General features: G+C 46.2%; 4 protein-coding genes across 6 annotated transcripts; 3 read left to right on the top strand and 1 right to left on the bottom strand.

Moving 5' to 3' along the window:
- The first annotated feature begins 24,187 nt into the window (after positions 1 to 24,187).
- GPR173 (G protein-coupled receptor 173) lies at positions 24,188 to 25,306 on the top strand. The gene has a single exon (XM_040405803.1). It carries the CDS (start codon positions 24,188 to 24,190, stop codon positions 25,304 to 25,306), a length of 1,119 nt encoding a protein of 372 aa, XP_040261737.1.
- A 29,093-nt stretch (positions 25,307 to 54,399) lies between these two features.
- On the top strand, positions 54,400 to 87,126 carry LOC120978226 (putative testis-specific Y-encoded-like protein 3). Its single transcript, XM_040406452.1, has 8 exons — positions 54,400 to 54,587; positions 71,884 to 72,670; positions 73,476 to 73,553; positions 74,854 to 74,965; positions 78,977 to 79,116; positions 81,797 to 81,882; positions 81,965 to 82,116; positions 83,944 to 87,126. Exons 2-8 carry the CDS (start codon positions 71,942 to 71,944, stop codon positions 84,102 to 84,104), a joined length of 1,458 nt encoding a protein of 485 aa, XP_040262386.1. The 5' UTR covers positions 54,400 to 54,587; positions 71,884 to 71,941; the 3' UTR covers positions 84,105 to 87,126.
- A 17,943-nt stretch (positions 87,127 to 105,069) lies between these two features.
- On the top strand, positions 105,070 to 196,484 carry LOC120978001 (semaphorin-3F-like). Its single transcript, XM_040406219.1, has 18 exons — positions 105,070 to 105,678; positions 109,699 to 109,810; positions 172,620 to 172,780; positions 175,245 to 175,307; positions 175,985 to 176,104; positions 177,139 to 177,232; positions 177,326 to 177,445; positions 177,717 to 177,856; positions 177,932 to 178,046; positions 181,693 to 181,762; positions 182,023 to 182,167; positions 183,773 to 183,995; positions 184,093 to 184,181; positions 185,219 to 185,260; positions 185,423 to 185,586; positions 192,810 to 192,877; positions 193,261 to 193,394; positions 194,590 to 196,484. The coding sequence occupies exons 2-18, from the start codon at positions 109,711 to 109,713 to the stop codon at positions 194,833 to 194,835; spliced, it is 2,094 nt and encodes a 697-aa protein (XP_040262153.1). The 5' UTR covers positions 105,070 to 105,678; positions 109,699 to 109,710; the 3' UTR covers positions 194,836 to 196,484.
- Positions 196,485 to 204,491: 8,007 nt separating this feature from the next.
- Positions 204,492 to 242,608, bottom strand: KDM5C (lysine demethylase 5C). 3 transcript variants are annotated; one of them, XM_040442078.1, is made up of 28 exons: positions 242,322 to 242,608; positions 241,223 to 241,572; positions 233,562 to 233,639; positions 230,671 to 230,793; positions 230,338 to 230,508; positions 230,113 to 230,250; positions 229,812 to 229,877; positions 229,403 to 229,526; positions 229,056 to 229,231; positions 226,608 to 226,766; positions 226,352 to 226,471; positions 225,269 to 225,427; positions 225,005 to 225,186; positions 224,150 to 224,312; positions 223,954 to 224,073; positions 223,337 to 223,713; positions 222,982 to 223,106; positions 222,740 to 222,890; positions 222,490 to 222,586; positions 220,238 to 220,593; positions 220,018 to 220,156; positions 218,149 to 218,328; positions 212,423 to 212,563; positions 211,827 to 212,348; positions 207,339 to 207,393; positions 207,049 to 207,251; positions 205,737 to 205,955; positions 204,492 to 205,395 (listed from the first exon to the last, which is right to left on the bottom strand). In XM_040442078.1, the coding sequence occupies exons 2-28, from the start codon at positions 241,364 to 241,366 to the stop codon at positions 205,384 to 205,386; spliced, it is 4,500 nt and encodes a 1,499-aa protein (XP_040298012.1). In that variant the 5' UTR covers positions 241,367 to 241,572; positions 242,322 to 242,608; the 3' UTR covers positions 204,492 to 205,383. The 3 variants fall into 3 exon arrangements, with proteins under 3 accessions (XP_040298012.1, XP_040298011.1, XP_040298013.1); XM_040442077.1 differs by having other exon boundaries at positions 226,608 to 226,784; XM_040442079.1 differs by lacking the exon at positions 229,812 to 229,877.
- Between the last annotated feature and the right edge of the window lie 26,041 nt (positions 242,609 to 268,649).

Consider the following 268,649-nt stretch of genomic DNA (forward strand, 5'->3'; position numbering starts at 1 on the left):
CGCACGGCTGGCAGAGGAGAAGGCACTTGGCGGTATTATTAAGAAGACCCAAGACATTAGATGACTATTAGCTGAATGTATCAGCTATCAGTCCTGATTTCCCCATGTTCAGCTTGCGTGAACATTCATTTTTGTCTTTCGGTAAAGTGGGGGTAGAAGGAGAATTGCCAAACATGGCCTGGGGAGAAAGGGAACAAAGCAAAAGTGCCATGTAAAGTGTCCAAGTCTGCAACGTAAAAACCCTGCCCATTAGAAACATGCCCATTCTTGAATTCAAGTCTCTACAAAAGTCCCACCTCAGTGCCATGAAAAAAGGAACACTTTTTTTTGCTGATCCCTCAGTGATCGTCTGTAAAGAGTGGAAGAACCCAGCAGTAGGTGCTTCACTTCCCTGCAGCGCCACCACAGGGGAAATGAAGTATTGCACCCAGTTGATATACAATAATTGTGACTTTGTACCATATATTTACTGTCATCATTGTGTCAAACCTATATTTTAGATGTGACTCCCATAAGATGGCATGTAACATAAACATGCTTTGAAATATAAAAACCCCTTTGGGTGGGGTTAAGTTCTCTGTCTCTAGGGTGAATATCTCTGTGTCTCCGTTCTGTGGGAGGCCTGTGCAGGAGCCTGGATTGACCAGTCCAAAATCCATCATAGTAAGATATCCCCCAGAGTCCAAGCAAAGAGAAGCCTGCTCAGATATCTCCTACAGCTGTTCACAGCAATGACTGTAGATGTCCTGCAGACGAACAGCTAAAGAGGTGTCATTCCCATCAAATATTCTGTGGCGATGCTCTGCAGGGATTTAGTGCTGTAGGTTTTCATGCAGTGATGCATGATGCTCTGCAGGTATCTGGCATGAAAGTCTCTTGAAGGAAAGTGGGCAGCAGGGATGGTGGATTCCTGGAGGATCCTTGCACATAACCTACACCTCCTCCTACAGTCTTCCAGAGACAGATTAATGGAGTCTCCTGTATGCTGGGACCAAGGAGTAGCCTTTCTGTGCTTTAATGATGTCAGAACAGTGCAGGGGAGGGATGGAGCTGTATCCCTGCGAACATCCGGAGCCGACAAGTCATCCGGCTCCTGTATCCATGGCAACTAGAGGCGGATACCTCCCCCCCTCTCCAATCAGCCCCCCCTTTCCTTCTTCATCTCCATCCTTCGCTCCCTGCCTCCCCCTCCCCACCATGTAGAAGATGGCTGGTTCCCTTTCGCTGGAGTGGCCTGGAAGGAAAAATCAGACGGGCACCCCTAATCTACAGCTTCCTGGTGCCCCTCCATCTACGGTCTCTGGCTGGGGTACCATTGGGACCCAGCAACCAAACAGGTAAGGTTAGGAATGGCCCCTGTCTTGTCCTGCCATACCAAAAAGGGGTCAGGAGGGACAGGCTGTTCCCGTCCCTGTGTCTGTCACCCATCAATCTATACGTCTCGCCGCATGATATAAGGTCTAGGTGGCATCTCCTTCAGCTTCCATCTCTTGTATTGACATTGATTGCTCCTATCCCAGCACTGCTCCGTATTCCTGTGCACCCCTCCCCCACCGGTGTCTCTCCATCCTTTTCTCTCCCCTGCTTTATCTATTCTATACTCTTTGTATCTCCGAGGGTCTCGTCTTCCTTCACGTCCTATGAGGATCACGTTGATATTAGAATAGAGACCCGACCATTACCACCTAAATCAAATCCTTCCGATTGTATCTGGAAGTCTGGATACTGCACTAGACTTCACCCTTTCTATGCCAGGAGGCCTGAGACACGTAGCAGATTTGCTGGCGAACATGTGTGTGGCATCCGGACGCATGGTATACGGGCCCAGTGAGGGCTAATAAACCCAGCAGAGGGCTGAGGCCTCCATTGTGATGCCAACCTGAATGATATCACGCATAGGAACCTGCTCTTCGCCTCCGTTTGCAGCATCCCTGCAAATAGGCACGCAGCAATATGCCACGGGGGTGAGCGATTAACCCTCTAGGCTGCAGAATTGTGGCTGCCGGGGTTGTCTCTTTCAGCCACCTCCAAAAATGCTCTTTGTTCCTCGCGAGTGCTAATAAAACTTATGCCAAAGCTAGAGGGCATCTGACAGGCTTCTCCCCGCTCTATATTACGGAGAGGACATAGCACTGACAGCTGGGCCGGGTATATGCCAGGGATGCTGCAGGGGACAGTAGGTATGGCTACTTATTCCTGTGGCCGGTTATCGTCATCCATAGAATATGTTTTCCTGTTTCTTGTATTTTCCCAACCACCATAAACACCCTCTTAAAGGGGCGCTAAATTACACACTTGAATAGAAACTAGTGTTCCCTGTTATCAGCCGTTGGGGTTCGTTTTAGGGATCGGGGACAGAAATTATATTTTTTTTTTGGCTTGACAAAGGCTCCATGGAGTGAGCTGAAACGTTGCTGTTACCACATGGGTGAATAAAATACCCTTTTTTTCACGTATATTTGAGTGCTGCCTTGGCCTTTTTTACATATATATATATATATAATAAAAATACAAAAAATTCTTAAAAAGAATATAAACTAAATCTACAAAAAATATAATAATATATAATAAATAATCTTAATATACATTATTCCAGCATATACAATAATAGAGATAATATTAATCAAAATAACAGTGATAATGTAGTGGGGGCGGCCATATTGTGGGCTGAACCATTACTTTACAATAACAATACAGCCCATCAGTACTACTGGAACCAATGACACATTATTTTGTGGGCATTTATTACCAATCTATTACCCATTTTGCTATATTATAATCCCATTGCCCTAGTTAATGATAATTTGATGACATCACATGCAGACTTTATCTTGATGACATCATAGTTGGTACATGCACCATAATAAAATTAGATACTACGGCAGGGATTGTTTTGGCCATAGGGCACAAACTTTTTAAGCACGTCGATCGGCACTTGTTTAGCTCCATTTACATGGAGCAATCATCGACCATGCACGTGCCGATCCTTTTTTGTCGGCGGCGCATCCCTGTCTACATGGGGCAATGTGCTGCCGGCAACCAATGATATTTTTGCCAACGTGATCACAAACAAAAAAATGTTGCTAATCTGTTCGCCATGTTTGTATGATGGTTCATTCATAATCATCAGCCTTTTATTGTAGAAGCGGGTCCCCCTACATACAGGCCCCGGTCCAACTGCCCATAAGGTATGTCCACCATTGTGCACGTGGTAGGTGTGGGACCCTGGTACATGTTTGGCATTGGAGGACAGGAGTTTCGAGCTACACCCCCCATTGTCCAATAATTTGCATTATATAAACTGAATGAAAATACAAGGTAATACCAAAAGAGGATCGGGGACTGGGAGGTATAGACTTTAACTGGTCATTTGCTTTACTTCACATTGACAAAGGCTTATGTGTATGACCGATTCTCATAACAGGATGGTCAATGGCATAATTCAGTCTCTGGACCACTGGGCACAACCTCCTCTCTGGCATTTCTCCATGAGCATTCCTCTCTGTGGTGGACTACCAAGAGAAACCCAACTTGATGCCCATAGCTATGGTCAACAAGGCGTGTGTCTCAGACATATTTGGCAAATTAGGCCATTTTTGGATCCCCGTAGAGATGGGGTCTGTAGCCAAGATTAGAATGGGTCCCAATATGGTGCCAGGTCTTACACGGGTTCCCACCACCTTCTTAAAACAGCCCCACACCTATTCACAGGGTATATCAGCTATGGAGCTGAACTGTAATACCAGGACAAGTGTGGTGCTGTATCTGGAAGAAATCTGCTATGTTTTTGTAATCCTGGATAAAAAAAAGGCCATCTATTCAATTCTGGTCTCCCAGCAGTAGTAATGGATATGGGGATACAAGCAACTTTGGCAGCCATGATGGAATCTATAGGGATGCCATAGTTATCACAGTCCCAAATTTTCATGGACTGTCTCTAATTTTCAGAGAAAGCCCTGGCAAATTTGGTCTGTCCAGGATGCCTTAAAGGGCATCTGTCAGCAGTTTTGTAGCCATGAAACTGGCTGACCTGTTACATGTGCGCTTGGCAGCTGAAGACATCTGTGTTGGTCCCATGTTCACATGTGCCCCATTGCTGAGGAAAATTATGTTTTAATATATGCAAATGAGCCTCTAGGAGCAACAGGGGTGTTGCCGTTACACTTAGGGTACTAGCAGCAGGGGACTCCGGCAGGCTGTTCCGGCAGGTAAACAGCCTGTCGTATCCGTCCTGCAGCTAGTTCACGTGTGCCCCCGGACTGCCGCTGCGTCCCCATTGACTATAATGGGGACAGGGGGCGGAGTTCCGGCAGCAGCATGGCAGTGCACGCCCAGCGGCAGTCCGGGGGCACACGTGAACTAGCGGCAGGACTGATCCGACAGGCTGTTCACCTGCTGGAACAGCCTGCCGGAGTCCCCTGCTGCTAGTGTGAAAATAGCCTTAGAGGCTCTGCTTTCTCTGCAACTGCCGCGCCCTCTGCACTTTGATTGACAGGGTCAGGCGTGATGGTGTTTTTACTACTTGGCCCAATCAAAGTGCAGAGGATGCTGCAGTTGCAGAGAGGGCAGAGCCTCTAGGTGTAATGGTAACGCCCCCGTTGCTCCTAGAGGCTCATTTGCATATATTAAAACATCATTTTTCTCAGCAATGCTGGCACATATGAACATGGGACCAACACCGATGCCTCCAGCTGCCAAGCTTATAGGTACAAAACTGCTGACAGATGCCCTTTAAAGGGGTTTTCTGGGTTTTAACACTGGTGTCCTATCCTCAGGATTGCTCATCAATATCAGATTGGTGGGGGTCCGACACCCGGCACCCTCGCTGATCAACTGGTTGAAGAGAAGGCCACGCAGCTGTGAGCAGGTGTAATTACAAGCCGTTCCCTTCACTTCTATGGGATGGCTCTGTAGTATACACTTGACTAGGAACAAGCCGTCCCGTAGAAGTGTATGGGACGACTTGTAATTACACCTGTCCACCGTTGCGATGTCGAGGGCGAGACGGTAAACAATGAAGGACGCGAGCGCGCCCTCCTCTTCATCCAGCTGATTGGCGGGGGTGCCAGGTGTCGGATCCCCGCCGATCTGATATTGACGACCTCTCCTGAGGATAGGTCATTGATATTAAAATCCCGGAAAACCCCTTTAAAACAGGGCCCGGGACCTCCGTTATACGGGATTATCCGTAAACACTTATGGCGACAAGTCTTAAATAGGTCAACCCTACTCACTTCCCATACATCACGCTGAGCTCGACCCCCACAATCATACTGTAAGTACATTTTCCTTCCATAATACCCTGATGTATGAAACCAAGCAAAGGGATCAGCCTGACCCCATTAATAAAGAGTGGGGCGCAAAACTTAAAATTCTAGGCATTTGATAATTCAGAATCGTAAATATAAAATAGATTATCACAAGACTATGGGTCACAGAGGTGGGATAGGTAGAAGCTGTAGGTAGGTGTTCACATCTATGGCGCAATAGCAGTTATCTGTTCTGGCATAGGACAGATGGCGCCTGACGCATCAAATTAATTATAATGGGGTCTATGTGGTTTACCAAGTTAGTGTCATGGCAACCAATCAGATTCCACCTTTTATTTTCCAAAGGAGCTCTGAAAAATGAAAGGTGGAATCTGATTGGTTGCCAGGGGCAACTAAACCAATTCTACTTTACACCAGGTTTGATAAATCTCCCTATACATAAAAAAAAAACTATGGTGATGAGGCCACTCTTTGGCTCATTCTCTTAGGATGCCACTGAATGCAGTGGGCACCTAGCGCATTTCGAGACGACTAAATGCAGACACATCACGCGTGAAGGGTCGCGGTTTGTTTACATAGAAAGTGGAAAGGCGCAGCAGCCCAGAGCAGTCAATCAGCCATGAGCCGCGATCAATACTGCACGAATGACACATTGGAAGTAAATGACTGCTTACTGTGAAATACTGCTCCGGAGGGTTGGGATAGCAAGCAAAAAATCTGCATACTACTCTAGGTTTAAAGGGGATGACTCTAGGTTTAAAGGGGATGACCAATCCTCTGGATAGGACATCAGTATCTGATCGATGGGAGTCCGACACCCAGGACCACTGCCGATCAGCTGTTGGTACCCATGGCCTTTTTAAGATGTTAAAAGAGCTGGTAATGGCTCAAAATTTATAAACTTTTCTAACTAACTATCTATCTATCTGACTATCTACCTTTCTATTATTCTATCTATCTAATATCTATCAATTTATCTCATATCTATCTATGTATCTAGAGAAAAAAGAAATATTCCACGGCACTCCAGACTAAGGAAAAATGAATGTGACTTTAATTCACCAAGGAACGTTTCGGTCCACACACTGGAACCTTCCTCAAACAGTCACTACTTGAGGAAGGGCAGTCACTACTTGAGGAAGGGCAGTCACTACTTGAGGAAGGGCAGTCACTACTTGAGGAAGGGCAGTCACTACTTGAGGAAGGGCAGTTACTGCTTGAGGAAGGGCAGTCACTACTTGAGGAAGGGCAGTCACTACTTGAGGAAGGGCAGTCACTACTTGAGGAAGGGCAGTCACTGCTTACGGAAGGGCAGTCACTGCTTGAGGAAGGGCAGTCATTGCTTGAGGAAGGGCAGTCACTGCTTGAGGAAGGGCAGTCACTGCTTGAGGAAGGGCAGTCACTACTTGAGGAAGGGCAGTCACTACTTGAGGAAGGGCAGTCACTGCTTGAGGAAGGGCAGTCACTACTTGAGGAAGAGCAGTCACTGCTTGAGGAAGGGCAGTCACTTCTTGAGGAAGGGCAGTCACTGCTTGAGGAAGGGCAGTCACTACTTGAGGAAGGGCAGTCACTGCTTACGGAAGGGCAGTCACTGCTTGCGGAAGGGCAGTCACTGCTTGAGGAAGGGCAGTCACTTCTTGAGGAAGGGCAGTCACTGCTTGAGGAAGGGCAGCCACTGCTTGAGGAAGGGCAGTCACTGCTTGAGGAAGGGCAGTCACTACTTGAGGAAGGGCAGTCACTGCTTACGGAAGGGCAGTCACTGCTTGCGGAAGGGCAGTCACTGCTTGAGGAAGGGCAGTCACTTCTTGAGGAAGGGCAGTCACTGCTTGAGGAAGGGCAGCCACTGCTTGAGGAAGGGCAGTCACTGCTTGAGGAAGGGCAGTCACTATTTGAGGAAGGGCAGTCACTGCTTGAGGAAGGGCAGTCACTGCTTGAGGAAGGGCAGTCACTGCTTGAGGAAGGGCAGTCACTTCTTGAGGAAGGGCAGTCACTGCTTGAGGAAGGGCAGTCACTACTTGAGGAAGGGCAGTCACTGCTTACGGAAGGGCAGTCACTGCTTGCGGAAGGGCAGTCACTGCTTGCGGAAGGGCAGTCACTGCTTGAGGAAGGGCAGTCACTTCTTGAGGAAGGGCAGTCACTGCTTGAGGAAGGGCAGTCACTACTTGAGGAAGGGCAGTCACTGCTTACGGAAGGGCAGTCACTGCTTGAGGAAGGGCAGTCACTACTTGAGGAAGGGCAGTCACTGCTTACGGAAGGGCAGTCACTGCTTGCGGAAGGGCAGTCACTGCTTGAGGAAGGGCAGTCACTTCTTGAGGAAGGGCAGTCACTGCTTGAGGAAGGGCAGCCACTGCTTGAGGAAGGGCAGTCACTGCTTGAGGAAGGGCAGTCACTATTTGAGGAAGGGCAGTCACTGCTTGAGGAAGGGCAGTCACTGCTTGAGGAAGGGCAGTCACTGCTTGAGGAAGGGCAGTCACTTCTTGAGGAAGGGCAGTCACTGCTTGAGGAAGGGCAGTCACTACTTGAGGAAGGGCAGTCACTGCTTACGGAAGGGCAGTCACTGCTTGCGGAAGGGCAGTCACTGCTTGAGGAAGGGCAGTCACTTCTTGAGGAAGGGCAGTCACTGCTTGAGGAAGGGCAGCCACTGCTTGAGGAAGGGCAGTCACTGCTTGAGGAAGGGCAGTCACTATTTGAGGAAGGGCAGTCACTGCTTGAGGAAGGGCAGTCACTGCTTGAGGAAGGGCAGTCACTGCTTGAGGAAGGGCAGTCACTACTTGAGGAAGGGCAGTCACTACTTAAGGAAGGGCAGTCACTGCTTGAGGAAGGTTCCAGTGTGTGGACCGAAACATTGCGTTGGTGAATTAAAGTCACATTCATTTTTACTTCGTCTGGAGTGCCGTGGAATATTTATCTTTTATCTACAATTTTTGGGAGATTGGATCGCTCCAACATCTGCTAGCACCCTATTCTACTTTGGCTCTGCAGTGCTGCTTATGTTATTATTTATCTATCTATCTGACTATTTACAGTATCTATCTTTCTATTATTCTATCTAATATCTATCAATCTCTCATTATCTATCTATCTATCTATCTATCTATCTATCTCATATCTATCAATTTATCTTATATATATCTGTCTGTCTACCGTAACTATCTATCTCATATCTCTCTCTCTCATATCTATCTCTTCTATCTATCTATCTATCTATCTATCTATCTAATCTACAGTATATATTTTAGCTATTTCAGCTTTAAAGGGCATCTGTCAGCAGATTTGTACCTATGAAACTGGCTGACCCAAACTGCTGAGAAAAATGTTTTAATATATGCAAATGAGCCTCTAGGAGCAAAGGGGGCGTTGCCGTTACACCGAGAGGCTCTGCTATCTGCAACTGCACTTTAATTGACAGGACCAGGTAGTAAAAACATCATAACGCCTGGACCTGTCAAAGTGCAGAGGATGCGGCAGCTGCATAGAGAGCACAGTCTCTAGGTGTAACGGCAACGCCCCCATTGCTCCTAGAAGCTCGTTTGCATATATAAAAAAATAATTTTTCTCAGCAATGCGGGCACATATGAACATAGGACCAACACAGATGCCTTCAGCTAACAAGGGCAGATGTAACAGGTCATCCAGTGTCATAGGTACAAAACTGCTGACAGATGCCATGTAAAATGTCAAATATTATTTAGGCAACAACCAAACCTTTCTTGCCGGAACCCCAGCGATCAGCTGTAATCTGTGGGAACACCAGGCCGGGTTCACATCACCATTTAGCTTTCAAGTTATGATCAGTTTGCATTCGTTTGTGTCAGTTCCGTCAGAGATCAGTTATTTTTGACGGAAGAAAAATTCCTGCAAAAGGTACTTTTTCGGGGAAGTTCACATCACAGTTATTTTTCGTTCTTCAGATCTGTAAGAAGAACAGAAAAATAAAAATGAATCCTGGGCGTCAGTTATGACATTTGGCATCCTTTTAGCCATTTCCACCTGAGATACATTTTTTTAGACGAAAAAAAAAGTACTTAACGCAGGATTATTATTTTTTCCATCTAAAAAAAAAAGGATCTCTGACGGAATGGCTAAAACGATAGTTTTTTTTCTGTTCTTCTGATGCATCAGAAGAACGAAAAGCTAAACGATGATGTGAACCCGCTGCTCAATTTCCTCGCAGCGCCACCATTATACATACACGGTGGTCAATCAAGTCAGCCTTCTGTGTGATATAGGACAGGTTCCCCAGAGCCTGGGACGCTGTTTGTAACAGCTCTGGCCAAGAGATAAGGATCCTGAAGAAGACACCCTTCTGCTAAATCAGAATTCCTTAAAGGGGCATTCCCATCTCAGACAATGGGGGCATATTGCAAGGATATGCCCCCATTGTCTGATGGGTGTGGGTCCCACCGAGAACGGAGCGGGGGAAGTTGGTGGCCGGAGGACCCCAGGTTTTCCTTGGTCCAGCCACCAAGTCCTCTCCCCGTAGAAGTGAATAGGAGCACACCGCCATTTCAAATTTCCTGCAGCTTTCCTACCATTTGGTAGAAAGATGGTACTGTGTAGCTGGCACTCCCAGGGTTATACAGTTGCTGCCCTCATGTTACCCACTTGCTCTTTCCCCTCCCAGCTCAATCACTGGATTTTATAGCAATTATCCAATAAGAACCAAGCAGGGGTGCACCTTTCTGCTGCCTGAGGTGAAAACTGAAATGATGCCCCCCATGGCAAATTCTCAACCTAACCCCTTCCCTCCACCCCTACTGTTGAAGACACACTTGGAAAACATTACATACAGCGCTACAAAACCTGCAGGGTAATACAGCACCACATACCTCTTACATCTCCTCTGATTGTAGACGTTCTCTTTCCTCATGTTCTCCATTCGGACCAGACCGCCATGATGATTTCTTTCAGCCATTTCTTATGTGGCAAGAGAGGGAGAGGCGCTCTCAGGGTAGTCGTTTTTTAGTGAATTTGTTTCAAAAGAGGTAATGATTATGCTCACCTTTTTGTGTTGTGCAAGCATAGGCACAACACTAGTGTAGGCGTATGTTTAAATCGTGGTCGGTGCGGCCGGAATCGTTCGCTCCTCACTTGTGGAGTTGCCAGTCCTCCTGGAGGAGTGATAAGAGACAATAGAGAGGTGTGGAGTATTGGTGGTCCACCGTTTTTGATACCTCCTGGCGCAATAACACGACCTTAAGTGGTTGGAGACAGTGCCCCCGCGTTTTGGAGTAGATAAACACTCCTTTAGACTTGAAAAACGAGTGTTTATCTGCTCCGAAACGCGTTGTCACATATACATAAATAAACAGAATTGTCTCCAACCACTTGAGGTCTTGTTTTTTCGCCAGGAGGTATCAAAAACGGTGGACCACCAGTACTCCACACCTCTCTATTGTCTTTCAGCCATTTCTTGTCTCTGCAGAGTTTGGCGCACACACACATACACATCTTAGGCTACTTTCACATCTGCGCTTTGGTTTTTGGTTTTGAGATCCAGCAAAGGATCTGAAAACCGGACCAAAACGGTTCTGTTTGATTTAACACATCAGGATGCATCCGTTCCGGTAGGATGCGGTTGTGTTAAATCAAAATGGAACAAACCGGATCCATCACTAAAAACAATGTAAGTCAATGGGTGACAGATCCGATTGTTTTAGGATCTTTAAAAAAAACAGATCCGGCACCATTGACTTACATTGTTTTCAGTGAAAGATCCAGTTTGTTCCATTTCGATGATCGGACACAAAACCGCAGCTTGCAGTGGTTTTGTGTCTGGTCACTAACCAAATGCTATGCTATACTGATGATTCCTGCACAGAGCATACCCCATTCACAATACATTGGCCCTAAACTGAACCGTTTTGGCCCGGTTTTGAGATCCTCTGCCGGATCACAAAACCGGACTGCCAAAACACTGATGTGAAAGTAGACTTAGTTTCCTACTTTTCCATCATCCTCCCCACCTTCTGAACACCCCATCCTGCCACCCCCAATAATGTGCCCGCTGTGTTTCCCAGTACTATACTGCAGAAACCGTCCCCCTGAAAATACTATTACCACACAGATAGTACACCCTTCAGTAATTATTGCCACACAGTGCCCTAAAAAATTACTGTACCAACAAACAGTGTCCCCCATTGTGTCCCCTACAGTAACAGTGCTCCCAAAAGTCCCACTAATAGAAATAATTCTCTGCCAGAGTGCACTTAGTGTTAACAGTGCCCCTAATGGTAAGAATGCCCCCCACTGTGCCCCAGAAGTAATACTGCCTTCATAGTGCCCATACTAGTAATCATGTGCCCCATAGTCCACTGGAAGTAATAAAGCCCACCAGAAGTAAAAACTCCCCATATAATGTGTGCCAGTAGAAAAAAACATGCCACCTTATAGTGTGTGCCAGTACAAAAAACCCACCTTATAATGTGTGCCAGTAAAAATATATCTCCTTATAATATGTGCCAGTACAAAAATACCCCTTCTAATCAGTGACAGTACAAAAAATACCCTTATAATGTGTGCCAGTATAAAAATACCACCTTATTATGTATGCCAGATCAACAATGCCCCCCTATAATGTGTGCTAGTACAAAAATACCCCCTTATAATGTGTTCCAGTACAAAAAATGTCCCCTTATAATGTGTGTCAGTACAAAAAGTGCCTCTTATAATGTGTGCAAGTACAATAAATACCCCCTTATAATGTGTGCCAGTACAAAAATGCCCCCTTATAGTGTGTGCCAGTACAAAAAATACCCCCTTATAATGTGTCAGTTAAAATTTTTTCCCTTATAACGTGTGCCAGTACAAAAAATGTCCCCTCAAAATGTGTGCCAGTACAAGAAATGTCCAGTTATAATGTATGCCATTTCAAAAAATGTCCTTTATAACATGTGCCAGTACAAAAATGTCCCCTTACAATGTGTGCCAGTACAAATAATGCCCCTTATATGTGCCAGTATGAAAATGCCTCTGTTTTAGTGACTACTTGCATTCCCCCCTGTAATAACAATTCTGGAGCATCTATTCTTATGACTCTGTGTTGTGCCATTCCTTTATTATTCCTGCTAGAAGATATATATGAATTGCCAGCAGTCTGCAATGAAGGTCCAACTGGGTGTTACTGACACTGGCAGCACTGATTGGATAGTATTAGACTGTGCAGGGACAACAGGTAACACCCATCTTGCTGGCAAGTTATTCATAAACTTCTAGTAGGAATAATAGAGGAATTGAGCAACAGAGTCATAAGAATAGATGCTCCACAATTGTTACTGCAAGATGCTAATTTGGAGCCTATCATTTGCTGATAAGAACATTAATTTTGATTTTATTCACAAATAACCTACCGTATCTGGCATATACATTAAATAAATGTCTGCTGATACTGCCAGCATGAATCTAAGGCTACTTTCACACTGCCGTTTCTGGGTCCGCTTGTGAGATCCGTTTCAAGGCTCTCACAAGCGGCCCAAAACGGATCAGTTCAGCCCCAATGCATTCTGAATGGATAAGGATCCGCTCGGAATGCATCAGTTTGGCTCCGTTCAGCCTCCATTCCGCTCTGGAGGCTGGTTGCAGCGTTTTGGTGTCCGCCTGACGATAAGGCTGACGATCTGAGTTTGAAAGAGATAGCTGCAGGCAAAGGAGTGTCCAGCCAACACCTAGTACGCACGGCCGGCCTTAGCATTCATTACTGATATAACCCATGTTACCACATACAGTAGTTTAGGATGCAACTAATGGTAGATTTACATGCCTATTGAACACGGCTCCCACCTTATGACAATACCTGTATATAAAACAGCGTCTTTCTATATGCCCTCCAGAGGCTGAGTTAAAGCCTATGGACAACTTCTGGAGCATTATTTTTACAATTTCTTTTCACTCATTTTGGGTTAAAACAGTTTTTTTTTTCAATTGGCCTTTATTAAAAATGTTCAGCCATTTCTGATCTACAAGGGTTAACAATCAGTCTGTCATTATAGCAAAATTTTTATCAAAGTGATAAGGGATTCTGTCACCACATTTTACCCCCTACAGAAAAACATAGCTACTTGTAAGTCTCCCTGAGCTGTATTAAATGATGCCCTTATTAACTAATAGTCTTGATTTATTTTTAATAAAATCGATTTTAGTGATATGCTAATGACTTACATAAGGTGCCCAAGGGAATGTCCTTTCCTAACTTGGTGCCCAGCCGCATCCCTCGGTACGGTGCCCAGCGCCACCGTCCTGAGTCCAGCGCCGCCTCTAATATAATATATTCAAGAGCCGGCGCGCTGACGTAATCCCTGAGCCTGTTTGAAATCCTGCGCGTGTGCACTACACACTGTAGTCTGCGCCCGTGCGGACTACAGGTAATGGCATTGTCGAGCGAAGTGCGCATGCGTTAAAAAAAACAAAAACATAAAAATTCAAATCACCCCCCTTATCCCAAAATAAAAATAAAAGAACAAATTTTTTTTTTTTTTAAATACACATCATGGGTGTCGCGATGTGCGAAAACGGCCATAGTATAAAAATATTAAAATATATTCCCCATATGGCAAACAGCAAAACTGAAAAATTCGTCCAAATGGCTGATTCGCTGTTTTTGGTCGCTTCATTTTCTACAAAAAAATTTAATAAAAAGTGATCAAAAAGTCATACACACCCCAGAATGAAGAGTTCAGATCGCCCCGCAAAAAATGATCCCCCATACAGCTCCGTACACATAATTACCAAAAAGTTATAGGGGTCAAAATATGGCAACCAAAAAATAAAAAACAGATTTTTTCCCACTTTTTTATTTTTTTATCACTATCAAAACGCAATAAAAACTATGCATATAAGATAGCGCCCGAATTTGTACTAACCTGTAGAATAAAAGTAACCGATCAGTTTTATCGTACATCGAACGTCGTAAATAAAAAACCCGTAAGACTGTGGTGGAATTGCTTTTTTTTTTTTGCAATTTCACCCCATTTGGAATTTTTTTTCAGGATTCCCACTACATCATATGCAATATTAAATGGTGGGGTTGGAAAGTACAACTTGTCCCGCAGAAATCAAGCCCTCATATGGCTATGTGAACAGAAAAAATAAAAAAAGTTATGGTTCTGGGAAGGCAGGGAGCGCAAAACGAAAATGACAAAAAAATAACCCCTTCGGGCCTGAAATGGTTAAAGGGTTTCTGTCAGCAGGGAAATGGTTATTAACCTGGCTGACATTAGTGATGTACTAATGTCAGCAGAACATAACTATATTAGTGCCATCTCACTGCGTGCCGCCGTTATTGAGAAAAAATAACTTTTATAATATGCAAATGAGCCTCTAGGAGCGGGGGGGGTGTTGCTTCTGCTCCTAGAGGCTCCGTTCTCCCACCTCTGGCCACGCCCTGCTACACTTGATTGACAGGGTCAGGCAGCGCTGGTCCTCCAGCCCTGTCTGCCGTGGATATCTCGTGCCTGAGCCATCCCGTTCAGTATTCGGCGCAGGCGCAGTGAGTGAAGGACGCTCGCTCGACTGACAGCTTCACTCACTCCTGCGCGGAATACTAAACTGGACGGCACAGGCGCGAGATTTCCACGGCAGACAGGGCTGGCAAGAGGAGACCAGCGCTGCCTGGACCTGTCAATCAAGTGTAGCAGGGCGTGGCCAGAGGTGGGAAAACGAAGCCTCTAGGAGCAGGAACAACGCCCCCCCCCCCCTGCTCTTAGAGGCTCATTTGCATAATATAAAATGTATTTTTTCTCAATAACGGCGGCATGCCGTGAGATGGCACTAATATAGTTATGTTCTGCTGACATTAGTACATCACTAATGTCAGCCAGGTTAATAACTAATTCCCTGCTGACAGAAACCCTTTAAGGCATACTGTGATACAGTTGAATATAGAGAGATATTCCCACAGCCCTGCCACCGCCCCCACTTGTCTCTGGGTCTTGCCGCCTGAGGCAATCGCCTCACCTGGCCTCATTGGTGGTGCACCCCTGATTCTAGCTCCTGCAGTCATTGCAGGTGAATGCTTATTTATTCTGGAAGACATCACATGCAGCAGACCCGCAGTACACATAAAAGCAACGTACATGAATTTCAAAAGAGACAAAAGCAAGCTGTTTTAATCCACTTATAGTCAGCAGGAGAAATAATTGCATAATGAGGAAACCAAAGCCCCTTGGCTTTCATGGGCTGGTAAGGTACATGCTCTGATTTTGGACGCAATCCGATTGGCGTCTTCATAATTATCGAGATGTGCGTCTGATTTGGCTATTTCTACACAGAATATTTTACTAGGTTATGGACAGGAAAATTGTTTCCAATCTGCTGACCTAAATTCCCATTATTTCCCCCAAATGGGATTGTCCTTCTAATCACTGTATATGAATTATGCTAGGCAACGATCACAGCCTTTGATTATTTCTAGAGCTGGCCACACATTAGATGTATGTTGGCCGAACCCGATGTGATATGTGAACCTCCCAACTCTGCCCAGATGGAATTCAAATTGACGGCCTCAAAGTTTGCAGGAGGGCTGGAGCGCGCCCACTGCCATCATGCATAGTGCGGAGACATAGGGGTGTGGCATGCCAGCCCACAGAGGGACGGTGGAGAGGATGGGAGTGGTGTCAGTGAGGGTGGTTGTAGTCATTAACGTGACTGTTGCCCGTTTCATTGAAACCCCCAGGCCACACGTGCAATGATGAGAAATGCGTAACCCTTCTTCCTATAAGGGCTCTTGTAACAGTGGGTGCTGTGCGCTGCTGTTCCCCTGCTTACTGCCGTGGTCCCGGGCGACGTGTTTCATGCAGCATTTCCTTAAGGGCCGGAGTGAGTCACTTCCTGTGTTTTTTGGGTTGGATCATGTGACCTCTCCAACCATACCTAGCCCTCCTTCCGAGATGCCTCAGAGTCAAGGTCCTTGTGTCCTGCTAAGGTTCCTTATACCTGCTTGTGTTCCTGACTCGTACTTGTGTTCCTGGACTCTGCTGCCTGTTTGATCCCTTCCTGCTTGCATGGAATCTCCTGTTGTCGACCAGGATTGCCTGACCTGTACCTGTGCTGCCTGCCCTGACCTATTGCCTGTCTGACTTTGCCTCTGCCTGATCCTTCGGTCCTGCACTGTTGCTCCTGGTAACGACTCAGCCTGTTGGCGACGCCAGTACCTCTGGTCCGGCTGGACCAGCTGCTTTGTGTGCCTATCCTCCTGAAGAGGTAGTGACCTGGTGTTCCCTTTAGGAAAGTCTATCCCCACGATCAGGGGTTCACTTAGGCAACGCCCTTAGAGGAGGTAGGACATGTGGTACAGTGGGTTCACACCCGCTGGTTCGTGACAGGTTTCCTGCCTGGTGGTGGATGGGGTGCCCTTGGTGTTGGATGAGCAGAAGGGTTCAGGGCAGGAAAACAGAACAGATATGGAGTCAAATGACCAGGCTTGGTCTCTGCGCAAATGATGGGTAGCACAGTACAGATACAAGTATCCTCAGATATATCACATGGAAGGATTTTCCCAAAGCCTGTGTATAAGGGTGGCTATCCCTGGGTCTCTTTCTGTAGATACAAGCAATATCCCCAATTGATCAAAGATGTGCAATTTCTCCTAATATTTCAATGCCCATCTGCGGGGTCCAGTTCTAGATCGGGTGGATGGTCCATCTCAGTGGTGTGGTGGGCACCTGAAGTAATATAACCCACACCACGGGCAGTGAAGTCTATAGCCATAAACGTATGTTACTTTTCACTGACTTTTTTGTCCAAGCACTGTCCCTTTTAAATGGTCCTCAACCTTGTATTAAAAAAGCCTGTTTTTCTCTACCGCAGAGGTTGGTTCTTAGCACAGTTACTTTTCTGCCACCTCTATACTCACAGGGATGGCATCTCCCTGCACAGCTTATGCTTCAGCTACTTCAGCTTTTCTGGCTTACATACCAGCAGCTACCTGTATCTTTTACAACTGCTTTCTTGACTAACTTACCAGAAACACACTATACAGGGGGGCGGGACCAGCCCACCACCCAGCAACTAATGCTAAAGACTGCCAGTTAACTAGTTCATACCCATATACAGAGCTTCTAAGTGGCAGACAAGATATGTCAAACCCCTCCACCTCAATTCAAGCTTGGTTTCTTCAACTGGAGCAACCATTGGAGAAACCAAGCTTGAATAAAGGTGGAGGAGTGCCACATCTGTTCCCTGCCACTTACAATGCTGTTTTAACACCTCTTTCGAGGCAGTTAAATGACCTGGATGAATAAGAACCTTCACAGACATATAGCTATAGCTAATTGTAAAATTATATCTCTGGCAGCCCCATACAGCTGAATGGAGTGACAGCCTGCATGTGTAACTAAATAGGGGAGCATAGGCACTCATTCTCATGATTGTCGAGCAGGCATAACCCTGCCGATCACACAATTATCTCCTATCCTGTGAATAGAGGATAAGTTATCATAATAGGATGACTCTTTAATTCAAAAAGCCTTAAAAGGGTTGTTGCCAGTGATGTCACAGGCACTAATGGGCGGGCTTTAGTGCTGCCCTAGCCTATTTTACAGGCTAGGGCAGCGCTAAAGCCAGCCCATTGGTGCTGGTGATGTCACCGGGCTCACTGCCAGGTGGAGGCCTCCCCATAGCAGAGACCCGGTACGTCGCCAGATCTTATGAAAAAGCCCTTTCCCTGCGCGATTCAGTGCAGGACAAGGGAGAGCAGCGGCTCATTAAATGCCCCGATGCTCATATCAGGGGCTCCCTGAGTAAAAAAGGGGATATGTCCGGGTTCAGGTCCCCTTTAGGGCTCATGCACACGAACGTATTTCCTTTCTGTGTCCGTTCCGTTTTTTTTGCGGACCGTATGCGGAACCATTCATTTCAATGAGTCCGCAAAAAAAAAACGTAAAAAAAAAAAATTACTCCGTGTGCATTCTGATTCCGTATGTCCGTATTTGCATTCTGCAAAAATATAAAACATGTCCTATTATGGACAAAGATAGTACTATTCTATTAGGGGCCAGTTGTTCCGTTCTGCAAAATACAGAATGCACACGGACGTCATCCGTATTTTTTGCGTATCTTTTTTTTGCGGCTAGCATGTGCATGAGCCCTTAGGTGGAAGTACAGTATATCTTCCTGTAATACATGCTGGATCTTTGTGTCCAGGATACTGAGCCTTCCCTCTACAAACTGCCTTGGGTGCTTCCCTCCCTGTGAGCTGCAGTCCTTGGATGCTTTCTGCCCTCTACAAACATCTAAGGGCTCATTCAGACGGCCGTATGCTGTCCGCAAAAATACTGAATGCTATCCGTTTTTTTGCGGATCCGCAAAAAAAATGAAACATGTCCTATACTTGTCCGTGAAAATCAGGACATGGCCCCATTGAAGTCTATGGGTCCGCAAAAATACTGAATGCTATCCGTTTTTTTGCAGATCCGTTTTTTTGCGGATCCGCAAAAAAACGGATAGCATTCAGTATTTTTGCGGACAGCATACGGCCGTCTGAATGAGCCCTAACAGTGAGAGAAGGGAGGGGGAGAGCAGAGAGAGCCGTCAGAAACACAAGCAGCGCTCTAATGGATATATGTCAGAATCAGCAGCTAGGTGAAGGATTTACACACACACTGCAGAAACAAAGTAGTTGGAGTTTTTTTTTAAAATAAAGACTATTTAGATAGTTGCTTCATTTTACATATAGAAAGCAATGAACAATATAATGGAATTCATCAGACAAGATGCACTCAATCCCATCTCATCTATCATACATTTATATGGGCAGATTCAGTGCAAAACCGAAGATCTATCCTGCTTTCCATAAGAAAATATATCCAACTGATAGAAAAATAACTTTAAAGAAATCAGCCGAGGAATTTGAATTCCACTTGACCTCTTTTACAACCTAAAAACTATTCCAAAAATAATACCTCCATAAGACTTGCACAGAAGGAAAAGGTCAAGTGATTATTTTCTGGACCAATGTTGTCAGCGACACAATAAAGGATGTGATAATTCTCAGCACCTGCAGGAAAATGGACCGTAATATAGACACAGACTGATGCCCATGTACAGTGCTGCCCATAATTATTCATACCCCTGGCAAATTTTGACTTAAAGTTACTTTTATTCAACCAGCAAGTAATATTTTGACGGCAAATGACATAGGTGTCTCCCAAAAGATAATAAAGATGATGTACAAGAGGCATTATTGTGGGGAAAAAACATTTCTCAGCTTTTATTTACATTTGAGCAAAAAGTGTCCAGTCCAAAATTATTCATACCCTTCACAAACGCTCACAGTCTGTGGGAAAATCAAAAGTTTTATACCATTCCAAATAGTCCAAGCCGTTCTAAAGCATCCTAATTACCCTGATTAATTGGGAACAGCTGTTTTAATCAACTCAACAGGTGAAAAACAGCAGCTCTCTGCAGTTGGTTTGTGGACAGTCATGGCTAAGACAAAGGAGCTCAGTGAGGACCTGCGGCTGCGCATTGTGGCTGCTCACAAGTCAGGAAAGGGCTACAAGGCCATTTCTAAAGTTCCAGTGGCTACAGTGCAAAGTATTATTAAAAAATACAAGATGTTCCGCACTGTGGAAAATCTCAGAGGACGTGGTCGGAAGCCAAAAGTGACACCTGTGCTGGCCACGAGGATAGTTAGAGAGGTGAAAAAGAATCCAAGGATCACCACCAAGGCCACCCTGGTGAATCTGGGCTCTGCTGGTGGCAATGTCTCAAGGCAGACAATCCAACGGACACTGCACACTGCTGGGTTCCACGGATGCAGACCAAAGAGGTCGCCACTTCTCCAGATAAGGCACACAAAAGCTCGCTTGGCCTTTGCAAAAGCTCATCTGGGCAAAGAAGAAGACTTCTGGTCTTCTGTGTTATGGTCAGATGAAACAAAAATTGAATTGTTTGGTCACAATGATGTTTCCTTCATTTGGCGTAAAAAAGGAGAAGCCTTTTAACCCAAAGAATACCATCCCCACTGTCAAACATGGTGGTGGGAACCTAATGTTTTGGGGGTGTTTTTCAGCCAATGGACGAGGGAACCTAATCACAGTAAACGGCACCATGAAAAAAGAGCAATACATGAGGATTCTCAACGACAACATCAGGCAGTCTGCAGAGAAACTTGGCCTTGGGCACCAGTGGACATTTCAGCATGACAATGACCCAAAACACACAGCAAAAGTGGTGGAGAAATGGTTAGCAGACAACAACATTAACGTTTTGGAGAGGCCCAGCCAGAGTCCAGACTTGGATCCAATTGAGAATCTGTGGAGGGAGCTAAAGATCAGGGTGATGGCAAGAAGACCCTCCAACCTGAAAGATTTGGAGCTCATTGCTAAAGATGAATGGGCAAAAATACCTGTGGAGACCTGCAAGAAGCTGGTCTGCGATTATAGGAAGCGTCTGATCGCTGTAATAGCCAATAAAGGCTTTTCTATTGATTATTGAGAAGGGTATGAATAATTTTGGACTGGGCACTTTTTTCTCAAATGTAAAAAGAAGCTGAGAAATGTTTTTTTTCCACAATAATGCCTCTTGTACATCGTCATATGATCTTTTGGGAGACACCTATGTAATTTCCCGTCAAAAAATTACTTGCTGGTTGAATAAAAGTAACTTTAAGTCAAAATTTGCCAGGGGTATGAATAATTATGGGTTAATTTTAAATCAGATAGGGCCCTGACCAGAACTAATAATGAGGCCCCTACATGTCTAGTAAACCTTTTGAAGGCACAGCTACACCATTAAAGGGGTTTTCTAAGACATAATAACTGATGACCTATTAAACCCCATTAAAGGGGTTGTCTTATCACAGACGATGGGGGCATATCGCTAGGATATGCCCCCATTGTCTTAGGGACCCGCACCTATATCAAGAATGGAGCCCCGCAAAGTGGTGGTCAGAAGACTCCGGTCCGGCCACCACCAAGCGCGGTCCCCATAGAATTGAATGGAAGCGCACCACGCATGGTCGGCCACCGCTCACATTCACGTCTATGGGCTCGACGGAAATAGCCGAGCCAGCACTTGGCTATTTTCGGTGGACCCATAGAAAATGAACAGAGGGCAGCTGCGCATGCACAGTGCGCCCTCCACCACCTTTGGGGATCCGTTCTTGATATAGGTACGGGTCCCAGCGGTGGGACCCGCACCTATAAAACAATGGGGGCAAATCCTAGAGATATGCCCCCATTGTCTATGATAAGACAAACCCTTTAACAAGGAGAATGCACTCATACATTTACAGGAGGCACAAAGGAGGGACAGGTTAATGCAGAATTCTAAGAAAAGATGCTTTAGGATTGCTATTTTACAGGGGATGCAAGTAATTATTAAACCAGACATCCCAGCACAGTACTACCTGTAATGCATAGTGAAATCATCAAGTTGACAAGAATCGGGGGCCCGTGCCTCCGTGTGGATGGAGTGGCAGGTTGAGCATGCGCATTGCCGCCCTATTCCAGCTCTATAGGTCTGCGCTGTACTTGGTGGAGCAGTGCACATGTGCGACCTGCCGTTCCTTTCATACTGGGACACAAGATCCCTGTTCTCCTTCTAACAGTTATCCACTCTTCTAACTGGAACACCCCTTTAATTAATGGCACGCTGATTCTGATGCAGCCTGTTTCAAACAGATCCCAACTAGTCCTGATGGATCCCGCTGACTGTTGTTGAATCTAATGCGCATGCGCATGTATAACTGTAATCTGTGAGTCAGTTCATACCTACAGACTTCATAATGGTTTAAGCTGAACTTGAGACCCTTTGCACTCCTGCATGTCAATGTCCGCTGCCCTGTATTGTACTTGGGAACACTGCATGCTGTGCTTTGTCTATGACCGTGACTCCCACCCACTCAACTTATTAAGAAAGAAAAGGCTTTTTGAGTATTAATGCATTATCTGAACAGAAACGTACATTACGAGCAGAGTCTTATAGTACAGACATCTGCAATAATGATCTGAGCCTAAGTGCTGTGAAGGTGAAAGGAATTAAAGAAAAGCTGATTATCAGGCGCTAAGAATAAAGTGGCGAGGATATCCCGGGAGTTGCTCCTTTTATTCCGTTCAGTCAGCCCCGTAGAGATCAAAAGATTAATTCACAGGGGTTGTTCCACAGGCAACACAGAGCACTGATAGGTCAGTTCCTTAAAGTTTTCTCCCCTTTCCTGACATGTCTGTTTTAGTAACTTCCTACACCCGCTGTAATAACAATTCTGGAACATCTATTCTTATGATGTGCCATTCCTTTATTATTTCTGCTAGAAGTTATGAATAAATTGCAATAAAGATCCAGAGGGGTGTTACCAATTGGGGGTTTGTCCCTGCACAGTCTGACTCTATCCAATCAGTGCTGCTAGTATCAGACTTTGCAGGAGCCCACCCCCAACTGGTAGCTCATTGCAAACTGCTAGTAATTCATTCCTTACCTTAAAGGGGTTGTCCAGGCTTTTTATATTGATGACCTATCCTCAGGATAGGTAATTAATATCAGATCGGCGGGGGTCCGACAGCCAGCATCTCCGCCGATCAGCTGTTTGAGGATACAGAGCGCAGTGCGCATGTGCAGTTTCCCTTCTCTCTTCCTGTCTGCTGCTGCTGTCCCATAGACATACAGCGGAGAGCAGGAAGAGAGAATGGAGACTGCACGCGACGTCTCCTCAAACAGCTGGTCGAACCCCGCTGATCTGATATTAATGACCTATCCTGAAGAATAGGTCATTCATTTCCATAGAAATGAATGGGTCTATGCGCGAGCCACAAAAAATGGGAATCAGACATGGACCAAAAATACAGTCGTGTGCGTGAGGCCTTAATTTGACTTTTTTTGCAATTACTGTAAAAGGAATTTCTGGTCTCACAGGATGGAATCTGAAGTCGTCTTTAGCGCTCAAAATATGGCTCATACACAAAAAAGCATGTCCGAAACCACCAGTTGTGCAATTTTGCTAGCAAAAGTAATAGAATTAATTAATAAAATTAATATTTATGATGCCCATGATAAATGTGTCAGAAAGTGGATGGGATTCAGAGCAATTTATCCGCCACTTTCCTGATAAGCCAGTTCCAACCTTGCATGGGTTACACCCCCTGCACCATATACATTAAAAGGGACTGCGTCCTGTGGATGAATATGAATGCGGGGGTTGTTCCCACAAAAAATATTCTACAGTTTTCAAACCGGAACCTGGATCGGAATATTTTTGTAAATGCATGTAATTAAAAATTTTATACGGCCACTGAGCTATTCAATAAAATGTATCCGTATATCGCCACCTGCTGTTTGTTCTTTTCCTTATTTCTCCGTCCATCTCGCTGAGATGGCCGCACATGCTCAGTTCCATCCTTCAACTGCTTCCTGAGATACAGTAGAAATGACATGGCCCCTGAGAAAGGACACGCCTTACTGAGGTGCCAGCTTAAAATAAATCTAACAGACCAATTTGAACAATGAATGTGGAGATCTCTGGATCCATGTGAGGTCCAGGGCTGGTTCTAGCTTTGTTAGAAAGGTATTGTCATGTACTATATGATGTCTGATTTTCATTTTTAATATTAATCTTGGGAAACCCCTTTAATACTTTTGACTCATGTCTCATGTTTTTAACCAATGTAATTAACCAATGTTTTTCTCTGTTTTTAAATGTTGTGATCTTTTAATAACCATTATTTTTTCCTCTCTTGCCCCCGTTCCTAATTGTGTTTTTCCATCATTATCACTAAATAATCATACGTTACAGTCATATCCACGTTTCGGTCTCCCCATACAACCCTCACCCCTTTCCCTACTTCTCCCACCCATTTTTGTTTCCCACCCTGCCACTTAAACACCCATCAAGCCTGGCCCCCCTAAAAGTCACTGTTACTGGAAATGGAGCAGCACAGAAGGAGAAGGAGGCGCTGACCAAAGGCTAGTTGGAGCCGGCCTCCAACATGGCTAATGGCAGTGAGTCTGAGGAGCTGTCTGGCTCTCTTTCCCAGTCAACAGCCATCTCAACCCATCTGAAACTAGTGTTACTGGGTTTCATTATATGTGCCAGTCTAGCGGGCAACCTACTGGTTTCACTTCTAGTGCTAAAAGACCGCTCCTTGCACAAGGCTCCTTACTACTTCTTGTTGGATCTCTGTCTTGCCGATGCCGTCAGATCATCTGCCTGTTTTCCATTTGTCCTACTCTCCATCCGTAATGGTTCAGCCTGGGCCTACAGCTTACTGAGCTGCAAGGTCGTGGCGTTCATGGCCGTCCTTTTTTGCTTTCACGCCTCATTCATGCTTTTCTGCATCAGTGTGACCCGCTACATGGCCATTGCCCATCACCGGTTCTACTCCAAGAGAATGACGCTTTGGACGTGCATTGCAGTTATCTGCATGGTCTGGACACTGTCAGTTGCTATGGCCTTTCCACCGGTCTTTGACGTGGGTACCTACAAATTCATCCGTGAAGAGGACCAGTGCATATTTGAGCATCGATACTTCAAAGCCAACGATACCCTTGGATTTATGCTCATGCTGGCGGTGCTCATCGTCGCGACTCATATCGTCTATGCCAAACTACTCCTCTTCGAGTACCGCCATCGCAAGATGAAGCCTGTGCAGATGGTGCCAGCCATCAGCCAAAACTGGACATTCCATGGGCCAGGAGCTACAGGGCAGGCGGCGGCCAACTGGATTGCTGGATTTGGAAGGGGGCCAATGCCACCTACCTTGCTGGGTATACGTCAAAACACCCACACTGCCAACAGGCGCCTACTGGGGATGGACGAATTTAAGAGTGAGAAGAGGTTGGGTCGGATGTTTTATGGAATAACCCTGAGCTTTTTGGTGCTTTGGTCACCCTATATTGTGGCCTGTTACTGGAGGGTCTTCGTCAAAACCTGTAGCATCCCTCATCGCTACTTGTCCACTGCAGTGTGGATGACTTTCACTCAGGCAGGGGTTAACCCTATCATGTGTTTCCTACTCAATAAAGACCTGAAAAGCTGTCTTCAGCTCCACATCCCCTGCTGGAGGACGAAAGCCTTGTTACCCAGGGAGCCTTACTGTGTTATGTAAAAGGGAAACCGTTGCGCTCCCAACCTCACATTAACCTCAGTGATTGGGAGATATGGATTTAAGAGGCCGGATCGGCATGATGATGAGGGGGTTGGACCATCTCTTGGACCATGTTAACAGCGAAAACACAAAAAACATCAAGTTGAAAGACTATAGCTTTCTTTTTTTTAAAACAAAACACAAACCAAGAAATGTTCCTTTTATAGAGATGTCATTGACAAAAGGACTTGGCTGGTGGGTGGGCTGGGGGTGCGTGAGAATTTTTGGGATGTCTCCTTTTTTTTATTCAAGCTAAGGGCATAAAAGGGGGCGAAGGCTGGGTAGGGGTGGCAATGGAGGGTATGCAAAGTGTGTTTGGTGGGAGGGAAGGGGGCTGCTGATGGGAATTTATGTATTTGTTTATGGACATATTTATTGACATGGTTATAACGCCATCACTTGTATTAATGTCTTTTGATTGATACAAAACACAAGGGAATTTGTTTTTCTTTCTACTACTTCGACGAAGGCAGGTAATGAAACGTTTTTAAAGGGGTTTTCCAAGTGTTTTATATTGATGACCTATCCTAAAGATCAGTCATCGGTACATGATTGGTGGAGGTCTGACTCTGGCATCCCCTGCCGATCAACTGTTCGAAGAGGCATAGAGCACCACAGCCTCCTACCAGCTTCATTGTGGCTGTGTCATCGTATTACAGCTCGGCCCCATTCATTAGAAAGGGGATAGAGGTGCTATCTAGATCATGTGACTGATGAATGTGACATTACCGCCCTAGGAGGAGGCTGCGGGCACTCAGCTGGGAGCACCATGGCTTTTCTAACAATTGATCGGCAGGGGTTTGGGAGTCGGAACCTCACCGATCCAATTCTGATGACTTATCCTGAAGATAGGTCATCAGTATAAAACGCTCAGAAAACCCCTATAAGGTCTTACATGTTTGGGCCACAATTTTTGACAGAATTATTGTTAATCACATGCTAAACATGATCAAAGAGGGTCACCACTCCATGTCCATGGCCTGTGTTTAGTATTCCGGCTCAGATCATCCCCTTGAAGTCCCACAGTATTGGCCAATTAAATGATCAGACGTACAGGATCATATTTATTGATATATTTGTACTATAATTGGTTGTACTGTGTGAGACAATATTGTACTTTCTCTGTGGTTGCCACGATAGCATCAACAGGCCACTCTGCATGGACATCCTGTCATGTGACCTGCACTGACAAGAACACAGTCATAGGATTAAAGGTCACATGACAGGATGTCCAAGCACAGAACAGTTGGTCCTTTGATGCTACCATGGCTACCCCAGAGCAAGCAATAAGGTAAACAATATTTACATTACTGTAATACTAAGGATATCCAGAGAAGACAATCAAGGTCACTATCGGAAATCGTCATCATTTTACATTTAAATAGGGTTTTCTGGAAGTTCAAAATTCACGGTGAGGGTCCGACTACTGGCACCCTCACCGATCAGCTGTTTGAAGAGGCTGTGGTGCTTCTCACAGCTTACCAAGCACAGCGCCGTACATTGTATAGTGGCTGTGCTTGCTACTGCAGTCCAGGCCCGTTCACTTGAATGGGACTTAGCTGCGCCTAGGTTATGTGACCGATGAATGTGACATCACTGGTCTAGGAAGAGGCTGTGGTGCTCACTGGAGTGTCATGGCCTCTTCAAACAGCTGATCGGTGGGGGTGCCAATAGTTGATCCAGAGGACAGACCATCAATGTTGAACTCTCCAAAAACTATTTTAAAATCTAACACTTTTGTTATAGTACAAACCAAACCCCCTTTAAGCTACTTTATTTACATCATACCGGACGACTGCATTTTAAATGGCTTTTCCAGTCCAGTTATATTGATCGCCTATCCTGAGGATCAATACCTGATCGGGGCAGGTCTGACTCCCAGCACCTCTGACGATTCACCAAAGTGAATGGGAGCAGTACTGCCGTAACTGACTCCGTCCACTACGCACAATGGACATAGTTGTAGTTCGGGTGTTGACTTCCAGCGCCACATCTACTGATTGTCAGGAGTACATGGTGTCAGACAACCGCCGATCAAATCCTGAGGATAGGCCATCAATATGAAAGGACCAGAAAACCCCACTAATATGGGTCTCTAACTTGTACATTTGCTGTTACAGCATGGTTTCCATATCGTAGCAACTAGTGGCTTGAACTTTATGTAACTCTCCCTATACAGATGTTAGACGGCAGATGTCTACAAGCATCATGATAGCAAACACTAGGAAACTGAAAATGAAAATGATGCAACAAGGAACACAACCAAAAATGGAAGAATATTCATGCATCTGGACTGTATGATTTACAGGAACTGGACAGAGCGGTCACCAGTGTCCAAAAATACTAAGAGGGTCCACGTACAAACAACAAGAGGAGTCAGGGCCGTGCTCGCAAGAGCTTATAATCTTTGAGGAAACAGGGGTGACCCAGAAGGTAAAAAGTACTCAACTAGGGACAGTGCCGGACCTTGGGGCCACCAGAGGAACTTATTCTTGAGGTCCAACCCTTACAGTATATTATAAACTAAATCTAATAAAGTTTTGAATAAGATGAATAGACCCTGGTGGAAAGAGATTGGATGCAAAGGCCAATATGTTCTTTTCACCTAGACATTTGGGGCCCACTATGTAATGAGATCCTGGGCCCACCGGAGGATCTTCTGGTATCCTGGTGGGCCAATCCGACTCTGACTGGGGATATACAGGGGTACATTTCGGATGGTTTTTACTTTGCTACTCTAGTGGGGTAAAATTTAGGTAAAAAGTAGTGAGTCTGGTCTACCAGACATTCACGCTGCTCTACGGATGATAAAACCTCATGATGCCCTGAGGCTTCCACACAATCTCACTTACTTAGAGGCACTCAGCATCTTTGGGCTTGGATTCCTTAGGCCCACCAACGGAAAGGGTCAACTCTCAAAACATACAATTATTTGTCCAATTGCACTGTTTTAATTGTACACATCAGAATTCAGCAAGTCATCTGAATGTTGGGTTGTCATCTGCTGAACCTCATGGACTCTGTCAATCTGTCGGAATCTAGGTGGGGAAACATCTGGTGGTCCAGTCCAGGCCTGGCAGTCAAGAATATCGTCCAGCCATGTAAGTAAAACAGAAAATTACCTGCCTTCAGACAGGACCATCACCACATTTATGAGGTTCATCTGTTTAGCTTAAGTTGACTTGGCTTACCCAGATCACCATGCTTACATCCTCCAAGCCCAATGGGCCCTGGCATCTTGATAAGTTTACGGGTTGCTGGTCCTGACCCGAAAAATACAGCATTTAATAACATAGGTGGCAACAAGAACAATACATTGCTGGTAAGCTTACCGAAACATACCGGTGACTACTCCTATCATATGTAAGACCAGTACGGAAAAAGCCACATTTTGATCATTCTCCAAATTAGACCATTAGATGCATCAAGGGATCTTTTCCTATGGACTGAGCAGCTTTCCAACAAGCAACATGGTGGGTCTTACATGGTGCCTTCCATGGTGAAATATTTTTTCACAACAGAGATGTGATCCTTCCTTATGAAAACCTGGAGACTGGCCATAGATTATGACCACATTGATGATAGGTATCCGAGAGTCTGATTGACTTTTCTAGGGGATGTATCAAATTTAAAAGTTATCCCCTATCCACAGGATAGAGAATATCTTATCGGTGAGGTCTGACCCATTCATTCTATATGGGACTGCTGGAGATTGCCTACTATGTCCACAGCAGTTCCATAAAGAATGAATGGAGCGGCAGTGCTTATGCTTGACCTGCCTCTCCATTCAGACGGGGGAACAGGACCTCCATTCTCGGAATCGTTGTGGGGTCCCACTGCTCGGACTGTAATCAGATAGTTATCCCCTCTCCAGACATGTTTGTTTTAGTAACTACTTGCATCCCCCATGTAATAACAATTCTGGATCATCTAATTTTATGACTCTACGTTGTGCCATTCCTTTATTATTCCTGCTAGAAGTTCTGAATTAATCACTAGCAGTTGCCTACACCATCAGCCTGCAGGATTTTCTGCACACCTCTGAAACAAATCATCTTGTAGAAAGCTTACCCCTGATTACTTCCACTTTCTTCTGACTGATGGATAAGCTGGTGCTGTCTTGGTCCACATATAGTACAATTTTCCATTATTGATTTCTATAAGAGAGAGCATAGGATAAAAAGAGCATTAAATAATTTTTTTTCAATCTTTATTTTAGCTAAGATTTTTTTTGTATCCCTTTGTCCATTTTTTTTACATTCACTAAGTTTCCATCATGTAGGTATTGTTCTGCTCCACATACGAGGCTTTGATTGGCCACAAAGCAGCCGATCAATTGTCCGTGGGAGTGTCCATATGAATGATCCCACCAGTGAGATGATAGACTAAACTGGTTGATCAGGGAGTGACCAGGGAAAAAAATTACATTTTATTAATTAACAAAATGCAAAGTGAATGAACAAAGAGAAATCCAAATCCGATCAATTTTGGGGTGACCACCCTTTACCTTTAGAACATCATCAGTTCTTCTAGGTACTTGTACAGTTTTTGATGAACTCGGCAAGGAGGCTGTTCCAAACATTATGGAGGATTAACCACAGATCTTGTGTGGATGTAGGCTTGCTCAAATCCTTCTGTCTCTTCATGTAATCCCAGACAGACTTGAAGATGTTGAGACCAGGGCTCTGTGGAGGCCATATCATCACCACCAGGACTACTTGTTCTTCTTTATGCTGAAGATAGTTCTTGATGACATTGGCTGGACGTTTGGAGTCATTGTCCTGCTGCAGAATATATTTGAAGCCAATCAGATGCCTCCCTGATGCTGGATGAGGATGGAAAAGTATCTGACTGTATTTCTCAGCATGAGGACACCAATAATCCTGACCAAATCCCCAACTTCATTCGCTGAAATGCAACCCTAAACTTGCAAAGAACCTCCTCCCTGCTTCACTGCTGCCTGCAGACGCTCTCCAGTCAACAAACTGCCTTCTGTTACAGCCAAATATTTCACATTTTGACTCCTCGGTCCGCCATTTTTATGCAGCCCAGTTCCTATGTTTTCGGGCATAGTTGAGAGGAAGCAAGGCCAAGCGAATTACGTATGCACAAAACCATCAGAACTGGGGTGCAGAAGAATGGCAGCAGGTGCTCAGGGCTGGTGGGTGAAAAGTCGACAGTGGTGCATGGAGGAGGTTCCTTGCAAATTTGGGGATGGCATTTAGCAAATACAGTTGGGTATATGGTCAGGATTAATGGTGTTCCCAATGCTGAGAAGTAGAGGCAGATACTTATCCATCATGCAGGCGTCTGATTGGCTCCAAACTTATTCTGCAGCAGGATAATGACCCCAAACATACACCCTATGTCATAAAACTATCTTCAGCGTAAAGAAAAACCAGGGGTCCTGGAAGTAATTATATGTCCCCCATAGCATAGGATAGGCCAACAATAATAAAATTGTGGAATATCCCTTTAAAAGGGCTTTCAAAGCTATTTTTTACTGAAGACCTATCTTCAGGAGAGGTCATCAGTATCTGATCTGTGGGGGTCCGACACTCGGGATCCGTGGCGATCAGCTGTTTGAGAAGGCACCGCTGCATTTTCTCTTCTCATCAAGCACAGCACTGTACATTGTATAGTGGCCATGCTAGGTATCACAGCTCAGCTACATTCACTTCAATGGGGCTGAGCTGTGACCAATGAAGGTGACGTCACATGGCCTAGGGAAAGCTGCGAGAAGGCTGATCGTTGGGATCCGGGTGTCTAAGACCCGCCGATCAGATACTGATGCTTTTGGTCGGACAGGACGACCATCTAAGGCCTCTTGCACACGACCGTATATGTATTTTGCGGTCCGCAAAAAACACGGATGACATCCGTGTGCTTTCCGTATTTTGAGGAACGGAACAGCTGGCCCCTAATAAAACAGTACTACTGCGGACAATAATAGGACATTTTTTTTTTTTTTTGCAGAACGGAAATACAGAAATACGGAAACGGAATGCACACGACGTACCTTTCGTTTTTTTTTGCAGACCCATTGAATTTAATGGTTCCATATACGGTCCGCAAAAAAAAAGGAACGAACACGGAATGAAAATACATTTGTGTGCAAGAGGCAGATCCGCAAAACACAGATGCTGCTGGTGTGCCTTCCGCAATTTGTGGAACGGAACAGACGGCCCATTATAGAAATGCTTATTCTTGTCCGCAAAATGGACAAGAATAGGACATGATCTATAATTTTTGCGGGGCCAGGGAATGGAGCAACGGATGCGGCCCCATGGAATGGAGCAACGGATGCGGCCCCATTAAAGTGAATAGGCCCTCACCCGAGCAGCAAAAAATGCGGCCAATGAACCAAACCACGGTTGTGTGCAAGAGACCTAAGGCCTCTTTCACACGGCCGTTGTGCTCCCGTGGCCAAATTGCGGGCCGCATACGGCGGTTCCACAATACACGGGGCACCGGCCGTGTGCATTCCGCATCACGGATGCGGATCCATTCACTTGATTGGGTCCGCAAATCCAGAGATGCGGTGCGGAACGGAAGCACGGAATGGAACCCAACGGAAGCGCTACGTGTTCTATCTTTTTGCGGAACGGACGGATCACGGACTCATTCAAGTTAAATGGGTCTGGATCTGTCCCGGCTGCAAATTGCGGTCCCCAATGCACGGAATGGACCCACAACGGCCATGTGCAAGAGCCCTAAGGCTGAGTTCAAATGTTTAGCTTTCTGTTCTTCTGAAGAAGAGAGAGAGAGAGAAAAAAAAACGGATCCTGTTGAGATCCGTCTGAGATACGTTTTTTTAGATGAAAAAAAAAAATACTGCATGCAGGACTTTTTTTCATTCTAAAAAAACGGATCCCAGACAGATATGGCTCAAACAGATGACAACTGATGCAATAGGATCCGTTATTTTAATCCTGTTTTTTTTTTCTCTCTCTTCTTCTTACGGATCAGAAGAACGGAATGCTAAATGATGATGTGAACCTAGCCTAAGGCCTCATGCACACGAACGTTGTGTTCCGTTCCGCAAAATGGGGTTCTGTTGTTCCGTGATCCGTTTCCATTTCCGTGTGTCTTCCTTTATTTTTGGAGGTCCACCAGACATAAAGGAATGTAAAAAAAAGTCTAAGACAGGTTTGCCATGCAAATGATAGGAAAAAAACGCGGATGCGGATGACAATCTTGTGTGCCTCCGCGTTTTTTAGCGGTCCCATTGACTTGAATGGGTCCGCGAACCATTTTCCGCGAAAATAATAGGACAGGTTATATTTTTTTTGACGGACTGGAACCACGGATCACGGACGCGGATGGCAAACGGCGCATTAGCCGAGTTTTCAACGGACCCATTGAAAATCAATGGGTCCGCAGAAAATCACGAAAAACGGCGCAACGGACACGGAATAAAACAACGGTCGTGTGCATGAGGCCTTATGTGTATGGAGACCACCCAACTCTCTCCCGGTGAGTGATGTGGTGGAGAGTAGAGTCAGACATGTTGAATTCCAACATGCCCAATCCTTTTGTTCTCGGAGAGATGAGCCTTTGCTAGAAGTTCTCCCCTCAGGCTTCATATATGTGAATGAGGCAGGCGATCCCCTCCTAAATAAAAAAAATTCAATTCAATTCTGAGCTGTTCCTCCCCCCTCCCCCTAATATTAACCTTGATTAAATGTCATATTATATTCATGAACCAAGAAGATCAGGATGAACACCCCATAGACTACAAAGTGCTTTCTAGATTACAGTGAAAGAGGGTCCCCCATTACAGCCTTCTGCTCACCAATTTTAGCAGTAATCGTAAAATCCCCAGATTACTAAGTAATGGTAAAATTGGTTTGGGTTTGGGGTAAAATCCGAAAAACAGTGACATGAGCCCGGCGAAGGCATTTCAGCTGAAAAATGATGTGTTGCAAGTAACGAGCGAGATGATTAATGGGAGGCCACTCTCCCACCCCCAACTCTAGGCACAACACCTAGACTCACTGACTAGGAAAATTAATCCCTGAGGGGTATTCAAGGTTAATTGAAATTAAATGAAGATCTTTTTTTTTTTGGCTGAAAAAAAACTGTTTCCGTTCCACTATGGTAATTACCAGGCATGCAAGAAGAGGAGGAGGAGGACATGGAGGGTCTTACTCGTCGTAAATTATATATAGGGGGAACGTGCTGTCTACATAATGGTAACAGAACGTGCGATAACAAAGCATGACTTAAATTTACACAGGTCCGGGTCGCACACAGCGCTGTAACTGGATCCAACAGGGCGACGAAGTACAAAGATTTTCTGCAAGTGGAGGCCCAAATTTATGTCGACCAATCATCGTCACAGTGTGCGATCACCGATCGTTAATGCGATGGTTCCTTCACTGACAGTTTCCTTAGGCCTCGTTTACATTTCCGTGTCAGTGTCACATCCGTGAAAAAAAGCGCACTTATCATGAAGGAGCCGTAGTTGGTCCCTGTGTCAATTTTTACCATCCGCGTGTCGTCCATAATTTACTGACGTTGCTCAGCTGAAAATTAATTTCCAGAGAATCTCTTATTAGTCTTCATTGAAAAACAGACCAAACACGGACGCAACACGGATGTGTGTCAGTGATTTTCACGGACCCATAAACTTCAATGGACGTGCTTGATCCGCATCACGGATCAAAATAGTACATGTCCCTGACCCACGGTCAGTAAAAAAATACTGAAATGTGAACAGACTCATTTAAAATCAAGGGCTACGGAAATGTGAATGAGGCCTTATTGTCTGCAGCACATTCCTTAGATGGGGCCCCTCTGACAAACTTTAATGGGGCCCCTACTGACAAACTTTAAAGGCTATGGACACCTCATTTTGGGCTAAAAATAATTATTTCCATTGGACTGTATCAAAAGTTTTTTACAGTTTCTGTTCTACAGCCAGCGACAGATCACTCTGTCTAATAGCGATCTGCCACTGGCACACCGCGGTACTGCATAGGGATGAGCGATGGCATAGCGATCTATTCTCCCCATGTTGCTGAGGACATCGCTGCATGTAATAGCAGCGTTGCCCTCTGCTACCTATCTTCCCTACCGAAAATCGCTAGCTGAATCAGGGTGTCTAATACATCCTTTATGCCTCGTACACATCTCCCTTAGGCCTCATGCACACTAACGTATTTTCTTTCCATGTCTGTTCCGTTTTGCTTTGCGGACCGTATGCGGAACCATTCATTCCAATGGGTCTGCAAAAAAGTTACTCCGTGTGTATTCGGTGTCCCTCCGGAAAAAAAAAAAATAGAACATGTCCTATTATAGTCCGCATTACGGACAAGGATAGGAGCCAGCCGTTCCATTCCCCAAAATACGGAATGCACGTGGACGCCATCCATATTTTTTACTGATCCGTTTTTTGCGGGAACGCAAAATACATACGGTTGTGTGCATGAGCCCTTAGGAGATACGGCAGGCTGTTTGGCACAAAGCAGCCTCCTGATCTTCCTTACAGGATCGGGCGCTGCCAGATCCTCTACTTCACCGCCGGATCCCCATTGACTGCAGTGAGGTCCGAAAGTGATACAGCCGCTTTAAGGCATAAATGCTGGGTTTTGGCTGAAAAAAAAAAAAACGTTGCATGGAACGTTTTTTATCCTGTCGACAGTGCAGCGGAGATGTGAATGAGGCCTTAAAGGGTCACTGAGTTTTCAGAAACCTTTTGATATTTCATAGAGACGTATCAAAACCTTTGATCGGTGGGGGTCTTAGTGTTGAGAACGAGGAGAGAGGAGAGGTCACCTATCGCGCTCTCTCTCCTCGCTGCATGAAGCAGGTATTGGCTATCACGCTCGATTTTGAGACCATCCCAAACCCCCCTTCCCCGGGCCCTGTTCCAGAAATAATGACGCTGACACCAGGTTGGATTAAATCGGCCACAGCAGCTGTTTTTATTATAAATATTTAAATTTATCAAAAACTGTTCAACTAACTCACATGCAACTGCATATAAAAACACACCCACCAAACATATGAACAACAACTGCTTGGTTAAACCCGCCTCCGCGGGGTACTCTATCTTGCCCACAGCCGATGAACACCAGCTCAGAGGCACCACTGATGGACCTAAAATCTGTCCCGAAAAATGCCAACCATGGGAGTCCAGCCCCAACCATGGAGCCCTCCCATCCACCAGTACCTATTATTCCACCAACTTCGAGGACCTCCCACCGCCTTGACTGCCGTGATGAAAACTTCGCCCTTGCGCTGGCTGTGACCTGAAGAACAAAAACATCCTTCACCGCAAATGATCCATAATGGCGACTAACAATCAAAATAGGTGAGGGTGGGTGGGAGCTTTCCTGCGCTTTCCCTTGCTCCCTATCTGGTTGTCCTTCTAAAATGGCCCCTTTCCCGCCTCTGGCAACCTATTTGAGACCCCCCCTCTGAACTCCTCCCCATCATTTAAACCCCCCAATCCTGTTTCCAACCTTCCTCGCTCACGCCTCCCCTGGTTCTAGGGGTAGGGGGTGGGGGATCTCAGCACTCAGATGTCTCTATGACATATCAAAGGTTTTCTGAAAACTCAGTGACCATTTCAATGAACATTTAAAAGCTGCAGATCAGAGTTCAGAGATAAGAGCTGCAGATCGAGCCCTCAGAGCAGCTCCCTGACGGAGTCAGTGAAATGAAAGAAAAGAGCTGCGGATGCACTGAAAGGGAAGGCTGTGGAAGAAAAACTGTAGAGAATTTTTAATAATTTTAAAAAAAAAAGGGGGTCATTTATCAAACTGATGTAAAGTAGAACTGGCTTAGTTGCCCATAGCAACCAATCAGATTCCACCTTTCATTTTGGACAGCTCCTTTGGAAAATGAAAGGAGGAAATGCAATGATGATAAAAAAAGGTGTCCATAGCCTTTAATGTCTGTATAATGCAATCACCGGCAAAAGAGTGTCCGACACCATATTGGTACCCTAAGATAAGTTAATAGGGACTGTGGGCACAGATCCGGCACTGTGTCATGGAGGGCAAAAAGCAGCGTAGCGCAAAGTTTTTCTCTTTATGTGGCCCCCTCCCCCATTTAGACAGGAAACAATCCCAACCGATTTGAATCAAAAAGAATCCCATTCAGCAGAACAGAACCTAAAATCGATTCAGACCACAATCCAGACCTTCTAAATAAAGTTTAGATATTGGGGTAGATTTATCAAAACTGGTGTAAAGGAAAACGGGCTTAGTTGCCCATAGCAACCAATCAGATTCCACCTTTCATTTTCCAAAGGAGCTCTGAAGAATGAAAGGTGGAATCTGATTGGTTGCTATGGGCAACTAGGCCTAAGCCAGTTTTCCTTTACACCAGTTTTAATAAATCTCCCCCAATGTGTTTGTTCATACATCAGTGATTTTCCATGACTGTGAGTCACGGGAGTGTGCACTACTTTGGTTAGTGATGCCGACCGAACGCCCTTTGAAGTCTTTGGGGGACATTTACTAAGACGGCTTTTTTCACTGGTCTCAGTTATCCATCCTGCTCTGCCGTAGTATCATAGTTGCCAACTGTCCCGAATTTGAAGGGACTGTCCCTGATTTTTGTAGAAAGTCCTGCAAATTTGCGTTGTTTCGGGCTGAAAATGGGCGGGGTTAGCATAAACCCCATACATAAGTGGGTATTCCTGGTTGGGGGTGTTCGCAGGGCGAGGCTTATATGCCCTGATTTTACCAAAACATTGTATACAGGTAATTTATGACGAGATTAGTGCCTCATTGTACATTAGGCGCATATAGGGCAGTCCGTGCGCCTGTCTCAAAAACTATGCCAGGCTAGTGTTGTTTTTTGTTTACTTTATTGCCAAGTACGAAATATGCAGCAGCCTGAACTCCACAGCCTGTGGAAAAACCCCCATCACTCCTATCTGTCGTACTCAGGGGTGCACCATCAATGAGGCCAGGTGAGGCGATCACCTACGGCAACACTAGGTAGGGACAAGAGGGGGGAAGCGGAAGGGCAATGGGTGATGAGCGCTTTCATTGTGGCAAAGAGGTTAGGTTAGGAAATTGGTGTGGGGGGGGGGGGCGCCATTTTAGTTTTCGCCTCAGGCAGCAGAAAGGCTAGGTGCATCCCTGGTTGTACTTGGCGTAAAAACACCAGTGCGACAAAATATTGACACATGGGCATTAAAGGGGTTATTACATGACTAATGTAAAAACTGAAAATCAGACATCATATAGGACATGACAGTCTCTTTCTAACAAAGCTACAACCAGCCTTGTACCTCACATGGATCCAGAGATCTCCCCATTTATATCAAGCTGGCAACTCAAGGGGAATGTCCTTTCTGCTGCAGCTCAGGAGGCGTGTCCATTCTGCTGCAGCAGCTCTCTCCCTATCACAGCTCAGGAGGCAGTTGAAGGATGGAACTGAGCATGTGCGGCCATCTCAGTGAGAAGGACAAAGAAATAAGAGAAAAAACAAACAGCAGGTGGCGCTGTACAGATAGACTCAATTTTTTATTACAAGTGTAAGAAGGTACAAGGAATCATGTACCATCATCACTTAGTATGACTGTATAGTTGATCCGGGACGGCTCTTACTGGGAGTAGTCAAAGTGCTGGGTGGGTGACTACTCCCCATGTTCCAGGCCGGGTATTGCCAGGCCTAAAAACCAGCCAGCACTGCCAGGTGAGGAGGATTACCTCAGTCTGAGGCCTCTTTCACACTGACGTGTGTGATCCGTGGCCGTATTGCGGCCCGCAAATCGCGGGCCGCAATACACGGCCACAGTTTCGTGTGCATTCCGCATCACGGATGCGGACCCATTCACTTCAATGGGTCCGCAAATCCGGAATCGCGGAACGGCCGCACGGGACGGGACCCCTCGGAAGCACTACGGAGTGCTTCCGTGGGGTTACGTCCCGTACTTCCGTTCCGCAAAAAGATAGAACATGTCCTATCTTTTAGCGGAACGGGCGGATCGCGGACCCATTAAAGTGAATGGGTCCGCGATCTGATGCGGCTGACCTACGGCTGGCGATCGTGCATTGCGGCCCGCTATTTGCGGGCCGCAGCACAGGCACGAGTCACACACGTCAGTGTGAAAGAGGCCTGACAGTGGAGCTCAGGAGATGTATGTGCTGGGATCTGAGACTTGTGCTGGAGGGCTGAGACCCGTCTGTAAGGGAAACGGGCCCCCTAAAAGTCTGCTATAGACTGCTGGTGGCAGAACTGCCAACAAAGTGATTTTTGGCTATGTGGACTTTCCATTGTGTGTGAACTAACACTAAGACTGCAAAGTGACGTTTTGTTTCTGCTTTATGTGTGAATAAACACGGAAGTTTGATTTAAGAACTGGTAATTTGCCTCTGTACTGCGTCCGCACACCCTGTCTACCAGAGCGAATCTCCACAATTGGTGGAGGATGCGGGCAAGAGCAGTGAGGCTGGCGTGAACGCCGATATTTTTGGGTTCTGCATTTTTCCAGGCACGGTTGTATGTAGTACATTAAACCAGCAGTATTACAACCAGTGCCCCACGACAAAATGGAGGCTGTTGTGAAGGTCCTCATGGAGGCTAATCTGCAGCAGTGAGAGACAAACCTGCACCAACCCGAGGCTAATAAGCAGCAGCAGGAGACCAACCAGTTGCTGCTACAACATGTAATGGCTTTGCAGACAGCAGGAGCAACCCCAAACGTCCACGATGCCCGGAAAGCAGTTTGTGCCGTGATTCCTAAGATGACCCCCGCAGACGACATCGAAACCTACCTGGCGATGTACAAGAAAGTGGCCATCAGGGAGAAGCTACCCCGAGACCAGTGGGCTGAGGTCGTCGCTCCGTTTCTGGCTTCCGATTCCCAGCAAGTGTATTTCAACTTGACGGACGATCAATCGGCCGACTACCAAAAAGTAAAGGTAAAGATTTGGGCAAGACTCGGAGAGAATGTGTTGGTCCGGGCCCAGCGGATACATCAGTGGGGGTTTAAGCTGGCAGAGCCTGCGACACCCCAGTATTATAACTTATCTCACCTCACTTGAGTCCCACGGCTATGCTGGATAGACTATTGGCTAATATGTTCTGCAGGGATCTGCCACCCCCTCTCCAGCAGTGGATCGGCCAGGTGTCTCCTGGCAATGCCCTAAAAATCGTGGACCTGGTGGAGCGCTATGAGGCTACTAAGAATATTACGGGGGGTTCTTTTGGGAGGGGGGCAGGCAAACCCAGTAAATCTCCATCCCAGACCCGGCCACTTGTACCAACCAAACCCACCCGGGATGTACCCCCTACGAACCTGGCTCTGATAGTCTGCTGGCGGTGTCAGGAGCCTGGCCATGTAAGAGCTGACTGTCCACGTCAGGTGGAACCAAGCAGGTACCCCAGAAACTCTAAACCATTTGTGTCGGGTGGAAGTGGGAGACACTCCAGCGGAGGCTCTGCTGGACCCGGAGAGTCTGGTGTCCCTAGTAAGGGCTCCCCTGGTACGGTCCATGGAGTATACTGGCCTGATAGTCGGGGTCGTGTGCATCCATGGAGACTTAAAAGACTATCCCACCGCCCTGGTGTCTCTAACCACAGGGGCTGGCAGGTGGACTCACGAAGAGGCAGTTGCCACAAATTTACAGTATGAACTTATAATAGGGAGAGACTTCCTGGCACTGTGGCCTGCTACGAAAGTGACTGATACCTATGAGACAGGGGTAACCCCAGCAGAGTGGCCTGGCTCCAGGGGGAGGCCAGAACCCTGGGAACCCGAGTCCGAAGGGCCAGCGGTAGGGGTGACCGCCACTTCGGTGGAAGAGGGGGGGACAACCCCACTGAATGTAATGGTGGGAGATTCAGAGGAATTGCCGCTGAGGCCTGAGCTGGCCGACCTTAATGTCTCTGGGATAATTTTGGTACTGCACAACACCAAGACCCAACCCTATCTCAAGCTTGGGGAAATGTATTAATAGTAGATGGTGAACCACAACAATCAGGGGCAGAGTCTGTGTTTCCCCGTTTTGTGGTTCATCAGGATATGTTGTATCGGGTAAACCAACTGCGGGGTGAACATATTGAACAGTTAGTGGTGCCCCAGGCTTATCGCAAACTTGTGTTTGAGTTAGCCCACCAACATGTTCTTGGGGGGCATCTGGGAATGCAGAAAACACAGGACCGGATAATACAACGGTTTTACTGGCCCAGTGTGTTTAGAGAGGTGGATGAATTCTGTAAGTCTTGCCCGACCTACCAGGCAACTAGCCCCCAGCACCTTTTCTGCAGTCCCTTGGTACCTCTCCAGATCATCGAAGTACCGTTTGAGCGAATCGCGATGGATCTTGTAGGCCCAGTACCGAAGTCCGCTAGAGGACACTAACACATCCTGGTCATCCTAGATTACGCCACTCAGTACCTGGAGGCGGTGCCAATGCGACATACATCGCCTAAACTGATAGATAAGGAGCTAATGGAAATGTTCTCCCGAGTGGGGCTACCTAAAGAGGTTCTGACTGACCAGGGAACCCCTTTTATGTCTAAGGTTATGAGGGAGCTCTGTAAGTTGCTGCATATCAAACAGTTACGGACGTCCGTTTACCATCTGCAAACGGACGATCTGGTTGAAAGGTTTAATAAAACATTAAAAACCATGTTAAAAAGGGTAATGTCTAAAGATGGGAAGAACTGGGACCTTCTTCTGCCCTATCTCATGTTCGCTGTGCGAGAGGTGCCCCAGGCCTCTACTGGGTTCTCGCCCTTCGAATTGCTATATGGCAGACATACTCGCGGTTTGTTGGACGTAGCCAAAGAGGCGTGGGAACAGCAACCTACTCCACATAAAAGTGTCCTTGAGTATGTTAACAAGATGCAACAGTGGATAGAGACCGTTTTGCCTCTTGTCAGGGAGCATATGGAGGCCGCTCAGCGAGCCCAGAGTCAGATCTATAATCGGCAGGCTCAGGTTTGGATCTTTAACCCGGGTGATCAGGTTTTGGTTCTGGTGCCAACCGTGGACAGTAAGTTCATGGCCAGGTGGCAGGGGCCCTACAAGGTACTTGAAAAAATTGGAGAGGTAAATTACAAGGTACACCAGCCAGGGAGGCGAAAGCCAGAGCAGGTGTATCATGTGAATCTACTCAAACCATGGAGAGATAGGGAAACCTGTACAGAAGACAGCCCGCGGCCAGGTTTTCTAGGGTAAGCGGTTTCGGCCCCTCTGTCTGAAGCAAGGGAAGTGGCTGCCACAGTAAGAATTGCTGACAGCCTCCCCCTCTAAGCAGTGCTCAGGAGGCCAGGGGAGTTTATTAGCCCGGAACACAGATGTGTTTTCGGACCTCCCTGGATGCACTTCCGCAATCCAGCATGACATTGTCACTGAGCCTCAGGCAAAAGTCCGGCTAAAACCATACCGGTACCCGAGGCTCGGCAACAAGCCATCTCAGAGGAACTGCAGATGATGCTGAGGCTAGACTAAAAGTGAGTGGCTAGTCCTATAGTGCTAATACGAAGCTGGACGGGACACTCCAGTTCGATATCCATGTTCAGCAAGGTAACAGGATAGAATGTCCTTAAAGGGAAACCTGTCACCCGGGATTTTGGGTATAGAGCTGAGGACATGGGCAGCTAGATGGCCGCTAGCACATCGCTAAATATCCAGTCCCCATAGCCTGTGTGCTTTTATTGTGTATAAAAAACCGATTTGACACATATGCAAATTACCCTGAGATGAATTCAGAGCTTGAAATATGACTCTTCTCTGGTCACACAAGTAAGATATGACTCATATGTATAATTGCATATGTACCAAATCGTTTTTTTTTACACAATAAAAGCACACAGAGCTATGGGGACTGGATATTGCGGATGTGCTAGCGGCCTTTAGCAACCCATGTCCTCAGCTCTATACCCAAAATCCCGGTGACAGGTTCCCTTTAAGCATATACAGTCAGGTCAATAAATATTGGGACATCGACACAATTCTAACATTTTTGGCTCTATACACCACCACAATGGAAGAAACGAACAAGATGTGCTTTACCTGCAGACTGTCAGCTTTAATTTGAGGGTATTTACATCCAAATCAGATGAACGGTGTAGGAATTACAACAGTTTGCATATGTGCCTCCCACTTGTTAAGGAACCAAAAGTAATGGGACAATTGTCTTCTCAGCTGTTCCATGGCCAGGTGTGTGTTATTCCCTCATTATCCCAATTACAATGAGCAGATGAAAGGTTCAGAGTTCATTTCCAGTGTGCTATTTGCATTTGGAATCTGTTGCTGTCAACTCTCAAGATGAGATCCAAAGAGCTGTCACTATCAGTGAAGCAAGCCATCATTAGGCTGAAAAAACAAAACAAACCCATCAGAGTGATAGAAAAAACATTAGGCGTGGCCAAAACAACTGTTTGGAACATTCTTAAAAAGAAGGAACGCACCGGTGAGCTCAGCAATACCAAAAGACCCGGAAGACCACGGAAAACAACTGTGGTGGATGACCGAAGAATTCTTTCCCTGGTGAAGAAAACACCCTTCACAACAGTTGGCCAGATCAAGAACACTCTCCAGGAGGTAGGTGTATGTGGGTCAAAGTCAACAATCAGGAGAAGACTTCACCAGAGTGAATACAGAGGGTTCACCACAAGATGTAAACCATTGGTGAGCCTCAAAAACAGGAAGGCCAGATTAGATTTGCCAAACGACATCTAAAAAAGCCCTTCACAGTTCTGGAACAACATCCTATGGACAGATGAGACCAAGATCAACTTGTACTAGAGTGATGGGAAGAAAAGAGTATGGAGAATGGAGAAGGAAAGGAACTGCTCATGATCCTAAGCATACCACATCAGTGAAGCATGGTGGTGGTAGTGTCATGGCGTGGGCATGTATGGCTGCCAATGGAACTGGTTCTCTTGTATTTATTGATGATGTGACTGCTGACAAAAGCAGCAGGATGAATTCTGAAGTGTTTCGGGGAATATCTTCTGCTCATATTCAGCCAAATGCTTCAGAACAGCGCTTCACAGTGCAGATGGACAATGACCCAAAGCATACTGCAAAAGCAACCAAAGAGTTTTTTAAGGGAAAGAAGTGGAATATAATGCAATGGCCAAGTCAATCACCTGACCTGAATCCGATTGAGCATGCATTTCACTTGCTGAAGACAAAACTGAAGGGAAAATGCCCCAAGAACAAGCAGGAACTGAAGACAGTTGCAGTAGAGGCCTGGCAGAGCATCACCAGGGATGAAACCCAGCGTCTGGTGATGTCTATGCGTTCCAGACTTCAGGCTGTAATTGACTGCAAAGGATTTGCAACCAAGTATTAAAAAGTGCAAGTTTTATTTATGATTATTATTCTGTCCCATTACTTTTGGTCCATTAACAAGTGGGAGGCACATATGCAAACTGTTGTAATTCCTGCACCGTTCACCTGATTTGGATGTAAATACCCTTAAAATTAAAGCTGACAGTCTGCAGGTAAAGCACATCTTGTTAATTTCATTTCAAATCCATTGTGGTGGTGTATAGAGCCAAAAATGTTAGAATTGTGTTGATGTCCCAATATTTATGGACCTGACTGTATCATATAACATACAGTATATCATAGAACACATATCATATAACATATATCATCCATCAGAGTGCATAACATAGAGGCAGAATACCAAGGAGATGATACAGCAAGTGCGTGTGCTAGTTGGCGCTGGTGCAACTTGAAAGAATCTAAACTAATCTCATTGGATACAAAGAAATACACGGTACAGGTTACATGAGACAGTCAGCAGAGCATAGCGAGGTGGCTGGATAACCAGGGAACCCACTGATTATGGGCACGAATTCTGGAGCGTAAAGTGGGTGCAAAGATCATTTCACAGTGCATATAGTGTGTTATATGATTGCATGACCGCAATTAACAAAGGAGATTGTGGCCAGCTTCCACTGAAGGGCAATAATGGTTACGAGCAGGCAACCGACAAATACGAAATTCAGAAGGGGACTTCTGATAGTCCTTAACCAGAATTGAGAGCTCAGGGAGAGAGGGAAAGATTGACTGCTGTGACTTCTTTAATAGTATCCCCTATATCAGACCAAAAGGCTCTAACCAATGGGCAGGCCAACCACATATGGAGTGGGGTCCCAATTTCCCCTCATCCTCTCCAGCAAAGAGGGGAATAACCGGGAACCAAATGTGCCAATCTATTAGGGGTTAGGTGCCATCTTAACTGGATCTTTCTTGCCTGTTCCACGTGATTAATACATTTGGAGCTTTTGAAGGACCAATAAAGAGCCTACCCAACTCTTGTTCCATCTCAGCATGAATGGCTGTTTACTCTCATTTACACAGGGGTAAAATACTAGCATAAAGGGGAAGATAGTTTAGGTCTAGGGTTTTGCAGTCGGCAAAGAAGGGCAAGGATGGTTTTCCTGACAGTGCTGCCGCGGCGGTAGGGACCCCAACAGTGCCGTTATCTGAAGAAACTGGTCAAACAGATTATTTGGGAGTAGGTACTTGTTGTAGCAAAAAAGCAAAGTCGACTGGCGAAGATCTATCGTATAGCACCCAAGACGCTGAATGCCACCGGGCCCACCCAGACTTGCCAGGGAAACGTTTGGGAAATGATATTCCGTGAAACAATAGGAAGGCTATTCATTGGAAACGCGGAAGAGTTTTATGAAATCTATAAGGTGAGCCCAGAAAACATTGTGGCGTGCAGGTTAACAGAGGGCAAATTGTTTGAAAACGCTTCAGACTGTAAGCTGCGAGTATAGCTGGCAGGGACCGACGTCTGACATAGGTCTCCTAAATTTGAAGCCATCGTTGCGGAGAGGACAGGGACCACCATTCAAGCGCCTGTTCTGCCAAGTTAGCTAGATAATATTTATAAAGATCAGGACACCTAGTCCCTTCACATCTTATTGGGGGGTGCAACACCGACTTGGATATTCTGGGGGCGTTTATTGCCACATATGAAGTTCATTAAATCTTGTTGAAACCGCGCAATCAGAACCTTAGGTATGTGAAGGGGAAGGCATCTAAGACAATAGAGAATTTTAGAGAGAGATAGCATTTTAGAGAGAGATAGCATTTTAGCAGCATTAATGCGAGCAATCCAAGACAGATGAACTTGTGACATTTTGGCGTAATCCCTTTTTAGTTCTGCTCTTAGATTATCCAAATTAATGGACATGGTCTCCACTACAGAGCGAGCTAGTTCCACACCTAGGTAAGTAATGGACTGATCAACCCATTGGAAAGAGTACATCTGCTGAAGACTCCCTCTAATGTCTCCCCGGGACATAAAAAAATCTAAGACCTTGGTTTTCTTTTCATTTCATTTGTAATAGAACATTGTGAGTAGGAGGTAAGTATGCGGGACAGGGGCAGCTAAAGAGTTTTCAGGTTTTGTCAGAGTGAGGATTACATCATTGTCGTAGAGACCGATTACATGAGAAAAGTCTCCCAACCTGGATTCCCATAATCTGGGACAGGTCCTTATGATCATCGCCAATAGGTTCTGGTGTGTATGGCCCTGCATGGGTGTCGTTTGCGATTTGAAAGGGGTCAGTTAGACAACCAGATGCCAACACCCTAGCAGATGGCTTGAGAGTATGGGAACCATGAAACCCAAACTTCCGCAGGACCTGTTCCAGAACCCCAAATGTACCCAGTCATACGCTTTTTCAGCGTCGAGAGATTCAAACATCGTGGGGCTCCTGGACCCCCCCCCCCCGCCAACTGAATAAGGTTGACCATGCGTCTAGTGCCATCCCTACACTGTCTCCCAGGGACAAATCCTACCTGATCAGGATCAACTAAGGAGGGAAGGAAAGTATTAATAAGAGAAGCCAACATTTTTGCGTACAGCTTTAGATCCACATTCAACAGGGATATGTGGAGGGAAATTTGCGGGATCATCTGGGGGCTTTCCCGTTTTGGAGTGTGGTCTACTGTGGCCACCAGCATATCCGAGGGTATTACACTGTGGAGAGGAAACCACTGGACAGTGTGGCCAAATAGGGAGCCAATTGCGCTTGGAAGGATTTATAGTATTCGGAAATAAAGCCATCTGGCCTGGGGCTTGCCTAGAGGTGTGGCTTCAAGTGTTATAAGGATCTCTTCAACAGATATCGGCTTATTAAGTGACAGAAGTTGTTCAGCCTAGAGGGAAGGAAGGTTTAGTGGGTCTAAGAAAGAGCCTATACCCTCCTCAGTAGGTTGGGAGGTGGAAGTATCATCCCTGAGATTATACAGACGTGCATAATATGATGCAAACGCATTGGTTATCTCTTGCGGATGTGTTATCATGGACCCACCATAATACTGTCACGGTGGGGAGTGGGGGAAACTCCCCACCGTATAGGGGGAACTGTTACTAGGCCAGACAACCATGAAGGGAGCAGGCCACAACCTACAGCCGCCCTAATCCTGATCCTGATCTTCTGACCGCATGAGCAAACCCTGAAGGTGGGAGGGCTCAAGCACTGGAACCTGGCATAGGGGTCAGGAATAGGAGACAACCGGTTCCTCAGGAACTCAGATGAACCGGAGTATCCAGCTGCCTAGTAACAGGTGGAAGGGAAATGACCATATGCAGCATCTGGATCGGCAGGTAAGAACACCGGAAAACTCACTTACCTGCCGCTGCCACCACGACTGAAACCCGAGCATAAGTACAGGTGCCCACACACCAAACAGGACACCGTACAGACAACACACACAGGTATCCAGCACTCCTGATACTGCACGGACCCCATGGAGCAAGGAGCACGGCAGCCCCAGGAAGCACTGCATACAGACTAATGGTTAACCCCTCCGGGAAACCAGCCCCCTCACGGAGGTATCAACATACAGGGTAACGTATAGCATACATGCAGGGACCAACCAAAACGCTAAACACACCCAGAACATAAACCCACACCACACATACAAGTGAGGGTAAAGGTACAAGGAGGGTACAAAAGGGAGGACAATTTATGTTCCATAAGGTGGCCCTCAAGGACTGGGCTGGAACACCCAGGCAAGGAGCAAAGTTCCAACACCAAGCAAGGTTGTAGTACAACAGCACCCAGCCAGCAAGTCACAGGTTTATATCAGGGAACACCTTAATCCCCACTAGCCAGAAGATTAACCCCTTGCTCACAAAACAGCAGGGAGGCACACCTAAAAGGGGAAGTGCACGTGCAAACCACAAACTACACGTTGCCCCTGGCAACTAGTCTGCACGGCAACCGCGTCATGGTCAAACACCAATATGACCGTGATAAATGTATTTTCTCTATCCTAGAGTTTGCAGCTCTGCGTTTGAACCTGTGTGCGAGTAGAGACCCTACCCTATCGCCCATGTGATAAAAAGAGGTTTTCAAACGACGCAACACTCTTTCATGATTATACAGGAGGAGGGATTTTAAATATAGCCGACTGTGTTGGAGATCTGCTAGGCGAGAGGGAGAAGGGTCGGACATATATAGTTGGTTTGCTTCTTCAAGCCTCAATAAAGCCTCCACTAATTGTCAGTCTCTATTTTGCTTGAGACGAGCAGCTGATTGTAAACGGATCCCTCTCATATACGCCTTTATGAGAAAGCCACAAGGTCGAAATAGATATTTCTGGTGATTCATTGAGGGGGGACGAATTCCTGTAGATGAGTGCGATATTCCTCCATTCTTTTATCATTTTTAAGCAGATACGGGTTAAGTCTCCATGATGGTGGAGGTGGGTATCTAGTACCAGCGTTATAGACGCATGGTCAGTCCATGTGGCGCACCCAATGCCTGACCCTACCGCCTTATGCAATAGATTTCTCGAGATTAGAAAATAGTCAATGCGAGACTGTGAGGAAGGGGATGACGAGATATGCGTGTAGTCACGCTTACCACCGTGATGGTACCTCCAAATGTCATGCAGCGAGGTAGTTTTAAGCGAGTTTTGTAATTCTTCTCGCCTCACGCCTGCTCCTGTGTGACAGTCTAAGTCCGCATTAATTGGGATAATAAACTCGCCACCTATTATCACAGCCCCTCCTGCTACCTTCTGGATTTTCTTAAAAAGCCTATGAAGGAAGGCTTTCTGTCGTACATTGGGTGCATACACAGACACAATGGTATACTGAGTTCCCTCTATTGAACATATTAGAATAATATATCGGCCTACAGAATCGGTAATACATTGGTGGAGTGTGAATGCCACTGAGGATTTAATGCAAATAAAAGTACCAGCTTTCCTCTTTTTAACATATGGGGAGTGAAAAATAAATGAAAAAGCAGCAGATCCGAATCCAATAAATGGGATTCCTGTATCAGGGCCACATCGCATCTGGACTGCATGATATCAGACCAAAGCTGAGAGCGCCTAAACGGAGAGTTCAGGCCTCACACATTATTGGAATAAAATATAAATAATGTAGAACAAAAACTTTAACCCCATGGTGAGATGATAGGTAATATATTATGCACCAGCACTTGCATGTCTGAAAAGCATCCCGGTGACATATATAGCAGCGAGTACAATAACGTTTTGGTAAATGGAATCCGAGGACACCTTCTAAAAGGGATAAACATAGAAAAAAGAAGACCGAAAAAAGAGAAGAAAAAAAAGTCCAGATCTAACATTTCAAACATATTAGGATGTCTGCTCAGAGGGAAAGAGATCACCTCCAGGTCAGAAAGAAGCAGACCGGATGGGGGGAGGTATAGCAGATGGAAGTCACTTACACATACTGTCCTCCAGACATCCAAACAAACTGTAGGGAAAGTTCAAGAGACTCACACAGTCTCCCAATCCGGAGTGAGCTTGTCAGGTTTAGGTCCAGCCGTCTTGCCCGGTTGGGGTAAATCAGGTAGTAGACCCCATTTTGCAAATTGAATGCCGCCTCCTGAGGGGAGCTGCAGACATATTGTTTTCCTTCATAAGCTTGACAGGAAATCCCCACCGGTAGCGAATATGTTGCTCTCAAAGTATTTTGGTGACTTGGATGTATTCCCTTCTCTTAGCCAAGGTGGCGGCAGACAGGTCAGGAAACACAGAGATGCCTTTGAAAGAAGCTGACGGGGCAGAGTTTTGCCTTAGGGCCCTCAGGAACCTGTCTTTTATGTGGTAGAAATGGACGTGCGCCACAATGTTGCGTGGTAACGAAGGGTCTAACCTTCTTAGGTTTAGGGATACGGTGAATGCGATCAATAGTTAAATCTATGTCTGACACTGACGGAATGGCGTCTTTTATTAAGCCTGTAAGAAGTGTCTCCAAAACCTCAGGCTCGACTGACTCAGGGACTCCACGGAGTCTCACGTTGTTCCGTCTGTGGCGGTCCTCTAGGTCTTGTAGCTTGTTCTTGAGCGCTGCTATGTCATCTTCAAGCATCTCATGGGCATCGATCAGAGCATTGTGAGACATGGCGAACTCTGCCATTTTCCCTTCCACATGCGTGGTATGATCATCTAGACTATGGAGTTCGCGCCAAAACTCTTTCAGCATGGCTGTAATGTCGTCTTTGAGGGAGGAGCGGAGCGATTCCAGCATGGCGCCTTCAGTTAGCAGGAGGGAAGGTGAGCCCATCTCGAGTCTTTGTAGCTCCACCGGATGTTCAAAATTCCCTTGGGTGTCTTATGTGAGCCGCTTAATGGATGTCAGGAGCAGACCTGGCAAGTTATGCGGCGGGCGCCATCAGCGTGCAGGCCATGCCCCCGACACTCCGGTTCTGTAACGATTTTCGTAAACTGAACGAGATTTCCAAATTCGATGCGTATCCCATGCCCTGGGTGGATGAGCTTATCGAGAGGTTAGGACAAGCCCAGTATTTTTCTGTTTTGGACCTCACAAAAGGGTACTGGCAGGTGCCCTTAACGGAGGCTGCAAAAGAGAAAACTGCCTTCATCACACCTAAAGGGCTGTATCAGTACAAGGTGCTACCCTTTGGTTTGCATGGCGCCCCCGCCCCTTTTCAACAGCTCATGGACATTGTGCTGCGTCCACATCGTCGGTACTCTTCGGCTTACCTGGACGATATTGTCATCCACAGTACCGACTGGGAAAGTCACCTACCCAAAGTGCAGGCTGTAGTGGACTCCCTTCAGAAGGCAGGACTAACTGCTAACTAAAAAAATGTGCCATAGGGTTAGAGGAGAGTAAACACCTGGGGTATGTCATTGGGTGCGGAGTCATCAAACCCCAAGTAAACAAAATAGAGGCGATAAGAAATTGGCCCCGACCTGTCACCACCTCCTAGGAATGATAGGCTATTACATGAGATTCATTCCCCACTTTGCTACATTGGCCGCGCCATTGACAGTTATTGAAGGGACGCAAGTCAGTGAGGGTTCACTGGAATGACCGGGCGGAAGAGGCTTTCTCTCCGCTTTTGAAGTTGGCCCTGTGCGGGTCCCCGGTTTTGGTGACGCCCGACTTCAAGCAAAAAATTCATAGTGCAGACAGACCCTCCGAAGTAGGCCTCGGTGCTGTACGTCTCAGGAAGTCAACGGGGAGGAGCATCCCGTTGTCTTCCTAAGCCACAAGCTCACCCCAGCTGAGACCAAGTACAGTATAGTGGAGAGAAAGTGCCTGGCTATCAAGTGGGCACTCGAGTCTCTCCGCTATTATTTGTTGGGGAGAACATTACGCCTGGTGACCGACCACTCCGCTCTCAAGTGGATGAGCCAGGCCAAAGAGAGAAATGCCCAAGTCACCAAGTGGTTCCTGTCCTTACAAACTTTAAGTTTCTGTAGAACACAGGGCAGGCTGTTTGCAGGGAAACGCGGATCCCCTGTCCCGAGTATACTGTATGCCATGTGTTCAACCCCTCAGGGTTGAACAAAGGGGGGAGGTATGTAAGGTACAAGGAATCATTGTGATGATAGGTACGTGTCATCAAGGTTCCTGGCCTCGGTGGAGTGGAGCAGTTGCTGTTTGACACCTTAATACTTAGTATGGCTGTATAGTTGATACGGCTCTTACTGGGAGTAGTCAAAGTGCTGGGTGGGTGACTACTCCCCATGTTCCAGGCCGGGTTTTGCCAGGCCTAAAAACCAGCCAGCACTGCCAGGTGAGGAGGATTACCTCAGTGTGACAGTGGAGCACAGGAGGTGTGTGTGCTGGGATCTGAGGTTTGTGCCGTGCTGAAGGGCTGAGAACCGTCTGTAAGGGAAACGGGCCCCCTAAAAGCCTGCTATGGACTGCTGGAGGCAGAACTGACAACAAGGTGATTTTTGCTATGTGGACTTTCCATTGTGTGTGAACTAACACCAAGACTGAAAAGTGACGTTTTGTTTCTGCTTTATGTGTGAATAAACACGGAAGTTTGATTTAAGAACTGGTAATTTGCCTCTGTACTGCGTCCGCACACCCTGTCTACCAGAGCGAGTCCAAACACAAGCAATTTCAAAAGTATTCAGATCCAGGTGCTGGTTTGCAAACTGTAGAATATTTTTAGTGGGAGGACTCCTTTAAAATATGCCCTGTGCAACTATTTTTACGCCAGACGAGCTTTAAAAATGACCCCCTATGGGTCAGTGAAAAACCACTGACATAACACAGATGGCATCAGTGATCTGTCAGTGGATTTTCATGGACGATTGGTAAGGGACACTCTGGAATTTACTTTTCAGCCTAGCAGTATCCGTGGAATACGAATCACACACAGAGGGCAAGAAATGAACACGCGGACCAAACACGGATTCTTCATGGATTTTCCACGGACATCAAACGGACACAGAAATGTGAACGACGCCTAACTATAGTGGCGCTTCTATGAGCCAAGGGGTACAATTCAGACTGTGCAGGGACGCACCCCCAATTAGTAACACACAGTTGGACCTTTATTGTAGTCTGCTGGCAATTCATTCAAAACTTCTAGCAGGAATAATAGAGGAATGGCACAACATAAGAAGTCATAAGAATAGATGCTCCAGAAATGTTATTACATGGGGGATGCAAGTAGTTACTAAAACAGACATGTCAGGAGAGGTCCTCTATCAGCTGCCCATATACATTAGATCAGGGGTCTGCAACCTCTGGCACACCGGCTGTTGTGAAACTACAACTCCCAGCATGCTCCATTCACTTCTAAGGGAGTTTTGAGACCAGCCAAGCAAGTGTTCATGCTGGGAGTCGTAGTTTCACCACACCTGGAGTGCCGAAAGTTGCTGACCCTTGCGTTAGATAAATGTCAGCCAGACTGGACAATTTTGGCAGACCACCTAATATGTACGGGAGCCTCGCGTGTCTCCCCCGAAGGCAGGTGCTGGGAAGATAAGAATTAGGCTGTTGGATTTCAACTCGATCTTTTTAATCTTGGGGAGATAAGACACCTCAAGCAGCGACTTTCTCTCCTCTCCCTGCTCAGGACACATGCATGCCGAGTCAAGCGTGCATGTGTATGGGACAGCAGGTTTGGAGAGATGGCTCGCCATCAGCTATTTGATGTGTATGCCCAGACTTAGACATCCTGATAATGTCTGACATTAACACATTAACACACAATTTACTTTTGGCAAAACATATGGCAGGAGCCAACTGCATAACACATTCCATGTTACAAGGCATACAGTGAGAAAGGAATCTGACCAATCATGACATGACAGGCCTGTCCCTGACCCCATACTGGGGGCAGTAAGGGGAATAACTACTGTGGTGACACAAAGGGTGCATAACTACTGTGTGGGAGTATTACAGGGGCATAACTACTGTGTGTGTGGGAGCACTAAGGGGGCATAACTACTGTGTGTGGGGGTACTACAGGGGCATACCTACTGTGTGTGGGGTACTAAGGTGGCACAACTACTGTGTGGTGTGACTAAGGGGGCATAACTACTGTGTGTGGGGGTGTTACTAAGGTAGCATAACTACTGTGTGTGGGAGCACTAAGGGGGAATAACTACTGTGTGGGAGCACCAAGGTGGCATAACTACTGAGTGTGGAAGCATTAAGGGTGCATAACTACTGAGTGTGGGGCATTAAGGGTGCATTTCTACTGAGTGTGGGAGCACTAAGGGGGCATAACTACTGAGTGTGGAAGCATTAAGGTAGCATAACTACTGTGTGTGGAAGCACTAAGGGGGCATTACTACTGTGTGGGAGCACCAAGGGGGCATAACCACTGAGTGTGGAAGCATTAAGGGTGCATAACTACTGAGTGTGGGGCATTAAGGGGGCATAACTGCTGAGTGTGGGAGCACTAAGAGGGCATAACTGCTGTGTGTGGGAGCAGTAAGGGTGCATACCTACTGTGTGTGAGAGCACTAAGGGGGCATAACTACTGTGTGTGGGAGCAGTAAGGGTGCATAACTACTGTGTGTGGGAGCAGTAAGGGTGCATACCTACTGTGTGTGAGAGCACTAAGGGGGCATAACTACTGTGTGTGGGAGCAGTAAGGGTGCATAACTACTGTGTGTGGGAGTACTACAGGGGCATAACTACTGTGTGTGGGAGCACTACAGGGGCATAACTACTGTGTGTGGGAGCAGTAAGGGTGCATAACTACTGTGTGTGGGAGCACTACAGGGGCATAACTACTGTGTGTGGGAGCAGTAAGGGGGCATAACTACTGTGTGTGGGAGCACTACAGGGGCATAACTACTGTGTGTGGGAGCAGTAAGGGGGCATAACTACTGAGTGTGGGGCATTAAGGGTGCATTTCTACTGAGTGTGGGAGCACTAAGGGGGGTATGCCTTTCGATCTCGGGGTCATAGTTAATTGCATATAGTATGAAGCCCCCTTTAAACCAATACTTTTAATAATGTAAATACATGCTTTGAACATATTGATCGGTTACACAACAAAAACTGGCCACAGATGTGTGCACCAGCTCTAGACTAAAGTGAGGGCGGCTGAGGACATGTCTATCCAATATGGACACAATGTGCAGCACAATCCCTGAAGGAACCATTACAGAGAAGGATTTAGTCCCGCCCATCCGACAGTTTGCGTTCCAAACCTCGCTCTCACTACTACAAGCGCCAAACGAGCTACTCGGATTTTCAAATTCCTATTGGTCAGCGCAGGCCCTGGGCGTGGCTAGCCTCGAGGCCCTTGCAAGGCGATTGGACGAGCCGGAATGATGGACGGCGGGGCGGAAAAGGAGGAAGCGGCTGCCGCTCACGTGACCGCCGCTTGTCTCGGGCGGGAGATACGGCAGGGCCCGAGCCGCCGGCGTGACGTCCTTCGGTCACGTGCCGCGTTGTTGACGTGACGTGTCGCCCGGCGACTGGCGCGGAGGTGACAGGGGGCGGTGACGTCACGCGGTGACAGTTCTCGTGGTGGCATCGGGGGGGACAAGTTTGGAGGGGGTCCCCGCGCGGTGAGTTTGTCCTGTCGGGGTCAACGGGGCGGGTGGCGCGAAGGACGTCGTCTGGGTGACGTAGCGCGTTTCCGCGGTCGCCCTGCGCTGCTGGTTGGGGGTCGCATTGGAGCAGTTGCTTGGTTTCATGGAGGGGGGCAGCGCGTAACGGCGCATATGTCGTGCAAGGTCCCTAAAAAATGTCGCACAGCAGTTATCTCCAGGGGTTTACTTCATGAGGGAGAAAGTTGGGTCTCGTGCCTGTAATATTTACCTCAGAGGTATGGGGCTGGTGCTGTATGGCCACTTGTAGCCTGCACCGTATGGCGGTAGACCGCTGAGCTGCTCCAGGTCCTTGGCGTAGCTCACCGCCTCTGGGGAACCCATGGTCAGGGGAGCGGGCACGGGGGCAAAAGTAAAAAGGAAAAAAAACGACTCATCGGTCGCAAGTGTTTCTGGTCACGTGCCGAGGCCATCAACGGTGGCGCTGGATCGGGAGTGCTTGTGACTAGTGTTGAGCGAACTTGTGTTTTAAGTTCGGCGTCTAAAGTTTGGGTTATGGATTCCGCTACCACGGACCGTAACGGAGTTTAGAATCCATAACGTGATTCTTCGATGACGCCGAACTTAAAACACAAGTTCGCTCAACACAAATTTTGGGCTAAAACTAAATTTTTTTCAATTGGTCTTTATTAAAAAAATATTCAGCCCTTTTTGAGCTACAGTTGTTAAAAATCAGTCTTTTTGCAGAGAATCTCTTCTCGGTGGCTTCTCCCTGATCTCCCAGCCTCACGACGGGTAAGGAGTCGTGTCGAGCCAACTTTGTGTTTTTTAAGTTCGGTGTACAAGGTTCGGGTTATCTAAGAATTCCGCTACCACGGGCCATAACTTACATGGTCCGTGATAGCGGAATCCATAATGGAATTCTTAGATAACCCGACCCTTGTACGCCGCACTTGAAACACAAAGTTCGCTCATCCCCAGTAAGGAGTAGCCCCGTCAGCTGACGGCTCATGTGATCTCCTGACTAGGGATGAGTGAACCCCACGTTTTCGGGTTCTGGTGGAATTCCATTACGGATTCCGCTAGAAGGGAATGTAAAATGGAAGCCTTTTAGAGGCATTCAGAGACCCTTTATATGAGGTCCGTCTCTGGTGGACTGAACACGACCATGTACTAAACCATGCAACTTTTTTGGGGGGGAGATAACAGAAGGGGTTGTGTTGATGGCACAGTGTCTTTAAGGGGTTCTGTCCTGGTCCTTTTATTTTTATATATATATACTTTGAAGCCGCCATTGCAGTCAGTTGAACGCCTGGGACTGGTTCTCAGCACTTCCAGTAAATTGTTGATTTTGCTGAAGTAATAAGCAGGGCTGTGGAGTCGGTAGATAAATGCTCCGACTCCTCAGTTTTTGGTACTTCCGACTCCTCTGTATTTAATCTGTGAATGTATTTTATACATTCCTTGAAGGAAAGAAAGGCAACATACATGTCATTACCACAGAACTACTGGCCAGGAAGCTGCTGCCTTTCTCCTTTGTGCTGATCTTCTGCTGAAGATCGGGCAGTGGGGGGATCCAGGACGGGGCATTTATTGTAAAACCTGATTTCCCCAGTAGAATCCCATAGTCATGTTTAAAGTTTAACCTAACAATCTGAGGTTACAAGTTTTTATAGCCTTAGGCCTCTTTCACACTTGCGTTGTCCGGATCCGTCGTGTACTCCATTTGCCGGAGGTGCCCGCCGGATCCGTAACACCGCAAGTGAACTGAAAGCATTTAAAGACGGATCCGTCTTCAAAATGCGTTCAGTGTTACTATGGCAGTCAGGACGCTATTAAAGTCCTGGTTGCCGTAGTAGTAGTGGGGAGCGGGGGAGCAGTATACTTACCGTCCGTGCGGCTCCCGGGGCGCTGCAGAATGACGTCAGAGCGCCCCATGCGCATGGATGACGTGATCTGAAGCGCCCCGGGAGCCGCACGGACGGTAAGTATACTGCTCCCCCGCTCCCCACTACACTTTACCATGGCAAACAGGACTTTAGCGTCCCGGCAGCCATGGTAACCATTCAAAAAAAGCTAAACGTCGGATCCGGCAATGCGCCGAAACGACGTTTAGCTTAAGGCCGGATCCGGATTAATGCCTTTCAATGGGCATTAATTCCGGATCCGGCCTTGCGGCAAGTGTTCAGGATTTTTGGCCGGAGCAAAAAGCGCAGCATGCTGCGGTATTTTCTGCGGCCAAAAAACGTTCTGGTCCTGAACTGAATACATCCTGATGCATCCTGAACGGATTTCTCTCCATTCAGAATGCATTAGGATAAAACTGATCAGGATTCTTCCGGCATAGAGCCCCGACGACGGAACTCTATGCCGGAACAGAACAACGCAAGTGTGAAAGAGCCCTAAGCTGAATTACAGCAGTTTTTCAAATGGTTTACAGCTTCAGTCTTGAACTATTGACTATCCTTTCCCTTCACTTATACAAGTGTTTCTAGTTCTGCAAAAAACATATTTAATTAATCAGTTATCAGTGAGAGGCGAGGTTAACCATGGGCGTTGCGTTCCCTGTAACAGCGGAACACAACGCAATGGAAAGTATAAGTATTGCCGCTCCTTGACTGTGCGTTGCGTGCCATATAGTGAAGCATATGAAAAGCTTCTTCATGGTCACTTAACGTGTTAGTTTTGCGGTAACGTGACGCACTGCATGCATTGGCCTTTATTCTTACAGTAGAGAAGTACCGTATTTTTCGCAAAAGTGGTGGAAAAATAGCAGTGCGTCTTATGGGGCGAATGCTGCGACCGTCCGGCGAATAGGCTGAGAGGGAGGAGGGGCTGGGGGCCGGCATCTGTTTCTGTAATGGTAGCGGGGCCCGGTGCAGTCACTGTATTCTACTACACCGGGCCCCGCTCACTGTAGTATACGGTAATCATATCTAACTTGTGGGTATTGTTAAAGTATTCCAATCATCTTAAATCTAGCGCTGTACTACTTACTACTAACTTCTTGGCAGTCAGGAGGCCGGGTGGGCGCTCGTAGCGTAGCTCACTACGTCACACGCCTGCTCCGTCCACTTTATGAATGAAGCAGGCACCGGGCCCCGCTGCCATTACAGAAACAGATGCCGGCCCCCATTCAGTACACAGGGACACTGTTATGGGGGGGGGGGGATCTGTGGATGACACATAAGATAAGATGCTATATATGTATCATCCACAGATGCCCCCATAACAGTGCAATCCACAGATGCCCCCACAATGATCCCCCATAACAGTGCCATCCACAGATGCCCCCACAATGATCCCCCATAACAGTGCCATCCACAGATGCCCCCATAACAGTGCCATCCACAGATGCCCCCATAACAGTGCCATCCACAGATGCCCCCATAACAGTGCCATCTACAGATGCCCCCATAACAGTGCCATCCACAGACCACCATTAGTCCAAAACCCACAAAAAGCACACCTTTTGGTTCAAATTTTTTTTTCTTCTTATTTTCCTCCTCAAAAACCTAGGTGCGTCTTATGGGCAGGTGCGTCTTATAGGGCTAAAAATACGGTAATTAATTATAACTTTTTGTGAATTGGGACATTTAAACTTGCTTTTTTTTTTACTTTGTTCCAATTTAAATCTAGTAGGAATCGGAGTCGGTTTATTTTTTGCAGACTCCGACTCCAGGTACCCCAAATTGCCTCCGACTCCTCGACTCCGACTGCACAGCCCTGGTAATAAGTGGCCAGGCATTTTTCCTGCAGAAGCACACTACCACGGCATGGGTAAGATAAAAATGACATGGATCGCTGACTCACGGACACTGCACTCCATGTAATTTTATCTTACCCGTGCCGAGGTAGTGCGCTTGCGCTGAGGCACACACCCCACGAAGTAAAGATTTTTGTTGGAACACCGAAAAGGAGGCCAACTCTCCTTTCTTGCTCTTAGAGAGGTGTCCCGAGTAGGAGACCCCCTCAGCGTGTCATCTGTATAACCTAATAGGGCAAATGGACAGGAGTTCAATAGTGGCCTCCAGTAGTGGAGCAGAGGCTGCGCCTGTAATATTAATGCTCTTCTAGACATCAGGAATAGGGCTTGCTGATATAATAGTGAGCTAGAAATCACTTGTAACATCAAAACCACTGAAAGGTGCAGTAAATAACATTGATGAGCTGGTGGAAACAGCATCTGTCAAGGAGCAAATAAGCAGTCGGTTCTCGAAGTTTATGAGTTGGAAGAGGGGGGAAAATGGGCGAGCCTAAGTATCTGAGCGAGGGTCAAATTGTGACAGCTAGACGACTGTGTCAGAGGATCTCCGAAATGTCTTGTAGTCCCGTAGGCAGTGGTTAGTACCTACCAAAAGTCATCCAAGAAGGGCAACCATTGAATTGGCCCCCCAAGACTCATCTATGCATGTGGGAGAAGAAAGCTACTACAGAAGAACTGCTGTAGGACAATTGGCCGAAAAAGGCACTGCTGGCTGTGATAGAAAAGTAGCTTGCTTTGGTTGGGGCCACCAACCGTTTGGGTGCCCATGCTGACCCCCTATCCACTACCAAAAGAGCGTCAGAGGTGGATCATGGAACGGAAAGTGCCCGGGCCCGATGAATCTACAGGAATTTACATCACGAGGACGGCCGGGTTTGTGTGTGCACGTGATTTGTGGCTTACCTGGGGGAAGAAATGGCACAAAGATGGGGAGAAGACCAGGGCTGTGGAGTCGGAGTCGAGGAGTCGGAGGCAATTTTGGGTACCTGGAGTCGGAGTCGGCAAAAAATGAACCGACTCCGACTCCTACTAGATTTAAATTGGAATAAAAAAAAAAGCATGTTTAAATGTTCCAATTCACAAAAAGTTATAATTAATTACCGTATTTTTCGCCCTATAAGACGCACCAAGGTTTTTGAGGAGGAAAATAAGAAAAAAAAATGTTTTCAACCAAAACGTGTGGTCTGTGGATGGCACTGTTATGGGGGCATCTGTGGATGGCACTGTTATGGGGGCATCTGTGGATGGCACTGTTATGGGGGCATTTGTGGATGGCACTGTTATGGGGGCATTTGTGGATGGCACTGTTATGGGGGCATCTGTGGATGGCACTGTTATGGGGGCATCTGTGGATGGCACTGTTATGGGGGCATCTGTGGATGGCACTGTTATGGGGGCATCTGTGGATGGCACATATATAGCATCTTATCTTATGTGTCAGCCACAGATCCCCCCCCATAACAGTGTCCCTGTGTAGTGAATGGGGGCCGGCATCTGTTTCTGTAATGGCAGCGGGGCCCGGTGCCTGCTTCATTCATAAAGTGGGGGGAGCAGGCGTGTGACGTAGTGAGCTACGCTACGAGCGCCCACCCGGCCTCCTGACTGCCAAGAAGTTAGTAGTGAGTAGTACAGCGCTAGATTTAAGATGATTGGAATACTTTAACAATACCCACAAGTTAGATATGATTACCGCATACTACAGTGAGCGGGGCCCGGTGTAGTAGAATACAGTGACTGCACCGGGCCCCGCTGCCATTACAGAAACAGATGCCGGCCCCCAGCCCCTCCTCCCTCTCAGCCTATTCACCGGACGGTCGCAGCATTCGCCCCATAAGACGCACTGCCATTTGTCCCCCACTTTTGCGAAAAATACGGTACTTCTCTACTGTAAGAATAAAGGCCAATGCATGCAGTGCGTCACGTTACCGCAAAACGTACACGTTAAGTGACCATGAAGAAGCTTTTCATATGCTTCACTATATGGCACGCAACGCACAGTTAAGGAGCGGCAATACTTATACTTTCCATTGTGTTGTGTTCCGCTGTTACAGGGAACGCAACGCCCATGGTTAACCTCGCCTCTCACTGATAACTGATTAAGTAAATATATTTTTTGCAGGACTAGAGACACTTGTATAAGTGAAGGGAATGGAGGGCCAATAGTTCAAGACTGAAGCTGTAAACCATTTGAAAAACTGCTGTCATTCAGCTAAGGCTATAAAAACGTGTAAACTCAGATTGTTAGCTTAAACTTTAAACATGACTATGGGATTCTACTAGGGAAATCATGTTTTACAATAAATGCCCCGTCCTGGATCCCCCCACTGCTCTATCTTCAGCAGAAGATCAGCACAAAGGAGAAGGCAGCGGCTTCCTGGCCAGTAGTTCGGTGGTAATGACATGTATGTTGCCTTTCTTTCCTTCAAGGAATGTATAAAATACATTCACATATTAAATACCATCGGAAGTAACAAAAACTGAGGAGTCGGAGTTTGAGTCGGATTATTTATCTACTGACTCCACAGCCCTGAAGAAGACAAGCCGGCTGAGGCACCGTGGTGCTCTGCTGGAAACCCTGGGTGCTGGCATCATGTGGATGTTATTCTGAAATGTACCACCTACCTAAACATTGTACAGACCAAGTACCCCCCTTCATGGCAGCCGTATTCCCTAATGGCAGTGGCCTCTTTCACCACAGTAATGCCCCAGGGCACACAGCAGAAGTTCAGGAATGCTCTGAGGAACATGACAAAGAGATCAAGGCGATAACTTCTCTCCGGACTCCTCAGATCTCAATCCAGTTGAGCATCTGGGCGATGTGCAGGAAAAACAAGTCTGATCCATGCGTCTCCCAGCTTACTGGTCTGACGGGTTTGTGTCCGATATTACAGGGCGCCTTCAGAGGTCTTATGAGTCCATGTCTAGAGGAGTCAAAAGTTTTTTTGGTGGCATAAGGGGGGGATCTACATAATATTAGGAAGGAGGTTCTCTGGCTGAGAGATTATAATGCCCTATTCTCAGATGGGTTGTTGTCCTGCACCCCTCCCCCACAATCAGATGTATGGACCTGGAGGTGAACATTGTAGTGGCCAAGCTGGGGTACTACAGCTCAGCTGCCATTCAACTAGGGCTGCAGCTATCGATTATTTTGTAATCAAGTATTCTATCGATTATTCCAACGATTAATCTAGTACTCTAATAAGAAATAATTAATTAATTAAAAGAAGGTTTTCCTTTATAAATGGTCATCAGACCCCCCCAGTGCCATCAGCTCTCCACAGTGTCATCAGTCCTCTGTGCCATCAGCTTCCCCCATGCCATCAGTCTTCTTGCCATCATCTCCCTTCAGTGCCATCAGTTCTGTGCCATCAGCTCCCCCCAGTGCTATCACCTCTGTGCCATCAGCTCCCCCCAGTGCTATCACCTCTGTGCCATCAGCCCCCCAATGCCATCAGCTCTGTGCCATCAGCTCCCCCGTGCCATCAGCTCTGTGCCATCAGCTCCCCCCAGTGCCATCAGCTCTGTGCCATCAGCTCCCCCCAGTGCCATCAGCTCTGTGCCATCAGCTCCCCCCAGTGCCATCAGCTCTGTGCCATCAGCTCCCCCCAGTGCCATCAGCTCTGTGCCATCAGCTCCCCTGTGCCGTCACCCCCCCCCCCCTTCATGCCAGCAGTCCTCCATGTCCTCAGCTCCCCCAGTGCCACCATCTATGCTCCTAGCCATCAGTCCTAGTTTGTCACTTACCTCTCCTGTAGTGGCGCCGCTCCACAGCTCCTCCGTCTTCTTCTCCCCGCGCTGCACTGTAGTCCTGATGTCACAGAGTGTCGGGTCATAGTGCGCGCTTACGTGTGCTACGACCTGACGATGTGTCAGGATACAGTGCAGCGCGGTGAGGGCCGGCGGGTGACCACGGAGCGTGAGCAACAGCAAGCGCTTCACTCCCGCTCCGTGGTCACATGACACAAACCATCAAGGATTTTTTTGTGTCGAATTACTCGATTCAATCGAGTAATCGTTGCAGCCCTACATTCAACTAAATGGGAGCGGAGCCTCAGTGCGCCGGAAGCTGCACAGAGCCTTGTGCTTCCACTCCAAATACTGTTAGGCCTCTTTCACACGAGCGTGTCCGGATGCGTCGTCCCGGTGCATTGCGGCAGACCCGCGCGAGTAGGTACGCAATTGCAGTCAGTTTTTAACTGCGATTGCGTTCCGTTCAGTTTTTATCGCGCGGGTGCTATGTGTTTTGCACGTGTGTGATAAAAAACCGACTGTGGTACCCAGACCCGAACTTCTTCACAGAAGTTCAGGTTTGGGTTCAAGGTTGTGTAGATTGTATTATTTTCCCTTATAACATGGTTATAAGGGAAAATAATAGCATTCCGAATACAGAATGCATAGTACAATAGGGCTGGAGGGGTTGAAAAAAAATAATATATATTTTAACTCCCCTTAATCCACTTGTTCGCGCAGCCGGCATCTCTTCTGTCTTCATCTGTGAGGAAAAGGACCTTTAATGACGTCACTACCCTCATCACATGGTCCATCACATGATCCATCACCATGTGATGAGCTTAGTAACGTCATCAAAGGTCCTTTTCCTCACAGATGAAGACAGAAGAGATGCCGGCTGCGCGAACAAGTGGATTAAGGGGAGTTAAAATATATGATTTTTTTTTAACCCCTCCAGCGCTAGTTTACTATGCATTCTGTATTCAGAATGCTATTATTTTCGCTTATAACCATGTTATAAGGGAAAATAATAATGATCGGGTCCCCATCCCGATCTTCTCCTAGCAACCGTGTGTGAAAATCGCACCGCATCCACACTTGCTTGCGGATGCTTGTGATTTTCACGCAACCCCATTCATTTCTATGGGGCCTGCGTTACGTGAAAAAAAAAAGAGGAGCATGCTGCGATTTTCACGTAACGCACAAGTGATGCGTGAAAATCACCGCTCATGTGAACAGCCCCATTGAAGTGAATGGGTCCGGATTCAGTGCGGGTGCAATGCGTTCACCTCACGCATTGCACCCGTGCGGAAATCTCGCCCGTGTGAAAGGGGCCTTAGTTTCCGGCGCTGTGGCAGCCCGAAGCAGCCGATCATTGGGGGTGCTGGGTGTTGGACCTCCGCCGATTTGATATCGATGACCTATTCTGTGGAGAGGCCATCAATATCTGTAGCCCGGAGGACCCCTTTAATGTTATGGCTGATCTCTGTCTATGGCAGAGACCATTTTATGTGAACCCTGCACATACTCGTACTGACAGTAGTACTGTGTCTGTATATGTGTGCCCTGTGTATACAGGGGTGTGTGGTCACATGACACATCAGGGGCGTGGCCTTAGAATCTGATGTCTGGATTCAGGGGTTTACAGACATTTCAGTACACAGGGAAAGCAAATATTTTATCACATGGCCTCCGTATGACATCGCTATGCAACGATCGCCGTGGAAATGATAAAAAAAACAACCACTCAAAAACAGGTGACGGGTTTGCGCTACGGATCTCTGCAATTATTTTTTCTAGCTTTCCAACACTTAAATAAAAAAAGTTGCAGATAATGGCGCACCCCATATTTGCCACTTTTCAAATGTGGCTTGGAGAGTGGGCGGAGCTTAGTGAGAGGGGGTGTGGCCTCCTGACACAAGACAGATTCACTATCATTTATGGCAGAAAGTGGAGCTCAGATTGACGGTAGCTCACCGGCGGTGTAGATTAGAATTTCTCACGCACAGACTGCCTGGAGATGCGCCAAACGTATTAACAGCCCGTGGCTCTTAAAGGGGTTCTCCGGGCTTTTAATATTGATGACCTATCCTCAGCTGCTCTCAAATAAGTGGGGCAGTTCCTTATAGCAGCTTGTCAGATTTCAGAAATAGTAACCTCATGGACAAAAAAATGTTTTCTCGCCCAGTTTCCTTGGGGGACACAGAAGACCTTGGGTATAGCTCATCTCCCTAGGAGGCGTGACACTAAGTGAAGACTGTTAAGCCCCTCCTCCACAGCTATACCCTCAGCCTGGAGAGAGAGACTGCCAGTTTTTTGCTTAGTGTCCAAGGAGGCAAGACACTCCCTGCTCTGCAGGGCTGGTTTCTCCTTGTTTAAATTTTAGATTTTTACTTTTTTCTTTTCTTTTTGTTCCAGATCATCAGGGACAACAGAGACGCACTAGACCTCTCTGTTTCTCCCGGGGTTGAGCTGCGCCAGTGCCGGTCACCCGCACGGCTGCCTCCCCCACAGAAGGCAAGGTGGATCAGGGCAGCCCAGCTCCCCTACATCCCGCCAGCGCAAGGGTCGCCCGCACGCCAAGTCCCCCTTCCAGCGTCCTGCCACTACGGTGCCAGTAGCTGAAGGGGCGACCCTGCTGGAACGGACCGAGGGTGAAGACGTCTATGGTGAGAGATTGGCTTCTCCAGCCCAACGTCCCCGTCCCCCCCCGGTCTCCTGCGTGCCTGACCCTATACTGGGCCTATGGACCCTTCTGTCCCTGCTAGACCTAGGCTGGCCCCTGGGCTGCCGCAGGGCGACATTCTGCTCCCTCTCTCCTGGCCTCCATAGGTCATTGGCACCCTTCTCCCTACAAGAAGAATGCCTGGGGAGCTGCAGAGGTCCGCAACTAGCTGCCCCTGACGGAGGGGTTATGCAGGCGTCCCACCCTCACAGGCACCCGGTCTCAGGGTCCCCCTCCCTCTTACCGGCTACTGCTTCAGGGCCAGAGCCTTGCTGCTCCTGACCCTCCTCTGCCCTCACGGGCACCGGCCCAAGGGCAAGGTGGTTGTGGCTGTTGGCCACATGGTGCGCTGTTATAAGCCAGGGCCCGCTCCATGGGTAAAATGGCTGCCGAGTGCAGGGTCCTCGCTTCTGGGCAGCGGGGTGGGCACCCGCGGCCTGCAATATGAGCGCTATGCTTCAACAGCCCCAGGCCGACCGTCGGAACATTCCGGTCGGCCGGGCACCGCAGGCTTTACGGCCGCGATCCCGGCGCTCTATCCGGGTCCCCGGCTCTTCCGGCCCGCGGGGTGGGCACCCGCGGCCGGCATGTGCATGCGCCGCTTCGTTCCCCGGCCGGTACTTGAATACTGTGCGGCCCCGGTCAGCCGGGCGCCGCTAATAATTTAGGCCCCGGCTTCACGGCCTACAATTACTAGGCCGCAAAATTCCGGCCTCTGTTGGAGGGGGCTGGAACTTCTCCAGGCGGGAATTCTTCCTGCCGGGAGGTTCCCCCGCCCCCAGGGGATCGCAGCGCCGCCCTCCAGGCCGGATCCCTGTTAACCCTTTGGGTACAGGCCGGCTTCAGATGGCCTGTATGGGTGCCCCCAGGGGATCGCAGCGCCGCGGTACAGGCCGGCTTCAGATGGGCCTGTATGGCTGCCCCCAGGGGATCGCAGCGCCGCCCTCCTGGCCGGATCCCTGTTTAACCCTTTGGGTACAGGCCGGCTTCAGATGGGCCTGTATGGCTGCCAACCCCCCAGTGCTCCTGTAGGTGGCTCCCCTTTCTGTTATATATATATATATATATAAATATATTTTTTTTTTTATATATTAACTTGTGGGCTGCGCAGGACGCTGCAGCCTCATGTCAGTACATGCCCCCCTTCCCTAGGCGGCATGTCGCACTCCCCGGCTGCGGCGCTGCCAGGGTCATTTTACCCTCCTAGCCCTCTCTCACGATACGGCGCTGGTCAAGTGCATGCGGCCCTTTCTGTAGGCGGTATTCGTCACCCTCTTCAGTTATGGTACTGCCATGTGCGGGACCCCCCTCCTGGGCGGGATACTGTACTCTCCCTGGCTACGGTTTGGCCTTGTGCATGATCCCCCTTTCATTGGCGGACTACTGCAGTTTCACCGGATACGGTGCTGGCCATGTGCACGACCTCCTTCCATAGGCGGAACGCTACACTCTCACTAGATTCGTTGCGATCTGTGCATGACCCCTTTTTCTTAGGCGGAATACTGCACTCTCACCAGATACGGTGCTGGCCATGTGCACGATCCCTTTCCATTGGTGGAACGCTGCACTCTCACTGGATTCGTTGCCGATCATGTGCGTGACCCCCTTCCATAGGCGGAATGCTGCACTCTCTGAATTCGCTGACGCCCATAGGCATGACTCCCTTCCGTGGACGGCATTCGGCACTCTCACTGGATTCACTGCCAGCCATGTGCATGACCACTTTCCATAGGTGGTATGATGCACTCTCATTGGATTTTCCCTGTGGCGGCATACATACACTCCCTCGGTCGGTGATGTTCTCTCGCCGGTACGTTGTTGGCCATGTGCATGAACCCCATACATGGCGGGGTGCTTGCACTCTCACTGGATCCGCTGCCAGCCATATGTATGACCCCTCTTCCGTGGGCGGTGTACGCACTCTCACTGGATTCGCTGCCGGCCATGGGCACGCCTCCTTCAGGTGACATGCACACATTCTCACCGACTGATCGCACTCTCCCTGGATGCGATGCTGACCGTGTGCATGCCCCCCCCCCCCCCCCCCTCTTTTCTGGGCGGCATACTACACTCTCACCGGATACGTTGCTGGCCTTGAGCATGGCCCTCTAACATGGGTGGAATGCTTGCGCTCCCATTGGATACCGTGCTGGCCTTGTGCGTGACCACCCCTCATTCCATGGGCGGAATTTTGCACGCTCACGAGATCCAAGGCTGTCCTTGTATGTGCCGTATTGGACTTGCACATGTTCCCCTTCATTGGGAGTAGTTACACTCTCACGAAGTTTCGGTGTTGGGTGAGTGGTTGCACACTCACTTAATGCTAGGATAGCCCTGTGCATGTCCCCCTTTCACTAGGTGGACCTCCTGCATTCCTGCTGGATACTGTGTGGCTATGTGCATGGCGCCCTTCGGGGCGAAGTATGGTATGCCCTACTTCTCTGACGTAGGTACGGCCTTGGGCATTCCCCCCTTTTTTTGGGGCGGGCTTTTGCACCCTTGCCGACTGCAATTTGCCAGGTACATTTCCCCCCTTTCGGGGCGGTCAGTTTTGCGTTCCATCGCATACCATACTAGTCTTGTGCATAACTCCTTTTCAGTTTGCACTTTGCACTTCCGTAGATACTGTGGCACTCTGGCTGGCCTTCGCTGAGTGATATTTTTGCAGTGAGTGGACGTTTTTGTGCGTTGTTTGGGCCGTGTATACCTTCTCGTCCCGTAGGTGGGTTGGCCTTCTCACTGCTTACGGGGCTACTCGTACGTATCCCTCCTTTCCTCCTGCGACATATTTTTTTCTCTTGGGAGACGGTGTTTGCAGCAAGCCTTGCACTATTCTCTAAAGAGATCATTCTGTCCACCTGTGTAAGCCTAAGGTGTTGTCCAACAAACAATAAATGAATGCCTTATATATAAGTAGACGGCCTCTACCTGCTCGCTACTGCTCCGAGCTGGGCGGTGCTCATTCATTTCGTTGGCCCTTCCGCCGGGGAGTGTTCGTGGTTCCTAGACACGTACCCATTCGTCTTCCCGCAGCATTGTTTCCCTGCGCTAGTGGTCACATGGTCGAGAGTGCTGTCTGCAGCGCCCTTCGCATTCTATGTTGGCTCTGGCGGGACTACGGTGCCCTCGCCTACTACTATTTCCTTCTACCAGGTTCGGGCCGCTCTTCTTGGGAAGGTCACCCAACTTCTCTTGGGTGCTCGCTTACCCAGGTCCGGAGGACATCCACCTTGAGTTCTTCAGGATATTCGCCTTCTGCGAAACGGTGAACCGGGCGTCTCAGTGTAGCGGGGTTCTGCTTTTGAGCTGTCCTATGGCTTCTCTATGCCCACTCCTCCTTTCTTTTGGAGGGTGTTATCCCGGCCTCTGTCTCGACTGCCTTTTCTCGCCGGTTCTGTTTGGCTCCCACTCGGTACGGATCTCTCCGATGTGGCTTCTGTTCCGGCCACGCTTCAGAGGATGTTCCTTCTCTGCCCTCCCCTCTGGGAAGAGCATGGTTGTTCAGGTGGATGGTTCTGGTGTCTTGTCCACACTGACTGTACTAGCTGTGTACCTATCTAACGGGTCTACCGCGTTCTGTCCTCCCGCTGGGTGCAGATTGCGTTTTTTCCATTCTAGGCAATGTTTCTGCTATGGATTTACCTTCTCGGTAACTTGGGAGGACTACCATTTAGTCCGTCTTCCTGTGGTGGCTACATCGGCTTGGGCTTTAGCCTGTCTTGTCCTGGCATCGGGCGGTTGCTGGGCGGACCCTTCGGTTCCTGTCCGTCTGCTCCCCCACTCCGGGTGGATACGGGACAACATTGTTCGGGGCCGACGGGACCAGTTCTACCGACCGTTCTGCCCGTGTTACTGATCATTGGGTTTTCGCCCGCTTGCCCAGGCGACTCTAGTGAGCTCGCTAGTGTTCGCTTCTAGCCGAGTTTTCGTCCAGGATCTGTGGTAGGACTTAGGGCTTTACCTGGGGTTCTGTGGGAAGCTGGGCGATCCCCCACTCTGCCTTTCTCTCTCCATGGTTCTGTCTTTCTCCAGCCCGGCCTGGACCTGGGGCTGGGACTCCGTTGCTTGAGGTATCAAGTGTCGTTCCTGTCCTTCCTCTTTCAGCGTTCCCCGACCCTCTGGGCCTGTCAGGAACTTCTTCCATGGAGCGGCTCTTGGGTTCCTTTGTACTGCCCTCCGTTACCGTCCTGGGAACTACATACTGGGCTCTTGGCGCTCCAATTTTTCCTTGGAGCCGTTACAGAAGTCCTCTCTACTCCTTCTGTCCTGTACGGTTGGGTTTCTGTAGCCATCGTGTCTCTGACTGGTGCCTGAGTGGCGGCCCTTCTTGTTCCGAGCCTTCTGTCTTCCCCCAGGACAGGGCTGTTCTCCATTCCGTCTCTTCCTTCCTTCTGAAGGTGGTGTTTGTCCTTCATTTCATTGAGGCAGTCGTCCTCCCCTTCCCACCCCCGGGAACGGACACTTCACCGATTTGGACGTTGTTTGGGCCTTGCAGTTTTTTACTTGGAGATCTCCGACTCTTGTCGACGTTCGGTCTCTTGTGTTCCCAGGAGGTCCGCGCAAAGGGTTGAGGGCCTCCAGGGTGGCTTTCCTCCGCTTTCTCAGTGTGGCTCTTGCTGTGGTTGTCGCACCAAGGGCAGGGTTCTGCTTTTGGTGTCACCATTCATTTTGCCAGAGCTGTCGGTTTTTCCTGGGCCGGAGGCATTAGGCTTCGGCCATGCATTTGTAAGGTGGTCACTGGTCTTCCTTGCACACCTTACCGAGTTCTACAGGGTGCATACTCGGCCTTCGGCGTATGCTGCCTTGGGCCGCCTGGTCTGCAGGCGGCGGTTTTTTTGTTGCCTTTGGGTGCTTCGCCTTGGTGCTGTGGTCCCTCCCCCTTTGGACTGCTTTTGAACGTCCCAAGGTCTTCTGTGTCCCCCAAGGAAACTGGGCGAGAAAACGAGATTTTTGTATAACTTACCAGTAAAATCTCTTTCTCGCTCTTTCCTTGGGGGACACAGCACCCACCCATTCTTTGTTCTTCTCTGACTGTTTCCGAGTTTGTTTTACCCTTTGGGTAGTTGGCTTGTTGGTTCCACTTTTTGGACTTTGCCTTTTCTCACTACTTGGACACGCAACTGGCAGTCTCTCTCTCCAGGCTGAGGGTATAGCTGTGGAGGAGGGGCTTAACAGCTTTCACTTAGTGTCACGCCTCCTAGGGAGATGAGCTATACCCAAGGTCTTCTGTGTCCCCCAAGGAAAGAGCGAGAAAGAGATTTTACTGGTAAGTTATACAAAAATCTCGTTTTTTTAGCTACTTTGCAGACAGGATCACAAGACGGGTTCCATGGCACCGTTTTTGCATATGATATCTGGCTGTTACATCCTGAGGCCCTGTGCAAACTCAACCTTAGATTGCACACACAGTATAATTCAGAGCTCTGAGGCATCCAGAGAGGCGCAGGAGCTTGTGCTATACCTCTCCGTGCTTCCGACAGAGCTGTCTATCCCATTTCTCAGTGTGCACAGTGTCTAATACAGCTGTACGGTGATGCGTAGCGGCTCGCAGGCTCCTAGCTATAGGCAGCCAACTATACCTTCTTGTGTCCAAAAACCGACTTCAATGCCTCATACACATGACCGTATCTGTCCGCAACCACAGATCTGTAAAATACGGACACCCTCCGTGTGCACTACGCCTTTTTCTCACACAATAGAAATAACTATTCTTGTTCACAATGTGGACCAGAACAGGACTTCTGTCATTTAGGCCTGATACACATGACCGTATCCGTTTTTGTGGATACCGGCTGTGTGCAAGTTGCATTTTCCCTTCTGCAGGTCGCACACTATGTTACAAATGTCTATTCATAAAATGGACAAGAATAGGACATGTTCTATTTATTTATTTATTTTTTGCGGGCCCGCGGAACGAACGTATGGATGGACATCTTTTTTGGCCCCATTGAAATGAATCGATGCGCATCTGATCTGCAAAAAAATGCGGATCGGATACGAACCGAATCCACGGTCATGTGCGTGAGGCCTTAAAAAAATAAATAAAAATACAGATGTGTGTACGGCACCATAGAAATGAATGGGTCATTGCGCTATCCGAAAATAAATACGGTTGGGTTCAGATGTAAGCAAATGATAGGATGCTTTTAAAGGGAATGGCCATGAAGCAGTTTGTCTGTCAGCAGTTCTGAGCCTTCAAAACTGCTGTCAGCATTATATAGGTGATGGGAGAGCAGTACAGACAAACCTGGTGACAAAGGGTGCAACAACACCTGTACAAGACACCTGCTCAGGCTATTTTACTCCCTAAAGAAAGACTTGTGTGTATTTTTTGACATGGTCTTTTTCTAGTCCGGTCCGCTGTATCAGCAGCCTTCCCTTCCGGGTCTAGCACACAAGAAGTACCGCCCATTTCCTGAGAAGCTCCGCCCCCTCATTGACATCTCCCTCACCAGGAGCAGCTGCAGACTAAACTGCACATTGTGGGTACAGGACCTGTGGTGATGTCGCAGTCATGTGATCAGCCATGTGTGCGGGAGGAGTTAAAGGGGTTGTCTCATCATAGACAATGGGACCCGCACCTATACCGAGAACGGAGCCCCACAAGTGAAGGAGGGCGCACTGCGCATGCGCTTCCGCCCTCCATTCATTTTCTAAGGGGCCGCTCCCCTTCACTTCTATGGGGAGCCGGCTTAGCGGTGGCCGGACCCGAGTCCTCCAGCCACCACCTTGCGGGGCTCCGTTCTGACTATATGAATATAGGTGCGGGTCCCAGCGGTGGGAACCACACCTATAAGACAATGGGAGCATATCCTAGCGATATGCCCCCATTGTCCATGATGAGACGACCCCTTTAAGACTGTGCTGAATATGAAGTTACCTTATGTGTGGCGCATGTGTTTTAAGCAGGGCTATGTGAGTGTATGGTGGAGTTTTCTATTTGTAATGGGCATATAGTAGAGCTGTGTGTGAGATGGGCATGTAACAGAGCAATGTTTGTGTGGGCATGTAGCTGTGTGGGCACTGGGTATGGCAGCGTTAGGTGGGCATAGTGTTAACTTATTAAGCACAATAATTATTGCCTTTTTTATCAGATGATGGGCCATGTGGAGCATTGGTGAAAAACTATCCCTGCTTTGAAGACCCTGCACAATGAGCTGCCCAGAGAAGAAAGACGAGTGCTCCCCTCCATCAGCGAAACAGAGGAGAGTTTTGGAGACTGATGAAAAGAACAATGGAGTTCTTGACCTGGCAGATAGCCAGGAGGCCGAGGCTGCACAGACTTTGTGGGAGATGACCAACTGGAGAGAGAACGCTGACGATAAAGAGCAGCCTGGCAATGTTATTCCGCACACTCCAGAAAATGGCACAGCAGAAGACTCTCATGCCAGACTACCTGTGTGCACACCGGAGAGGGGAGACACAGGGGAAAGTGCAACAGGAACCCCTCACATCCCTGAAGGTGGTGAAACTGGAGAGAAGAACACCACTCCGTCAAAGCAAGATCCCTTAAGAAGGGATGCGGCAGGGAATGGTGATCCAGACGATCAGCGGAAAAGATCTGCCCAGCCAAACTTAGAGATAGCGGACGCAGAAGAGCCTGCTGTCCTGTCGCCTCTTTCCTCAGATTCAGAAGCGGCTGAGCATCGATCGTGCAGCGAGGGCGACGAGTGCTGCATCGTTTCTGTTGGCACCCAACCTACTAGCAACGATCGCTCCCTGCAGGCTCTGGAGTCCGTGCAGCAGGAGCTGAGGTCAGTCAATGAACGGGCGGACCGCGCTCTGCTGCAACTGAAACGGAGATACGGACAGCTCCGAAAACCGCACATCCAGAAACGCAACTCCATCATACGTACCATCCCGGGTTTTTGGGTCACTGCTGTATCCTATATAACCAGTTTATTATGCTCTTTATAACATTTTATACTTTTCCTATTTTCCTTCTTTTAACCCAGTCTCCAGGCAATCATTACAAAGTAGTATTTGTGCAAATTACTTTTTCTCATATAGTGGGTTATATGCTTCATCCACATCTGCCTTGGAGGCTCTTTTAGACGTTTCATCACAGATTCCATCAAGATGCTGCGCAATTTTGATGGAATCTGCAGTGGAAGCTCCTCATGGAGCCTCCATGTGAATGAGCCCTAAAATCCACTGTCCGAATAAAATATTTTGTGTTGCAACAGACACCATGACAGAAACCCGACTGACTCCCAGTATAGTCATTGGGGACCCTCGGGCACCTTTGGTGTCCGTCATATGAGGGAGAACCGTAGGAAGTTGAGCTCTTGTGACTGTAATCACGAAGCGATAACACCCCATTGAGATAACGTGAGACAGATCTGCTTGCACCTCATAGATCACCTAAACTGGCTGGTGATTGACATCTGTAGATATTTGGTGGCACCTGCAGTTTGGCTGCATTTTGCAGTATCGGCTGTAGAGGTGTGATCAGCCTTAAACCAGGGATGCCCAACCTGTGGCTCTCCAGCTGTTGCAAAACTACAACTCCCAGCATGCCCTCATAGCTCCAGGCATGATGGAACTTGTAGTTTTGCAAAGCTGGAGGGCTGCAGGTTGGGCATTCCTGCCTTAAACCATCTTATTTTACTTCAACATAAATAAATTATGCCAGGTATATAATGCGAATTCTCCATGTATTTTCCTTAACTTCGCCCTATTTCAGTTTCTGAATCACCCCCAACTATCTGCAATGATTGATGACCGTGACGAAGATACATTAAGCTACATGAATAATTTACAGGTAGGTGGATGTGCCCATTTTAGAAATGTATTTACTTAAAGGGGTTGTCTAGGTTCTAGATATTGATGACCTATTCTTAGATTATCAATGTCAGATACCTCCCCCACCCCTCCACTGACGGAGCTGCTGAGCTTCATCCTCTGTGTGATTTCTGGTATCAGCACTGGGACCCGCAACTATCTCTAGAACTAAACACCCAAGATAGACGAGAGTGCACCGCGCATGGGCGACAGCCGTCCATTCATTTCTTTGTTACTTCGGAAAATAGCTGTGAATTCAGAGCACGCCACGCATGCACTCTTGTTCACTTTGGGGGCTCTATTTTAGAAATAGGTGGGACCTGCACATATCATGCGTTGGCGGTAGACTTGAGCGAATCGAGCTTCGGATCATAGAGCCGAAGTCCATTCGTTCTAACACTTTGTTTTAATGCTGTACGGAGAGCTGTCTCTGTACAGCATTAAATTCTATTGCCTCCGTGGAGGCAAAATTTGTTTCACCGGAAGTCGTGCGAGACTTCGGTGAATTAATTCTGTATTCATTTCTGCATCTTTAAAAACATCTAAAATTAGGAATCTGAAGTCTGATTTGGTACTGGCTGCTACCTCGGTACCAAATCCGACTTCAGATTGCTATTTTAAATGTTTTTAAAGATGAATACCGAATTAATTAGCGAAGTCTCACGCGACTTCGGGTAAAACAAATTTTGCCTTCACACAGAAAATACATTTTAATGCTCTACAGAGACAGATCTCCATACAGCATTAAAACGAAGTGTTTGAACGAATCGTCTTCTGATCTAGGATCCAAAGCTTGATTCGCTCAGTGTTAATTGGTCGCCTATCCTACGTTATGCCACAAGTGCGTGAGGTGACACAACCCTTTTAATACTGGAAACACAGTTTTCTGTATAATTTAGGCCTTGCAATACGATTACACCACAATTCCTGCTTTTATTAAAGGGTTTCTGCACTTTGTTTAAACTGATGATCTATCCTCTGGATAGATCATTAGCATCTGATCGGCGGGGGTCCGACACCCGGGACCCCCGCCGATCAGCTGTTTGAGAAGGCAGCGGCGCTGGCAGTAGCGCCGCGGACTTCTCGCTGTTTACCGCAGGCCCAGTGACATCACGACTAGTATCACTGGCCTGGGCGGGGCTAAGCTCCATTCAAGTGAACAGAGCTTAGCCGCTGCCGATCAGATGCTGATGATCTATCCAGAGGATAGATCATCAGTTTAAAAAACTGCAGAACCCCTTTAAGTCTTCTCTATGCTAGTAACCTGCTCTTTAATTTAGGTAGAGGACTTTACACACCTAAAGTCAAGCTGCAAGATAAAATTCTACTTCAACTCCAATCCTTACTTCAAGAATGATGTGATCATCAAGGAGTTTCAATATGGTTCCTCGGGTGAGTATTAGCTAGAGTGGGCAGGAATTTCCATGGGACCCTCTACTGTGTGCTATACTATGTGTATTGTGAAATACGTCCCTCATGTGTCCTGGTCATTTTCTTCTGCATACGTCAGCATTTCTCCCATGTCATTGATTGTAGCTACAGCAACGCTTACCGCACAAAAAATAATGCAGTGTCTCTTTTCTGACTGCATTGATCTATATCTCCTGTGTGATCACTGCACCATTTACACGTGGAACTGCCAGTTAGCCAAGTGAACTACCGCGCCATTCACACAGGGAACTCCCTTTCCCGTGATTGGCAGGGGACTCAGCCATTAGACCCCCAACGATCATTTATTTTTCACCTGTCCTGTGGATAGTTGATAAATGTTTATGGAAACCCCCTTTAAAGGGGTGGCGTCACTTTGGCAAATGGCATTTATCATGTAGAGAGAGTTAATACAAGGCAATTAATATATGGTGATTGTCCATATTGCCTCCTTTGGTGGCTTCATTCGTTTTTCCATCACATTATACACTGCTTGTTTCCATGGTTATGACCACCCTGCAATCCATCAGAAGTGGTCGTACTTGCACACTATAGGAAAAAGCACCAGCCTATGTGTGCTTCCACGGACCTGGACACCAGAGAGGCTTGCGCTTTTTCCTATAGTGTGCAACCCCGTCCACCTCTGCTGGATTGCAGGGTGGTCATAACCATGGAAACGAGCAGTGCATAATGTGATGGAAAAATAAATCCAGCCAGCAATATGGAGAATCACAATACATTAGTAAATGCCTTGTATTCATTTTCTCTACATGATAAATGACACTTGCTGAAGTGAGACAACCCCTTTAAGTCTGTGGAAGAGAAATGTGTAAACTATTTATTTAGGTTCTCCGGGGAGGCCATATTGGAAGCACACATTTCCTTCTCCATTTTCTGTATAGCTATAGAAGTACAGGCTGTTTACTCAGTTGATTGACAGGTAGATGTCATAGAGCATTAGGGTATGTTCACAGATGGCAGATTTGTTGCAGAAGTATATGTGTCTATCCCAGTCATCCGAAAGGGATTTGGCAGAAATCCATAGTTATGCTGCAGAAAAAACCCCATTCAGATGTATGCAACACGTTTGCAACAAATCTGCCATATGAGAACATAACCCTACAATCCCCACTAAGTGATTAAGTGCATCCCCCTCCCCAGTGACCGTACGGAGTGTTATCTATGGGTATAGTATTGGTCTCAAGAGCGGACTGGGAACTTAAAGTGGCCCTGGAAAAATAAATAAAATAAAAGTGGTCCAATATTGTAGGTGGGCACAAATTAACAGAAGGCGGCGCAAAATGCCATTGTGCGGAGGGTGGAGCGGGTCACTGCAGCGTTGCTCTTGTTCACTTCACTATGGACAGAGCTGTGTATGGGCTCATTCACACGACTATATGAAGGAGTGCGCATCCGTTCTGAAATTTTGTGGCCACTCAAAAAGATAGAGCATGTCCTATTCTTGTCCGCAATTGCATTTTCTATCACGGTGGCGGCCATTGTGGAACACACACGAGCCTGTAACCGTATTTTGCAGACCTCAAAAAACTATGGTCGTGGGAATGTAGCTTTTTTTTTGTGCCGGAGCTACTGCAGAACTGCTGATCGGCAGGGGTGTGGGCTGCCAGACTCCCGACAATTGTATATTGATAGGCCTATCCTGAGGATAGGCCATCAATTGTAGAATCCTGGACAACCCCTTTAAGGCCCCTTGCACACAGGCGGCACGTTTTTTGTCCGGATGCGTTGCGGCAAACCTGCGAGAGTAGGCACGCAATTTCAGTCAGTCAAGGACCTTTCTATTTTCATTCAGCAGGACCTGCGCTGACGTCATTGCGCTCACCACGTGGTGAGCGCGATGACGTCAGCGCAGGTCCTGCAGGAAGAAGACAGAAGACGATACCGGCTGCGCGATCAAGTGGATGAGGTGAGTTTATTTTAGTTAGACATTTTAGTTAGCAATCTGTATTTTCCTTTATAACCATGTCAGAAGGGAAAATAATACAGTGAATTGACTTTAATGGGGTCCGGGGTTTCTCATCCCTATTTACTAATATCTCCTTAGCAACCATGCGTGAAAATCGCATCTGCACTTGCCTGTGGATGCTTGAGATTTTCACACATTTTTATGGGGTCTGTGTTGTGTGAAAAACGCAGAATATAGAACATGCTGCGATTTTCGCATTTTTTGCGTGAAAAACAACGCTCATGTATACAGACCCATGGAAATGAATGGGTCAGGATTCAGTGCAGGTGCAATGCGTTCATGTCACGCATTGCACCCGCGCGGAATACTCTCCCGTGTGAAAGGGACCTAAGACTTTTTATTTTTATATGGATAGATACGATTGATGTTCATAATGAAATGTTCCGATACCTCAATTCATATCTTAGTGTAGATTCACGTTAGTACTTAGTAGAGGCACTTTTATACCAGCCTGTACATTCACTTGTCTATTGAGGTAAAATAAGGGTAAGAAAACACATTTTTGTGCCAGTCTTCACTTTATGCTGTGTGAGGACGGATTACATTGAAACATAGCCCCTATTACAGTCCCTGTAGCTGGAATGCAGATAAATACGGCATTTACTATTTAATGAGAAAATATGAAATATGTACAAATATTTTGGTAGTAGTTAATGACAGGGAGAGGTCCATTCTTGGGATGGGCAACCTTTTGTCCCTTTGCAGGGTTTAACGGCGTCATCTGTGGTGCCGGAGGTTATCTATCCATAAACCTTCCTCTGGTTTACCGAGAAAAATACTTCTAAATGATGTCTTGTATTTGATGCTTGTTTTGGCTAAATAGTTAGCTGTGCTTCTCCATGGAAGGATTTAGCATTTGCTTTGTCTAAATTCTTAGCAGTTCACCTAAAAATACACTGCGCTGTTAACCATCTCCAGGGCCGTTTTAACACATAGTTTCACTCCAATACAAAGCATGCCCACCACCGCCGCCTTCTTGATCATTTTCATACTTTCCCTTCCAATACACGCATTGCATGTTCACATACCACATGTATACAGTACACACACATAGGCAATCAGATTTATGGCTGCCCGCTAAAACGGGAGCTACTTATACACAGTGGCTCTCCATCTACCACATAATGTCTATAATATACATTTTCTTCATCCCATTTCCCTCAGCATATCCTTCATACGTCCTACAGTCTGGATAAATGGGCATTAAAGGGGTTGTGCCAGGTTTTTAAGTTATCGAATAGCTGGTTGATTGCCGGAGGTCCGACCATTGGGATCCCCACCGATCATGATATCCCCCATTCTGATGGAGCGGCAGGTCGTACATGCACACTGTCACTCCACTCTCTATGGGAGCGCCAGAGATAGCAAAGTACCGTGCTTGGCTATCTCTAGCACTTCCATTGAGAGTGAATGCATGACCTGCCACTCTATCATCTCATGATCAGTGGGGTCCCAACGGTCAGACCACCAGCAATCCTGTGGATAGGGGATAACGTAAACCACTTGGCACAACCCCTTTAAGAGTATCAAACTGGTGAGTGCTAAATATGTCCATCAGGGCTGTGGTCACACATGGTTTTAGCGTAGGACGCCACAACACTAATGCCTCATTCACACGGTCAGTGTTTGGTCAGTGATTTCCATCACCAGGTGCGGCTCTAAACACAGAACAGGTGCAGATCTTTCCCTTATACCTCATGTCTGTGGAGGCTCCAGTCCTGGTTTTGGCTCACAATCACTGACCAAAGCACTGATGTGTGAATGAGGCTTAATTCCTAGAAAAATGTAAAAAAACTATGCTATGTTTCCACAGTTTTTTTTCACTGTTGCAGTAAAAATTGCCATGCAAGCCATATCACATCCCTGTGTAGACAAGGCCCTAGCCACCCAACACTGTCTGCCGTATACTACTGTTAAAGTAAGACGGAAATGAAGCTGTCTTCTGTGTAACGCACTGCTCAACAATTTTCCATCTCATTTGGTTTCAGGCCGCCTCACATCTCATTCTACTCCCATTCAATGGTGGCGAGGGCAGAACCCATCTCATAGTGGCAAAAACAGTTCTACACCGAGCTTTTTCAGTTGGTTTTCTGATCACAGCTTCCCTGCTGCCGACCGCATCGCAACAGTAAGATATCACGTTTCTTCACTAAAGGATGGAACTAATGTATTCTGTCATCTTGTAGCATGATGGACATCTGTCGTTTAACAGAAATTATCAGCATTTTTACATCTTACCGCATACCTCCAGAGAGTGCTCTGTGTGTTAGAGCAATCCACTTGCAGGCAAAATAGGAGGAGAATTAATTCAGCCATTTAATTCCTCCCTGTTGATGTCAGCTGCAGACAGAGAATGCTAAATAGCTTGAATATCTTAGCCGAACTGGGATATACATGTGTTAGTAGGGGTACTAGCTAGTTAATAAAGTCCTGCAATTACAGCAGCCTCTGCACTGATGCAAGCTGTGTTTCTGTGTGTACTAAAAGGAGAGGGGAATTAGTGAGATGTGGAAAGTTTTAATTTGATAGAGCAGGCCAAAAGCAGCATAGACATGCAGTCTTCAAATTCGCTTATAATGGCCGCACAGTTTTAACTATCCATTAACTATCTCAATTTTAAAAGTGTAATGATTTGATGTTTTTGACTGCCTGGTGGATGTTGCTCATGGCTTCACCTATAGACAATCGTACTAGACAAATTATATTTCTTGTTAATGGCATTGGGGGACACAGCACCATGGGTATATGCCCAGCTACCACTAGGAGGCTGACACTAGATATGAAAAAGGTTGGCTCTGCCCAGTTGGGCTGTGCCCTCTCCATAGTCACTAGGCTAATCAGTTTTAGTCTAGTGTCCGTAGGAGGCAGACGTGACCTGCTCTGTTTTTTTGCAGGTCTTGCTGCTTTTGTTTCTAGGCCTTATGGAATTTACTTGCCCTCCAGGAAGTTGTTTTCCTTGGGTCAGGACTTCTGTCCTTTCCCGGGCATTTTTCCTCTGACAGGTTCCCTCGCTGGCTCTTTGGGACCACCATATCTTCTTGTTGGATCTGTCTTCTTCTAGATCCTTCTCCGAGGGCATATTTCTATATGTAGTTTGGCTAGGTCACTACCAACGGACGCTTTCCGGCGGTGATGCGCTCCTGTTTTATCAATGGGGAGCAGGGGATCTTCCAGTTCCTTCCTCTGGCTCCCCAGTGTGCATTTGTTAACCTCTGTTTCTACGCAGGACGTCTGCCCTGCTTCCTCTCCTCCAGACTTTTTCTTTTTCCCCAGCCTTGGGTCGAGCTGGGTGTTTCCCTTTGCCTTTTTCTTGCATTTAGGATTTTCTGCCAGGCACTCACTTGTCCTGGGATCCTGGCAGTCCCCCACTATTTTCTCTTGGGATTCTTCCTGGTCCTGGAGCCTCTCAGCCCATTCCTTTGTTTTCCTATCTCCTATTTTATGCTATGGCCTCTCATGGTCCTGTTGGGTCACATGGTTCTCCTGCACCTGTGCGCCCAATTTTTTGCATGAGATCTCCTCCTTCCCACCCTCGGGAACTGCTTTGGGACGTCCCATGGCGCTGTGTCCCCCAATGACATTAACGAGAAAATTGGATTTTTGTACCTACCGTAAAATCCCTTTCTCTTTCAATGCATTGTGGGACACAGATCCCTCACTCTGTTTTTACTTCACTTGTTGGTTCCTTGCTTCTGTTTCTCTCTCCTACTTCTATTGGTACAAACTGATTAGCCTAGTGTCTGTGGAGAGGGTACAGCCCCCCGTGGTGGAGCCAACACTTTTTTTTTTGCTAGTGTCGCCTCCTAGTGGCAGCTTGACATATACCCATGGTGCTGTGTCCCCCAATGCATTGAACGAGAAACTGATTTTATGGTAAGTACAAAAATCCAATTTTGCCAGAACTCAATCACTTTTTGCCTATCCTGTTGGTACACCCCAGAACTCTGCATGTATCAGCGCTGAGCCTGCTGTAATCTCAGGACTCTGTCGTGGCCTTACCTGTACTCGGGCTGCTTCGTCCTATCCGTAACATGGCAGATATTGATAGCTTCCTGTTTGTGAATTAGCACAAAGGGGTGAGCACTGAAGGGATAGGCACCAAAAGGAACTTTACAGGAAATTCAAAGAACCTTTAAGTTTTCATTTTTCACTGGAGGTATGCGTTCAAGAGGTTTGGTGCAGGTATATTTCTTGTTGTTATATTTAAAGTGTACTTAAACTTACAACTAAACTGTATTAAAACCTATTGTAAATGAGCTGAAAATAATATTTGTAACATACTTTTTAATTTTTTTTTGTTTTCCCAGTTAAATAGGCACCTGACGTTCAGTTGCTTATGGCGCTTTGCAATGTGTACTCTCGCACAGCGCTGTGTACTGGTGTACAAATTCCCCTGGGAATGCACTGGTCGCTGTACAGGATGGAGCATCACTGCTCCTGCCTGTACCAGTCTCACTTTCCTAAAGCCTGGCATAGATGTGCTATGTCAGGCTTTAGCAGAGTGGGCACAGGCATGGGGAGTGATGTGCTGTGTGAGCTCCTGCCCTACTCTTGGTCCGCTCTTCTAATATCCTGGATACCACATCGATACAGGCTGTTAGTGGAGCTGATCGGCGTGGGCCCCACCGATCAGATATTGATGACCTATCCTTAGGATAGGTCATCAATATCTAAATTTAAAAAACAAAACCAAAAATAAAAACTTTAACATGCACAAAAAAATCTTTCCTTCACTGTACATAAGTACACATTAATAAGTAGTGTTTGAGATCGCAGACTGATTTGTAACCGTTGCGTTTTTCTTTTAGATAATCAAAGAAGACCTGTGGCCCAATCCTTTGCAGTATTACCTTATTGGTGAGGGCGAAAGTGACGATCATCCGGCTGAGGACAGGTTGGTAGTAAGATATTAGTGGACTATTTCTGTACATCGCCTTCTGTTGTGAGCATCAAGGTTGTTTTTTGTGCTTTTATAGCGATCCAGACAACACAGACGATTGTGTTGTCATTGTTGACGACGATGATGATGATGACGACGAGGAAGATGGAGTAGAAGAGAATGAGGAAGATGATGATGATGAAAATGATGTGCATGAAATATCTGATAATACAGAAAAGCACACAGAAGGTAAGTCTTGAAACACGCTAGCTGAAGTTCTACATCATGTTCAACCTATGCTGCATCTGACAGTACTATACAGTACTTGTCAGTAACAAAGCATTGGGGATCCAGGAGTCCTGCTGCTCATTATTCACAGCTACCTCTCCCAATCTCTTCCATACACATGCATGCTTGGTTTTACCCAAGTATGCAAGTGTTCTGAGTAGGGAGAGGGGTGTAAGCTGCTGCCTGAACACCTTTTGGCAATTGCTTATCGCCATGAGTACTAAAGGATCTGACATGTTGAAAATACAACAACCATTTCTGTCCCCAGACAGAAAGACAGCCGGGGGACACCCCGGGCACATTAGTCTTTCTGTCCTGCTAAAATCAGCAGGTTCAGCCAATATTACTCTGATGTGTATCGTCAGCTCTAAAGGGGTTGTCCAGGATTGGGGTGCATTCACACAACCGTATGTATTTTGCAGTCCGCAAAACGTTGATCGTCCGTGTTGCAAACGTGTATTTTTTTGCAGATCCATTGTAACGATGCCTAATCTTGTCTGCAAAACGTTCAAGAATAGGACATGTTCTATCTTTTTTGTGGAACCAGGGAACGGCCATATACGGATGCGGACAGAATACATTGTGCTCTCCACATTTTTTGCTGCACCATTGAAATGATTGGGAGCAAAACTATGATGGTGTGAATGGAACCTTAGACAAAGATAGCTGCTTTATTCAACAAACAGCCCCACACCTGCCCATGGCTGGGTCTGGTATTGCAGCTCAGTTCCTTTGACTTGAATGGGGCTGGGCTGTCATACCACATACAACCTGGTGCTATGTTTACAAGAAAGCAGCCATCTTTTTCTAATCCTTGACAGCGCCTTTAATGGTACTATATGTAAATTACAAGGATTATATTAATAATCACATTATTCATAGTTGCCAAGGGGTGGAAGTTTAAAGGCTATGTACACCTTTTGGAGGCAATTATAATTTTGATATTGCATTTTATTTATTTTGAGCTAAAAATATATATTTGTAAAATTGGTCTTTATTAAAAATATGGCTTCCTTTTTTTTGTACAGAGCTGAGATGCTCTAGTACAGCGGAGCCCCCGGGTCTTTAACACGGTACTAATGAAGCTCTTCTATTATGGAAGTGCTTCATTAGTACAGGAGGACCAGGAAGCGGTGAAGGATCTGTACTCACCGCTTCCTGGTCCTCGACTCGGCTATCGGCTGTGCAGGGCTGCGCACAGCGTGAGGTCGCTCTGTGACCTCACACTGTGCGCCGCGATACACAGCAGAATGAAGAGGATCGCGATGGTGACCAGGAGCAGGAGAGGTAAGTGTTTTTTATTTTTTTTTTTTATTTTGCGCTGATGGCTGGCTAAAGGTTGGGCGGTTGATCTGAGGCATTGGGGGTCTGATCTGAGGTCTGATTAACATTGGGGGTCTGATTGCTGGTCTGACCTGAGGTGTAATGAATTTTTTTTTTTCTTCTTATTGTTCTACTCTAAAACCTAGGTGCATCTTATATAAATACAGTACAGTGCAGCAGAGACCCTAGTCAGTTTATATAGTCGTTATATAGTGTTATATATTTTAATATGCACCTTATGTTTTGTTATGCGCGTGAATCAGTCAGCGCCGACTAGCACCACCCAAAAAAATTATTTTATTAGCCAAAAATTTGTTAAATGAAATCATAAAAAAATTGCCTCCAAAGGTGTACATAGCCTTTAGTTTAAGTACTTGTGAAATTGACAATGATTTTGTTTCCTAGTATAGATTGGATGCATTGTGATACAGATGTCATTAAGTACTTTCCTTACCTGCTCTTTAGGTACTGATAACGACGACGACGACGATGATGAGGAAGATTTGGAGGAAGAATCTGTGCCGGAGGAGCTGGTGGAGTCCACCGTTGTTGATGAGACAGATAACATTGTGTTGGATGCAGATGACTCAGAAAACTCCTCAGAAGAAGGTGGCGACTCTGAATAGGATGCAAGGACGACTTTTGAGTAGCTAAATCATTAGTAGGCGCAGGGAATCCTTCACCCCACTAGAAGGCGAGTTGCACTACAGGGAGTAAGGTTTGTAGGAAACTTGTTAAATTCCACTGGCATGGGAAAAACATACAGCTACCTGGCGAGGCCTCTCTTGCCCAGCACCACAAGCATGTCTGATCAGGGGCAACCCATTTATACGCTTGTCTAGTTAACGTAGTGGGGAAGTGGACATCTGCTTCTACACCATTGCAGTATCCATAGCATTTGCACTGCAAAGTAGGCACACAGGAGCCATATAGGAATCTTAAAATACTGGATTTGTCGAGGTTGTACTCTTAATTTAAAAAAAAAAGAGCAAAGCTATTTTATCAGTAAATTTTAAGTGTGTTCTTTTTTTAGATAAATAGATATTTACATTTTTTTATAATTCAGGGGTTTTATTTTTCTCGTTTTTTTTTTTTAAGCTGCAAATATTACATTGGCACCAATACGTGCCAGCAAAAAAAAAGTAAGCGGAAGAAAAGATAACCGTAGAGCTCTGCAGGCTACTGCTGGCAACCTTTTATTTTTTTTCTTGCACTACTACACAGAGATTATTTTTGTAGTAATGCAGGGTTGGTCCTTTCATCGGTCAGTTATATTTATTGCGCCATTCCACGTCTGTGCCGTCTGCTGCGGACCTCAATTATACTTTTCCACGACAAGCTTCAAGTCTCTGTCTTTACCCGGCCCGACGTTGCCCTCACGTGGACCACGCCTTTGAAAACCTCAGTCCTGTCTTACTCCATTGACACTCAGCAAAGCTGTGTTTCTTCTAGCACAATAGTGTGTACACTGGCTTACTGTGTATGTGTGTATTTATAGAAAGAGAGGTGATTGCACAGGAACTTGGAAGACCATTCTGCTTGCGTGCTTAGTGGTGTGCGACGCAGCCAGCAGTTCAACGCTTTGGAAGTTGAACCTCTAAGCGCTGTAAGTAGTTGCAGCACGTCCGTACCAGAGCACAATCCTGCTTTTATGTTATCTCTCATACGCAATGGTATTTCTAACATTTTTTATTTTTGCTGCGACCTATCTCTCAGTGGTTCCATTTCTGTGCAGGCCACATTTTATCGAAATGCGACGATACTGCACCCTGGTGGCAGCTATGCGGTCTTACAGACACAAGTCGCTTTGGCACGAAAGCTGCATATCTGAGCAACGCGATATCTATTCTTTCACATACATAAGCGCTCGGTAGGATTTGCTTATCCCATCATTTAATCCCACTGGAAGGGGGCATCCGCATCTGCACATAACACTGGCCAGCACGGTTGATGGTGTTTCTATTTTCACCGTATGTGATGTCTTTTTTATTGTAATGCACTCCAAGGCAAATTCGGTTGTCAGGAGGCGTCAAAACAAATAAGGTTTGCATCATTGTGGGGGAGGGCGATGCTTCGGTGTCTTGAGGATTTAGCGATAGTCGTTCAGTTTAGAAACTGCAACTGAAATTTTGGGGTAGAAGTTGCAAAATGCTTCATTTTCTGCTGCTAGGCAGTGTAATGCTCAGGATTATAGTGCACTGATTACCTTTAGGACAGCCTATTCTTTCCATATTGTATCTTTCTTAGCAACCTGCACTGTAAAGGTTAACACCTGCATAGTCATAGTATAGAAATGAGAATAGATTTTACCCTGTTCTTGATAGATTTCTACTAGTCTTCTCTTCATTGTGAAATAGGCTACCTGTGTAGCTGCTGATTAGGTTTCCTTTCTCCTGCTGTTACTGGAAGACATTTGCTAGGAATTTGGAGGATACGACCTCTCTTCTTTACCGGTATGTCATTCTCCATCCTGGCTAGGATTATACTTATAGGGCAAATGGCTTTCCTCACTTGGTATTCACACCGGGAGGTGTATTCTGCTGTACCTTTCCAAGATAGGCCTGTGACCTCATCCAGAAGAATGACACAAAGAAGTCTCTAGGAATTTCTGTTATTAGGAAATAATTATGTAGTATGGCACATGTGAAGTTACCCAAAAACCGCAGCACCCTTAAAGGGCATCTGTCAGTAGGTTTGTCCCTATGACAGGGGCTGACCTGTTACATGTGCGCTTGTCAGCTGAAGGCATCTGTGTTGGTCCCATGTTCATATGTGCCTGCATTGCTGAGAAAAATGATGCTTTATTATATGCAAATGAGCCTCTAGGAGCAACGGGGGCGTTGTCGTTACACATAGAGGTTCTGCTCTCTCTGCAACTGCCGCGCCCTCTGCACTTTGACAGAGCCAGGAAGACGGGATGACGTTTACGCAGCTTGGCCCAGTCAGAGGGCGCAGCAGTTGCAGATTGCAGAGCCTCTAGGTGTAACGGCAACGCCCCCATTGCTCCTAGAGGCTCATTTGCATATACAGAAACATCATTTTTATCAGCAATGCGGGCACATGTGAACATGGGACCAACACAGATGCCTTCAGCTGCCAAGTGCACATGTAACAGGTCAGCCAGTGTCATAGGTACAAAACTGCTGACAGATGCCCTTTAAAGCATAGATTTGCCTTTGAACATGTTTTCACATATTTAAAATGATATATAGGAAGGCGAATAACTGGTGCAAAACTTAGCATTACTTATTCCCTACTGATTTTGAGTTACAGCTGGTGTTATAGCCCGTCATGATTGGTGCATTCACAGTTCTGCTGATCGCTGAGCTAAAGGCTACAAGTATCCCCTGCTGGTTCATTGTGTGCACGCAGCTTGTTTTGCTGATATTTAGACACGGTAGTACACTCTTTATATCAGAAACTGCACCGTTATCTGATCTAGAAGAAAAAACACCTCCACTGTCTTCAGTTACAGTGGGTGTCTAGCCTCACTTTCCGACCTGATCGGACATTGGTCGTGGAGAGACACTTCAGCCTCCCAGGCTTCACAGGTACAGAGGCAACTGTCCGCCGCCCTGCAGATATTGTGTACCTCATGTCCTCTTAGTCCTGTCCTAATAGGACATGTGCTCAATGCTTGCCTCGGTATCTCTCATGCCCAATATGTAGCGGCATCTCTCCATGCCCAATGTTAGATCAAGCGGTCGCTGTATTTTCAGTGTATATTGTTCCTTTAAAGGGAGTGTGTCACCTATAATTTTTTTTCTGCCAGTTAGAACCAGATCCTTTTATTCTAATCTGTAAAAATTTTTTTATATCCTGAACATGATTATGTGGGCAGCCATCTTGTCTGAGCTGTTAACAGCATTTAGAGATGTGCTTTACAGGAGCCACCATGACCCATAGGTACAATAAATGGGGGAGTTTTCTAGGCATGCTCTGTGACCTGTGCAGAGGTCAGGAAGGAGTCGATAAGCTGTGATATCGCCTATTGTGAACGGGGGATCTTGTGTTATCTATATATAGGTGATATCTGTCATTGTAACATCACGATGAAAAAAGGCTGTGTGGATGTTTTAAGAACAGCGGCAGTCTATGGGGTTATTCACACAGCCATTTATTGACCTGTGATTAAAAAAAAATATGACATGTCTTATTTTGTCTGTTTTCACGGCTGGATGTCCCCCCATACAATTGAAGAGGACTGTTTTTAATGGCCGTTTCTCAGAAAGGCATCAGTGAAAAAAAGGTTGTTAAAAGCAAACTGTTTTGCCGTTTATAATGGCCTTTTTTCACTGTCGTCTGAATGTAGGCAAATCCTCTCTATAATGATAATGAGATGACTGCTGAAAAGTGATCTGAGCAAACGAAGAATGGCTCCTATTATTAAGATTTAGTGGCCCGGTCGCTAACTGCAGGATTTAGCAGATAGTGACATGGGAAATTAAATTTAATTAAAAATAACATCGCCAAAACTTCTTTAAAAATATGTTTGATATAAATACATGGTTTGAAAAATAGGCCCTTTTCCGATGACACATTCCCTTTAAGCTGCTGATATACTTTTAGGCCAGTTTCACACACAATATTTTGTTGTGTTTTTTTTTTCATCTCTTTTTGCAGTGTTTTTTGCTGAGGCTGGATGTTACTGTGATGTAGTTTGTAGTGAAATATAAGAGTGGCTACATACATGCTTTAATTTTTTTGTCATTCTCAGGGTAATTTAGTGTTATATGAAAACGCACCATGCTTTGGAAATGGCGTTTCCTGGCAGTTTGCTCCATAGACTTTTCTCTAGAAAGGGGCAGATTTATCTCTGGCTCCAAAAAGTCGCTAAATAGGGCTTTTGCGACTTTTTGCACTCTCTTGCCTTTTTGCATTTTTACACCACTCAGCCCAGTTTTGCAATGTGGGTGGAAAAGTGGGTGAAAATAGCAAATTTATGATAGATACTTTTCTAAAAAGTCTTAATTTCCGTCCAGTAGGAGGGTGGAGTAGGAATGCTGAAGTAGCTTTCCTAGACAAAAGTGTTAGGTTTAAGGAGAAGACAAATTTATTAAGTAACATGAAACATTTGATAAATGTGGCATAAAGTACACAACGCAGACTGAAGAAAAACTGACTTCAGAATTCCCCTCTTGCTATATTCCCCCCCAATTGTCAATAATGTATAGGGATGAGAGATGGTGTTAGTGATCGCTTATCCCCATACTGTGGAGGAGATCACTGCATGTAAATGCAGCAGTCTCCTTCACTGACAAGCAGGCAATTACTGGGAAGGAAGGCTTCTTTCCTGGCAATCGTCTGCTCCGTTGAGTAGTGTAAATGGGCCTAAGATAATGGTGTAAACTGTCCATCTCGGCTGTCCAGAGTCCGCCGTGTGTGGCTAGTTTTAGCTGTTAGGGGAAAGGCGGTCAGCATTGACTGGATCCAGTGGTAACCAGCATTCATCTCTGGGCTATATCTCCGGCTTAGTACGAGAGAAGTAATTTATGTATAACGTTTCTGATCAATTTTATGTGCATAAAAAATGGTAAAAATTGTGTTCAAAGGTAAACATATGTTATAAAATGCAAGTTCTGTTATGCGAAGAACTTCCCATAGTAGTCACAAACGTGCGTAAACCTTTTCAGGAACATACATGACATTTAGGGGGTCATTAATGAACAAATATACGCCGCTTTTTGGCGCAGATTTTGTCGCCAAGGTGATTTGTGGCAAAATGCGCCTTTTTTTCCCCCCCCCGTGTATGCCACGCGTTCCGAGAAAAAAAGGACTTGACGTGGGCGGGTAGAGGGTGGGCCAGCAGGCCCTTCTCCTTCATCATTTTTTGCGCTTGTTTTTGGCTAGGGAGCTGGTGTTGAACGGCTGCCGGATGACGCGCCTATGTTATGTAGAGGCCGGCGCCTCTTCATAACGTAGGCGTACCAAGCTGCAGCGGACAGGGACTATGACTGGCGACAAAATCTAAATGTCCCCCTTAATCTTTAATTATAGAGGATTTTTTTCCTTCTTTCCTATGCACAGTAAACTTCTTGAACGCAGTCATCCTTTTTACTGGTATGATACCTCACAATGAGGTTTTTGTTTTCTTAAAGGGATTGTCTCATCTCGCGGTTAGTAAGTCGAGCTGGCACTCCGCTCTTTAATTGGCTCCCGTTGCAATTTATGGGAGCTAGGGAAATAGCGCGGCTACTTTCACATGTCCGCTACAGCCATCCAACAGGCTGTTCCGGCATAGAATCGGCGGGACAAAAACCACTGCGTGCAGCCAATTCTATGCCAGAGCTCTGCCAGACCCCATTATAATTAATAGGGCCGGCGGGCATTCCGGTAGCAGCCGGCAGTCCTGGGTCCTGCCGGAATTGGGGCAGCAGATGTGAAACTAGCCTACTATGCACTGCAATGGGAGCCACTAAAATGAGCTCAGCGACGGCCCGCTCCACTATTGGTCGGGGCTTAGTCCCATCTCATCTTAGTAACGGTGAGATGCGACAACCCCTTTAAGGTAAAATTATGTCATTATCTCCAGTTCATGCTATGGGTTCTTACATATTGTCTTTTGTGTTCTGTATATTTTGTTATCGGTGATGTAACAAAAATGTGTGGAAAACAAAAAAAAAAACTCCACGTCCCCAAATGCATAATCAATGTTAAAATGCCTTTTGTACCTGTTCTATTTCCTATGTAAGGCTGTGCTGTTCTCTGTACTTTTGTATATTGTTTCTTTGTGATGTATATTTTTTAATATCGATAACTTGCTTGAGCTGTGGAAATTATCTCAATAAATGCCCTAGGTAAGCAAATTTTAGCAAGACTGGCCATTTAGGTTGGATTCTTAAAGTCTCAGTTAGGGTTATTCCCTTAGCAGATCGCTTATGCTGCCCATACAAATTAAAGACAGAGGAGGGACTGGCCAACTTTTTGATGTGTATGAGGGCGTCCCGACTTTTCCCCGACAGATGATGTCAGGGGAAAGAAAGATCGGGCATGTTGAGTTTTCTCAGACATAAGCTGCCGCCAGAGATGTCTAGCATCGGCTCCCTCCCCTCTTCCCATACAGAACACATATACACTCGGCCAGGCGTCGGGAGGAATAGCTGTCGGCTGACAGCTATTGAGGGTTTTTGGCCATCTTAAGTTAGCCTCCTCCGCCTCTGTTCTGCACTGTTGGGACATTAAGAACGTTGATCAGAAGTGCTCGTCATCGATCACGGACGTTGTAGAAGTTCTGATCAAAGTTTGGATCCTTCTGGACCTGTTGATGTCTACCAATGATGTCCACCAGTGTATGGTCAGCTTTGTAGGTGCAGAGACACTTACCGTTCTGCCAATATTGGAAGTATAAGGTAGAGTTACATGTGTCCCATGGCATTGGTTCTATACATATAAGGGAGTCTATCCTCAGCAACGTCACCATGCAACCAAGCATCGTGCCATATAGGCTTAGCTCACCTGATTCCAATGCTGCCATTCTTAGGGTCAATTCACACGTCCGCAAAATGGGTCCGCATCCGTTCCGCAATTTTGTGGAACGGGTGCAGACCCATTAATTTTCAATATTGCCGGTGTCCATGTTTTGCGGATCCGCAAAACGCTTACGGACGTGTGAATGGACCCTTATAGCGATCTATGGCTCTCTTGCCGATAAGCTTGACCCTTTTTTTTCTTATATGCAGATGATGCCTCTAGTGCAATGCCTTGTTTTCATTGCACAGAAGCTCTGCCCATTTGCTGCCCAGCTCGTCCCGCAGACTGTTAATTGACAAGGCCATCCAGATGATGCCTCTAGTGCAATGACTTGCTCTCATTGAACAGAAGCTCTGCCCATTTGCTGCCCAGCTCGTCCCTCAGACTGTTAATTGACAAGGCCAGGCAGTAGGTACGTAATCTCGCCTGTCAATCAGCGGTCTAAGGTAGGAGCTGGGCAGTGAACGGTGCACTGAGAGCAACGGCACCTCCCTCGTTGTACTAAAGGCATCATTTGCTGATTACAAAAAAATGACTATTTTACCTGCCAGGCATCGCTATAAGCATGGTACAGGTGAGCTAAGCCTATCTGGCACTATGCTTGGCTTCGTAGCCATGTCGTTGAGGACACGCTCCCTGAATATTGATCTCAGGGGGGTCTATTACTGCATAGGTGGCATTGTTTGTGTTCTCTCCTTTCAGGGTTGTCCTTACTCAACGCTCTATGGAATGGGCCATCTTCCCACACACGGACTCGAACAATGCCTCCCTTGCAGCTGCAGGACTGAATAATATGGCAGTAAGGTGTAGCGTTTCTCTTATTCAGCCATTTACACATATGCAGTGGTATAGTTACATGACACATGCCTAACACCTTGGCCCCGCTGGCGTGATTCTGCAATAAAACCTTCTGTATCTGCCAGTGACATGGCAGGTTATGCTAGTTGCTTTTAAGCGCAGTGCAAGCAATTGTCTTCCCGATTTTCTGCAGTTGCCTCTTAAAATATAATTTTTTTTTTGTATACTTCTGAAGTTTTTGTGCATTATTCTTTCTTTTTTTGGCGGGGGAACTTGTAATACGTGGGCAATGGTTTAAAAATAAAAAAATGAAATTCGAGGTGAGGTAACTGCAATGGGTTTTAGTTAAAAAGAATGCACTTTTTATGTATATTCTGTTTAAAGAGATATTACCCCCAAATGTTGACCACTAAACCTGACATACAGATTGCCTTTGTAGAAGTAGCAGCAGAAGTCACAGATGTGAACCTAAAGGAGTATTCCAGTTACATTAAGTTAAGGAGGATAGGAGATAACTATTAGATGGATGTGGGTCCTACCGCTGGGACCCCTACGAGAATGGATGCCCCTGCAGCCCCCTTGAAATGAACGTAGCGGCCGGTCACACATGCATGTGGCCTCTCCATTCATTTCTATGAGAGTTCTGGAGATAGAAATTCCCGTAGAAATGAATGGAGCTGCCGCACGCATGCCCGACTGGTCTCTCCGTTCATTTCTGGCAGGGCTGCAGGGGGTATGATCGGTGGGGGTCCCAGTGGATAAGGAATAACATAATGTAATAGGAATACCCCTTTAAACAGTTTTCCGGGATTTAAATATTGATGACCCATCCTCAGGATAGTACGTTGGTATCTTATTCAGATCAGCTGTTTTGAGTGAGTGCCCCAGCCTCTTCCTAGGCGATGTCACATCGCTGGTTACATGGCTTACACGCACTTCAAGTGAATGGGACTGAGCTGCAATACCAAGCACAGCCACTATGCAATGTGCGGCGCTGTGCTTGATATAACATGAAGAGGTCGCAGCACTTGGATGAGTCCCTCGGCCACTCCAAACCTTTCGGGTATTGGTAGTTGGACCCCCCACGACTTAAGATTAGGCATCATCATTCAGTTCCCGGAAAACCCCTACGATATTATGTAATACCAATGAGTGACCCTATAGGACGGCTCTGTTTGCAGCCATAGTATATGGCCATTCATGTGAACAATATGAAAAGCTGAATTTACTGGTGCAGTGAAGATTTCTCTTTCTGAAGAATTTTGTGAAAGGGCGACCTGTATTGCAGGTATAGTGGCCATGTCCTAGATGCATTGATTATGTCTTACACTTACCATGATTTCTGTTTTTGGTTGCAAGATTTCCGAACTTGCTTTTAGTCATTTAGCCTAGCTTTGAATATATTGTCTAGTAGGAAGGCAGGCTCAGTCCAGTGCCCAGTCTACCAGATGTAGATGTCCTTGTATCTCGGTAGTCCAAAGACTGTAGCGTCCTACTACCCTGTTCTTTATGCGAGGATGATCACCAGGGCTACTCTAGCGGTGAGTGTGGGTTCATTTTATTACATGGCTTATAGTATATTGTATAATGTAGTCTAATTGTGTTTGATTGCCTTTTTTACCCAATGCTCTTTTATTTTTATTTTTTTGCTGTTTGCAATTTCCCTTTTTCATTGAAAAAAATAAATAAAAAATGTGTTCCTTTCCACAGAGGAGGTTGTTAATTTTTAATAAAATATTCTTCCTGTATTATTTGTTTGTGCTCTTTGATCTCATCACTGCTAATTTAGATTCATTCGGACACAATATCCACATTTAGCCATGAATGACACATTAACCAGGTGTAAGTTCACAGCTCGGTATCTGATAGACATGGCTTCCACATCATCTTAGTCAGTTATTTTTATGTAGGTTAAAGTGCAGCTCTGGCATAATTATACAGTTTACTTTTCAGGACAGAATTATGGGGGGGGGGGGGGGGGAGTTATTAATGGTCTTAAAGGGGTCTTACCAGATTTTTTTTTCTGTATAGGTCAAGGATTGCCAACCTGCGGCTCTCCAGCTGTTGTAAAACTACAACTCCGACCATGCCTAGCTGTAGTCACTCTGGGGACGCTGGTAGTTGTAGTTTTGCAACAGCTGGAGAGCTTCAGGTTGGCCATGCCTGGTATAGATCATCAGTAGCTGATCAGTGGGGGTCCGACCCTCGGGACCTCCGCTGTTTTGAGAAAAAAATCGGTGCTCGCAGTAGCACCGTGGCCTTCTCGTAGCTTACCAAGCACAGCGCTGTACATTGTATAGTGGCTGTGCTTGGTATTGCAGCTCAGACCCATTGATTTCAATGGGGCTGAGCTGCGCTTAGGCCGTGTGAACAGTCATACGGCCAAGGCAAACCGGTATAAAGGCTATGGCACTACTGTAAGCACTGGTGCCTTCTCAAGCAGCTGATCGTCAGGGGTCCCATGTGTCGGAACGCCACCGATCAGATACTGATAACCGATTCAGGTAAAAAAAATCGCATACAGCCAAGGTATTTACATGTCTCCCTTGCATCTCATACCCAAAAAGTGCACTACACCACAGAATAGTGCATGATGGGATGTCAAGTTAAATTTTGAGGCTGGCCGTATCCATCTTCCAATTCCCCCATGTATGTGCTTGGCTATGGTGAAGCGCAATTTTTAAAAAAAAAACTTTTCTATGCCGTATGGCCCCGTCATATACCTGGGCCGCTCTTATGTACAGGTGAAACTCTAAAAATTTGAATATCGTGCAAAAGTTAATTTTATTTCAGTAATGCAGCTTAAAATTAGAATATTGTGAAAAGGTTCAATATTCTAGGCTCCAAGTGTCAGACTCTAGTCCGCTAATTAATCCATACCCCCTGAGCAAAGGGGACCTGAGATTGTGACTTTGGGGTTTCATAAGCTGTAAGCCATAATCATCCAAATTATAACAAATGCTTGAAATATCTCGCTTGGCATGTAATGAGTCTATCTCCTATATTAGTTTCACCTTTTAAGTTGCATTACTGAAATAAATGAACTTTGCACGATATTCAAATTTTTCAAGTTTCACCTGTAGGGCAGCATTACCATAGAGCTCAATTTCCTTACACAATGATATACCAACGCTATATAATGGAACTGCACTTTGACTTATTTTTTTTAGAGTTATTTTTTAACTTTTATTTTGTAGAAAAATGGGTCATGAAACTAACGTACCAACAGTGAGAAGGTTGTCGCTGTGCTTTCACATCGTTAGTTAACTACGTGGCAAATAGAATATCTTTGCAAAGCTACGGTAGGAAATTTGGCTCTTCTTCCCGTTCTGCTAAAGTCATTGTACAGTGTGAGTAAAAATATGTATTGCTACAGATTATAGAGCGCCAGAGCCTTCTTCATTTAAACCATCCACATAGCCACTAATGCCCAGTCACCTATAAGCCGATGATACCGGTACAGATTACATATTTCACCGATCTAAACAAGCCCTGATGGGGCAAAGGACTCTTACAGGTAAGTGGTGGTGTTTTTTTTTATGTCACCTCCCCAACAAGCTCTTCATAAATCTGCAGAACACCCATTCAGGAGAACCTCCACCTATAGGGTGTATGCGCTGTGGATTTTCTACTGTGGAACTTCAGGGAGAAAATCCTTAGCGTTTACACTCTTGCACCCGGGCTGGAGGCCGTATCTCCTCTTGCACCCGGGCTGGAGGCCGTATCTCCTCTTGCACCCGGGCTGGAGGCCGTATCTCCTCTTGCACCCGGGCTGGAGGCCGTATCTCCTCTTGCACCCGGGCTGGAGGCCGTATCTCCTCTTGCACCCGGGCTGGAGGCCGTATCTCCTCTTGCACCCGGGCTGGAGGCCGTATCTCCTCTTGCACCCGGGCTGGAGGCCGTATCTCCTCTTGCACCCGGGCTGGAGGCCGTATCTCCTCTTGCACCCGGGCTGGAGGCCGTATCTCCTCTTGCACCCGGGCTGGAGGCCGTATCTCCTCTTGCACCCGGGCTGGAGGCCGTATCTCCTCTTGCACCCGGGCTGGAGGCCGTATCTCCTCTTGCACCCGGGCTGGAGGCCGTATCTCCTCTTGCACCCGGGCTGGAGGCCGTATCTCCTCTTGCACCCGGGCTGGAGGCCGTATCTCCTCTTGCACCCGGGCTGGAGGCCGTATCTCCTCTTGCACCCGGGCTGGAGGCCGTATCTCCTCTTGCACCCGGGCTGGAGGCCGTATCTCCTCTTGCACCCGGGCTGGAGGCCGTATCTCCTCTTGTATCCAGACTAGAGGTGCCCAACAGGGTCCTAGAGGCTCCTTTCTATTGTAGTTTCCCCAGTAACTTCTCCTTTCCTGTAATATTATAATCGCTCACATCTACCATCATTACCTCACACAGAGAAAGTTCCATTCCAACTCCTTCTTGGTGCGTTTTAATTATTATTATTTTTTTGGGTCGTATATTTGCCTATTGTCTTACTGGTAAAACGTAGCCACAGCCTGAAAAATAAAGTACGAAAAACAGCGTCGATTTTCTTTCCTAAGCACAATGGCATCTTTGGCCGGGCAAATAAATGCATGCTTGATACTTTACCTCTGTAGAGCTTTTAATTTACTGCTGCAGTGTTGCCATCACGTGTATCCTAGGGGGCTGTTCACACAGCGTGTCTTGTAGGCTCTGTGCAGCCGCACGGAATCTGCCTTCCATAGACTTTAATGGGATGGAATGGCTTATGGCCGCAACTACGCCAAGAAATGACATGTCGTCCCAATATACCGCAGCTGTATGAACTGCAGCACAGCCTGAAAACAATGGGAGGCAGTTTTCTGCGCCAAATTCAGCCTGCAGAAAAATAACCTTTTTTTTTTTCTTTCGAAAATTGATTATTGCAGCAACCAGCATAACATATGATCTGCCTAGCATAGGCAATCAATTTTTCTTGACAGATCCTGCCAGCTACTATGGGATCTGCTAACAATCTACTGGCTGTGGGATCTGTCTTGGAGTCGGAGATCAAACAAGGATTCGCTAGGTTGGATTTCAACCTCTCAAATCCTGTCGTTTCTCTGAGATAAGTGGCACCGGGCTTGTCTGTCCATTGTTTGGTTGTCAGCAGGTCTGTGTCCAGTTTAACGTCAGGGCAGGGTTTCCATGTGGGACTTGACCATGCACCCTGTCAACAGTCCTCACCCAACCGCATTGTACTTGCGTTACAGAAATAAGAGCCGTTCATGCCTTCACATTGGCAGGCTTGGCACGAAATTGAATACAAACAGTGGACACCGGTTGCTACAATAGATCATACGGTATGTGCAGCCTATGATGGTATAATATCATGCCCGAAGAGTTGTAAAATGCAACCACCCCACACAAAGGTTATCTGACGCTTTGCCTGAAAATATCTGACAACCCGAAAGTGAAAAACTGCACCGACTACTATGAAGTGGCTGCTTTATCTGCAACTCGCCCAACAGACCAGAGCAGTGACAGTGCATAGCCTGTGCTTTCCTGATATCAGCCGACCACTAGCAACAAGTGGGATTTAAGGATTAACACAAGATTTAACTGGTTGTCGGTGTATGAATGGAAACAAACCAGTGGATGGCGTGATGTCTGACACCACACGGCGGTCACAGATTTGAGGCTAGATGTGTATACATTTTTCATTTTCTATCTTTCAGATGATTTTAAAGTTGGAACTACAACTAATGGGCCTTTACAGTAAATATATCATGGTTTGGCAGGACCACCGTCATCTGCAATGACCAATCACCACGCGGCTGTACGGTGAAATTGTGCAGCCCACGGGTGGGTCTGGCTTGACCTCACCGTGTGGTATCACCCTGGCTAGTCATAAGCCGCCCATACACATTAGATGTATATTGACTAAACCCACCAATCTAATGTGTATGGCGGCCTCCTGACTGTTCCCAACAGCAGATGTCAGGGGAGATGAGGATCAGACACCTTCGATTCAGTTGCCTGATCCTTTTGTCCTCAGGAGAGAAGCCGCTGTCAGGCAGTGACTTTCTCCCCTTCCCCCAATGACTACATATGCGTGGTTAACCGAGCCGAACATGCATATGTATTGGGAAAGAGAGCTGTCGGCTGAACGATTAGGCCTTTCCCATACGAGCGAGTTTTCCGTCCGGATTCAATGTGTATAACGAACGTTTAGCATCCAGACTGAATCCTGACCCATTCCTTTCAATGGGTCTGTGCACACGAGCATTGTTTCTCACGCATCATCTCTGCGTTCACGAAAAATTGCAGCACGTTCTATATTGTGCGTTTCTTTTTTTTTTTTTACCCATCCCTGGCTCCATAGAAATGAATGGGGCATGTGTGAAAAACAGAAGGCATCTGGATGCAATACGTTTTTCACTGATGGTTGCTGGGAGGTGTAGATGGTTATTCTTCCGTTTTTCTTGACACGCGTGTGAAGTACACATGCAATGCTGCAAGCTCCGCGAGACAGGGAGATGCAGAGGCGGCCATTCGGGCTTCAGGAGGGACGCAGGGAGCTGGGTAAGTATAACCTACATGAGGGGCCTGGGCATCAGAGGGGACATTATAGGGCTTGGATAACCCCTTTAAGGGTGTCTGTACACGTAGTAGTATAGCGTGTGACTAAGCTGCGCATCCAATCCACTGTGGCTTTGCTATGCAGTGTTTGCGCACGTTCGTTGGGTGCGGGTAGACTTTTGCATGCGGATTTCTGTGTTTCTGCACCTAATCCGCATGTTACATGTGGGTTTTGTTGCAGATTTGATGCGATTTTGACGCAAATCTCACCTATTTGAGGTCATTTTACACCATAGTAGTGCTCGCCAAAAATGAGTTGACCTCAGAATGAAGCAGGAAAATCTTTGGAAACCCCCAAAGCTTTTTGAACTTTTCTCATTTTTATTTTACTTGTCTTTTTTTTTTTAGTCTTTTTGTTTGTTTCTATTTTCTTCCTCTGACAATTACGTTATTCCCCCCCCCCACCCTCCTTCCTCTAATTTCCTCTTTCCACCTCCTAATCATTTTCTTTCACTTCCCCTTCTCTGTCTATAGCATTTCATGAATGGAGGACCATTACATTGTCCCAGTGAAAGCCCATTGACACATTGTGGCGGTGTAGAGGAACACCTGTACTTTCCATTCCATCGCCAGGGCCCTCGTCCAGTCAGCCATGAAGAGAAAGGCTTGTGAGCGGCTGGCCGGAGATGCTGTACACCCCAATACCAAATATTTGAAGAAGAAAAGGAGGGGAAAAACAGCCTGAATTTCGTACAAAATAAACCCACAGTGAAACGTCCTGAACTTGGTGTTCTAAATACTTTTTGGAAGTTAATGAACTGGAGAAACTTTTATTTATTCGTAAAATCCCAAACTCAGTTTTTTTTCTAAAGTTTTAACAACCGGAGAGAAGTGAATGCAAAAAATGGCAGGGGGTTTTCCAAGGATTAGAAAAAAGCACCTGCCTCCCCCCCCCCCCCCCCTTCCCTCAGAAACGGCGCCCCTCTCGTCCATAGGCTGTGTCTGGTATTGCAGCGCAGAGCCATTCATGTGAATTAATGAATTAATGACATGAGTAGACCGCTGGCACAATACATTTTCAGAATGCCCAACACGTCTTATTTTTCACGAACAATTGATTCGCTCAATTACAAGGCTGATTATGGTTGCGCTTAACGCTCATTATGTTATTTTAGTTCACATTGCATGAAAAAAAGGCTCAGCGCAAATGAACCTTAACTTATAGCGTTTTATCAGGCTTGATGATGGGGAGAGTTAGCTCATACACAAGGAAAAACTGTGTTGCACATTTTCTTTTCTTTCTTTTTTTTTTTTCCTGGGGGAAAAGCAGGAACCCATTCCAGAAGACGTGGCAGACCACTTTTCTATATACTGGTTCTCCCCCTCTCCCCCCCCCCCCCCAAAAAAAAATAAAAAATAAAAAAAATATCAAATATGCAAACACAGTTTCTGATGCCAGCCTTGTCTAGTGCTATATTTGACAATTTTGAAGGGATATTCTAGGATTTTAACATTAACGGCCATCAATATCAGATCGCCAGGTGTCCGACACCTTGCTCCCCTACGGATCACCTGTTTCTGCCTAGCTCCAACACTGGTAGTCCGTGCTGGAAGTACACAGCTCGATCCATTGAAGTGAATAGGAGCAGCACCGCAGTAACCAGCTCTGTCCACTACACCAGGCATGCTCAACCTGCTGCCCTCCAGCTGTTGCAAAACTACAACTCCCAGCATCCCCGAACAGCCTACAGCTGGGCATGGTGGGAGTTGTAGTTTTACAACAGCAGGAGGGCCGCAGGTTGAGGATCCCTGCACTACACAATGCGTAGTTCCAGCAGCGCTAACATCAGTGGCTGTTTGAGGTGTCAGGTCAGATATTGATGGCCTATCCAGAGGATAAGCCATAATTTTTAAAATCCGGGAATACCCCTTTTGAAGTGTCCCTTCGGTCACACTCACCAGGTGGTACAATTGCCGAGATAAGATGCCCATGCACGGGTCTCGATGATTAGGATAGGACTTGCAGTACAATACTCGGCAACTGTATCGCCGAGCATGCACTTTCGTCTCCCCATGTCTGAAGTCAGAGTATGCTGGAAGGGACACTTTGAAGGGCGGTATTCCCAAATCCACATAAAATGCGATAAATGTCTGATGGGTGGGAGGAAATTCAGCCTTTGACAGGATGGAACGTGGTTCGTGGTCACATAAGTGAGGAAAACCCCACCTATCAAACATCTCTACTAGTACATGACGTGTGGTTTAGGCCTTTACCGTGTGGGTCTCCTGTTCTTACAAATTAAGGATATTATTATTATTATTATTCTCCGACAAGACCACATTCACATGGTCACATTTCTTGTAGATATGTGTCGTATTCTTATCCAGTGAACCTCTGTTTCAGATACACTGCCTTCTCGACCATTGTCCATAACAGAATCCCGCTCAGTATGCAGCTTTTATAGATGTCTGTATTTCGATCCATTCTTGTAGCATGGCACGGTGGCTCAGTGGTTAGCGCTGGGGTCCCGACCAAGGCCAACATCTACATGGAGTTTGTATGTTCTTCCTGTGTTTGCGTGGGTTTCCTCCGAGTACTTGAGTTTCCTCCCCCACTCCAAAGACGTACTGATAGGGACCTTAGCTTGTGAGCCCCATTGGGGACAGCTTGATGCTAATGTCTGTAAAGCGCTGCGGAATATGTCAGGGCTATGTAAGTGCATAAAATAATAGTAATAATAAGAATCATGGATACAGCTCAAAGCAACATAAACTAAAAAATGGAAGTATTTGTATGCCACGTCCATATTTCGGATGCCTGGCAATGCGAATGAGGTCTCAGTGGTTATATTGAATAGGTGATCTACCCATTTGCAATAAGCCTGCCCCATAAAAACAGAAAACCTTCTTTTCTGCCCAGTTGATTTTTACTGATTTTGTTTTAAGCACGTCAGAAATAATAAACCATTTCCAGCCAAAACACGAGATTAGATTAAATTACACATTAAACTATGTCTTACGTCAGCGCTTTTCCGCATCCCTCTCTTTAACTTTCGCCCGTGGTTTAAATATCATATGCAAATCTGAGCAAATAAATGAAAAATGTTTGATTTTCCGTGAGAAATGATCACAATACTCTCCGGCATCCTGGGTTTATCACTACACGTCCAGCATCCAGGCTTCTGTTGGGAGATAACTGTAGAGAGTCATTTCTTACAAGCGCAGCGCGGCATGCCAGCAGTCAGGATTGTCACCCCTTATCCATATGCTATCTAAGGATAAGGAAAGATGCAGCACGCACGCAGGCGCCCACATATTCCCTGTCAATGTCACCATCTGCTCGGAGGACGGTGGGATGCTGCCTTTCGAGATAAAACTGTTTTGAACTGGTTACTGATTTTTTTTTACGCTCCTTTTTCCACCATTCCACCCCTCCCCTCATCCTTCGCTCCCTGCCAGCTTGCTCTGCCTGTTTGTCTGATTCTTATCACTGGCTCCTAATGCAGGATTAAACAAGCCAACAGGAATGTTAACGTAAGGCCAGAAGCACCCTGAATTTTTTTTCTTAAAAAGTGTCTAATCAAGATGGTGCGTTAAGTTGGTCCATTCTCATCTAATTGCCACTGTACCCAAGTGACTCTCAGAGCATAAGAGCCCTGCCGCAAATGCTTATGCTGCCGTAAGAGGTTTCCTGCGCAATTCCCCAACATTCGTATCATCTGGCATGGTCCACCCTTGGCGTTCTGCGTGCCAGCAGTGCCTAATATTTGCCATCTCGTCGTGTCATTTAGAGGCAATTATTCCAAGACTCCCTTCTGCCTTCATCTTTGTTCTGGTTGCTTCTCATCCTCCAGTTTCTTAATTAGTGTAGGTGTCCTCTTGAAGAACACTGGGCAAGAGGGCAGCATCCTCTCCAGCGTTTCAATGGGACAGGCAAAATTGTAGGAGTGAGTGATTTAAGCTGGGCTCCCAGAGGGGGCCTTGATCACTTTATGAGACCCTCAGCACATTCCAGACTTTTGTGTCCCTTCTCTCCAGTATTTGCATTGTCCCGGGATAAAGAGAGCGAAAAAAGCGCAGCTCCCTCGCGGCATTTTATCTGGGCCCTGGTTCTCTCGTTGCTCCAGTCTAAAAGGTAATGAGGTACTGATGATACACTGCGTCTGTGTTTTGCATGCGATCATTTGTACTATTGCATTTCTTTCTAATATAATTGCTAAAGTTCATCCCTTTTTAACCGAGCGCCTAGCTGGAATGAATGCATTAAGCAGAACAAGGGGATTGCTGGATGTATGAGCGTGTTTGTGATCGCAATCTGTATTTAGTTCTGCTCATCGTACAGTTATTACTGAAATGTTTGGTTTTCTGGATGGCCTACGGCAGCCCAGTCACGAATGGGACTTACAAAGCTGTTCTGCCTGCAGACTGTAGGAAATGGAAATTTCAGGTAAATAAATGTTCATTTTCCTGGATGTCCTGCGGCGGCACAGCTTTGTAAGTCTCATTCATGATTGTGCTGTTGGGTAACTGTTCATTTTCCTGGAGGTCCTGTGGCAGCACAACTTTCACACCTGCGTTCGGTGCGGACCCGTCTTGTATCTGCACAGACGGATCCGTTTGCATTATTCTTTTAAAAAAAAAGTCTAAGTCTAAACGGATCCGTCCTGACTTAACATTGAAAGTCAATAGGGGACGGATCCGTTTTTTAATTGCACCATATTGTGTCATTGAAAATGGATCTGTCCCTATTGACTTACATTGTAAGTCAGGACGGATCAGTTTGGTGTCCGCCTCAAAAGCGGAACGGAGACCAAACGCCAAACTGATGCATTCTGAACGGATCCTTATCTATTTAGAATGCATTGGGGCTGAACTGATCCGTTTTGGGCCTCTTGTGAGAGCCTTGAAACGGATCTCACAAGCGGACCCAGAAACGCCAGTGTGAAAGTAGCCTTAGTCCCGTTCATGATTGTGCGGTCTACGGACTACAGGAAATGAAAATTTCAGGTAACTAAATTTTCATTATTTTTCTTTTTCCACTTATATGATATATTTTGGGTTCTTTCTGACTCTTCATTTGACTTTAATTCAAAGCAATATATTAAGAGGGCGCAGTGCCATCGTGGGCATTTACCCACAGCAAAATGGTGCGGTTGGTGCAACACCGACATTTCACTGCCATATTGTGGTAAGACAAACCAATGCAATGTGGCCAGACCATCTGAATGCACCCTAATTTTCTATTTGCCTTCATCTGCATCCTGTTTTCTCCCATCCCTGTCCTCACACCCCCCTCTGCCTTGTGCACTTGCCAGGTATGTCATCGACCGCACGGTTACAGTATCTATTGTTAGAGTCCGCCCGGTCTATTTTGTGCTGTGCAAGCCTCCACAAGGCTCTCTTGCTTAGGCTTTGTGATATTGTCACTCCGGTTTCTATGTTCTGGTCTCCATCCCATAGAGACGTCTGATAAGCCGTGTGTTTAGAATTCCTTTGGGAGGGGACAGATCTGTTAGGAGTTGTTTCTGTGCAATGCCGTACGCGCTGACCTGCCTTCTACATGTGTGACCTGGGGACCCCCGATCGCTTCCTGGTCCATTAATACCACAGCAATTAGATCATGCTAATCTATCTCATCAAACGACACTCTGTTTTGTCTGGATGACACTCATTCATCCATGGTCGTCGAGGCGCAGCCAAAGATTATTGTGAACCTTGTAAATGAAGGCGAATTAATAAGGTGATTTCTAGTTAATGGTTTTCGAGGTTTCATTGAACCCACTGCCATTAAGCGCATCTCGATCTCGGCCGGTTGCTATGCTCTGCGTCCAGTTATTTACCATGTCCTGGCGTCCCGCTGAGGCAGAGAATAGTCAACAGCTTCCAGCACAGAGCGTTCCCTTGTCTTGGCTAGGGGTAAGGGCTAGCAAGGCCTGCACTTCCATTGCCCTTGATATGTCTATATTATGGATGAAGCTATAGGATAGAAATCCACTGCGCTCAGTAGGGAGCTTAGGGGGGGGAGGCCTGCGCTGCCAGCTATGTACCTGCTCTGTATATAAATGGAGTGGTTGACAGAGGAGAGGATTGGCAAAACAAAGCAGAAGGGGCACGCCAAGGTCACGAGAACATGCGAAGTACAGAATATGTAATGAGGCTTTTCATGGGCATGCAAGGGGAACTCTTCAAAAAAAAAAAAAGTTGCAATGTTTTGGGGCACGGGGTTGCACGTACAAAAATAGTATAAAATTGAAAGGATCCTTTTTGAAATTGAGAAGACTGTGAACAGCACGTTAAACAAATTCCTTCCCCGGGGTTCCTTTGTGCTGATTAGTGATATGCTTCTACGGATGCCACATGGACTTGATCTTCCACCTAAGTGCCTGGTCAAAAGGGCCTCACGGCTAGAGGTACACGCATGGTGGTACGCTCTCCATTACATCGAGCTGCTCCTACGTTGTGGGCATGTCAGAGGTTAATTGCATGGTAATGGCAACCTGGAGAGTTCAGGGCTTCACACGGTTCCAGCTCTCCTCTTCTCTCCTCGTCTAGGCATTACTAGTATTACCAAATTGAGACCTCAGCCCCCTCCATAGTGCCGCTCATTTTGTCTCTCAGGTGTTTGGGTCTTGCTGCTCCTTATCTCATGACTAATCTTGTTCTCCTTCTGACTCCCCTTGTACTTGTGAATTGGAATCAGGTAGTTTGCTCCCAGTCTTATTCCTTCCCTTTAATCTTCTCCCCTCCCTCATACCTCTGGCTGGGTTGTCCCTCCCTCTATGCTTACTCTTATTCGCTCTCTTTTAACACCCCCCCTATATTCCCTCTTCTCTCTCTCCCCTTTCCTTCTCCCTCCTCCCTTCTCCACTGTTTCTCTCCCCCTTTCCTTTTTCACTCCAACAGAATGGAAAGTCGAGCTGTCAGGTTCTGTCAGTCTGGAGCCTCCCTCATACAGTCACACTTTGCTCTACCGACATAACTGCACGGACCTGGTGGCTAAGTACTAAACTGAAGCTGTGCACGTAACCCGCCCCGTCCTCAGGTTTATTGCTGATTGTAGGCTGCAAGAATTGCCGAAGCCTTTTTACCTTTTTTTGTTGGAACGCTTGGACTGGTGACCACCTGCAGACCATCCACACTTACCACCCATTCTCCTGCTCTTCTGACATATTCACCTTGCCTGTATGCAACTTGCCAACCAACCAACCGAAAAAGTAGTGACTTCTCTCTAGGTGGTATACACAACCGGATACACCTGCCTGTCAATCTGACAGCTCGCATGTTGCCTCCGACGATCACGCCGACTTCCCGTAATGCACGTTTCGAAATGGTACAAAGTCACATCAGCTGATTGGGGATATCTGCCTCCTACTCCCTTATCAAATCCTTCCTCGCAAGAACATATCTGAGGTATGTACCACTTAAATCTTCTCGTAAAACATTCTGCTCGGCCAAGTTCTAATCTTCTCTTAAAACATTCTGCTCGGCCAAGTCATTCCACCGACTGGTCAACACTTATTTAGGGCACTTTCACACTAGCGTTTTTCTTTTCCGGTATGGAGTTCCGTCACAGGGTCTCAATACCGGAAAAAAAAAACTGATCAGTTTTATCCTAATGCATTCTGAACGGAGAGCAATCCATTCAGGATGCATCCGTTCAGTCCCTCTTACGGTTTTTGGCCGGAGAAAATACTGCAGCATGCTGCAGTTTTCTCTCCGGCCAAAAATACTGATCACTTGCCGGATCCGGCATTAATTTACATTGAAGTGTATTGGTGCCGGATCCGGCATTAAAATTGCCTCATTGACGGATCCACATTTGCAGACCGCTAAATCTGTGGGAAAAAAATAATAATACTGGATCCGTTTTTCCGGATGACACCGGAGAGACGGATCCGGTATTTCAATGCATTTGTCAGACGGATCCGGCAGGCAGTTCCGGCGACGGAATCCTCTGACGCAAGTGTGAAAGTAGCGTTAGTATTTTGGAGTGTTTTATTTCAGATAATTCTTTTTTCCTTTTGCGTACCCGTTAAGTATCATCTTCAGGGTTTACCGCTGAAACAATTTGTACATGATGATGATGATGATGATGATGAGCTTTGAGTGGTGTAGGAAGTGTCTTGTCTCTTCCACCACTTACCTTAGGATCATTGTCCTAATCTGCTATGTGTCTTTTGTTTTATTCTGTATTGATTTTCCTGCGCTCGGTGGAGTCCCGTCTCTTCTATACTTTCCACTCGCTGTTTCTCCATTCACACCCTCACTTCTGACTTGTCCTTCTCTCACCTTTTTTCTAATTGACAAGTTCATCTCCCACTACAAGTCTCCTCCCTGTCTGGGCTTTTTTGAGCTTCCCTCTTTAACTTCATCCCTCCATCCTCTTGTCGAGTTCTTTTTTCTTCCCCTATTCTTTTCTTCTTCTTCTTCCTCCCTGCCTTCCAGCATGTTCTCCCTCTCCCTCCCATCCAACCTCCTTTGTAAGTTGGGAAAACACAGAGCTGCCTCCGTATCTAGCGCCTGGTACGAGGTGTCCCAGGTTTGAGAGGTGGTGGATGGCTGGGTTGTGCAAGCTCTCTCTCTCTGACAGATCGGCATCCTTCCATTTTCTAAACCCTAGAATCATATCTCTGCCAAAAATAAGTATTTACGCTCCTTAACCCTTCCCCCACCCCAGTGACGTTAGCACTGATTAAAAGGGAAAACCTTATTGTCTCGTTCCTAATGTTCCGTTTCTCCCAGAATCTCTTCATGCACAAAATAATGAGACGCTGCAGATTAAATGCTTAATAGGTTTATCAGAGCTAAATGGTTTCTAGAATGGATCAGAGAGTTGCCTTTCCCAGCAGGTATCCTCGTCTGGTATAGTAGTCATCACAGCAGCACCGTCGACTCTTATACTTGTGGAGTTTCATGCACTTTACCTATATATGTATTCACCTGGGGGTGCGATTTCCCTTTAAAGAAAGACAGAAACTAAACTTTGGCACGTCGGTCCGAAAACAAAAACACTACGTGTGATCCGGCCTGGCTATAAATCACAGTTTGTGTCGCAATCTAGGCAATTTCAGCGCGCACGTTCCCGAAAACAATCTGGCTGGGACAGCAAAAGCTAACATGTCGCTTCCTAAGACTTAAAAATACAAGCAATTTCCTATAAGAAACCTCACGGATTCTAAAACTGTAAGGTCACTCCCTTGTGTATCCTCCTGAAGGACACCCTGTTATAAAGGACTTCCTTTTTACCGCAGTATATTCTCACGCTCCTTCCCTTACACACAAATCCCTTTGGATGCCCTGGGCCGAAAAAGTACAATAGTTTTGTACAAAGTGAGTTTGCATCCTAATTTGACCCAGAAATGCTGTGCCCGGCACCGCTTCCTGGTCATTGTTAGTTATAGAATAATTTCAGTCTTCCATTTTCGGAACCTTTTTTTTTTTTTTTGTACGAGGACCACACAAGATATATGTGTTTTTGACTTTTTTTTTTTTTAAGGCAAAACTGCAATCTGTGATCATTTTGCATTCTAATGACGTAAAACTATATAAAACGATGTAAGTAGATGATAAATAAAATCCCAAAACTGGTCTAAATGCAAAAAAAATAAATAAAAAAGAAAGGGGCAGGCGGACAATCCTGGGGTTTTTAATATAGAGCAAAGACAAAAAAAAATCTTTCCTAAAGACGCATTGCGGATACTGGGGAATGTGATTTTTGATTTCACTCTGGAATTTCGTGGCAAAATCCTCTTCTATTGCATGTGGAATTTGTTGTGAGTTTTGCTGTGAATTCACCCCCGAAATGCCCGGATGGTAGGTCACTTTCCAGTCTTTTAAAATCTCACCCACTTTTGCTGCTACCCGCCAATCTGTCTGGAAAATCTGCGGCTTATCTGCCACGTGTGAACATCATCTGATTTCACATGATTTCATAAACATAAAAAAAAAGATGGAAGTGTACTTCAGTCTCAGGGGGTCCAGGAAGCTGAGATATGGGATGCTGTTAAAGCTTTTAGGATAATTGACAATAAATATTCTCATTTCTCAGCTTCCTGCGGCCCTTTCAGTTTGATCCTGACGGGGATAGCGGGGATTTAACTACTGGGTTTTCTAGTTTTGGGTGGCCAATATATAGGGACCTCCCGCCGACCGTCTGAAGGGAAAGAGAGATTGAGCATGTTGGATTTCACCATGTTCGATCCTTTGCTCCCATGGTAGATGCATCTGACCAAGGCTTATTCCCTCTCGCCACCTGACTTGTCTGAGGTGAGGAGGCATGTTTCAGTGGGAAGGAATAGTAGGAGGCCAGCGTTAGGCCTCATGCACACGGCTGTTGTTTTGGTCCGCCTCCGAGACGCCGTTTTGGCGGCTCGGATGCGGACTCATTCAATTCAACGGGGGCGCAAAAGATGCGGACAGCACTCTGTGTGCTGTCCGCATCCGTTGCTCCGTTCCGTTGTCCGCAAAAAAATAAAAATAACCTGTCCTATTCTTGTCCGCAAGAATAGGCAGTTATAATAATGGCTGTCCGTGCCGTTCCGCAAATGGACACCATCCGTGTTTTGCGGATCTGCGATTTGCAGACCGCAAAACACACAACGGTGGTGTGCATGAGGCTTTAGGCTTACGTTTAGGCCTCCGACCGTTTTTTCCGATCTGCCTTTTTTTGCATTTATTTCTGTGGCGCCTCAATAAATGCGGACAGCGTGCGGATGTCATCCGCGGGGCCATTCCACAACTTATAGAACATGTCCTATTCTTGTCCATTTTCTGGACAAGAATAGCTATTTCTATAATAGGGACCGAAGAAAGCGCGGGGGCGGTAGATGTAGTTTGCGGCTGCAGAATCCATACGGTCGTGTGAATGTAGCCGTATAGCGATCATTAGGGTCATAGATAAAAGTTCTGATTTATAAAGCACATTACAGATATGAGTTCACACGCCGGCTGGGCTCCCGCAGGCCTCGGAGCGTAACAGCGGGGCACATATCTACGTAAGCCTATCATATCTTCCGTCATTAGGTGATCACACTCTTATGAGTCCCGCAAAGCAAAATAAATGAACAGATTTCCTCTTCATTGTCCGCCCGCGATTCTGGGATGCTTATTTTTATCAGTTTGACTAATGTCCGCATCATTTTCCTTTTTTCGCTCCGAAGGAAAGGAAATTTCCCGGTACATCCCAGCAGTGACAGGGCAGATTAGATAAGGTCATTTTCAGCAAACACAGATCTGCTCCACAGTACAGCAATAAAATCTCATATCCTGCCATGAGCCGCCCCGGTCAGTCTGACGGTACGCCCTTTTTTTGATTGTCCTGTAAGGTGATCTGTCCTTGAGCCTAGTGAGGCAGTGAATGGGAGATTATTGTGATGTTACTGTGGGAATGTCGGTGTGTAAACTTTTGTCACTCTCTCTCCTTGTGTCTAGGTTAGTGGCAACATGCTGGTGTCCGCGCTGCCATCTCTACTCCTCCTGCTTCTCAGTTTTTCCGTGAGGACATGGACCTCCAGACCAGCACGTGTCTACCTGTCATACAAAGGTAAGACGAAATCATTAGCGCGGTTTGCAAGGAAATGCACCGGCTTTCCTTTTGTACGCGGTATCCACGTCTGTCGCATTGGCTGGATGAATCCAAACTCAGATGGACTTTGCTTTTATATTTTTCTCATTATCCTAGCAGAATAAATCTTTTTTTTTTGGGGGGGCGTGGTAAATACCTTCTCAGTTTGCTGTCACCGTTAACCGTGATAATAGGATGAAGCTCAACCTTTCACAGAGGTCAGATAATGATCATTATAAGTATTTACGTGCAAGGGTTAAACAGGGTTGTCTCACTTCAGCAAATGGCATTCATACTGTAGAGAAAGTAAATACCAGGCACTTACTAATGTATTGTGATTGTCCATATCCTCCTTTGCTGGCTTGATTCGTCCATCATATTGCACACGGCTCATCTCCAGGGGTTACGACCACCCTGCAATCCAGCATCGGTGGCCGCGCTTGCACACGACAGAAAAAGGCACCGGCCTGTGTGGTGTCCGGGACCCCAGGAGTGCACATAGGCCTATAATATTGGGCCATCTGTCGACACATTCTATGTTTCTATAATGTGCAAGCACGACCACCACTGCTGGATTACAGCTGGTCATAACCCCTGGAAACGACCAGTGTATAATGTGATGGAAAAAAACGAATCAAGCCAGCAAAGGAAGCAATATGGACAATCACAATACATTAGTAAGTGCCTTGTATTAACTTTCTCTACATGATAAATGCCATTTGCTGAAGTGAGAGGACCCCTTTAATCACGGCAGTCAAGAAAATGAAAGTTGATAGGGCCCTGCTGTTTGTATGATTGTGTATTTGTAGGATTTTCAAGATCATTTGGAATGAATCTGCATTAAAGGTAGAGTAACTGCATACATCAGGTTATTTATAGAGCTGCGTTCACTATCCTGTGGGCTTCAGAGCTGAACTCTCCCAGGGTTCCTTGCTGACGAAGTGTCTGCACAGAGCTGGATTTGATGGTTTACATGCCGGAAAGTGTTGCCTTTACACTGTGCACTAATCTGATGTAGAAGAAGCTAAAAGTCCTCATACATCTCAGCTGGTGGCCGAAGCAGCTTGCTCGGCCGATAGCTATTCTTACCGACTTCCCCCATCATGCATGTGTTTTCAGTGGAGAGAGGGGGATGAACCGCTGCCAGACAATCCTAGACACAAGACTCCCATGTAAATGGGAGGTAGTCAGCAAATCTCGCCAAAATTGGTAGGTTTGGCCAACTTTCTTCTAATATATATGGGCACCCTAAAGGGGTTGTCCAGGATTAGAAAAACATGGCTCTTTTACTCCAAAAACACCCTCCACTCGCCCATAGGTAGTGTCTGATGTGGCAGCTCAGCTCCATTGAAGTGAATGTGGCTGAGCTGTAATACTACACGTTACCTGTGGACAGGTGTGGTGCTGTTTTGGGAAGAAAGCAGCCACATTTTTCTGGCCCTTTAATTGTCGCACTGTATTTTACGAGCGGATGAACGGGTTGTCTCACAAGGACAACCATTTTTAAAGCTGAGTTGGCGCAGTATTTACCTGATCACCGCAGGTTCAGCTTCTCTTACCCCCGGCGATCAGCTGCTACCATCGGGGAAGCCATTGGCAGCATTATATGGCATCTATTCAAAAGTGTATTGCATGGATGCGCGCCAGGTCTTCCAGAGCGTTCTGACTCATGGGGGAGGCGGGGTGTCACTATACTAACACTGTATACGGACAGGGGTTATCATCTTGGGACAACCCATTTAAAGGGAGTGGGAGGGACACTTTCACTTAAAGAGGTTATCCTATGAGTAATGTAAAAAATGAAAATCAGACATCACATAGGACATTGCAATCTCTTTCTAACAAAGCTAGAACCAGCCCTGTACCTCACATGGGTCCAGAGATCTCCCCATTCATTGCTCCAATTTATATCAAGCTGGCAGCTCAAGGGAAGTGTCCTTTCTGTTGCAGCTCAGGGGGCGTGTCCTTTCTGTTGCAGCTCAGGGGGCTTGTCCTTTCTGTTGCAGCTCAGGGGGCGTGTCCTTTCTGTTGCAGCTCAGGGGGCGTGTCCTTTCTGTTGCAGCTCAGGGGGCTTGTCCTTTCTGTTGCAGCTCAGGGGGCATGTCCTTTCTGTTGCAGCTTTCTCCTTGTCACAGCTCGGGAGGCAGGAAGGATTAAGGATGAAACTGAGCATGTGCGGCCATCTCAGTGAGCCAGACAAAGAAATAAGAAAAAACAAACAAACAGCAGGTGGCGCTATGCAGATACATTTTATAGAATAAATCAGTGACTATGCAAAAAATTTTATGACATGCAATTGCAAAAGTATTCAGATCCCGGTGCTGGTTTGAAAAATGTAGAATATTTTTTGGGGGATGACCCCCTTTAATCTTGATATATAGTTACTACAGCTTCAGTCCCAATGTTTTCCGCTGAGCAGCCCTGTCTCCATGTTTACTACAGCCCACTGTGCACTAGTCCCAACACAGGCGCTAATGGAGGGGTATGTGAACACGACCGTATTTGTGGTCTGCATCCAATCCGCATTTTTTTTGCGGATCAGATGCGGACCCATTCATTTAAAAAAATGCAGACAGCACACCGTGTACTGTCCACATCCTTATGTCTGTTCCACAGTACCGCAATTAATATAAAACATGTCCTGTTCTTGTCCATTTTGAGGACAAGAATAGGCATTGTTACAATAGGTCTGCAAAAAAAAAAACCAAAAAAAACTATGTAACGCGGGCGTCACACAGACTGCATCCGTATTTTGTGCGGACTGCAAAATACATATGCACCCTTATACTGTGCACTAGTCTCCCATGCCATGCGCAGTCTTATTTCATGAAGGCCTAGACCCCCCCTCCTTTATTAGCGGCCATGTTGGGACCACAGCGCAAAACTGAAGTATAGTGCAGACTCTAGCACCTGATTAATAATGCAATGCATTTACCAGTGCAGCTCATTTTTGCACCTTTGCAGACGTTAATTCAGTTCTGTAATATAATGACATTCCTAGAATTATAACGCCGATGAATATTCACCGGCAGACAATACGTTGCAGCTTGCAGCAGTGCGTAATCTGTGAATGGGATCCAGTCTGTCATAAATTAGTCTGTGGTCTGCCAGTCAAAAGCAGGAAAGCCACAGGGGTGGGAGGAACTGGAATTTCCCATGTCAGGCTGTGACAGCCATCCCAACAGTTCATTAGGGATTTGCTATTTAAGCAGTTCCCTTTAATATTGCAAACAGGTATGTAACATGACAAGCACCTGCCTGCCGTACTGTCATAGGAGATGGGGGGGGGGGGGGGGGGGCGGACGTATTGTTCTGAGGACTGACACCTGCACCGTACACCATTTCTTTCCTGACCTCGGGTGTCACAAGCCCTGCAGGCAGGATCCCTCTTATTGCCTGCCATACAAGTGTCCCATGGGGGGGTGACCTCTTGCCATAAGGTCATCAAGGAGGGGGAGAAGAGATTACCTTGTGTTTTTGTGTGTATTTGACCTCTAACCTTAAAGGGTCGCAAGAAGGTGAAGAATTGTCTCCTTGTGTTTCCTCCTGAAGGAATTTGGAGCGCTGGGTGGGGGGCACTGTTGGCGGACTCTTGATATTGACCGGTGAACAATGAAGGGCTGTTTGACACCTATCCTTCCATAAACAAGCTGGCGTAATAAAAAAATAAAAAAATCCGTCACCATTTTGTACAGTTTTTTGGAGGCCATGCCATCTTTACAGCTCTTGGCAACCAGTCGTACACACGCTCATGTTACAAGCAACAGCAGATTTTCCGATATGGTGAATTAGTATGAAAAAGGCTCCAGGAATGACCGGACTTTTAGAAGTCTACGAGCGGGATCTGAACTTATGAAGCGGGTGCAAGAGTCACGCCGAGTGTTAACGCGTCCCCGGCGCTGATTACAAAAAGAACAAAGGGGGAAGGGGGGGCAGTTGTCGGGATTTTGACGTACTTTGTTCTTGACAAGCGCATCCCAAAAATACCACGCTTACCTCAGCGCAGCCGCGGGGGCCTATTAATAGGGAGCACTGAGCCCCGCTATCTGTGTGTATGTGACAGCTGGGTCTTTATCCCTCGAGTCACTGGGTGCGCCTGGGGGACACCCTCTGAGCTATCCTATGTGTCAGACCATATCTATGTATATGAGCTCACAGCCAGTGCATGCTTACTGTATGCGAACCAGTCGGAGTTTATGAGAAATTTTAAGCAGCTCTAGCCGACAGCAGATCCTCCTACAGTGTCGTAAATCTTCACTTACCCGGTTCGCAGCTCTTTCCCATATTTAAGTTGTTATTTCAGTAGTCGGGTTTACCTTGATTTATCTGTCCCATCAAAATTCCTCCCTGTGAGTCTGAAGTGACCGGTCGCACATATTGATTGAAATCCTGGTGTCATTCCTTAGAGCGGACGTCATGGGTCCATGGATAGCTCCCTCGTTTCTCTTCATGTCCTGTATATAGTGAAGCAGCTGTAAATATAAGGGTATTGCCTTTTGAGTATCCAGCATTTGAATCATGGCCTACACAAGTGATTCGGGCACTTGGATGGTAACCGCGGTGGTAAGGAAACCGAATTCCTGCAAGCGGCATCTGCCAAATGCAAGCATGGTATATATGGCCGTCTATGTACTGTGCATGGCATGAGATGCTTCATAGGGCTAGCGGGGTTATTATCAGAATAAATCCTAATTATAGGGATTTCCAATTATATTGCGTTATTACATTTCCTAATAAAAATGGCTCTAAATTAGGCTTTAACTTGAAAAGGGTGGCCCCCATCTCAGACCTCCTGTAATATGGGTGCCACCATGGCTTCTGGCTCCCTTGAGCTTAACCTAAGGAGGCTTTGACCAGTCAATCAAAGGAGGCGTAATATTACATGGCGGCCACGAAAGGAGTTTTCAGAGACCCTAAAAAATTGAGCCGAAGGCCAGGAATGTTCCGGCACCACTGCTCTGGTGTTCCAGGCGGACTTTGTTTCCGTTACATTGGCAAACATGTGGCCAAATACTCGTGATTGCAGCAGCCAATCGGTGGCCTGAGTGGTCATGTGGAGCGGCTGGCATATTATCGCTGCAGCAGCAGAAACAAAGACCACGGGAGCCACCAGAGCAGCACCGCTGGGATTGAGCATTTGAGTATTGCTTTTTTTTTAATCTTATTACATTCCCGGTCTCCATCTAAATTTTTTTTTTAAGGTCTCGAAAAATTAAGCTTGAGTCTGCCAGATTAAGAGTTGCAGCTTGTTGGCTGCGATTCATTCCGGCTCATCGAGGAGGGGTCCCTTTTACGATGTCCATATGTCCTAATAGAGCACGTGTATAGGGGTTATCATGATGGTGCAATGTCTTTTAAGAACCTTTTTCTTGCCTTCCCATCGGTGAGATTCCCACCACTTCCACTTTGGCCTGGTGAAAAAAACCTTTCCATTCCCGAAACGCGTTGCTGTTCACCCATCGTATTTCAGCGGGATAAAAGCTGAGTTTGGTATCAAAATCTGCCTCGGTCACCATGCATTCTTCCGCCTTGTTTTTTGGGGAGATCCCAAATGGAGCAGCTGGCTGCATTCCTGAACTGGGCTCCTTATCTCTGCTCTCTGACTTTATAGCTCAATCCTTATCTTACTGATAAGAATGTGGCTTAAATAAGTGTTTATGACCTCTTAGTAATTTAGAGATAAGGTTTATTAGATGACCAGCACAAAGTGAAAGCGAAATTACCAGTCACACAGAAAAACTGTTAACCCTTTGTGACAGAATGGCTCAATATTTTCAATAAAGGCCAATTGAAAATATGATTTTTAGCCAAAAATTGCCTCCGAAGGTAGCCTTTAAAGGCGCGTGTATGCTGGACTATTTTCTAGTCGATCATACAGACGCTAATTATTTACCCGTTTTAAAGGTGCTGCCGATCACACGATGTTTGCTCATTTGTCGGGTGAATTCATAGTTTAGGCAGACACCTAAATCACAGCCCCATGCTGTGTGTACAGGGATCTGCTGCTCCGAAACAATGAATCTATACGGGGATGAGCAATTGCACTAGCCATCGCTCATCCCTATACAGTGGAGATGATTGCTGCATGCAAATGCAGCTCTCACCTCCTCTGACGAGCAGGGCAATTATCAGGAATTGCCTGCTCATTTGACGCGTGTAAATGTGCCTTTAGACGGGTGCACAACCGGCCAGTGAGCCGGACATCCTCGTCTCACATCCTGAATGTCCACTACACCTCTGCTCTTCGTAGACGTCAATACCCTCCCGGACGCTATCATTCCTTGGACGGTGGCTGTCTGCCCTTGGTGTACAGAGGAGAGGCGGTAACCCCTTGCTCGCACACAATCTGTGTAATTGGGGAGAACAGAACCCGTCCATTGTTGTCTGCTGCACTAATGCACTGTGAGCTGTAACAGCTGCCTGCAGATAAACCGTATATTCTGGCACTAGGTAACCTAGATGTCCCGTGGGAGAGATGCCCCTTTTCTCCATATGGAAGATAGAAAATATAGAGGGAGAGAATGTCCAAATGTGCAAATCCCCCTTAATAACGTAGTGAATGTAGCTGCAATGTTTTGTAACCAAAGACAACTACCAAATATTCTGTCCTATTAGTCTGGAGCTATGCGGTGTGGTAAGCCTATTAATTCCTTGTGTGGCGCTTTTTGTCTTGTGTTGAAAGACTTTTTATTGTCTTGTGTTCTACAGTTGTATGTCCCGCTGCTAGTCATGACTTTTCCTAGCGGGCCCGACCAGATTTGCAAAAGAGCAATTTTTGTATTTTTTTTTTTACTGCCAGTGTAGAGAATATCTGTACAACTAAGGCCTCTTGCACACACTGTATGTATTTCGCGGTCCGCAAAAAACGGATCCGCAAAAATTACGGATGACATCCGCGTGCATTCCGTATTTTGCGGAACGGAACAGCTGGCCCCTAATAGAACAGTCCTATCCTTGTCCGTAATGCGGACAATAATAGGACGTGTTCTATTTTTTTGGCGGAACGGAAATACGGAAACGGAAACCATGGACCATAAACGTGTGGCATCAGCGTTGCGACTGTGGTTTTCATGGAGTCATGGACTATAATGTGCGTGAGGGATCCAGAATCATGGACAGAAATAAGTCGTGCTTCCGTGGAGTCAAAATGGAACCACGGTCCGTGGAAAACCACTGATGCGTGAGTAGGCACATTGAAGTCAATAGATACGTTATAGTCTTGCGGAACACGGACAGCCCTCGTCAGTGATTTACTGAAGTGTGAATGAGGCCTTAGTGTTAGGCTCCACAGTGTCGCTTGGTCACCCCCCCTCCCCCTCCCAATCATGAAAAAATCTCAGGATTAGGGCTCATGTACACGACCGTATGTATTTTGGGGTCCTCAAAAAATACGGATGACGTCCTCCGTGTGCATTCCGCATTTTTCAGAACGGAACAGCTGGCCCATAATAGAATAGTACTGTCCTTGTCTGTTACGTGGACAATAATAGGTCATGTTCTATTTTTTTGCTGAACGGACATACGGACACGAAATGCACATTTCCATTTTTTTACGGCCCCATTGAAGTGAATGGTTCCGCATAGGGGCCGCAAAAAAGAGAGATCGGACACAGAAATAAAATATGTTTGTGTACATGAAGCCTTACATAAAGACATGAGAAATTACATGCAATGAAATCAGGGGATGTCACTATATTACCACTACGGTGGCTCTGACTACTAGACGGTGTACTAGGAAAGCTGAGTGACAACCAGTATAGTTGTCATTACTTCTCCTTCAATGGTTGTCGCCCATCTTTACCTAACCTCTGAATGGCATATCTGCCAAGTGATACAGCGATCATTTCCCTGGCCCTGAATCTTACATTACTAGACGGATAAAGAGTCGGGGAAAGTTCGCTGACCACCCCTATAGCAGCAGTAATTTGCTGCTGTCACTTTTGGAAAACAAGAGAAAAAAATATATAACATTCACCGATAATAAACGACGTCTGACTTTGTGAATGAGTGGACAGAATTTCTCATTTTTGACAGAAGTATCCTGTAACTTTTGCCTCAGTGACCTTTAAGTGTCACTTTCCAACATTTGTGCAGATTTATTATCGCTGTCCCAGGGGTCAGGTCTTGGCTTGGGTAAAAACATATTCATTGGCTCCGTCTCTGCGGCATTTTTAAAAATAATTGGTCTGCTGATAATAAATGTGTCTGCTGCTAGCAAATGGCCATGAACGGGAACAAACATGCTCTGCGCCTGCTCAGGCGTGTGGTATACGTGCTCCAGTTCTGTAGGACTGATTGATAGAAACGTAGATGTGTGATACATTCACTTATGGACAGTATGGGAAACATTATCAATTGTACCATGTATGTCCAACCTTTAACACCATTTTGTTTTTTCTTTCTACCGACCTCCACATCGCTTGCGTAGACATAGAGTTAAATGATACAATTCTTGCCACCACTAGGGGAAGCCCAGGAGCTTACTGTATACGTTTTATATATTGCGCCTAATGATAACACTAGTTTAATTGTATCATATAAAGGGGCTATGCTGGCTGACCTGTTGCATGTGCATCTGTTTTGGTGCCATGTTCCTATGTGCCCACATTGCTGAAAAAAATAATGATTTAACATATGCAAATTAGCCTCTAGGAGCAACGGGGGCGTTGCCGTTACACCTAGAGGTTCTGCTGTCTCTGCAGCTGTTGCACCCTCTGCACAGGCATGATGATGCTTACACTGCCTGACTGTTAGGCCTCTTTCACACTACCGTTTTTTTTTTCCGTTTTGCGGTCCGTTTTTTGCGTTCCGTATACGGTCCGTATACGGAACCATTCATTTCAATGGTTCCGCAAAAAAAACGGAATGTGTTCCGTATGCATTCCGTTTCCGTATTTCCGTTCCGTTGAAAGATAGAACATGTCCTATTATTGCCCGCAAATCACGGTCCGTGGCTCCATTCAAGTTGGGTCCGCAAAAAAAACGGAACACATACGGAAATGCATCCGTATGTCTTCCGTTTCCGTTCCGTTTCCGTTCCGTTTTTTCTGAACCATCTATTGAAAATGTTATGGCCAGCCCAATTTTTCCAATGTAATTACTGTATACTGTATATGCCATACGGAAAAACGGAACGGAAACGGAAACACAACGGAACCAAAAAAAACGGAACAACGGATTTGTTAAAAACGGAAAGCAAAACACTGAAATGGACATACTGTAGTGTGAAAGAGGCCTAAATCAGAGATCAGAGGGCGCGGCAATTGCAGAGAGAGAAGAGCCTCTAGGTGTAACGGCGACGCCCCCGTTGCTCCTACAGGCTCATTTGCATATATTAAAACTCCTTTTTCTCAGCAATGCGGACACATATGAACATGGGACCAACACAGATGCACTCCGCTGCCAAGCGCACATGTAACAGGTCAGCCAGTGTCATAGGTACAAAACTGCTGACAGATGCCCTTTTAACCCCATGTTTGCATGGAGCAGTCGGAGTGCTATATCAGAAAATTGGAGCTCCGACTGCTCCAAAGATATATCAGGAAATCAGTCAGCACAGGGTTGTCCACCTCTGAAACATTTTCACCGCTCTTCGGTCCCCACTTATTAGCTTCCTGAATGGACGGGGACCACGTGTGCCGCTGAAGCCAGTGATTTACCCCAGCGGTGATGTGGTCCATGAGGATTTGCGCGGATTCTCTGAAGGAATAAAAGACAGAGGTCAGGAAACCGGCCTACATTTTGGCAACAGCTGCTCCTGTATGAAGATCGTTACATATTTTTTTACGTCTTGTGCGGAGGACATTTCAGCCACATCCTCGCATCCGTTTCCGTGAATATCTATGGTAGAGCAGTTCTGTGTCATATTTCTTTAATGGGATTTGCAGCCCACCAATTTCCCAAATTTTTCAAGGAAGTTTATTTAAGGGAAAGATTAACCCCCCCCCCCCCCCCCCCTGGTATATTCATTAGGAAATATGACATCAAATCAAAGATATGTGCATTCTGCAAAGTCAGCCTCTCCATGTATTACTAACCGTGGCCCTGAGAGCAGTTCATTACTGCAGGGTGGGGGATGGGAAGCGACAACTTCTGTGTCTGTCCAATGATGTCATCCAGCGCTTCACACTGCAAAATCTGTAGCTACTTATGGTACAGAATATGTCAATATTAATAATTTGTGGCAACGAGGTCATTATGCCAGCCCGGGTATATTATCCAGTCGGCAGTATCTCCTAATAAATGCCATTTTGGAACTGGATCTGCATAAAGGGTTGAGTAACTCATTGCAGAAAGTTGTCAGACACGTCCATGACAGCTTAGCAGAGCTGCTATGCAAAAGTGACATAGTTTCAGAAGAATGCAGTGTAGAAAACCAGGACGTATTTCTCAGCGGCGCTCGACCAAACATTGCAATATAGTAGAAGGTTTCTTCATTGTAAAGGCAACGGATTGTCTCCTTCGCCAGGCAGTTAATACCGACATTGACCGTGTCGGACTGGGATACCCAGGGCCCACCAGTAAAATTCATTCCGGAGGCCCACTGTTAAGCTACATGCATATACTACCTACCCACACTACCCAGTTTTTTAATATGGACATGCCTCCCATGTCCATATTATGTCCCTCTTTTGGGGGCACAGTCCCACTGTCCCTCTTTCATCCTTAAATGTCCCTCTTTTTGACCTGGGGAATTGATGCATAAATGTGCATTAATTGCTCCTTACTAAAGTGTCTGTACGGTTTCTACCTGTATATTAGACCAGAACTTCATTATTTGGTGCAATTGGAACTTATACTCACCTAACCGATCCCCAGCTATTGCAGAGTCAGTAATTATGCTTTGGGTGGAGTTAGAGGAGAGGCCTAGTATGAAAAAAATGTAAGCGATGCGTGCCGCACATATTGTCCCTCTTTGCAATTTTCTAAAGTTGGGAGGTATGCATACGCAATGTGCTGTCTATCATCTCAGCCAGTCTATCTATATGTTAGTCTACTTGAGCAGGGGGTAAGGGACTAGCCGCCCACCTTGCTCAGGGGCCCATCGGGGGATTCACCTGTTCCCCCGTGGGCCAGTCCAAGCCTGGACATTGATAATAGTGCTCCCATTTACCAGTATCGTTTTGGCCCGCAGGTCTGTCACTGGAGTCCGGATAAGGGGAGACGTGGCAGCATGATCGGGATCTAACCGCATTAGTGGGAACGGATACATTGCATAAATTCTGAGGATATTAAAGTTCTGGAAAACCCTTTAAGGCAGCCATGCTCAACCTGCGGCCCTCCAGCTGTTGCAAAACTACAACTCCCAGGATTCTTGGGCAGCCTACAGCTATCAACCTACAGCAGGGCATTGTGGGAGTTGTAGTTTTATAACAGCTGGAGGGCCACAGGTTGAGCATCCCTGCTTTAAAGTATAAATCAGAGCATTGAAAATTCAGAATTTCCGAGACTCCAAAAGGGTTTTTCAAGAATTTCCTACTCTGCATAGGTCATCAGTATCTGATCTGCAGGGTTCCGACCCCCAGGACCCCCGCTCCAACGCACCAAGCACAGTGCCATACATAGTACAGTGGCTGTGATTGGTATTACAGCTCAGCCCCATTCACTTCATTGCGGCTGAGCCATGTAAACGACGAACATGATGTCTGCGAGAAGGCAGCAGTGCTGCTGCAAGCAAAGGTCCCTTCTCTAACAGCTGATCGGCGAGTGTCCCTGGTGTCGGACCCCCACTGATCAGATACTGACTTATCCAGAGGCAGGTCGAGTAGACTGTATGGGAGCGCCGGCTGTCTCTAACACTCACATAGAAATCAGGGAAATGGTACCCCTGTTCTCAGGATCGACGGTGGTCCCAGCGGTTGGACCCCACTGATCAATTAGTTATCCCCCATCCTGTGTATGGGGGATAACTTGCAAACTTGGCACACCCCATTGAATTTCTTATTTTGTCACCCTCTGGTGTTCCCTAGTAGTGCATATTTACTAACATTTAACTAAATCCCATTTAAGCTTCGTCTCCGGGACCACCCCCAAAATGCCCACTTTTGATAGTTTTAGAAAAAAAGCCCCGCCGTGGTCCCAAGAACGTCCCGACAAAATTGGAACTGTTGGTGTACCTGGTAGTTTGCACCTGCTGAATATCAGGAAGCCAAGCCAATATGGGCCTCATTTAACACCACTGGCACTGTTTCCTATAGCAATCTACCACAATGCAGCTTTTCATTGGATAACATGGGCAACAAAAGAAGTTTTTCCTGTCTGACTGATTTGGTAAATGAGGTTTACTGTGATAGCCGACTATTCATTATTGGCAAGGACCTCCAGGTATACCCTCCCATCCTTTCTGACATTGGCCACGGAGCGACCGGCAGTACGGTTGCTGAGCCAACCATAAGACAAGCAGAGAGTATCATGCACGGGTGCTATTAATTGGCATTGGACCCATGTACGATACTTGTCGGGCGTCTTATGGCTACCTTTCAGTGTGCAGTTGCAAGATCACCCAAGATCAGACGGCAGAGTACCCTTGGAGGGGGAATTCAAGATTTGGGTTGTGATCATTGAAGATACAGGCGCAACGCAGAAGTTACAGGCACAACGCAGAAGTGTCACCTGTCGCCGCACTTTTCTACTTTTTCTTTTCTATAGAAGCCTATATACCCGTATTTACGCAGACCGCAGGGTCTATAAATGTCACCCAGTGGGTGGTAGACCGTAAGGAACTGCAGCGGAGAATGCGATCAGATGGTGAGTTTCACCATTTGTTTCTCATCTTTGTGAGCCTGCCTTGTGCACTGTGAATCTGGAATGGGGCCACATACCAGACAAAGAATGCCTTATGATGGGTGAGAAAAAGAGCGGAACAAAACCCCTCCACTGTAAAAAGAAAAAAAAATATCACAATGCAGATAAAGGTGACTTTATGAGCGTGCGGACCTTCCAGGCTTTCGAAGGGAAAGCTGCTGTGCAACGCACGGAAATATAATTTTATTAACCCAGTAATAGCTGCAAAACCTTGTATTGGCAGAAGGACGCCGCTCTGTCCTTATGTTACAGGAGGCAGGAACTAAAGTCATGTCCATGTGCCCCGCTCTCTGACCGACCGCCTGGGCAGCAGGGTTCAATCACTACGGGATTAGCTGGATTATAATAAAATCTAGTTTATAACTCCAAGAAATCAAAAAGTCCCCAATAAATACAAGTCTGTGAATCGTCCTCTTCTGTCAAGACGTAAAATTCCTTTCAGCTGTTCCTTATATCCGTATCTCCTGATTTTCAGAAGGCAGATCTGCCCAGTTGTGCCGTAATACACATGCCTTCTGTTGTCACTGCTCAGCTAGGCGGGCTCGCCCTTCGGTATGCACAGAGAGGTAGGTGGCCACCCATGTCTGAGCCGTAATGCAAGGAGTATTTGGTTGTCAACCAGTGTAACAACCAGAGTGGCATTACCACTTCTTCGCCCCGCTTCTATCTCTAATAAGCTAATATAATGTCATCTTGTGTATTTATTTCAGGTCCACTACACGGTGCATTCCTATTTCTAATGTAACAGTTATGTTCAAATGTAATATGCCTGGTTCACCAGCAGGTGGCAGCAAATACGGCAGAGCTGTGCTTAGGTGGAATGGAGCTTTCCATTCCTTACTAACCCCCCTCTGTGGAGGAGTGGGCGAGTCCCACTTCCTGCAGGAAGGGTGGGGACCAGAGTTAGTGAGTTTCAGCTTACCCCCTGCCAAGGGAGGGTGTGCTGGGCACATCTCTGCTGGACGTGCCCAAGCCAGCCAGAGCACCTTCAGCTCTGCTGGCCATGGAGGCCAAAGCATAAAGCCTCAGGAACCAGGAGTATAGTTCCCTGGCATAACTTAAGAGTCAGACTACAAAGAGAGAAGTGCAGCAGACAGAAGAGTCTGAGTTATACAGCCAGCCTGTCCGTACAGCAGAGCCAGAGAGAAACAAGTGTAGCAGAGACGAGTTTGCTTGCCAAGTTTTATTGCTAAAGCGTGCTGGGACCTACATAAAGCTTGAAGATTGTCTTGGATGAATTCAAGTAAAGCTGCTGTTCAACTTTATATAAGGTCTAGATTCGATTCTTTCTTCAATCCCTCAATTATTCCCCCTATTTATTGCTTCGTAGCCAATGCCTGGGGTCCAGCCATATCCAGGTAGGAGCACCGTGACACACACAGACATTTTAGGCTGCAACATACCACTCGGCATTCCTACACCTGGGACGTGCGTCATTACATCTATTAAGGGCCCTGGGGGGAGGCGCCCGTTGCACCAGCTTTCCCAGAACTGGCTGAGCAGATTGTTTGCACGGAGGTATCTGACGTATCTTTCAGTAAATGCTTGCAAATCCCTGTAAACTTTTAATTATGGGGCATCTTATCTTAGAATTCTGCGTTATGCTGTACCTCTGACATTCCTCCTGGAAATGTATGAATAAACTGATAACTGCAGTATGTAAGAACATGCCCCAATGACAAGGTAAGGTGTAACCTCCAATTGTGAAATGTATTCATATGTGTTCAGGAGGAATAACAGAGGAACAACGCAACAAAAGCTGCTTGTTACAGTGGTGGCCGCCACTGCTCTGGTGGCGAAGACCTGCTGCCCTCTCTCCCCTCCTTCCAGGCGGGTCCGGCTGCCGGAGTAGCTGTGTCCCTCCACACATGCTGTGGCTTACTGCTTGCCAGCTAGAGCTCTCTCTTTCTGCCCGTAGGGTGCTCCCTCTCCCTCTGGCTCTTAAAGGGCCAGCGCACACCCATCCTAATCTTCACCAGGCAATGGCTGGCCACCTTGGGGTACTTAAGGCACCTTCCCCACTGGAAAGGTTCCTGAGTAATAAGTTCTCGTTCGCTAGTTTCTTGCAAAGGTGTGCTGTCCTTCGTTTGTTTGCCCATGTATTAACTTTTGCCTGTCTTCTGGATTTGACTGTTCGCCGCCTGACCTCTGCCTTATTTCCGTTCTGACCCTTAGCTGCCTGCCCAGACCTCAGAATATTTATCCGATTGTGCGTAGTCTCCCTGCCCTGACCTTGGCCTGTCTCTGCCTACGGCTTTTGCCTGATCCCTCGGTGCTCGCACTAGTGTCTCGTTCTCCCTCCCCACCATGGTTCAGCAGTCACGTGAACAGAGACTATTCCAAGAGTTTATTATTCTGGTGGTTCCCCTGCAGCGAAGTCCAGATCCCTGTATAGGGGTTAAAGGGTGAATACCATGGAGGCCACTTAGATAACATCTTTAGCATTAACCCCAAGTCAAATTTGTTCAAGTGGCACAGCGATCCACATCTGCTTCGTAACAATGTTCCAACAGTGTTTTATCATGAATACAAGTATTTACTTTAAAGGGTTGTCCGATTTTTGTTATACCGGTAAGTAAAAATAAATAAAATAATAATAAAAAAAAAAATAATTATACTCACTGTCCCGAAACCCTTACGTTCCAGTGCCAGCGCTGTTGGATGCATTGATGATGTGCCTGTATAAAGGTACAGCTACAGGGTGACACTGGTCACAGCTGTGATCCCATAGAAATGAAAGGGATCATAGCGCGAGTCCCAAAAAATCCATCACTGCTGTTAGAATTTTTGGGACTCTTATTTCTATGATCCCATTTATTTATATGGAATCACAGTTACTCTGCTATCCTGGCTGCGTCATCGTCATGTAGCCGTACCCTAATTCACCTGACATTAAAGCAGGGATTATGAAAGGGTGGCGCTGGAACGGAGATGGTTGAGAAGGCAAGCATACTTTTTCTTTTTTTTTTAACCCTTTTATGAACAGATACTTGGTTTAACTACAAAAATAATTTATGTTTTTTAGAGAATTTTTTTCTTATTCAGTTTCATTTCGTAAAAACTGCAACAACATTGTTAAAAGCCATTTTCAAACGATAGCGCTTATAATTTTTTTTAACTGTTTTTATAAATTTAAAATAAGTTATTAAAATGGGGTTTTGTGTCAGTTGTTTTCATATATATTCCTTTTTACTTTTTTTTTTTTTTTTTTTACATATATATTTGGGACATAGTAGGTCCCCCCCCCCCCCCCCAAGAGGTCATTGAAAGACTTCTGGGGAACATTGAAACCTTTTTTTTTTATAGGGGAAAACAGCCTCCTGTAAGGCAGAGCTGATCAGGGTCTGCTAAGACCCTGCAGCTCTGCCATACCCGAAACACCTTGGGGTACAGGTGGGTGAATCGAATAGTCAGTGACCTAGATACTTGTGGAAAAAAGGCTAAATTCAAGCGGAGAGGGTACCCCGCACATTTACTACAACAACAAAGGGATAGGATGAATACACCTCAACTAATAGATCACAAGGAGAGAAAAACGCGCATACCTTTCATTGTAAAATATCATCCCTGGATTAATAGAGTGGGATCGGTCATCAATAAACACTGGAGTGTTGTAACCAGATCCTACCCATCAGTGGAAGAATTCACAAATCCCCCAATGATCTGTTATAAGCGAGCAGCGAACATACGGGATCAGATTATAAGAGCGGACATAGGCAGTAGTAGAGTGGAACCAAGACAAAGGGTTCTCTCCACAGCCCAAAAATACACCTTTTCATGTTTAAATTGTATACATCGCTCTAGTGTCCTAAATGGCTCCCATGTGATACACCCACACACCGGGGCAAGCATAACGGCAGTGTGTTCGCCCATCAGTGCCGGTGACGTCATCGGGGTTCCTGGCAGCCCCATGGAGAGGCCGTTACATCACCGGATCTCCAAAAAATGCCTCTGCCCTGCGCGATTTAGCGCAGGGCAAAGGATAACATCGGAGCGTGAATTGCTCCGATGCTCATGTCAGGGGGGCTGCCGGGGTGAAAATGGAGGTACCGTATGTCTGACAACCCCTTTAACAGCTTTTTGTAATTGTACTTATCAGCTCTATTTCCTAGTGTTTATGTTTCTATTTATGTATTCTTATATGATATCTCTACAGCGCAATTGAACGTGAGATGATTCATTTGTCTTCCGGAACTTACCAATATAGTGGACTGCAGATCTTCTTTCCACATACACCTTCAGCTGGGATTTCATTGCTTGTTTATTTAGTTACCCTGACAATGTGACGTCAGGGCTTTAGGATTTTGGCGGCGTATTTAAGTTTGTTTGCTATGGTTGTTTTTCACTTTTTGACAAAGGCACTGCTGGTGCCCAAACGCATCACAGAGTGACAATAAAAGAAAAACTACAGGGAGTGCAGAATTATTATGCAAGTTGTATTTTTGAGGATTAATTTTATTATTGAACAACAACCATGTTCTCAATGAACCCAAAAAACTCATTAATATCAAAGCTGAATATTTTTGGAAGTAGTTTTTAGTTTGTTTTTAGTTTTAGCTATTTTAGGGGGATATCTGTGTGTGCAGGTGACTATTACTGTGCATAATTATTAGGCAACTTAACAAAAAACAAATATATACCCATTTCAATTATTTATTTTTACCAGTGAAACCAATATAACATCTCAACATTCACAAATATACATTTCTGACATTCAGAAACAAAAACAAATCAGTGACCAATATAGCCACCTTTCTTTGCAAGGACACTCAAAAGCCTGCCATCCATGGATTCTGTCAGTGTTTTGATCTGTTCACCATCAACATTGCGTGCAGCAGCAACCACAGCCTCCCAGACACTGTTCAGAGAGGTGTACTGTTTTCCCTGCTTGTAAATCTCACATTTGATGATGGACCACAGGTTCTCAATGGGGTTCAGATCAGGTGAACAAGGAGGCCATGTCATTAGATTTTCTTCTTTTATACCCTTTCTTGCCAGCCACGCTGTGGAGTACTTGGACGCGTGTGATGGAGCATTGTCCTGCATGAAAATCATGTTTTTCTTGAAGGATGCAGACTTCTTCCTGTACCACTGCTTGAAGAAGGTGTTTTCCAGAAACTGGCAGTAGGACTGGGAGTTGAGCTTGACTCCATCCTCAACCCGAAAAGGCCCCACAAGCTCATCTTTGATGATACCAGCCCAAACCAGTACTCCACCTCCACCTTGCTGGCGTCTGAGTCGGACTGGAGCTCTCTGCCCTTTACCAATCCAGCCATCTGGCCCATCAAGACTCACTCTCATTTCATCAGTCCATAAAACCTTAGAAAAATCAGTCTTGAGATATTTCTTGGCCCAGTCTTGACGTTTCAGCTTGTGTGTCTTGTTCAGTGGTGGTCGTCTTTCAGCCTTTCTTACCTTGGCCATGTCTCTGAGTATTGCACACCTTGTGCTTTTGGGCACTCCAGTGATGTTGCAGCTCTGAAATATGGCCAAACTGGTGGCAAGTGGCATCTTGGCAGCTGCACGCTTGACTTTTCTCAGTTCATGGGCAGTTATTTTGCGCCTTGGTTTTTCCACACGCTTCTTGCGACCCTGTTGACTATTTTGAATGAAACGCTTGATTGTTCGATGATCACGCTTCAGAAGCTTTGCAATTTTAAGAGTGCTGCATCCCTCTGCAAGATATCTCACTATTTTTGACTTTTCTGAGCCTGTCAAGTCCTTCTTTTGACCCATTTTGCCAAAGGAAAGGAAGTTGCCTAATAATTATGTACACCTCATATAGGGTGTTGATGTCATTAGACCACACCCCTTCTCATTACAGAGATGCACATCACCTAATATGCTTAATTGGTAGTAGGCTTTCGAGCCTATACAGCTTGGAGTAAGACAACATGCATAAAGAGGATGATGTGGTCAAAATACTAATTTGCCTAATAATTCTGCACGCAGTGTATATAGCAACTTTGGAGTGCCGGACCTGCTTTACTATTGGGGATACCAACCCTAGGACCGTGCACCCACGCGCTATCACACAGTGCCGACTGATCTACGAGATATACCTGAAACACCTGTGATCAATTGATTGCTGGTTCCTCTGTTCTCTGCATACCGCTCATTGAGCGCTATGTACAGAGGAAAGTAGAATACAGAAGCGGTAATGTCTCCTGCTAGAGTTCAGAAGCTTTAGTCCTGTTCAGTACATGGTGGTTATTGACTGCCTTTAAAAATTTTCTGAATTTGGACAACCCCTTAAAATCAGAGATAAGCCAGCAGAGAAACGAGGCTTTCTTGTATATTCAGAAGAACAATTCTTTTACGCTTTTGTCCTTTTATTATTGTAAAAGTAAAGTTAGCACCCATTACTGAGAATCTTCATTCATATTAGGGTGTTGCATTTACAGGAAAGGTATGAGCGCCTTCCCTAATATGTAAGTGACGAGGACTCACCAGACAAGAAGGTTCACTTTAGCATATTCTTGCCTGCTCAGCATTTTTGAGTTGATTTCCCTTTATCTCCTGTTTATACTATATTCATGTATTACTCAATGAGAATGCCTCATTCATTGTATTATGTTTACCTGCATTGCTAGAGGCAGTCGAAACTCAAAATCTGGTGCATCTTGTTCGGTTCCCCAAGTCTGTATCTGTCATTAACCTGTGCGTCCTGCCAGGATGAGTCTCCTCCCCGCGGATTGTGCCCACTGATGAGAAACGCATTCTACTCGGGACACGGTGGTTGTGTATGAGCACAAAACATGGAACATCAATCATGCGTATGCACCGTGATAACATACCCAGGACAGCCTGTGCCATGGGACTAGAGATCTGCAATCGAGGACCCCATTGGTACATGTACAGTATATGTTTCATAGCGTCAGCATGTTTTTGCTCACTAAGGTAAACTCACAGGCAGCTGAAGATGAGCATATTATACTGGATGTAGTGTAGCGAGACATTATGGGGGCCATTTATTTTCCTGAAATACACCTACATTAGGCGTATTTCAGGCACAGATTGCGACGCAACAGTTAGTTGCGCCTCAATCTGCGAGTTTTTCCTGCTCACGCCAGGTCTAAAAAAGTGGACGGGGAAGGAGCAGCAGACCCGTCTCATTAATCATTTTCTACGCCTGTAGTAGGCGTAGAAAAAGGTCTAAATGTAAGACAGCAAGGAAGCTGTCCTACATTTAGACTGGCGCGGGATGCGCCAAAGTCATGTAGGGGCCGGCGCCTCTTCATAACTCCGACAGATCCACCCCCACATATAGGGGTTTTTAAGACCGGTGTCTAAAAAGCGGGGCTTAATAAATGACCCCCTATGTTCCTAAACTGTGTTTTGGGGTCTTTTGCATCATGTACATGTCTCTTGAAAATACATATTTTCTCTTCCGTGCCTATTCAGCAATACTAGCTAGTCTCCCCACTTCTGCTCCCCTCTCACAGCATTCAGTTTTTACAGGCACAGAGAGAGGGAGAGGCAGCTGCAGTTTTATAGATTTTTAGAACACTAAGCACATCTTAAAAATACATGTACCTGCACATGTACCTTCATAGAAAAGCAGTGCCTTGTGTCCACCGTCAGAGGTATACATCAGGAATATTTCCAGACATATGCCACTGTATAAAAATGCAGTGATTTACGTTGCCCATAGGCCAGAAAGAAAAAAAAAGTATACCGAGATGTAGCAAAAAAAATAAAAAATCTATGATGCTATGCGCTCCCGTGTGCACGATCAATGCCGCTCCGGGACATATGGCCCGCTCACGGACCGTATATCTCGGAGGGCATACGGTCATGGGCAAGAGGCCTCAGAGTTTGATCAATGATTTCCACCAGTGATTGGAAGTGAAACCCAGAAGTGGAGGGAGGGTAAGATCTGCACTTGTTCTGTGTTTTTGACCCACACCTGGTTTTGGCTCTCGGTCTCTGATGGAAATCACTGACGGTGTGAAAGGGCCTTTACAGTGCTCGATGTTCGGGCAGATTATCGCTAATTAGCCTTCGTACAGATGCTGGTTAGCGATAATCTGCCTTTGTAAAGATGCGCTTATTACACTAAGAGCGAAAGGCTAGTTTATCAGGTAATAGATTGTTGGTGGCTGTGCGGTCACCTGATTCATCGGAAAAACAAGGATTCTGTATGGGGACAAGCGATGGCATTAGAGATCGCTCCTTCCTATACTGTGGAGGAGATGCATTGACGAGCAAGCGATCGTCGGGACGGAACGCTTCCTTCCCAGCTATCACTTGGCACATCTGGCCATGTAGAGCGGCCTAAACCATATCCATATCCAATATTTTAACACAGAACCGAGTGAAGAGTGGTGTATCTAATGGGCATCTGCTCTGAGGATCTTTTCTACAGTCAGTCTCCCTCTTATGGACCTGGTCAAGTTAAAAATGCTTGTATGGGGTGTGTGCCAGTCACGCCTGTGCTGCGGCCCTCAAATTGCGGTCCACAATGCACTGGCACCGACGTATGCGGATGCAGGACCTATTCACTTGAATGGGCTCCGCGATCCGCATCCAATGGTCCGCACCACAAAAAAGTAGTGCGCGCATTACTTTTTGGTGGTACGGAGGCACGGACAGAAAACCCACGGAAGAACTCCATAGTGGTTCCGTTCCCCCGTTCCGCACCGCACCTTCCAGATTGTGGACCCGTTAAAGTTAATGGGTCCACATCCGTGATGCATTGCACAAATGGCTGGTGCCCATTTATTGCTGACCTGCTGTTTGCGGGCCGCAATACGGGCACCGGCCGCCAACGGTCGTGTGTATGAGCCCTTAATAAGGCAGACTTGAAGATAGGATATTGGCCGTCGTAAGTGTAAATCGGTGCCATCTCTCACAGGTATTTGTAGGCGTGATGTAATATAATTACTGTAGCAGGAATGATAATTCGTAGACATTACATCATCATAGAAATCCGATCGCCGGTGCCCCATTTAGAAGAAAATGACCCTTTTAATTAATAATTCTCTCACCATTCATTTTGATTAGTGTGTCCTACATAATGGGACTTGGCTTGTGGCTTTGTGTGCCTCTGTTTCCGGACACTTTTTAGCACCCACACGTATGAGAGGCGGCACGTTGCGGCTAATACAAACAAGCGCTCACACTGTGACAATGCAGTCCTAATTATATATCTGCAAGTAATGATGTCATAAGGGCTTGTCACATCATTAATGAGCTGAGTCAGTCGGCAGGATTTTGGGTTGACGAGCAGCTGATCACTGTAAGACAACAAACATTTTATGGCCACCTTTGCTTCAATGCATCTAAAATGTATGAAAGTATCCAATCACTTTGTGCACACAGCTTCTCTACAGACCTGTGTGTCTCCATGGAAACAGACTACAAACACAAACCCTATGTAGTCTGGTCCTGCAGTCCAATCCCCTACTGCAGATGTAGAGGAAAGATGGAAGGCAAAATCGGACTACATGGGGATAGATTTTTAGATTTTTAAAAAAAAAAATTTATGAAGACTGTGCTTCATTTGTTGTTTTGGCCAACTAGACTGAGAGACGCATTAATTTGTGTGGAGCATTTGTTAAATCGTCCCTGTTCTCAAGATTGCTCTTTCTTAAAGAGCTCTGCCAGTCGAAATCGGGACATCTTTCAGGTCTCCTCTTAATGGTGAAATAGTGGACTCATAGAGGTTAAAGGGGTCGTCTCATTACAACCACATTTAGTGATAGGCAGGAGCCCCAGGGTTGGACTCCCACCAATCCCCCATTCTGTGGATAGGGATAAGCTGTTGTAAAAGGCACAACGCTGCTTTGATTGAAAGGGACAGGCATTGGCAAAGCAACGAGGGAAGGGCTGGCCACAGAAAGAAGCGGAGCTTCGGTGCATGAAGAGCAACGATGATGCCCTTGTTGCACCAAACACCTAAAATCCATATTCGGAAAATGTATCCCAAATTTGGGAATGGAGTCTTGGATCAGCAAAAGGAGAACAGCACTTTAATCAGGTGAAGCACAGCTAGGCGTCTATGCAAATAGTTGGATAGGGAGGTCACTAAGTTATCAGAGGGAGGGTCCTCTGTTCAGGACCCTCTTACCTTGGCCAAAGTGGAGACTGTCCTGCAATACAGCGACAACCCATTGATTTTAATAGGCAGCGTGTAATGCTTTATTTTCCCTTTGGAGGCACTGCAGGAAAGTTAAACACTTACCGCCAGGTTCCTTATTAGATAACAGCTGACTCCTGGGTGTCCTGACAAGCGAACACACTTTCTGCATATGTTCAAGGGGCCAAATAAGGATATCTAGATATATCCAGGATATCATAGATGGAAGACCCAGTGTGAATTCAGCCGTACATGGTCCCTTCTGCTCTATATTATAAAAGAACACCTTAGCAGTATCCATGTTAAAGGGGTTGTCCATAATTTTTAAGCGATCAGCCATCACTAGCTGATCAGCGGAAGACCGGCACCCCACACCCGCGCTGATCAGCTGTTTGGTGTAGTAGTCGCCTCCGGAGTGGAAGGAGCACACTCCACTGGGAGTAGTGTGTAGTAGTCCTCTCCCTCACCTACATTGTTTACGGTGCTCTATAGCTCCGGCTGCAACTTTCGGCAACGGAGCTTCAGTGAACAGCTGATCAGCGGGGTGCCAATGATGTCATATCCTGTGGATAGGCCGTCACTTAAAAAAACGCCGGACAACCCCTTTAATATGTCCTTTTATATAACCCCTCTTTATAGTTCAGTTCTATGGTTGCCATCCAGGGATGGACTACCCATAGACCCCCACAGGGAAATCTCCCCGTGGGCTTCCCTGAGCCTTCCTCACGACTTCTAGCTGAGTGCATAACGATCTGATGCTCAATGCTAGAAGCATCAGGTGTGCACCTGGCCAGCGGCTGCAGGTGCCCTCCTCAGGACGGTGATACAGTTGGGCGGCAGTATTTTGGTTCTGCTGGGGCGGCACTCGCTATATAACTAACTAGTAGTAACTGGCATGGCAGCCATATTGGTTGTCTTTCAACCCCCACTAGAAAAGCCACCGTGGCTGAAGACCGTTTTTACCAGTTTAGCATTGAGGACATATCAAGGACTGTATTTCTGGTATATTATCTTGCTGGCATCGACAGGGGCATACTGATGAAGAATCAGAACTTTAATTCCCCTCCCCCCCACCATTTGATATGTGCCGCATACACCTCCTCCGAGGCCGACAGCTTTGTGGTACAAAGATCAGACTCATCCTTTTTCCAGTCTACCGCATCTCCCGAGTGGTCCACCTCCCCTCCAACGCCGCCGTGACTGAACTGCCTCCATTATATTCTGCTCTATTAAATCCCAGGCGCTCAAGCTTACCGAACCATTACAAAGTTTGCCAGCAATTGTGAGCCCCGGCTCATCCGGGAAGGGCAGCCCTCTCTTTGGGACCCTTGTAGCCGCTTTCATTGGAGGCATGGAAGTAGAAAATAAACATTAATGGGGGCACAAAACATTTCGTGCAGTTTTTGTCTCACTTTATTACGCTGTTTTACAGATTCCGTGATCTATTACTGACGGGTTTCTGTTTGGCATTGTGTCCCCTTTGTGTTCAGTCAATGTTTAGTCCTTTGCCTGTTTGGCAATCTGGATTTTTCATGTCCGACTTGTCCTTGGGTACAGTTTCAATTAATGATTAACGCGGCTACAGTGAGATACAAGGAATAATTAGGTTTTCCTTTTGTAATATTTAAAAGAATATTTTGTTGTAGGAAAAAAAAAAAACAGATGGTCACCCACCAAGCTGCCAAGAAGGGTGCAGCGTTAGCTGGTAGCCCATGCTTTGTTGTAGGGTCCCAAATGGAATTGTGGGGTGGGGGTGGAGTAGCAGCACCCACGCCTTGTCATAAAGGAGTCGTCTAGTACCAGAAACAGCGCCACACTTGTCCATAGGTTATGTGTGGTATTGCAGATCAGCCCCATTCACTTCAGTGGAGCTGATCTTGATTACCAGGCCCAACCTATGGAAGAAAGCAGCCTTTATTTTCTAGGTTTGGACAACCACTTTAACCACCTCAGCCCCCAGTGCTTAAACACCCTGAAAGACCAGGCCACTTTTTACACTTCTGACCTACACTACTTTCCCCGTTTATTGCTCGGTCATGCAACTTACCACCCAAATGAATTTTACCTCCTTTTCTTCTCACTAATAGAGCTTTCATTTGGTGGTATTTCATTGCTGCTGACATTTTTACTTTTTTGTTATTAATCGAAATTTAACGATTTTTTTGCAAAAAAATGACATTTTTCACTTTCAGTTGTAAAATTTTGCAAAAAAAACGAGATCCATATATAAATTTTGCTCTAAATTCATTGTTCTACATGTCTTTGATAAAAAAAAAATGTTTGGGTAAAAGTTATAGCGTTTACAAACTATGGTACAAAAATGTGAATTTCCGCTTTTTGAAGCAGCTCTGACTTTCTGAGCACCTGTCATGTTTCCTGAGGTTCTACAATGGCCAGACAGTACAAACACCCCACAAATGACCCCATTTCGGAAAGTACACATCCCAAGGTATTCGCTGATGGGCATAGTGAGTTCATGGAAGTTTTTATTTTTTGTCACAAGTTAGTGGAATATGAGACTTTGTATGAAAAAAAAAAAATCATCATTTTCCACTAACTTGTGACAAAAAATAAAAAATTCTAGGAACTCGCCATGCCCCTCACGGAATACCTTGGGGTGTATTCTTTCCAAAATGGGGTCACTTGTGGGGTAGTTATACTGCCCTGGCATTCTAGGGGCCCAAATGTGTGGTAAGGAGTTTGAAATCAAATTCTGTAAAAAATGACCAGTGAAATCCGAAAGGTGCTCTTTGGAATATGGGCCCCTTTGCCCACCTAGGCTGCAAAAAAGTGTCACACATCTGGTATCTCTGTATTCAGGAGAAGTTGAGGAATGTGTTTTGGGGTGTCTTTTTACATATACCCATGCTGGGTGAGATAAATATCTTGGTCAAATGCCAACTTTGTATAAAAAAATGGGAAAAGTTGTCTTTTGCCAAGATATTTCTCTCACCCAGCATGGGTATATGTAAAATGACACCCCAAAACACATTCCCCAACTTCTCCTGAGTACGGAGATACCAGATGTGTGACACTTTTTTGCAGCCTAGGTGGGCAAAGGGGCCCATATTCCAAAGAGCACCTTTCGGATTTCACAGGTCATTTTTTACAGAATTTGATTTCAAACTCCTTACCACACATTTGGGCCCCTAGAATGCCAGGGCAGTATAACTACCCCACAAGTGACCCCATTTTGGAAAGAAGACACCCCAAGGTATTCCGTGAGGGGCATGGCAAGTTCCTAGAATTTTTTATTTTTTGTCACAAGTTAGTGGAAAATGATGATTTTTTTTTTTTTTTCATACAAAGTCTCATATTCCACTAACTTGTGACAAAAAATAAAAACTTCCATGAAGTCACTATGCCCATCAGCGAATACCTTGGGGTCTCTTCTTTCCAAAATGGGGTCACTTGTGGGGTAGTTATACTGCCCTGGCATTCTAGGGGCCCAAATGTGTGGTAAGGAGTTTGAAATCAAATTCTGTAAAAAATGACCAGTGAAATCCGAAAGGTGCTCTTTGGAATATGGGCCCCTTTGCCCACCTAGGCTGCAATAAGGGTCACACATCTGGTATCTCTGTATTCAGGAGAAGTTGAGGAATGTGTTTTGGGGTGTCTTTTTACATATACCCATGCTGGGTGAGATAAATATCTTGGTCAAATGCCAACTTTGTATAAAAAAATGGGAAAAGTTGTCTTTTGCCAAGATATTTCTCTCACCCAGCATGGGTATATGTAAAATGACGCCCCAAAACACATTCCCCAACTTCTCCTGAGTACGGAGATACCAGATGTGTGACACTTTTTTGCAGCCTAGGTGGGCAAAGGGGCCCATATTCCAAAGAGCACCTTTCGGATTTCACTGGTCATTTTTTACAGAATTTGATTTCAAACTCCTTACCACACATTTGGGCCCCTAGAATGCCAGGGCAGTATAACTACCCCACAAGTGACCCCATTTTGGAAAGAAGACACCCCAAGGTATTCCGTGAGGGGCATGGCGAGTTCCTAGAATTTTTTATTTTTTGTCACAAGTTAGTGGAAAATGATGATTTTTTATTTTTTTTCATACAAAGTCTCATATTCCACTAACTTGTGACAAAAAATAAAAACTTCCATGAAGTCACTATGCCCATCAGCGAATACCTTGGGGTCTCTTCTTTCCAAAATGGGGTCACTTGTGGGGTAGTTATACTGCCCTGGCATTCTAGGGGCCCAAATGTGTGGTAAGGAGTTTGAAATCAAATTCTGTAAAAAATGACCAGTGGAATCCGAAAGGTGCTCTTTGGAATATGGGCCCCTTTGCCCACCTAGGCTGCAAAAAAGTGTCACACATCTGGTATCTCCGTACTCAGGAAAAGTTGGGGAATGTGTTTTGTGGTGTCATTTTACATATACCCATGCTGGGTGAGAGAAATATCTTGGCAAAAGACTACTTTTCCCATTTTTTTATACAAAGTTGGCATTTGACCAAGATATTTATCTCACCCAGCATGGGTATATGTAAAATGACACCCCAAAACACATTCCCCAACTTCTCCTGAATACGGAGATACCACATGTGTGACACTTTTTTGCAGCCTAGGTGGGCAAAGGTGCCCAAATTCCTTTTAGGAGGGCATTTTTAGACATTTGGATACCAGACTTCTTCTCACGCTTTGGGGCCCCTAAAATGCCAGGGCAGTATAAATACCCAACATGTGACCCCATTTTGGAAAGAAGACACCCCAAGGTATTCAATGTGGGGCATGGCGAGTTCATCGAAAAAAAAAAATTTTGGCACAAGTTTGCGGAAATTGATTTTTTTGATTTTGTTCTCACAAAGTCTCCCTTTCCGCTAACTTGGGACAAAAATTTCAATCTTTCATGGACTCAATATGCCCCTCAGCGAATACCTTGGGGTGTCTTCTTTCCAAAATGGTGTTATTTGTGGGGTGTTTGTACTGCCCTGGCATTTGAGGGTCTCCGCAGTCATTACATGTATGGCCAGCATTAGGAGTTTCTGCTATTCTCCCTATATTGAGCATACAGGTAATGAGATTTTTTTTTTCCGTTCAGCCTCTGGGCTGAAAGAAAAAAATGAACGGCACAGATTTCTTCATTCGCATCGACCAAAAAAAGAAAAAGGAGGGGAAAGGCGTCTGCCAGGACATAGGAGCTCCGCCCAACATCCATACCCACTTAGCTCGTATGCCCTGGCAAACCAGATTTCTCTATTCACATCAATCGATGTGGATGAATAAATCATTGCCGGGATTTTTTTTTTTATATATACAAAGTGTTTGCCAAAGTATATGAACACCGCCACCTCCTCAGCTCATATGCCTCGGCAAACGTATCTTTTACTGCAGAGGGGAAATCTCGTCTTGCAGCGCCGCATACACCGACTTGCGTGTAATCTGACAGCAGCGCAATGCTTCTGTCAGAATGCACATCAGTGCTGCAACTAGTCGATCAGTTGGTCCACCTGGAAGGTAAAAAAAAAAAAAAGAAAACAGGCCGCAACACAATAATTTTATTAACTTTGGAACAGAACTTCTAAACTTTAACTTTTTGAACTGAACATTAACCTTTTTGCTTACTGGTGGTTTTTTTTTTTTTTTTTTTTTTTTTTTTTACCTTTATAGAACAAACCTCTCCTTCCCCATGGGACAATGTGCAAAGCGCAAATCGCCCAAAGATGTGGCGAAGTACGTTATGCACTTTATCCCAGGTGAAAGGAGACGTTTGCAGCAGCTGTGAGTTAATGGGCCCTAATAGCCCTGTGTGCCTGTCCTGGTGAGATGTGATCCCTATGCTAGGTGTACCTGTGTGTGGTACTTCCGGAAACACTCTCCTAAGCATAGGGCAGGGTGGTCAGGACAGTCAGGACAGAAATAGCGGGTGTCACGCCTTATTCCACTCCTGCTACAGACACGACATTTTTTTCGGGGTGGCGGTTGGGTTGAGGTACCAGCAACGACACTGGGGAAATGTCTCTCGTGTAGACGGCTAACTACACTGGTGGATGGGGCCACGGAACCTCCTGGATAAAGGAGGTTCTCGATGATCTCTTCCTGGAATTTGAGGAAGGATCCTGTTCTCCCAGCCTTACTGTAGAGAACAAAACTATTATACAGCGCCAATTGAATTAAATATACAGACACCTTCTTATACCAGCGTCTGGTTCTGCGGGAAACTAAATAGGGAGCCAACATCTGGTCATTGAAGTCCACCCCTCCCATGAGCGCATTATAGTCGTGGACTAAGAGGGGCTTTTCAATGACACGGGTTGCCCTTTCAATTTGGATTGTCGTGTCTGCGTGAATGGAGGAGAGCATGTAAACGTCACGCTTGTCTCTCCATTTCACCGCGAGCAGTTCTTCGTTACACAAGGCAGCCCTCTCCCCCCTTGCAAGACGGGTGGTTACAAGCCGTTGGGGGAAGCCCACGCGACTAGTTCGCGCGGTGCCACAGGCGCAAATCCGTTCTAGAAACAAATGCCTAAAGAGGGCCACACTTGTGTAAAAATTGTCCACGTAAAGATGGTACCCCTTGCCGAATAAGGGTGACACCAAGTCCCAGACTGGCTTCCCACTGCTCCCCAGGTAGTCAGGGCAACCGACCGGCTCCAGGGTCTGATCTTTTCCCTCATAGATCCGAAATTTGTGGGTATAGCCTGTGGCCCTTTCACAGAGCTTATACAATTTGACCCCATACCGGGCACGCCTGCTTGGGATGTATTGTTTGAAGCCAAGGCGCCCGGTAAAATGTATTAGGGACTCGTCTACGCAGATGTTTTGCTCGGGGGTATACAAATCTGCAAATTTCTGGTTGAAATGGTCTATGAGGGGCCGAATTTTGTGGAGCCGGTCAAAAGCTGGGTGGCCTCTGGGACGGGAGGTGGTGTTGTCGCTAAAATGCAGAAAACGCAGGATGGTCTCAAATCGTGTCCTGGACATAGCAGCAGAGAACATGGGCATGTGATGAATTGGGTTCGTGGACCAATATGACCGCAATTCATGCTTTTTGGTTAGACCCATGTTGAGGAGAAGGCCCAGAAAAATTTTAAGTTCGGAAACTTGGACTGGTTTCCACCGGAAAGGCTGGGCATAATAGCTTCCCGGGTTTGCGGTTATAAATTGTGTGGCATACCGGTTTGTCTCTGCCACGACTAAGTCCAAGAGCTCCGCAGTCAAGAACAGCTCAAAAAATCCCAGGGCCGTACTGATCTGATCCGTCTCAACCCGAACTCCAGACTGGGCGGTGAAAGGGGGAACTAATGGTGCGGCTGAAGTTGGTGACTGCCAATCAGGGTTTGCCAGCACCTCAGAGACTCTAGGGGGTCTACGGGCCTGTCTGTGCGGTGGCTGCGACGGGGTAACTACTGCACGTGCCACCGTACCAGCTTCAACTGCCCTTCTGGTGCTCGCCACGTCACCATGTTGTACGGCAGTGCTGGTACTAGGTCCAGGGAGGGCTGCGCTGCTGGTGTATGCCTCACCACGTGATCCGGCAGCGACAGCCCCACTCTGCTGCTCTTGAAGCGGATCCTGCGTAACCTGTGGTCTAGCGACACGGGGCCGGGTACGCCTGGTGCTGCCAGGGACCTCAACCTCCTCGTCCGAACTTTGGGTCAGAGAGCCACTGCTTTCTACAGGTTCATATTCTGACCCGCTAGATTCGTCAGATGAGGGTTCCCACTCCTCATCCGACTGGGTCAGAATCCTGTAGGCCTCTTCAGAAGAATACCCCCTGTTTGACATTTTGGACTACTAAATTTAGGGGTATTCCCTGAGACTACCCAAGAAAAAAAGCAAACCTGTCTTACAAAGGGGAGGCTAGCGAAGTACCGGAGGCCGCTGCGGTTGATAAAAAATATCAAAACTGATTTTTTTTATCGCCGCAGAGCGTGTAAAGTGAATGTGCAGTGATCAAAAAATATATATTTTTTGTCACTGCGGTGGGGCGGGCGTGGGTGAACGCACGTGTGGGCGACCGATCAGGCCTGATCGGGCAAACACTGCGTTTTGGGTGGAGGGCGAGCTAAGGTGACACTAATACTATTATAGATCTGACCGTGATCAGTTTTGATCACTTACAGATACTATAAAAGTACAAATGCTGATTAGCGATACGCTAATCAGCGAATCAGTGACTGCGGTGCGGTGGGCTGGGCGCTAACCGATCGCTAACTACCTAACCAAGGGGCCTAAACTAATCCTAAACCTAACAGCCAATACTAGTGAAAAAAAATAAGTGTCAGTTTACACTGATCACTTTTTGTCTTTCACTAAGTGATTGACAGGGGGCGATCAAGGGGTTAATTTGGATGATGGGGGTGATGGAAGGTGATCAGGGGCTAAGGGTAGTGTGTGATGTGTACTCACAGTGATGTCTGCTCCTCTGCTGGATCCAACCGACGAAAAGGACCAGCAGAGGAGCAGAGAAGCCATATAACAGATCATATTTACTAATATGATCTGTTATCTGGCTTCTGATTTGATTTTTTGAAAATCGCCAGCCTGCCAGCCAATGATCGTGGCTGGCAGGCTGGTGACGAAATACTTCTTTAACTTTTGCCGGCCCGCGATGCGAATGCGCGGGCCGGCAATGCACGAAATCTCGCGTCTCGCGAGAGGACGCGCCGGCGCGTCCAGGTGGAATAAAACAACCACCTCCAGGACGCGTCTGTGCGTACAGCGGTCCGGAGGTGGTTAAAGGGGTTTTCTGGGAGTATAGTATTGATGACCTACCCTCAGGGGTTATGCCATGACTGATGTAAAAATAAAATCAGACATCATATAGGACATGACAATCTTTTTTTAACAAAGCTAGAACCAGCCCTGTACCTCATATGGATCCTGAGATCTCCCCATTCATTGCACCAGTCACTCTGCTAGATTATAGTCAGCTTGGCAGCTCAGGGGGTGTGTCCTTTCTGCCGCAGCTCACTCCCTATAACTGCCACAGCTTGTAACATCACATAGCTGGTGGCAGTTGAAGATTTAAACTGAGCATGTGCGACCAGCTCAGTGAGACGGACAAAGATAAGGAACAAAAGAACAAACAGGTGCCGTTATACAGACACATTTTTTTTTTTTTTTATAACTCTGTGGCTATACTACATTTTTAATTACATGCAATCACAAAAGTATTCAGATCCAAGCGCTGGTTTGAAAAATGTAGAATATGCTTCGTGACACAAGCCCTTTAACATCTGATCGTGTGGCTGCCTCCTCAGTCATGCACTCCTGACCACCCTGTCTGCCCTATAGGCTGATTTTAATTAGTGTTAGTACATAGTCAGGCCTGCTCCCCCTCACTCACTGAATCCATGGCTGCAGGAGTGAGATAGTTTGTGGACTCTCACTGCAGTCCTTGGTGGCCATTTGGCGCCGGTGGTGTTGTGGAGTGGGCCTGAAGTGTATGGTAGCCGTCATGGCACTTAACAGGTAGAATTTAGTGTTAGGAACCCGTCTTAACAGAGATCGCCTTGACGTGCGGCAGACGGGCTCAAATAATTTTGTACAAAACGATTTGCCAAGTATCTCTCACTTATAGTGTAGCACTTGTAATTATTATGCAATTTTGTACTCTATATTGCAGTGAGTTGCCGCATTGCATGTTTTTGTCTTTTAATCTGACCGTGGGGGAACGACTCCCATCACCACCGCCGATCAGCTGTTTGTAGAGGCCTTACAGCATTCGAAGCACAGCGCCATACATTGTATAGTGGTTGTGCTTGGTATTGCAGCCCAGGCCCAACGTAGGCCATGTGACTGATGAAAGTGACTAGCCGCAGCTTCCTCTTCAAACAGCCATTTGGTGGGGGTGCCGTGCCTGGTTACTGCAGTGCTTTGCCCATTCTCTGACGTCACCCATCTTCTTGTCTGTCGCCCCTTTCTATACTCTCCTGAATGCAAATCTACGACAACATCTTGAGAAACAAATAAAATCAAACTATAATCTAAAGGGATGTCGGCTTTATGAGCGTCCAGGAGAGCAGGGGATGCAAACCAGGGGCGGACTGAGAGCTTAACGTGGCCCTAGAAAAAAACTAAAAGTGGCCCCATGTTGTAGGTGGGTCTAAATTGACAGAAGTGGGCAGTGCCAACATATGTAGGCAGGGACAACAGAAGTAGGTGGACCCAGCAATATCATAGTGCAGAACACTATACCGCCCCAGCAGAACCAAATACCACAGTGCAGCACATAATACTGTCGCCTGCGCCACAGTATTCAACTGAGGATGGCAATAGGGCTGAAACGATTCATCGATCGAATCAATGTAATCGAGGCAAACAAAATCTTTTTAAATCACATGATCACGGAGCGTGAGTGAAGAAAAGCCTCTCACTCACCGCTCCGTGGCCTCCCGTCCGGTCTGCCAAGGCCAGGGCCTTACGTGCACACTTCGTTAGCGCGCTGGCTGACGCTGTGTGGGACGTCAGGTCCCTCCCAGTGCATGCTGGTAAGAAGACGCGGTCCGTCTCCTGCGGACTCCATGTCAGCGCACTGCAGTGCCAGGAAAGGTAAGTATAAAGTGAGCTGGGGGACATGGATGATCATGGGCAGGGCTGGCAATGACATGGAGGGGCTGATGGCGCTGGAGGAGTGGGGGGTGGCACGGGACATGGATGGTATGGAAGGGCTGATGGCGTTGGGTGGGAGTCTGGGACACATGGCATGGAGGGGCTGATCTGATGGGAGTGGGGGACATGGTGGATGGCATGGAGGCACTTGGGGGAGGGGGACATGGCAATGGATGGCATGGAGGCACTGGGGGAGAGGGACACAATGGATGGCAACATGGCATGGAGAGGCAGATGGCACTGGGGGAGTGGGGGACATGGCATGGAGGGGCTGATCTGATGGGAGTGGGGGACATGGTGGATGGCATGGAGGCACTGGGGGGAGAGGGACATGGCAATGGATGGCATGGAGGCAATGGGGGAGAGGGACACAATGGATGGCAACATGGCATGGAGAGGCAGATGGCACTGGGGGAGTGGGGGACATGGCATGGAGGGGCTGATCTGATGGGAGTGGGGGACATGGTGGGTGGCATGGAGGCACTGGGGGAGGGGGACATGGCAATGAATGGCATGGAGGCACTGGGGGAGAGGGACACAATGGATGGCAACATGGCATGGAGAGGCAGATGGCACTGGGGGAGTGGGGGACATGGCATGGAGGGGCTGATCTGATTGCATTGGAGGGTGGGAGACATGGTATGGAGGGGCTGATCTGATGGCAATAGATAGCACTGGGGGAGTGGGGAAATGGCATGGAGGCAGGGGCTGATCTGATGGCACTGGGGGAGTGGGAGACATGGAAATGGATGGCATGGGGGTCTAGCTCTAATTGCAGCAAGGGAGGGGGCTGATGGTGGCAGCCTGGGGGTCTGATCATATTGGCATTGGGGTCTGATTGCGGGCTTACGGCATGGAAGGACTGATTTGAGGGCACATTCTGGCAGAAGAACAGCCTGCTGGAGTATACCGTATTGGGTATAGCCGGACACAACCAGCTATATGCTCTCATTGACTATAATGTGATCTGGCCATGTTCCGGCATACATGCTGGGTATCGTCCAAAGCGTGTTTTTTTTTTTGCCAAAACCCAGCTTAAATGCTGTAACAAGGCCGTACCCCATTACAGTTAATCACTGCAGCAGCCGGCAGTATCCAGCTATACACGATATGGTACATTCTGGCTGTGCAGCTAAAGAAGCCTTATGTGTGTGCAATTATTTGATATACCACTGAGAGAGCTCATCTGATTTATTTCTCACTGAATGGGACTGAGCAGCCTGCAATGTATGAGAATGGACAAACAGAGCAGAATATTTAATAAGAGCCAATTGCAAATCTGTTCTTTTTATCCCATAATTCAGCCAACGCAGAATGGCCTTTAAAGTATAAGAGTAAGTTTAGTAAAATTCTATTTTAATCACATTATAACAACTTTTGACATGACTGGACGTCCCCTTTAAGGTGTAGGAGACCTGGCAGGACTCAGACTATGCTGCTATCTCGTTTCAATACTTTTTATTGGGTTTTTCAGTAGTACATAATGCAATCAATCTTGACTGTAAGCACAGTTTTGAGTACACCGTACCTGAGCCATGTCGGATATTTTGCACAAAATGTGTACATCTGTTACAGATAGTGTATACAACAGTTTAACAAAATATAACGAGCCAGATTTTCTTTTTATACCAGGTTTCAGTCTTGAAAAATACATTTGGACATGTGGAGCAACAGGCACAATCATTTTAGTGTACTTGTGTGAGTGTAGGTGAGCCTTCAGATCCATCCGTGCTCTTAAGCCGCAGACACCATGTAAGATGTAGAGATTTGAATGACATGATGGAGGGGGTTAATGCTCTTTCATATTGGTATGTAGTTGAGATAGTAGATGGCGCTTCTTCTACTGACAGAGCTATTTGTTCCTTCCAGTGTGTGGTGATTACCAGTTTATCTATTACTAGTATTTTGCAGCATATTATTCTATCTTTCTGTGGGATCTCCTCCAATTCGAGAAATAGCAAGGCTCTATGTGCAGACTTAGATGCAGTGGATATTTCAAAATGGAGGTGAGAATTTGGAAAATGTCATCCCAATATGTCCTTAAATAAGGACAGGACTATAAAATATGTGTCAAAGTTCCTTTCTAGCCACATTGTCTCCAGCACATTGGCAATGTCGCAGGATATGTTTTGTGTAGCCCATCAGGAGTCATGTACCACCTTAGAAAGGTTTTCATTGCTGCTTCATAGTGTGAGCTACATTTACATGCGTGTGTAGAGCAGATACCCATTGTTTTAGTTTCAAAGGTGCGCTCCAACTCCTTTTCCCATTGTAAATATGGTCTAGTTTTACGGAAGGTGTTACGGGAGTCAATTAAGCCGTATGCGTATCTCATAATCTTGTTCTTATGTCGGAGGATAGGCAATATTTGTAGTTGCCCTGCACTGATTCCTCGATATTTATCATTGAGAAAGTGTCTTATTCTCAGGTACTTAAAGAAGTCTGCATTTGGTATAGAGTAGGTTTCTCTCAAGTGTTCAAAGGTAAGTACTGTCCCTTCAGAAAGTAACTGGGAGACTTGTGTAATTCCTTTTTCAACCCAGCTCAAGAGGTCCAAATCCTGAACATGAATGTTCAAGAATTGTAAGGGTACCGTTTCCCATTATAATTGGCCAAGTGTAGGGGAGATATTTGTACCAAGATATCCAATTTTATCCGTCTGCCAATCTAATGGAAAGTGGGTTTTTAGGTATTCTATGGAGGAAGGGACACTGGCATGGCCTGTGATTTCGTTGTATTGAGCTTGTACAGAGATATTTGCCCAAATTGTGCTTTAGCCAGAGAATTCACGGGATCTGACAGTGTCAATATCACGTCATCAGCATACAAGGAAATGGTGTGATCTTTTTTCCCTATTTGTATACCTTTTACTTCCGCGTCTGCTCTAAGAAGAGCTACTGATGGTTCCATATACATTATGAATAATAGCGGGGAAAGGGGGCAACCCTGGCGAGTGCCATTAGGGAAATTAAAACTGTCTGACAACGTTCCATTTGTTAGCACCTTAGCTGAGGGGGTCGGGTATAAAGCCTTTATGGCCTGTAATATACCATCCTTGAGGCCAAATCGTTCCAGGACCGAGAAGGCATAGGACCATCCAATGCGGTCAAACGCCTTTTCGGCGTCCACGGATACCAACAAGGCTGGCAATTTATGGAGATTAACATAATGAAGTATATTTATCACCCTTCTGGTATTATCAAAAGATTGCCTGTTTTTAATAAAACCCACTTGATCTTCATGAATCAGTTCCGTTAGGATAGGGGCTAGTCTATTGGCTAAATCAGTGCTAAGGAGTGATATAGGGAGGAAGTTTTGGGGTCTGTCTGGGTTTTTACCAGGTTTTTGTAGTGTGACGATCAAGGCTTCCTGATTTTCTCTTGGTAATGAACCCTCAACCATAGCTTTTTGACATATTTGCTGCAGGGCAGGAGATAGAAGATGCATGTATGTCTTATAATATTCTCCCGGACGGCCATCTGGTCCTGGAGATTTGTTGGAAGGGAGGGCTTGTATGGCTACTGTGATTTCCATTAAGGAGATGTCTGAGTTTAATTCCTCTAGTTGCACTTTGGTGAGAGATGGGAGATTGGCTTTTTGCAAAAATGCTTGAATGGCATATGGAGAGGGTTGTGACGTAAGGGGGTCAGATTGCAAATTATATAACGATGCATAATATCGTTGGAATTGGCCAGCTATTTTGGTTGGGTGTTGTGTGATTTTTGCTGAGTTAGTTGGGTCAAGGAGGTAAGGTATGCGAGATTTCAGCATTTGCATTTTTAGTCGCATTGCCAACAGGTTGCCTGCCTTATTATTCTGTGAGTAGTATCTCGCTAGCTGGATTCGGAGAGTATGGAGCTGTGTTTTATGCGACTGAGTTTGAGAGGTTTTGTTCTGGGATTTAAGTCTTTGTAGATCTTGAAGTAAGGATTGCATTTTTTGGGGTCTTTTTGTTTCTCCACTACATGGCTGAGTTTTAGAATCGAGCCTCTGATAACCGCTTTATGAGCGTTCCAAAGGCAGGACGGTTATTAACTGAGCCTGTATTTAGGTCAAAATATGTTTTTATGTCTTGGTCAATAGTTTGTTTAGGGACTGGGTGGGAGAAAGATTGAGCCTGGGGAGTATTTGAATGATTCTTCTAGTGTTATAGCATGGTCTGACCATTATATGGTGCCAATTGAGGTCGCACTAGTCATCAAGAGAGCGTCCCTGTCAACCAGTATGAAGTCAGTTCTAGAGTAACTGTTATGAGGTGCTGAAAAGTAAGAATAGTCTCTTTCAGTGTTCTCCATGCATCGCATAGGCCCTCTGTCCACAAAAGTTTCCCTACTGGTGATGTAGATGTACCCTGGGAAGGGGTGGTTGTGTCCAGGCTTGGGTTCAGTATGCAATTAAAGTCTCCAAGGACTAAAAGCTTGCCTTGCTTCACTTTGTGTATATGTTTGAGCAGCTTTTTACAGAACCGGACCTTTTCGTTTGTTTGGGGCATAAATCGCGGCTAACGTGTACACTGCGTTATTAATGGAGCATACTAATATCTCTCTTGGACATCTGGCATAATAACAAGACATGAAAGTAAACAGTGTTAACATGGTAAGAAAAACGACTACGTCGCCTGTTTGTCAAGCGGGTTTTAGGTCCGTCTTGCCAAAAGTAGCGGGTTGTGAGAACTTATCCTGTAACTCGGATGGTTTGAGTCTCTCTGTTCAGTCTCCATCCCGTAGGGTTGGGGGTAAAGTTCTACCTGAACGGTGTCAGGGTCGAACCGACCAGCACCTAAAAGGAAAGAAGAAGATAGAACAACTGCGCTGCTCCATTAGATTGTCTTGATGTTGTATGCCAGTCCGGAGTCGCCTGCTGGAGAGAGGGTCTCCGTCTTGGGTCCGGTGGAATCTTGATTTGCAGCTTTTGTGATGGCTCCTTCTGCTGGGGACTTGATCACATGCAGGTTGTTGTTGTGCTTGATAAGTAGACGTGTGGGAAAACCCCATCAGTAAAAAATGTGATGCTCTTTTAATGCTGTGTAAATTCTCTTCGCAGTTGTAGGGTCATTGCGGACAGATCAGAGTAGAGTGTGACTGCCTGATATGGTGCAGGCAATTGGGGATTTTTCCTTGCTGCTTGGAGCAGCCGTTCCTTGATATGAAAAAAGTGTATTCGAGCAAGTACATATGGTCTCCCTTTTTTGCTAAGGCATCAAAGTCTGGAGTTAGCTTTGTTGTTGCAATTCACAGAATAGATATTGTGCCAGTATATAGGGCCCCTATCCCCTCTTCTCCATAGTGCCCCCCCATATTGTGACAGTATATAGGGCCCCCATAGTGCTTCCCCTCTTCTCCATAGTGCCCCCCTCATATTGTGCCAGTATATAGGGCCCCCATAGTGCTTCCCCTCTTCTCCATAGTGCCCCCCTCATATTGTGCCAGTATATAGGGCCCCCATAGTGCTTCCCCTCTTCTCCATAGTGCCCCCCATATTTTGGCAGTATATACGGCCCTCATAGTGCTTCCCCTCTTCTCCATAGTACCCCTCCATATTGTGCCAGTATATAGGGCCCCCACCCCCCTTCTTGCCACAGTATACTATAAACAATAAAAGCAATAAATAAACACATATACTTACCTTATGCTGCTGTCAGTGATGCGATGCAGGCCTCTTTCGGCCTGTGTCCCGCTCTGTACGGCTCAATGACGTCATCGCCTGTAGCCTATCAGAGGAATGAGCAAGGGAGACGCCTCTCCTCTGCTCCTCCGCAACATTCATCTGTATCACTGTCCTGAGGACGGCGATACAGATGAATATGGAGATGAGCGCTTCCACAATGAAAGCGCTCATCTCCACTCCTGCTGCCTCCGGACAGCTCTGCGGGCCGGTTAAAAAGGTCCGCGGGCCGTAGTTTGCCCGTCACTGCTCTAGACCATAATGTACGTTGATTAAATCACTATGTGAGGAGACCATTTCTCCCATCTTTGTTTCCACATGTTCTGCTCTATTTTCCACTTCCTTGACTGCTTCCTTAATCGGTGTAATGATCGCCTTCATTGTGGCGTGTAAGGAGTGTCTAAGGGCCCGAAGCATGGTTTTAAGGGAAAGCTCTGTGACTGCCTTCTCTGACACCGGCAGTTTATCAAACATATTAGAGGGGTCAGGTTCGAGGCTAGCAATGTCGGAGGATTCGCTACCCGAAGCCTCGGCTGATTCTATGATGTTATGCAGCTCTTTTGGCTGTGAGTTACTTATTTGCTCGCTCCCCACCCGCTGTGAGTTAAGTCCAAGATGGCCGCTGCCTCGTGCTGTCAACTCACCCGGAGAGCTGTACGCCGGGCTCCTCGGGGATTTTCCCCCCACTGCGGGTGTCCGGAGGTTCTGATCCGCTGCGGCGCCTAAGTGGGATGTGTATTTCACCTCCTTCCACTGTTGGAGCTGGTTCCGACGCCAGAGATGAAGTCGGTGATGCCGCATTCATGCGCTCCTAATCTTTGTGCTGAGAAAAGTAGAAGTCCGATATCTTCTTCGGACCTGTGATGGTTTTCCTCCGTTAAGGCATCTTAGACGGTAAGGAGTTCTTAAATATATGCGGTATTATCTGCACTTTGCGGGTATTCAGTCGCTTTATAGGTGATGGTATGGGAGAGCTGCAAGCTCAGGCGGCCATCTCCTTCTCGCGCAGGCCACGCCCCCGACTATGCTGCTATCTATCGCTCTCTGCCCCGTTAACCAGAAATTAATTTACAGGCAGAACCTAATCTCCCCTAATTAGCAGAAAATCCATTCTCAAGCAATATTTTTCAGAATGCAGCTATAATCACTAGAGCAGTTTATCATAAGACACTAGTTACTGCCAGATGCGTTAGTTCCACATAACGGCCGCCATTGCAGAGTACCGGGAGGTTTGTTTTCACAACTAATTGATGAATGACAGGAGTATTTACAGAGGAATCCACCAGCAATGGTTACTCGGCACGCTCACCACAGCTGGATTATCCAGCACAATGTCTAAACATCGGACGGTTGTTGGCACCGGAACGCCGTACTCGTCATGTACACAAGTTACTCGTTTTTGGCAACACTCTACACAACTACCACCAAGAAACGTCAAGGCCTGCTCACATGGAAGCACAGCGCTGAGTCTGGCGGAAAACCGTCTCCAAGACTCCGATAATGTCTAATAGATCCGTCTAATGGGATAGAAAGTGCATCACAAATAAGACATAAATCGGGGGTGTCAAAAAGAAGGTATTTTTTAATGAAGAAGTAAATGTTAATATTGGAGCATGGTGGGTATAGTGAGTCTATTCGGTAGTTGATTGTAGGATGAATGCTGAAGGATAAGGGTACGGCTACGTGGTGATTTTTGGCGTGACACATTTTGCACGCCCAAGTATTGCAGTGTAGCTGGGCTGCCATAGGAATGAATGGGGTTGAAGAGAGACTCGCACCTTTGCTGCAACCCCAGCACGCGAGAATCCAGCAGTGTTGGATTTTTAGCGATTCACGTGTTGTGATCACAGCAAACGTACGAGTCGCACTATGTCCCCATTTAATCCTGTGGCAGCCCAGCTTCCCTGTGATGTTTGGGCGTTCAACATCTAGCCGTACTCTAATAGTTATAGCATATATAAATGACTGTGGAGCAAAAACTGCATTGTGTTAAAGGGCATCTGTCAGCAGTTTTGTACCTATGACACTGGCTGACCTGTTACATGTGCGCTTGGCAGCTGAAGGCATCTGTGTTGGTCCCATCTTCATATGTGACCGCATTGCTGAGAAAAGTGATGTTTTAGTATATGCAAGTGAGCCTCTAGGAGCAACGGCCCCCTAGAGGCTCTGCTCTCTCTGCAACTTCCGCACTCTCTGCACTTTGATTGACAGGTTGAAGCAATGAAAACGTCATCAGACCTACTGATAGATGCTCTTTAAGGACTAATATCTGCAGTATGACATGAGTAGTACTGCAGATAAAGAGTCTGGATGGGCACTTTTTATTTTCATGCTGCCACCATTGACCCGCTGTACGCTAGGAAAACTTCACTGAAATACATTGTCCGGACTGCTGAGTTTGTTTGCAGGCAGTCGACTCCATTATGCGTGTGTATAAACTTCCAGCATGGACACAGAGGCACGTGCACTGCTGTAGTCAGTGACCAGCAGTTAAAGGGTTGTGTCGCTTCAGCAAATGGCATTTATCATGTAAAGAAAATGAATACAAGGCACTTAATAATGTATTGTGATTGTCCATATTGCCTCCTTTGCTGGCTCATTTTTCCATCACGTTATAGATTGCTCGTTTCCATGGTTACGACCACCCTGTAATCCATCAGCGGTGGTCATGCTTGCACACTATAGAAAAAAGCACCAGCCTATGTGCGCTCCCACGGTCCCGACCACCAGAGAGGCCAGCGCATTTTCCTATAGTGTGCAAGCACGATATCTGCAAAATATGCACCTAGCACATAGTCCTTATTGCCTCCTTTGCTGGCTTGATTCATTTTTCCATCACAATATACACTGCTCGTTTCCATGGTTACGACCACCCTGCAATCCATCAGTGGTAGTCGTACTTGCACACTATAACAAAAAGCACTGGCCTCTCTTGTGGATGGGATCGTGGGAGCTCACATAGACTGGTGCTTTTTCCTATAGTGTGCAGGCACAGCCACCACTGATGGATTGCAGGGTGGTCGTAACCATGGAAACGAGTAGTGTATAATGTGATGGAAAAATGAATCAAGCCAGCAAAGGAGGCAATATGGATAATAACAATACATTAGCAAGGGCCTTGTATTAACTTCCTCCACCTAATAAATAATAGTTGCTAAAGCCTGGTGTGCATGAAGACCTTCATTGTAAAAACCTTTCCCTCGGAGTCTCATCAGAGTTGACTACAATGCAATATCACAACTTCTAGTTCATGTTGCCATGTGATTTATAGTGGACTGTGTGTAGTTCTGACAGCTGATTGACTGAGTTGTTAAACGGGTTATGACGTAAAAACTGAAAATCAGACATCATATCGGACATGACAATCTCTAACAAAGCTAGAACCAGCCCTGTATCTCACATGGATCCAGAGATCTCCTCATCCATTGCTCTAGTTGCTAGATTCTCCCCAATTTGGCACCCCAAGGGGAGTGTTCTTTTTCAGGGTCTATGTCTTTCCTGCTGAAGCTCTTTACTTATTAGACTGCAGGGTGCATGCCCTTTCTGCTGTAGCTCCCTCCCTATCACAGCTCAGGAGTTGTGTCCTTTCTGCTGTAGCTCCCTCCCTATCACAGCTCAGGAGTTGTGTCCTTTCTGCTGCAGTTCTCTCCCTATCACAGTTCAGGAGTTGTGTCCTTCATGCTGCAGTTCTCTCCCTATCACAGCTCAGGAGTTGTGTCCTTTCTGCTGCAGTTCTCTCTCTATCACAGCTCAGGAGTTGTGTCCTTTCTGCTGCAGTTCTCTCTCTATCACAGCTCAGGAGTTATGTCCTTCATGCTGCAATTCTCTCCCTATCACAGCTCAGGAGTTGTGTCCTTTCTGCTGCAGACCTCACCCCATCACAGATCAGGAGTTGTGTCCTTTCTGCTGCAGACCTCACCCCATCACAGATCAGGAGTTGTGTCCTTTCTGCTGCAGCTTTCTCCCTACTGCAGCTCAGGGAGTGTGTCCTTTCTGCTGCAACTCTCTCCCTATCACTGCTCATGGCGTGTGTCCTTTCTAGCAGTAGATAGGGCTGGTGGCAGTTGAAGGATGGAACTTCGCATGTGCGACCACCTCAGTAAGTGGACATGGACATTACTATACAGAACACCATTATATGAAGTAAAAAGAATGTTACAAGTGGGTCATTCTTGTATCAGTGTAACGTGAATTCAAAAGATTTGAGAATGAGTAAGCTTACGTAGGCTAAGTGAATACATATATTTACTAAGTGATTAAATATACAATATTTATTCACTTAGCCTGCGTAAGCTCATTCATTCTCAAATCTTTTGAATTCAAGTCAAGTTACAATCAGGAAATAAATTGCTAAAATATCTAGATTTTCACGCTGAGTTTTACTAATGTCACATTTAATGGTGGCACAACCATTTGAAAGCCTTAGTCACAAGGCATATAAATGGAGCCAGGGCAGCGGCCCAGGGGGTCTTAGTAGTTCAGTATGTTAACTCTGTGTGGCAGAGTCTTCTCTCCTAGAAGAAATGCTTGTGGGGGAGAATACCTTTATGATTCTGCATGTGATGGAGGTCTTGTGTAGGAGCGTGGTAGTCATATTACTGTCAGGGAGGCCTTGCGCTCTACTATGAGCTTGCTGGATCCTGCCAGGGGTGGGGGGACAGCTCATTAGTCCAGCATAGTGTATGTGGAAGAGCAGCACTTGTAGGAATGTTTCATGATAAACTTTAGTTGGTGCGAAGACAAGTGGTTTTCTATCTGACGAAGTGTCGGCAGCATGGACGTGTCCGATAGCGGCCTTATCATAGTGAGCCACAAGGGGTCATACAGCAGAGAGGCTGTGGGGGAGACTGGGTGTTGTAGTACAGCACCACCCTCCATGGTGGTGGAGCACAAGACAATCTTATCTGTTACTTTACACTATATATAATCCAGCATGTCGGGGACTGGCTAAGTGCCATCTTTCCCATATCATGGGTAGACCAGACCTTTGCAGGTTCCCAGTTCTTGTAGGCAAGTGTTCAGATGCTCCCCCTTCTGGTGGGATAATGCAACAGGGAAAAATGAGGAACCCTCCTTCCCTATGGGATGTGACATCTAGGACAATCCAGAAGGACTCTAGTGCAGTACATGATACCCCGTCTTTCCAGAGAGCGCTTCGTCAGCATGGATAGGTTTTCCTCTCCTGGATGATATCGCTTTCTTTAGAACAAGTGACTTTTGTTATTTGCAAAGTAAAAGATGGACCCCGGTTGACATAAGTGTGTTCTCTCATTTCAGTTTTTTTGTCCTCGGCACAGTTAGAGATTTCACAATAACATAGCGTCCTCCACGACACAATGGCCCCGCGCTGCCGGGAACTCGGCTGAATTAGCAGAGCAGGAACATTATCTGCCCCAGGAGTTGCCAAGTTGTCGATAACTGTTTACTGGCTCTTATATTATTGTGTTTTTGTTTTACTTAGAGATTTGGTGCCCGGGTAACTTCCCGGTTTGACCTTTTTTTTTTTTTTTTTAAAGGGCATAGGGGGGGATTAAAAAAATTCTTAGGCTAGTTTTACGGTTGCTGCACTGCTCTCCGGATCCAGCATTGCCGGTTGTTATCATTATTTCCTCTTCCCCCCCGGCACTGACTATAATGGGGTCCAGCGTCGGACTGAAGTTCCTTGGGACAACCCGAGGCCCTGTTTAATTAGGGCTTCATCATTGTCAGAGCTTGGGCCCACCGGAGGATCCTCTGGTGGGCCAGTCCGACCCTGATGGGATTCGGCAGAGATCTGGCCGCTACTGGGAATTGGCCAGGCAAAAACCACTGCACCCAACAGTTTTTGTCCAACCGAGGCCAGGCTTACTATGCCTGCCGGAGAGCACGGCCGCACGTGTGAAAGAAGCCTTAGAACCTGAGCTTTGTCCGGACGGTTTATGCTCCAACCACCACTCACTCACCTGCTGCGTGATCTGCTGGCGGTCTTCACTCCCTGCTGCTGCTGGATTGTCTCATCTCAGACACTGATGGCATATCGCCAGTGTCAGATAGGTGTGGGTCTCACCCCTGGGACCCGCTACTATCTCCAGAACGGGGGTCCCAAAGTGAACAGAGAGCAGCCATGCATGCGCAGCCACACTCCGTTTACCACTATGGGAGTTCCGAAAATAGCTAAGCACCAATTCGACTATTTCCGGCATTGCGCTTAATGGAGCAGTGGCCACGGCGCTTGCGTGATGTGCTCTCCAAAAACAGCCGAACGCGCTCACTCGGCTATTTTGGAGATTCATATTGAAGCTGGTCATGAATTGAAATCAGCTGCAAAAACGTTCCGGTTACTTTTCCCTATTCTTTACAAGATGGCAACTCAGGGGGACTGTCCTTTTTCAGGGGGGAATGTATTTTCTGCTGCAGCTCTCTCCCTATCAGTGTGCAGGGGATGTGCCCTTTCTGCTTTAACTCTCTCCCTATCACAGCTCAGGGGGTATGTCCTTTCTGCTGCAGCTCTCTTTCTGTAACTGTCACAGCTTCTAACAGTAGCTATGGCTGGTGGCAGTTGAAGAATGGAACTGAGTGTGTGCGACCACCTCAGTAGGTGGACATGCACATCACTACACAGATTAAAGGGCATCTGTCAGCAGTTTTGTACCTATGACACTGGCTGACCTGTTACATGTGCACTTGGCAGCTGAAAACATCTGTGTTGGTCCCATGTCCATATGTGTCCACATTGCTAAAAAAAATGATGTTTTAATATATGCAAATGAGCCTCTAGGAGCAACGGGGGCTCCATTATCGTCATTGTCCTATTTCCCTTCTAAACCTTTACACCCACTTTCTGTGTTGCTCAGATGTCGTAATTATGCTAATAGTCTGAGGTAGACCTTTTGTGTCTCCATGGTAACAGACTACATTCAGGCCTTATGTAGTCTGACTCTGCAGTCGTGTGTTACTCCTTTCTTCTCTCCCCTACGTCTTGCTAATCTAGTGCCCATATGTCAGTAAGAAGTAGGGGACCCATAGATTAATGTATGGCTGCACGAGCAGACCTGGGGCATATCGGGAAATTATAAATAGGGCAGTTCCGTTATCTATTAGACAAATGAAGGATGACTCTATATATGAGGAATCCTTGCACTTTGCTGTTTTTCTACTGCAGATTACAGAACTTCCCATCTTTTACAATGACGATGGGGGAGGAGGACTTCCAAGCTGTTGCAAGCCCTTCAGGGCAAAGCACTGATCTGCGGGTTAATGCGGAAAAGCCCCCCTGGAAGTAATCCAATATATCACTTTGTACAATGCCAGGTGCTTCCAGGCTCCGAACACATTCATCCAACCCTGTCATGTGTATCTTCATTTAAAAGCACTCGTTTAACCCATTGCCTGCTGAAGATGCTTGGACCACTTATCCCACTTAACGTTCTAGTAGAGCCTGACCAAAACTATTTATACTATGTATTTGATTGAAGTCCATACAACCAGTATGTGGTATGTAGATTGTCTGCGTAGATCACTAGACGCCAGATACTATTTTTCTTCTTCTGTTGTTGCAGGTGAGTGATATATCTAAGCGTAAGGTTAAAGGGCATCTGTCAGCAGTTTTGTGCCTATGAAACTGGCTGACCTGTTACGTGTGCGCTTGGCAGCTGAAGACATCTGTGTTGGTCCCATCTTCATATGTGCCCGCATTGCTGAGAAACATGATGTTTTATTATATGCAAATGAGGCTTTAGGAGCAACGGGGGCGTTGTCATTACACCTAGAGGCTCTGCTCTCTCTGTAACTGCTGCGCCCTCTTTCAATATCACGGATCACGTTTACACTGTCTGGCCCTGTCAATCAAAGTGCAGAGGGCGCAGCAGTTGCATAAAGAACAGAGCCTCTAGGTGTAACGGTAACGCCCCTGTTGCTTCTAGAGTCTCATTTGCATATATTAAAACATAATTTTTCTCAGCAATGCGGGCACATATGAGCATGGGACCAACACAGATGCCTTCAGCTGCCAAGCGCACATGTAACAGGTCAGCCAGTGTCATAGGTACAAAACTGCTGATAGATGCCCTTTAAAGGGGTATTCTGGTTCCAGCAAGTTACCCCTATTGCATAAGTTTTTGATTGGTTGGGGTCAGACCACTGAGACCCTCATCGATGATGGGCTGTTGTCCTGTGTCCCCCATTTTATTGGAGCAGTGGACTAACATGCACACCACTGCTTCATTCAAAGTCTATGGGTCTGCTGAAGATGGCGGCATACGTCTATCTCCGGGCACTCCCATAGAGTTTGAAAGGAGCAGCAGCAGCACGCGTGCTTGACCTGCCCCTCTATTCAAACAGGGGACACAGGACCCCCATGTTCGGTGAGGATCCCAATGCTGGGCATAGGGAGCAACTTATTGTTACCGGAGTACCCCTTTTACTGTTATAAAATTAATGCAATTAATAATTCTGTTCATTCATTTCTTTTATATATGACATCAGTTTATGAGAAGCTGGATGAGAACCAATAGGACCCTCCTCAGAAGCCACCGTGATTGTCACTCAGCTTTCCCAGACCCTTGCTTGGTAAATCTGCCCCATGAAGGAGGATTGGAAAAACTGGGCTGCTTTCTTCCAGGAACAGCGCCATGGACCGTGTCTGGTATTGCACCTTGGCTCTGCTGAACTGAGGCTGGCGTGCAATTCCACAAATGACCTAAGGACAGGCGTTGGCGCTGTTTTTAGAAGAAAGCAGCCAATTTCTTTTCTTTAAATTCTGTACAACCCCTTTAAGGGACTGTGTGAAAGCCCTTATGATAGTCGTACAGCAGTTAATCAGGGCTGAAAAACTATCTGTTAAATTCTTTGCAGACTGGTAGCTTTCTTTGGTGCTTGTAAATGATGGGAGTAGTTTCCATAAGTCATTTGAGCCCGAGTACATTTTTAACGGACACTGGACTCGGGATATTCAGCATTCACTTGTTTCTTTTACATCCCTTATGTCCTCCAGTGTGAGGACAGTCTGCTTTACGGTTGCTGCGATATGGCAATAATCTGCTTTGTGGCAGTGTGGGCTGAATGTGCTATATACGGTGCTGTACTATTTGGCACTGCTATGTTGGAATAGCGACGCTGGCAGAGTTATTATGTTGCTGCAAATTGCTGTGTGGGCAGAAATTACACTATGGCAGGGTTCCTTGCTGGGTGCCGGTGTGGCGTGGGCATATTGTCTTAATTATATGTAGTTTTGTGTTTTTATAGCTGCATATTAAATATTTATGAGCATGTGACTATTAGGGGATATCCTACAGTCAGACACTACACGTGGGTAAGGCCATACGTGGCGTCCGCCATGCAGCTGAAAACCGTATCCTTACTACAGGGGTCACTCCGGCTGTTCTAAACCTACAACTCCCAGCGTGCTCCCTTCACTTCTATGGGAGTTGCGAGAATAAGCCAAGCAAGTGTGCAATGCAATGCTGGGAGTGATAGTTTCTTTACAGCTGGAGGTGGCTGACTACTTTCTTACTGTTTACCTGTGCAAGTCTCTATCTTCCCTGCATGAACCAGGACAATCAGGATGAGCGGGACTGTTGCATCTGCAGTCTAAACACTCTACGGCCTGACATTTGGCAGCCCATGCAGATTGCTGGATCTCGTCCGTGTAGACTTCCACGTGCCCCGCTTACCTCTGCTGAGACGATTGCTGGTGCAGGGTGGGCTCTAGAGGGTCATGTACGTGTAGGATATCGCCGAGCAGCTGAGATCTATTGGGAATATTTCATAATGGCTGCAAATGGCCACCCCTGTCCAAGGACGCGTGCCGACCCCGATTTGGGTTGTTGCCATGGAAACATCTACAGAAAAATCGAGCTGAGTACATTGCTGAATAAATGTATATTTTCAGTGTTTACAGGGTTTGGGGGGGGTTTGCGGTACAAGTAGAAGTTTCGCCTCCGGCACTATGTCTCCTTGCAGAACTCTCTGCACGCTCTCGGAAGCAAGGGGAAAAATTGAGTCTTGCCTCGGGGCAGGAATTCATTTGTATAAATGCAATTAATTGAGTAGGCGACTAAGGATTTGGTAGGGAGACGGGGGACTCCTAATTCACAGGGAATTTGGCAGAAAGGACGACATTGGATTTGAAAAAAGGAAATATTTTACTGACCAATTACCTCCTCCACTCATGTGAAATTTAAGATACCCCAAGAGGATGGAAAGAAGACAGAACGGGCAAAGTAGATGGAGCTGACACTTCTTTCTGCCCTATGTTCATGTACTGTACGATCGGGTCACCACTGGCATTATATGGGCGTTCTTCTAGGGGCACATAGGTTGTCAATATGTGTTCTGCTGCTTTCATATGCTTTCACCCTGCAGGCGGAAAAATGTCTATGGATATCAAAGAACATAGGTGGTCTAGGTCAAAGAAGGATCCAGTATTAGCCATATTCAAAGTAAGGAGGTAAAGTCGTGGAGATGGACTCCAGTAAGGATGTAAACTTTTAAATAAATACTTGTACATGGCCAACTACAGGCGATAGGCCGTGAGCAAGTAATGCGAACTACAGTGCATGAACAAATGTCTGTGGACAACCCTTCCAGTTAATGGTTCCCTTGAAGGGGGTCTTCAAGTCTTTTAAATTAAAGGGGTGGTCCAAGTGAAAAAAAAATTATTAAATGTGAAATGCATGGCAGGATAAAAAAAAATAAAAAAAAGTTATCCTCACAGCGCCGAACCCCCTGCGTTCCAGTGCCACTGCTTTGATTCTTCCCAACGCTGCAGCCATGACTTCTTGCATACTGCATCTGACCGCAGCGGCTAGTCACTAGCCTCATCGGTGTATGGCATGAGACTACTGAGTCATAAAAACCAAGCCTGGTGGGGCTGAATGAGAAGGGGGTTTAAAGTGTTGAGTATGCCATTACCATATCTTAAAACCCCTTTAAAAGCTATGTAGACCTTTGGGGCAATTTTTTTAAATTATTGTATTGTACTCATTTTTAGCTAAAAATCTTTTTTTAAATTGGTCTTTATTATCAATATGAAGCCCTTTTCTCTGTGCAGGGCTTAGATGCTCTAAGGCTGAGTTCACACGAGCGTGTCCGGATAAGGTCCGGATGCGTTGCGGCAAACCCGCGCGAGTAGGTACCCAATTGCAGTCAGTTTTGACTGCGGTTGCGTTCCGTTGTTCAGTTTTTATCGCGCGGGTGCAATGCGTTTTGCACGCGCGTGATAAAAAACTGACTGTGGTACCCAGACCCGAACTTCTTCACTGAAGTTCAGGTTTGGGTTCGGTGTTGTGTAAATGTTATTATTTTCCCTTATAACATGGTTATAAGGGAAAATAATAGCATTCTTTAATACAGAATGCTTAGTAGGTGGTCAATTGAGGGTTAAAAAATAAAAAATAATTAACTCACCTTCTCCTCCTCACCTTCTGTATTCAGAATGCTATTATTTTCCCTTATAACCATGTTATAAGGGAAAATAATACAGTGAATAGACTGTCATCTTAGCAACCATGCGTGAAAATCGCACCGCATCCGCACTTGATTGCGGATGCTTGCAATTTTCACTCAGCTCCATTCACTTCTATGAGACCTGCGTTGCGTGATAAACGCACAATATAGAGCATGCTGCGATTTTCATGCAACGCATAAGTGATGCGTAAAAATCACAGCTCATGTGCACAGCCCCATAGAAGTGAATGGGTGCAGATTCAGTGCGGGTGCAATGCGTTCACCTCCCGCATTGCACCCGCGCGGAAATCTCGCCCATGTGAACTCAGCCTAACAGAGGTATCTGACTTTTCTCTCTGCTCTGTCAGCCAGCTAATCTGACTGTCTCCTTATCTCCGTTCTCTAAACACTCACTAAAGCTCAGTCTTTATCTGACTGATAAGAATGTGGCTTAAATAAGTGTTTGTCCTCTTAAAAAATTAGAGATAAGGGCACAAAGTGAAAGTAAAAAGTAGATTTACATATCAATAAAAACAGTTAACCCTTTGTTAAAGAGCACCTCAATATTTAAAAAAAAAAGTCCAATTGAGAAAATAATTTTTAGCCCAAAATGAGTAAAATGCAATCAGAAAAAATTGCTTTTAGGCTGGGTTCACACTTGAGCATTTTACAGCGCGTTCAAACGCGCTGTAAAACGCTCAACACATGAAAACCAATGCTTCCCTATGGCCCTGGTTCTCACTTGAGCGTTTTACAGCGTGTTTGAACTCGCTGAAAAACGCCCTACGCTCAAACAAGTTCTTGAGCTTCTTTGGGGCGTTTTGACGCGCGTTTGTGGCCATAGGACACTGCAGTCAATCACACAAACGCGCGTCAAACGCGCGTTTACTATTGCAAAAAACGTGCATTTAAACGCGCATATCAAATACGCTCAGGTCTGAACCCAGCCTTAAAGGGAATCTGTGATCCCGAAAACACCCACCAAACTAGAGTAAGCGGTGTATAGTGCAAGTGACACAGAGTCCGGTAATGTAGTTTTTATCTTCATACTCACTTGGGTTCCGACACTGAGCGCCGACAAACCAGCATTCAAATGCATTGAGAGGACTCCTCGTTAAGTCCTCTCCATTATGTGCATGAGCTCAGGAGTCCTCTCAATGCGTTTCACTGCTGGTTTGTCGGAGCACAGCTTCAGAATGCGAGACTCTGCCTCACTTGCACTATACACCCCTTAATCTACTTGGAGGGGTGTTTTTGAGGTGACAGATGCCCTTTAATGACCTGAATAAATGCACTTTCTGGAGCACCTCTGCCCATTGTTAATGTGAGGTCCATTTGATTGTGGCTGGTACAGTAGAGGTCCCCTGATGTTGTACTTATCATTAGGCAACCCATCAGTGGAGGGGAGTAACATTGAACTACACAGCAGCAGGTAATACGAAGTATTGCTGTGTCCTTTGAAGTAAATAGGCCTGGTTCCTCTAGAGAGAGGGTCACTTTGTGTAGGTGGACCTCCCATTTATCTAATTTGTGTGTTCTAATAAGGTATATTGATAGGGGCTGTCCAAAACAGCCTCCTTCCTCTTTCAAACAGGTCGGTTCATGACATCTGCCAAGTTAAAGTAGCGCCAATCAACTCTAGGTGTCGCCATTGTGAACTGGAGACATCTTGGGGCCAAAAAGTCCTGTTACCAAGCAGCAGACCATACAAGGTCCTAAAGCTGGCCTGTGATTGCATCATTTATAGGTGAGGTCTAAGCACCATCCGCACATGTGCTGCTTGGACCTTGACAGATCGGTTTACACCTTGAACCATTCCATTGTGATGGTAAAAAATTATGATGTAGTACAAAAAAAATTGTGAAAATAGAAATTTAAAGAAGTTGTCCCACAAAAAATAGTCTACATTTTTCAAACCAGCACCTGGATCTGAATACTTTTGTAATTGCATGTAATAAAAAAATTTGTATCGCCGCTGAGTTATTAACAGAATTTTATCTGTGCAGCGCCACCTGCTGTTTGCCCTTTTTTCTAAATTCCCTGTCCAGCTCACTGAGGTGGACGTACATGCTCAGTTCATTCCACCAGCTGCAGGAGAAAGGATACTCCCCCTGAGCTGCCAGGTGAAATAAATCTAGCAGAGCAATCTCTGGGTCCATGGCTGGTTAGAAAGAGACTGTCATGTATTATATGATGTCTGATTATAATTTTTTTCTTACATTAATCATGGAATAACCCCTTCAATGAAGCAGGTTTTTCTGCCGTTAATTCTACGTGTCTTCATAGATCTTCCCCTGGCACTGGGGACCTCATGTCACGCCAGATGGTGTAGGATTTCCCCCCCATTTTATTTTTATATAATGTGGGCATTGTCTGGATTAGAAGTGTCAGGAAGCTATCGTATGTAGTTTAATGGCCCATTAAAATCTAGGGCAGAAGGATACATGCCGTTGCTCTGCGGTCACGACTTCGTTAGAAGGTTCCAGCTTGGAAAAAATCCAGTGTACTCTACATAAGAAGCTGCTTTGTAAATACATTGCGTTGCTTATCTGTTGGCGATCCACAGTTACTGCCATTATTATAGTCCAGAGCTGCATTCACAATTCTGCAGGCTTCGGAGCTGCTGATCCCCAGACTGTCCGTCTGCTTTAGTGATTTGCAGTCTGCTGTAGTCTTTATACCGGGCACTGGACAATCTTACATAGAAAAACTTCTTCCAGAAACTGCACCACAGCTGCCCTCAGATTGTAGTTGGTATTGCGGCTCAGATCCCTTAAAGGCTATAGAAACGTTCCGGGCATTTTTTTATGATTGCATATATTTATTTTGGGCTAAAAAACAGTTTTTTCAATTGTTCTTTATTAAAAATATTCTACCATTTCTGAGATACAAGGTTTTAAAAAAAATCTATCTATTTGCAGAGTATCACTTTTTGGTCCCATCATCTGACAGCTCATGTGTAACTCTTGGCTTAAATAAGCATTTATGAGGTCAAGAGATCAGAGATGAGAGCTACACATGAGCCTTCAGATGACAATATTCAAAGAAAACAAAAAGTAGCAGCTTGCAAACAGACTGATTTTAACCCCTGTAACTGAGAAATGGGAAAAAAAGCCCCTTAACGTGAACATAGCCTTTAAAGTAAATGAGCATGAGCTGCAATACCACGCGCAACCTGCAGGCAGGGGTAGTACTGTTTTTAGAAGAAAATAGCCATGTTTCCTTATCCTGGACAAACCCTTGAACTCAGCTAAACTGTGTCTTTTACCATAGTAACATAGTAACATGGTTTATAAGGCCGAAAAAAGACATCTGTGTATCCAGTTCGGCCTGTTATCCTGCAAGTTGATCCAGAGGAGGGGAAAAAACCCTGTGAGATAGAAGCCAATTTCCCTCACTTTAGGAAAAAAAATTCCTTCCTGACTCCAATCAGGCATCAGAATATCTCCCTGGATCCCCGACCCCTCTCTAGTAGCTATAGCCTGTAATATTATTACGCTCCAGAAATACATCCAGGCCCCTCTTGGACTCTTTTAGTGAGTTCACCATCACCACCTCCTCAGGCAGAGAGCTCCATAGTCTCACTGCTCTTACCGTAAAGAATCCTCTTCTATGTTTGTGTACAAACCTTCTTTCCTCCAGACGCAGAGGATGTCCCCTCGTCACAGTCCTGGGGATAAATAGATGATGGGAGAGATCTCTATACTGACCCCTGATATATTTATACATAGTTATTAGATCTCCCCTCAGTCGTCTTTTTTCTAAAGTGAATAACCCTAATTTTGATAATCTTTCAGGGTACTGTAGTTGCCCCATTCCAGTTATTACTTTAGTTGCCCTCCTCTGGACCCTCTCCAGCTCTGCTATGTCTGCCTTGTTCACAGGAGCCCAGAACTGTACACAGTCCTCCATGTGTGGTCTGACCAGTGATTTGTAAAGTGGTAGCACTATGTTCTCATCACGGGCATCTATGCCCCTTTTGATGCGACCCATTATCTTATTGGCCTTGGCAGCAGCTGCCTGACACAGTTTTTTTCAGCTTAGTTTGCTGTTTACTAAAATTCCTAGATCCTTTTCCATGTCAGTGTTACCAAGTGTTTTATCATTTAGTATGTACGGGTGACTTACATTATTCCTTCCCATGTGCATAACCTTACATTTGTCACTGTTAAACCTCATCTGCCACTTATCTGCCCAAGCCTCCAATCTATCCAGATCCCTCTGTAGCAGTATACTGTCCTCTGTAGTATATATACAGTATACTGTCCTCTGTAGTATATATACAGTATACTGTCCTCTGTAGTATATATACAGTATACTGTCCTCTGTAGTGTATATATACAGTATACTGTCCTCTGTAGTATATATACAGTATACTGTCATCTGTAGTGTATATATACAGTATACTGTCCTCTGTAGTATATATACAGTATACTGTCCTCTGTAGTGTATATATACAGTATACTGTCCTCTGTAGTGTATATACAGTATACTGTCCTCTGTAGTGTATATATATACAGTATACTGTCCTCTGTAGTGTATATATACAGTATACTGTCCTCTGTAGTGTATATATACAGTATACTGTCCTCTGTAGTGTATATATACAGTATACTGTCCTCTGTAGTGTATATATACAGTATACTGTCCTCTGTAGTGTATATATACAGTATACTGTCCTCTTCCGTGTTAACTACTTTACACAGTTTATTGTCATCTGCTAAAATTTATATTTTATTTCTACAAGATCATTAATAAATATATTGAAGAGAATAGGGCCCAATACTGACCCCTGAGGTACCCCACTAGTGACAGTGACACAATCTGAGTATGTACCGTTAATAACCACCCTCTGTTTTCTATCACTCAGCCAGTTACTTACCCACACACAGACATTTTCTCCCAGTCAAGCATTCTTGAAAATGAAATGTCAGCAGAATTATGAATACAGCTCTGGGGTATAATGAAAGCTAGTAATAGGCAATTCAATGTGTTTACAACGTTGCTTAACTTTTTTTTTTATGTAGATTATTTCCATATATACACTTTACTGGTGATGTTGGCTGGAGGAGGGTGTTTTTTTATATTTTCTTCACTTTTTGTTATATATGTATGGCCGAACTTACTAGTGGCGCAGTGTCAGTTCTGTGTACTGTATTTGTTTGCACGCCCTATCCGTCCTCACCCATCTGACCAATTAATCCAGGATCAGCGAGGGATGGGAAGTCTGAATTTATGATGATGATGAAACTTGATGCTGTGTTGAAATTATAGTTATTGTAGCTGAAGTCGATTGGTCAATGGCTAATTGTCGCTCATACGTATAATCATTGCATTAGTGAAATCAGAACCTCTTAGCAGACAATGTCACTTGGCATGTTAAAGGGGATTTCTGGTTGGTGGGTGGGTTTATATGGCGGGGTTCCTCTGTTTACAGCAACCAACACAGATCTCTTCAGCTGCCACGCGCACATGTAACAGGTCAGCCAGTGTCATAGGTACAAAACTGCTGACAGATGCCCCTTAAAGGCGTTGGAAGCCCATTCAGTTGGCAATATGGCATCAAGCCCTAATTGAAATGGGTCTGACTTTATGACTAATTGTCAACAAACAGAAGAAACATGAACCCCTGTTCTCAGCATTGGTGGCGGTCCCAGTGGTCGTACCCCTGCCTGTTTGAGAAGAGGGGATGACTTTACATAACCGGAGTCTCCCTTTAATGTGCCTAACATACATTATATTGGGAATTATATAGCTCAGGTATGGTGATACGGGTAGCGGTGGGCGTCCGTGCTGAACGAGCGTGTGAATCTCATTCTCAGCTACACTCCCATTATAAAGATAGCCAGTGTTTATTTTTCCGATTTTCCTGGATCCGAGCGCACAGACGGTTTACATGCATCAGGATTTGGATCTCGTCTAATTTGTTTATTTCTGCCTTCAGTAAGAAATCAGGAATTGGGATTAAAGTCAAGAATATTTCCATTTTGTCAGGAATCCTGCATTTATGTGGGAATATGTCGGTGATGTGATGAACTCCAAGCCAAATTGACAGATGGAAAAAAGCAGGATTTTTGATTAGTTAGTTTCCAGTTAAAGGGATTTTTCCGGAAATATCTACTATTGTAGGATTCATACTAAGTCCAGTCCCCTGCTTTTTTACTTCCAGCTTGGCGTGGGCATGGTTTCCTGCTCCACTGCAGCCAATGACTGGCTTCAGCAGTGACATGTCGCTTTTGTACACGGAAGCAAAGAAGCAAGCCATTGGCTTCTGCAGAGCATGTGACCTTGCCCGGCCGGAAGATGGACACATGGGGGCCAGTCAATGGGACCAGAGCGTGGGGAAGTATGAATCTTTCAATAGCAGAGGCAGGCTGCAGCCGTCACTTAAAGGCTAGTTATTCCTCAAAAAAAACCTTTAAGCTGACCATACATATAACCAGCAGGTCCCTGAAATAATCCAATAGAAATCTGGGCCCCATCCCCTCCCTCGTTCATTATTTTTTGCACTAATTAAAGGCGTTGTCTGTTTTGCAATTTCTTTTTTTTTTTTTCTTAAAGGGGTCTCCTGACAATCTGATCACGGGTTTTCCTGCTGTCGGGATCCCCAGTGATGAACTGTAATGTGTATGAGGGCATGGCAGAATGACTGTCTCTGTGATGTGTAGACTTAAGGGGCCCTCCAGAGCGGGAACATGGGTGAAATCTAGACGAATGAGCTCTGAAGGAAACAGTACAGATTTCATAGATGAAGCACATTTTTGTGCAAATTTACCTGAAAATGAATATGCAGTCACATTGGTAAAAGTGAGCCAACGTGAAGATAGCACACGGTATGTATGATCAGGGCGAGATCCCATCTGCGTGGCCGCTCTCCACGCTGGAAGGTACTCGCCGATCTTTATTAGGAGCCTTGTAAATAGATAGAAGCTGATCGCAGGGGCTCCCAGCTGTGAGAGGGTCTGCACTAAGGAAAGAGGGGACCCGCCGCCGTGAGAATAGTTTTTTTTTTAAGGTTTACACATAAAGCATTAGCCCACCATTTATAGGACTGGGGAGGAGAAGCGATGACTTGCATCAGCATTTGGGTAGAGGGATCTGCTTTATCTATCCACCCCTGTGATTGCTGATTTCAGGCGCATAAAAAGATTGATCTCCGCTCTCAACAAGATGGATGAAATGAAACTAAAATAAACGGTATTTTCTTAGCGCTGGTTATTCTCCAGCCACACACAATCAAAGCCTGATTCAGACCAGTTACTGAAGTACAATTCCTGCCCCAAAAATATGTTTTCCCTATGGTTGTCATACTCCTAGAAATAACTTGTATGAGTAATGCCTTCCAAGAAATATAAAGTATTTTCAGTTTAAAGAAAATCCCAGCTCTGATGGGTAGAAGCCTTGTAATCATGGATGGATGGAGATCTGCCTCTCTGAGAGTAGCTAGATGGAAGCAAGAAGAAGTCACGGCCCAGTAGTTCTATTATAAGGGAGCGGACAGGGCTCTGACAACGTCTTAGGCTGAGTTCACACGGGCGAGTATTCCGCGCGGGTGCAATGCGGGAGGTGAACGCATTGCACCCGCACTGAATCTGGACCCATTCATTTCTATGGGGCTGTGCACATGAGCTGTGATTTTCACGCATCACTTGTGCGTTGCGTGAAAATCGCAGCATGCTCTATATTGTGCGTTTTCCACGCAACGCAGGCCCCATAGAAGTGAATGGGGCTGCGTGAAAATTGCAAGCATCCGCAAGCAAGTGCGGATGCGGTGCGATTTTCACACACGGTTGCTAGGAGACGATCAGGATGGAGACCCGATCATTATTATTTTCCCTTATAACATGGTTATAAGGGAAAATAATAGCATTCTGAATACAGAATGCTTAGTACAATAGCGCTGGAGGGATTAAAAAAAATAATAATAATAATTTAACTCACCTTAGTCCACTTGCTCGCGCAGCCGGCATCTCTTCTGTCTTCATCTTTGCTGTGTGCAGGAAAAGGACCTGTGGTGACGTCACTCCGGTCATCACATGATCCATCACCATGGTAAAAGATCATGTGATGGACCATGTGATGACCGGAGTGACGTCACCACAGGTCCTTTTCCTGCACACAGCAAAGAAGGAGACAGAAGAGAAGCCGGCTGCGCGAGCAAGTGGACTAAGGTGAGTTAAATTATTATTATTATTTTTTTTACCCCTCCAGCCCTATTGTACTATGCACTCTGTATTCAGAATGCTATTATTTTCCCTTATAACCATGTTATAAGGGAAAATAATACAATCTACAGAACACCGATCCCAAGCCCGAACTTCTGTGAAGAAGTTCGGGTTTGGGTACCAAATATGCCGGTTTTTCTCACGAAAATTTTCCCGCAACGCACCTGCACCTTTTCCCGCAACGCCCGTGTGAACTCAGCCTTAGGGTACAATCATTTATTGCGGTCGGGTTATTGTTTCTTTTTTTCCTCTTTGCTCCGTTTTGCAGTAATTTTGGCAAAAAACCATTATTGTATCGCAGCGTGTGAAATCACCTATTCCGGGTGTCCTTTCTAATGGTCTCTCAATCGTGACGAGGGCGCCAAGTGTCTGATTGGTGGGAACCCCCATGCCACTCCATGCCGGAGATAGCCAAGCGAGGTCCCATAGAGATTGAATGGAGCAGCAGTGCGCATGCTCGACTGCCACTCTGTTTAAATGAGGAAGACGGGACCCCCGTCCTCATGATCGGTCAGGGTCAACCCCTTTAATAGATGACAAAGCACCCAACTAGAGGACCTGCATCAGCATCCAGTCATGGTCAGATGGATCTGCTTGATCGATCTATCCCTTTTGGATCCGTAATGTTCATATCCAGAGACCCGTTATTGTGCACTATTTGTACTCGACGGCATCAGCGTAATTCTTTTACACACCCGAATCTCAGTTTGGCGCCGGGAGAACACTACAAAGCGCAATTAACCCTTTGAAGCAGTATTTCTAAGGCAGAAGCGATGATTGACAATGCTGCTGTCTTCAAGATGAGGGAAAAATCTCAGTTGCACCAATGTTGTTCTGGGCTTTTTTTTTGGAGTTGGCCAAACTGACTGAATGTTAATGCCCGGGTACCACCAAGATCCGTAAATAGAATCTGATCCCGATAGGATTTCATCAGGTATTGCATTAATCCAGGCTGGACAATAGCCATCACGCCACTTGCACGGGGCTGTCATTCAACTAGGATGTGCAGGTGGCAATTCATAGCCTTAGGATCGTGCGGCTCCCTGATATCCACATGAATGCAATTACACAATGGTTAAGCCGTTCAGCGGGGTAAGAACTCCCCGTTAGTGCATGTGTGCAAGTTCCTGCAGAACATTACACGGGATAATTGTGATAACCGGCGGAATTCGCCCTGAAACGCCCGTCATTCCGGCACCGTGTCCCGGGATTAGAACGCGAGATTGAAGGGCTAAAAAGAATTAATCTGAGACTTGAATCACACTTCAGGGAATCAATTTGTAAGACCTCAGGGGGATATTGAAGGAATCTGTTTAGTAGATGCAAGCGATCAGAGCCGGGTGTATGTTACTTACAGTGAGGCGCGCATATTTCTGCTAATGGATTGCGCCACATTATCGGAGCGAATATAGCTGTTGGCTTTTATTCCGTCCGTTTTCACATAGCCGGGGTATTTATTCCCTGTTATATGCCAGCTGCCTGCTCCTAATCTTATTATGATGGAATACCCCAGTGAGTAGACCCGTATCGACATGAATAATTCATTTTCTGTGTGTAGGTAAAAATTAATATTGCATAGAGGGCAGAGATTGTGATCTTGGTGATGTATAGTCTGTCTAACAATGCATTGGGCTTGTCAACGTTATAAGTATACTTAATTTTAAAGGGGAAGGCGCCGTCTATGTTATTGCTGTAATTGTTCATTTCTCGTTGTGCTTGGTTGTGACGGCGCATGATATCAGGTCTGTGCATTGGATAGAAAATATGTACCGGTAATTAATTCAGGAAGGACGTATGGACAATTGCACCCTATGCTGTTTATGTGCATATAGCCATTTTGTATTTAGATTGTATGGGCGGCTGTATGACACCAGCTCTTATATGTTATCAAGTGTATGGATGGATGAACTGTATCACATGTCTACATGTACAATGTATGGGAGGCAGTATAGCATCACACCTTTTACATGTATAGTGTATGGGCGGCTGTACGGTACCACAACTCTCATATGGTGAGTGTATGGGAAGCTGTTCACTTCTATGTCTTTTGAATGCATATTTCAATGGCTGTACAGTACAAAGTGTCTAGTGTGAAGAGCGTATAAGTGGCTGTATAATGCATTTCTAGTATGCAGAGTGTATGAGTGGGTGTACAGTACAACGTCTCTAGTATGGAGAGTGTATGAGTGGGTGTACAGTACAACGTCTCTAGTATGGAGAGTGTATGAGCGGCTGTACAGTACAGCGTCTGTAGTATGGAGAGTGTATGAGCGGCTGTACAGTACAATGTCTCTAGTATGGAGAGTGTATGAGCGGCTGTACAGTACAGCGTCTCTAGTATGGAGAGTGTATGAGCGGCTGTACAGTACAACGTCTCTAGTATGGAGAGTGTATGAGTGGGTGTACAGTACAACGTCTCTTGTATGGAGAGTGTATGAGCGGCTGTACAGTACATCTAGTATGGAGAGTGTATGAGCGGCTGTACAGTACATCTAGTATGGAGAGTGTATGAGCGGCTGTACAGTACAACGTCTCTAGTATGGAGAGTGTATGAGCGGCTGTACAGTACAACGTCTCTAGTATGGAGAGTGTATGAGCGGCTGTACAGTACAGCGTCTCTAATTTCGAGAGTGTATGAGCGGCTGTACAGTACAACGTCTCTAGTATGGAGAGTGTATGAGCGGCTGTACAGTACAACGTCTCTAGTATAGAGAGTGTATGAGCGGCTGTACAGTACAACGTCTCTAGTATGGAGAGTGTATGAGCGGCTGTACAGTACAACGTCTCTAGTATGGAGAGTGTATGAGCGGCTGTACAGTACAACGTCTCTAGTATGGAGAGTGTATGAGCGGCTGTACAGTACAACGTCTCTAGTATGGAGAGTGTATGAGCGGCTGTACAGTACAGCATCTCTAGTATGGAGAGTGTATGAGTGGGTGCACAGTACAGCATCTCTAGTATGAGTGGGTGTACAGTACAACGTCTCTAGTATGGAGAGTGTATGAGCGGCTGTACAGTACAACGTCTAGTATGGAGAGTGTATGAGCGGCTGTACAGTACAACGTCTCTAGTATGGAGAGTGTATGAGCGGCTGTACAGTACAACGTCTCTAGTATGGAGAGTGTATGAGCGGCTGTACAGTACAACGTCTAGTATGGAGAGTGTATGAGCGGCTGTACAGTACAGCGTCTCTAGTATGGAGAGTGTATGAGCAGCTGTACAGTACAGCTTCTCTAGTATGGAGAGTGTATGAGCGGCTGTACAGTACAGCGTCTTTAGTATGGAGAGTGTATAAGCGGCTGTACAGTACAGCGTCTCTAGTATGGAGAGTGTATGAACGGCTGTACAGTACAACGTCTCTGGTATGGAGAGTGTATGAGCGGCTGTACAGTACAACGTCTCTAGTATGGTGAGTGTATGAGCGGCTGTACAGTACAACGTCTCTAGTATGGAGAGTGTATGAGCGGCTGTACAGTACATCTAGTATGGCGAGTGTATGAGCGGCTGTACAGTACATCTAGTATGGAGAGTGTATGAGCGTCTGTACAGTACATCTAGTATGGAGAGTGTATGAGCGACTGTACAGTACATCTAGTATGGAGAGTGTATGAGCGGCTGTACAGTACATCTAGTATGGAGAGTGTATGAGCGGCTGTACAGTAAATCTAGTATGGAGAGTGTATGAGCGACTGTACAGTACATCTAGTATGGAGAGTGTATGAGCGGCTGTACAGTACATCTAGTATGGAGAGTGTATGAGCGGCTGTACAGTAAATCTAGTATGGAGAGTGTATGAGCGACTGTACAGTACATCTAGTATGGAGAGTGTATGAGCGGCTGTACAGTACATCTAGTATGGAGAGTGTATGAGCGGCTGTACAGTACAACGTATATGGTCCTTAGAATCCGATGATTCTACATGTATAGAAATGCAGTTGTGATGTGTTCTGTGTATAAAGATGTCTCCAATCCATATTTGCACATAATGTTAATTTTGGGTCTTTTTCTTCCTGTAGAGCTCATGGAGTCTCGCACGGCTCGCTTCTTCAGCTTCGGATTTAACACCAGTGACTACAGGATCCTCCTCCTGGACCAGGATCAGGACCGGATGTATGTGGGGAGCCGCGACTACCTGGTGTCCATGGACCTCGGAAACATCAACCGTGAGCCCCTAATTGTAAGCCCAGGAAGGGTTGTGTGCACGGCACTGGCACAATTCAGAAATATCACACATTATGGACTCTCAGTCCCTTCCTTCCTGCTGGGACACCAGTTGGTTTATACCATAGTCTGGGTAGTTTGACATTTTTTAGGGGGAAAAAAATGGAGACACCTGCAAGATATCAAGTTTGTTCAGTAATTATAGAAGAACGTATTAATTCTGGGTGGAATATGAACTAATGATATCAGCTGGAAGTCCTGTCAGCCGCCTGAGCCCAGAGAGCTGCAGAATAATGTGACATGATAGATGAGGGCAAGTGCTGGAATGGAAACAGGTGGATGCAGAAGGGGGGAGTATATAGGAGTATACAGGAATACCCAGTGACTGCTGTGAGAGGGGTGCAGGTAGCCGTCACAACAGGACCCCCCCCCCCCATTACCTGCAGCTCTGTATGAACGGTACCATGTCTTATCTGTGTAATGTTCACGGTTAGGATCTTCAGTAGCTCCTGAAGACCATGGAGAAGTCTCCAGCGCATGCAAAGGCGCAGAGGGCGCACACGCATGGGCATCAGTGACCTAGCTCTAGAGCCCAAATCATTATGATTTGCTAGGGAGCAAGTAAGTACATATAAGTGTGTGCACCTTATAGACCAGGGGCCAGCAACCTCCGTCACTCCAGCATGCCCACTTGCTCTGCAGTTCTCAAAACTATGAAGCATGCTGGGATTTGTAGTTTTGCACCAGCTGGGTGCCGGAGGTTGCTCACCCCGGGTAGTGGTCCTAGGTATAGGCCCGAGAGAGTCCCGCTGTATTCCTGGTTAAATCTATATATGTTAGAGATCAGACATGTTCCCCACCAACCAGAATACTACAGACAAGCAGAGCTTTATTTTTTCCTTGTAAATCAATAAAATAAAATAATTCAGTCCTCATCTTTTCTATGATTTACTGCACTGCCTTATTGCAATGAGCGATACATCCGTAGCCCTACATCACTACCACTGGTGATACATCTGTATCCTTACATCACTACCACTGGTGATACATCTGTATCCTTACATCACTACCACGATACATCTGTATCCTTACATCACTATCACTGGTGATACATCTGTATCCTTACATCACTACCACTGGTGATACATCTGTATCCTTACATCACTATCACTGGTGATACATCTGTATCCTTACATCACTACCACTGGGGATACATCTGTATCCTTACATCACTATCACTGGGGATACATCTGTATCTGTACATCACTACCACTGGTGATACATCTGTATCCTTACATCACTATCACTGGGGATACATCCGTATCCCTACATCACTATCACTGGTGATACATCTGTATCCTTACATCACTATCAGTGGTGATACATCTGTATCCTTACATCACTACCACTGGTTATACATCTGTATCCTTACATCACTATCAGTGGTGATACATCTGTATCCTTACATCACTACCACTGGTTATACATCTGTATCCTTACATCACTATCACTGGTTATACATCTGTATCCTTACATCACTATCACTGGTGATACATCCGTATCCTTACATCACTACCACTGGTGATACATCTGTACATCACTACCACTGGTAATACATCTGTATCCTTACATCACTACCACTGGTGATACATCTGTACATCACTACCACTGGTAATACATCTGTATCCTTACATCACTACCACTGGTGATATATCTGTACATCACTACCACTGGTAATACATCTGTATCCTTACATCACTACCACTGGTGATACATCTGTACATCACTACCACTGGTAATACATCTGTATCCTTACATCACTATCGCTGGTGATACATCTGTATCTGTACATCACTAGCGCTGTTAATACATCTGTATCCTTACATCACTATCACTGGTGATACATCTGTATCCCTACATCACTACCACTAGTGATACATCCGTATCCGTACATCACTATCACTGGTGATACATCTGTATCCGTACATCACTATCACTGGTGATACATCTGTATCTGTGCATCACTAGCGCTGTTGATACATCTGTATCCTTACATCACTACCACTAGTGATACATCTGTATCCTTACATCACTATCACTGGTGATACATCTGTATCCGTACATCACTATCACTGGTGATACATCTGTATCCGTACATCACTATCACTGGGGATACATCTGTATCTGTACATCACTACCACTGGTGATACATCTGTATCTGTACATCACTATCACTGGGGATACATCTGTATCTGTACATCACTACCACTGGTGATACATCTGTATCCTTACATCACTATCACTGGGGATACATCCGTATCCCTACATCACTATCATTGGTGATACATCTGTATCTGTACATCACCATCACAGGTGTGATGCATCTGTATCCCTACAGAAGTGACTTGTGCAGAGGACGGCCTTACATCTGTATAGGGTCTGATTTACAGTACGTGCCTGTTCTGTTTTCTCACTGTCAGATTCATTGGCCAGCTGCCCCAAGTCGGCAAAAGGAATGTCTCATGGCCGGGAGGGGACGTGCGGTGAGTATACCAGCCTGCCCTTTACTTTACTTCTAATGCATTTCTGTGTCTAAGTTCTCTGCCGCCCCACACCGCTTTATGTTATTCCCTCAGATGTCTTAGGATAGGCAGTGCCCACTTCAGCCATTTGGCCTCTGTGTATAACTGCGAAGTGCTGCACTTCAATATATCTCACGGAAGAGCAGCCGAGAAGTGATATCGTGCACAGAGGAACAATACATGTCATGTGCAAGCTCATGAAGTATGAACATAATGCTTCTTTCCATACATTGATGGATTTAAATGGGGGGAGCGGTCGGAGAAAGGTTTCAAGATTTGCTGGCTAGGAGACATATGATCAACACCGTAGGCCTAGCATTCCACTAATTCCACTGTTAGGCTATTACATATTGCCAATACTAGCTCCTTTTTTTTTCTGAAACTGCCCTCCTGTGGTTGGTCATTTTCACCCAGTTCTGTAAATGGAGCAGGAAAGTCATTTGACATATCCAGAGATGGGAGAGGCTCCGGCATATTGGGACACCTCAGCATATGTCCCCGACTATCCGACCCTTTACTTCTGGAATGATTCGCATAAACCATAGACGATACCTTCATATTTTAGTCATTTGTTCTAATATCAACATTTCTACCGTTCTGTCGTCTTCTTACCTCTCATATCACACATTATCCCATAGGACGAGTGCTCCAATTACCTGCGTGTCATTCAGCCACTGAACCGGACGCATCTCTACACCTGTGGGACGGGTGCTTATCAGCCTCAGTGCACCCTTATCTACCGGGGCTGGAGGTCCGAGGTGAGGAGTGTAACACGTTCATGGTGACATCACTGTGGGAAACGCTGATGTCACTCATCTACTAGTTCAACATCATATATAAATAGGTGCTTTCCAAGTCTGAGTAGTCTTAAAGAAATATTTTATAGAATTTGATTTTCTTTTTTATATATAAAGGATAGATTTGTAATGGATCCCACCGACTTGTATATAATACATGCATTCCGTATTTTGCGGAACAGAACAGCTGGCCCCTAATAGAACAGTCCGGTCCTTGTCCGTTATACGTACTATAATAGGACATGTTCTATATTTTTGCGAAACGGACATACGGAAACGGAATGCACACAAAGTAACTTCCGTTTTTTTCCGGACCCATTGAAATGAATGGTTCCGCATACAGTCCGCCCAAAAAAAGGAACAGACACGAAAAGAGAATGCGTTTGTGCGTATGAGCCCTTATTTATGATGTAATGGATCCCACCGACTTATATGGGACTCTTTTACTGGGTTAGAATAGTTAGCAGGCTGCACCATTCAGCTTGAAGGGAACCTGAATGCCAGTGTGAACAGAGACTTAGGCGCCCATATATGATGAGCACTCATGCAGCCGACGGCTATCACTCCAGGTACACGTCTGCTCGGCTTGGCCCAGCATGCAAGTGTTCTCAGTAGGAAGAGGGGAGGCCAGACTGCTCGGCGGAGAGTCGTGTGGCTTCCATACACATTAGATGGTTGGCTGGTCCCACCAACATTGGCGGGTTCGGCCGATGCACATCTACTTTTTTAGATGTTTCAGGCTTCTCTTTCAGTATAAGAATTGCAGCACCACCTTGTGGTTGACAGAGGTTACTACAAGGAATATATCCACGTGAACCCCAACATCCCAGCTAGAATGCTATCCTTACAGCCACATGTTAATTTCTGTACTAAAACACATTGTAGTCAATGGCAGGTTTCTTTATAAAGCTCCCAATTATTGCGAGATGAGTTGGATCAGAGGGGAAATATGTTCTGTTTTCACCCTCTACACCAATGACTGTCCTCTGTCCTAGGACTATGTATTCCGAATTATTTCTGGTTCTCATGAATCCGGGAAAGGGAGATGCCCCTACGATCCCAAGCAAGAAAACATGGCCACCATTATAGGTGAGTTTCCTTAACTTTCCATGCACATCAGCCATCCCACACGTTTGTATGCAAATAGCTGGTGTAAAAATAAACCCATATTTCATACTACAGATGGGGTGCTGTATGCTGGGGTGCAGGTGGACTACATGGGGACAGACTCTGCCGTTTTCCGCACGATGGGTCACAAACTTCCAATCCGAACCGAGCAGTACGACTCTCGCTGGCTGAATGGTAATACGTCGGTTTTCCTATTTCTTTGAATTCTTGGACGATTTTGCCTGTATTGTAAACTACCCCGAGGGCGGTACAAATATACGGTGTGGGTTGTGTGTTGGTACTGATGTCACCAGAGGACGGCATTACCTCAATCAGGGATCTGGCCTGTGTCAAGAGCACGTAAACATGTCGCTGAGATTGGCACAGCCGGGCATGACTCCAGATGCAGAAAGGAAATCTCTGTAAACTGGCATTGTATTACATAATCCCATGCTTCTTCTACCAGATCCGGTATTTGTGGGATCACTGGTGGTGTCCGAGAGCAGCTTCAAAGAGGATGACAAACTCTATATCTTATTCCGAGAACGGAGTCTGGAGGGAGAGAGCGGCCCCGCGGTGGTATCGCGTATTGCACGTATTTGCTTGGTGAGGACTATGCTTTACACTACACTGTAAGGGATCACCAACTATACTGTCCTCAATCACTCGCTCTTATTACAGAATGACGACGGCGGGATGCGCTCGCTGGTCGGAAAATGGACGTCCTTCCTCAAGGCAAGACTCGTCTGCTCTGTTATTGGTCCAGATGGAGTGGAAACATCATTCGATCAGCTACGTGAGTAATATCCTTCAATATCGGGCAGCCACATACAGAGAGAAAAGGGAGTGGTATAGAGTACATATATGTCATAACAAGACTGTCGGTGTACAGCGCCGCAGCAGAGGTTGTGCTATATAACTAATGAGCGGTAATTATAAAATAACACGACGCACTCAGGTGCATTACCAGCGGCTATAGAAGGTCAGCTATGATGCTGGGAGATGATGTCGTACCACCATTAGAAGTGATCTTCACTTCCTGATATGACCGCCCGGACCCCCACTTATCCACAGCATGAAGGACCGTCCCCCGCACCGTGGCTCTTCCTTTAAATTGAATGAAGCTGCGATCTTGTTACACAGCGGCTGGATGAGAGCAGGGTCCCATGCGTCACATCCCCGTCAGTCATTATGAGGCATTTTGCCCCCAAACCACCACAACTACCTGACCATTCTGCTCCTCTACTTTCTGGGCGTGTCCTTTTATCCCAAACTTGTGCTTCCTTTTGACAGTTATCAGCAGCCTTGTCAAAGTCCTGCGTGTGCGCTGTTGTATTCTATTTTCAGCAGTGAAGCAGGGTGCACTTGCTGCAGCTTCAGCGTCACTTCGCGCACGCTGCGGTGATCAGGAGCACTTCCGAAAAAGGATTCCCGATAGACTACAATGGCACACATGGGATTTCAGGACAGTTTCCTTTCCGAAGGGGTGTTCTTTAAAACCGAGAGGACAGCTTTTGGGCTCGATTTGCCTTCGCGGCATCTCCGGCAAATTTGCATTTGGCACGATTGGGCGTTAAACTTTTTTTTTTAAATGATTCATCTGCTCTGGATTCAGAAAGAAGAACAGTTTGGGGTGTAAAAGGTTCTCTTTAAATATCTTGGCAAATTCTGATATATTTACTGTTGGAATTTGTCCTTTACCACTAAGGCCTCGTTCACATCTCCAGTTAGAGGACTGGCAGGCTGTTCCGGCGTAGAGCAGCCTACCGGATCCTCTACTTCACTGCCGGATCCCAATTGACTGCAACGAGGTCCGGCGGTGATCCAGCCGGACAAAAACCATTGCCTGCCAGACCTCCGAACAGAGATGCGAACGAGGCCTAATCTCACTCCATCTTGTGTGTTGGTGAGACCTTGTATAGAATTGTTCCGACCCTGGATAACCCTTTTAAAGGGAACCTGTCGCGACAAAATGCAGTGCAGTCCATGTTATAGAGCAGGGGGAGCTGAGCAGATGGATATATAGTTATGCAAGACAAAGATTCAGTAAAACTTGCAATTTAGTCATTTAAACCACTGCTGTTTTTATGCTTAGGAGTCATGTGGGTGGTCCTACTAAGTGGCACCGCCCACATGACTCTGATGCATGAAAAGAGCAGAGATTTAAATGAATAAAATAGAAGTTTCACTGAATCTTTTCTACATCACTAGATATCCCCTCCTGCTCTATCCCATGCTGCCTGCAGACTGCACTGCATTTCATTTAAGAACGTCGGATTAGGGAATTGCAATTTAGGCAATTTCCAATATACTTTTTAAAAGGTATCGGGAAGCCACTATAAGCAGAATTACACTTTGAAAAGTGCCACATTTTAATTGAGAACGTATTTCACTCACTGTTAAGTGCGAGGAAGTTAAAGTGCACTGACAGCAGGATGCCCCCCGGAGCACTTTGCAGTACGTCGCCTGTTAAGCAGAGGTGACATTGCTGTCAGGTCAGGACCGCCGTGGTCCCGGTTACAGATACCACTCATTAGCAGTTTGCTGTGTACGTGTTGCGCTGGATTCACAGGAGAACTTTCTACCCATCACATCAGCCAATTAAGCAGCCCGGAGCAGACAAAATACAGATCTGTCCTCTGTAGTTACCTCCTCCTCGGTATTTTGCGGGCTTCATCACTTCTGCTGCTTAATTGGCTGCTCAGCGATGGGAAGACGCCTGTGTGAATTAGGCCTAAGGGCTTGGAGCCGTGGAGAGACAAATAAGCGAGGAGAACTGCTACACAAAGAGCACGTTCTCATACTACACACTGGTCCCGAAAACTTGTGAAGAGTCCGAATGCTGGTAAGTCTCATGGTTATCATTAGTCACGTTTGATGAGATCACTGGAAAATATTCCTAAGATCTTTCTTTTTTTTTTTCTGCCTTTTTGACTGACCCCCACTGTGTATGCCGTGCTTAACCTTATACTGCGGGGGAGGGGTGGGGCGCGAGGGCTCAATTCATCTTTTACAAATGTACTCTATGAAAAACTAATGAACTCCCCACGAGGCTACTTGAGTCGCCACATGCCTTGGCAGAGCTTTCTAGAGCTTGTCAATGGACTTGCTCTTTTGGTGATGGAGTGTGTATTACTGAAGGCAGGCTCCTTAGGAAAGTGAATGGGTATTACTTAAGGGCGGACTTACTGTAGTTTAAATATTGGCTTGTACATGCTGCGGTTCCTTCTTCGTTTTTACAGCACGTCATAACGTCGGGGGGTTATATATCTAATGTAGAACAGATCTGTGTCACACATCCAAAGGCAGTCAGCATAAAAACTGCTCCATTACTGAAAAAGGAAGCCACGAACAGACCCTGATTTACTGCACGCACCGGCCTGCGCTGCCATTTATGACGATATCGCTCCTCCGGCTGTCTGTGCGCCAAGCTGAAATCAACGGCAGCTCGGAGCAGCTGTAGATTGCAGCCATTATTTACACCAGTTGATGGCGTAAACGATGGCGAATGAGCCGAGGTCAATGGCCCCGCCTTCACCACAACCCCTTTTCATAAGCCTGGCGCGGGTGGCGTAAAATGGCAGTTGCAACTAAAAAAAAGTTGCAGTGGCATTGGAAAAAAAACATGTAAAAACCAGGGTTTTGCGACTTTTTTTTTTAACGCCAGAAACACACGTAAATCTGTTTTCCCTTAGTCTTAACAGCAGCACAATAATGGGGTATTTTTTCTCCTGTGTACTAGTAGACATAAGCCTGCGTAAAATGGCAGTTGCGACAAAAAAAAGTTGCAGTTTCATTTTAAAAAAAAGATGTAAAAACCAGGGTTTTGCAACTTTTTGCTACGCCAAAAACCGCACATAAATCTGTTTTCCCTTATTCCTAACAGCAGCACTATAATGGGGTATTTCTTCTCCTACGTACTAGTAGGACAAAGGGAATTTTTAATTTTATCAAATTAATCACTAATTAATTAGGGACCCCTGAACCTATATAAAGATACCTAGTCCCTCCTACCTCCTTACATCACATTATACACTGTTCATAACCCCTTTATGACCACCCTGTAATCCAGCAGCGGTGGTCGTGCTTCCACACTATAGGAAAAAGTGACAGCCTATGCGCACTCCCACAGTCCCAGCCACCAGAGAGGCCAGTGCTTTTTTTTCCTGTAGTGTACAAGCTCGACCACCGCTGCAGGATTTTAGGGTGGTCGTAACCCGGGAAACGAACAGTGTATAATGTGATGGAAAAATGAATCAAGTCAGCAAAGGAGGCAATATGGGTAATCACAATACATTAGTAAGTGGCTTGTATTAACGTTCTCTACATGATAAATGCCACTTGTTGAAGTGAGACAGCCCCTTTAACACGTCTAATAACGGTAAAAAAAAAAATGTACTTTACTTTCACCTCTTGATTTATATTACATTATCTTCCTACAGGTGATATTTTCATCCAGCAGACTCCGGACAAGCAGAACCCCCTGATTTATGGGGTATTCAGCACATTAGGGTAAGTGCGTAAATCTTTTATATCGGTAGTAACCTGCTGCTCTGTCTCGTCTCTCTCACGTGTCTTCGGTCTCCAGCTAGACTATATGTGTCTTATATTGTTTCCTACATCGCTGCATGAAGACCAGTTTGCACCAGTCCTGTACTGGTACGCTTCGTCCCTGTTGGCATGGTTTGGCTTGTCTCGTCACCCCGGTGTGTGATCTCTTTAGTCACCCTGCCGTGTATTTCCTAATGTATCTGTCTCTGTGCGTCTCTTAGTTCCGTGTTCCGGGGCTCTGCCGTCTGTGTGTTCTCTCTTGCTGACGTCCGTGCAGTGTTTAATGGGCCATTCGCGCACAAGGAGGGACATGGGTACCAGATGACTGCGTATACAGGGAAAACTCCCTACCCCCGGCCTGGAGCGGTGAGATATATGATGACGATATGAGAGTCTAGATTGATGCAGTAATACGTGCACAGAGACGTGGTGAACCTGCACTAACATGATAAAGTCCTAATGCTGCCTGATAATCGGGTAGGGATGCGGAGGTCCCTGCTTGTAAACTTATAGGAATATATTAGCTGAATTTGTGCACTGACTATAAAATAAATCATCAACTCTTATTCTATGATGTTACAAAATAAGGCACGGAAAAGATGGGGCAGAGCTCCAAATCCTCTTATGGAGAGTATACAAGGACAAAGAACTAGCTACTTGGAATCTCCACTAGGGGGAGTATATTATTCAGTTCAATGCTTAAAGGGGTTGCCTAGGATTTTGATGAATAGCTTCAGGTTTTGATTGCTTTGATTCCCTGCACCCCTGCCGCCTACCAAGCACAGCGCCGTCCATTGCATAGTGGCTATGCTTGGTATTGCAGCCCAGGCCCATTCACTTGAATGGGAGTGAGCTGCACCTAGGCTACGTGACCGATAAACGTGATGTCAGAGGCCTAGTAAAGGGCCCACTGGAGTGCGCCTCTCTCTCTTCAAATAGCTGATAATGCCGGTAGTTGAACCCCCCGATAATCTGATATTGATAACCTATCCTGAGGATAGACCATCAATATCAAAATCTCGGACAACCCCTTTAAACGGCATGCAGTAGTTGCCTCCCTCTAGTGGTGGCTGCCGGTAACCATTTGTTTAACATTTAACTCTATGCAGGGGATTTGGAGCTCTGACAGTTAGGGGGCATTCACATTGGTCCGGATCCAATACGCATTTTTTGAGTATCGGATGCGGACCCATTCAGTTCGATGGGGCCGCAAAAGATGCATCCTTTCCACGGCCTAGGAAAAAATATAGAACATGTCCTATTGTACATTTCACAGATAAGAATAGGCATTTGTTACATAGTGCAGGACCCGCGGAAGGGGAAAATGCGGGATGTATGCGGCCAGTATCCATGTTTTTGCGGATCCGTAATTTGCAGACCACAAAACGGATATGATTGTGTAAATGCCGCCTTTATAAAGATAGATTCAAAAAGCCAGGATGAAGATTCATTTTAATGTGACTACCCTGATTCTCTGTGTTAGAGCTCATGCACACAAACGTATTTTTTGTCCGTTTCCGTTCGTTTTATTCTGCGGCCCGTATGCAGAACCATTCATTTCAGAAAACGGAAATGACTCCGTGTCCGCTTCGCAAAAAAATAGAACATATCCTATTTTTGTCCGTTTTGCGGACAAGGACAGGTATTGTTACAATGGATCCGCAAAAAAACAGATGCAACACGGACTTCACACGTGTTTTTTTTTGCGGACCGCAAAATGCATACGGTCGTGTTCATGAGCCCTTTTCCCATCTTCGACATTTATTCCACACTGGCCACTTTCTTTCGCCACAGAAGTGAATGGAGAGCTGGAAACACCGTATACTCCTCTTCATTTACTTCTGCAGAATAGTGGCGATTGGAGATAATAAAATGCTGATGATGGGCGTTCCCCTTCTGATAGGTCTGGACCCTGCCCGAATTATATATTCTGATTTCTCTGCCCATGTTTCATGCTGAACTGTTTTGCAGTGTGCAGGTGGATTCTCCGTTACCGGCGTCCACTCCAGTAAGCTTTTTGGGGAGGATGTGCTGAGATTTGTACGCACACACCCCCTCATGTATACCTCAGTGTACCCCGTCAACCGGAGGCCCCTTCTGCTGCTCTCGGATGCCTCGTACACATACACCAGTATTGCTGTGGACACGGTGCCCGCTGCTGATGGGGAATACACTGTCCTGTTTTTAGGCACTGGTGAGTGAACGCGATAATTACCAGTCCGGTCGGTGTGCGATCCTTGACCTGAGGCTGGCACTTTACCTATTTGGCTGCTTTCTCCTACAATCTACAGATCGTGGTACAGTGCAGAAGGTGATGATTCTGCCTAAAGGGCCCGAGGAGACCGAAGGGATCACACTAGAAGAAGTGGAAGTGTTCAAAGTAAGACTTGGTTTCTGTTGACGTAGGTCAACACTCAAAACCTTTAAAAAAAAAAAAGGCCCTGCAACCTCTTCCTGACTTTTAGCACACTCTGCTGTGCTGTTCCTCTGTTATTCCTCCTGGAAATTTATGAATACAGTACATTGACAGCTGGGTGTTACCAGTTGGGGGGTGTCCCTACAGACCTTGTCCAATCAGTGCTGACTGTAGGGACACACCCCTTTAACAAGGTAAATCCTGCATGCTTTCTAACGAATCAATTTGCATCATCAGCAGGACTTCTTCACCTGTGAGGGGCTGTCCCCGCAGGTGAAGAAGCGCCCACCTGCCGCAAGATTAACAGGGACGGACATTTAGTCAGGGACGGACAATTTCCTGCCTGTGACGACGCTCTAATTAGCGGACCAATGGCAGAAGCTCTGCTTTGGAGTGGCGACATCTCTGGGTCGGGGAGCGCCTGTGCAGTCGCTGCTCCGAAGTAATTTGTCAATCTTGCTGCAGTTGGGCACTTCTTCACCTGCTGGGACAGCCCCTGCTGATGAGAGGAATCAATTCACTCATCTCTCTATCTGTTAGGGCTCATTCACGCGACCATATGAACGGGTCCGCAATTTTGAGGAAGGAATGCGGACCCATTCATTTCAATGGGGCCGTAAAAAATGTGGACAGCACATGTTCCGCGGCCCTGCAAAAAAAAAGATAAAGCATGTCCTATTATTGTCTGCAATTGTGCCGCACATGGGCCGGTATCTGTGTTGTGGGGATCCACAATTTGCAGACTGCAAACCACTATGGTCGTATGAATGAGCCCTAAACGTTGTAGTCAGTGATAACATCAAGATCCATTCAGCACAGGACGGGGAGCAAAGCCCAGTCTCTGGGACTGGTTTGTGGCCTACTGACACATACATGCCGGATGCCGATTGGAGCGTGCACCTCTTTTCTGTAAGGATCTGTCGTCTTATTTAGAGCTGGTCACTTGTGAGTTATGTTAATGCCCCCCTCTCTCTCTCTCTCTCTCTCTCTGCCATGCACAGGTGACATCCCCCATTAAAAATATCAAAATTTCTTCTAAGAGGGTAAGTGTCTTCCCGCTATCCTGTAAGTCATACGCTGGTGAGCGAGGCTCAGCTATCTTCTCCACGTTTCAGATTGTCACATTCAGCTCTCGCCTATAGCACACAGCTATGCCTAGAGAGTCACGGTGGACAGAGGTGTCACTTGTCATTTCTTAATTGCAGCATCAGTTGTACGTCTCTTCAGACGCGGGGGTGACGCAGCTTTCTCTCCATCGCTGTGCAGTCTATGGAAAGACTTGTGCAGACTGCTGCCTCTCTAGGGACCCTTACTGTGCCTGGGACGGGAACGCAAATGCCTGTGCACGTTACACCCCATCACCCGTAAGGTAAGATAGCTCTGAACAAGGCTGATGTTTGAAGGATATTAACCTGATGATAAGCAATGGTTATTCGCTAGGCTATGCCATCCCTGATGAATAAGTAACGCCAGTGCTCCTTCAAAGGGGACATGTCACATTTTCTACTATGTCTTTTAAAGGACACAGAATCCAACCAACAAAACCTAATATCATATATCACAGTGGTACGATGAGAAATAAAGCAGAAAAGCAGTGTATTCTCCTTTCAGGCTGCTGCCTTCTCCCCCAGATGCTAGTGCACATGAGCTAGGAAATTTAGGGGGAGGGGCTGGGTTTAGACTGTATAATTTCTGTCTACACAGTGAGCATGGCCATTTTGTTGGAAGGAATCTCCAATAGTACATACATAGTACCATCCACAATACAATAGTACCAGCAGTACACACAGAACCATCTACAATACAATAGTACCAGCAGTACCATCCATAATACAATAGTACCAGCAGTAGTACACACACAGTATCATCCAAATTATAATAGTACCATTCACAATACAGTAGTACCAGCAGTACACACAGAACCATCTACAATACAATAGTACCAGCAGTAGTACACACACAGTGCCATCCACTATACAGTAGTACCAGCAGTACCATCCATAATACATTAGTACCAGCAGTAGTACACACACAGTGCCATCCACTATACAGTAGTGCCAGCAGTAGTACACACAAAGTATCATCCACATTACAATAGTACCAGAAGTAGTACACACACAGTACCATTCACTATACAGTAGTACCAGCAGTACCATCCATAATACAATAGTACCAGCAGTAGTACACACACAGTATCATCCACATTACAATAGTACCAGCAGTAGTACACACACAGTACCATTCACTATACAGTAGTACCAGCAGTACCATCCACAATACAGTAGTACCAGAAGTAGTACACACACAGTACCATCCACAATACAGTAGTACACACACAGTACCATCCACAATACAGTAGTACCAGAAGTAGTACACACACAGTACCATCCACAATACAGTAGTACACACACAGTACCATCCACATTACAATAGTACCAGAAGTAGTACACACACAGTACCATCCACTATACAGTAGTACCAGCAGTACACACAGTGACATCAACAATACAGTAGTACCAGCAGTAGTACACACACAGCACCATTCACTATACAGTAGTACCAGCAGTACTATCCATAATACAATAGTACCAGCAGTAGTGTACACACACAGTACCACACACACAGTACCATCCACTATACAGTAGTAGCAGCAGTAGTACACACACAGTACCATCCACAATACAACAGTACCAGCAATACCATCCACAATAGAGTAGTACACACACAGTACCATCCACTATACAGTAGTACCAGCGGTACCATCCACAATATAGTAGTACCAGCAGTACCATCCACAATATAGTAGTACCAGCAGTAGTACACACACAGTACCATCCACATTACAATAGTTCCAGAAGTAGTACACACACAGTACCATCCACTATACAGTAATACCAGCAGTAGTACACACACACAGTACCATCCACAATACAACAGTACCAGCACTACCATCCACAATACAGTAGTACACACACAGTACCATCCACTATACAGTAGTACCAGCAGTACCATCCACATTACAATAGTTCCAGAAGTAGTACACACACAGTACCATCCACAATACAACAGTACCAGCACTACCATCCACAATACAATAGTATCAGCAGTACCATCCACAATACAGTAGTACACACACAGTACCATCCACTATACAGTTGTACCAGCAGTACACACAGTGCCATCAACAATACAGTAGTACCAGCAGTAGTACACACACAGCACCATTCACTATACAGTAGTACCAGCAGTACTATCCATAATACAATAGTACCAGCAGTAGTACACACACAGTACCATCCACAATACAACAGTACCAGCAATACCATCCACAATACAGTAGTACACACACAGTACCATCCACTATACAGTAGTACCAGCGGTACCATCCACAATATAGTAGTACCAGCAGTACCATCCACTATACAGTAATACCAGCAGTAGTACACACACACAGTACCATCCACAATACAACAGTACCAGCACTACCATCCACAATACAGTAGTACACACACAGTACCATCCACTATACAGTAGTACCAGCAGTACCATCTACAATACAGTAGTACCAGAAGTAGTACACACACAGTACCATCCACAATACAATAGTACCAGCAGTACCATCCACAATACAGTAGTACCAGAAGTAGTACACACACAGTACCATCCACAACACAATAGTATCAGAAGTACCATCCACAATACAGTAGTACCAGAAGTAGTACACACACAGTACCATCCACAATACAACAGTACCAGCAGTACCATCCACTATACAGTAGTACCAGCAGTAGTACACACACACAGTACCATCCGCAATACAATAGTACCAGCAGTACCATCCACAATACAGTAGTACCAGCAGTAGTACACACACAGTACCATCCACAATACAACAGTACCATCCACAATACAGTAGTACACACACAGTACCATCCACTATACAGTAGTACCAGCAGTACCATCCATAATACAATAGTAGCAGCAGTAGTAGTACATACACAGTATCATCCACAATACAATAATACCAGCAGTACCATCCACAATACAGTAGTACCAGCAGTAGTACACACACAGTACCATCCACAATACAGTAGTACCAGAAATAGTACACACACAGTACCATCCACTATACAGTAGTACCAGCAGTACACATAGTACCATCCACAATACAGTAGTACACACAGTACCATCCACTATACAGTAGTACCAGCAGTACCATCCATAATACAATAGTAGCAGCAGTAGTACACACACAGTACCATCCACAATACAATAATACCAGCAGTACCATGCACAATACAGTAGTACACACAGTACCATCCACTATACAATAGTACCAGCAGTACCATCCACAATGCAGTAGTACACACACAGTCCCATCCATAATACAGTAGTACACACACAGTATCATCCACATTACAATAGTACCAGAAGTAGTACACACACAGTACCATCCACTATACAGTAGTACCAGCAGTAGTACACACACAGTACCATCCACAATACAATAGTACCAGCAGTACCATCCACTATACAGTAGTACCAGCAGTACACACAGTACCATCCACAATACAGTAGTACACACAGTACGATCCACTATACAGTAGTACCAGCAGTAGTACACACACAGTACCATCCACAATACAATAGTACCAGCAGTACCATCCACAATACAGTAGTATCAGCAGTAGTACACACACAGTACCATCCACAATACAATAGTACCAGCAGTACCATCCACTATACAGTAGTACCAGCAGTACACACAGTACCATCCACAATACAGTAGTACACACAGTACCATCCACTATACAGTAGTACCAGCAGTACCATCCATAATACAATAGTAGCAGCAGTAGTACACACACAGTACCATCCACAATACAATAATACCAGCAGTACTATCCACAATACAGTAGTACACACACAGTGCCATCCACTATACAGTAGTACCAGCAGTAGTACACTCAGTACCATTCATAATACAGTAGTACACACAGTACCATCCACTATACAGTAGTACCAGCAGTACCATCCATAATACAATAGTAGCAGCAGTAGTACACACACAGTACCATCCACAATACAATAGTATCAGCAGTACCATCCACAATACAGTAGTACCAGCAGTAGTACACACACAGTACCATCCACAATACAATAGTACCAGCAGTACCATCCACTATACAGTAGTACCAGCAGTACACACAGTACCATCCACAATACAGTAGTACACACAGTACCATCCACTATACAGTAGTACCAGCAGTACCATCCATAATACAATAGTAGCAGCAGTAGTACACACACAGTACCATCCACAATACAATAATACCAGCAGTACCATCCACAATACAGTAGTACCAGAAGTAGTACACACACAGTGCCATCCACTATACAGTAGTACCAGCAGTAGTACACTCAGTACCATTCATAATACAGTAGTACACACAGTACCATCCACTATACAGTAGTACCAGCAGTACCATCCATAATACAATAGTAGCAGCAGTAGTACACACACAGTATCATCCACAATACAATAATACCAGCAGTACCATGCAGTAGTACACACAGTACCATCCACTATACAATAGTACCAGCAGTACCATCCACAATGCAGTAGTACACACACAGTCCCATCCATAATACAGTAGTACACACACAGTATCATCCACATTACAATAGTACCAGAAGTAGTACACACACAGTACCATCCACAATACAGTAGTACCAGCAGTAGTACACACACAGTACTATCCACAATACAACAGTACCAGCAGTACCATCCACAATACAGTAGTACCAGCAGTAGTACACACACAGTACCATCCACAATACAATAGTACCAGCAGTACCATCCACAATACAGTAGTACCAGAAATAGTACACACACAGTACCATCCACTATACAGTAGTACCAGCAGTACACACAGTACCATCCATAATACAGTAGTACCAGCAGTAGTACCAGCAGTAGTACACACACAGTACCATCCACATTACAATAGTACCAGTAGTACACACACACACACACACACACAGTACCATCCACAATACAGTAGTACCAGAAGTAGTGTACACACAGTGCCATCCACTATACAGTAGTACCAGCAGTAGTACACTCAGTACCATTCATAATACAGTAGTACACACAGTACCATCCACTATACAGTAGTACCAGCAGTACCATCCACAATACAGTAGTACCAGAAGTAGTGTACACACAGTGCCATCCACTATACAGTAGTACCAGCAGTAGTACACTCAGTACCATTCATAATACAGTAGTACACACAGTACCATCCACTATACAGTAGTACCAGCAGTACCATCCATAATACAATAGTAGCAGCAGTAGTACACACGCAGTATCATCCACAATACAATAATACCAGCAGTACCATGCACAATACAGTAGTACACACAGTACCATCCACTATACAATAGTACCAGCAGTACCATCCACAATGCAGTAGTACACACACAGTATCATCCACATTACAATAGTACCAGAAGTAGTACACACACAGTACCATCCACTATACAGTAGTACCAGCAGTAGTGTACACACACACAGTACCATCCACTATATAGTAGTACCAGCAGTAGTACACACACAGTACTATCCACAATACAACAGTACCATCCACAATACAGTAGTACCAGCAGTAGTACACACACAGTACCATCCACAATACAGCAGTACCATCCACAATACAGTAGTACCAGCAGTAGTACACACACAGTACCATCCACAATACAATAGTACCAGCAGTACCATCCACAATACAGTAGTACCAGAAATAGTACACACACAGTACCATCCACTATACAGTAGTACCAGCAGTACACACAGTACCATCCATAATACAGTAGTACCAGCAGTAGTACAAACACAGTACCATCCACAATACAGTAGTACCAGCAGTAGTACACACACAGTACCATCCACATTACAATAGTACCAGCAGTACCATCCACAATACAGTAGTACCAGCAGTAGTACACACACAGTACCATCCACATTACAATAGTACCAGTAGTACACACACACACACACACAGTACCATCCACTATACAGTAGTACACACACAGTATCATCCACATTACAATAGTACCAGAAGTAGTACACACATAGTACCATCCACTATACAGTAGTACCAGCAGTAGTACACACAGTACCATCCACATTACAATAGTACCAGAAGTAGTACACACACAGTACCATCCACAATACAGTAGTACCAGCAGTAGTACACACACAGTACCATCCACAATACAATAGTACCAGCAGTACCATCCACAATACAGTAGTACCAGAAATAGTACACACACAGTACCATCCACTATACAGTAGTACCAGCAGTACACACAGTACCATCCATAATACAGTAGTACCAGCAGTAGTACACACACAGTACCATCCACAATACAGTAGTACCAGCAGTAGTACACACACAGTACCATCCACATTACAATAGTACCAGCAGTACCATCCACAATACAGTAGTACCAGCAGTAGTACACACACAGTACCATCCACATTACAATAGTACCAGCAGTACCATCCACAATACAGTAGTACCAGCAGTAGTACACACACAGTACCATCCACATTACAATAGTACCAGTAGTACACACACACACAGTACCATCCACTATACAGTAGTACCAGCAGTACCATCCACAATACAGTAGTACACACACAGTATCATCCACATTACAATAGTACCAGAAGTAGTACACACATAGTACCATCCACTATACAGTAGTACCATCCACAATACAGTAGTACCAGCAGTAGTACACACAGTACCATCCACATTACAATAGTACCAGAAGTAGTACACACACAGTACCATCCACAATACAGTAGTACCAGCAGTAGTACACATAGTACCACAATACAGTAGTACACATAGTACCATCCACAATACAGTAGTACACATAGTACCATCCACAATACAGTAGTACCAGCAGTAGTACACACAGTACCATCCACATTACAATAGTACCAGAAGTAGTACACACACAGTACCATCCACAATACAGTAGTACCAGCAGTAGTACACATAGTACCATCCACAATACAGTAGTACCAGCAGTAGTACACATAGTACCATCCACAATACAGTAGTACACATAGTACCATCCACAATACAGTAGTACCAGCAGTAGTACACATAGTACCATCCACATTACAGTAGTACCAGCAGTAGTACACATAGTACCATCCACAATACAGTAGTACCAGCAGTAGTACACATAGTACCATCCACAATACAGTAGTACACATAGTACCATCCACAATACAGTAGTACCAGCAGTAGTACACATAGTACCATCCACAATACAGTAGTACACATAGTACCATCCACAATACAGTAGTACACACACAGTACCATCCACTATACCGTAGTACCAGCAGTAGTACACACACTGCATCAGGTTGGCAGTGCATACAACTAACTGGAGCTTAATCTCCCTGCCTTTTGTAGAAATGAAGTTGAGTCAAGCAGGGAGAGGTGGTGGGGGGGGGGACTGGTGTTGGCAATCAATATAATGTTCCTATTACCTTGTCACTTGCAGACGGAATCGGCGACAGGATGTAAAACATGGTGACCCTATGAGACAGTGCAGAGGCTATAACATGCAAGGTATGTTCACTGTTAGGGCTAATTCACACGACCGTACCGTTTTTTGCGGTCCGCAAATTGCGGATCTGCAAAACACGGATGGCGCCCATGTGCCTTCCGCAATTTGCGGAACGGAACAGGTGGTCTATTATAGAAATGCCTATTCTTGTCCGCAAAACGGACAAGAATAGGACAGGATACATAATTTTCTGCGGGGCCACAGAATGGAGCAACGGATGGTTCCATATACAGAATGCAGAAAACGGCCCGTATATGGAACGCAAAATACGTTTGTGTGAACAAGCCCTTAGAGCGATGATCATTCCCTAGACTTTATCTAACTTCTTCTCTTCTTATTTTTCTAAGTAGCTTCATAGAGTCTGACTATTGTTATTGCTTTACAGTGGATCGAGGGGTCTCTGAGAAATTGCAGATAGGGGTTGAAGGAGGAACCGTATTTCTTCAGTGTGACACAAACTCTCCGCTTGAAAGTATCACCTGGTTACTGCAGAGAGACGGGGTCCAGCATAGAAAAGAGGTAACGTCAGCACATTACCTTGTCTTCTGCGGAGATAACTTTTTATCAGTACACGTGGCATTATGTTAACATGCGGTTTTCCGTGTATATTTTGCACACTAAGCATTAGCTTATCTCCACAGAGGAAATTGTATTAGGCTACTGCACAATTTCCTATGTACACATTTTTTTGGCCTGGCTGATGTTCAGCAACCACTATTAAGGAGGTTATGAGTAGAACATCTACACCTCACAGATTCATCTTGCAGCATTACATTTTGCACCCGCTGGGCATGGTGAGAGCACTGCTCAGGTGCCCACGCCCCCAACATGATGTGCTGTTAGGACATGAAGGCATTAAAGGGGTTCCGCCAGCAGTTTTGACCATGGTAAACTGCTGACGGCACTAGGTAGGGGCTAGGGAGAGCATGATAAACATACTGATCAGGAGTAGTGAGAATACAAAGGTCTATTCTGCCAGATTCTCCTCTTGCAAATGTCCAGGAGGTGGATCTTCACTGTGAAGGGCTTTCTACTTTACAGCCTCTGTAGTTGTCTCCTAGTTGGATGCTACAGCTGTCGTGCAGAGGAGGAGGCGCTGTGAAATCGCTCAGTCTTAGTGGCGTACTTAACAGTGGTATGTGGCCCAGGTTGGCTGCCCTGAATGCCTTCTGCTTCTTGACATAAATCCATGGCCTATTCATACAGCCACCTCTAGGGGGAGCTCAGTTCATTAGACATTTTCACAACTTTTTATGAGTTTCATTATTAGCTCCCCCTACTGGTGGCCACAGGAAGCCAGTTTTAGTATTAACTCTTGACAGAAGCAGTGATTTAGCACTGTATTGATGGCTATATCTAGTGTACATAGAGGAGGGCAACTAAAGTAATAACTGGAATGGGTGGACTACGTTCATTGGGTGATCCTGTCGTTCATGTAGGCACCTAAATTATCGTTTCTGGGCATCAGATTGTGCTGTCTAAACGGTGATCTGCTGCCCAGCATTAATACAGCTGTATGAGGGATGACAAAAGGGACTACTCATACTGTGGAGGTGATCGCTACCTGTAAATGCAGCACTTTACCTCCACTAACGAGCAGCTGGCTGTTGGGACCAGACACTTCATTGACTACCATCTTCTACTGCTCAGCATGTGTCAATGCGCCTTTAGAGCGTAATTACAGTCACATAATCCTGTGTTTACCACTCACCAGGTACGTCTTCACCCTTTGGAAGGAGGCGCCATACTACGCTCCGTCCAGAGAAACGACGCAGGCCTCTACACTTGCCTGGGTACAGAAAACGGTTTCCGGCGCGCACGTGGCAAAATAAGACTAAGCGTTTTACCCCGTGAAATGCTGGAAAAACTGACAGCTGCCCCTACGATGCTCCCACTACCAGCACAATGCCCACCCAGCCGCAGCAGGCAGAAATCAAGAGCACAAGCGAGAAGGAACTGAAGCGGTTAAAAGTCCGCAGAGCGAGCTGGCCGACTGCAGCCCCAGAACCCACTTTTAACACAAAAGGCTCCAAGAACCGGGAGAGTGTGGGGGGTAGCACCTTCCCTGCTGACGAGGGAATGGACGAGTATTGGTTTGTGTAGGGGGGAAAGGTGTTAGTCGTAGTAAGACATTCCAGAGCGATACTTTGTATAGAGACGTGTGAGTGCGGATGTAGTGAGAGCGTGACGTATTTATCACAAACACTGGATGCCAGATTTCTTCTTTTAACCTGTGGGCAGCTGCCACGTTGTGTCCCATCCTCAGCCTAAGTCACTAGGTTTTCTTTTCCCCCTCATGTATCTCATTTCCTGCACAAGAGACTCTTAGGTTGCACGGCGAGCAGCACATTGAACTGGACAGAGGCCAGGCCCCAGCGCCGGCCCCTCTGTAAGTAGCAAGATCAGATTCACAAGCTGAAGCAAGAAATTAAATCGATTTTGTATCTGTTCCTTATTGTATTATCAGTGAAGGTCCCTACGAGATCCCCATTTGTGTTTCTGCTCACGTATTTATATATTTTGTGCTAATATCTTTGCTGTACAGTTTTGATTTTAAAGCAAAAAAATGTGTCACTGGACTTTAGCAAAACTTTAGATATGTGATAATGACATATCAAAGGATCGCTGGGGTCCAAGGGCTGAGATCCCCAGCAATCACTATAGCGAGGAGAAAGGAGCGCTCACACTCCTGAAGACAGGCTCCAAATCCTGCAGTGAGGAGAGACCGCGCCGTGTGCGAGCGCTTCTTTCTCCCTGTTCTACTGATCGGTGGGGGGTCTCAGCACCTTAGACATCCACCAATCAAAATCATTGATAGGTCACTATAACATACCAAATGTTTTGCCAAAGTCCAGGTCCCCCTTCAGTCTCTGAGCTATTAGGCATATGTGATCCGAGACAGTTCATTAGAAGCAGATCTGTTACATAGAAAAACCCATTATTCTAAATATCTGGAGGAAGAGCAGCCCTGAGGTCTGTGGTTACCATACCCCCACCTCTTCACAAGAAGCACGAAAAATTAGCCAAGGCCGGTGTTCACATCTGGGTTTGGTTTTCCATCAGTAACGTTTTTTTTCTTTTCAATATAAAAATATTGCTGCACAACGCTAGACTCCATTGCATGATTGATCCATCACAACGGAGATGTGAACATAGCCCAACACTTAGGATTCTGCCCTTTGTGGGGTTTATATGGATCCTATTTCATCCAGAATTTTATTTTCTGTCAAGCAATATCCAACAGAAAAACTGTGCTGTGTACAGAGACTTCTAGGAGATACTGTTATATGATGCCCTATGGTTCTGTCATTTGCAAGTACAAAAGCCTGTGGTACTTTCTTAAAATCTTTATTGGAGTTGGAAATCCATATTCACTACCCTGACAGATTTAAATGGGGTTCTCCCAAGAATTAAGAAAATGAAAATACTAAAATATTACTTTATCATAAAAATATTCCGAAATACCTTTTATTAGATATAATGGTTTATTTTGTCTGGGGAGCAATCATTAGAAAAAATAAAATGGCTGCCGTCCTATTAGTGCACACAAAACCTGTCCTAATCACACAGCAGGACAAGTTACTTCACAGCACTGAGCTAAAGAGCTGCTTCATCCTCCTGTCTGCTCGTCAGGGATTATGATCCTGAATACAGTGGATAAAATGAATCTCTGTAGGAATAGAGATCATGAGGAGACATGAAGTACAGAGAGGACAGACAGACAGACTGTGGTAATGGAGACTGCATACAAGACCTGCTGCTCATTACCCACACCTCCCCTCTGTACTTCATGTTTCCTCATGAGCTCCATTCCTACAGAGATTCAGCTGAAGATCTTAACATCTGTATTCAGGATCAGTGATGGTCAGTTCAGAGTGTTCGCCTGAACACATGCGGGCTGCCATCTTGACTCACAAGTCCGGTGATGCACAGATAAGCCCTTACCTGTGCCTGTCCACGAGCCGGTCTGAAATCAAATCATAATCCCTGACAAACAGAGAGGAGGACGAGGCAGCTCTTTAGCTCAGTGTTGTGAAGTAACTTGTCCTGCTGTGTGATTAGGACGGATTTTGTGTGTACTAATAGGATGGTGTCCATTTTATTTCTCCTAATGATTTGCTCGTTTTGTCTGGGGAGCATTCTAACTAAGGAAAGGTATTTGGGAATATATTTATAATAAAGTAATATTTAAGTATTTTCATTTTCTTAATTCCCGGAGAACCCCTTTAATGGGGTTTTCCTAGAACTAAAACTTATCCCCTCTCTGCTGAATAGGGAATAAGAGGCTGACTGCTGGGACCACCCACAAATCACAAGGATAGGGGCCTATGTCCCCAGTTGGAATGGAGTGGTGGTCAAGTACCAGGGCCAGACTAAGGCAAGGGCAAAACAAGTAGGCAGGACCAGTAATACCATGGTGCAGCACAAAATAACACCCCAGCAGAAACAAATAACCACAGTGCAGAATAAAATACTGCCACCCCTGCTGCAACTGTATCACCATCCTGAGGACAGCAAAATAGTTGAATTTAGAAGGGGACCTGCAGCCACGTGCATAAGTAATTAATGATGAGAACACTAGATGGTTATGTACCTGGTACAGTACTAGGGCGGCCCCCTGGGCATCATCCTACCAGGAAGTGTCGCAGTGGGGGTCTATGACCAGTCCACCCCTGGTCAAGTACTCAGACTCCTGCTTCATTCAAATTCTAAGGGACTGAATGCATGTTATGTATGAAAGCTAATCTGTTACCCACCTCACACTGTCCTCTCTAAAAGCAGCCTGACGTGAAACGCACACTAAGTTGTAAATGTGCTTTAGTTTTGCTGAGCTGCAGTGCTTTGTTAGCTAGGCCCATTCACAGTAACAGGGAGAAAGCTGTCAGTCAGTGGGTGGAAGGAGGAACAGCTCATGAATAAGCCAGGCTCTCACACACTGCAACTAATGTAAATGTGCTTTAGTGTTGCTGAACTTCTAGTTTGACTTAAAGGAGCTCTGGGACCCGCTCTTACACCGAGAACAGAGTGGGGAGAGTGGTGGCTGGAGGACCCCTAGGTTTCCTGGGGTCCAGGCACGGCCAAGCGCTCTCCCTATACAAGTGAATGGGAGCACACTGCGCTTGCGCGGCCACCGCTCCCATTCATTTCTATGGGGCCGATGTTAATAGCCAAGCCAGTGCTCAGCTATTTTTGGTGGCCCCATAGAAATGAATGGAGGGTGGCTGCGCATGCACAGTGCGCCCTCCATCACCTTTCCCCACTCCGTTCTCAGTGTAGGTGCGGATCCCAGAGGTGGGACCTACACCTATCAGACAATAGGGGCATAGACTAGCGACATGCCTCCATTGTCTGTGATGAGAAAACCCCTTTAAAAGGTGCATTTAGACGCACCAATTATTGGGCAGATTATCATGCACGATCGTTGACGCAAACGGCCGTTCCTGACAACCTGCCCGTCTGAATGTGCCGCTGATCACCCGAAGAACGAGCTAAACGCTAGTTCACCAGGTGATCCTGTTGCTCATGCTGGCACCACCAATCATGGCTTCTGGGCAGCAGATTGTGCTGTCTAAACAGCGATCTGCTGCTCAGAAGCCATGATTCTGTATGAGGATGAGGGATCGCTATAGCCATCCCCCGTGCTCATACAGTGAAGGAGATCGCTGCATGTAAATACACAGTCTCCTTCACTGAACGAGACGCCGACTGTCGGGAAGGAACGCTTCCTTCCTGACAATCGGCCGCTGCATCTCCCCGTGTAAACCCAGCTTTCGTGTGCCTATCACTAATTCATGCTGCTGTTGGAGATGACGGCATCAAGTATCAGATTCGCTTTAAAGGGGTTGTCCGAGTGCTTAAAACTGATGATCCGCAGGATAGCTCACGGTATCTAAACGACTGGGGTCTGTCGACCAGCACCCTGCCGATCAGCTGTTTGAAGAGACTGGCTTCTTCCTAGGACAGCGACGTCACGTTTATTGGTCACATGATCTAGGCGCAGCGCAGTCCTATTCAAGTGAATGAGGCTGCGCTGCAAGACCAAGCACTCAGATTACATAATGTGGTTGGTTAGCTAGGAGGAGGCCACAGCCTCTTCCAACAGCAGTGGCTGCTGGGTGTCAGACCCCCACCTATCATGTCCTGAGGATGGATCGTCAGTATAAGTCATGAGTATTAAATACTCAGACAATCCCTTTAAATCTACGTCTAAAGCAGGGGATTTGGAGTTTTGACCCCTGTAAAGATGTATTAAGAAATTTATCAGAGCATAATTATAAACCTGATTAGAAGACTAAAGCACATGCCCCATTCTAAGTGTCGCAGAGAGGCTAGTGCTGGCTCAGCTTTACAAATGTACTGATGTCTGGGGACACCTCCACGCTCGATACGAGGGCAGCAGGGTGAGCAAAAGCCACAATTCTAGCTAGAAGATGTCTACTAATACAGTATATACATCATATGTAATGAGACTGCATATGGATCGCAGCTATTGCATGGCCTATTACCACCCAGAATATGTAACATTACTACCTGCCAGCAGCCATCATTGTATTTCTAAGTAGAATCAGCTGTAAAAGATCCAAAATATTAAAGGGATTTTCTAGTATTACTGTTGCCTTTAACAGACATGCGCATGTAGCCGATTCCCTCATGATTCCCCCATTAGATGGGAGTCCTAGAAGATGGCCTCTTTGTGCTCAAATGGATGACACCTGAAAGCCCTCATTTTTATTCTCAGATGCCACGATCAGCGATGATCATGGCATTTGACGGGTTCAATGACAGGGGCGGCGCAATCGCTGTTCCCTGTCATTGCACCTGCTACTTACAAAGAAATGCACTTTGTGACTAATTTTTCATTTGCAAAAGCAGGCAAATAGAATTTTTAGCAAACTTTGCTCAATCCCCCCCCCCCCAGCATAGAAACACTGCTAATACAGTACACAGCAGCCATGACATGTAATCCATGGTTGCACTTAGAGCATCTGCACATTGCTGCTGTAAATGGTGCCTGGAGATCAGGACCAGGGAGTTTTATTTTCCTGCAATTCCTGTAACTGGGTATTAGGAACTGAATGGCTCCTCATGCGATCCCCACATATCACAGAGAAACAAAATGCAACGTCGTGGTGGGGTTCACTTTAAAGCTCCGCGTGCTTGAGTCGTGAAGCGGTTAAACATCTAAATAAACATATTTAGCAATCAAGTATCTGTAAGAGAGATGTCCAAACTGGAAGCCAGATCGGGCACTGCCAGATGTATCATGGCTGGTGCTGAAACATTCATCTGGCATTCAGACACCATCTGTCAGTGAAACTTCATGCCAGACATCAGACCCTGCTGTATCAGTTACTAGCTGCGGGGCATCAAAGCCGTCACCTATTGTATAACAGACGTACTGGCGATATACTTACCCCAATGTATATATCATTGATGTGACTGCAACCAATCTACCAGCCGAACAATAAAGGTCATTTATCTCCTGCTACTTCTGTGAATTGGTCTTTTTCTGTAAGCGTCTTACATTTTTCTTGGGAGTAGAAGCTGACACAGGAAAGGCTGAACTGTCCCGATTTTATATTCACTTATTTTTCAGAGAAAGCAAAAATTAAGTGCAATCCAGTTTCTATGGGAATCTACTCCACTTTACCTTTTCACTAGTTTGGTTCGATCTCCCCTCAATGAGCTCAGTGACAGACAAGGGAAGATTCTGTGCAGTGAAATGGCGGGGTCCTGTCTAGCCGATTAAAAATGACAGCCTAGAAACATTGCAGCTTACTCTTACTCCGTTACGTGCCCCTCAGTGGCTGCTAGCTACACTGACGAGTGAACAATAAGCAAGCGCATTCAATAACCCAATGTAGATCTACTCAATCCATGGTACAGCGTCACACTACCTCCCTCCAGTGGCAATTCTGGAAACAGCAGGCAGATTGAAGAAAGCACTTGAAGGCTATATACACCTTTGGTGGGGGGGGGTGTCATTTTTAGTTTTATTCATTTTGGGCTAAAAATAATTTGTGCAATTAGTTTTATTAAAAATATTAAGCCATTTCTGAGATACAAGGGTTAAAATGCAGTATGTTTTTTAAGCTGCGAGTACGGATGAGCGAACTTATGTTTCAAGTTTGGCGTGCAAGGTTCAGGTTATCCTAAAATACAGTTATGGATTCCGCTACTACGGACTAGGGATCGACCGATATAGATTTTTTAGGGCCGATACCGATAATTTGTGAACTTTCAGGCCGATAGCCGATAATTTATACCGATATTCTAGGAATATCAGATATTTTTGAGAAAAAAAAAATTCCTACACAAATCTGCTGAAAATTAATATTTTTATTGTTAATGTGTATTTTGTTTTGTGTATTTTGTTTATTGTTAATGTGTATTTTTTTATAAATCTTTTTCATTTATACTTAATATTTTTGTGTTTTTTTTAACTAACTTTTAGCCCCCTTGGTGAATAGGACAAGGGTTCTAGTCCCTCTGATAGATCTCTATCAGGGTGAATAGGATCTCACACTGTCCCTGCTGCTCTGTGCTTTGTGCACACAGCAGCATGGAGCTGACTATGGCAGCCAGGGCTTCAAAAGCGTCCTGGCTGCCATGGTAACCGATCGGAGCCCCAGGCTTACACTGCTGGGGCTCCGATCGGGGGAGAGGGGATCCTGTGGCCACTGCCACCAATGAGTAATACTGGGTGGGGGGGGGGCACTGCGCCACCAATGTTTTTACTATTGGCCAGGATTGGGGTGGGGGGCGCACTGCGCCACCAATGATTAATACTGGGGGGGGGGGGGGGGGGGGGGGGGCGGGGGGGTGCACTGCGCCACCAATGAAGATAAGTCTCTCAATCATTCATATACAAGAGGCGGGAGCTGGCTGCAGAATCACATAGCCGGCTCCCGACCTCTATGAGCGCTAGCTGCGATCCGCGGCACCTGAGGAGTTAACTACCGCGGATCGCAGCTATCGCTCATAGAGGTCGGGAGCCGGCTATGTGATTCTGCAGCCAGCTCCCGCCTCCTGTATATGAATGAATGGCTCATCTTCATTGGTGGCACAGCGGCCACAGCTCCTCTTGTCTTCTCTTCTGTCATTGGCGGCAGCAGCATCACAGGGGGAGGAGACACTGCTTCCTTCTCCCCTGTGCTGCGGAGGGAACACAGAACGCGCTGAGAGCAGCGCGTTCTGTGTTCCCAATACGTTATCGGTATATCGGCAAAATAGATGCCGATACCAATAACGTTCAAAATCCTCAATATCGGCCAAACCGATAATCGGTCGATCCCTACCACGGACCATAACTTATGGTCCGTGGTAGCGGAATCTATAACGGCATTCATTTCTTAGATTACCCGAAGCTGAACCTTGTACGCCAAACTTGAAAACACAAGTTCACGACACTATCTGCGATTTTTCTTTGAGAAAAGAGCTACACAAGAGCAGTCACATGACAGGATTCATAGAAAACAGACTGACAGCCTGAAAACATACTGATTTTTTTTTCAACCCTTTTAACTCAGAAATGGCTGAACGTTTTTAATAAAGACCAATTGAAAAAAAAAAAAAAGTTTTTTTTAGTAGGTTCCATTCCGGTAACCGTTTTGACAGAAAGAGCAGTACAGCATAATGCCCACGTCCAAGCGGCAAAGAGCAATCAAGGTGGTGGCATCAAGTATTAATTGGCAAGGCACAGGGTACTCTGCAAGATACATGAATGTGGTGTGCTGCATTATTTTTTTTAATTTTTACAATTAAACTCTATGGTGAATGGATGCCACTGTGTGGCATCTGTTTATACGTTAAAGGATGGGGGGGAAACGTGATGTAAACCCAGCCTTATAGACCAATGTACGGTCTGAAAGTGCCACTATACTTGAATTAAACTTTTGACATGTCCCTATAACGTACCGTATTAAAAGTTTGGATAGGGTCAGAGCGCTGAGGCCCCCTCCTCCCCCATGATCTCTAGAATAAAGGGAAGAGAAGCGCTTGCTCATTACAAGACGGGCCCATAGACTTTCTATTGAGTTAGTCTGGCTTCCTGTCTGCAGTGAAGGAAGAGAACATGATGAGAGTGCTTCTCTCCCCTCGTTATAAATATGAGAGGGGGTCTCTGCACTCAGACCCCTATCTAAACTTTTGATATGGCCTTATAACATATGAAGTGTTTCATGAATGTGCAGTGCCACTATAAAGTCCACTACGAGAGGCCTCCCGGTTTCTTCTCTCTAGCTGTTCCTCAATAAATACAAAGTGAAGATTTAAAATCCCCTTGAAGAATAATCCTTTCCACCATTATACGGCCAGATACACGGTCACAAGGCTAGTAATCAGCCATATCTGAATACAGTCTAATGGTGCAGAACTGACTTGAGTTGCCCACATTCTGCCCACCATGATTTATAATCACAATTTACACCTACCCAGGTCAATTGCATTTACATTCACTCTGGAACTCCCACCTATTCACAATTTATATGGAAATTCTCCGTACATCAGGGTGACATATTGTATCAGCTTCAATCTAAGGGCCAACCTGTGAATGATCACCCCTTAAAGGGAACCTGTCATCAACATTATGCTGCCCTCAGTAAGTAGTGACAGAAATGCTGATGTCAGCGGTGTGTCACTCATGAGCTAATAGTAAGTGGTTGCTGAGAACCCGCATCATAATCATTGCAGCCCAGGCCTTGAAAAGAGTCACATCTACCTGAGAAGAGTCCTGGTTATTCATAATCTCCTGCTCTCTCACCCGTCTGCTGATGATTAGCAGTTCTCTCCTAGAGAGAAAGGGAGACAACTAGGTAGAAGCCGGTCAGTCATCAGCAGGAATTCATGGATAACCAGGACTCTTCTCAGGTGGCCGGGACTCTTCTACAGGCCCAGTCTGCAATGATTGTGATGTTGGTTCTCGGCAACCACTTACTTTTAACTTATAAATGACAGAACCGCTGAAATCAACTCACCTGTCTCTACTTTATTCTGCCGCTAGTGTGGGTAGCATAAAGTTGATGACAGGTTCCCTTTAAAAGCAAATATCCACCTTTTAAGATATCCTTCTAGCGATCAAAGCTCCATTTTTCCAATACAGAGCTCCACATAACAGGCACTAGCAACCTCCGACATTCCAGCTGTTGTGAAACTACAACTCCCCACCTCACAATAACCATAAAAGTTAATGCAGCATGCTGGGAGTTGTAGTTTGACAACAGAGGTTGCTGATCTCTGCACTAAAGGGAACCTACGGCACACGGTTTTATTTTCAATAAACAGTATGCGGTTAGCTCCCTCTAGTGGTGGATGCAGGTAGATAAGTTTTGACAATCCCTGTGCAGGGCATTTTTTTTTTTTTTAGGACAACTGACCATTCAAGAAGCCAGAGTGATTTTGACAGTACTTTATGAATTATTGAAAATAGTGAGATATTCAAAGCATCACCTATTAAGGATTGTTATTACCAGTTACCAGACCCTAATTAACAAAGCAATACTTCCAGTCAAACAATGGTAATAAGTTAAATCATTCTGGGTAAGGAAGGGGGGGGGGGGGGGGGGGGGGGGCAGGGACACCTCACCAGCACAAACCAAAGTCCCAGGAGGCCTGCAATCTTGTGAAACATAATTTATGTAAAATAAACATCTGCAATACTGAGGTATAGCACAGCTTGGGAGTCTGCCTGGCAAAGCAAACTGAAAGACAGCATCCAAAAACCCCTACCGTTATTTCTACACGTCAGAAAAGAAAAAAACTCTCCAGAAGAGCCTTCAGGGATTATTATTATTTTTTTTTTTCATTTTACATCTTTCTAAAAAAAAAAAAAAATTCCTTTTTTTTTTAAAAAACAAAACAAAGTGTTCTCAAGAAAGTGAAGTCATTTTACAGGGATGGGAAGTGCAGAGCGCCCCCTTAGATCCTGAACTACTGGGCGAGACAGGAGGGAAGCCGGGCAGTTAGTGAAACTATAAACCACAAGGAGAAGGGAATAAATAAAAAGGTGTGTCCCCAAAAACCAACCACTGTTATAGCTTCCTTACTGACAGTCCCTCGCCCCATGCAGAGCCGGATGCCGGTACTGGTCAAGTGTGTGATTTCGTGTCTCGGAGGCCGGATTGCACATGCTTGCCTTAGGCGGGACCTCACCCTGCAGGATCTGTGGGGGAAAAAAACTTGCCAGAATTTGCATCTTGTCTCCAAATGGAGTTAATTGCTTGACGTCAGCAAAAAGAGGAAGAGAGTCTTTTATGCAGAGGTTTATCATCTGTCATGAAGAAGTAGCACCAGCTTCCACTAAGTGTCCCCAGAAAGAAGTACTCCCCTCCTTTTCCAGGGGACGAGCGAGTGTAGAACAGAGGATTGCTGTGTAAGAGGTAGAGGGGTTTCTAGGTCTCGTCACCCCTACGGCCACCTCTAACCATTCATCAGCGAGGTAAGACTCAAGACTGCTGGGGAGTGTTACTGTCCCGATCCATATCGTGTCCGGTCCTCTTCATGATGAATGTCACAAGCGCTGCTAGCAAGAAAGAAAAAACGGATTTAGTGTCAAAGCTGTCAGTGAACATTCTTCTATCCATCCAGTAAAGTAGTACAGACCTTCTACTTCTCACATCTGAGCACTTGCTTCCAATGTACCCAAATCAGACTATTCTCTGAGCAAACAGCCTGGACTCCAGACTGACACACTGTAGCAAACTATCAGGACCTAGCCCAAAAGCGTCACCTCCATTAAGGATCTACGAGAACCACACTACATAATCAGGGGATTGTCTGCTTCTAGTTACAAACAGCCGTCACGTCTGGCTCCTTGGGGCTCATGGACAATGGGCGATTGTAACAACGAGCCCCATTTCTCACCTCTCCATTCTGATTGCTTTCAGCACCATTTTTCCTTGGACTCTCCTTCTCTGCCATCACGTCCTGAGATCGGTCACTGCGGCTTCTCTTTGGTCCCAGCTCCTCTTTCTGGAGTGTTGGGGGCAGGAAACCACCGTCTGCCCTCTCGCTCCTCCTCTTTTTCTTCTTTTCTTGGTCTTTTCCCTTCAGTCGATTGGTTCTTCGTTCACACCGTTCTATCTGTTAGAGGACAGGCAGATTTTTAAATCCAGTTTCTGAGAATGAAATCCTTTGCTGCACAACTCAAATACATCAAGCTGAAACTCCACACACAATGGAGGAGATCATACACCGTGTACTCGTAGCCCCCATTTATGGGTTTCTTGCATGTACACGTATCACGGCACCTCTAAGAGGTGGTTGAGAGCAGGGACTCAGCAGGAGCAATTAAAAGGGCTGTCTGGGTGTTAAAGGCCTTGTTCACATTTCTATTTTTCGTGTGCAGTCTGCATTTTCCATGGACAGCACTTGTATCAATTTGTCTGTTCACACATTAATAGTTTTTTACTGACCATGGGTCAGTGGTGGGGAATATAAAAAAAAATAAAATAAAAAAAAAATTACAATTTTTTTTAAAAATCACTGAGAAACGCGCTACTGGTCCATGACGCATACCAAAACACGTCCACTGAAGTCTATAGATCAGTGAAAAAAAAAGTTTCTCACTGACCACAGATAGGAGGTGGAAAGTAATTGTCAGCTAAGCAGCGGCCGTGGAATACAGAAGACACGGAGTTTGAAAAAAAACAAAAAAAAAAAACACGGACGATTCACCAACAACTTCATGGATGTTACATGGACAGATTTTTTCACGGACATGAAACTGACACGGAAATGTGAACAAGGCCTAATACTTCCTAGACCAGTGACGTCACGTTCATTGGTCACATGGCCAATGTGCAGCTCAGTCCCATTTAAGTGAATTGGCCTGGACTGCGACACCAAGCACGGGCACTATACAATGTACAGCGCTGTGCTTGGCGAGCTGGGAGAAAGCTGTGGCGCAAACAGCTGACCGACAGCGGTGTCAGGTCATCAATATCGGATTGGCCGGGGTCTAACCTATTAAAACACACAGGAAACCCTTTAACAATTGATCACCACCCCCATCATGCAGTGTGAAGGGTTACGACATCCACATCATAAGGTATGGTCATCATGCAGAAGTTGACCACTTTGCCAGCGGCCTCTCCAAGAGCAGACCTACACTTTATTTATAAAATTTTCCTGTAAAATAAGCGATTAATAATTCTGTTTCACGAACTTGCGTTACCTCTAGCAGAGTCCGTAGCTTCTCCACTGGCGGTGTCTGGGACGCCTGTAGTAGCCTAGAAATAGTAAGTTCTTCCTCAAGTGTCACTTCAAGTAGGTCCCCTTCCAACATGAGGTCATCCAGCAGAGCTCGAGACGCAATAGAGATATCCAGTACTGGCTTCCTGTCGATACGAGGGAGCAGAGCTGCCACCGCATCCAAGTCTGGAAAGAGGAGGCATGTACAATGGAATTAGGACGCATCCAACATGGCCACTGGATTAGCAGAGATGATATAGGTGCTTACATTACCTGGCATAGCACAAGTGCCATTTTCTGAATGACCATCTCCATTCTCATGGGGAACCTGTTCCGAAACCGGTAAAGCAAGGGAGACGCAGTTTAGTAATGAACACTTGTGATAGATTATATATTATATACGTCTTTAGCCTGTCCTCACAAGGGCACGGTAAGAGGTCTGCACCGGCCTATTCCACTCTCCCATTCTAATAAACATGCATGTTCAGATGAGAAGAGAGACAGGAGCTGTTGACGGCCATCTCTTGCGTAAGGCCAGGTAAGGACAATTGTGTTTTCTAAAGAAAGAAATCCCGGCAGTCGTATCTTACTTTTCGGTTATACTTTTAATTAATTCCACATGTTGCATAGCGTATACAAGGACGCGTTTCGGCTATTGAGCCTTTGTTAACAAGACCTGTTGACAAAGACAATAGCCGAAACGCTTCTTTGTATACGTTATGCAACATGTGGAATTAATTAAAAGCATAACCAAAACGTAAGATATGACTGCTGGGATGTCTTTCTTCAGTTACTTCCTGTCGCAGCGTCCCACCACGGATTTGGTGCTGGCCAGATATTGCTAATTGTGTTTTCTGGACATTTAGTATAAACAGTCTGCTGACCTGGAGAGAACCCACTTACACTAAATGTCAAGGCCTCCTTCAAATCCTTAGCAGAAAACCAGAAGTGTAAAGACTCCTTACAGTACATTAAAGGGAGCCTGTCAACGTAAAGCTGCTCCAACTGTGGCGAGCAGGAGATACTTTGGTGGAGCTTTTATTATCAGGAGTAGTCTGAATATGAACTTTTATTTTGCCAGAAGCTGCTCTGGAAAGTGTCCTGGAGGCGGAGCTTCACTGTTACATGACGACGCCTCCAGGGCACTTGTTAGAGCATGACGCAGCAGAATCAAACTTCATGTTCTAACTATTCCTAGTAATAAAAGTCCCCCCCCCCCGCTTCCCCCAAAGAAAAAGAAAAGACAAACATTATGTCTGTTGTGCTCTCCCCAGGCTCTGGCCTAGTGCTGTCAGCAGTTTTGTATGGAGAAAACTGCTGACAGACACCCGTTAAAGCAAAATCTAAAATTCACAGGCATATCTTAACTATTAGCAACTAGAAAGCAGCACAATACCAAAGCTTCAAAAAACTGCACCTAAAAGGCTTCTCACGTCTCAAAGGGTCACAGTTTTCAGAAAACCTTTGATCGGTCAGAGACATATGAAAAGTTTTGATCGGTGGGGGTCTGAGGGCTGAGACCACCACAAATCGCTACAATGAGGAGAGAAGCGCTGAAATATCACAATCTCAATAAAAAGTCTATGGACGAGAGAGTGATGTGAGCGTTTCTTTCCTTGTTCTAGCGATCGGAGGGGTCTCAGCACTCAGACCCCCACAAATCAAAACTTTTGATAAGTCTGCATAACATATCAAATGTTTTTTGAAAACGGTGACCCTTTAAATCCCCGGCTGTTCTAGCTCTGATGCGTTAGTTCCCTTTTCCTGTAGCAGTGATGTGCCGCACATGCCATCTCCACTGCTGAGGATGCGAGTGTCGTGAACACGCTGCAGGGACAGCAACCAAAGAACGTCAGGTAGCAGCTGGGGATTTAACAGGCTAGCAACCTTTACTGGAATAATCCATATACAGCTGTATGCAATTCAGCCCCACCATGGTGGCAGGAGGTAACGGATGTGCAAATCGTAGAATGGGGGAAGCCAAGGTAGTGCTCTGCATTAAAGGAAAAAAAAGCATCCCATCCTCAGGTATATTAGGGCAGGGAGTCTCAACCTGCCGCTGTCCAGCTGTTGCAAAACTACATTCTCTGATAGTTGTAGGATGTCCGGGCATGCTGGGAGTTGTAGTTTTGCAACAGCTGGTGGGCCACAGGTTGGGCATCCCTGTATTAGGGCAATACTCCACCGACAATACTGGTCTGTAGCGGTATCACAGAGTTCATGATGCATATGTTGGGATCGCTCTTGTATTTATTACAAACTATATACTTCTAAAGAAGTTTATTCTGAGCTGTTAGTAATAAAGGACTGAGCGATCGCCCTCTGACAGGGCCGCACGTATGCCATGACAGCACTGCTTAAGGGGGTTGGTCAAGACCCCACAGAATTTCTCCAGACGCCATACAAGCATACGTCTGTATACTGTCTTCCAGCCGTTTTATTCCAGTGTCAGTGGAATAAACTCACTCACCTGTCATCCTCTGCATCCATGGACTGGCAAGATGGGACTGTCCCTCAGTACCTGGAATTCTGTGCAAATGGCAAGTAGACTCGTCCAGCGTACACGCAGGTACAGGCAGCAGAAACCCTACTATCTGCGCATGCACCACAGATGTGGATTTGCTGTGCCTGCACAGAATTACAGGTAGCCAGGAATAGCCAGAGGAAGCACCATCGAACCAGTCCATGGAGGCAGAGGAGGACAAGTGAGCAGGTTTCCTCCAGTGGTACCAGGGCAGCTGGGGGAATTGTATACAGACATATATGCATACATACATAACCGTTTATGGCATTTGAAGAAATACCATGGGAAACTGGCGAACCCCTTTAAACCCTGCTAAAGACCACACAGAAATGCGAGTTACATAGTAAAGGAAGAGTTTTAAAGGGGACCCATCACTGTGAAAATGCAGTGCAATCTGCGGGCAGCATGCTATAGAGCAGAAGGAGATGAGCAGATTGAGATCTAGATTTGTGGGGAAAGATTCTGTAAAACTTGCAATTTATATATTTAGGCTCCATTCACACGTCTGTGGTGTGTTGCGGATCCGCAACACACCCGCCCTGCACCCCTATAGAAATGCCTATTCTAGGCAAGAATAGGACATATTCTATCTTTTGCGGAGCTGCGGACCTGAAGATCGGGGCCGCGCTCCGCAAATGCGGATGCTGACAGCACACTGTGTGCTGTCCGCATCCATTCAGTCCCCATAGAAAATGAATGGGTCCGCACCTGTTTCGCAAAATTGCGGAACGAATGCGGACCCATTTGCGAACGTGTGAATGGAGCCTTAAACGTCTGGTTTTTCTACACTCAGGAGTCACATGCACGGTCCTATGCAGTGGGTTGCCACCAGATCTCCGCCAGTCCCAATTATAGTGAATGGGACCAGACGGAGATGCTGGAATACAGAGAGATTCGGCAGGCTGTATACTGCCAGAGCAGCCTGCAAGTTCTAAAACTGGCAGTGTGAAACGGGCCTAAAAGTCTGCCGTCAGTCAGTAACTAGGTTTAAATGAATAACATACAGTTTAACCTTTCCCATCAGTTGTGTCGGACTGCACAGGTCTGTCATCTATAGGCTGATGGCGCCGGACAGAAATGAGGCATGCAGCCGGAGCTATTTGACAGCCGCAATCACAAGCGATACGCCTACTGAATATGAACAATCCTATAGAAAAGTATGGGATCAGTTGCACCTTCAGAAACCATGCCGGATCATCTGACATAGGTGACAGAGCCTAAAGTGCTACAAATCAGGGATCCCCATGACAAACACTCCTGCCCAGGGTTCATTGATTCAGTTACAGGAGCATGGTCCAGATCAACATTTTCATCCACATCCTAACCATTATTATTATTCAAGTTAGGTGATGGACATTCAACTGGTAATTTAACCCACTGAAGTTGAACCTTCAGCGCAGTCGGCTTATAAGGCCTTACAAGCACTTGAAACCTAGTTACATAAGAAACGGTTTAAAATTTCTTCTTCACATTTTTAAAGGATTTCAATATAAAGTTTGCTTAAGGAAGTGCAAAGTCATATTCAGACACCTGCGGAGCCACGTCCAAAAGGCGGCGCTAGGAGGGATGGTTTTCTTTCTTGAAGGACACCTTATTGCACATTTGTTTCCCATGGAGCATTGCCCATAAGTCTTCATACAGGACTGGCCTCTAAGAAGATTCAGCACAGCGCCTAATATACTACTTTCACATCTGCGATTTCAATTCCGGTTTTGAGATCCGGCAGAAACGGTTCAGTTTTGTCCCTATTCATTGTCAATGGGGGCAAAACTGATCAGGGTGCACAAGTATTCAGTTTTGTGGCTGGACTCAAAACTGCTGCAAGCTGCGGTTTTGTGTCTGGTTTGTGAAACAGAACAAACCATATCTGGCATGAAAAATCAATGCAAGTCAATAGTGTTGAATCAGTTTTTTTTTTTTTTTTTTTGTTAGCAAAACGAAACGGATCCGGCGCCCAGTGACTTACAATAATTTGCATACAGGATCTGGTTTGTTAAGTTTTGATTTAATACAACCGGATCCAGCCAAAACCAAAGCATCCGGATGTATTAAATGGCACAGATCCAAATTTCTGCATCTAATCTGCTGTGTAAATAGACTTCATCTTCAAGCCATGTGTGCTGTGACCAGATATGTTCAATCAGATGGGGATTCAAGAAAAGAGTAAAAACTATTTAGCATATCCCCATCTTCAACCCCCTGTGATACAGTGTAATCACTCCCACAAAGCCACTTACAGGGTTTTGCTCATTGCAGGTCGTCTCCCTCAGCGCCTGTGGGTCCTTATGATTTTGTATTCGCTTTCTTTTCTCTGCCAGGGTTGTGGCGGCATTAGCTATTTCTGGTGTTGCCAGCACCCTGCGAGCTCGATCCTGCCAGCTCATTGCTCTTTCTGTTAAACACTGCAGCGCTTCTCCCTCTGGTAAGCGCACTGACAATTTCTGAAGAGCAACCAACAAAGAAAGAATAGTCTGAAGCCGAGGCCGCCGTGAGCGCACACAGAGGGGGCACAAAAACCGACTGTCCCATTCCCACCAAGCAAGAGATGGAGAGGAGTGCGCCCCACGATGTGAAGAGAGTCTGGGCCCAGGGACACACAGCCCATGAAACATGTCCTGGCAAAGATCGCAACGCAGCATAAGCTCCCCTGCAGGTTCTCCACACACACAAACACAACCCCTCTCCAGCGAGGAATTCATAGTCCGTAGTCTCAGAATGCCAGCTTTTTCTTTCTGTTCCCCTTCTTTAAAGGCCAGGACCTGCATGGATGGACACGAGTCAATACAAACACTTCAATATGCCAAATGCAAGTAGTAGGATCCTCATCACTTACAATGCATCCAGGATCTCGCAGATCTTGTGCCGACAGCCCCAGGCTCTCAATATCGGATCGATACAAGCCATGTTCCTTCTCTTTCCTCCATTGGAATCTCTTGCCAGTACCTGAAGAAACCTCTGCACTTGGGCACAGAACCTGCAATAATGAGAACATCAATTACCTTCCTACAGAGGAACACCAGAAGGGGACCATAGATGGCAAATGAACAGCCACTTCCACAGAAAGGATGGGGTTAATTCCTGCAGGATTTGTTGAGGTATACTCTCCCACCCGATCGAAGACGTGGAGCAACGCCAAGGCAACCATCCAACCCCCAGCGAGTATCTTGCATGGGTCTATTTCTAACTAATTGAACTCTTTAAGTGTTAATATTTTACATGACTAATATGGAGTTACTGGGAACATTTCCTGCCTGTCCAGGCTTGTGAAAAAAAATAATAATTCTACCGATTCAAATAACCACAAAAATCAAGATCCACATACAAAGAACTGGTACTATAGATGGCAATTAACTAGATTAACAACACGCGGAAAGACTGAGGAAACTCAAAAAGAAGAGTCACCAGATGGCCATCCGACCAAGGCAGCGGCCAAAATAGAGAAAGAATAGGGCATTGTGCACTAAAGGAATAGTTATAAAAATTACAAATTTTTCCATTATTTAACCACCTCAGCCCCCAGTGCTTAAACACCCTGAAAGACCAGGCCACTTTTTACACTTCTGACCTACACTACTTTCACGGTTTATTGCTCGGTCATGCAACTTACCACCCAAATGAATTTTACCTCCTTTTCTTCTCACTAATAGAGCTTTCATTTGGTGGTATTTCATTGCTGCTGACATTTTTACTTTTTTTGTTATTAATCGAAATTTAACGATTTTTTTGCAAAAAAATGACATTTTTCACTTTCAGTTGTAAAATTTTGCAAAAAAAAACAAGATCCATATATAAATTTTGCTCTAAATTTATTGTCCTACATGTCTTTGATAAAAAAAAAATGTTTGGGTAAAAAAAAAAAATGGTTTGGGTAAAAGTTATAGCGTTTACAAACTATGGTACAAAAATGTGAATTTCCGCTTTTTGAAGCAGCTCTGACTTTCTGAGCACCTGTCATGTTTCCTGAGGTTCTACAATGGCCAGACAGTACAAAAACCCCACAAATGACCCCATTTCGGAAAGTACACACCCTAAGGTATTCGCTGATGGGCATAGTGAGTTCATAGAACTTTTTATTTTTTGTCACAAGTTAGTGGAAAATTATGATTTTTTTTTTTTCTTTTCTTACAAAGTCTCATATTCCACTAACTTGTGACAAAAAATAAAAACTTCTATGAACTCACTATGCCCATCACGAAATACCTTGGGGTCTCTTCTTTCCAAAATAAGGGTCACTTGTGGGGTGGTTATACTGCCCTGGCATTCTAGGGGCCTAAATGTGTGGTAAGGAGTTTGAAATCAAATTCTGTAAAAAATGACCTGTGAAATCCGAAAGGTGCTCTTTGGAATATGGGCCCCTTTGCCCACCTAGGCTGCAAAAAAGTGTCACACATCTGGTATCTCCGTACTCAGGAGAAGGTGGGGAATGTGTTTTGGGGTGTCATTTTATATATACCCATGCTGGGTGAGAGAAATATCTTGGTCAAATGCCAACTTTGTATAAAAAAATGGGAAAAGTTGTCTTTTGCCAAGATATTTCTCTCACCCAGCATGGGTATATGTAAAATGACACCCCAAAACACATTCCCCAACTTCTCCTGAGTACGGAGATACCAGATGTGTGACCCTTTTTTGCAGCCTAGGTGGGCAAAGGGGCCCATATTCCAAAGAGCACCTTTCGGATTTCACAGGTCATTTTTTACAGAATTTGATTTCAAACTCCTTACCACACATTTGGGCCCCTAGAATGCCAGGGCAGTATAACTACCCCACAAGTGACCCCATTTTGGAAAGAAGAGACCCCAAGGTATTCGCTGATGGGCATAGTGAGTTCATGGAAGTTTTTATTTTTTGTCACAAGTTAGTGGAATATGAGACTTTGTATGAAAAAAAAAAAAAAAAAAAAAAACAGCATTTTCCACTAACTTGTGACAAAAAATAAAAAATTCTAGGAACTCGCCATGCCCCTCACGGAATACCTTGGGGTGTCTTCTTTCCAAAATGGGGTCACTTGTGGGGTAGTTATACTGCCCTGGCATTTTCCAGGGGCCCTAATGTGTGGTAAGTAGGTAAATGACCTGTGAAATCCTAAAGGTGCTCTTTGGAATATGGGCCCCTTTGCCCACCTAGGCTGCAAAAAAGTGTCACACATGTGGTATCGCCGTATTCAGGAGAAGTTGGGGAATGTGTTTTGGGGTGTCATTTTACATATACCCTTGCTGGGTGAGAGAAATATCTTGACAAAAGACAACTTTTCCCCATTTTTTTATACAAAGTTGGCATTTGACCAAGATATTTCTCTCACCCAGCATGGGTATATGTAAAATGACACCCCAAAACACATTCCCCAACTTCTCCTGAGTACGGCGATACCAGATGTGTGACACTTTTTTGCAGCCTAGATGCGCAAAGGTGCCCAAATTCCTTTTAGGAGGGCATTTTTAGACATTTGGATACCAGACTTCTTCTCACGCTTTGGGGCCCCTAGAATGCCAGGGCAGTATAAATACCCCACATGTGACCCCATTTTGGAAAGAAGACACCCCAAGGTATTCAATGAGGGGCATGGCGAGTTCATAGAAATTTTTTTTTTTGGCACAAGTTAGCGGAAATTGATATTTTTAATTTTTTTCTCACAAAGTCTCCCGTTCCGCTAACTTGGGACAAAAATTTCAATCTTTCATGGACTCAATATGCCCCTCACGGAATACCTGGGGGTGTCTTCTTTCCGAAATGGGGTCACATGTGGGGTATTTATACTGCCCTGGCATTCTAGGGGCCCTAAAGCGTGAGAAGAAGTCTGGAATATAAATGTCTAAAAAAATTTACGCATTTGGATTCCGTGAGGGGTATGGTGAGTTCATGTGAGATTTTATTTTTTGACACAAGTTAGTGGAATATGAGACTTTGTAAGAAAAAAAAATAATAATTCCGCTAACTTGGGCCAAAAAAATGTCTGAATGGAGCCTTACAGAGGGGTGATCAATGACAGGGGGGGGGTGATCAATGACAGGGGGGTGATGAGGGAGTCTATATGGGGTGATAACCACAGTCATTGATCACGCCCGTGTAAGGCTTCATTCAGACGTCCGGATGCGTTTTGCGGATCCGATCCATCTATCAGTGCATCCGTAAAAATCATGCGGACGTCTGAATGGAGCTTTACAGGGGGGTAATCAATGACAGGGGGGTGATCAGGGAGTCTATATGGGGTGATTACCACAGTCATTGATCACGCCCCTGTAAGGCTTCATTCAGACGTCCGGATGCGTTTTGCGGATCCGATCCATCTATCAGTGCATCCGTAAAAATCATGCGGACATCTGAATGGAGCTTTACAGGGGGTTGATCAATGACAGGGGTGTAATCAATGACAGGGGGGTGATCAGGGAGTCTATATGGGGTGATAACCACAGTCATTGATCATGCCCCTGTAAGGCTTCATTCAGACGTCCGGATGCGTTTTGCGGATCCGATCCATCTATCAGTGGATCCGTAAAAATCATGCGGACGTCTGAATGGAGCTTTACAGGGGGGTGATCAATGACAGGGGGGTGATCAATGACAGGGGGGTGATCAATGACAGGGGGGTGATCAGGGAGTCTATATGGGGTGATCAGGGGCTAATAAGGGGTTAATAAGTGACGGGGGGGGGGGTGTAGTGTAGTGTAGTGGTGCTTGGTGCTACTTTACTGAGCTACCTGTGTCCTCTGGTGGTCGATCCAAACAAAGGGGACCACCAGAGGACCAGGTAGCAGGTATATTAGACGCTGTTATCAAAACAGCATCTAATATACCTGTTAGGGGTTAAAAAAAACACATCTCCAGCCTGCCAGCGAACGATCGCCGCTGGCAGGCTGGAGATCAACTCTCTTACCTTCCGCGCCTGTGAGCGCGCGCGCCTGTGTGCGCGCGTTCACAGGAAATCTCGCGTCTCGCGAGAGGACGCGCCGGCGCGTCCAGGAGGAATGAATCAACCACCTCCAGGACGCGTCTGTGCGTACAGCGGTCCGGAGGTGGTTAATCTATATTTACTATTCTATAGCTTTCTAGATGGCAAAAAAAATAGGCCCTATTGCACCAACAGATAATCACTAAGATGATCGCTAACGAGCGTTCGTAGTAACTAACACGAATTCAAAAGAGACAGCCATGTGTTATAGCATGGCTGACCGGATCGCTACCCCATATTTAGACTAGTGATGTTTACTTTTTATTTATCTGTATGTGATTTGTTTGGGTTATCGTATATTTAATCTCAGTAAATATATTTATTCACTTAGACTGCGCAAGTTTATTCATCCTGAAATCTTTTGAATTCATGTTACAGTAACTCGTTAGCTATCATCTGGCAGTGCTAATACTGCCGCCTCGTTTATCGGGATCTTTTAGCACGTTTAAAAATCCTGGTTTGCCAGTGGCAGATTGTGCCATGTAATAGGCTCTCTGCTGCCGGCAAACAATGATAAGTACAGGGACGAGACGTGGCATTAACAAAAATCGCTTTTCTTTATATTGAGGGGGAGATCACTGCATGTAATAGCAGCGGTCTCCTCCACCAGCGAGCAGGCGAATGACAGAACACTTCCCTCCTGACAATTGCCTGGCTGGTTGGTCAGCGTCATAGGGCTTTAAAGGGAACCTGTCATCAACTTCATGCTGACTTTACTGGGGGCAGCATAAAATAGTGACAGAAATGCTGATCTCAGCGGTGTGTCACTCATCAGCTAAAAGTAAGTAGTCGCTGAGAACCAGCATCATAATCATTGCAGCCCAGGCCTTGAAAAGAGTCACATCTACCTGAGAAGAGTCCTGGTTTTTCATAATCTCCTGCTCTCTCACCCATCTGCTGACGATTGGCAGTTCTCTCCTAGAGAGAAAACTAGGTAGAAGCCGGACAGTCATCAGCAGGAATTCATGAATAACCAGGACTCTTCTCAGGTGGCCGTGACTCTTTTCCAGGCCTGCAATGATTGTGATTGTTGGTTCTCGGCAACCACTTACCTTTTAACTATTAAATGACAGAACCGCTGAAATCAACTCGCCTGTCTCTACTTTATGCTGCAGTTAGTATGGGCAGCATAAAGTGGATGACAGGTTCCCGTTAAGATTCCCACCTCTTTACTATGTGGCCGTGATTACAATTTCATCTCAATATAATAGAAAGCCCCACTGGTTAACATATCGTTTGTTTCCACAAGGCCAGTAGTGAATAGTCTCGCATGCAATGGAACCTTAAGAATGCCTTTTTTCCATATGCCCTATTAGGACTTAAACAGTCCCCTAAATCCTTAACAGAAGGGGAACAGCTGCTTGAAAAGCAAACAACTATTTTTTTGTAGTTAAACACTGATTGCCTATATTTAGTGTGATCTGAGATCTCGAACAATCAGCAGAATGATGTAGCACAAAAGACCTTCATTCTGCTGATCGTTGGGGGTCCCACAAGACAAACCCTCACACAACACTGATAGCCTTCCCTAAAAATACACAAATGTTCAACTGTTGGATAAGGAGACAGACATCAGAAGAGGAGATTTTCTGTGTGCTCAGTGTATTCACCTCTAAAAGGGTATAACATGTGTTCTTCTTCAGGAATGTCTTTGTTGCTTTGTCCCGCCAGGAATGAGCTGCAGCCACTTGTACTTCCAATTGATGAAGTTCATCCATTTTCACAGGGAGGTCCCGACCCACAGCAACAAGTCCCTCCAGATCATCAAGACAAGGGTAGTGATCTCCACTCTGAAAAAAACAGAAGGGCAAAGACGTCACAATTTTATGCAGGGTCAAGGACCAGAACACAAGCCCTCCATTGAGTCAGCTTTACAGTTTCTGCTGATTTTAAGGCAAGAACAAGAATAAAATGAAGCTCATTGACTAAGGGCTCTTTCACACGAGGGGAGTCCACTACGGGAATCATGCTCAGTGTGGGAGCGTGATCCTCCATTCTGGACTTGCAGGAGCACACGGCATTATTATGACTTATAATGCAACCTTACAGATACAGAATCATATTGACAATTTTATGACACTATGATCATGTAGAAGTAAGGTCAAACAGAAGCACATAGCATTATAAGTCATAATAATGCTGTGCGCTCCTGCAAGTCCAGAATGGAGGATCACGTTCACAGACGCAATGGACTCGCTTGTGTGAAACAGCCCTAACGCTAACATGTGGGTGGCTGGAATGGAGTGGGAGACTGGTAAAAATCCACACATAGTACTCAAAATTGAGTACACTGTAGTCATTACATAATGACATTTTAAATGTAGACAGACAAGATCAGCAGAAGAAACACATGAAAGGACTTTCTACTGCTGCTGCCAACACGTGGTTTAGACCGTAAAAACAATGCAGTTTTCTAAGCCAAAGCCAGAGGTGGATCCAACCCAAAAGAGTTTCCCAATCCTTTGGTTCCTCTCCTGGCTTCGGCTCAAAACACTGTCAATCACACGCAGTTTTTAATGCAATTGTGAAGCAAAGACAGTGGGGCAAGGTTTATGAAAATGGTCTAAGAAAATAGGATATACATCTTTGTTTCCCAGAGGATCCAATCATAGCAAAGGCTTTTATTTTTGAAAAGCACTAAAAGAAATGAAAGTTCTGAAGTGATTGGTTGCTATAAGCAGATATTTTTCCTTTTAGACCTCCTTCACAGGACGGTATGGCTTTTTCAGTTTTTTTGCGGTCCACAAAAAAACTGATCCGCAAAAAAAATACAGAGGACGTCAGTGTGCATTCCGTTTTTTGCGAAACTGAACATCTGGCCCCTAATAGAACAGTACTATCCTTGTCCGTTATGCGGACAATAATAGGACATGTTCGATCTTTGAACGGAACGGAAATGGAAGGCATACGGAGTACCTTCTGTTTTTTTTTGCAGATCCATTAAAATGAATGGATATATAAAAAAAATTCCGGCAGAGGACCTCAATACTGGAATTAAAATGATCCGTTCCAATTTTGCACATTGGGATGCATTTTCTCTGTTAGGATGCGGTTGTGTAAAATAAAATAAAAAAAAAAGGGAAAAAAAAACAGGATCGTTCACAAAAAAAAAAAAAAATAAACAAACTGATCTGTCACCATCGACCTACATAGTTTTCAGTGACTGATCTGTGTTTTTGACCAGACACACAACCGCAGCTTACAGCGGTTTTGTGTCCGGTCACAAAAACGGAATGCTGCCGAAACGGAAGACATAGTGAACAGATCTCTTTCCATTCAGAATGCATGAGGACTAAAAGGAAACTCTGCCGGATCTCAATACCGGAAAACAACGCAAGTGTGAAAGTAGCCGTCGGCAGTTACAAGTCTCCGCAAAGAATTCCTAAAGCGGAGAGCAGGTGCCCAAAAAGTTAGCCACGGTCTGTCTCTAGAACCACCTCAATTAAATTCTCAGAATAACCTATGAAATAATCACTGACCTGAATCTCATCCACATCGGCACTCCAGGCTCGGGCTTTGCAGAGGGCCTCCTTTAAGCTTAATGTATTAGGAAGTTGTACTGGAATGTTCTCCGATTCCTTAATGATTGCCTCAAGGGTAGCAGGAGGATGCTTCTGCCTAAAAATATTACATGGGTTCATTCAAAACATCCTAACTAATGGACTGAATGCCTTTTCTAATGTTAAATCTAAAGATCACCTGGCTTCTAGACACATCTGAGCCTTCTCTTCCCAGCGGAGAGCGATGGAGATTAGTTCCTTCAGCTCACTACAGGCCTTCTCCACTGCGGGGCTCTCAGCCACCCCACCAGCCTCCTGTAACAGCGAACGCATCTCTTGGAGAGTGCCCGAACGGCCCGCAACCAGGGCTGCCCGTACCCGCGATAACCACTGTCCTTGACGCATGTGCCTTGCCAGCTGTTCAGCTTCAGGTAACTGCACACCGAAAACATCACAGCGCTCCAACAATTCCTGCATCTGGGGTGCGCTGTCTGGGAGAGACTGCAAGCAATTCTTTGCCTCTTTCTGTAAGGATTCAGCCTGTTCCAGAAGTTCCTGAGGAGAGGTGACAAAAATGTGAAGTTCTGCACAAAGCAGGGCAAGAGAACTCAACACCGCGTTTTTCACTTTATAAGACACAATCCAGGTTTAGACAACAACTTTAGGGTGTTCAGTCGTGGGAGGGGGGGGGGGGGAATAGTTTTGGTAATCTGTTACAATGGTCAGCAGGACACACTAAGGGTAACAACCAGCAATGGTTCATGTGGTCACCTCATTAAATGTACCTATAAATGTGTCTCCTGTCATTGCTCTGTTGTGTCCTGCCATGCTTCTTGTTCAGCTAGATTATTTTTTAAGTATTTGTCTGCGACACACACAGTTCTGCTACACCTATACACACACACACCTTTAAAAAATGTATCTCGCATTTCCCTGCACTAACTGTATAGTTCTTCTGTTCTGGCTCCTCCCAATGACATCCAAGGTCCTTAAAGAGGACCTCTCACCGCTCCTGACATTCCTGTTTTAATAGCTTCATGCATTCCCCATGTAATAATTCTGGAGCATCTATTCTTATGGCTCTATGTTGTGCCATTCCTTTATTATTTCCACCAGATGTTATGAATGAATTGCTATTAGCCTTCAGTAAAGGTACAGAGGGGAGATAACCAGTTGGGGGGTCTGTACCTGCACAGACTGGAAATGGCAGCACTGATTGGATAAAGTCCGTCTGTGCAGGGACACCCCCAACTGGTTACCTCCCCTCTGTAGCAGAAAAAATAAAGGAATGGTACAACACAGAGCCATAAGAACAGATGGTCCAGAATGGTTATCACATGGAGAATGCATGAAGCTATTAAAACAGGCCTGACAGGAGCGATGACAGGTCCTCTTTAAACAGACCCTTTCACAATATCTTTTATTTAAAAAAATAAAAAATATATTTTTGTAAAAATAATCTGTGTGTGCATAGCCACCAGGCAGCCTCACCGGAAGCTCCCGGCATCCCTAGTGCTGTGACTCACTATGCCAGTTCTGATGACATTACCACTCCTGCTCAGGGTCTTGAGCTATGATGTGATCACCCAAGAAACGCCGCAGGAGATCATGGGTATGACCTTGCAACCTCTTGTGCTGTTCTACTGCTTCACAGGATTCAGGCCTAGTGGCCTTACGGGTAGGAAGGTGGCACCCTAGACGGGCACCTACCAGTCATCCCAGCCCTGTCTAAACACATCATGTGCAATACTGTGTCCAATATGCTGGATAAAAAAAAATAATAATACTGCCACAAATCTTAGATTAGACACCCTGGTTTAGTAACAAATTATAGTTATTCAGTATATCTAAGGCCATCATTATCCAAATTCAGTATATTATGGGATATAAAAACACGGCCACAGGAATAGCAAGACTGAGATCGTCACTTAGGTAAAGTGCTCTAACTGCTGTGACTGCAGAGAACACAGGCCGGAATGTGGGGACAGGGCTTGTATGCACACAGCATGCTAAGCTGCCAGTCACAAGATGTCTGCTCCCATGAACTCTTTACACTCATAACATAATAGCTGAATTTACAGCGATTATGCTTCCAAAGGTAATTTATTGTAGGTATAATTATATGTACCCTCTCTCTACTTTATTCTAACTAATTAAGCTAGATGAGGATAGGGTCTCTTTAAGCCGTACTTGGAGTCTTCAGTTCCTACAGCATAGGACCTTCCTCCCCATGCGCTCTCCGGCTGCCACTGATCACACAGAGGAGTGAGTGCAGATGCACAGCTCGCTCACTGATCATGCAAAGCGCTGTACGACGGATCATTAGGACAGCAGCCAGAGGGTCTGGCCATGCTGGATCTCCCCGCCTGCTGTTTATAGGATGCAGGCACTTTTTAGCAAGATTTTTTTTATTGCTAAAAAGTGCATCTTATAAAGTAAAAAAATTATTACCTGTAGTTGAGACAGCTGATCCAGGGCACATGGAAGAGCTTGGATTCGTTGTACAAGCTTATGCAAACTGTCCAGAGACATTGCTGTAGAACTGCTCCTAAAAATTAGAAATAATGCAATTATACCAACAAGCCAATATTCTGATATCTTTTCTTTAGAGCAGTACCATGATGCATCCAGAACTTTACAGATCATGAATCTACGTGCATTACACAAAACTGGGCAGTAAACATGATATCATGGAACAAACCTCGGAGACTGATGGTCACTGAGAACTTTCTGGGCCTCACTAATGCAAGATTCAATCTCTTTAATGGTGCATTTCAGTTTGTGAAGCATGTCATTCTCAGCAAACCTCCTATCTGCGGCCTCTTTTGCAAGAGCTTGCAATTGTTCCAGTTCTGCAAACAAATCAAACCCATGCCAGGTTAAGACAATGAAGACTGTTGCAGACAATAAAAAAGTTAAAATCTCGAGCAGTTCAAGCCTTACCTATCTTTGCCCCATTCTGAAACTCCAAGGCCCGACGCACTTTGCTTGCCCAGGTGTCAAAGGACTCTGCTCGAATTTTCAACTTGTATAACATGGCCGGCAGCTCATCAAGAGTGTAGCGGTACCTAAAATGTATTTGATCACTCAATACAACACAATACAGCCTAGTGTCGCCTCCTAGTGACAGCAAGCAGCTATACCCACGGTCCTGTGCCCCCCAGTGATATGAGCGAGAAACATGCAACCTCAAGTACAGGGTACCGTCCTAAAGCAGCCTTGATTGGATTGCAGGAACATGAATTTACTAGAAGGAAAAAGTCAAAATAAAAAAACTCTTCAAAAGTTCCAGCCTCACCTGAGATACTGACGAGCTGGTGGGCACTGGCACAAGTCCTCAATGTGATACAGGCATACAAGGCCCTGAGGGCAGTTATAGCATGCCAATGCAGAAAGAAAGCAGGTGGTCTTGCACTTTTGACATTGCCGTTCATCATCGGGGAGCAGCTCAAACGCTTCTCGCTCTGCCTCTGTAATCCCTCGCTCCAGCAGTGACTTGCGTAGCCTCCGCTCTTCCTGCACCAGAATAAGCATCTCCTTGTGCACTGCAGCCGCCAAAGTGAGGTCTAATCTTTCAGGACACGCAGCCATCTTGCACATTAGCTCCTCATGTGAGAACACACAGTATCGACGGAGCCTCCGATAATGCTCAATACATTTTCGACCAGCTGTGAGCTAGAAGATTGACAGATGGCGTGTTTAGATTGCCTTGGATAAATCTGCATTGACTGTTAAATAGGCAAAAGTTCACACACTGCTTTTTCATTGTGGACGGTGCTTGGCCTTGAGACCTTTACGTTTTAATGTTCGGCTAAGACCGTGTGTTAAAAACTGTAATGTAATCATCTGCACCTTTTACAGTGTTACCATTCGCACTGCAGGTTTATACTGAAAACATTTTAGTGAACCACTCACCCAGTCAGCAGAGCAGAAGTTGACTGCCTCAGCAAAGTTGTAACCCTGGTTAAAGCCACTGTGATAAGCTCTTGGAAATGTAATCACAAACTCTCCGGCACATTGGTTTGTCCGCACAACCTGAAGGAAGACAACAACTTAAATATGACAAGAGTAAGGGAATAAAATGTGACAAAAGAAATTTAAAATCACTAACCGGCACCCCATGTGCCATCAAGGTGTTGGGGTTCATTAGAGTGACCAGTTGATGAAGGAGATCTGGCTGACTTTCAAAGAGTTCTGGAGTCAATTTCTTCATAACGCCTTCAAGTTCTTCAGCAGAGGAAGATGGCACTCCATACCAGGTCTTAGGCTCTCCCCTGGAAGAATAGCATGGCAGAAGTTTACGCTAACTCCACCCATTCACACATCCGCAAAACGAGTCTGCAATTTTGCGGAACAGGTGCGGATCCGCAAAAATGTCCTATTGTTATAGGCAATTGAGGACAAGAAAAGGCATTTTCTATGAGAGTGCTGGCGACGTGCGGATGCGCAAGACACATACGGACGTGTGAATGGACCCCAAGTGCAGTGCTCTGAATAGGTCATTAGTATCTGATCAATGATGGTCCAACACCCGTGAAGCCCGCCAATCAGCGGTCTGAGAAAGCACCAGCGCTGCGGCCTTCTCCATGGTCAAACACAGGGCCGTACATTGTATAGTGGCTATGCTTGGTATTGCAGCTAAGCTCCACTCTCTTCAACGGGGCTGAGCTGCACCTAGGCCAAGTGACCCATGAATGGGTCATCACATAACCTAGGAAAAAACTGGAGAAGGCCATGGCGCTACTGTGAACACCGCTACCTTCTAAAAACAGCTAATCGGCAGAGGTCCCATGAGTCAGACCCCCACCGTTTAGATACTAATGACTTATCCAGAGGACAGATGATCAGTAAAAAAAATTATAATAATAATAAAAAAAACTAAGTGACAAATAGCTAGTAATATGCAATGTGTGTCTTTAAGACTGTGGACCAGGAACAACATTTCTATGCCTCCCAAGACACTTACCAATGAAGGTAGTTGATTGAATAGCTCCAGTGATCCTCAATATGCCAACAGAAGGCAGAGAACACCATGCCCACATACAGCCAGGGCACCTTCATCCCAGAGATGTCGGCATTGATGTGACACAGAACTGACTGCTCAAGAACTGGCATAACATTTAAGTTCCAGCCACTTTTGGCATATGTCTGAAGGAAGCAACGAAATAAGTGTCAGATCACATAGATTAGGAAAATACAATGACTTATACAAGAAAAATAAGTCTATCACCTCCTCCTCAGGAGACAGCTCTGTTTTGCCATCAAGCATCGGGAAACCACTGCCAAATTCCTTGGAGTGAATGTCTGCCCCATACTGCACAGTCACGTCCTCTTCTATACTGCTCACCAGGCGCCAGAACTCCTTCTCGACCAGCTCTGTAGGTACCATCTGTAGACGAAGAAGAATATTAGAGGTAAGACCACATGGCATGGACATATAAGCCCCACATCAGACCCTAATTAAACTAATTAGGACCATGCTGTTTAGTTGGTTTGCATTAGTAATAGCTGGGCGGTCTTGGGGGTGCTATGCGGCCATTAAGGCAAGGGCTACACGGCAACACTGGCAGGTTTTTCATGACCACTGCTGGGATCGCTGAGTAGCGGTGATCCCATAGAAATTAATGGGATCACTGCGGCAGTTGAAAGAAATCCAGCAGTGTTGGATTTCATGCGACTGCCGCAGCATTCCCATGCATTTCTATAGGTTCACCACTACTCAGCGATCCTGGAAGCGACAGGTTTTACGTGACCAGTGTCGCCCTTGCCCAACAATACAAACGGACTAAACAGTGCAGTCCTAATTAGTTCAATCACAGGCCATGCTGTACTGGACCACAGCACAGCCGCGTCAACTGCTACCCAAGACAACATGTTAGACAGAATTGAGCAAGCCTGTCATATAATGTCTTGACAAGGCACATACACATATATCCCAATTAGAGGAAGGTTATTTCTACTACCCTTAGCCCATGTGTACATGGTGACTCTCTCTAAATGCAGGGGTGCAGGCTGTCATAGCGCATCCAATTGTTTATAAAATTCCCCCTATGCATATAAATTTCAAAGCACGATCATGCACTGTGCTGCAAATGGTGAGCACAGATGGCGACGGTGTGAACCCTTGGGGTAGATGTACAAATGGTGGGGCCAAGCCAGAACTTAGGCCATTTTGCAGTGTGCACAGACTGAAGACGACATTATATGTAAGCAGACAAAAGGTTTGTGAAAGCAATGACTTTCTTGCACAAAGTTGCGTTCAAAGCCAGTTTCAGGTTTTTCTGTAGTGTGTTCAGTATAGGTGCAAACTCACATGCACTGGCATATTGAAGTAATCTGCTTTGAATGAATCTGCCATTTCGCCAAAGCTCTGTAATGTATACTCTCGAGTAGCCTGTTCAAACCCAAATGCTTCAGGGGGCCGTCTACATTCCTAGAGGCAAATAGAAAGAGAAAATAAATGGTTTCACATAGTAATAGATTTGATGGGAGTGGGGACAATCTAAGTAAGTTTACTAAAAAGGGACAACAGTTTAGGTGCGGAAAGTTATTTTCCCCTTAACACTTACTGCAATGACACATTTGGGACACTGCCAAATGCCTTTTGGAGGCTCTGGCAGTGGAGGCAGCAAACAGAACGTATGATAGTTGTCATCACATCCGTCACAAAGAAGCAACTTTTCATCATCATCTCCACGAGAGCAAATCCGACAGACATAGGTATCCACCTGTATTGAAAGTGGAGTCTATGTAAGAAGAAAGTAGTCAAAGGTGATGCCGCAAAGATAACACCCCCCCCCCCCCCCTCCATTCCATAGAGGTGAGTCCCAAGTGGAGGACTCTCCCCCATATGATGTCCATATGCCCCATAGGTGCTGTCTTCCAGAGATAACTGTTTTATAGGGAATCTACAGTGCAATTGGATTCAGCAAAATATGCAAATGTACTCCTTTAAATCTCTACTCGTTTCAAGCTCAGAAGCCACAGGAGCGGGATGACAGCGCTCCCTGTATAAGTGTGCATACACAGATATACAGTACAGACCAAAAGTTTGGACACACCTTCTCATTCAAAGAGTTTTCTTTATTTTCATGACTATCAAGGCATCAAAACTATGAATTAACACATGTGGAATTATATACATAACAAACAAGTGTGAAACAACTGAAAATATGTCATATTCTAGGTTCTTCAAAGTAGCCACCTTTTGCTTTGATTACTGCTTTGCACACTCTTGGCATTCTCTTGATGAGCTTCAAGAGGTAGTCCCCTGAAATGGTCTTCCAACAGTCTTGAAGGAGTTCCCAGAGATGCTTAGCACTTGTTGGCCCTTTTGCCTTCACTCTGCGGTCCAGCTCACCCCAAACCATCTCGATTGGGTTCAGGTCCGGTGACTGTGGAGGCCAGGTCATCTGGCGCAGCACCCCATCACTCTCCTTCATGGTCAAATAGCCCTTACTTTCAAAGTTTTCCCAATTTTTCGGCTGACTGACTGACCTTCATTTCTTAAAGTAATGATAGCCACTCGTTTTTCTTTACTTAGCTGCTTTTTTCTTGCCATAATACAAATTCTAACAGTCTATTCAGTAGGACTATCAGCTGTGTATCCACCTGACTTCTCCTCAACGCAACTGATGGTCCCAACCCCATTTATAAGGCAAGAAATCCCGCTTATTAAAGGGACACTGACAGGCCAAATCAGCATATATAGTTAGATATATCACATTACAGGTCTTATAGAGTCTTTTAAAAGCATATAAGTATCCCCCCTGTCCACCTTATAAAGAGCGAAATATAAAGTTTTATAACCTGCATCTGCGGTCAGCAATCTGCCCAAGGGGCGGCGTTTCATGTGAAAATGCGCCCAGCCAGCCTTCCCAACTGCCGTTTGTAGCCCCGCCCAGCTCATCATTATTCACTTCGCTGGGCGGCGGCTAGAACTCTCCCCAGTCCCGATCCTGCGCAATTCAATCCTCCGGGCATCGTTCATGCCCATTCTTCTGCGCCTGCGCCCCGCCGGACGCACTATAATTAACCCCTTATATGATGTGAGTGAGCAGCGCTCTGAAGCGCTGCTCTGAACAGTGCATGGCTGCAGCCTCAGCCATGCACTGTTCAGAGCAGCGCTTCAGAGCGCTGCTCACTCACATCATATAAGGGGTTAATTATAGTGCGTCTGACGGCACAGCGGGGCGCAGGCGCAAAAGAATGGGCATGAACGATGCCCGGAGGATTGAATTGCGCAGGATCGGGACTGGGGAGAGTTGTAGCCGCCGCCCAGCGAAGTGAATAATGATGAGCTGGGCGGGGCTACAAACGGCAGTTGGGAAGGCTGGCTGGGCGCATTTTCAGATTGCTGACCGCAGATGCAGGTTATAAAACTTTATATTTCGCTCTTTATAAGGTGGACAGGGGGGATAGTTATATGCTTTTAAAAGACTCTATAAGACCTGTAATGTGATATATCTAACTATATATGCTGATTTGGCCTGTCAGTGTCCCTTTAAACCTGACAGGGCACACCTGTGAAGTGAAAACCATTTCAGGGGACTACCTCTTGAAGCTCATCAAGAGAATGCCAAGAGTGTGCAAAGCAGTAATCAAAGCAAAAGGTGGCTACTTTGAAGAACCTAGAATATGACATATTTCCAGTTGTTTCACACTTGTTTGTTATGTATATAATTCCACATGTGTTAATTCATAGTTTTGATGCCTTCAGTGTGAATCTACAATTTTCATAGTCATGAAAATAAAGAAAACTCTTTGAATGAGAAGGTGTGTCCAAACTTTTGGTCTGTACTGTACGTCAATCACTGATAAGATCGCCCTCATGGCAACTGCGCTCTGAAAGAGCAGAGATATAAAATGAATAAAATACAAGTTCTGCAGAATCATTTGCCATAAAACTATATTTCAATCTGCTCAGCTCCTTCTGCTCTACATCCTGCTGCCGAAAGATTGGATAATTTCCTGGTGTCAAAGATAAATGCCAAACGAACACAAACAAGTGGACTTACAAACTGGGTACTACTATTATTTCTTCGGAGCCTCATAGTCATCTTAGTGCAGGGTTCAGGGCTGAAGGACCTCTCCCGCTTTACATGTGTATGGTATTCACCGGGCTCTCCTCTTGAATCCACACCAACCTCCTCCTTAACCACCAGCGTAGGTGGGCATTCTGGAATATCACTTTCTGTAACAGAAACAAGAACTCAGGCCTGTACACTTTAACCTCCTTGTGCCTATGGGCTGTGTCTGGTATCCCAGATATCAAGAGGCTGGAACTGAGCTGCAATACCAGAAGCAGCTCACGGACAAGAGTGGAATTTTTAATACATTCCTCTGGAGGAATTGCGCTGCATACCTTTCTTACGAAGGTTTTTATCTTTTGCCATTAATCCAAGTCCCATCATTTTGGGGCCAGCACCATAAATTTGGAGTTTTTTCAATTCTGGGTTCTTCTCTATATCTTCTTCAGTTGGCTCCGGCTAGTGATAAAAGGAGAAACCAAAAGCAAGACGACTTACAAACAAAGGAAGAAAACGAGGCAAAGAGGAAACTGAAGAGTCATCCAAGGTCTAAATATACACAAGTGAAAAAACTGTACAAGGTTAGGAAAGATTTTACATTAGACAGGAAAAAAGGATTACAGTAGACAAGCTAAGAATTAAACATGCAGTCCTGCACGCTATAAGAAGGTCACATACAATCAGACACACTTAGAATCACAGGTTTAAATGCAAAGCTATAAAAAGACACACAAGGCGGTATACCCAGGATGGTGATGTTTCTGGGGGCCGGGAGGAACTTTGAGAAGCAGGATCTGAGCTGTCAGGATCCTGCATGAAATGACAAGGGAAGAAGAGAGAAGCATGAGACCGAACAGTCCCTGGAGGTCAGGCTTTGTGTGAAGCCTTCCTCGCAGCCTCCTTTACAGACCATCCTGACAAGATGTATACAATCCCAACTAATGCCATAACTGATAAAGGAAAATAGACTAGTGAAAGTGAAAGGGTCAGAATATGTAAGGAGAAAAAAAAATAAAATACTGCATTGTCACACTATAGTCCTCACCTCCTGAGTCAGACGTTTGGCTCGGCGCCCATAGCTGGTGACTTTGGAAGGTTGTACAGACTGCCGTAATGGTATACTATGTGGTTTGTATTCCTTGTCTTTCTCTTCATTGTCGTAACGTGGTCGTTCACCGTAATCCTATATATGAGATTTTCCAGATTAAGCAAGAGAGATTCATACCTCGGGACAGGATAGGATCGGTGCTTAGAACACTGGGACTCTTACCACCATATTTGCTCCTGACTGGTACATATGAAAGGGGTATATAATACGTTCGTAATGGGACCTCAACAGGGAGCCAAGGTTTTTTCCTGAGGGATACCCCATGCGTTGAGCCACGCGAGCCCATCTCCTCTCTCTGCAAATTGGTTCATAGCCACCCTCCTCCTGCACAATCTAAACAGGCGAGACACATGGACGTTAGATTTTGCAACATAAAAGGAGATTCACATACAAAGCTTGTTCACACTATAAAGTAAATTCTGTTAAAACATCAACAAAGTTCCAAAACTATCCCCAGAACAATGTATCCCGTATCGAGGAGAACACATCCACAACCTTGCCGAGGCTGTACAAGTCCAGGATTCTTCGCTCTACATTTGGAATTTTCAACGACGATCCCTGGATCTCCCAGAACTTGGCAATTTGGTCCAAGTAATTTAACTTGACTCTAGTTTGTGCCTGAAAACGAATAAATGACAAGTTTAAAATTATATAAAGCCGTTTCTTTAAAACTATCCATTAAATTCTGTTTATCAGGTACTCAAAAATGAGTCGCTTTGCTTCCTTGTACCACTGCTCATCCGCAGAGCCCCAAGGTGTAGGTAAGCTAAACTGGGGATACTGCAGGCATTTCAAGGTTCAGCGAAACCTGCATTTACGGAATAGGGGGTAGCGTTACCAGAAAAGGACAGACATTTTTTTTTTCATGTTTACACAACTCATTTTGCACATGATCATATTAAAGGGAACCTGCCACCTGGATTTTGTGTATAGAGCTGATGACATGGGTTGCAAGATCGCCACTAGCACATCCGTAATACCCAGTCCCCATAGCTCTGTGTGCTTTTATTGTGAAAAAAAAAACGATTTGATACATATGCAAATTAACCTGGGATGAGTCCTATTCCTGACTCATTTCAGGGACAGAACTCATCTCAGGTTAATTTGCATATGTTTTAAATCGTATATTATTTTTTTACACAATAAAAGCACAGAGAGCTATGGGGACTGGGTATTGCGGATGTGCTAGCGGCCATCCAGCAACCTATGTCCTCAGCTCTATACACAAAATCCTGGTGACAGGTTCCCTTTAATTTTCTGCTGGACTGTGGAGGAAAGGTCATCAATATCTGATGGCAGGGTCTGACACCCAGCACCCCTGCTGATCAGCTGTTTGAGGAGGCAATGGCACTGTGTGCGCGCCGCTTCCTGGTCTTTACACTACGCGTCGTCCCCTGTGGTGCAGCAGTGTAGTGTAATTACAAGTACTTGCTCCATTTTAGTTGTATTACACCGCACTTCAGAGACGACGGGCAGTGTAATGAAGAGGAAGCAGCACTCGCATGGAGCGCCGCCTCCTCTTCAAGCAGCTGATTAGCAGGGGTGCCGGGTGTTGGACCTCAGATATTAACGACCTATTCTGAGAATAGCTCAACAATATATAGGGCTGGACAACCACTTTAAAGGGGGTTATTCAAGCTACAGATATTAATCAGATTAATTCCGGTCTGTCTCAGCACCACCACCGATCAGCTGCCTCAATAGGCCGTGATGCGTCCTCTACAATACTTACCTGCATGCCGTCTCACTTGTAGTGCACTTACAGTTGTTTGCTCCATTCAAGTGAATGGAAGAGGAAGGTGCACTGTCACTACAACGGAAACGGCACACAGGTAAACATCGTAGAGGACGGAGTGCTTGCATGAGCACTGCAGCCCCTTCAAACGGCAGATTGGTGGGGGTGCAGGGAGTCAGACCCCAAAGACCTGAGGATAGGTCATGAATCACTTTAGGAATTAAATGTTTTACAACTCTCTAAAATACAGAGGGGGTGCAGAGAGTCGCAAACCTCACCGATCTGATACCCTGGAAAACTCCTTTAAAGGACAGATCAGGCAAAAGGCTGGGGTACAAAGAATAACAGTTTACGTTTTACTACATCCCTCCAGCTGCGATGCAGGGGTTTGCTGGATGGATTAAGATCTGAATGCAGAAATAAGTTTATGGACACGGCACACATGATCTTGAATAAATACATGACGCGCCGTGTAAAAGATGCAAAAGCAGAGAGAACACATGTCAATGGTCACATTTAGGCCTCTTGCACACAAAGGTTAGGGCTCCGTGCCGATGCTGACCGTGGGGCAGTTGCATGCGGATCGCGGACCCATTGACTTGAATGGGGACCGCACCGCAAAAAAGTAGTGCTACTTTTCTGCGGTGCAGAGGCACGACCAGAAACACCACGGAAGCACTCTGTAGTGCTTCCGTGGGGTTCCGATCCGTGCCTCTGTTCCGCATCTCCGTGATTGCTGACCCATTCCAGCGGCCTTGCTGGAATGAGAAGCGATGCGGGTGCCGGGAAGCGAGGTAAGTACAACTTCTTTAAAGGGAACCTGTCACTGGTATTTTGTGTATAGAGCTGAGGACATCGGTTGCTAGATCGCCACTAGCACATCCGCAATACCCAGTCCCCATAGCTCTCTGTGCTTTTATTGTGTAAAAAAAACGATTTGATACATATGCAAATTAACCTGAGATGAGTCCTGTCCCTGACTCTTCTCACGTACAGGACTCATCTCAGGTTAATTTGCATATGTATCAAATCGGTTTTTTTACACAATAAAAGCACACAGAGCTATGGGGACTGGATATTGTGGATGTGCTAGTGGCGATCTAGCAACCCATGTCCTCAGCTCTATACACAAAATCCAGGTGACAGGTTCCCTTTAAGGGGCTATCCAATCTCGCCACAGAGAGATGGGACTAAGCACCGGCCTTATGGGTCGGCGCTCTGCTGTTGTCGTGAATGGGAGCCATGCAAACAGCGTAGCACAGCAAGCGGAAGCAGAGTAGCTTGTTCTGCGACACTGTCTGCGTAGCTGCCATTCACTACAATGGGAGTCGCGGAAACAGACCAGCACTGGCCCACTCTGCCGTTTCTGTAAGCCTGACCACCTAGGGAGCCTAGTCCTATCTCTCCAAGAAAATGGCAAAATGGGACAATCCCTACAAAAGGTTTTTGCTTCAGATTTCAAGAACGCAGAATGTTTGTGGATTTCAGAACAGAATTGGCAAAAAAATCCTGAATGTGTGAATGGCCCCTTAGATATCAAAGCCTTATCTGCACAAATGAGGACCCCAATGACTAGCTGAAGAATGCCAAGCTTCTACTGGGTTTGCGCCTTCCTTGGAAGTCTTACCCTCCTAATAATCCCCTAACTCACCTCTAATTCATTGAGTCTCTGAATACGAGGGGTGAAACGGAAGTTATCCACTTCAACAGCAAACGGTGGCTGCCAATCCTGAAACGAAATAAATACAGCAATAAGTACAAGAAGGGGGGAGACAGATTTCCACTATAAGCAGTACATACAAAACAGAACATTAAAAAAACCTATATCATACATTTGTAACAGGAGGAGAACAGGTAATAGTCTGCTACATAGAATAAGGTCTTGCACGCAATGGCCACTAAAATCTATGGAAGTACATGAGCTGAATTGCAGTAAAACCATATGTTGGCCTCGGTTTCCAGCTCCTTTGTGCTAACAGAGGAGCCACTCGACAACACAGACACTTACAGAGGCAATACTGGCATACAATGGGCTGCTCTGCCCCCTAGTGTTAAAGTATTATACTGCACTACATAACTACCAACCCACCAGATGGGAACTGCTGTTTGCTGTAACCAGTCATTACTAATCCCGATAGGAAACGGCACACAATAGTGGGACATGTCTGATAATACACGCCTGTAATGGTGGAGGGTGTGGTGCAGACAGATTAGACTTTAGGGTGGAAAGCTGTTGTAATCAGCAGATCCAGTTACAATCTAAGGGCTCATGCACACGACCGTGGTACTGGCACGTATCTAATCCGCACTTTATGCAGGATGGCTGTGGACCCATTCACTTCAACTGGACTGCGAAAGAGGTGGACAGCATGTTGTGGATAGGACCGTTCTATGGAGGGCAGGAGGTTCCATTCCGCAAAATGCAGAACACACCCGACCGGTATCTGCAAAAATGGAAAGTCTTGTGCATGAGCTCTAAGGCCTCATGCAGACAACTTACCGTATGTATTTTGCAGTCTGCAAACCACAGATACCAGCTGTGTACATCCTGCAATTTTAGCGGGCCCCATTGTCAAAATGCCTGTTCTTATCCGCAAAATTAAGAAGAAGAATTTAGCAAAATACCTATGGGGACACCACACAGATTGGGGGGGGGGGGGGGCAGGCGGAGGAGACAAGACTGTTTGGATCCTCTTATACTGAAATAAAGTACACGTCCAGCCGACAACCCTCTTGCATCCATAACTGCCCTATAGCATCCCAAAAACCCCTGTGGCCAACGGTGGACTAGGAAGTTAAAGTGGCCCCGGAAAAAAAACTAAAAAGTGGCCCCACTTTAAGGAGGGGGTCCAAGGTGACAGAAGGCGGGATAAGCCATATTATAGTGTAAAATAATGTCCCATCTCAACCACACAGAGTGCAGCACAATATACTGCGGTCCCTCTGCGGTGACCATGAACAGGTACCATCTTCTCCGATTAGGTTATGGAGCAGCGGCTTAGGAGGAGAGATGTCGGTCACAGCAGCTGCATTCAGGATGGCACATGTAGTCACTGGCCGGGTATGCAAGTACCTGATTCTCACAACATTAACTACCACTGGGAGCAGATTATGCTCCTGGCCAGAGGGAGAGAGGAGGGCTTGGGCATCGGCCCATCTGTAAGGTCTATGGCCAGTCCGTCCCTGCCCGTGGGTCCTCATGCCATACACTCCTCACTTCTATTCAGATTGGCTTGTGCTGCGCTGGTCTCGATAGGGCCTGCATCCACTGGAGGAGCCACAGGCCTCTTCATAAACCACATGCCTCCTCCGGCAGTCCGTGCACCAGGCTGAAATCTACTCCAGCTGGTAGTGTCCCAAGTAAATGATGAGGAAAGTGACGGGGCCCAATGACCTGCCCTCGCCACATCCCGTAGACTGCTTAAAAAGATCAGTTGGGACTAGATTTAGGCTACTTTCACACTTGCGGCAGGAAGGATCCGACAGGCTGTTCACCATGTCGGATCCGTCCTTCCGCTATTTCGCCGTGCCGTCCCCATTAGCAGAGCTCCGGCGCAGCACGACGAAAGCCACCGGACTAAAAAGTTGGACATGCACGGCGAGTTTCGCCGTGCACAGACGTGCTGCGCCGGAGCTCCGCCCCCGTCCCCATTATAGTCAATGGGGACGGAGCGGCGGCACGGCAAAATAGCGGAAGGACGGATCCGACATGGTGACCAGCCTGTCGGATCCATCCTGCCGCAAGTGTATAAGTAGCCTTAGTCGCAATGGTGGTTAAAAAAGCTGCAAAAATGCGTTTTGACACAATGCCAAAAACATGACGTAAGGGGAATGATTTCCTCCTAAGTGTTTAGCGTAACGCAGTGATGAGCTTGATCCTGAAGCTGGGAAAACTTGTTCTGTAGACCTTAGAAAATCTGTGTGACAAGCCTGGGGTGTTATTCTGCACCCACGCATCTTTTCAATATGCAGAATATTCCACTGACTGCTATACGCTCCTCGTAGATACAGATCCCGTAGATACAGCCCGCCCGTATTATGCTGGCAGCTTCCCAGATATATAAATGATTACAGGTGCAGTCTGATTAGACACTGGGTCTTGCCACAATAGGGGGTAAAAGCACTTCCCCCAATACCCTATAAAAAGGCCCTCAGAGGCTACTTTTGGGCAGTGTACCACTTGGTGAGAGATCTCCAACTACTAGACACGCCTCTACAATTGAGTTGGAAGACATTTTGCCCACTTTACAGACTTTGAGGGGGCGTATCACTTGACAGAGAAGCAGGATGGCCATTTTAACAAATTGGCCATTATCTTGGCCTTTTTGTCCTAGCTGTTAGGAGATGTTGGGAGCAGTGGCTACATGAGGGCACACATACACAGCAGGTGCCGGACAGCCCAGACAGACAGCAGTACAGAGGATTCGCTGACGAGCACGAGCAGCTGCCACAGTTTCGTTGTCCACCATCCAGACACGGGCAGCCCCTTCATTACACCCTGGCCTCTGCCCGGACCATTTTCAGGCACCCAGCAGTAGGAAATTTGGTGTCACAACGCCCATTACAAGTCCTGCCATTGACAGCCAGCCACCATCACCTTCTTTTGTAGTGGTGTTGTAAAGGAGAATCCTGGACTGCTAGGACTGAGATGGCGGTCAGATTCAAGTATGGAGGCCTCATGGTGAGAGCTTCAGTCCTGCCTCTGCAGTGGAGCGACACATTGCCCCAGCTGCTGGTGTGATGATCTGCGGAGCCATCACATATGACAGTCGGTCACCCCTAGTAGTGATACCAGGGACACCGACAGCTCAGTGATATGTGCAGGACATCCTGCCGCCACATGGGTTCCTCTCATGGCACGGCTTCCAATAAGATAATGCTCGTCCACACACAGCAAGGGTTTCCCAGGAATGTCTCCTCCAGATTACAGCACTTCCTTGGCTGCCCAGTCACCAAATTTATCACCAATCCACCATTTATGGGACCAGCTGGGACTTCAGCTTCACCAACCTACGAGTGTGCATGATCTACAGGCCCAGCTGTAACAACTGTGGGCAACGGTGCTGCAGGATACCACAAACCTGTACGCCTCCATGTCCTCCTCGTATCCGGGCCAGAGGCCGCGTCTCATCCTGTACCCGGGCCAGAGGCCGCATTTCTCATCCTGTACCCGGGCCAGAGGCCGCATTTCTCATCCTGTACCCGGGCCAGAGGCCGCATTTCTCATCCTGTACCCGGGCCAGAGGCCGCATTTCTCATCCTGTACCCGGGCCAGAGGCCGCATTTCTCATCCTGTACCCGGGCCAGAGGCCGCATTTCTCATCCTGTACCCGGGCCAGAGGCCGCATTTCTCATCCTGTACCCGGGCCAGAGGCCGCATTTCTCATCCTGTACCCGGGCCAGAGGCCGCATTTCTCATCCTGTACCCGGGCCAGAGGCCGCATTTCTCATCCTGTACCCGGGCCAGAGGCCGCATTTCTCATCCTGTACCCGGGCCAGAGGCCGCATTTCTCATCCTGTACCCGGGCCAGAGGCCGCATTTCTCATCCTGTACCCGGGCTAGAGGCCGCATCTCATCCTGTACCCGGGCTAGAGCCCGCATCTCATCCTGATCTCGTCCTGTATCCGGGCCAGAGGCCGCATCTCATCCTGTACCCGGGCTAGAGGCCGCATCTCATCCTGTACCCGGGCTAGAGGCCGCATCTCATCCTGATCTCGTCCTGTATCCGGGCCAGAGGCCGCATCTCATCCTGTACCCGGGCTTGAGGCCGCATCTCATCCTGTACCCGGGCTAGAGGCCGCATCTCATCCTGATCTCGTCCTGTATCCGGGCCAGAGGCCGCATCTCATCCTGTACCCGGGCTAGAGGCCGCATCTCATCCTGTACCCGGGCTAGAGGCCGCATCTCATCCTGATCTCGTCCTGTATCCGGGCCAGAGGCCGCATCTCATCCTGTACCCGGGCTAGAGGCCGCATCTCATCCTGATCTCATCCTGTATCCGGGCCAGAGGCAGCAAACAGGTTCCTAGAGGCTCCTTTCTATTGTAGTTTCCCCAGTAACTTCTCCTTTCCTGTAATATTATAATCACTCACATCTACCATCATTACCTCACACAGAGAAAGTTCTATTCCAACTCCTTCTTGGTGCAGTATTTTTTATTTTTTTTGTCAATTAGTGTATTTAAAAGTGGTTTTTCCATCTGTGACACAGAGCACATCGCTAGAATATGCCTTCAATGTCAGATAATAAAGGGTTCTCAAGGTGGGATCCACACCTTATTTAGAACAGGACCCCCTAGTGTACAGATATCAGCCGCGCATGCGCAGACACACATGCTCTGTTCACCACAATCGGAGCTCCGAAAATAGCAGTGCACAGACTAAGCCATTTCCAGCACTTCACATAGTGGTAAATAGAGATGTGACCGCACTTGCGTGGTGCGCTCTCCATTCACCACCATCGATGAAGACAGCCAAACGTGCTCACTCAGCTATTTTTTTGGTACTCCCATAGCAATGAATGGACAGCACTCTGAATGCTCTCCTTCACTTCAGGGGCCCATTTGTGGACATAAGAGTGGGTGACAGAGGTGGGACAGACACCCATCTGACATGGACAGCGTATCCTGCCAAATAGGTCATCAATGTCCCAGATGAGCCAACCCCTCTAACATCCCGGTCACCAGTACTGCACGTCAGGCCAGCACTTGCATCTGGGTTAGAGGCTCCAATGCTGTGCTGTTTTGTCCAGCAAAATCCCAACTCGCATTCCAGACTCCATTATGAACCAAGTGGTCTGTCAGAGCAGAACGCATGCGTCATGTGAGGAAACCGGAGCGTCCGTTACTCTTGTTGTTCTGCAGAACAACAGAAACAAGTTCACTGATGTGAACGCAGACTTAGGGCTCACGCACACGACCGTTATTTTGGTCCGCATCCGAGCCGCAGTTTGAGGCTCTGATGCGGACCCATTCACTTAAAAGGGGCCGCAAAAGATGCGGACAGCAATCCGTGTGCTGTCCGCATCCGTTGCTCCGTTCTGTGGCCTCGCAAAAAAATAAATAAAAAAATGTTCTATTCTTGTCCGTTTTGCGGACAAGAATAGGCAGTTATATCAACGGCTGTCCGTGCCGTTCCGCAAATTGCAGAATGCACATGGACACCATCCGTGTTTTGCGGATGCGCTAGTTGCGGACGGCAAAACACACAACGGCCGTGTGCATGAGGCCTGAACCCGTTCTGCGGCACCGCACAAAAATAGAACATTACCTATTCTTGTCGGTTTTGTGGACAAGGGAAGAGAAACAAAGAAAAAAAAAAATGGCGGCAGGAACTCAGTCAGTATCTTGATTTTTGGACCACCAAAAACTGATACGGTGGTGTGCAGGAGCCCTTGGAAAAACTTTCTACGACTGGTTTAGCGGGTGTAAGCTGACTGACCTGATTTAGTTGTAGAAAACTCTAGACGTACGTCTGCCATAAAAATCATACTACACCCAAAGCTACACCCGTTTTATAGCTGTGCCCCATATGGCTGGTATTCTGTGCACTGGCTTGGGGTGGGGCGTTTCATCTACGTAGGAGAGAAGCAGCAAACAAGCCTGTTCCTTATATACGGGGAGGAGGGACAGGTCATAAGTGATGTAGATTACAAAACCTTCCCTCTACGTCCCACAGGGCGACACGAGTTCCGTGCAGGCCCGCATCAGCGCAGCCGCTTACGTGAGAAAGGAAGACTCATGTTAGAAAAGTGGGGCGCCCGTCTGTGTGCAATGAGCCCTCTCCTACCCCACAGCTATGCCTGCAGCAACGTACCCTTTTAATGCCCTTCCCCTCCCCCAACCATAAAGCTCAGCCAACGAGTCTGACCACTTTCAAAGCTGTGTTTTGAGCACCGACAAGCGTCATTGTAGTGGCTTGGATGCTGTCCTCAAGCCTGGACGACGGCCACGGTGCTACCGTGTTGCCTGGGGCGGCCCCCTCCTGCCGCTCTGCTGACAAAGCCTCTCACTTAGAAGCCGTGTTATACAATATGACTGTGTATAGTAGTAACAAAGGGGGGGGGGGGGGGAGGAAGGGGGGGCTTGGACTCGACTCTAGTCATCTCCAGGAGCTGTCTGGTCTTCTAGGGTCAAAGGACAATAAAAGTAAGGGGCCTACGGAGGCCGCCTTCTCTGAAGTATCTACGTGTAGGCGATAGGAGTGATCAGAGAGGACGGAGGGGCGTGGGAGGCACTTATACAAGGATAATAGAGGAAGCAGAAAAGTGTCCTCCTAAATGCTATAATTGCAGTACACCCCCGCCCCTGAGTCCTAACTCTACTAGCAAGAGGTTACATCTGAGTTTGGGAAAGCTGGGTGATCAAATATGGCTGCCATCATAGGCCCTACTGAAATGGTCTCCCAGACGCCACTCAGGACAAGGACCCGACTACAAGCATCCCCGCCGATTAGCCATTTGAGGAGAAAGTAGCGCTTGTACGAGCACAGCACTCTCTTCACCGTCTACATGGCAGATGCCAATGCAGCCCCTCCGCGAATAGTCCCCGCTGCGCTGCTCCAGCTCCCTGGCATTCTTGACCAGTCTTCCAGCCCCCGTCCGTCTTGGGCTGCGTTCACGTCTCCATTTTGGAGATCTGGCTATCGGCTGGATCACCACCAGACCTTACTGCAGTCAATGGCGATCCGGCGATGAAGCAGAGGATCCAGCGAGGAGCTCGGCACCAGAACAGCCGGCCGGAGATGTGAACGAGGCCTTACCCACGGATGGGGGTGACATGCACTGCAGCCAACGATACGAGGGGGACACATCACTGGCTGCACGGTCGCATGTGGTGCAGTCCACCTGTCAGGAAGTCCAGCGAGAAGAACCGGGGCGCTGGCACGGCACAGCGGGGACCAATTAAAAGGGTGAAAAAAATTAAAAATAAAAAAACCTTTATTACGAGCACCGACCAACATTCTACAAGCAGCCCATGTAAAAGGGACTTACAGGGGTTGTCCGGGTTCAGCTCTGAATCCAGACAACCCCTTTAAGAAAACTTGCTGGAGCTGTGATCGGCCATATTGGGCGTCACCCGCCATACAACAAAAGGCTGACCAGGATGATGCCAGGGCCGACAGCCGTCTCTATCAACCCCCTTCCTATGTGCTCGGATCAGCATACATGTGGGGAGTAACTCGCTGCCAGACTCCCCTGCAAACAAAAGGATCAGGCATGTTGAATTCCAACTACCTGATCCTAACACACAGGAGATGGGAAACAAACACCGCACGTGGCATCTTAGTCAAGCGTTAGCAGCTTATACTCACCACGGGCGGGCGGATTTTGCATATGCCAGACTTCTCGGCAATAGGCCTGATCCGGGCAATGTAACCCAAAGGGTCGGCGAACTCTTCCCAAGTCGGCTCGAAGACGGGACACTCGGGGGGCGGTATGAAATCTTCAGACTCCATGTCTGAGCACCACAAGAACGTCAATCCAAGTGGATGGAGGGGGGGGCGTCGAGGTGTATCACTGCATCATCCTTCACCAAGGCAGAAGACAATGATGGCGGGATGAGTCAGGGCCCCCGGGGGGGACTGTAAACAGATCCTAGATCAAGGTGGCGCCCCCCAGAGGCGAAGACGTCGACTGTTTCCTGAGACACGGATTATTCCGCCTGTGGAAAGAACAGAAAGCAGGGTGAGAACGGACCGAGCAGAGATGGCGACGACACTTCCTCCCTTCCTTTAATCCCTTGCCCGAAACGCGTGGAGGCCTCCCACTTCGATACAAAACTACGGCGTCAAGTCCTGTACGGCTATAAAGACGCCAATGAGATCGTCCTGATAAGATACGGATGTTTACAGGATCATTTAAAGAGACCCACGCGTTTCAGTCCATATAATAAACCATCTAATCTATAGGGATGATACGCAGGGACGGGAAACATCGACTATTAACAAAACGTAACCCCCCCCCCCGCCCCCCAATTCTGATTCCGTAGATAAGGCGTAGGAATTATTGTTCCGTGAAAATAATCCCGACCCAGCAGTTTTTTCCGGTCGGTTCTGCGGCTAGTCCGATAAATAACGGAACTAAATTTTTATCGGTCGAATACAATAGATTGACATTTTTTACCACAGAAACGCGGATTATCTGGCGGGACGGTCGCTAGCGGCGCATCTACGGCCGCCCGTTCTAGTATACGGCGAGGCCAGTCCGAAATACACGGTCCCCTTTTTCTCACACACAGAAGTTTCTTGCCCCCTCCCTCCCTTGTCACACAAGTAACATGGAGATTTCTGCCAAGATGACAGAGATGAGGCACAGGCAGCAGTAAAGATGGCTCCCCATCCCACACACCTCCCCCTGCCTCCACTCTCCGGCCCTGGCAGCTCACAAGGACTCTCATGGACAGCTCTCCACCTTGTTATTGTTGTTTCCTTCTTTCGGAGTCGATTCACCCCCTCAGTCTACGCAGCAGCCATCTTGAAATCGTAGCACCGGTGCCCTTCCGCGCCCCCTCCGGTGACCCCACCCTTTACCGACCACTCTGCGGGGAGAACCAGGCACCCGTCGTCACGGGAGATACGAACGCCCCTAACGTGACACTTGTCAGGACCCTCCGGGGACGGAAAGGCGTCGAGAGGGAGCTCATGTGACGCGCACGTCAATAAGTCCCCCTTGGCGGAGGAATCTAGAAACACACTGCAACAAGGCCGGGAAGGGAGCCGGACTTGATATTTCCGTGTAGTCGCACGTTTAAAGGTCCCAGCTGCGCAGGCGCGGCCACACAGGAAGCGGGTTGGTGAAAGGGTGGGGAAATACCTGTGGGTGACGTCAGTGGAACCCGGAAGTGTGAGAAGGCACGTTGGAAAACAATGTTTAAAGGGACATGTGCAGCACGAGGCGAGCAGATATGAACAAAGTTATTGAGGTCAACTTACCATTGAAATAAAAATCTTAAAAGTCAATCAAAATATATATATTTTTTAATTTTATTATATTATTATTTTTTGTCTGTTTTAGTGGCTACTTGCATCCTCGTGTCATGCTGTGCCATTCCTTTATTATTCCTGCTGGAAGTTTATAAATAGTGTTGAGCGAACTTGTGTTTTAAGTTCGGCGTCTAAGGTTCGGGTTATCGAAGAATCGCGTTATAGATGGACCATAACGGAATTTAGAGTCCATAACGCGATTCTTCGATAACCCGAACTTTAGACACCGAACTTAAAACACAAGTTCGCTCAACACTATTTATGAATGAATTGCTAGCAATTTGCAGTGAAGGTCCAGATGGGTGTTACCAGTTTTAGCGGGTTGTCCCTGCACATTGTGACCCTGTCGAATCACTGTTGCCAGGATGAGACTGTACAGGCCCCCCCCCCCCCCCCCTCCCTTCCCCCCCCCCCCCAACTTGGGTAACATCTAGAGATGAGCGCAGCGGCGTACCTAGAAATGACTGGGCCCCACAGCAAATTTTTGGCCACCCCCAACACCCGTGTAACCCCCACTACTGTGGCTAGTCAAGATCTCTCTCAGACGAGGCCCGGCAGTCGCTCTCTCTGTTTCCTAAATGTGTATACTCTGTCATGTCACTGTATATACTGTTGAGCGGGCCTGACAATATAATCTTTTTAGTCCTCTTTCTGGATGGGCCCATTCTGATTTCGGGCCCCAAAGAAGCCGCTTCCCCTATAGCTACGCCCCTGTAATGGGGTACGAAAAAAAATTAAACACTATTCCATAGCACCCAGCCAATCTCTGGTTAAGTGGTTAAGGGGGTCCATAGCACCCAGCCAATCTCTGGTTAAGGGGGGGGGTCACCGCTGCGGCAAGTGATTGGCTATATCGGCATTACCTGCATGAGAAGAGGGACCAGGAAGCAGCAAACAGCAGAGACCAGGCGCTGACTGCAGAGGAACAGGAGTGCTGGGGGTCAGGTATGGGGGGTTTTCTGGTCTTCCTATGTGAGCTGATTTAAAGCTAATTGGTATTTGCTGGACCATCCCTTTAAGAGGTTTTTCAGGACAGACATTGGAGGCCGATCTTTACAATATCAGTAGGAGATGACGGCGCCCAATAGTGTCCTCATCCAGTCTGACCCCATCACCCCTAGAAGGAGCACATTAGCCCCCTCACTGCTGTAGACCCCCAGGGATGTCTCCCAATATTTTATACCAGTTAGAGCTCGTTCACACGACCGTGCCATTTTTTGCGGTCCGCAAATTGCAGACCCGCAAAACACGGATGGCGCCCGTGTGCCTTCCGCAATTTGTGGAACGGAACAGGAGGCCTATTATAGAAATGCCTAGTCTTATCCGCAAAACGGACAAGAATAGGACAGGACTCATAATTTTTGCGGGGGCCAAGGAACGGAGCAACGGATGCGGACAGCACACAGAGTGCTGTCCGCATCTTTTGCGGACCCATTGAAATGAATGGTTCCGTATACGGACTGTATGCGGCATGCAGAAAACGGCCCGTATACGGAACGCAAAATACGTTCGTGTGAACGAGCCCTTAGGGTACATTCACACGGCCGTATAATTTTATCCACATCCGATTCGCATCCGTTCAGCATTTTGCGGAATAGATGCGGATCCATTCATTTCTATGGGTGAATAAAATGTGCGGACAACGTTCAGTATGTTGTCCGCATCCGCGTCCGCATATCGTGAAAATTCTCTCTGCTCAGTGAGATCACTGACAACCGCCACCGCCAATTGGTCGAGCTTCAGACTGACTAGAAAGCTCCCGAATATTGAGTAATGCGGCTTTGTGATTGGCTGCTTCTGCGGGGAGCGTTCGGGAATCATCGGGATAGTTGCCAAGCGTGGTGAGGAGCGCTGTGATTGGTTAAAAGGTTTTACGTGTATTCAGGTCAGAAAGGAGGCAGAGCCATGCAGCTTGGCCGGGCCCCCTAACCTCACAGGCCCCATAGCCAGTGCGTGGTCTGCCTATATTGACGGTATGCCACTGGATGATCGAAGTTTTTAAAAATTCAATTCGGCTGCTTTGCCGAATTTCACAAAGAAATTTGCTTTGCGACAGCTTACTTTGTCACAAGGTAGTGGGCGCAATGATGGGCAATAGTGATTTCCCCCCCCCCCCCCCCCCCCCGTCATTGAACCCCTTAGATGCCGCTTTCATCGCTGATTGCGGCATCTAAGATTAAAAAAGAATGCTTTCAGGGGTTAATCAGTAAAAAATATCTAATAAAAATGCTCATCTTATCCATTTGATCACGAAGACGAGGGCAGCCATGTGGAAAGCACTCCTACACCCTCTTGTGGCAAGACCCAGTGTCTAATAGGGGAATACTCCCCAAAAATGAGTAGCGGACAAAGACTTTTACACTGTTTTCCTGTGGAGCCCTTCCACTGCTCTGTGCTGGGAGATTCATCATAAGGCCATGTCCACACCTGACTAAATAGCTGCGGATTTGCTGTCACTGATTTTTGTGTGGAAAATAAAGTGCAAAGTATTGCACCCATGAGCTCTGGTATCACCCCTCCCCTGAGCTCTGGTATCACCCCTCCCCTGAGCTCTGGTATCACCCCTCCCCTGAGCTCTGGTATCACCCCACCCCTGAGCTCTGGTATCACCCCTCCCCTGAGCTCTGGTATCACCCCACCCCTGAGCTCTGGTATCACACAACCCAGAGCTCTGGCATCACCCCTCCCCTGAGCTCTGGTATCACCCCTCCCCTGAGCTCTGGTATCACCCCTCCCCTGAGCTCTGGTATCACCCCTCCCCTGAGCTCTGGTATCACCCCACCCCTGAGCTCTGGTATCACACAACCCAGAGCTCTGGCATCACCCCTCCCCTGAGCTCTGGTATCACCCCTCCCCTGAGCTCTGGTATCACCCCTCCCCTGAGCTCTGGTATCACACCACCCCTGAGCTCTGGTATCACCCCTCCCCTGAGCTCTGGTATCACCCCTCCCCTGAGCTCTGGTATCACACCACCCCTGAGCTCTGGTATCACACCACCCAGAGCTCTGGTATCACCCCAACCCAGAGCTCTGGTATCACCCCAACCCAGAGCTCTGGTATCACCCCTCCCCTGAGCTCTGGTATCACCCCTCCCCTGAGCTCTGGTATCACCCCTCCCCTGAGCTCTGGTATCACCCCACCCCTGAGCTCTGGTATCACCCCTCCCCTGAGCTCTGGTATCACCCCTCCCCTGAGCTCTGGTATCACCCCTTCCCTGAGCTCTGGTATCACACCACCCCTGTGCTCTGGTATCACACCACCCCTGAGCTCTGGTATCACCCCAACCCAGAGCTCTGGTATCACCCCACCCCTGAGCTCTGGTATCACACCACCCAGAGCTCTGGTATCACCCCAACCCAGAGCTCTGGTATCACCCCACCCCTGAGCTCTGGTAACACACCACCTATGAGCTCTGGTAACGGACCCTGCTTTGGATCTCCTGCACTGCCCTCCTCTCTTTTTCCAGGTCCTGGCTGCCCTGCAGTTCCAGTGCAGCAGGCCTTGTCTTCCCCTGTTATCTCTAGCTAGGAACTGGCTCCCTCTGCTGGACTGGAAAGATGACAGAAAGTCTATATGTCCCAGCACATGAAAGGTTTCCCCGGTGGTGGCCTTGTAGGGAAGCTGAACACTTATTATCAGGTTCTTCTGCAGATTCCAGCTGAGCCCTGGGTCTCACTGCTGCCAGAAACTTACTTTTAAGGGATTTTTCTAACGAAACTGAATTGTTCAAAGCAGACAAAGAATTATATTTTATCAAGTTCTGGATTCCCCAAATTTTTCTGGATATGCTGTCAGGATATTTAGATATTAACCAGCCACACAAATGCCACAAAGACATAAAATGCATCTGTCTGTCCCCACAGAAATCTGTAGAAATGTTATATACTAGAATACCCTCCCAATATACACTTGGGGAAAACTGTACAATTGAAAGAAGGCTCTAGGACCGTGATGGCCACCTCTAGCCTGGATACAAGATGAGATACGGCCTCTAGCCTGGATACAAGATGAGATACAGCCTCTAGCCTGGATACAAGATGAGATACGGCTTCTAGCCTGGATACAGGATGAGATACGGCCTCTAACCTGGATACAAGATGAGATAAGGCCTCCAGCCTGGATACAAGATGAGATAAGGCCTCCAGCCTGGATACAGGATGAGATACGGCCTCCAGCCTGGATACAAGATGAGATACGGCTTCTAGCCTGGATACAGGATGAGATAAGGCCTGTAGCTTGGATACAAGAGGATATGCGGCCTCTAGCCTTGATACAGGATGAGATACGGCCTCTAGCCCGGATACAAGATGAGATGCGGCCTCTAGCCTGGATACAGGATGAGATGCGGCCTCTAGCCAGGATACAGGATGAGATGCGGCCTCTAGCCAGGATACAGGATGAGATGCGGCCTCTAGCCCGGATACAGGATGAGATGCGGCCTCTAGCCCGGGTACAGGATGAGATGCGGCCTCTAGCCCGGGTACAGGATGAGATGCGGCCTCTAGCCCGGGTACAGGATGAGATGCGGCCTCTAGCCCGGGTACAGGATGAGATGCGGCCTCTAGCCCGGGTACAGGATAAGATGAGGCCTCTAGCCCGGGTACGAGGTGGGATACCGCTCGGATACAGGAGGACATGGAGGCGTACAGGTTTGTGGTATCCTGCAGCACCTTTGCCCACAGATGTTACAGCTGGGCCTGTAGATCCTGCACACTCGTAGGTTGGTGAAGCTGAAGTCCCAGCTGGTCCCATCAATGTTCGATTGGTGATAAAGTTGTTGACCGGGCAGCCAAGGAAGTGCTGTAATCTGCAGGAGACATTCCTGGGAAACCCTGCATCTGTCTGTCCCCACAGAAATCTGTAGAAATGTTATATACTAGAATACCCTCCCAATATACATTTGGGGAAAACTGTACAATTGAAAGAAGGCTCTAGGACCGTGATGGCCACCTCTAGCCTGGATACAAGATGAGATACGGCCTCTAGCCTGGATACAAGAGGAGATACGGCTTCTAGCCTGGATACAAGATGATATGCGGCCTCTAGCCTGTATACAGGATGAGATACGGCCTCTAGCCTGGATACAAGATGAGATACGGCCTCTAGCCTGGATACAAGATGAGATAGGGCCTCTAGCCCGGATACAAGATGATATACGGCCTCTAGCCTGTATACAGGATGAGATACAGCCTCTAGCCTGGATACAGGATGAGATACAGCCTTTAGCCTGGATACAAGATGAGATACGACCAGTAGCTTGGATACAAGAGGATATGCGGCCTCTAGCCTTGATACAGGATGAGATACGGCCTCTAGCCTGGATACAAGATGAGATACAGCCTCTAGCCTGGATACAAGATGAGATACGGCCTCCAGCCTGGATACAAGATGAGATACGGCCTCCAGCCTGGACACAAGATGAGATACGGCCTTCAGCCTGGACACAAGATGAGATACGGCCTCCAGCCTGGATACAAGATGAGATACAGCCTCTAGCTTGGATACAAGATGAGATACAGCCTCTAGACTGGATACAAGATGAAATACGGCCTCCAGCCTGGATACAAGATGAGACACGGCCTCCAGCCTGGACACAAGATGAGATACGGCCTCGAGCCTGGATACAAGATGAGATACGGCTTCTAGTCTGGATACAAGATGAGATATGACCTTTAGCCTAGATACAAGTTGAGATAAGGCCTCTAGCCTTGAAAAAAGATGAGATACACCCTCTAGCCTGGATACAAGATGAGATACGCCCTCCATCCTGGATACAAGATGAGATACGGCCTCTAGCTTGGATACAAGATGAGATTCATCCTCTAGCCTGGATACAAGATTAGATACGGCTTCTAGTCTGGATACAAGATGAGATACTGCCTCTAGACTGAATACAAGATGAGATACGACCTCTAACCTTGATTATACAAGATGAGATATGGCCTTTAGCCTAGATACTAGATGAGATACGGCCTAGCAGCCAAGGAAGTGCTGTAATCTGGAGGAGACATTCATGGGAAACCCTTGCTGTGTGTGGGCGAGCATTATCCTATTGGAAGCTCTGCCATGAGAGGAACCCATATGGCGGCAGGATGTCCTGCACATATCACTGAGCTGTTAGTGTCCCTGGTATCACTACTAGGGGTGACCGACTGTCATATGTGATGGCTCCGCAGATCATCACACCAGCAGTTGGGGTAATGTATGGCTCCACAGCAGAGGCAGCACTAAATCGCTCACCATGAGGTCTCCATACTTGAACCTGACCGTCATCTGATCCCAAACAGAACCTAGATTCATCACTAAAGACAATACAGTTCCTGTCCCTAGCATTTCAGGTTTCTCGTTAATGATAGCACTGCAAACGAAGGTGATAGTGGCTGACTGGTAATAGCAGGACGCGCAAATTTCCTTCTGATAAGTACCTGGAAATGGTCCAGGCAGAGGCAGGGGTTTAATGAAGGGGCCACCTGTGTCTGGATGGTGGATAGCAAAACTATGGGAGCTGCTCTTTCTTGTCAGCAGATCAAGCGTTCCTTTCTAGCGTGGGTCTGTCTGGGCTATCCGGAGCTTATTCCCCGTGTGTGCCTGTCCTCACGGGACCACTGCTCCCAACTCCTCCTAATAACTAGGTCAGGCGGTGGGCAATTCGTCATAATGACCATCCTGCTTCTCTCAGCCCAGTGATGCGCACCTTCTCAAAGTCTGTCAACTGGGCAACTGTCGTGTACGTCGTAGAGACATGTCTAGCAGTCAACAATCTCCCACCAAGAGGTACACAACCCAAAAGTAGCCTCTGAGAGGGCAGCCATGTGGAAAGCACTTCTACGCCCTCTTGGTAAGACCCAGTGTCTAACTGGGGAATACTCCCCAAAAATGAGTAGCGGACAAAGACTTTTACATTGTTTTCCTGTGGAGCCCTTCGACTGCTCTGTGTTGGGAGATTCATCATAAGGCCATGTCCACACCTGACTAAATAGCTGCAGATTTGCCGTCACAGATTTTTGTGTGGAATCATGTACTTGAGTAACGGTCCTCCTGAAGATCAGTGCCTCCGTTGCTAAGAAATTAGGTCTTTAGTATAATGCAAATGAGCTGTTTGGTGCAACCAGGGCATCAACGTTGCACCTTGTTGCTCTAACAGCTCCCTTCCCTATTGCGCTTAGCTCTGCTAAACGACAGGACCAGGCAGTGGTGATGTCATCTGGGTTCCAGACGTGCCGTCAGTATAGGCCTGATGCTTGCTAGGGTTACATCGCTACTGCCTGGCCCTGTCACTCAGGGATGGGGGTGGAGCTAACTGCGATATGGAAAAGAGCTGTTGGTGTGGAGTGCAAAAGTGACGCCCTCATTGCACCAAACAGCTCATTTGCATAATACAAAAGGCTCAATTTCTTTCTGATTTTCAGGGGGGCAACAACGTTTGAATCAGGAGACTGAGATGAAGCCACCATCCTATTACTCAGCTGCTCTTTAAGAAATCTCATACAAAAACTGCAGCAGAAATTGACTTGCGGTGCGGATTTAAAATCTGCAACATATCAATTCCTTAGTAGTGGAGAGGTTGACGTCCGCTGGCTTTTCCGCTTGTGGTTTCTGCGGCGGTGTGATAAGCAGGCGGCCATCTTGTCTCATACAGTATACATTATATGATTTTATGAGTTTTGTCATACGTTCCATTGTATATCTAATGGTAAAACCATATCTTACTAGGGAGGGAGTCCCTACTGAGCTGGTCTGATGTATATGGTAATAGAGGCCCCTCGGTGCCGCCACAGCTGCGTTACTTTGTGGTGGGGTGAACACTCTCTTCTGGGACCCAATTATCATCCGCCTTCAGGTGCCAACACCGTTCAATTAAGTATGCACAGCTCTTCACACAAGCAAATCACTCAATCCCATTGGAATTCCTAAAGTGCCCAGACATGGCGGCCCGACTCACAGCACGAGGCCTAGAGACAGCCACGGCTCTCCATAGGAGTAAAGGGGGAGATTTATCAAACTGGTGTAAAGTAGAACTGGCTTAGTTGCCCCTAGAAACCAATCAGATTCCACCTTTCATTTTCCAAAGGAGCTGTGAAAAATGAGAGGTGGAAGCTGATTGGTTGCTATGGGCAACTAAGCCGGTTCTACTTTACACCAGTTTGATAAATCTCCCCCCGAGGAGAATGTATACTAGACTGTAAATCATTCCTGTTAGGATCTATGTGTTCATAATTTTCATAATCGCATTTGGTACATCATTGGCTTCGCACAAAGTCCAAACACCCCATAACTTACTGCATTTGTTCCCACTTAAAGGGGTTTTCTGGGAATTTAGAAAATAAAAATATAATCCCTGACAAGCAGAGCAGACAGGAGGATGAGGCAGCTCTTTACCTCAGTTTTCTAAAGTAAGGCCGAATGCACACGGCCGTGGAACACGGACATGAGCGGTCCGTGGTATCCCGGCCTGGCATCCTGCTGACAGCAGGAGCGCACGGCTTCATTGATTGCTATGACGCCGTGCGCTTCATGCCGCCGCTGCACTACAGTAATACACTCGTATGATCTATACATGTGTATTACTGTAGTGCAGCGGCGGCATGAAGCGCACGGCGTCATAGCAATCAATGACGCCGTGCGCCCCTGCTGTCAGCAGGATGCCAGGCCGGGATACCACGGACCGCTCATGTCCGTGTTCCACGGCCGTGTGCATTCGGCCTAACTTGTCCTCCTGTGTGATTAGGACAGGTTGCTTGTGAACTAATAGGCCGGCAGCCATTTTATATCTCCTAATCATTGCTGCCTAGACAAAACGAGCCATTATATCCAATGAAGGGTATTTGGGAATATATTTATAATAAAGTAATATTTAAGTGTTTTTGTTTTCTTAATTCTCAGATAACCCCTTTAATAAGGATCTGACCTTCTGTAGAGCCTACATGTCTCATATTTAGTGTCTAGTGGATGATCTGTGTGATGAAACATAGATTATGGAAGTATGCCTGGGCCCTCACCTCCTTCAGTACAGGCTTGAAATCACGTTTTGTACATCTTTCATATCTGCCAGTTGTATGGGGAGGTGGGATGAGTATGACTAATGAAGCACTACCTTGAGGGCTGAGCCAGAATGGAGCTGGTTGTCCTCCCAGACCCACAATTATATTGCTGAGGGGAGATAAAAATACAGGACCATGGACATTATAGTTGGTAGACCCAGCCTGTGTACATCTTCTTAGAGCAAGGATCAGCAACCTCCGGCACTCCAACTGTTCTGAAACTACAACTCCCAGAATCCTCCTTTCACTTCTATGAAAGTTACAAGAACAGCTGAATAGGTGTGCATGCTGGGAGTTGTAGTTTCACAGCAGCTGGAGTGCCGTAGGTTGCTGATCTGCAATGTGCCACCTCCCAGGGCCGATTGTGTCCCATAGAAATGCAGAGCGATGTGGTGCGGCCCCAAAAAGTCTCTATGCGTCACGGTGCTCCGACCTGGATACCGCCGCTCCCAGGGGTTAGGTTCTGAAGCAATAAAGGGGAATAGTTGAGGTAGGAGATGGAGAATAAATTCAGTCCAGACCTTGATAAAAGTTCAACAGCTTTACTTGCATCCAGACAATATTCCAGCTTTCCCTTGGTTCTAGCGGGCTTTGGCATAAACTGGCAGGCAAACTTGAGTACTCTGCTTTCTCTCTCTGCTGTGCTAAACTTGGCTTGGGTCTGGTTACTGGACTTTTGGTCGGTTTTGGAATCCCTGAATTCTACTAGTATCCCTGGATTTTACTAGTAAGTAAATTAGCAAGGAGTCAAGGGGCTCTATGAGCTGCTTCCCTTTTGAGAGACTTCTGCCGCAGAGAGAGAACCTTTTCCCCTTGCTGCTCCATTTTCCACACATCTACCTCCATGACAAGCTTAGCTTAGACTGCACGTCTGGCTCCGTCAATGCCAAGGCTTAGACTGCTCTAAACTAGAACTGCAACACCTCCCTTCTGGTAGGAAGCAGGACTGGCCCACTTCTGCCCAAAGGGGGGAGAATGGAATGGTGAGTTCCATTCTGTCTAGAGATCTCTCTCTGCCAGATACACACCGCCACCTGCTGGTGAACCAGGCATATTACATGTACAAAATAGTTTCATAACAATAATAGAAATGCACAGTGTAAAGGACCTGGAAATAAATACACAGATGGCATAAATGTTAGACCATTAGAGACAGTAGCAGGCTGAAGGAATGGTAATACCACTCTGGGGTATTACAGATACCTGTCTTAGAGTATAAGCACGGATAGGATGACTGTGTTGGGGTATCTATAGGCCCGGAATAAATGCTATAGGTGGTGGCAGTGTGTATATGGTTGGCGTTGACTGTGTTGGGGTGGGATTTATACTCAATTTTCAGCCTGAGTGAAGGGGTGTGTAAGATTGAGTGGAGTAAATTGTCCACCTTGCAGTCACACTTTCTTTTCTTTTATGACTCCTGATTTTGGCTTCAAAAACTGCATAAAAAAAACCCACTCTGCATCCTTTGAGACATCACACGGGAAACAGATGTCTTTCTCACTTCTGAATTCTCTGCCAAAGACATGCTTCATTCTAATGTAAACCCCCCCAGTGTCTGGGAATCACCGCTTTCGCCGCCTGCATCATGTATTTCAATAGAGATTTCTTATAAGCTGGGGCATTCAGAATGCTATCAAACAGCAAAAAGGTCTCTGGGGAGTTCTGCATGAGGACCCCGGTGACCTCAGTGATCGTTTTGTGGACAAAGTCCCAGAAAGGGCGCAGCACACTACACTGCCACCAGACATGGAGCATTGTGCCCTCCTCCGTAAGACATCTCCAGCAACGATCCGATACTGTCGGGAACCATCGGTGGAGCAGCACCGGCACTCTGTACCACCTAGAGACAATTTTATAACTCGTTTCTTGAGCTTTGGTAGAAATCGTGGATTTGTGAGACAACAAGAAACATTTGTTCCATTGAGCAGGGGTATACTGCCTCCCTAAGTCACGTTCCCATGCCTGGCAAAAATAGGGGAGGGCACAAGGACCGCCGGTGTATAAGCAGCTTGTAAACAGAAGATACAGGACGTAGGACCGCAGAGGGGGAAAGACACATCTTTTCAAAGTCCGTTAGGTTGCGGGATAAATTATGAGTCTTGGCCAAAGAGGAGTGGAAATGACGAAGCTGTAAAAACTCAAAAGAGTCACGGGAGGAGGGGGTCGGAGTGTCCAGTATATGAGATAGGGGCTTCAATGCAGAACCTGAGAGGACAAGACAGAACCGGAGTGGGCGGATCCGCGTGCCCGTAAGGAAGGGTCCAGTCGACCGGGCCGGGGGAAAGTTGGGATGGTCAGTTATCGGCAATAAAGGGCCTTTAGGGTCGATTAATGACTCAGTTCGGTTTATGGAAGACAGAATCAAAATGGTCTGGTGCGCCGTAAAAGATAGATGTGAATGCGAGGGGCATGGTAGTCCCGCCAACCATGGGAGGGCAGTAATTGAGCCAGGGGCAGAGTCCCGGGCAGTATGAACCCAAGCCTTAGACGTGTCCATGCGAATCATGTCCAGTAACCGGGCATACGCAGTAGCGTGGTAGTACAATCGACAATCAGGTAGGCCCACCCCCCCATTTTATTTAGGACGTGTCAAAACTTCCCATTTTAACTTTGGTCTGCCGGGTGCCCAAACAAACTGCGTGAAACACTGACGCAGTTGTGACCAGAATGTGGAGGGAATACGGAGGGGAATCGTCTGCAATAAGTAAAGCAGTTTAGGCAACAGGTTCATTTTCAGAATACTAATCCTACCAAACCAGGAAAAATCACGTCCACACCAGCCATCTAGATCTTTTTGAAAACGCTGAAGGAGGGGTGTAAAATTCAACGGAAAGAGCCGCGAGAGGTCAGAGGTGATTCTCGTCCCGAAATAAGTTATCCCAGCGGAGGGCCAAACAAAAGGGAAGGAGCCCTTAAAGAGGACCTTTCACCGATTCTTACACTATGAACTAACTATACAGACATGGAGAGCGACGCCCGGGGATCTTACTGCACTTACTATTATCCCCGGGCGCCGCTCCGTTCTCCTGCTATGCCCTCCGGTATCTCCGCTCACTAAGTTATAGTAGGCGGAGATACCAGTCCCTAAGTTATGGTAGGCGGAGTCTGCCCTAGCGCTGGCCAATCGCAGCGCAGAGCTCACAGCCTGGGAGGTTATTTTCTCCCAGGCTGTGAGCTCTGCAATGCGATTGGCCAGCGTTAGGGCAGACTCCGCCTACCATAACTTAGGGAACGGAGATACCGGAGGGCATAGCAGGAGAACGGAGCGGCGCCCGGGGATAATAGTAAGTGCAGTGAGATCCCCGGGCGCCGCTCTACATGTCTGTATACTTAGTTCATAGGGTAAGAATCGGTGAAAGGTCCTCTTTAAGGGAGGAGACCAGGGCTTCCGGCAGAGTGACGCTAGAAGGGATGCCCTCAGACTTGGACATGTTAATTTAAAAATTTGTCCTAAGTCAGAGATCTCTTTGAGCAAGGAGGGCAAGGAAACACGGGGGTTAGTAATATAAAGGAGGAGATCATCGGCATATGCCGCACATTTGTGTTCCCGTGAGCCTATCCTAATCCCTGAGATGTCTGAGTTGGCTCGGATGGAGGCAAGAAGTTGTTCCATAACTAGAACGTACAGGAGGGGAGACAGAGGTCACCCCTGCCGCGCCCCGTTGTGAATCGGGAAGGAGGAGGAAAGGGTTCCGTTAATCTTAACCCGGGCTGTAGGGGGCGCTGATATAGAGACAGAACCTTAGACAGAAACATCGGGCCTACACCAATATGGGATAAGGCAGCCTGAATGGCTGGCCACGATATCCTGTCAAAAGCCTTCTCGGCATCGAAGGACAGGATCATAAGGGGAGTCTTTTTCAATTTGGCATAATGGATAATATCAAGGGTCCTAAGGGTGTTATCCCGGGCCTCCCTCCCCGGCACAAATCCGACCTGATCATTGCAAATTAAAGAAGGCAAATGAACATTCAATCTATTCGCCAGCAATTTGGCAAAGATCTTAAGATCTACGTTTAAAAGAGAGATAGGACGATAACTGGCACATAGGTGCGGGTCCTTACCCGGTTTTGGGATGACAGTAATATGGGCCTCTGTGGACTGGGCCGGGAAGGGAAGCCCAGGAGACACCATGTTGAAGACCGACAACAGGACCGGAGACAGATCTGTGGAAAAGGTTTTATAAAAACAGGCAGTAAACCCGTCAGGGCCAGGTAGGGTCTTGAGCACTAATTGAAGTTCAGCGTCCGAAAATGGGGCCTCTAGACTGGATGAGTCAGTGTCTGACAGTTTAGGGAGCAAATCGGAGGAGTTAGAAGGGATGCCCTTCTGCTGTACTGGGGTGTGGGGGAGATTATAGAGTTGTGAATAAAAGGTGTGGAAAGTGGCAGCTATGTCCGGGGTGGTGTGTACCATGCGATCTCGAGCCGTTTTGATGGTGGTGATATGGGAAGCCCGGAGAGCTCTCGCCAACATACGACCACTCTTGTTCCCAAACTCGTAGAATTTACTCCTGCAAATTTGCAGCATACGTCTATAAGACTATTCCAAAAGGCGCTTAGCCTCCATGCGTGCATTCTGGAGGTCGCGCAGGGTTTGCAGAGAGAGTGCTCGCTTGTGGGCAAGTTCCAGCAAGGAGACCTTTTGCAATGCAAGTTTAAGGGAATGGGCCTTCTCTTTTTTGAGGCGGGAACTGTGTCTGATAAGAACACCCCGAAGGACACATTTCATAGCCTCCCACTGCACAGGAAGTGGGGTGGGATCGTCTCTATGGTCCGCTAAGAAATGCTTTAAGCTATCGGTGAGGTCAGCAACACAGACTGCGTCGAGAAGAAGGGACTCATTAAGGCGCCAAGTCCACTCCTGTTTGGCCAAAAAGGGGAGGGTCAGGGAGCAATACACCGGATCATGGTCGGACCACAAAATGTTACCAACATGCGTGGCGGTCAGCCAAGACAAGGCCGGTTGTGGGAGAAGGATATAATCAATACGACTATAAGAGTCGTGAGGAGCAGAATAAAAGGTATAGTCCCTGTCTGCCAGATGCTGAAGACGCTAGGGGTCTCTCAGCTGCAACTGAAGTAGAGCACGTTTGACTTTTTTATGGTGGAATAAGGGAGTGATGCGCGGCCTGCAGAATTATCAAGGGTAGGATCAAGGGTCAGATTAAGGTCCCGACACAGAACTAAAGTCCCACAGATCACTGGAGCTATTTTGTCCAGCAGATCCTCCACAAAAGAGGCCCGATTCTGATTTGGGGCATATACATAAAGGAAGGTGAATTCCCTACCCCCTATGAGCAGCATAAGAGCTAAATACCGGGCATCCGGGTCGACCGTACAGTCCAGCACCTGGTGAGGTAAAGACCGATGGATTGCTATGGTGACTCCCTTCGTCTTATTAACAGGGTTATTCGTAAAGTGCCAAGTCGTGTAGTGTCGATGACGGATGGCCGGGGCATGACCCACCTTAAAATGTGTTTCCTGGAAACAAACAACCTGTACCTGCTGACGGTGAAAGTGGTGAAGCACCTGGGCTCTTTTCTCTGGGGTGTTAAAGCCCTTCATGTTGAAGGATGCAATCTTAAAGGATGCCATACCTGCAGGGAGAGGGAAAAACACCAAGGAAGGGGAGGCAAACAATTGACAAAAGACGAGGAGAAAACGAAAGGGAAAGGAACAGAAAACAAAAGGAAAAGGAAAGCAAAAATGGGAATAGAGTGACCAAAGGGTCAAAAGAGGCTATCACTTGGGACCAGGCGCCCCAAGGGAGAGTCTCCGGGTCTTCGGGAGAAGCGTCAACCAGACAGGAGCTACTCGTTACGACCCCGGTAGGTATGAGAAAAACAGAGAAAAAAACACAGAATACAACAGCGCCAGCCACAGAAGGTTCAAGAAACATCCAAAAAGGGGCAGGCAGAAAACAGAGAAGGGTAAACAGATTCCCCATTAGAGGAAGAGAGATACTAGAATATAGTAACAATCAGCATCCCAAAGAAGGGTCACAGCAAACCCCTCAGATAGCAGAAAGAGATGGAGAGCTGCGTTTCGGCCCATTCGCACGGGTATGTGTAACATCCCAGAGTTATGTTACTAAACTCTTTCTCCCCGCTAGGTGTATGTGTATTGTCATCTTGTGTAATCTAACACTGCATTCTTAATTATATGTATTTTCTAGGCCTGTTTTATACAGTGGGATGCGAAAGTTTGGGCAACCTTGTTAATCGTCATGATTTTCCTGTATAAATCGTTGGTTGTTACGATAAAAAATGTCAGTTAAATATATCATATAGGAGACACACACAGTGATATCTGAGAAGTGAAATGAAGTTTATTGGATTTACAGAAAGTGTGCTATAATTGTTTAAACAAAATTAGGCAGGTGCATAAATTTGGGCACCACAAAAAAGAAATGAAATCAATATTTAGTAGATCCTCCTTTTGCAGAAATTACAGCCTCTAAACGCTTCCTGTAGGTTCCAATCAGAGTCTGGATTCTGGTTGAAGGTATTTTGGACCATTCCTCTTTTCAAAACATCTTTAGTTCATTCAGGTTTGATGGCTTCCGAGCATGGACAGCTCTCTTTAAGTCACACCACAGATTTTCAATTATATTCAGGTCTGGGGACTGAGATGGCCATTCCAGAACGTTGTACTTGTTCCTCTGCATAAATGCCTTCGTGGATTTTGAGCAGTGTTTAGGGTCGTTGTCTTGTTGAAAGATCCAGCCCTGGCGCAGCTTCAGCATTGTCACTGATTCCTGGACATTGGTCTCCAGAATCTGCTGATACTGAGTGGCATCCATGCGTCCCTCAACTTTGACAAGATTCCCAGTCCCTGCACTGGCCACACAGCCCCACAGCATGATGGAACCACCACCATATTTTACTGTAGGTAGCAGGTGTTTTTCTTGGAATGCTGTGTTCTTTTTCCTCCATGTATAACGCCCCTTGTTATGGCCAAATAACTCAATTTTAGTTTCATCAGTCCACAGCACCTTATTCCAAAATGAAGCTGGCTTGTCCAAATGTGCTTTAGCCCACCTCAAGCGGCACTTTCTGTGCTGTGGGTAGAGAAAAGGCTTCCTCTGCATCGCTCTCGCATACAGCATCTCCTTGTGTAAAGTGCGCCGAATGGTTGAACGATGCACAGTGACTCCATCTGCAGCAAGATGATATTGTAGGTCTTTGGTGCTGGTCTGTGGGTTGACTCTGACTGTTCTCACCATTCGTCGCTTCTGTCTATCCGAGATTTTTCTTGGTCTGCCACTTCGAGCCTTAACTTGAACTGAGCCTGTGGTCTTCCATTTCCTCAATATGTTCCTAACTGTGGAAACAGACAGCTGAAATCTCTGAGACAGCTTTCTGTATCCTTCCCCTAAACCATGATGGTGAACAATCTTTGTCTTCAGGTCATTTGAGAGTTGTTTTGAGACCCCCATGTTGCTACTCTTCAGAGAAAATTAAAAGAGGAGGGAAACTTACAATTGACCCCCTTAAATACCCTTTCCCATAATTGGATTCACCTGTGTATGTAGGTCAGGGGTCACTGAGCTTACCAAGCCAATTTGAGTTCCAATAATTAGTTCTAAAGGTTTTGGAATCAATAAAATGACAACAGTGCCCAAATGTATGCACCTGCCTAATTTTGTTTAAACAATTATAGCACACTTTCTGTAAATCCAATACACTTCATTTCACTTCTCAAATATCACTGTGTGTGTCTCCTATATGATATATTTAACTGACATTTTTTATCGTAACAACCAACGATTTATACAGGAAAATCATGGAGATTAACAAGGTTGCCCAAACTTTCGCATCCCACTGTATATTATGCTGTAATTTCCATGTACACCAGCAGGTGGCAGCAATGTATTCAGCAGGTCTTAGTTCAGTTTAGTATATCTAGACTGGAATAGTTCATTCCAGTCTAGCTCCCCCCCTCTTTGAGCAGAAGTGGGCTGGCCCATGTCCTGTCTCATGGGGAGAAAGGAAAGTTCTAGTTAGTGTACCAGCCCCCCTGTTAGGGGAAGGCTGTGTTAGTAGGAGCTCCCAGTTACAGGGATCCCGACCTTGGAGCCAGCCTCGGCTGAGGCCAAAGATCTCCATTCCCAGAGTGAGCCATCAGCCTCAGTGCTGGTAGAAAGCAAGCAGCACCTCCAGTCCTCCAGGAAGAACATTCCCTGTGAGCATAGCTGTGAGTACAGATCCAGAGACCAGGAGAAGCCAAATTCTTCCTCACCTTGTCAGGCCCATACCAAGCAGAAGATAGACAGAGCAGAAGATAGATACCTGCCATATTCATATGATAAGAAGCAGAAGAGATTGATTCCTGCCACATATTGCCAATATGCTGGGACCTAAGGCTAATTCTGTACCTCGTATGGATTAAAGCTGCCATTCAGTAAAGACAAGTTGAACTCAATTACAAGACTGGATCTCATCTCTTATTACCAAAGTTCCTCAATTACTCCTACTAACAACACTCAATTTATTGCAAGTGAGCCAGGATTCAGGAGTCCAGCCGTACCAAGGTAGGAGACACCGTTGACATTACACAGAGACATTATCCCCACTCTGGCATTCCTCACCTGTTACGTGAGTTACAACATCTTAAAGGGCCCTGCAACAGTACCCTGCGTAAACTGCAATTGGCGTCACAAACAAACCATAGACTTTTATACACTTATCCTGACCCACTGCATAATTGGCCACCGTACCACGGTCCTGCTCATTGCATATGTCATCCCCCCGGTGGGTCAAAGGAGAAGCATTGGTCATGCCCCCAACTGGTGGTGAACAGGGTCGTCCCGGCGGTCCTAGAACATATGGAAGGATGGATGGCCAGGGACCCAGGTCCACATGAGGTAAGTTCAACTGCTGAAGAAAATGAGGAAGGTCCGACGGGTCTCGGAGGGTAGCCTGTTGTCCCTTAGAGCCCGCGAGGAGAGCAAAGGGGAAACCCCAACGGTAAGGAATGCCATGGTCCTTAAGGAGGGACAGGAGTGAACGGAGAGCGGCTCATTGCGCCAAGGTGTGGCGAGAAATATCTTGCAGCAGAATTAAAGGAGTGCCCTCGTAGGACAAGGACGACGACTGCCTCGCTTTCAGTAGGATCTGTTCTTTCACGGAGTAGAAGTGAACTCTGCAAATTACGTCCCTTGGCTTTGAAGGATCCGGATTAGGAGGGCGTAGCGCCCTATGAGCCCGGTCAATTTCAATGTTGGTGCTAGGTGGGCATCCCAAGGGTCCGTTGAAAATCTTCACTAGGGTGGGCATAAGGGACGCTAGCGATACAGATTCCGGGAAGCCACGGATTCGCAAGTTATTGCGACGGTTCCTGTTTACAACATCATCCAAATGATAGTGCAGGATGTGCAATTGAATATCATAAGATTGCATTTTCTCAGCCAGCGACTGCACAGTAGATGATAAGGAGACATGGTCCTGTTGAAGAGAGTCCACTCGGACACCCAGTGTGGTCATCTCAGAGCGGACCTGGGCAAATTCTTTTTTACATTCTTGTAAAATATCAGCTGCAAAGCTGGAGAGATCCGCCTTAGAGGGCAGGGAGCATAGCAGGTTGCGTAGATCCGCCATAGTGGGCGGCCGAGAATCCTCGTCCAACGACAGAGCGGAGGCGGGAGGCCTCTGAAAGGGCTGAGGAGATCCCTGCGGGTCCGCGATGGCAGTGGCAGCTGAGGCACGCGGGTTAGGAGAGGCAACTCCGCCACGGCGCTAGTGGGACCCATCCCATGAGGAGTCCGTAGACCAGTGCGGTGACGCCGCCAAAGATGGTTCAGGGGAGAGAGAGGGAGGACGGAAAGGGTCCCGCGAAGAATCCCGCATGGGAGCCGCTTCAGGGTACGGGAACAATGTGTCCCGAAGATCAGGGTGCGGCAAAGCTGGGCTGGAGGGTACACCAGCAAATAGAGAAGGCGTCCAGGAAGGGGTCTGATGGGCAAATGAGGTACAGGCCCCGGAGGGCCGTATGGAAAGTTCTGTGGCAGGGCAAAATGGGGATGCGGAAGGTTTGAGAGCCCCAATATCCGGACTGGTCACATGAGGAGGAGACCGGGACTGCCGTCGTGGAAGAGGGGTCCCTCCATTACTGACCTGGGTGAGGGCAGGCCGCGGTGACAGCTGCGCCGCCTGGAGAGGTTCCCCCCCATGGAAGTTCTGTAGGTCCAGAGCCGGGTTCCGGGCCGGTATCTTCCGTGCCTGGAGATATTGCTGCAGGTCCTGGTATGGAGCCTAGGAGCGGCTCAGAGGCCGACCGGGATCGGGTGCGGCAGTGTGGAGGATCAAGCAGGCCGGAGGCCACTGAGGAGACTGCAGCCGGGCGCTGTATGGGAGGATCGGCGCCATCTTGCAGGCGCATGTCGCGCTCTTTCAGGCTTTTAGCAAACAGGCGAGGTAAGTCACCCTGGGAGGATGGCAGGGGAGCCACAGACCTGGCTCTGCTCTTTTTGAGAGTTTTCCCCATGTGGAACGAGTGGCTGGCACTGAGGAATACCGGGGTAGCAGAGGAGCTCACTCCGCACACATCCTCACTCCTGCATGGCCGGACACGCCCCCCGGAGGGCTGGTTTTCAACCTACTAAGGGTATTTTTTTATGTCTCCAGAATTATTTTTGGGAAATATGTCTCCAGCATGTCTCCAGCATTTTTTTTTATGTCTCCAGCATATTTTTTTTAAACACAGCATATTATCTTCATCTCCTTCTCTATAGGGAAAAAACAACTGAAAAAAATGTTTTACTTTTTTTTTAGTGGCTAAAAAATGCCAGACCAAATTTGTGTGTGAAGCAGGCCTAAAGAGGGTGCCACACTTGTCCATGGGCTGTAGGTTTTGCAGGTCAGCTCCACAAGTCAATGGGGCTCAGTTACAATACCGGTGACAGGTGTGTTACTTATTGGAAGAAAGCAGCCATGTCTTTCTAATCCTGGACAACCCCTTTAATAACAGATGCTGAGTGACAACCATTAAAGGGGTGCTTCAACCTAACACATTTACGGCATATTCACAGGATATGCTATAAAGGTCTGATAGGTGCGAGTCCCACCTCTGGGACCAGCACTTATCCTTAGAATGGAGCCCACAAAAAGACAGAGGGTGCACTGAGCATGCACGGCCACCCTCCATTAATTTCTATGGGAGTGCTGAATATAGCCTAATGTGCCCGCTAGGCTATTTTTGGAATTTTGAAATGAATGGGAAGCGCACCGCGCAAGCGCAGCCACAGCTTATTTCACTTCTATGGGGCTTACAAAAATAGCCGAGCCAGCACTTGGCTATTTTTGGCACTCCCATAGAAATGAGTGGAGGGCAGCCGCACATGCGCCCTCCGTCACTTTGCATGCTCCATTCTAAGGATAGGTGCGGGTCCCAGAGGTGGAGCCCGCAGCTATCACACATTCGGGGCATATCCTAGCGATATGCTCCCCAATGTCCAAGATGAGATGACCCCTTTAAATTGCAAGCTGTATATGAACCTCCAGAACAGAGTTGCACGGCAAAAAACAGCAACCTGTCTGCAAGTGCAATGAACTTGCACCTGCTATTCTTCATTCCCTTGAAAGTGGTTATTTTCTCATTTTGCATCATTTAATTTTTTCACAATACAAAATGTGCGCTTGTTCCATCGTAGCCGATGCAGCCTACACTCGCCCATTACAGTTATTATTAGGAACGGCATTGTGAATTCCTGTCTGCTGGGATACAGAGGTGTGAAGGCAGGTTAATTAACAGTACAGGCAGGGGGCTCTAATTAAATGTGATGCAACCCTTACTAAACAGCAGCCTGCCACCAGAGACATCTCTGTATTACAGCATTGTATGGGCGAAGAAACACAAAAGAAAGACGTCGCAAGACGACACATTACCTGATGTGGGGAAAAAAACTATGGCGAGGGGAATATATATATATATATATATATATATATATACACACACAGTACATATCCTTTTATATATATATATATATATATACACACACAGTTGTGTTAAAAAAATAGCAGTCAGACATCACTGTTTTTGGTAGAAATGATATTTCTACATGGCAAATAATTTACTAGCAGGTGTAGTAGAGTAATAGAAATCCAACAGACCCAACAGTCATGACATGCATGCTGATGATTCTGTGTAATTCAATCACTAATTGAAAGGGGCATGTTCAAAATAATAGCAGTGTGGAGTTCAATTAGTGAGTTCATTCATTCTTTGAAACACAGGTGGCAATTATTGCCCTTATTTAAGAAAGGAAGCCAGCAAATGTTGTACACGCTGTTTACAGTGCGTTTCTCTCTAAAATACTGAGGAAAATGGGTCGTTCCAGACATTGTTCAGAAGAACAGCGTACCTTGATTAAAAAGTTGATTGGAGAAGGGGAAAACATATAAAGAAGTGCACAAAATGATAGGCTGCTCAGCTAAAATTATCGCACATGCTTTAAAATGGCAACCAAAACCTGAAAGACGTGGAAGAAAGCGAAAAACTACCATTCAAATGGATAGAAGAATAGCCAAAATGGCAAGGACTCAGCCAACAATCAGCTCCAGGAAGATCAAAGAAGGTCTAAAGTTACCTGTGAGTACTGTTACAATTAGAAGACGCCTATGTGAAGCCAAGATATCTGCAAGAAGCCCCGCAAAGTCCCACTGCTGAAAAAAAGACATGTGCTGAAGAGGTTACAATTTGCCAACGAGCACATTGACTGGCCTAAAGAGACATTCTGTGGACTGATGAAAGTAAGATTGTTCTTTTTGGGTCTAGTGGCCGGAGACAGTTTGTCAGACGACCCCCAAACACTGAATTCCAGCCCCAGTACACTGTGAAGACAGTGAAGCATGGTGGCGCAAGCATCATGATATGGGGATGTTTCTCATACTACGGTGTTGGGCCTATTTATCGCATACCAGGGATCATGGATCAGTTTGAATACATCAGAATACTTGAAGAGGTCATGCTGCCTTATGCTGAAGAGGAAATGCCCTTGAAATGGGTGTTCCAACAAGAAAACAACCCCAAACAAACCAGTAAGCGTGCAACATCTTGGTTCCAGACCAACAAGATTGACGTTATGGAGTGGCCAGCCCAACCCCCGGATCTAAATCCGATGGAAAACTTGTGGTGGACTTCCGGTTCCGGCGCCGACATGTGAAGAAGTGTGGCATGTGAGCTCCGAGACAGCAGAGCACTAAATTGATCATGTTGCCTGTGCCTTATCGAGAACCGGTACCGAAGACTCACTGCGAGTCCAGCCTTAGTTCATGGACCGATTTATTATCAGCATGGGCAAGAAAACAAGAGGCAAAGCAGCTACTCCAGCGCGGCGAGACAAGCTGGCCCCTCTCATCATGGCGCCCAACACACAGGAGCTGGAAGGGACCGCGACACCTCCTACATATGCTCCTGACTCGCCGGGGGAAAATATTACTGACCTGCGGTCGTGTACGATCGACTTTAAAGAACTGGCTGTGGAGGTGGCTTAACATTTAGCCCCAGACCTGCGGAAAACCCTGGCTACCTCGGTTGCAAATGTAATGCAACAGCTACAAGAAGCAGTGCAGCAACATGATACTGGGCTGGCAGAGACGGAAAGCCGAATACAAGTGATCGAGGACACCACTGAATCGATCCTCCATAAGCTGCAAGTAGCCCAGGCTGACAACAAGCGTTTATGGGAAAAGCTGGAAGACCTAGAAAATAGGTCCAGGCGCAATAACTTAAGAGTTGTGGGCCTGCAGGAATCCATACCACAAGGAGACTTGCTATCCATTTGCGAACAGGAGCTACCACATGTCCTGTAAAGTGGAACGTGCGCACAGAGTGGGACCCGCTCAACCCTTCAGAGAGTTTGCCAGTCAAGTAGACCGAGGCATGTAATTATGCGATACTTGGACTACACAGACAAGGAGGCTATTCTTAAAGCTTTTAAAGCCCGCAAGGACCCTGTCATGCTTAGGGGGATGAAGATCCTTATCTTTGGAGACTACTCCGCGGAAGTTACTAAGAAGCACAAGGCCTTCTCACCGATGTGCACTCAACTTCATCGCAATAACATCAGATTTGCACTACTCTACCCGGCCATCTTGAAGGTCTTCAAACCTGATGACTCCAGCTTGATATATACTTCACCTGAATAGGCGGCTGTCAAGATGGAAGGGAACCTCGGGCCCAAAGTTGGTGGTCAGCAAATTCAGAACAAGAAGGCTTCAGAGGGATCTTCTCCAGGCTCACAGACGGGAGTTCGCGTGGTCATGGACTCTTCGGACGGTCGGGAGCAGACCGGAATATATGGCAGGGTCCGCTGAGGAACTCATCGCTTATAAATAAGGATGTCCCGGCGACCGAAGACGTAACCAAGGGCTATTAGCGGTGACTATACAGTTATGCAATATGGTTTTCTTTGAAGAGAGTGGGGAGGGGAACTGCTCAGTTTAGTATTGGGGTTTTGGGGCCATCCGTCAACTCTCCAGTGGACACTGAGAGGGGCAGGGCAGTATGCATATCCTAAGATGTTTTGCCTTACAGTTCTCTTTATTGTCGGGGAGTGGCACATAAAAGAAGCAGTCAGCAAGAGCTATGAGGAGACCCTTGATATTTTGCTTGGCGTTCCTCGCTCTTTCTATGTTAGAGTTCAAAGTTGTTTGTTCTCTCAGTTTAGGGGTTAAGAGGGGGGGGGGGTAGCAAAGTGGGTTGGGAAAATGTCAGGTGTCTGCAAATGATCATTTCAGAGGTATGTTTTTCTTTAAAGCATTGTTATGAAGATTGTATCGTGGAATGTTAAGGGGCTGCGCTCCCCACAAAAACGCAACATCATATCTTGAGATTGGCTGACTCTCATGGAACGATACGTAACAAACCTGATGAAATTGTGGCTATTTTGGGAGACTACTATAGGTCACCATATAAAAATCCTGGGCCTCCGACACCCATGTCAACATTTTTGTCACAATGTGTGTCTCTTCCGTCACCCACCGAGAGTCAACTCGAGTCCTTAATTTCTCCAATCTCTGAGGACGAGATACTCACAGCCATTAAAAAATTACATTTACACAAGGCTCCAGGTCCAGACGGGTATACTGGCGAATTCTACAAAATGATGGGTGAGGAACTTAAAAGTCCGCTGGCTGCGGTGTTTAATGGTCTACTAACAGGCACTCCTCTATCTGCAACGGATAATCTAGCACACATAAAATTAATCCCCAAACCAGGTAAAGATGTACTACAACCTTCTTCATATCGCCCAATATCGTTGAATAGCGTAGATCTTAAGCTGGTGGCCAAAATTATAGTTGATAGGCTTTCTTACATCATGCCGGATTTGGTGTCCCCATCCCAATCTGGGTTTGTCAAAGGCAGATCCGCAGTATCTAACATACGGAAAGCTGTGCAATTCTCCGTCGCCGACGCTGATGACGGTAGACGCGGAGAAAGCGTTTGATAATGTCAGATGGGATTGGTTAGAGGAGATCCTGGACAAGATGCGATTCTCAGGTCAGTTTAGAACATTTGTATCGGCTCTATATACTGCCCCCCAAGCCCGAGTTGCGATCCCAGGTTTCCTATCATCCCCTTTTCCCCTTTGTAGGGGAACCCGTCAAGGGTGCACGCTATCCCCTCTCCTATTCAATTTGGCCTTGGAGCCATTAGCTCGCATACTGGAGGGAGGAGATATCTTTAAGGGAATCAGAATAGGCAATCGAGAAATTCATACATCACTTTTTGCCGAGGATCTGTTACTATTTATGGCAGATCCGATGGAGGATTTTGAGGGGGTCTTGCAACTCCTGGACTCTTTCGGGCCAGTCTCGGGCTTCAAGATAAACATAGATAAATGTGCGTTATTGCCGCTAGCATTTTCAAATGTGAAAGCCATACTCCCAGAAAATTGTAAACGAATTTCGATAAGCGACTCCCTATATTACATACCCGGGCATCAAAATAGGGAAATCAGCTACCTCACTTTATAATCTGAACTTTCTTCCCCTATTTAAAACAATCACAAAAGATCTCCAAAGATGGCAGAACCTCCCACTGTCACTGACGGGCAGAAGCCACTTACTAAAAATGGTATGTTTCCCCAAACTGCTTTATCCCCTCCAGACGATTCCAATGCCCTCTGATGTCAAGGAGCTCCAATCTGGGTTTATAAACTTCCTGTGGTGAGGGAAGAAACCCTGCCATAGCTTTCTCCAAGTTGATGCTGCCTAGAGATAGAGGAGGTCTAAACATACCAAACATAAGACTGTATAATCTGTCATGTCTTCTTAGGCACTGTATGGATTAGATCCATAAGACACAACATTATTCCAATTTTGTTTTAGAGGCTCAACTAACCCGCTCATGGTCACTAGCCACTTTGCTGCATACAAGGAGGCAGGCATTGGAGCCTTTTTTAAAACACTCAATAATCATTCGGGACACAATGGTGGCATGGAAGGAAGCGCGTAAACTGGCTAAAAAAAAATTCACGCTTCAAGAGTAATGGACCTGTGGCGGCACCCCGAATTTCCACAGGGGGCAATCAATAAAATGTTTAATGAATGGAGGAATTACCTCTTTCTTACACCTCCTGCATACAACGGAGAAACGATACCGCACCTCCCCTGAAATTTGTAGCATATATGGCCTCGACAGTTCCCACTCCTTCCTTTCCAACAAGTCTCCCATTTTTGCAAACAGAGGTTGTTGGATGTCTCAAGTGAA

Source organism: Bufo bufo, chromosome 8 (assembly GCF_905171765.1).
Source record: "Bufo bufo chromosome 8, aBufBuf1.1, whole genome shotgun sequence".
NCBI lineage: Eukaryota > Metazoa > Chordata > Amphibia > Anura > Bufonidae > Bufo > Bufo bufo.

Excerpts from the sequence above, each read along its gene's own strand:
- GPR173 (XM_040405803.1), top strand. The coding sequence starts at position 24,188 with ATGGCTAATGGCAGTGAGTCTGAGGAGCTGTCTGGCTCTCTTTCCCAG.
- LOC120978226 (XM_040406452.1), top strand. The coding sequence starts at position 71,942 with ATGAGCTGCCCAGAGAAGAAAGACGAGTGCTCCCCTCCATCAGCGAAA. Across the intron at positions 72,671-73,475 it reads CGGGTTTTTGGGTCACTGCT|TTTCTGAATCACCCCCAACT; the intron begins GTATCCTATATA and ends GCCCTATTTCAG. Across the intron at positions 74,966-78,976 it reads GTTTCAATATGGTTCCTCGG|GCCGCCTCACATCTCATTCT; the intron begins GTGAGTATTAGC and ends ATTTGGTTTCAG.
- LOC120978001 (XM_040406219.1), top strand. The coding sequence starts at position 109,711 with ATGCTGGTGTCCGCGCTGCCATCTCTACTCCTCCTGCTTCTCAGTTTT. Across the intron at positions 109,811-172,619 it reads TGTCTACCTGTCATACAAAG|AGCTCATGGAGTCTCGCACG; the intron begins GTAAGACGAAAT and ends TTCTTCCTGTAG. Across the intron at positions 177,233-177,325 it reads AAACATGGCCACCATTATAG|ATGGGGTGCTGTATGCTGGG; the intron begins GTGAGTTTCCTT and ends TTCATACTACAG.
- KDM5C (XM_040442077.1), bottom strand. The coding sequence starts at position 241,366 with ATGGAGTCTGAAGATTTCATACCGCCCCCCGAGTGTCCCGTCTTCGAG. Across the intron at positions 230,794-233,561 it reads AGAGACTCAATGAATTAGAG|GCACAAACTAGAGTCAAGTT; the intron begins GTGAGTTAGGGG and ends ATTCGTTTTCAG. Across the intron at positions 218,329-220,017 it reads CCGATGTGGATGAGATTCAG|AGTGGAGATCACTACCCTTG; the intron begins GTCAGTGATTAT and ends TGTTTTTTTCAG.